General features: G+C 45.0%; 1 protein-coding gene across 3 annotated transcripts; it reads right to left on the reverse strand.

The window, feature by feature from the left end:
- Window positions 1-18,799: 18,799 nt before the first annotated feature.
- Kif13a (kinesin family member 13A) lies at window positions 18,800-200,202 on the reverse strand. 3 transcript variants are annotated; one of them, XM_038333120.1, is made up of 40 exons: window positions 200,102-200,202; window positions 199,741-199,831; window positions 127,880-127,892; window positions 110,910-110,970; window positions 96,331-96,423; window positions 94,382-94,562; window positions 90,616-90,703; window positions 88,604-88,738; window positions 87,215-87,327; window positions 82,491-82,602; window positions 81,751-81,963; window positions 80,799-80,909; window positions 79,525-79,659; window positions 75,856-75,986; window positions 74,021-74,107; window positions 73,751-73,917; window positions 67,743-67,956; window positions 66,427-66,589; window positions 64,681-64,821; window positions 63,401-63,550; window positions 61,003-61,164; window positions 58,743-58,916; window positions 56,927-57,078; window positions 55,014-55,146; window positions 54,703-54,849; window positions 51,682-51,720; window positions 49,946-50,045; window positions 48,628-48,754; window positions 45,761-45,816; window positions 44,947-45,071; window positions 44,524-44,700; window positions 42,412-42,504; window positions 42,068-42,220; window positions 39,943-40,020; window positions 36,083-36,130; window positions 34,662-34,767; window positions 32,488-32,639; window positions 31,863-31,967; window positions 24,044-24,832; window positions 18,800-20,338 (listed from the first exon to the last, which is right to left on the reverse strand). In XM_038333120.1, exons 1-40 carry the CDS (start codon window positions 200,154-200,156, stop codon window positions 20,318-20,320), a joined length of 5,391 nt encoding a protein of 1,796 aa, XP_038189048.1. In that variant the 5' UTR covers window positions 200,157-200,202; the 3' UTR covers window positions 18,800-20,317. The 3 variants fall into 3 exon arrangements, with proteins under 3 accessions (XP_038189048.1, XP_038189050.1, XP_038189051.1); XM_038333122.2 differs by lacking the exon at window positions 31,863-31,967; XM_038333123.1 differs by lacking the exons at window positions 127,880-127,892; window positions 200,102-200,202 and having other exon boundaries at window positions 199,741-199,821.
- Window positions 200,203-216,043: the final 15,841 nt, after the last annotated feature.

Below are 216,043 nucleotides of genomic sequence, written 5' to 3' on the forward strand. Positions count from 1 at the left end.
GGCCCTCTGGGAGATATAGTTTTTCGCGCAAGAACGAGGGTTCTCGGAAAAGCAGGCTGTCGCGGAAGGACACCCGCGGAGCGCGGCCGAGGCACAAAGCCCGGTCGTTTGGCGGCAGTTGGCTGCTTGTTTAGATTCGGCCTAACACTCGACATGAAAATAGTAATCTCTCATTCATCAGTTATAAGCGGAATGGAAGTAAACAGTAAAATAGAACGATACTGTATCAAAATAGGAAAAAAAAACCCTGCTTTTAAATTAATTGTGACCGTGAGTTCCAGGCCTAGATAAATAAGTAGAAAAGGCAATCGGCTTCTGCTTGATGTGCTGTAATCCCAGCTCTTGGGGGCAGAGGGGGAATGCTTAGCCTCTGCTTCATCCTGAGATTGTGTCTCAACAAAAGCAAAAATTACAATTTCGTTACTGTTTCATTAAACATGTAAGGGCTTTGTTGTCAACAGCCAGGCTGCTAGCATTCTGATTTGCTTCACTACTTACATACTTGACCTTGGATGACTCCGCTCTTAAATAGGAGCATTAAAATCCACCTTATAAAGTTGTGGGGAGCTAGTGCGGTTATCTGTGTAGAACACGCAGTAGATTGCCTGGTATACAAGAAACGCAGTAAACGATTGCAATTATAACCTATGCAATCAACACATATTAAGTAAAGGTGACTAATACATTCCTAGGAAATGTATATTTACTCCAGCTAGTATTAGGAAGGTGACTAAACACTGTACCTCCAAAGGCTGAATCCACAGTGTTAAGAGGCAGGCTTTAGACAAAAGAGCTGTGTGATCATGTGATCCAGCCTAATCGTTCAATGGACTATATAGACACACAGGATTTAAGGGACACCATTAAGGATATCGAGTAGGACGCTCAAAATCAGGACTATAACCCAGTTTCCCATAAGAGCTGAAACAAGTAGCTAAATGATAAGAAGAATCAATTGTGAAGAATCGCAGACATAATTGTTCCATTTGAGATCATTGTTCTACGTTTATAACAACTATAAAATCAAATAGATGATTTAAATCTGTCACTTACTAGCTGTGTGGTCTTGGGGAGGTTACTGATCCTCTTTCTAAGCTTCAATTTCCTCATCTGCAAACAGAATGAGAATTTACCTCAGCAGAGACAGGGTTCTGCTTATCATAGCTGTTCAGATAGAAGGCACAGACTACCAGCCAGAAGTCAGCTACCAAGAGTGACCTCCACGTGCCCAAATTGTACAACTCAAGTCGCTATTAAAATCAAATTAATAAAACAAAAGTTACAGTACCTTCGAACTCGTAATATTTTTCAGCCCATAAAAGGCCCATGCTATAACCAGTTGGCACAGGCTTTGTCTCACCTTAGCCACTGAGACAAGTACCAGAGATGATCAAAAGAATCCCATCTTTCCTGTCCTGACCCACCTACACTCTCCAGGTCTGTGCTCTATATGTAAGACAGAACTGTTGGCCACAGTTTTCTTTGCAGCCCATCAGAACCAAAGTTCCCAGCACCTGTTTCTTGGAAGGGAGAAACTGTGAAAGAAGTAAAAGACAAATCCTTGCACTTGGGAGATGAGATAGGAAGCTTGTAGGCTGTGTACCAAGACCCTATCTCTCCCACTCTCAAAAAATATCGGGAAGGAATAAAGACATAAAGGAAAGGTTAGGTCAAAGAACTTGACCAAACTCAGACAAAATTTCAAACTAGGAGATTGGTAGAATTTGAGGAGACATGAAAAAGGCCACATCCCTATTCGGCTTGATCTCAGTGATTTAATTAACTTCCCAAGTATTTAATTAGAGAGGAAAAATTTAAAAGAACAATACCGCAATACACTCAAATTTGTGTGATTGGTTCATTACAGGCTGAACTAGGAAAACAATGTCTCCAAAGAAATCCACATTATACCTCTACTGTTTTTTTTAATTTATTTACTTTTATTTTATGTGCACTGGCATTTTGCCTGTATATACATCTGTGTAAGGGTCTCAGATCTTGGAGTTACAGACAGTTGTGAGCTGCCATGTGAGTGCTGGGAATTGAACCCTGGTCCTCTGGAAGAGTAGTCAGGGCCCCTTAACCGCTGAGCCATCTCTCCAGCCCCCTTCTACTGGTGTTTGTTTGGTTTTTGTTTTTGTTTTTGTTTTTGTTTTCTTGAGACAAGGGTTCTCTGTAGCTTTGGTGACTGTCCTGGAACTAGCTCTTGTAGAGCAGGCTGGCCTCGAACTCACAGAGATCCGCCTGGCTCTGCCTCCCAAGTGCTGGGATTAAAGGTGTGTGCCACCACCACCTGGCTTCTACTGGTTTTTAAAGCCAGAATAAACCAGAGGTCCGGGGGCCATTTAAATTAATGAAAACTGAGTTACTGTCAGGATCTCTCTCTGCCAACAGATAGGAAGTTAACATTTGTTCTGTTTTCCTATTTAGCATGGTAACTGTTTGCCAATCACAAATCAGCAAATATGCTACTGACCTTTCTGAGAGATGAAGATTAGCAATTACAAGTGAAATACAGCTTTGTCTAAGCCCAACTTGGACTGAAGATTAGTCATTTATTTTGCAAAAGGCAAAAAAACTCCAGCCAATAGAATATTCAAAGATGGCAAATACAGGAAATTATGAAGTTTTTTTTAAATTTATTTACCCTCTAAACAATAAAATAAAATAAGGTCTGCCCTGTCTCAACCCTCCCCCCAAAAAGGTCTGGACTATAATGTCTATTAATGCAAATTATTTTCATCAGATTATTGTTAGTTAGATCAGCATCATGGCCTGCACACAGCTTCATCTGATAATTATTACCAAGAATTTCATTAAATAGAAAGAACCCCAATCTGGTGGTGCGCAACTATAATTCCAGCATATAGGCCGTACAAGCAAAAGAAATAAGAATTTTAGGTCCAGCCTGGGCTACATAGTGAGGCCTTGTCTCAAAAAGTAAACAAGCAAAAAGTCTAAAAAGCAGGAAAGAAAAGAAAAGAAAGAAAAAATATGTGGCTGGTTTAATCCTTTATGCACGAAGACTCAAAGTGGTACAGTGGAACCCAGATTCTAGGAAGTTATTGTGTATTTTGAGATGTGTGTGCATGTGTGTTTCCTGTGTTGGATATTAGAAAGGCAATGGTGATGGGAAGGTAGTTAAAGGTGTATACATCATTATACTCTCATTAACTTACTAAGTTCTCTGCCTTTAGGGAATAAAGTAATACTTAAGACTGAATGAATTAACTAGACTATAGTCAAGTTTTAATTAACTATACCCACATCATGATTGCAATATTTCATGAACTTGTTCCTCTTGCCAACCCCATATATCATGTCTTCTAGGCTACAGTAGATCATGAATTGAAAAATGTGCAATGTGATGCATACTTTTATGGCAATGAGTTGAACTAAAAAATACCTTTTAGATTCTAAGAGGCTGGAACTCTTGCTGGACCTCACAGCCAGAGTTAACAATGCACCTTGGAATCACTAAAGACTTAAAAACAGCTGCTCTACTGTGTACTCAAACTGTTTAGCCCTCCTCTAGAAGAACAATGTTGCAACCAATCTAACTTGTCATGGATTTCCCACGTAAACATCTTTTACAACCTATGCTAATACATTGCTGTAATCTTAAACCACGCCCCTTACCCACAACAATGCACATGTATCATTTGCTGAGGGCTGCAAATACAGGGGTTGAAAGCCATCTTCTAAAATGCATGTCCATTTATGGGTTTTGGCTGATAAACAGTGATCTTTGTAATACCGTTTGCTATCTGGCTCAAGTGGGGTCTGTTGGAGTCAGTGACTTAATCCTTGTAAAAACTCTGTTAGAGATTTCTGTCAAGCATGCCATTCCTTCCCCATCCAGTGCTTCCTGTGCAGTTAGTTCAATGAGTACAGAGCAGAAGGCCTTCGTTAGAAGGAGGGACTACCCAAGGAACAGGTAGTAGAGAATTGTAATCCGAACTTGCTTTTGGTTAAATGACTCCAAACAGAAGTATTTTTGGTTTTCCTTAATGTGACTCTGATCAATTATTGGTGACTTGGACTAATGGCTAAGGTGTTTAATCCATACTTATTTAAATTTTTTTTTTTTTTTTGGTTTTTTCGAGACAGGGTTTCCCTTGTAGTTTCTAGAGCCGGTCCTGGAACTAGCTCTTGTAGACCAGGCTGGCCTCGAACTCAGAGATCCGCCTGCCTCTGCCTCCCGAGTGCTGGGATTAAAGGAGTGCGCCACCACCGTCCGGCTTAAATTTTTAATTAAGATTCAGTTTTAGTAGCTGAAACAATGACTAAATTTACAATACCAATTTCATCCTGATGGTTAAGGCAGGTTTTGAGTCACCAGCGGAGAGGAAGACTATTTTTTATTGATATTTATTGAGCTCTACATTTTTCTCTGCTCCCCTCCCTGCCTTTCCCCTCCCCCCAACCCTCCCCCATTTCCCCATGCTTCCAATTTACTCAGGAAATCTTGTCTTTTTCTGCTTTCCACTTCCCATGTAGATTAGATCTATGTAAATCTCTCTTAGTGTCCTCATTGTTGTCTAAATTCTCTGGGATTGTGGTTTGTAGGCTGGCTTTCTTTGCTTTATGTTTAAAAACCACCTATGAGTGAGTACATTTGATAATTGTCTTTCTGTGTCTGGGTTACCTCACTGAAAATAATGTTTTCTAGCTCCATCTAAGGAAGACTATTTTAAGTCATTAAATAGTCAATAAATAGTCTTTGTTGTTTTTTGTTGTTTTTGTTTTTGTTTTTGTTTCCAGGAGACAGGGTTTCTCTGTAGCTTTAGAGCCTGTCCTGGAACTAGCTTTTGTAGACCAGGCTGGCCTTGAACTCACAGAGATCCACCAGCCTCTGCCTCCCAAGTGCTGGAATTAAAGGCACATGCCATCACCGCCTGGCTAATAAATAGTCTTAAATGATTATTTTAAGACTATTTTTTTGAGGTTGGAGTGACAGCTCAGGGCTTAAGAGCAGTTCTTACTCCTGCAGAGGACCCAGGTTTGATTCCCGGAACCCACACTGCAGTTTACAACTACTAACTTCAGCTCCAGAGGATCCAGTGCCCTCTTCTGACCCTTGCGGTCCCTTTGTGACACTTGAGATGCACATACATACATGTAGGCAAAGCACTCATAAAATAAAACAAATGAATTGAAAAAAAGAGTAGTTGAAAAACTATCTATTGAGAACCTATCGGTTTTTAGCTTAGCTTTTGGTATACCTGTTCGTAAAGCTGTAAAACAACCTCTATCCACAGAGTGCATTGAAGTTTACCACTTGACAATTCTCTACAAGTTTACTGTGACATGCTCTGCCAACCACTAGCACATAGCACTAATCACCTGTAAATGCTAACCCATGTGATGGATTCCATCCCAACAGACAAGCAGTCTACTGGTCAGCTCAATTTTACTGTTTATAAAATATTAATCATCAGCTATATTAGAACATCATTAGCAATGGGAGTATAAATATGTATCATTTCCAATTTTGCTGTCAACACTAAGGTGCCAAGCTTCTTTATTTTGATGGGAGGGCACCTAGGCTAAACCCAGCATGTTAGGCAAGCAATCTACCATTAGGCTACAGTGCCATCCTTGGAGACCCTGTTTAGAATGTTGACGTGTGTGTGTGTGTGTGTGTGTGTGTGTGTTGTGTGTGTGTGTGTAACAAAGGGAGGGTGTAGAAGGTATGGGCCCACCATAGTGTACATGCAGAGGTCAGAGAACAACTTTCTAAAGTCATCTCTCTCCTTCTACCTCTCCGTGGTTCTGGGATGAAACTCAAGTCATCAGACTTGCTCAACAAGTACCTTTAGCTCCCGGTCTAGTCACTGCCTTTTGTAGTTGTTCATCTTACCTGTTTACAAACAAATTTTATTATTCATTTGTGGGGGCTGAGGGGCTGTCACTGTGACCAGAAGAAGGCATCAGATTGGAGTTAGAGTTACAGGCCATTGTGAGTTGCCCAAAGTAAGCACTGGAAACTGAATTTGGGTCCTTTGCAAAAGCAGCAAGTGCTCTTAACCACAGAGCCAACCACAACCTTCATTTTACTTTCTGAGACATTCGAATTCCCCACATATGCCATGACATGCATGTGCCCATGTACGTACACACACTGCCACACACACTTAAACAAATATAATTTAAAAGTTAAATATTCTTTCTACAACACATCTACAGTTCTTGGGCTCTTCAATAGAGGAAACCTAAGAAAGCATGAAATGCAAACAAAAAAAAGAAAAAAGAAAAAATCTTACTAACGGCCTCATATACATCTCTCCTTATTTAGATTAAGAATAAATGTGTTTGTAACCAAACTTTCTTTAGACCATCAGTTCCTGAAAAACGACACAGAGACTATTATAAGTATGAAATTTGGCCTTAGCTTAGTCATGTTCCCAACTAGCTCTTAAAACTTACATTAACCCATTTATATTAATCTACATTCTGACATGTGGCTCATTACCTCTCCTCCATACTGTATGTCCAATTTCCTTCATGTCTCACTGGTGAATTCCCCACCAAGACACACACCAGATTTTTTTTCCAAGTTCCTGTCTCTGCCTGCCTGGAAGTCCCGCCTATCCTCTCCTACCTAGCTATTGGCCTTTCGTCTCTTTATTAAACCAATCAGAAGGTTCCTTAGGCAGACAAGGTAAAACAGAGACATCTTCACACAGTGTGATCAAATTTCCCACAACATGTTCCCCTCTTTAAATAAAAGGGAAATGTTTTAACTCTAACACAGTGAAACTATATACAATAAGAACAATTATCAGGTAAGAGTTAGACTCACAATGTCCTTTTGTATTTGACAACTTTGGAGACAGTCCTTCTTATCTATCCTATCTTGGTGAGTCCAAAGTTTCATACCTAAATCACTATCATAATGTGCATTACCAACCTAAAAATATCTTTTTAGACCTAAAACATTTTCTTAGATAAAGAGCTTAGGCTTTTATGTCTCTCAACATTATAAATTTTACATTTCCTTTTCTGAATTTGATAACAAGGGAAACTGTGACTATAACTGTCTAGTCTGCAACCCCATCAAAGACATGAGAAGGATGAAATATTACCTGAGTAAACAAGAAGTGCAGAGCAAGTAACTTCAAAAACTATAGAAATGGCATAAACAGCCGCCTGGAGAGTCACACAAGCCTACAGTACGTCCGACTACCTACGAGTCTGGCAAGCAAATCCACTGGGACAGATTCTTTTTTCAAGTTCCCATCAAGAACTCCTGTCTAACTTCTCCTACCTACCTATTGGTCATTCAGCTGTTTATTAAACCAATCAGAAGGTACCTTAGGCAGGTGATGTAAAACAGAGACATCTTCACAGAGTGTGATCAAATATCCTGCAACAAGTTTGCTTATAAGAACACTTAGGAAAACTCTAACATAATGAGGTAACAAAAGTTTCCAAAGATGGTAGGCTTAGGACTTTTGGCTGCTCATTAGTCTCTAATAACTAAGGAATATCAGGCAAACTGGAGGCCAGTAGTACATATATGTTATTTTTCCTTTTTCCTTTTTACTTATTAAGTTTCTCCTTTGCATGGAGTGAGCAGAAATTGAACATTTATCAGTTATATTTTCATTGGCTTCTTTCTACAAAAGAAAATACACAATGGGCTAAGATGGAGTTTGGAGTTAGGGCCATTCTCTCTTATCATGGGTGGCACATTGATTGACTACAACAATCGTCTACAGATAATGATCACTTGACAGCATTTTAGGTCAACACTAATAATTCATGTATGTCCTTCGAACTTCACCATGGCTCAACTTCTTTGGGTCTATCCTAAAGTCAGAAGGGGATCATGAGCTACCAAAACTATGGTTCTTCAAAACCAAAGCGCAGACTACAGAAAGAACTTCCCGATAGTCTCCAAAGCAAAGTGGGGTGAAGTCATATCATTCTTCATTCCGTGTTCAGCAGGCAAGATCAGTATTTCCAGGCAGACTAAAAACCACAACAACCCCTGAGAAAAAAATCTATGTAAACACCCCGCCCCAGTTAGGGAGAGGGATTTCTAGACACCAAAGCAAAGGTCCCACCGGTGACACATGCCCAGGAAACAAAAGGTAAAACATTGAAGCAGATGAGAGGCTCTGCCACACAAAGATACTTCCTACCAAAGGGAACTAGATCAAGCCCATACCTTAAATGCTTTAACATAAACAACTAGGTCTTGTTTTCACCTGCTTGGCTATGAAATGTTGCCCTCTCAGTGGCTTGCAAGGGTTCCCCAGGAGAAAGAAGCATGTAAGCACCTGCTGGAGGTTAACCCCTTTCAGCCCAAGCGCTGAAGGCAGTCGTTGATTTTAGCTTCGTGCTTGCTAATACTCGAGGGGATTGCTGTTCTCTCCCCATCTCCAGAGTCTAGGCTGAGCTGCGGCACTGTTTCTATCAAGTAGTGGTGGCCTGTCCCCAAGGAAGCAGGAGGTCACCAAGGCAGGGCCCCATCTTCTCTTCCTGCCTGCTGCGCTTCCTCAGACACCAGTCCTGTTCCTTCTCTTAAGGTTTGGTTTGGACTTCCCCCACCTCATTTTCTCCATCACTCATTTTAGTAGGTCTTTTGAAGAAGTATTTAAAAATGAAACAGAGAGAAGAAAACTTTCTATGCTGGCTTCAAACTAAAATAATAATACCAACAACACAGTGCTCAGAGCCACGCCAAAGAGGTTTGCTCATTTGGTTAAGTGTCTGGCACCTTTGGGCTAAAGTCATCTTCTATGTGCAAGCAATGAAGAAACACTGATGGAGTCATGGAAGAGAACAGAGAGGAAGCCCGAGGTGAGACAGCTGAACTCTGACTGAGTCCCCATTAGCCATTTTGAAAACACAACTCCAAACAGTGCCCGGTTCACGGCCACCCTGACTCACTGTTGGTTGTTACTCCTCCATAAGTCAGTCCTGGCAGTCCAGGTTGGTGGCTTGGTGACCCAGATTCAAAAGCTGCAGAGCAAGCAAATGGAAGAGGAGTGAACTGTTGCAGAAATGGAGTTTCCAGAAGGCTGGGTGTCACTTACTTCATAAATAATAAAGGATTGATAAATAATCCACCGCAAAGAAAGGGCTCTCTTCAATGTCGTCACTTCCCAGGGTTTGACATCCGTGGTGCCTGAGCTATGGGCTAAGCATTTAGAATTAATATAAGCCTCAGTGTGTTTATTTGAGAGTGGCTGTGGGAAAGGAAAACTCCACCTCCATGTTTGCTTGTACGCAGCATATGTGCGTGTATCTATTTGTATGTGTGCCTGCACATGTGTGTACAGTTATCTTCCTCTATCGCGCCCTACCTTATGTTTTGAGACAGAGCTTTTCGCAGAATATGGATTCCCTGATTCAGCAAGACTAGCTGGCCAGTGAGCCCCAGGCTCCATCCTGTCTCTTTTTTCCCAGAGCTAAGATTATGGGCATATACACCCACTCCTGGCTTTTTACATAGTTGTTGGGGATCCAAACTCAGAGTTTTCTCCTCAACCCCCAACTCCTGTACTTTTTTGTTTTGTTTTGAGACAGACTCTCAGTGACTTGCTCAGGCCGGCCTTAAACTTGCTGTGTAGCCCAGGGATAACCTGAACTTACCAATCAGTCTCCTGCACCAATGGGAGTATAGACATGTGCCACCATGTCTGGCTCCCTGAGCCAAATATATTACCAATAACTAGCACACAAAGAATACCTACGTCACATCTGAAAATATTCCCTAGAGACAGAAACATTGTTTCATTCTTAGGGAAAATTATCTGCATATATATATGTATGTATGTATATATGTGTATGTATGTATATATATATATATATCCAATTTACTCTAGTTTTGGAAACACCTAAGGAGAAATGAGTCTAGCAAATAAAATCTGTCCCTAAAGTAGCTAAATTACAAAATAAGGGTGTTTTTAGATTACTTGTGTTCATTTGCTTCAGTTTGTATTAGGCCTCCTGTCGATTTGAGCCCACCCGTCTCTTGAAACTCTAGCTAGGTCAGGTATACCAGGCTGTTCACGTCTCTGCCCCAGCCCCTGTTTGATTGGGAGACTGGGAATTCTGTGTTTCTTCGAAATCCACAGGAGTTTGTCTAGACTGATGTGTGGGGATAGGGGGTGGGGTAGGGGAGTGGGGGGTGGGGGGATGAGGGGGTTACACTAACTGAAAACCATTCACAAGCTATGGCTGGGAAGACTCACCCCTGGGGAAGGTTGTTGATATTAACAGAGGTCAGCTGTGTTTATTAACTTGACCCAGCAGCTCAGGTAGTGCTATTGTGACATCAGAATACTTTGCATTATTAAATAAAGTCAAGGGCCAGAAGGGGGTAAGCAGCGCAGGCTGAGTGGGAGGTAGAGATGGAGACATAGGCTAATGTCTTCTTATATTTGAAGGACTATTTGGCTTCAGCTATTGGGAATGTATCTTTTCATCTAACACAGATAAAGCACCAGGGTCTCTTGCAAGTCTGTTGATCAGGCAGAGTCATAACTGAGCTGGCTGTCTACAGAGCTCTCGGCTGTCATGAATAAAGAAGAGCCTTCTCCTAAGCAGGATGGTTTTTTCAGAAAGGTTACTACAGAGATGAAGGTACCAAAGAAATCACAGACTTAACAAGTTGAAAGAACTGAGGAAGTTCTCTTAGGCCAGCCCCATGCCTACAGAGGAACCTCTGTGCTACCCCTCCAAGCTTGAACACTGTTTGGACTTTATTCCATCTGATGGATCCTAAAGGTCACACCAGACCGTTTGCTTTAGGCTACTACTCCCTGGTGAGCCTGGGGGCTGCTCCAGGACTCAGCCACTGGGAATTTCTACTTCAGGGAGATTTTATCAGCAGATCTCACCCTGTGAGCCCTTGGTTAGAAAATGAGCTGTTTTAGACCTTTCTCCAGCTCTTTGTCTTTCTTTCTCTGTGTCTGTCTGTCTGTCGTCTGTCTGTCTGTCTCTGTCTCTTTCTGTATATGCCAGAGTACAACCTTGGGTGTTGTTCCGCTACAGTCATCTGTCTTGCTCTTTGAGACAAACTCTCTCACTGGCCCGAAACTCACCATTTCTCTGGCCCACTTTTTTTTTTTAAGTGTGGATTTTGAGAACCAAACTCTGACTCTCATCCTAGTACAGAAAACACTTTAATCCTTGTTCTGGGCCTGGAGAGATGGCTCAGAGGTTAAGAGCACAGGCTGTTATTTCCAGAGGACCTAGGTTTGGGTCTTTGCTTCCACATGTGAGCTCACAATTTTCTGTAACTCCAGTCCTAGGGGATCTGACACCTTCACACAGACATACATGCAGGCAAAACACCCATTCACATAAAAAAAAAATCCTTGTCCTTTTTGAGTGAGTTATCTAGTTGGAAATTATTGTTTCCTGTTTCTTATTTACTAATTAATTTATTGAATTTATATTTAGTCAATATTTTGTCTTTTCATAGGGAATTAAGACCCAGAGATCTCAGGCTTTGTTCTCAAAGTCAAAATTTGGTGACTTGATCAATGGACTAAATTATCTGCCTAAAATTATACCATTTTTAATTTTTAAAAAAATTTTAAAAAGCGCACGAGCACATAGGATTTGTATGCAAAGGTCAAAAGAGGGCTTTGGATTCCCTGGAACTGCTTGACAGATCGTTTTGAGTTGCCATGAGGGTGTTGGGAACCAAACATGGGTCCTCTGGAAGAGCAGCAAGTGCTCTCAACTTTTGAGCCACCTCTCCAGCCCATAGGCTGTGTTTTTAGCATGTTTGCTTTGAGTAGTTTCTAGAACTCTTATTATTTGGACTAGAAAGAGGGCTCAGCGTAAGAGTGCCTCTCTGGCAGAGGGCCTGAGTTCAGATTCTGGCACACACGTTGGGCAGCTCACAGCTACCTTAAGTCCAGCTACCTCTAAGTCCAATATTTCTGGTTTATGAGGACATTGTGGTCAACTTCACAAATGTACACGCAGACACAGAGAATTAAAAAAAAAAGACTCCTAACTGAGCATGGAGTCTAATGGCCCTTGCGTTTTAATCCCAGCATGAGAAGGGAGCAAAGGCAGGCAGATCTCTGGGAGTTCTAGGCCATCCTCGTCTACAGAGAGATTTACATGACAGTCAGAGATGCATAGTGAAAGCCAGTCTTTAAAAAAAAATCCTTTGTTTACCTTTTAAGAATATTTTATTTCATGTGCACTGGTGTTTTGCCTGCATGTTTGTCTGTGTGAAGGTGTCAGATCCCCTGGGACTGGAGGTACAGTCGTGAGCTGCCATGTGGGTGCTGGGAATTGAATCTGGGTCCTCTGGAAGAGCAGCCAGTGATCCTAATGGCTGAGCCATCTCTCCAGTGCCCCCCTGTTTACTTTTTTCCCCCGAGACAGGGTTTCTCTGTAGCTTTGTTGCCTGGAACAAAGCTACCTCTAAGTCCAATATCTAAGTCTTATTCCAATAAGTCCTGGAATTAGCTCTTGTAGACCAGCCTGGCCTCGAACTCACAGAGCTCCTCCTGACTCTGCTTCCCGAGTTCTGGGATTAAAGGCATGCACCACCACCGCCCAGCTTTGTTTACTTTTTAATGAAAAGAATTCCCTTTTTAAAGTACTAGCTCAAATAGTTGTTTGAGTCGGACATCTAGAATGAGTTCATTCTTCGTCTGAAAGCGTTTTCACTCACCCTTGAACTTGCAGCTGACTAGGACCTGAAACGTAGGTGGATACTCCACACTTACCTTTTCCTTCGGTATCTATTTGGTTATTAATATATCCATTCAGCTTGGGTATGAATTTTCATTTTCGGTTATGTTTCAGAGTATGGCTCAGTGGCAGCTAAAAGCTAAGCCATCCATGAAGAAAAGTTTGACATTTACAACTGAAAGAGGGAGATCGCAGGACGCCATGCTTTGTAAGCAGGGCAAGTGCATCTGATTGACATCAGCAAGCCCCAGAATTTGCACAATATCTATTTACTCCGCCCAGGGAATTTCAGTTCCATAGTCTTCAGACGTGGATACTGTCGTTAGCCCCACTTTGCAAGCAGGGAAACTGACTCTTAGGCTAAATGTTTGCCAACATCAGAGAAGAACTTGGTGGGGAGAGTAGGGGTTTCAAAGAAGTCTGTCTTCATTAGAATGTTAGCTGGCCCCCTGCCAGGAGATGGCTCTGCGGGTAGGAGTGCCAAGACTTACAACCTGAGTTCAGTTTCTGAAATTCACATGGTAGTAAAAGATCGACTCTTGCAAAGTCTAGAATTCGCTATGTAGACCAGGCTAGCCTTGAACTCATAGAGATCTTCCTGCCTCTGCCTCCCAAGTGCTGAGATTAAAGACGTGCACCACCACACCTGACATTTTCTTACTGATATATGGTTTGTTTGTTTCTTTTTGTCTTTCACGGGTGTGAGGCTTTCTTTTCCACTCTGGACTTTAAGAATGAAAGTCTTAAGAGTTGGACTCATCTACTCTATAGATTTGGTAAGCTTGGCTTTGCCCAGGTTTTCAGCTCCGTAACTTGGTAGCTTGCAAATGTGTACACGTTCTTCATCGTCTTCAGAAGGAAGAGTCCACTTACCTTCCCCCTCGGAAGAGCCCGACATAAGCACCTCACTTCTATTCCGGAGTGTCTTGGAAGTGCACCTTCTAGCATGAGGTCATGGAAGGTATCTCAGCTTTTTCCTGCTCTCGCAAGCCCCTCTCTCTCTTCAGGGAAACCATCTCTGTAGCGTGAGGACATCTAAGCACTATACAGAGGTCTGCCTGATGAGGAAGCACAGCTTGCCAGCCGTGTGGGTGGGCCATCCTAAAAGTGGATCCTCCTCCGCCCACACAAGCCTTCAGAAAACTGAGGCTGATGGTAACTCCATGAAACTTGAGCCAGAACTCAGACTTATATACTTTTGCCTTCTAGATCCACAGAAATTGTGTGAGATGGGGCTGGGCAGAGAGGTGTGCTCTCTTAGCATGCGTGATTCCTTGGGTTTGGTCCCCAGCACCACAAACCAGGAGGTATTGACACATGTCTATAATTCTGACACTGGGGAGGTTGAGGCAGGGGGATCAGAGAAGTTCAAGATCATCCTTGGCTACACAGTGAGCCTAGGATACGTGAGACATTGTTTCAAACACAAAATAAATTGTATAAGATTATGTTAATTGTTGCATTGAGCCAATAACCCAAGTACAATCCACCACATCACTAATATACTGCACTGGTTACAAACGTGTGACACAGCACACACAGGGAGCAGCATAAAATGCAGGTAAACTGCCATCTTTGTACTGAGGTAGCCCCGAGGGCAAGCGGCAGGGAAATTAGCTTTCACATCCTCATTATTGGGCAGTTTCTCTCATTCGACAGTTGTTGCGGCTTAATATTCTAACTGGTGCTAACTCAGTAGGCCCTGCCGTATCTGTGGTTAACCACATGCTGCATAGATTATGCTGAGTCGGCGGTGAGGTAACCCTTTCTTAACCAGCCACACAGATCTGTAACTTTATTTGCTCACTTTAAAAAAAGGTATTAAAAATTCAGAAAATTGACCGGGCAGTGGTGGCACACACCTTTAATCCCAGCACCAGGGAGGCAGGGACAGGGGGAATGTCTTGAGTTTGAGGCCAACCTGGTCTATGGAGTAAATTTCAGGACAAGCAGGGCTACACAGAAACCTACCTTGAAAAAAAGAATCCAGGAAATTGGATTTGTTGATTTTCAAACTTCCTGGACGAGTTAGATAGTGACATGCAAGCTCATTCCCCTCCCCCCGCCCCCAATTCTGTGTTTTGTGACAGGGTAGCCCTACCTGACTGACGGTCCTGGAATTTGCTCAGTAGGTCAGACTGGCCTCAAATTCAGAGATCCTTCTGCCTCTGCCTCCCAAATGCTTGGGATAAAAGTCATGGGCCACCGCACCCAGCTCATCAAGGTCTTACTCTGTAGCCCTAGCTCGACTGAACCTCCCATGTACCCCAAGCTGACTTATACATCATAACACTCTTCTACCCCAGTCTCTCATTTGGGAGCATTATAAACTTGAGTCATAGAGACAAATTTCAGAAAATCTCAGGCAGGTAAGCTGGCTCAGTGGGTAAAGGTATTTGTCACCAAATTAAGGATATGAGTCCAAGCCCCAAATCCATATGCTAGGAGAGAAATCCAAAGATGTCCTCAGACTTTCACATACATGCTCTAGCATACATGTATAGATACATACACACAAATAAATAAAAAAATAAAAACAGCATCTCCATGATTTGGCTTGGGCAGGAATTTAGGAGACGAAGCCCCAAATAACTGCTTCAGTTGTCATAGCTACCATTTCCAGGTGTTAAAATCTAAATAGCTTTGCCAGACATGGTGGTGCACACCTTTAATTCCAGGAGAGACAGATGTAGGAGGATCTATGAGTGTCAGGACTACATAGAGAGACCCTGTCAAAAAAAACAAGTAAACAAAAATCTAAACAGCTCAAGTCATTAGGGGGTACAGTGAGGTCAGCTGGTTAATATTATGGTAAACCCAAAACAACGTTTTAATTGCCAAGTTAATCTAATATAGTCTCTAAGGATCTCTTTTGAGACTCACCTTTTTAAATATTACTTTTTCCAACTAAGAATAAGAGTTTCTAAAATGAAGCTGTCACTACAGAGACTGAGTGACTGATTAGAATTTCAGTATTGCGGAGAGATTGGAATGTTGACGGTCCAAAGGCTGGTTACCTTATCTCGGGATAGTTCTAGCCCTCTGGATCAGCCATTCCTTGCCCACCTCCGAGTCTGAGCTAACATCCTTTGACTATCAGGTAAAAACCTTTTAGACATTTATTAACAGACCACTAACTTCCACCAACCCCAAGTCTAAGAATGTCACCAGATAGCATCTTGGGCCTACAGAAACGCTTCCCCCATCCTGCTGTACCTGCCTCTCTGATGTACCCATCAATGTATTTTAAACTTGCCTTGATTTATGACTTTCTCTGTTCTGTAAAACTTCACAAAACAACTTTCATGCTGGAACATGGAATTTGGGGTGACCTCAAAATAGCTCCAGAATAAACTCTTACTCCCTTTGACAGCTGTCTTTTCTTTTTCCATCAACACAAGATCCATAGTCTTTTGAATTAGTCTCCCAACATCTTCAAGAACAAGGCCCATGAAGGAGTCCAGAATTCCTTTCTCTGCAATCGGAAAACTCCAAGATGGCAGCAATTGCCTACAGGCTCAGGTTCGTGACTGAGACACAGCCTATGTCTTCTCTAAGAGGGCAGTTTACAAGGATACAGGCACCCAAATAGCCTCCAGGCAGGAAAAAGCTGTTTTTTTTTTTTATCAAGAATACACAGTGGTGGGAGATTGAGTGTCTCAGAACACATGGTGTGCATGTGTGCATTCGTGCATTCGTGCCAGTATGTGGGTGTGTGTGCATTTAAGAAGTCAGGTTACACTGTACACATCACATCCTGGAAGCAATGACAAACGGCTCTCAAACCTGTATCCCTCCCCTCCCCTCAGAGGATTAGACAAATGACAAGCAGGTTAGGTTTAGACTTTGGGCTTCCATTTTCACTCATATCCAGACTCTGCAAAAGGGCAGATCTCGCCTCTTGCTCTCCATGGCATCTTCTGGTTTCGCCTCCCCATGGGAAATGGGGCAGTGAGCTTCAGGACTTCTGCTGAAGAGACTGTTGCTGTTGGAACTGGCAGTCTCTCTTTAGGCTAGGAGAAAACCTGACATGAATTGCAAAATATTACAGATTTAGTGGGGTTGTTTTTTGTTGTTGCTATTATTATTATTATTATTATTATTTTATTATTTTGAGATGTGGTCTTACTATGTAACTCTGGCTGACTCTGAACTTGCTGTGGTCCTCCTGCCTCTGTTTCTCAAGTGCTGGGATTATATGCATGTGTCACCATGCCCGTCTTCGCTTTTTTTCATTTTTGGTTTTTAATCTAGGACACGAGCTGCACATTACAGAAAGATGAGTGTCGCTGATACTGTAGGAAGTTTGGGGTGAATGAATAAGAAAGCTTTCTATCCAACTATGTCCCAACTCTTGCTGGTGTTTGCTCCAAACGACAGTAAGGACTCTTGTTCTACCACATCTTTCCAGATCCTTCCATTACACAACCGAAAAGCTTGACTTTTCATTAATTTACTTAATGATTTTTTTTATTTTATGTGCACTGGTATTTTACTTGTATGTATGTCTATGTGAGGGTGTCAGACCACCTGGAACTGGAGTCACAGATAGCTGTGAGCTACCTTGTGGGTGCTTAGAATTGAACCTGGATCCTCTGGAAGAGCAGTCAGTACTCTTAACCACTAAACTATCTCTCCAGCCCCTCAGCTTGACTTTTTAAATAAAGTTTAATCACATAAATAGGTAACTAATTGTCTCCTCAGTGTTCTAAGGCTCAAATAGCATCTTTTAAAATAAGTATTGCTTGGGAAGTATAACTTAGAAGATAATATCTGTCTGTCATTAATGAACATTTTTCTAAATTTTATTTATTATGCATACAATGTGCTGCTACAGGTATGCCTACATGCCAGAAGAGGACACCAGATCTCATTATAGATGGTTGTGAGCCACCATGTGGTTGCTGGGAATTGAACTCATGACCTCTAGAAGAACAGTGTTCTTAACCACTGAACCATGTCTCTAGCCCCCTCTTAAAGGTATTTTTTATAAACAGTTATTTTTCCCATAAGCCAATGCTGCCTAACTTTTTTACAGGAATGCTAGGGATCTGAACTCAGGCCTTCACACTTCAACACCACGCACTTGCCTGGGTGAGCCATCTCTCCAAGCCCCTAAACTGAGTTATCACTGTTTACTAACAGATCACATGACTGCTTTCTCCCCTCAGTCTACTGTATTTAAATGAGTTTTCCGTTCCCTTGAACTATTTTCTCCTGGAAGTCCACACAAGGCACTTGTTGGTGTAGAGAATGTTGTCTTCATTTCCTGGAAACGTCAAAAAACCTGCTTTCCTATAAAGACTGGGCAAGGGCATCGTTAGCGCTGGTCCACAAGTGGCCGGGCTTGCCATTTGTTGTCAAGATTTGTTTGGAGACAATTCATGCCCTACCTGCTCCAGAAGGCCCCGGGGTCAGTCTGCAGCCTGTCATATCAAAGCGCACACTGCTGTCTCCTGTAACTGCCCTCTTCAAGTTGAGTCCTTCCAGGTCATGCTATCATGCAGACCACAAAGGGAAGGCGGCGGCAGCAGAAATGTGGCCGGAACCCTGGCTTTGCCACAACTCCATTGTCAACCACTCTGCCTTGGCTCTCCATTTACCCAACACTTTACAACTCTGGTGCCCATAGGTCTGGTGCTGTCAGGTGAGATCAAAATAAACATCAAATGTGCCTAGGATGGTATCTCGGTGACACTAAGCCCTTGATACATTAATAGATGTTAGCAGGCCCCCTGACACCTGACTTAGCGGCATGTACGCATGCAAATACAATAAATTGGACTTGAACCTAACGGCATGTGTGGGGATACAGCCTAGGGGACAACCTTGGGGTCATCCTTAGACATTGTCCAACTTGTTTTTTGAGGCTGAATCTCTCACTGGTCCGGGATTCACTGATTAGACTAAGCTGGGTGGTGGGTGATCCCCAGGGATCCACCTATCTCTGCCTCCCCAGGACTGAGATGACAACCATGCACCACCATGCCCAGCATTTTTTTCTTTAAAATGTGGGTTCTGGGTATTGAACTCAGGTCCCCACACTTGCACAGGCAACACTTTATGCACTGAACTCTGCCCCCACCCCATGGTAATGTTATTAAGAACAGAGGCTCAGTGCTTTAAAATCTGAATTAGACCGTTTGTATTCTAAAACACACACAAATCTGTACCAATTAAATACAACAAAGTTGAAAGGGAATATAAATTACAGCTTCTCTTTTTGTTTTAAACAGAAGATCGTGAAACACTACAGTCAGCTCACTATACACACAAAACAGCAGCTTTTCAATAAAATCTCCCGTATCGCCTTCACCAACGCTAAAGACTTAACAAAAGTACAGCAGGCCGCACACATGCCTCCCTTTCTCTCACAACACACATGTAGCTGTACAACGGAGGTCCACTGCACAGGCATCTGCAGAATAAGTACATAAAATATTTTTGTAAAAATTTCCACACGCAATCCTACAATGTCTCTGCTTGCAGGGGAGTTTGAAAATGAAAAATATGATGACAGAGTGGTCCGTATCCAATCCCCCTTCAATCGAGGTGACGTGCAAACCTATGAATTTGATAGCTCGGTCCGTCTCGTCATCATTTTCCGGAAGCAAGCAACGTGGCAAAACCACACCACGATGGAATTTACCAATCTGAAACAAAGTGATAATGAGAAGCCCCAAACCAAGACTCCTCCTCCAGCGCCCCTCCTCCACTCTTGGTACAGCTTTGGGTTTGCTTGTTGTAATACTGCCCTGCGCATTCCGCCTGCTTAGATGGGCTAACAGGGTATAGGAAATGCTAGGCTAGAGCAGGAGCCCCAGCCATTGTCAACGGTCAATATCAAGTCAGCAGGTATCAGGCTAGGTGGAAGACCAAAGGTCATAGCTGTGGGATTTCTCAGTGTGCTTAGGAAACGGGACAGGGGACAGGGCAGCACATGGCTGGGTAGCCAAGGGTAGTATGGCACCAGACTGGAAGTGAGATTATATACTCACACAAAACAGAGTGGACAGCAAAGACGTTCAGTCTCATAGGAGTTCTTTGGTTATAAAGAACAGCGCCGGCAACCTTCTCTATAAAGAGGGATTTAGAACCTCATTCTTCGATAATAAAATAGTTTTTTTTTTTCATCTGCTCATGTCAAAGCAGTCATCAGGTCGCTTTGTAACAAAGTCCAGTACCTTGTGATTTTTGACAAATCCCTTATCTGCATTTCAATGTGCAGATATGTCTCTGGACAGACATACCGTAGACACACAATTCACATACATAATATATATTATTTATAAAAAGAAATCAGAGCACTGACTCCAGAGTCTGCAGTAAGAACTGATTAAAAATGTACAAGAATAAAGTGTGAGTCTGTGGAGGTCTTTACACAGTGGGGGCATGTAGGGAGTGCAAACGGCAATACTGCCACGCAGGTAAGCCGAGATTTCGGTTCTCTTCCTTTCTGGAAAGAGCAGAGGCTGTGATTCGCCATGGGACAAAGTGCTGCTTCTCCCACTGGGGAGGGGAAGTGCCAGGCTCCCCCAATGCTGGTCTGAGGTCTTGCTGAGTCACAGCGGTCTTGGGCTGGGTCACAGAGGGAGCGGGGAAGCTGCCGAGCTGTGGCCTGCAGAAGCACGGCTGTCTCCTACCATGTGGCCGTGGTTTCCTGGAATACAGAGGGTGATGAGTCTAAGCTCCTTGTCCCCATTTCCCTACCCCCACACAGGACCATCCTCTCTCTCAGAGGCTTTCTGACTGAATTTATTATGGAATCTCAGAATTGGGTGAAGCATCTATAGGAAGTGATCCATGTTCTTAGTAATTTCATCATTTAAACGAAAAAAAAAATTAGAGGAAAAAAGGTTCCCAAATAGACTTTTGGTTTTCTTTTATATCACTTAAGTACTTGAGAGTTGAATTTTTTTTTTCTCCCAAGACAGGGTTTCTCTGTGTAACAGCCCTAGCTGTCCTGGAACTAGCTCTGTAGACCAGGCTGGCATCAAGCTCACAGAGATCCACCTGCCTCTGCCTCCCGAGTACTAGGATTAAATATGTGTGCCTCCACCACGCAAGTACTTGGAGTTGAACCTAGGATCTCACGCATGCTCAGCAAACTCTATGCCATCAAGCTACACTCTCAGCCTTTTAAACAGCTGATGTTGTATATGTGTATTTATGATATATGTGTATACACATGTGTACTTCATGTGCCTATGCATGATGAAGCCAGAGAATACTGAGTGTCTTATTCTATCACTCTGATTTATTCCCCCACCCCACCCCACAGGTCTTGACAGGTGAATCTGAAACCAATTCAGACAGGCCAGCTAGCCAGCAACTCTAGGACCCTCAATATTAGGATTATAGACTTACCTAGCCATGCCTAGTTTTTATATGGGTTCTGGGGACTCAAGCTCCAACACTTACGCTAGCATATCTAGTATGGATTTTTTTGTACCCTCTGAGCCATGTCTCCAGCTCTTCAATAGAGTCATGTTGTCAAAACAACTTAGTAAGATTAGTATACAAACAGGGGTTGTAGCTCATGGGTAGAGCAGCTGCCAAGGATTCAAGAGGTTCTAGACCCAGGTCACACTGCAATCATAACCAACTCCAACATAGCAGAAACCCTAGTGTCAAATATTTTTTGTCCTTTGTGTGGTATTTGCACATGCACTTGTACACGGGTGTGTGTGGAGGCAAGAGTTCAGTGTCCGGTGTTCCTCAGTAGAATTTCACCGTATTTATTGAGACTTGGAACTCATTATATAAGACCCGGCTGGCCTCCAATTCACAGAAGCGATGCCGCCCCTGTCTCCAGAGTGCTAGAATTATAGGTATGCTCCCCCAGGTCTGACCTGGTAAGTGGGCACTGGTTTTCCAAAGTCAATTCCTTATGCGTATGCAGTAGGCATTTTACAAGCTGAGCCATCTCCTCAGACACACAGAATTCTTTCTGAAGAAAAAGAATGGCCAGCTGAGTGTTGTAGAATATACTTTTAGTTCCAGAGCTTGGGAGCAGGAGAAGGTGGATCTCTCTGTGAGCTGGAGGCCAACCAGATCAATGTAGTGAGTTCCAAGACAGCTGGGAGAGAGACCCGAGAGAGAGAGAGAGAGAGAGAGAGAGAGAGAGAGAGAGAGAGAGAGAGAGAGAGAGCTCTTCAGCAAGGACTCAATTTTCTGGATGTTTCACAATGAAACCCTTCTTGTTGTGTTCTGATCCATTGGGGCAATGGAACAGCAAAGACTACATCCCCTCTTTCCTTTTCAACAGCCCAGGCTTCTCACAATGGGACCTCGGACATCCTATCTCTTTGGATGTTACCCCTGGGGTCTGAGCAAACTTCATGTCCCCCACCCCACCCCTTACAAAGTAGAGCCTTGTAGGTGGAGCAATTCCTGAGGGTTTCATCTGGCTTCTCCACAGTCCTCTAGTGAGTATTTAGGATTGAGAAGAAAACCTAATTCAGATCTAACAAACTGAGCAAAAACAAGCCAGGCTGGTGATGCAGCACAGCTGGTAGAGGGATCACCTAGCACGGATGAAGCCCTGGCTTCCATCTCTAGCATAGTATAAATGGTAGGTGGTCACGCATGCCAGTAATCCCAGCATGGGACAGGTGGAGGCAGGACAATTAGAAGTGTGAGGGAATTGAAGACCAGCCTGGGCTAGAGACCCTGTCTCAAAAACAGTACAAAACAAAACAAAGAAACACAACAACGACAACAACAACAAATGAAACAGAGAAGAAGAAAAAAATCAGACGGGCTTTAAGATCAGGGTGAAGGACATGGAGGACTTGGTGCAGTCACACCGGCTTGCAAAGATGAACAATGAGCTTCTCCGTCTATGTTCCCTGCCACTAGCATTCTTACACACGGGAAGACCTTTTCGGACTTTAACAGACTTCCCTTACCCAGGCATAGGGTTTGTAGATTATAGCCCAGCATTCTGGAGGCTGTCTAGTCTCTGAACTCCAGGCCAGTAGGAGCCACAGAATTGCTGAGTGCACTGTCTGGAGCGTTGCTCCAGAGGGCACTGACAGGGACAGGGTCTCAGCAAAACCAGGAGTGGCACCATGGGTGTGGCTGTCCTATCTGCCTTCACCAGGCATCCGTGCCTCTCTCCTGTCTGGCAAACTGTTCTGCTGAGCCTGTAGTTTACACAGGCGTGGGATGCAAAAGGAAACGTGAGTGGGAAGAAACGGCAGTCCTTAGGAACAGAACGCTTAGCAGCTGAAAATCTATCTCTGTAATCTACTTTTCCTTAAGGAAACCCAGTTAGCTCCAGTATTAAAATTAAACAATGCTGAAATCATCCAAAGGCCAAAGTACAACTAACTGCTCTGGAAACAGCGCCTTTCCACCTAAGGGCACCAAGGTATAAAAGACCAATTCCACTCTGAAAACTGGTGGGTTTTCACCCGTAACATCTCTGAAAGTGTTTCTCATAGTTACTGCTAATGTTTTGTGGGATACAACTCAAAAGCCTTGAACACCCCTGAGCTATACTAATCCAGCCCACTGTTCTCTTGTGTGTGTGCATGTGTGTATGTGTACATGTACACCAATGAATGCCACATGGAAGGTGGAGGTCATGTGTCTTCCTTTATCCCTACCCTTGAACTCATTTTGTTTGCTTGCATTGTGACAGGATCTTATTATGTAGCCCTGGCTGTCCTGGAACTTCATATGTAAATCAGGCTGGCCTTGAATTTACAGAGTTCCATTTGTCTCTGCCTCTAGAGTACTGAGATTAATGACGTGTAGCTAACCACCTTAATTTTTGAGACAGGACCTCAGTGAACTAGGAACTTGATGTTTTGACCAGCCAGCAAGACCCCATGATCCATCTCTCTGTTCAACCTCACTGTGAAGAACTGGAGCTACAGAGGAAAACCACTCTGCTTGGCTTTTCCATGGGTGCTGCACACCTGACCTAAGGTCCTCAGGATCCAATACTAATGGAGACTGTGACAGCCAAAGCAATCACAGAACTGATGAACTATGGTAGATACTACTAGATTGTCTTGAGTTAACCAATAAGCACCAGAGGGACCAAACATGAAGAATACCTCTCGAGTCTGACACGGCCCATCCGCCAACCAACCATTTTCCAATTAAAAAACAACAGTAACAACAAAACCCGACAGCTATGGTTCCTGCTTTGGTTCCCAAACCAGAGCTGTAGTCACACAGCAGGCGAGCAGGACAAGTTGGGAGCTTGCTCTGCAGTGGACCCATCTTCCAAATCACAGAGGTCAGATGAAGCTCTCCTGTGAATCTCACTGTGGTGGACAGGTTTGGTGAGCTGGTGGCCAGTAAGCTGAGTTCACTGAGAACCCAAAGGACCACCTCTGGGAATGATTACCTGCTCTTTATCTATCTTGGAATGCAGCTGGTCAGCATCCGGGGGTCCATCTGGGACACTTTTATGGTCTGTTTCATCTGGTAGATCCGTTCTACCAGAGGGCTCTCCAACAGAGCAACCTGTCAAACCATCGAAGTCTCTGCCATCAGACACACCCATGAACTCTGTGAAGGAATGGTCCTCCAGTATGTTTGTAGTGTGCTCTACAGTCACCTCTCCTGGGCAGAATTCTCTGGCTAGGTGGCCATTTTTGCTGGGGCCAGCACCCAGTTCTGAACATGAGGCAGTCCTGCACGGCATTCTGGAATTTATCTCAGGGATGCTCTGGGGTGACACATTCCCCTTGGGTAAGGCACTGTTTTCCTCGCGTGGCACGGTGATTGTCTGATCCTTCCCCAAGCCTCTTTCTACTTCGGTAGGCTCTTTATTTGAAGCTGGTCTGAAGTCAGGCGTAAGTGCTGGTCCAGAGTGCTCACTACACTCAGAATCCTTTGCGGAGATGGCTAGCTGGTCCGAGCTGTCGCTGGAAGGGACTGCCATGTCAGACAGAGTGGCATTGGAGGCACTATGGGAGAAGTAGCCACTGGTGAGGCTGCTGGTGGTTGGGCTCCGAGACACGGCTTTCTCCAGGACACTTGAGTCTGTCAGGCCCGCTTTAGAAGACCACTCCCTGTTCTCCAAGCTGGCGTTGTAAACACTGAAGTCAGCAAACTCCACGGGCACATAAGGCTGTGGGTGCATCAGCTTCCTGTTAATAGCTTCCAGCTCATTTTCCTCCTCTTCGGAGTCCTTCAGAAAGGAAGCCAAAGCCAGTAGTTAGCTCCTTATCGCAACTGTCTGATTGAGACATACTTCACTGCTAGTAAAGGCATCCCCATCCCTTTGTTCCTTCCCTCCCTCCCCTGATGGAGGATTCCCATCCGGGCAGGATGAGAAGCAAGCCTGCCCACAGCTCCCCACTACACTCCCCTCATTCCATGTTTTTCATATCATTGAGACTAGCCTTGACTGCTCAATCCTCCTCCCTCTACCTCAGGGAGCAGGAAACTATGGGTATGTATCCCCCACTGGACCTACACTCTCTTAAGTATAGTCAAATCTTGTCATCTATGGCAGTAAGTATCTTATTCTCAGAGACTTGTGAATATGAACCCACTTCTGCCTAGCAGGAATATGCATTTATTTCTTCTGTGTCTAATCAATGCTTGGAAGGCCATCTGCCTCTGGTTTAAGGAAAGGAACTGGATGGAGGGCAAAAGTTAGCTGTGTCATTTCCCCTTCTCTCAGTCAGTGAGCAGAGGCATAGTCTGCCTGGGGCAGAGGAGTGGGCTCCTTTGTTTGGTCTGACAATTTTCAATCCAGGGAAGTAGAGTGAAGGAGATTCAGGCCCTCTGGGGAAGTGTCTGAACTCATTTATGAGGTCTGTGCAAAGCTCAGAACCCTGCACTCGGTATTTCACTAAATGCCGTGACACAGAAACATGCTAACAGTTCATCAATTACTGATTTCCTGGGTCTTTGAGAAGCAGAGAGAGGCTTGGCTAGAAAGCAAGGAAGGCAGAGAGTGAATGCAAGAGAATTCTCCAGCATTGAGTAGTTTGGGAACTGGCAAAGATAGTCAGAATACAAAAGGGAGTACAACTTAGTCTCTGTCAAACAAATGATACATTTATTTTGTTTTAAAAATTCTGTAAGTATTTTAATTTGTTTGTTTGTCTATTTATTTTATATATATGAGTGTTATGTATGTCTGCAAGTACATCCGTGTACCATTTGAGTGCCTGACGCCTGAGCAGGTCAGAAGAGGACACTGAAGAACTATCTGGCAAGCTCCCCCTGCATGCCTTCTGCTGTCCTGAGGAACACAGATGCTGAGTGAGAAGGGACATGGTCCCTCCTTCAGTAAGGTATACCTGTAAGTTCTTATCCCAAGACTAGTCCTGAGCTCCACTAACTTAAAAATCACAGAAGCAGCTTTATTTTCCCCCTTACCCAAATATCTGTAGAAACCCAGGATGCAAACATCTGCCTTCCTCATTAAGGATGCATAGGGAGTGGGTATATTATTTAGATGAGAAAAAGGGGAGGTCACCAAAATGTGGCAGATGGCTATTCAAATACAGATATAAATTTCATCTGTTGAATTTTTTGTTTCTTTTTATTTTTCATCTGTTGAATTTTATAGTAATATTTTCTTTTGTATCTCATAAACATATGAGATTTAAATACCCCCAAATATAGTTGATCAGGGCTGGGGGCATAGTTCAGTTGGTATTGTCCCAGCCTAGCATGTGTCTGATCTCCAGCAATGCATAAACCAGGTTTGGTGGCACAGGCGTAGACTCAAGCACTCAGAAGTTTGGAGCTGGAAGATCAGAAGTTAAAGGTCATCTTCAGCTACATAGTGACTCTGAGACCAGTCTGGGCTACATAGTGACTCTGAAACCAGCCTGGGCTACATAGTGACTTTGAGACCAGTTTGGGCTACATAGTGACTTTGAGACCAGCCTGGGCTACATAGTGACACTGAGGCCAGCCTGGGTTACATAGTGACTTTGAGACCATCCTGGGCTATATAGGGATTTTGAGATCTTCCTGGGCTACATACTAACTTTGAGGCCAGCCTAGACTACATGAGACTTTATCTTAATTTAAAAAAATAATAAGTTAGTATTTTTTTGTCACTTCAACTTAAAAGTTAATTTTCAAAGTTTTAAACTGTTTAACTGAGAACTGGAGGCACATTTGGTGGTACACGATTAGGGCAAGCAAGGCAGTGGGTTCAATCCTTAGAACTCTTCCAAAGTGGAGGGGGGGGAGTATAAATTAGTTGGAGAAATCAGCAACCTCAGTTCCTTGGCTACCAAAAGGTAAGTATCAAATACCAATGATAAAGATTTTGGAATTAATGAAACAAAATCTTTGGCAAGGAAACACTCACTTTACCTTTGTATCTTTTGTTTTGTTTTGAGCCAGGTTTCCCTGTGCAGCCCTGGGTGGCCTACAAGTTGCTACATAAACCAAGCTGGCCTTGACTCACAGAGATCAGCCTGCCTCTACATCCCTAGGGATGAGAGTAAAGGTGTATGCCCTCAGGTTCAGTTAGGATACAATTACTCTTGTATCCTAATCTTTGGATGCTTTTAAATTAACTCTTTTCTCTTTTCTTTTCTTCTCTTTTCTTTTCTTTCTTTTCTTTTCTTTTCTTTTCTTTTCTTTTCTTTTCAAGTAGGGCCAGTGTGATAGCCCAGTGGGTAAAGGTGCTTACCACCAAGCTGGTGGACCTGAGTTCAATCCCCAGGGCTCACAGGGTGAAGAGAGATAACCAATTCCTACATGTTGTCCTCTGACCTCCACACATGTGCTATGGCATGGGCACATCCACACATATGCATGCATGTACAACTAAATAAATGTAATACAATTGTATTTTAAAAGCTGGGTGGGAGGAGTGTTGTAGTTTGAATGAGAATGTCTCCCATAGGCTCCTATGATGATTGACTACTTGGTCCTCAGTTGGTGAAACTGCTTGGGAAGGGCTGTGGGTGTGGTTCTGAGGAGGAGGTGGGTCACCAGGGGCCATCTTAGGGTCTGAGATGTAAGCTCTGAGCTCTTTCCTGCCTTACGTCTTCATGCTGCCATCTTTCTAAAACTGCCAGCCCAGTTACATGCTTTCTTTCCTAAGCCGCCTCGGTCATGGCAACAGGAAAGTAACTAAAAGTAACTAATGCAGGCTGGAAGGAGTGTAACTCTCATGGTAAAGGACTCACCAGCATATGCAAGGCACTGTGTTTAACCACTAGCATTAGGAAAAGAAAGGAAAGGATCCTCACCCCCTGACCAAATGTACATGGGATGGGATGTTCTTTCCCTGTGTGGTTGATCGAAGAACAGAGCCCGAACAGACCAACCGTCTTGTTCATCAGCCCTTTCTTGTATTTTTAGATTCTGGATTCATCATATTTAGACTGAAAATTGAATTTCAAGCTTTACTCTTCTTTATTTGTTTAATTTAAGCTAGCAAAAATAATGCAATTCTCTAAGCCCAAGAGTAGCCAGTACAATTAGCCAGTAATTGTGATTTACTGTGCAAGGAGAAGCAACTCTCAGCCAAGGATTAGCGACTTGAGGACTTTCATCTTTCTGAAACACCATTTGCTGGATGGCATAAGCAGCCATTATTTTAATGAGTAGAAATGTATCAAACTCATTAAGATAAGAATCATTCCTACAGGATGAGAGCGACCCAGGGAAACCTGAGACTCCATGGACTCTAGGGCAAGAAGTTCAACTAGGAAACAGGCTAAAGACAAAAGAGTTACATATGCCGGAAAACAAACCCAAACCTCAGCAGGGATTAAATGGCTTACAACATTTAAGAAAGTTTGCTGAAGAAATGCCTTCAAAAAGGAAAAAGGAAAGGGTTTTCTGGTTTACAATGCATGTTGGGGGACTTAGATGGGATATACCAAAGTGTCATTTACCACTGAATCACGAGGGACACTGAACTGTACCTGCCTACAAATGACTTAAAAGCAAAAGAGGGGGGGCTGGAGAGATGGCTCAGTGGTTAAGAACATTGCCTGCTCTTCCAAAGGTCCTGAGTTCAATTCCTGGAAACCACATGGTGGCTCACAACCATCTATAATGAGGTCTGGTGCCCTCTTCTGGCCTGCAGGCATATACACAGACAGAATATTGTATACATAATAAGTAAATAAATAAATATAAAAAAAGCAAAAGAGGTTACAACCCAACCTAAATGTGGAGCATGGAGTCCAAACTCTCAGACTTCTCTATAGTTATTGCACTTGAGATTTGATTGATATATTTCCCATTTAACTTATAAAGGTGATATTTCTTTATAGATAAAACAATCAGGTTATGGAGGTTTGTCAGAAATGGCCCGAGTTCAGGGCTGCCTGCCAGGGCTCCCAGCATGTCTATGAAGGTCCCAGGGCCTGGAGGCAGAGCACTGAACTTCACTCAGTTATGAAGATTGTAGGTCTGTGTGTTCTATTCTCAGTAACTGTGTGACTTGGGGCAAATTGCTGTATCATTCCCGACCTCTGTTTCTTCAGTGAGATGAGAGGAAACCATATGTTGCCTGTGCAAAACCAGAGAGGTGTATTGTGGATACAGGGGGAAGGGACTGACTTTCTTACTGTTATTCTCTATGTGTCATGACTTAAAAAAAAAAAAAAGACAAGTTCGGGATGGAGAGATGGTTCAGTGGTTAAGATCACTGGCTGCTCTTCCAGAGGTCCTGAGTTCAATTTCCAGCAACCACATAGTGGCTCACAACCACCCATAATGAGATCTGGTGCCCTCTTCTGACCTGCAGACATACATGCAGGCAGAACACTGCATACATAATAATAATAGTAATAGCAATAATAATAATAAATAATGATAAGTTCAAAGCTGGTCATACTGGTGCGCATGTCTTATCATAGCTACTTGGGAGGCTGAGGCAAGAGGATCACAAGTTAGAGGTCTTCCTGGGCTACACAGTGAGACCAAAGCCAGCCTGGAAAACTTGGCAAGACTTTATTTCAAAACAATAAAAAATAAAGGGCAGGGATATGACTCAGTAACAGACAGCTTGCCTGACACAAGCCCTGGGTCTGATACCCTGTACCACAATAAGGGATAAAAATAATGTGTTGTTTTTTTTAATCTTATTTATACAGGTTGAGGCATACACCTGCGTATCTTTCTAAGTGATCAGACATCCAAGTTACAAGAGTCAGACATAGCCAGCAATGGTGGCATAAACCTACAATCCTATGCTCAAAAGGCCAAAGTAGGAGGATTGTGAGTTCAAGGTCATTATGGGCTCCACAGTGAGACCCTGTCTCAAAAACAAACAAAACAACAGAGGAAGGAAATAGCTCGAGTCCATTTCTAAGACAGGAAACAAAATGAAAGTTTCCCAAAGAAAATAAAAAACCCCAGCTCAAACAAGCAAGGCACTCAGACTTTACCAAAACACCTGGGAAAATTGGCAAACGGAACAAAGTAGTGGACCAGCCCAGAGACAGTGCATGCACAGCAGCTTCTCCACGGACAGCAGATCCCAGCAACAGGAAGGGTACTAGGTACTGCTCAACCCTGTGCAGCATCCACACGTGATGCATTTGGTGTCTTGGGTCAAGAGAATCTGGGGCTACCCTTCACTCTGCCTGCGGGGATGGGCTTTCTTTTAAGTTCCTTAAAGGAAAGCCAGGGAAGTAACCATGGCAAGCTGTGTGAACCGCACATCTGCATGAACCGCACATCTATGGGAACTGTACATCTGTGGGAACCACACATCTGCAAGAGCCGCACATCTGTGGGAACTGCACCTCTGTGTGCCGGGCAGTACCAGAAGGAGCACATGGCAGTCTCTGGTGGGTGCTAGATCAAAATAAACGGTTTTAATTTTGTATCTCTACAACCCAGGGGTGAGAGTCCTGTCAGCCCACAGACAGACCCAGTCAGACACACAGCCAGACAGCCTGAAGGTAAAGGCAAAGCCATCGGCCCTTTGAGTGCACCCAGCAGTTCTCAGTAAGACAGTGGACAGTGAGGTAAGTAGGGACGGCTCTTCGAGACCCATGGAGGTGAAGGAGCAGTCTCTGGCATGGACCCTCTGTGCCATCAGAAGCTGGGACAGATGAACAGAACTCAGAAGCGGGCATGTAAGGAAGGGTATGCCTTTTCCTCCTCCCATGTTGTTAGCAGAGGAGGCGTTGCTTTATGACCCAGGCAGCAGCTGAGCATGCAGACGGGGCCCGCTGCAGGACCCGCTCGCTGAAGATGCAGTTCGTGTTTGCACAGTGTGACCGCGGCTAATGGATCTTACACTGATGCACCCACGAAAGGGTCTGACCCTGCTTAGCTGGGAGTGAGACTCCTTGCACGGCTCAACATAGCAGCTCACAGGCAGTAGTGGACGTCAAACAGCCTCCTGTTGCCCCAGGCTGGTGCCCCATCCAGTCCCCACCCCAGGCTAGGAAGCCACAGCAGAGTAAGAGCAGAGTTTCCAGGTTTACAAACCTTCAGGTTTAAAAAAAATATTGGTTTTAAACTGAGGTATAACTTGTAATCAAAAGTACCAGGGATAATGGTACTTGAAAAATGACATTTCAAATGTTTTGTTTTTATTCATTTACTCGGAGACAGGAGCTGGCTCTAGAGTCCAGGCTGGCCTTGAACCTTCCATCTCAGGTGTGAGCTGTCCCTTCCAGTCCTCTGAAAACCACTCTAAAAGTCAGGCTGAGAGCAACCAAGTTGGACTGTATTTTGCCAGGTAGGTAACAAAAGCTACGGAACCTGGAGCGATGGGGATGCGGCTGATGATGAAGGCAACAGAGCAGCTACAAGCTACACAGTTATCTTGGTAGCAGCAACACAAGAAGCTTTCAGACACACCCACAGCTAAGTGCAGGATTACTTACGCCAAGTAAATGCAATTCCTCTAGGTAGATTAACTTCAGAATCTGGGCAGTACGCACAGACACATCAGAGAGATTTTTGGTATTAGTTCAACTGATTGTCTTACGCTTCCCTTTATAATGACCAGAGCCCTCAAAGGTGCCTTTCCCCCGTTAGCTAAGGAAACTTAAACTGATGTAAAAACAAGCTAAATAAACATTTAGAGAAAAATCACAGGTCAAGGTTACATTCATGCAAAACGTCATTATCAAGAGTCACATTTCACTGGTAAAGGCAAGCCTCCACACGTCTTAATTTCTTTGACAGCATTTGGAAGGCAGATTGCAAAAGGGTTTCCAACCCACCACCAGGCAATATGACAGAAACATTCCAGAACTTACAATCTTCTCCTCAGGTTTGCTATTGTGTTCTACTGGCATGCTGCTGCCATTGCTTCCTGGGGGTACAATGCAGCCAGGGTTATGTGCCTGAGATGGAGACATGCTCTGCAAAGGTTAAGACACACAGATGCATCACACACAAGAGACGATCACAGCCAAAATATCTACTAAGTTACGTGCATGTTAGAAAGAGCAACGACACCACTTTTATTACGTGTGAGTTAACGCGGCAGCCAATGTTACGGATCAGAGTTAAACTACTGGTGAAAGAGGACCAGAACGCACATATTCTGCGGCAAGACACAGCGTTAGTTTTATCAATAAGTAAATACATAGAGGCCCGTCGAGTTTTCAAATATCTACCGGGCATCACTTTCTCTCTTGAAAGATAGAAAAGACTAAAACACCGTTGATGCAGTGAAATAAAACTGTGGCAGCGATCATCAAAACCTCCTGCCACCACCCGGCATGCTTGAGAGAAAGGCTTCCGAGAACGGGCTCCACAGAGTGACGTAACCCATGCGCGTCTGCATGCAGCGTCCAACACGTGACTGCAAACCACTGCTCCCTGAAGGCAACACCATTCTGTTCTGTTCGGCACAGGGCAGAGAAGTCAAGCATTTACCTCTTGGCTTAGGAGAGGTCTCGCTTCAAGGGCTATCCTTTTCTTATGCTCCTCTTTTACAGGCATTAGGGGTTTGAAAAACTTTGGTGGCTGAGGAGAGAACGCTTTAAAAGGGCTGACTGTTAAGGCATGTGGATTCTCGGATGGATAACCTGAGGAATACAGAAAGGACACGAGTTTATGGATAGCCGAGCACAGGAAGCCAGGCCATACCCTAGTGTTGGTCCCCAGCTCAAGGATGTGTTGAGAAGTGATTGGATCATAATGGTGTCAGTCTCATCAACGGAGATACACACTGATGAGAACAGCTGAATGGACCGAGCTTGAGGAAGTAGGGTCACGGGTGGGAGGTGGGGTACGCCTCAGAAGGGTATGGTTTCTGACTCCCGGCTTTTCTTCTCTCCCTTGTTTCTTAGGGTGGGAAGTAGTCACCATCACAGCCTCCTCCTGCTCTGATGCTCTGCTCTTTAAAGCGTGAAGCAAGGTGGTCCTGGAGCAAACCCTTTGAAACCATGAGCCCAAAGAAATCTTCCTTCCTTAAGTTAGTTTTTCTCAGGTAGCTTGTCACAGCAACGAAAAATTAATACCCCCATCAGATATATATGCATATATATCTAATATAACAGCAAAAATAATATGCCAGTACTTAGTCCAGCATTCCAATGGATGGAGGCAGGTACAGGGATAAATTAGGCTAGTGAGACAGAGCAGTAGTCAAAAGTGCTTGCCATCAAACCGCTCACCTGAGTTCAATCCCTGGGACCCACATGGTGGAAAGAGAGAGAGCTCCCCCAAGCTTTCCTGTGATGTGTGCTGTGACACACTCCCACTCCCAACTCGTGCAATACAGGGAAATGTAGTAACAATAAAATAGAATAAATTTAAGTTTATGAAGTTACAAAAATTATTAAAGGGCTGGTCAGTGAGAAAATGAGAAATAAAAAATTCAAACCTTTTCTTTTAAAAACCATCACTATTATTAATTATTATCATTATTAGTTATTTTATGTATATGAGCATTTTGTTTGCATGTACGTTTGTGAACCACATGCATGCCTGGTGCCCAGGAAGGTCAGAAAAAGGGCTTCAAATCCCCTAGGATTAGCGTTTCAAATGGCTTTAAGCAGCCATGTGGGTGTTGGGAGTCAAACCCGGGTCTTCTGCAATAGAGCCAGTGCTCTTTACCATTGAGCCATCTCTCCAGCTCCTCAACTCTTTTCAAGATCTGGCTTAAGTTCCACTTATTAGATCAGTTCTGGTTCAAGCTGACTCTCCTCTGAATCCCCAAGGTCTCTGGTGTGTATTCTGACATTTTTACTGAATGTTGTATTTGCTATATATAGTTTTTCCTTCAAGACAGGGTTTTCTCTGTGTAGCCCTGGAGACCAAGCTGACCTTGCCTCTGCCTCCTGGGTGCTGGAATTAAAGGCATGCGCCATCACCGCTTGGCTTCTATGGTTATATTTTAAGGGCAAACAGAAGCTCACTAGGCATACTCAGGAATGAAAATATATTTTCTTGTATATGTTCCTTTTGGCTCAGGCTACCTGGCTCTGTGGGACTATACTGATTTTTTTTATATATCTTGTCTGGCTTTTGTCTTTTTCCATTTTCTTTCCAATTCCTGCTACACTGATTCTTGATCTTTGATAGTTAAAATATAAGCTAGAAACTAATAGCTGATTTACATTTCCATAGACTGCTGGTCTCCTCAAGGCAGTAGGAGACTGTGCATTTACATGATAACATTGCCACTGACCAAATTAATATCTGCTATCATTTATGAACCTGTGTTAGGTATTTGAGTTGGGTTTCCATAACATTTGAGGGCTCCATAAAAGAATGAGAGGTAAATACTCTTTTGGTTAAGAAAACTGAATGAGAATTATGTGTGTCTCAAAACAAGGTCAGAACATGATGGGTCGAAAAATGATTTGGAGAATTTTAAATTAACAAAAAGGTATTCTTTTAGGCTGGAGAGTGCCTGCCAACCATGCATGAGGTTCTTGGTTCGATCCCCAGCACTACGTACGTGCATGCACAACTATTATTTTGCTATATAGAACACAGAGCAAAAAGAAACCCAGTAAGGGAATATGGGATATTCTGGCAAAGAAGATGGGCTTTGAATGTCTGCTTGAGGGGATCGTCACCGGAGGCAGTGCCACCACTACCTTCTTTGCTCCTGCGAGGCGAGTCCCTGGGTAAAGTCCCATAGCATGCGACATCCTGGTAACTGGAGCTGTAGTCAGACAGGTCTAACTGGTTCTCGGGCCAGCCCTGCAAAGTAAAGATAAAGGGTCACCTGCGATGAAGTCACTCTGGAAAAACGGAAAGGCAGCCAGTATTTCGGTTTCTGTTTCTTTTCTTTCTTTCCTCCCCTCCCCCGCTTACCCTCCTCATTTTTTGTTTTTTGAGACAGGGTCTGACTATGTAGACCTTCCTGGTCTCAGTCTCACAGAGATCCATATGCCTTTGCTTCCCAAGTGCCGGGATGAAAGGCATGCACCACTATATCTAACTCTTGCAATTTTTTGTTTGGTGTTTTAAGACTGAGTTTCTCTGTGTGTAGCCCTGGCTATTCTGGAACTTGCTTTGTAGACCAGAGAGGCCTCAAATTCACAGAGGTCTGCTTGCCTCCGCTTCCCAAGTGCTGGAATTAAAGGCTTGTACCAAAAAAATTAGTCTGGCTGTAATTTTTTTAAAAATAGTTTCAGTATGTGTTTTCAATTTTATTGCAAAATATTTTAGACATATATGCTAATGATGGTTACAACATGATTAAAACAAATACCATTAAGTAAATGTCAGTATTATTTTATATTTTAAGATTTAATAAAGTCATTACAAATACAATGAAAAAAATTTAGGACATAGGCTCTCACTATGTAGCCCTGGCTGACCTCAGACTCACAGAGATCTGCCTGTATCTGCCCCTGGGGTGCTGGGATTAAAGGAATAACCACCACGCCCTCCGTGAAACCACCTTTGAAATCCTATGTAGCCCCATCCACATCCCTCCCTTCCCAGAGGCAATCACTTGTATTTATCTGAGCCCTTCTACTCATAATTCTGCCAGGACAGCAGCCCAAGCTGAGGCTGTCTGAGGTAACTATAAGGTATGGCTATTTAACCTAAGCCTGAGATTATAAACTACGAACAGACACAGCTGCTGGCGGGCTAACGGGGAAACTCACACATCATATGAGCTCATTTCACCTCAGGACTTGCTGTCTTTAAGGACTTAAGTTTATGTTTCTCAAATATGTAAACAAAACCTATAAACACAGGCGCTGGAGAGATGGTTCAGTGCTTAAAAGCACTTCCTGCTCATCAGAGGACCTGGGTTCTGCTCTCTGCACCCACAAGTGACTCACAACCATTTGTCTCCCCAAGTCTAGGGAGCTCTAGTGCCCTCTTCTGGTTTCTGTGGGCATTGCATGCAAATAGTGCACTGACATAAGCATAGGCAAAAACATACATGAAAAAAATCTTTAACACATGCACACACACACACACACACACACGTCCACACATAGTATGTTCTCAAGAACTTAGGAGGTGTTGACAAGCTAGCTCACCATAATATACATACCTTATCATCTTCATCAAAGCCAGAGAGATCTGGCCGACTAGAGGAGACCTGTAAGAGATGGACATTTTTACCAATATGATTCATATATTTAATAGTCATCTTTTTTTGAGACAGGGTTTTATAATGGCTCTTGCCAGCCTGATACTTGCAGAGTTTTCTTGTCTCTGCTTCCTGAGTGCTGGGGTTAAAGGCACGTATTCTTGATTTTCTTTTTATTTATAAATATATCTCCCACCACGCATAATGACTATTATTTTCACACATATTTCTATAATTACATGGGCACATATGCTCATAAATAATAAATAGTATTACTTGGCATATTTTACACTGTGCTAAGTGCTATATTACTAGGCATGGTGTTTTATAGTGATTTTTGGCCCCATTCTTCTACAGATGTCTACTTAGGCTGCTTCTAATAAATTCTAATACTTAAAATGGAAATTTATTATTTGTGTCCATGGCATGCACACACAAGCCAGAGGACTTATTTCAGGAATGAGTTCTCTCCATCCACCCACTGGGTCTTGGGACTGATCTTGGGTCACCAGGCTTGGTGGCAGGTGCCCTCATCTGATGTCCTGCTTCTTAGTTTTTCATTTACAAAGTATGAAGTAGATGAGGTGGTACGTACCTATAATCCTAGTGCTTAGGAGGGTTGAGGCAGGAGGATTATAAATCTGAGGCTAGCCTGGTTACTCAGTGAGACTGATTGGAACCCCAAGCAAAGCACGCTGGAACAGACCTTCCACCGTCTCTGTCCCCTACAGCTGCATCCTTAGGCCCTGGCTTCCGTACTCCTCACTTTCTCTTTGTTCTGTTGCTGTTTTATGAGACAGCGTCTCACTAAGGTACTCCAGGCTAGCCTCAAGATGCCAGCCTCTTGCCTTAACCATGTACTGCCACCATGGCTGGCTCAGTATCAGTTAGCTCTGCATACAGCGTGTCTGTGAGCATCTCCTCAACAGACTTCTAGAGCACAGACTCTGGGCTGCACCAATGAGGCACGCGAGCTGCCAACTCCACTTTTCCAAAGGACAATCTTATAAAATCATTTTGTTTGTTTGTTTGTTTTTGAAGTTCATTTGCTAAACTCTATGCCAGCTACTTTTTCTGGTGATATTGTTCTTATTAAGTTTCCCACATTTTGGACTTTGCTAACGGAATCTCTACATTCTCATTTATTATTATTATTATTGGAATTCTCTTTAAATATTATCTAAAGCTAGAGCCTTGATCAAATACAGAACCAATACCTTAATAAATAGCTTTACAAGTTTTTTTTTTCTTTTTTTACTTTAAGCTTTGAATAAATGTCATACCGTTGATCAGGACGCCTCCCCTTTTCTTCCCCCCTTTAAGATTCTAAACAGCACTGGCTGGTTATGAACTCATAACCCTCCTGACAACCCGTTGAGTGCTGTGGTACAGGTATGTGGAACAGATGTGTGGTACAGGTGTGTGGTACAGATGTGTGGTACAGGTGTGTGGTACAGATGTGTGGTACAGGTGTGTGCCATTATATCCAGCTTGATTTTTAAACTCTTCTTAATATAAATTTCTTTTTTTCTTTCCTTGTTTTTTGTTTTTTGTTTGTGTTTGTTTGTGATAGGTTTCTCTGTGTAACAATTTTCTGGCTGTCCTAAAACTCACTTTATAGACCACGTTGGCCTCAAAGTCACAAAGATCCGTCCACTTCTGCCTCTGAGTGCTGGGATTAAAGAGGTACACCACCACTGCCTAACAAAAGTCATATAAATTTCTTAAAATTTTTACTACATTTACTTATCGTGTGTGTATCAGAAGACAATTAGCAAAAGTTGGTATTCTCTTTCCACCATGTAGGTCCCAGGAATTGAACTCAGGTGGTTATTAGGTGGCAAGTGTTTTTTCCTGCTGAGCATCTTACAAGTCCTCTATACCTTCCATCCTTCCTTCCTTTTTTTTTTTTTTTTTTTGGTAATGATTTACTTTTCTGTGTGGTACATGTGTGTCCGTGTGAGTTTCCAGATTCCCTGGAACTGGAGTTACAGACAGTTGTGAGCTACAATGTGAGTGCTGGGATTGGGCCTGGGTCCTCTGGAAGAGCAGCCGGTGCTCTTAACAATTGAGCCATCTCTTTGATACCTACCTTCCTTCCTACCTACCTCATTTCCTTCCTTTCCTTCCATTCTTTCCTTTCCTTTCCTTTCCTTTCTTTTTTGAGACAAGTTTTCTCTGTGTAACAGCTCTGGCTGTCCTGGAACTCACTTTGTAGACCAGGTTGGTCTCAAATTCACAGAGATCTGCCCATCTCTGCCACCCGAGTGCTGGAATTGTAGGCATGAGCTACCAATGCCTGCCTCGCCCATACATTTCTTTTTTTTTATATTTATTTTATTATGTAAACAATATTCTGTCTGTGTGTATGCCTGCAGGCCAGAAGAGGGCACCAGACCCCTTTACAGATGGTTGTGAGCCACCATGTGGTTGCTGGGAATTGAACTCAGGACCTTTGGAAGAGAAGGCAATGCTCTTAACCTCTGAGCCATCTCTCCAGCCCCCGCCCATACATTTCTTAATAAGAGTTCTTGTTCTTTCATTTTTCTGTCCTGTCTAGAATTCTTACTGGCAAGTGGTGAAGTAGGCATTTTAGGGCTAAAGATTTCCATTTAAGTACCACTTTACATTCCGCAAGTATTGGTTTGTGAATATTTTTACTATCAGTTAGTTCTGTATGTTTTAATTTGTATTATGACCTCTTCCTTGATAAATCAGTTAATTAAGAGAGTGTCTTTTTAAAAATATCAATTATCTAAACACACCCTTGGTCCTAATGCTTAGGTGGTAAAGGCAGGTGACTGCTGTGAGTTTGAGACCACCCAGGGCTGCATAATGGGACGCTATTTCAACATAAAACAAAAGACCCAAAAGACAAAACTGTGTGTACACATGTGTGCATGTGCATCCACACACATGCATTTCCTCTTTTCTTCTTTTGTAGTAATGAGAATTGAATCTGGGGCATTGGATCTGCTAGGCAAGAACTCTACCACTGACCTACATCCCCAGCCTAAGAGAGTGCTTTCAATTTGTAACTTGTGAGTCTCTCATTCTCTATTAGGTGTGTCTGTTTAAGTGTGGTGTGAATGTGTGTGTACATGTATACACACATGTAGCAGGCAGAGTTTAACTTCAGGTATCTTTCTGTTGCTTTCTACCTTACATTTTTGAGATGGGGTCTTGAATTCATAACTTGCCATTTTTGGCTAGCCTGGCTGGTCTGCACACACCAGGGATCCAGGGTTCCGAGAGCACATCCCCATGCCTGGCTTTTATACAAATACTAGAGATTCAAACTCAAGTCCTCATGCTTGTGTGGCAAGCACCCTCTGTACAAAGGCAGCTCCCATCTATTTCTAACGCTTGCACTGTGTTCGCAGAAACCTGCACAGCTCTGTGGCCTATTCTAAGACAGTTGCTGAGTTTTAAATCATTTCTGACAAGTCTTGAGATCAGGAAGGAGGAATCAGGTTTTCCAGGGAAATACTACAGCGCCTTCCTCTGTTGTTCCTGCTTTGAAGCGGTCTTTACACTAACCTGCCCTTGCTTCCCGGCTGCTAGAAGCCATTTGTCAAGGGAATTTTCTACACGAATTGGTTGAGAGAGATGATCACTACAGGCAAATATCTATGGGATCCCAGCTGTCTGGTGTGCACCCTGGTACGGAAAGTCAGGCTTAGCACTTTGGGGTGCCCACTCCAGGACTGTGTGCCCTGTTTTCACCATTTAAGCTCCAACTTCGTGTTGTCCCAGATCCTCCGTCCCCAAATCCGGGAGTGAGTCACATGAGCATGAGTTCCCTGTAGTCACGTACTCACATTGTGAACGTTTGGCGTACTGAGGCTTCTCCGAATGTGCCGGGCTTTGGTGGAGAGCGCTTCCTTCACCGTGACGGCCTGTAGACACAGCATCACAAAGGTAACAGCGGGGATTGTCTCGTCAGATTATAAACGGAGCATGTGTTTATTTTTAGAAGATTCAGAAAACACAAGCGTAAAAACCACAGTTGTACATAAAAACAAATCAATACTTAGAAGGCTGGTACCCCAACTACATGTGTTTAAAGAAACAACAACAACAACAAAACCCAACCTTTCAAAAACATTAAAAACTCAAAACATGGGGCTGGTGAGATGACTCAGTGGTTAAGAGCACTGACTGCTTTTCCAGAGGCCCTGGGTTCAATTCCCTGCACCCACATGGCAGCTCGCAGCTGTCTGTAACTCCAGTTCCAGAGAATCTGACGTCATCATACCAATGCACATGAAATAAAGTTAAATAAAGTTTAAAAAAAAAAACCTCAAAACACAAACCACGAAAGCTGCTGAGCAGCAGACGCTATGAATTGATGCAGAAAAACGACACAAAGAACCCCGAGAGGGGATGCTGCGGGGTTCTGCTTGCTTGTGCCACATTTTCAGTGTGTTTTACAGAAAAGGGAGACTGTTTTGACAAACACAAATCCATCTCTCTAGTCACCCAACATCCTGTCTTCAAAGCCAGCTTCTGCTCCAAGGGAACACGCACACGTTACATATCAGTTCACGGCGGCACTGCTGAACGCAGTGTCTTATTAGTGTTACTTATTATATATTTTTTGATATGGAGGCTCTCATGTAGCCTAGGATGGTCAGTCTTGAACTCACTATGTAGCCAAAGACAGCCAAACTTCGGAGCCTCCTGCCTCCACCTCGCGAATGCTGACATTACGAGTGTGCACACCACTACCACGCGCCCAGTTTACCCAGTGCTGGAGTTTGAATGCAGGGGCTCAAGCTAAGCGCTCCACCAGCTCTGAGTTCACTATTTTATACCAATGTTCCACCGGCAAATCAGAAGCCTGAGTACTGGGAATAAAATGACAAAATGTGGTTCAGCATAAGGTCTCTGGAGTCAGTCTACTTGGGCTCACATGGCTTTTTACCACTGCCTTGCTGTGTAGCTTCTCCTGGCCCAGATATTCTTTTTGGAGAGTGATTTACACTAGTGTTTTTGCCCACTGGTGATCTCGACAATTAACCCACACACTACACCTCCATCATGTAAACACGATGCTTGAGGACTGAGTGTGGTGGCAGCCACCTGTAATTCCAGCACTTGAAAGGCAGAGGCAGGAGGACAGCCACAAGTTGCAGATCAGGCTAGTGTTACACGGTATTTATTTACAATGTGTGACAATGTGTCACTGTGATTGGTTTAATAAAGAACTGAATGGCCAAAGCCTAGGCAGGAAAGAACAGCCGGGACTTCTGGGCAGAGAGAGAAATCAAAATGAATCTAGACCCAGGAGAGGTCAGCAAGACACTGAAGAAATTGGACATACAGTACAGAGGACAGGTAGCGAAGCCACGTGACAGAGCGAAGATGAACAGAAACAGGTCTGTTTCAGTTATAAGAGCTAGTTGGGAAAAAGCCTAAACTAAGGTCAAGCTTTCATAATTGATAATGTCTCTGTGTTGTTACTTGTGAGCTGGCAGTCCAAGGGAAAGTCCAAACTACAGGCTAGTGTACATAGTGAGTTCCAAGCCAGGCAGGCTTACAAGACCCTATATCAAACGAACAAGTATACACACACACACCCTACATACATCACCCACACCACACACACATGTGCATACCACATACATTACCCATACCAGACACTCACATGATCACATCTCTCTCTCTCACACACACACCATATAAATACACAACACACAACACACATATACATGCACACATACCACACATACACACAGATACACATATATACATACACACATCACACATGTAACACACACACACACACACACACTCAAACGCTTGTCAGAGTCTTTTCACTAGGGAAATGGCTACCCAAGCAGTCCTCCACTGACACATTTTGAGAGGTGTGTGCATCATCTCTGCCCACTGCTGGGGAAGGCTGGCAATGGTACCCTCAGGACTAGGCAGTCAGGTACTCACCTGCCGGAGCCGCTCCAGACTCAGAATGTTCTCGACTTGCAGCACCCCACGTGTGTACTTCTCAATATATGTCTCCCCATCTAAGGTGCCTTCATTCTCACTCCGTGCTGCCAGGAGAGCCAGTGTTTCCCGGTCCTCAATCTCCTCGGTTGCCTAAAGGCATAGAAAGGAGGCGACTGTTTTTCTGTGAATGACGTTTCCGTAAGTGTTGTGATGTGCTTTCAAAGCACAGTGAACCAACACCCCCCCTCCGCTCTTACACTCCAACATCTGCAGAAGCACAGTAAACCAACACTCCCCCTCCGCTCTTACACGCCGACATCTGCAGAAGCAGCACGTGTTACCTTTGGTATGTTGGACACTATTTCATAGGTCACTCCACAAGAGTAAAATATATTTATCAGCGATATCCTTCTCTTGAGACTCTGGGTGAAACTCTGGTAGGGAAGGAAAGGAAAGCAGGATCAAACTGTGCGACGAATCTAAGACAAACCAATTTCACATTCTCCAAATTGGAAAATTATTATAAACGATTCTAGCAGTATAGATATATTCAACAAAGCAGAAAGGAAACAAAACAAAGAAGGTGAGTATGGTGTCTCACATCTAAAATCCCCATACTTGGAAGTCTGAGGCAGGAGGATTCCTTATCAGTTTCAAAGCCAGCCTGGGTAACACAGTGAATATAACAGGCTTGAGGCCAGTCTGAGCTACTGAATGAGACCTTGTCTCAAGCAACTAACCAAAATAAATAAAACAAGGAAAGAAAGAGAAAAGAGAAGAAAACAACAAAATCCAATGAGAAACTAAGCCTAAAAATCTTGTCTGATTGGCCAAATGGCTCTGTGAGTAAAGGCATTTGTCTCCACGCCCGAGGGCCCGAGTCTGATCCCCAGGACACACATTAGGGAAGGTGTATACTGACTCCTGCAAGTCGTCCTCCAACCTCCACGCATGCTTTGTAGCACACAAGTGCACATGCACATACACTAAGTAAATATACACATGTAATAAAACCTTCTTTCTGAAACTTCTCGTCTCAGGCTGGGATCTTTAATCCCAGTACTAAGGAGGCAGAGACAGGAGATCTTTGTGAGCTCAAGGCTCTACATCTCTGCGAGCCTGATCCACACAGGTAGTTCCAACCGAAGCTATGAGCCTGCTCCACACAGGCAGTTCCAACCCAAGCTTCACGGCAAGACCATTAAGAGCTAAATGCAGCTGTAATTGGGGTCAGACTGGCAGAGGTGGGACATTCCTGGGGTTCTCATTTTCATTGCTTCTGTGCTAACTTCCCTTCATCTCTCCAGGGCTTAGCCAGCTTTCCTAGAACAATCTGAAGAACCCTGGGGGTCAGTTTTGTTGACAGAACCTCTGACATGGGTTTTGCAAAGCAGCAGAAGTCTGCTCTGTGCCTGTGTTGTCACTAACGTGCCAGGGCCTGCTGTGGAATAATCCTCTTGCACACTGCAAAGATTTGTCACTCAAATTGGTTTAATAAGATGCCAATTGGCCAGAAGCCAGGCAGGGAGTATAAGTGGGGCCATCAAACTAAGGATGATGGGAAGGAGTCACCAGCTAGATGCAGAGGAAGGAGATGAACGTGCTGCTAATAAAGGAACCGCCATGTGATAGAGCATAAATAAGGAATAAGGGTTAACTTAAAATATAAGAGCTAGTTAGTAATAAGCCTGAACTATGGCTGAGAGTTTATAATTAATATAAGCCTCTATGTGGTAATTTGGGAAATGGCTGCCGGGTATTTGGGAACAGGTGGTGAGGACAGGAAACATCTGCCTACATGGGTCTCTGGTCTCTGCTGCTGCTGAGACAGTGGCAGCTGCTGCCTGCAAACATTACAGGCTCTTCTTTTAAAGAAAAAGTTTATTACTTTTTTTTTTTTGGTTTTTCGAGACAGGGTTTCCCTGTAGTTTCTAGAGCCTGTCCTGGAACTAGCTCTTGTAGACCAGGCTGGCCTCGAACTCAGAGATCCGCCTGCCTCTGCCTCCCGAGTGCTGGGATTAAAGGCATGCGCCACCACCGCCCGGCTCAGTTTATTACATTTGTGTATGTGTGTATCTCTCTGTGTGTGGACACATGCACGTGTATAGGGGTGCCCAAGAAGAACAGAAGAGAGTGTCAGATCCCCTGGAGCTGGAGTTACAGTCGGATGTCAGACACCTGACAAACTCAAATTCTCCAGATGGGCAAAAAGTGCTCCTAACTGCTGAGCCATGTCTCCAGCCCCAAAGATTATGGATATTCTAACCAGTGAATATGGCAAAGTTAATGAGCCTGGCATTGACATTTCCTTCTGAGGTCTTCACCGGGCCACCATGGCTATGGGCTCCATAGATCAAGTTCCAGGACAGGTTGCAAAGGTGTTATAAAACAGGGTGTGACACAGAGATCATTTTGCCCTTGTACACGTGATGGCCAGTCAGCTCTGTTGTTACCTGTTTGTTATAAATATTGGCTGCGATCCGCTTCCGTAACACTAGCTCCATAGCTGCCGGGTGGCTGAGTTGAACTGTGGTCTTCACAATCAGGTAGATCCTTTCATTCTGTGGCGTGACCCGATTCAGGTGAACAGAATCGTGGACCGAGGAGTCCCAGGAAGCTGTGGCTGAAACCTGGGAGGAGCAGAATATTGGGGGACAGGCGTAAGCCATGACAGGTGGAGCAGTTTACGAGACATCCCAGAGAAAGAAAATCAATTCTACTTGCTGTGAACAAGTAGACTTCTTCCTTCAACTACTCTGAATGGTGACCCAGATGACATTTTGTTCAAAGCCCTCAGTGTCTCTACCAGGGTTGATCAGGCTGATAGGGTTTGTGTGCGTGTGTGAAGACCCCGAGAGAGCCCTGGGGTAAATTACCTCATCACCACTGTGCTTTATGATGGGCAGGTAGAAGAACTGACTGCCATGCTCCTTGGGCAGGATGGAGTTCACACCCGATGCGTGGGGGCCCACCAGCTGCTCATTGGCACTAAGGTCATCCGCTGAGCAAGTTCAAGGAGCAAGATGAAAACAGAGCAAAGAAAGTCAGCTTTTATGCAAACACCAGCATTTAAAAATATGCCTTTAAAATTAATTTTTCCATTTTATACTTTTTTTTTTTTTAAAGACAGGGTTTCTCTGTGTAGCTTGGAACCTGTCCTGGAACTTGATGTATAGGCTGGCCTTGAACTCACAGAGATCCACCTGCCTCTGCCTCCTAAGTGCTGGGATTAAAGGCATGCCCCATCACCTGACTTATTTTATACTTTTATTAATTAAAAAAAAAAACAGCTGAAAAAGTCATGGGTTTCATGAGAGCATTTTCTCCTGCTGCCATGTTACATGAAGTCTGTTACCTTCTCTTCCTTTCTCCACCTTAAGGGTTGAGGGCAGAGGGTACCAGTCAGAAATGGGGTTCCTCAGCCCTTGCCAAGCCTAACACAGAATCTCCAGGGGCCACGCCTTCTGCAGGTGATGTCAATCATTCATATCTCAGAGCACATGCTTTGTGTTCTTGTTTGCAGTGTGCAATGCCCTGGGTGCTTTGTATGCGATCAGGGCCACACTGTCACCTCGTGTGCCATATCAGTAATTACGGGAGTGATTTATACACCCAAAAGAACACAAATCTGAGGAGATGATGATCTTAGTTGGCACTGATAATCCCGAGATGGGTTAAGTACCTACTTACCATTCAGATCTAGGAAGAGAACCGGTATGTGTGTTTCCATTCCAGGAGGCGGGACCCTAAATTCAACAACAAAAATTAACTGTAAGAACAGGTGTGTTTTGTATTTTTAATTACAAAAACACTGTAGACCCATGGAGACAGAAGGACCCACTGTAGGGTTGTGGCGCCTACGCATGCCACCCCATCGCATCTCTTTGTCACGTTTATCTTATTGTGTATGTGTATCTCTGTGTGCGGGGGCACATGTGCCATGGCAGAGGATGACTTGCAGGAGTCCAGGGATTAAATCCAGGTTGTCAGGCTTGACAACAAGCAGCACTAAGCCGTATCTCCAAACTCCACCATTTTTCATTTCTTAAAGTAAATTGCTATAAAAACACACCATTTATTGCCTCCCATGTTGACACACGTCATGGAAATCACTGTGACATAAAAATAAACTACCAGTCACAGGCATAAGATGTGAGTAACTAAAACAAAGTTTATTTGAAGCCTTTCAAAAAACAGTTCTGGGGGCCCAAGAGATGGCTCAATGTTTCAGAGAACTTTCTCCTCTCTCAGAGGACTCGGGTTCAGTCCTCAGCACCCCACTGGGACTCAAAGCCCTCTATAACTCTAGTTCCAGGGGACCTGACACCCTCTCCTGGCCTCTTCAGGCACCAGGCACACATATGGTGTGTATAGAATACATACAGGTAAAACATTCATACACCTAAGAATAAGAAATGAATGAAATATTTTTGAAGAAAAGAAACAATTCCAGGCACAGGGACAAGGGACCAGGGTGCTGTCAGATGGAAGGGGGTGGATCAGAGCCTAGAGGAAGTAAACAAAAAGGACGGGAGCCCAGAAAACTCCAAAGGAGTACGCACAGCCTGTGCAAGGAGGTGGTGTGTACAGCAGAGACCAGGCAAGTACATTGCTCAAACTGGCCCACATTAGAATCACCTCAGAGGGCTCTGCAAGAGCCCTGGTCATATGCTTCCTCATCTGAATCAGACCTAGGGAAGGACCCAGGGTGACATTTTAGGAACACTCAAGTTGTTGTGAGGCTGGAAAACATCACTTAAGAGAGGTTGAGGTGAGGATATTTTACTAGGGAGGCCTTTGAGGACCGGCAAGGTCGGCATGAGCTGACTCCTCGCAGGGAGCACCCAGCAGAGACACTGCACACTACAGACAGGATCCCAACACACTGGCAGAGGCTGCGAGGGGAAGCAGCAGGCACAGAACTTCCTCAGGAAGACCATGAAACTGATGCCACGTCCATGATCCAGAGAGATGGAAACATCACTAGCATGTCTATCTGTCCAGAGCAGATCTGGACACGTGTACAGTGTTCAAAGGGGATGCTGGGTTTTCTCCTAGCCACTCAGAACAGAGGCTGAGGATGTAGCTCAGGGGTAAAAGGGAGGCCCTGCGTTTGATCCCAGCGCGACAAAAGCAAAGCACAAGCAATGACAACAAAAGGCAGAACCCCCAAACAAAACAACAACAACAACAACAATCCAAACAACAAGAACAATGTATAAAACCCCCCCAAACAAAACAACAACAACAACAACAATCCAAACAACAAGAACAATGTATAAGTCAATTTCCAAGACATGGCTTTGCAGTGAGAATGAGAATTAGAATCAAGAGAACAGTTGGGCGGTGGTGGCGCACGCCTTTAATCCTGGCACTTGGGAGGCAGAGGCGGGTGGATCTCTGTGAGTTCGAGGCCAGCCTGGTCTACAGAGGTAGTTTCAGGATAGCCATGGTCACACAGAGAAACCCAGTCTCTAAAAATAAAAAAAAAAAATTAAAAAAGCCAAAACAAAATGAAAACCAAAAAAAGTCAAAGAGCTACCTTTAAATAAATATACACAAAAGGCATTTTATATACATAATATGCATTATAATAAATAAGCTACATCCAAATGAATAAGCCTCTTTTTATGTCTGTAAGTCTTTTTTTTTAAAGTTTCTTTTTTTAAAGATTTTATTCATTTATTAAGTATACAGTGGTCTGCCTGCATATGTCCCTGCAGGCCAGAAGAGGATACCATATCTCATTACAAATGGTTGTAAGCCACTATGTGGTTGCTGGGAATTGAACTTAGGACCTTCAGAAGTATAGCCAGTGCTCTTAACCGCTGAGCCATCTTTCCATCCCTATGTCTGTAAGTCTTACAACAGAACTAAAAACACCGTTACACTCGCATATCAGGAATAAACGCAAGAAGTAGTTCAAGAAATACAACTGAGACTATGGCTTAAGTTGGCAGGAGTACTGGCCTAGCACACATAAAGGCCTGGGTTCAGTGCCCAGCACTGTATTAAAATGGGTGCGGTGGCAACAGACCTATAACCCCAGCACTGGGAGGTGGAGGCAGGAGGATCAGAAGTTTACAATTCATAAAAGCAGCAGAACTACAGTTATGAAGTAGCAGTGAAGATTGTTTTATGGTTGGGGGTCACCACAACATAAGGAAATGTTTTAAAGGGTCACAGCATCAGGAAGGTTGAGGATCACTGCTCTATCCCATTAATACCGGCCAAATTAAGCATACACCAGGGCAAATAAGATCTATTTTCTGTGCTCTTTTAGTGTATTTTGAAGCCACCTTCTAGCCCAGTATACTTTGAAACCTCCTCCTCAGTCTAGAGGGAGGAACAGGCTCGTTCAGAGGAAGAGGGGAATGCAGCATTTATGCCCAGTCAGGTCACCTCTGGAAGAAGCTGGCTCTGGTGGGGAAGTTACAGAGAGGACAGCATGCTGGAGTTGGGTGGCTCTTCCCTCCGCTGCAGTTAGCTGATACCGAAAGCTATCTGCACCGCGCTTGTCGCAGGTCATGCCTGGCCTGCATAAAGGGTGGCCTTACCAATCAGCCGGTGCCCCGGGGATCCCACTGCCCGGAGCAGGCACCAGCACTGCGTTCCTCTCTTCCGTCAGCCCCACCCACTGCTCCACCAGCCTGGCTTCCCGCTCCATGTCGTCTTCTGTTTTCTCTGTGGAACATCACGGGGACATGAGTGACAGCGAAAGAGAAGGGACAGCGGCTAAGGGTAACGCAACCAGTGTTTTCACTCTGGGACCTCCAACATGGTTTATACGGCTACCATACTCCAGAGAAGGAACTGTGGCCCTGAAGATCAAGCATGAACATCCAGACAGAGGCAGGATATGACGTCAGCTTCAGACAGAGGCCAGACAAAATACACAGAGCCGGGAGAGTGGCCAGGAAGGGGTTTGTATTGCTGGTGCAGCATCCGGGGACAGGGGTTAGGAATATATGCCGTCTCTACTTTACACACTTGCTGGAATGAGCCAGTTTATTAATGGGTGTGATGTGGTTTATAACTGACAAGCCATGTTACAAAGACAGAGGGTTTAAAAGCATTGTATACCGCGCTCTGCAAAACATTTTCCTTCATGCTAATCGTGAAAATGGTTTTAGTGGGCAAATTTTTCTATCTTCATGCTTCAAACTCAATTCTGGGTTTTCCTGGGTATACTCACTGAGTTTTCATCAGTGGCGTAGGCACACACAGAAACCTACACCATACACTGGGCTGAGATGGTTAACCAAGGCAAATTTTGTTGATACAAAATGGAGCAAAATCCACATGTACTAGCAAAGCATTAAGTACCACGAGTGACTATGAAGTCAAGTTGAGAGCATAAGGTTATTTATCCATCCGTCCGTCCATCCATCCCTCCCTTCATCTCTCCATCCCTTCCTTCATCCATCCATCCATCCATCCATCCATCCACCCACCCACCCACCCACCTATTTATTTGAGACAGGGGTTCACTATGTAGCCCTGGCTGGTCTGGAACTCACTATGTAGATCACATTTGCCTTGAGCTCATAGAGCTCCACCTGCCTCTGTCTCTCAAGAGCTGGGATTAAAGGTGTGGTTCACAAGGATTATTATTATTATTATTATTTGTTGTTGTTGTTGTTATTGCCACTGTACAATACTGAAAAAGCTACTCCTGGGAGAGTTTAATCCCATGCACTTTTTTTTTTACATTTATTTTGTGTGTGGGATGGGGCAAGCATGTCACAGTACATGTGGACATGGGAGGACAGCTTGTGAATGTCGGTTCTCTCCTATCTTGAGGGCTCTGGGGACTGAACCTGTGGTGGCAAGTGCCTTTATCTGCTGAGCCATGTCCTGGACCCCACCACATACCTTTTTTATTGCTGACTTTTTTAATCTGTTCGTCTAAGTATTCCCGTCGTTTAATGAGCGCATCTGACCATCTCTCTCTTACGCAGTTCAAGTCTTCTTCCTGACAAGAGAGGGAAGATTTTTATTTCTTTATAGAATGTGTAGACAATGATTCCTTTTGTATAAAAAAGATATTTAAGTAGATTGGGGGAGCTTTTCATTAGGAAAGGCCATTGAATGTCACAGTGATTAATTAAAAGGTAAGAAAGCAGAGGTCACAGAATACCCCATGCTGACCAAGGATGCTGGTACCCAGAAATCAGAGCCCTGGATCAGGATAGTTACACTAAAAGGCAACACAAGCTCGAATGATGCTAGAGCCGGATGATCTTTATGCTGCAAGGTGATTTTATGTTGCAGGTGTGCACGCCCACATCTGTGTACATTTGCATGACAGTCACTGAAAGACGTGTGATCTCAAGCAGGAGGCTACCAAAAGCCAAGCTCGAAGCACAGGACATCAAATGGTAGGGAGAACGACAGAGATTTATGTAGTTCAGAGTTCAATGGCCTTGCTATTAATTAATTAATACCAGATTTTTCTGAAATGCAAAGAATAGGTCAGCAGAAAACTTCCTAAACTTGCTGCGAAGATTTTAACAGCCAACCATCACCACAAGGATAACCAAACATCTCCCATGCAAAAACTCCACATGCAGTCAGCCATGCTAGAAGAACTCCCAGAGCAGATGCTGGACTCCACTGTGCGCATGGCAGGAAGCACGCCCCAAGCCACAAGACGTTAGTTGATGGCACAGCTGAGACCTGAGGGGATCCTGACCTCCCTCTGAGGTCTGTTCTGGTTCTGTTTTATCCTTTCTTAGTAAGGAAGGAAAAACCATCACTTCTACCTCAGATGCTGCTGGGTCTAACTCTCCTAGCAATGATGACCTGATACTAAGAGTGGGAACCTGGAAGCTTCTCCTACAATGTCCCCACAACTGACATCCAGAAAGGCTCACCAAGAACCCATCCTTTCAACTCGAACGGGAAAGCAGTACAAAGATTGGGAACTCATGCCTGAAACTTTCATCTTGGCTGACTACTCTGACCACGACCCCACCATCATCCGTGATTGTAAGGCTAGCTGAGGCTAACTGGGTATCTATGGCACATCCGCTCATCCCCTCTCCTCCATTTCCAACAAGAGAGTGCTGCTATTTAAATTCTCAACAGGATGAACTAAGCTTGACCCTAACAAGAGGGCCACTGGTTAAATAAAACAAAATAAAGGTCTATGCTCAGTCTCTAAGCTTGTTGTCCAATAAACGTGTATTTTTTTTTTAAATCAAATGGCACTTAGGGTGACAGAAATCTTCCAGAAGTGAGAGGCAAAGTACAATTTAGTAGGGGAAAGACAAGACTGGACCAATGAACTGAACGGAGAGCAGTGTGTGTTTTGAGATCGTTCATCTTTTTACGGCCCTCATGGTCTCGCCCAGCAAGGCTCTGCTAGCTGGTCACTGGAGCCGGCACCGCAAACAGTGCAGTGTCTGGTTACAGATTCGGAATCAACAGGAAAATCGCGAGAAATAGTACTGTGACCTTGATCACATACAAAGCAAACCAAAAGCAAGTGAGAAACTGCACATTTTCACTCCGTGGCCCTGTTTCCACCTCCCTGGGCCCTGCTTTGCGAAGGCTGGCGATTAGCGAGAGCTGTGCCCCATGCACAGGGTGGACAATGGCAGCAATACCTGATAACTATCCATATCATCGCCATCCTCCTCATCTCTCTGGTGGGGAAAAAATAAACATAAAGGACATGCATTTCGTTTTCTCAAACAGCACACAGGGAAAGATAATTTAACACATGTTAACAATGGTCGCCTCGTACAACATTAGCACCGTAAAGCATTTTACTGAATCCCAAAAGAATAGGAAGGATTAAATTAATCTGTCTGTCTGTCTGTCTGTCTGTGTCTGTGTGTGTGTGTGTGTGTGTGTGTGTGTATGAGAGAGAGAGAGAGAGAGAGAGAGAGAGAGAGAGAGAGAGAGAGAGAGAGAGAGAGAGAGAGAGGGAGGGAGGGAGAGAAGACAACTTCTAAGAATCATTTCTCTTCTTCCTCATGTGGGTTCTGGGGTTGTCAGGCTTGGAGGCAAGTGCCTTTCCCACTGAGTCATTTTAATGCCCTAAGAATTATTTTTAAAGTAAGAAAATCAAGTATTTTTCAAGAGAATTCTCTTAGATAAGGACTGAAAACAACATCCCTGGGCCAGGCCTTGTGCCATTGTCCCTGCTGACACGCATTCTGGCGGGCTGTCTGAAGTTTGGGATGATCTTAGCCAGACAGAAGGCTAACCTATGAAGGAGTTAAGAGATTCTCTTCTCACAGAGACCCTAGAGGATGGAGGGTTAATCCAAGGTTCACACAGATGGTGGCTTCTCAGGACAGAAGCCAGACCTCCTGTCTCTATCTCCAGCATCACCCAGAGGGATGAAGTTGCCACAGAAATGCCTGGGGACACAGGCTAAGGGCATGTAAGGTTCTGCGCTGGCTACTGCAGGGGAAGCTGGGCCACTGGAGTGCACAGGCAACCTGTGTTCTCTATGCATGGATCACAAGTACCCCAAAGGCATGGCTGCATTTTGTAATAATTATACAAGGTAACAATGTTGGTTAAAAAAACACACACAAAAAACTTTAGGCAAGAGAAAGAATCAAGCTGAAAACAAGAGTTTAGGTAAAGATAATTTTCCTTAGAAACACGACTACAGCCCCCTTGAGTCATCATTATCACAGCCATTATTGTCACTTTAGAGACAGGGTCTCACTCTGCAGTCCTGGTTGGTCTGGAACTCACTACATAGACCAGGCTGTCCTTGAACCGATAGTGGTCTGTCTCCCGAATTCTGGGATTACAGGAATGCTCCACTATGCCCAGTGAATTATTTTATTTAAACTTTTAACAATCTTTTTTTAATGACATGAGAGAATATTATAATCATTTTAATTTTGGAAGTCACAACTTAAGCTACATGAACTCCATGTCTTATGCTGAAGATTGATTTGATCATATATCATAACATAGTTATATCATATATCATAACATAGTTATATCATATATCATAACAGTTTTATTCCAGAAAGAAACTGAGAATTGTTGCATCTATGGCATCATTTTAGAAAAGAAAGAAAGAATCCAGTGTTTAAGTGAACCAGGAAATGAATGGGGAACCGGGGTCTCCTGTCTGTAAGCCTTGTGCTACCAAGTAACTCCTGTGGCCGCCCTGGAGGTTACTGGCTCACGAGGGCCTGGCCTGGAGTGAGGATATGCATTCGCTCCCTTCCTCACAGGCTCTAAACACACAAGTGTGCTAGAGGAGCGCCCAGACCACGTGCCCTATCTCCTTGTCCTTTGCTCTCAAGGAAGCACGCAGACCCTGAGCTGCAGGGAAGTTTGGTCAGACCGGAGGAGGGCAGTGCCTGGCAAAGCCCAGAACTCTGCTCTCATCTCCAACCTTCAGAAAAGTCTGCGCCAACACCATGAAACCAAAGGGAAACCGTTTCTCAGGATTGGCTGGGCTGATACCTAGACTCCTCAGAGAAATGGAGGGAAATATTTTCTCTCTGGCAAGGCAGAGAGATCCTCTCTACCACATCTGACAATAGGGGAGCCTGGTTCAACTTTGCCCAGTCCCTTGAAACACATACCTTATTCCAAGCCACAGTAGGAGGACAGTTATTGAAGTTTATTCTCCTAGGGCACAGACTAGCTTCCGTGCTGCCCGTCCTCCACAGTGTCTCATGTAGCCCAGGCTAGCCTCAAACTCACTATGCAGCTAAAGCTGAGGACGATCCTGAACTCCAATTCTTCTGCCTTCACATTCTAAGTGCTGGGCCGACAGGCTTGTATCATCACAGCCAGCATCCTTTTTATTTCTTAATGAGCACAGTGGGCTTGGAGGATGGAGATTTAATGGACAAAATAATCAAGGCCACAGTTTTTATAAAAACAAAAAAGAGCAGTAAAGATTGGTTTAAAGTGATGGTACAAGGAACATTTTTCTGATAACACTGCAAGTGGACTGGGGCAGCAGTAATGTTCACGTCTTTTGGGCAAGCGGATTGGGACAGCCATGATGTTCACATCTATTGTGCTAGCTATAAAATAAAAGCAGCCCAGAGCAGGTCACCACTAGCGCTTTAAGAAGTAAGCATTACTAAGTAACACTAAGCAAACACAGCATTTTATATTTAGAAGAAAGGCAACAGACTGGGATGTGACTTGGAAGAGATGCAGTTCAACTGTTGCTGAATTTCCAAGTAAGATTTCCACTTACATCAATTTCCTTACTTACGCAGTAACTGATTTTTAAATTTCTTCTTTTTAATTAAAATATTTCCTTTTAATCGTGTGTGTGTGTGTGTGTGTGTGTGTGTGTGTGTGTATCTGACTGTGGGAGTGTGGGCATGTGCACATGAGCGCAGGTGCCCTCAGAGGCCAGAAGAGGTCACTGGATCCCCTGGAGATGGAGTCAATAGGTGATTTTGAGCTCTCTCGCATGGGTGCTAGGAATTGCATTTGAGTTCTCTGTAAGAGCAGTATGCATTCTTAACTGATGAGCCAATTCTGTAATCCCTTGATATTTTTAAAATTAAAAATTAAAAAAAAAATCTGAAGTACTGGGTATTTCTGAGGAAGCTTGGTAAGTATCCTCCAACCAAGCTACATCCCTAGTCCTTGGTACCTAAGACCCTAGACCCCTGTCTTACCTGGTAACTGTCCAGCCCTCTTTGTAGTTTGGTGGACCTTGCAGTCACACAGCCAATGGATACGGACAGGATGGCTTCCACCATGAGTGGCAGCGTCCCTGAATGCTGCACAGGTTTTACTGTGACCTGCACTCTACGTGAATGACCCTGCGGAGGCAGTGAAGATGCCAGAAATGGGGATGGGGATAGGGGAAGGAAACAAGGGAAGATAATTTGAGAACAGAAACACAAAATAATTAGGGCTGCCTAGAAACTCTAAGAGTGGAGTAGGGAGGAGATGATAATCAAACAAACAAACGGAACCTTTCTACCTGTCTGAGTTGAAAGACTCCCCCAGTGTTGACGTCTTTCGCCTGGTGAAGTTCCACCGCGGCGTATTCCCCCAGCTCATTCAGTTCCAATATGGAGACCCACATTTCTATTCTTCGAGTGACCTCATTCCACCTGCAAAAACCACATCCCGACAAGCCAAGCATCAGCCAGGGCCACTGGTAGCAAACGGTAATAAACGTCCATCTCTGAGCACGTTCTGGCACTGTGCCAGCGGCGTCACACAGGTTACTTCCTCAAGGACCGCTCACACAACCCTGCGGTAAGGACTCGTAGGCGGTTTAACTGACCCATACCTTCCCCTCAGAGCTGTACACAGAATTCCAGGGGGTTGACAAACCCAAGTTAGCTCTGCCTGTCTTACAATGTCATAAACATGGAACCACGTGGCGTGGACTCTTGAGTCATTTGGCACAATGGATGGATGATCCTTTCTTTCTCTGACAGGGTCTCTCTCTACAGCCCTAGATGACTTTGAACTCACAGAGACCTGTCTGCCTGTCTCCCGGGTGCTGGGATTTAAGGCATGTGTCACCATGCCTGGCCCCAGTTCTTTTAGTTTTTAATGTTGACTAAGCTACTCTTGGATGACTAATCCAGTAATTTGTTTATTCGCCTGCTGAAAATACCTGGGTTCATCATGACACTGGTATATTGGTATACTGCCATGAACACTACTTGTAAACCTAATTTTTCATTTCTCTCAAGTAAGCCCCCGGGTGTGAGGTGGCTGGGCCACAGAAGAGGCAAATGATCAACTTTATAAGAAATTGCCAATTTTAGGGCTGAAGCTGAAATGCAGAGTGCTTGCCTGGCATGCGGAAAGACCTACGTTCTGTCTCTGGAAATGCTATAAAAAGAAAAAAAAAGACCTTAGGAGCTTTCTCTTAGATCGCAGTTGCTTGTTTATTTTCATTGTTCTCTGCCTCCCCAGTGCCGGGACTAAAGGTGTGCTCCACCACCACCCGGCTGTTTGTTTATTTTCATTGTTATGCCTTTGATGTAGAATTAAGTCCAACCTGGAACTTTTCCCTCCTATGGTTATTGTGGCCTGAGAACCTGTGACCATGTCAAAGTTGTAAAGATGCCATCCCCCTCCAGGCAGCATGGAACAGACCAGTAAAACTAGCACTTGCTGAGGCAGGAAGATTGCGAATCTGAGGGCAGATGGGTTTTACAGTGAGCACTTGCTTACGACGATACCATCAACAACGACACAATGACGAAAACTCAGGGCACGGTGGCGCACATCTGCAATTCCAACACTTGGGAGGTCGAGACAGAAGACTGCCACAAATGTGAGGCCAGCCTAGTCTACAACCAAACCATATCTCAAAAAAACCTAAAAAGCAATAAAAATTGGTAAAAAGATATCCTACTATTTTCTTCTACCAGATTTATAGATTTTTCTTTGCATTTAAATTTATGATTTGGGTCAACAAGGTAGCCTAGTAGGTAAAAGAGCTTGCCTTCAAACCAGATGACCTGAGTTCAATCCCTGGGAACCACGAGGTGGAAGTTGGTAACTGACTCCTGCAAGCTGTCCTCTGACCTCCCTCAGCACGCACGCACACACACATACACACACACTAATGTAATAAAGACTTTAAAAATAAACATAATTTTTGTGCTTGATGTTAAGTAAAACCAAGGATTTTTTTTCCACATCAATACAGCGATTACTCCAGTCCTGCTGGTTTCAATAACTCACTATCCACAGTGCATTTTGATGTTGGTGGCTTCAACTGGTGGCTTCTTCTAGTATTACAAAGGAGGAAAGGGACTCAAAGGCTGAGCAACTTCTTCGAGGCCCCAGGGTTTGAAGCCTCGATGCTCACTTAAGGTTATGAGCTGTTCCTGACCCCTGCGTCTAATGCTTGCAGCAGGAACAAACCTGTCGTGCAATGTTCTTGTCTTCGCATGGAGGGAGTCGACCTCCCAGAGGGAGCTTCCGTTCCCAGCGCACCGGTGGCCCCACACTTCGATTGCCAGCGCGCCATCGGAAATAAACTCCAGGAACTCTTCGGTGACAGTCACCACGAAGTCCTGGGACAAACAGAAGGCAGGACAGCACCATGAGAGTCGGGCACAATGGCACCCACTCATCTGCTCTCAGACTTAAACCCCATCTCTTCTGTTCTGTGGGAAAGCATCCAGGTTCACAGGAGGCCGTATCTGGAAGAGATCTAGGAGTTAACTCTGTCCTAACGAACAAAGCCGAACTCAAAACTCTGACTTTAGGTGCAGAGCTGGCATCTGCATTCCCTTACTTTGGCTCATGGCCAGCTCCAGTGAACCACCCTGACCTCCGGATGGCCCTGGCTGCACTTCGAGACTTACCCTGTAGGGACTTGAACTATCTGATTCCTTCCTGGTCTGGGCTCTTGCTTTTGAGTGTGTCTCTCTTCAATTCCTCACTCTAAAAGACAAGCCCATGACTGTGGAAATGTAAAGAGTTCCCTGAGAATTGTGGCTGGTCACCCAGAACACTGAGCAGGCCTAATGCCAAGCCACTTTCCTTCCCATCAGCCTCCTTGGGAGCCTGAGCAGAGACTCAGAGGCAGTTATTCATTGACTCATTTCCAGAAACAGCTACCAAGTGGATTGAACCATATTCTATCTACTTCCTATTTCATCTGGAGACAGACCCAGAAAGTTAGGAGGAAAAGAAACACAGTGGTCAGTGAGTCCAATCTATGTTCTTTAGAAGTGTAAAACAAAATTAAACAAAAAAACTAACAACCTCTAAAATCACACTGTGAACCCAGGGATTTTGGGATCTGTATGTATTTAAACAGTTGTTAAACAGTACACACTGAAAATCCAGCCTTTGTCTTCCTGATATAAACAGCCCTGTGAATCCAAAGAAGGATGGGGAATATTTAGTAGATGATTAGGAAAACAGTAACAACAAGAACAACAAAAATGGGGGAGGGAGGGATGCTACTTAGGAGGAGAAGAAGCCAGTGTGTGGGGAGGGGATGTGAGAGGATAGGAGCAGAAGAGGGGACGACTTAGAACAAGGCCTAGAACTCATGTGGATGAAAATGCTATAATAAGGGCATTGCTTTGCATGCTAACAGGTAATAAAAAACAAATATTGCAGGTAAAATAATGGTAACTAAAGATTTTAAGAATGTGGTTTAGCAAATGCGGGTCAAGAGATGTAGGCTCGGGGCTGTAGAGACAGCTCGGTGGTTTAGAGCATTTGCTCTTCTTCCTGAGGACCCTGCTTTGATTCCCAGCACCCACCTGACAGCTCACCAACCACCTGTAACACTAGCACCAGAGGCTCTGACGCCCTCTTCCGGCCTCTGGGAGCACCAGGCATGTACATGGAACACATATAGAACATAGGCAAAATACTCATATACACTAAATAAATAAGCAAATCTCTCTCTCTCTCTCTCTCTCTCTCTCTCTCTCTCTCTCTCTCTCTCTCTCTCCCTTTCTCTCTTTCTCTCTCTCGGTTTTTGGAGACAGGATTTCTTTGTATAGTCCATGGTGTCCTGGAATGCACTATGTATGCCAAGATGGCCTCAAACTCACAGAGATCTGCCTGCCTCTGCTCCCAAGTGCTGGGATTAAAGGTATATGCCACCGCTCTCTGTTGTGGCCATTCTGCTGGTGGGAACTGACCCAGGTCAAGCTCACACTTCACCACAGAGTGTCACCCTGGGCCCAGTACCACTTTGTAACTGCATCCGTACCTTGCGGTGAGAGAAGGTCACCGTGTACTGGGCATCCCTGGACTGCGGGGAAGGCACGTCTGGGTCCACCACCGGGGCTGCCACCGTGGACTCACACTGGTCCCAGAACGTATACTGACAGAAGACGAAATTGGAGAGGCTTAAGGGGAGCCCAGTTGCCTCTTTAATTATCACCTGAAGAGATTTAAAAAAATAAATTATAGTTCTCATAAAAGAAACACTAAAGAATATGTCTTTCCATAGTTCAGTCATCTCTAAGAGAGGATGAAGTTAGTCAGTCATCCATTTGAGAATATTTAAGACCATTCATTGCTATCTATCTATCTATCTATCTATCTATCTATCTATCTATCTATCTATCTATCTATCTATCGACTGATCTATCTAATCTATCAACTGATTGATCGATTGATCGATCTATCTATCGACTGATCTATCTATTGACTGATCTATCTATCTATTGACTAATCTATCTATCTATCTATCTATCTATCTATCTATCTATCTATCTATCTATCTATCTATCTATCTTTCATCCATCTATCGACCTATCTATCTCCTATCACCAGCAGTGAATTTAGGGCCTCACACAGACTGAGCTTTATTCCCAGTCCATCCTTTTTTAAAACTCTAAAGCATGGAGGTCTCAAACTCAGAGATCAGCCTGCTTCTGCCTCCTAAGTGTTGGGATTAAAGATGTGCACCATCATGTCTAACGCATGGACTCATCTCCAAATTTTAAGAAAAATTATACTTACTTATTTGTGAGGGGGAAAAAAGCACATTCCTGTATAATCTTACTCATGACTGAGTTTTTGATACAGAAGTAACTTTTATTAGGAGAACACAATTCAATCATATATTCCCCATATTGCGACATACATGGCCCTCTCTTTCTGTAGATTTGCTATCTGTGGTTTAGTCACTAGATCAGATATACTCCAGACACTAAATCATACCGACATGTATAGACTTTATCTTATAATTATTCTCTAAGCAACTGTTACAAGCGGTAAAAACCACAACTAAAAGCAACTTAGGGGAGGAACAGGTTAATTTCAGTTTATAGGGCAAAGACCATCACGGAGGGTAGCCCATGCAGGAACTTGAAGCAGAAACCATAGAGGAATGTCGCTTACTGGCTGGCTCGTGCTTACCTAGCTTTCTTATACAGCTCAGGACAAGCTGCCAAGGGAATGGTGCCTCCCACAGTGGGCTGGACTGTCTTATATCAATTAACAACCAAGACAACCCCCCACAGACAGGCCAGGCCCATCAACAATTGCACCAATGCAATTCCTCTCTCGGGTGACTCTAGGCTGTGTCAAGTACAAAATTAAAGCCAACTAGTGCCAGGTGTGGCGGTGAGCAGTTTTAATTCCAGCACTCAGTGAGTTGGAGGCCAGCCTGGTCTACAAAGTGAATTCTAGAACATCCAGGGCTACATAATTGAGAGACCTTGCCTCAAAAAAGTATTACAGAAAACAAATAAAATAAATCTTAAAAAATAAGGCTAACTAGAACCGATATAACTACCACACACCATTTGCACTGCACTTCATGTTATTTTATTGGCGGTTATTAAAAGTGTATAGAATGATGTGCATAGATTATATGCAAACACAGTCTACTGTTGGTGTGGGAAGTCCTTCTGTCTGTTTTGCTTTTATTGGTTAATGAATAAAGCTGTTTTGGCCAGTGGCTTAGCAGAATAGGGCTAGGTAGGAGTTCCAAGCAGATAGAGAAGGAGGGAGTAGGTGGAGTCAGGTAGAAGCCATGTAGTTGCCGCCAGAGACAGACTTCTCTGCTGGAGTCCACTGAAATTTTGCCGGTAGGCCACAACCTTGTGGTGATGCACAGATTAATGGAGATGGGTTAGTTTAGGATATAAGAGCTAGCTTAGAAATATGCTTAAACTATTGGCCAAATAGTATTGCAAATAATATGGTTTCTGTGTGATTATTTCTGAACTAGCAGCCTCGGCCAACACACTGTGTGTAAGGGACTTGGATACATGTGGATTTGGGTCTGTGGAGGGCTTCACAAAACCAGTTTTGCCTAGACACTGAAGGTAGAGGGTACATGTTTGGGGAATTCCACACACTTGTCCTGAGAGAATTATTCTAGAAGTGCTGCCTACAGCTGCATCTCTCGTCAGACAGTTTAGCTTCTACTGCGCTGGATGGAAACCTCACAGAACTTTGTGCGCACAGTTTGGCATCGCCAGGGTCTACGTGAGCCCCCACCATTTTCCTCTCACCCGGCACGTCAGCTTCTTGACTCGGTGAATGACTTCGCCGCTGCTGTCCACGACTTCAAGACTTCCGCTTTCACTAGAGTTCTCGGAAGAGTCATCCTCTGACACGCGCTCGGGAACAGCCCCAGTGACACGCATGACCTCCACGTGGAGACGCCCGGCCACCTGGATCACGGGACAAGAGCATCTCAGAGCTCAAAGGCATACCCAGGCAACACTAGCCTGAGAAAGAAGTTTACTCTCAGCCCTGGCTGACCATCTCTGGCAGTGCGAGACCCTCCCTCCCAAGCCATTCCCGTGAGGGAGACCCAAAACCCACCCTCCGAGAGCCAGCCGTGCCCTGCACCATTCCTTTCTTACTCTGAGTCAAATTTGTCCCTTCACGACTTGTTTTCTAGAACTATCCTTAGGTATACCCATTTTCCTCAGCTCAGGCAAGGAACAACTTCAAGGGAGTGATCATCATCTACTGGAACCTTTGGCCTTGCAATTGTTTACATAGTTACATATGCATTTATTAGATCATGCACTTGGTTAACCTATTCACTCCACAAAGACCTACTGGGACGCCAAGAAAAGAAGTGGGCTCTGCTGCCAGTGAGCTCATGGCCAGAATGCAGAGAAGGCAGAACCCAGGAACAACAGGACAAAGCGACTGACACAGAGGTATTGGGTGTGCGTAGGGTAAATGTTCACACGTGCATGCGGCAAGTGTTTACTGGGAACGGACGGGGGCAGGAGCTGTGCCGAGCACCGTGCTTCCAACAGGACACCAGGCAGACCTGGCCCCTAGCTCAGGGAGGGTGGATGGTATGTAACATGGAGCTGAATGAAAAAGTGGGGTGGCAGTGGGCCCTTACTACAGAAGGAATCACATGAACAAAGTCAGGCAGGTATGGGAAGGCAGTTCTTCTGTTTGTTTGCTTTTGTGAGGTTTTGATTTGTTGAGACAGGGCTTGCTACATAACCCAGGCTGACCTCACCGCACAATCCTCCTGCTTCAGCCTCCTGAGTGCTTCCATGACAGGCTTGGAACTCCACTCCTAGCTCTAGGTAACAATTCTTTTGTTCAACCTATTTATTTTTTAATTATGTGTATGTGCGTGGGTCCACAGACTTGAGTGTTGGTGTCCAAAGAGGTCAAGGGTATCAGATCTCCCTGGAGCTGGAGTCACAGATAGTTAGGAGCTATCTGATGGGAGAGTGGGACTCGAACTTGGGCTCTCTCCAAGAGCAGCAAGCCACTCTTAGCTGCTGAGTCATTCCTCCAGCCTCTAAATAACTGTTCTTTTCAGGCCATTTTTTATTAGAACATTTCTATTTCTGGGTGTGGAAGTGTTTTGCTGGAGTGGTCCAGGTTGGCAGTATTCCATTCTCCTTTCTGAGATGGCTCAGGCTGCTCAGATTCTGCCTTGGCTTCTGAATGCTGGGACTACAGGGACGAGCCACCACACCAGGCTAAGTAAGGATGACGCCTAACGCCCAGACTCAATCTCCACATAGCATGGGCGCTGGAGACAAGGATCTGTGAGAAGTCAGATGACGGTATCTGAAAAGTGAGACATACGGGAGGAGGGACCCAGGGAAAGAAGGGTGGAGACACAGCAGTGCAATGTGTCATATGATGCTTGTTTGGGAACTGAATGCACGTGCATTAGTCTGTGTGTGTGTGTGTGTGTGTGTGTGTGTATGCGTGTAGATGTGTGCACGCCACGGCACACATTTGATGGTCAGATGAAAATGAAAATGTTTGGGAACTCTGAATATATCTTTATTCATTTATGTGTTAGTGTGTGTGTATGTACAGGTGTGTGCATGCCATAGCACACATGTGATGGTCAGAAGAAACATTTGAGAGCTCGAATACATTTTTATTTACGTGTGGGTGTGTGTAGGTGTGTACATGCCAAAGCACATGCATAAAAGATACATCTTTCTTTATGTGTGTGTGTGTGTGTGTGTGTGTGTGCGCACATGCAAAAAGCACACATGTGACGGTCAGAGGAAAACATCCAGAAGCCTTTCCTCTCCTTCTACTCTGAACTTGAACTCAGAGCACTTGGTTCACATGGCAAGTGCTTGAGTGTTGAGCCTTGAGTGTGTTTTTAATATATCAGATACCCAGAGCCTGCCAGGGACTTGAGACTAAAAGACCCTGAGCAAGGGCCTCAGCCACTGGATCCACTGGCCACTTAAGTTGTTTTTTTTAGCACGAGGAGAAGCATTGGTGGTCACCGGAGCAGCATTATTCCAGGAAGGTACCAGATCCTACACACACACACACACACACACACACACACACACACACACACGCATGCACACAGAGCATCTTGATCTTCCTCAATGCAGAGATTAACAAAATTTCACACCTGTCATTTTCTAGGAGCTGGTGTGTCCTTACCTCCCCCTGCTGGCTGATGATGGGTACTGCATATTGAAGTTTAACGTCACAGAAGAGACATTCCAAGAACACATTAGCCACACCAATGAGGTTGTGATTCTCCTGAGCTTCGTAAAAAGGGTCGCCTCGCTTCCCATAGAGCCTTTTGGCCTGAGAAGCAGGAGAGGTCATTAAGTGAGAGGTCAGAAAACAAAGCATCAACTTAAATCATGTTATTTCGAACCAGCACTAAACATACTTTTAGAGGAAGCATTCACTGAAATAAACAAGAAATAAAATCAGAATCATGCTGACAGATCAGCCCAGCTCATGAGTGGAGCATGTCTGCTGGGGGCTGTCACGCAGAGGAGACTCGCCTTCACTCATCCCACCCCTACAGCCTGTTTCATGGCATGCCCTGGAACTGGCACCAAAGTTTTCTTTCTATTGCTAATATAAAATGTTAGAAACAAAACAAAACATTACACGCACTACAGTTAAATCTGGAAATCTACCCATCTGTGAGCACAGCTGGGGCACACACAGCTAGGGGCACACGCAGCTAGGGACACACGCAGCTAGGGACACGTACAGCTAGGGGCATGCACAGCAAGGGGCACACGCAGCAAGGAGCACACGCAGCAAGGGGCACACACAGCTAGGGGCACACACAGCTAGGGACACGTACAGCTAGGGACACGCACAACATTGGGCACACACAGCAAGAGGCACACGCTGCATGGGGCACACGCAGCAAGGGGCACACACAGCTAGGGGCACACACAGAGGCACACACAGCTAGGGGCACACACTGCTAGGGGCACATACAGCTAGGGGCACACACAGCTAGGGGCACACACAGATTGAGGCACACACAGCTAGGGGCACGCACAGATAGAGGCACAAACAGATAGAGGCACATACAGCTAGGGGCACATACAGCTAGGGGCACATGCAGATAAGGACAGATATAGATGGGGCACACACTGATGGTGCCACACACAGATAGGGGCACATGTGCAGATGGGGATGAAGATGAAGTCCACACTGGCTCCAGCTGGCCTGGTTTGTCAGGACACAGACTAGAATCACAGAGAGACTTCTTTCCTCTTCCTTTCATGTGAGAGGCAGTGAAGACAAAACAAAACAAGAGCCGCTGGAAGTCCCCTTCCACCTGTCTGAATTAAGTGCAATGGTACCATGCCTGGCGCTCCTCGAGGATCATATTTATCTCCCTAGTGTAAACACCAGAGCATTTTATCTGTGGTTTTAATGCAGCCACATCTCCTTGTTCCTCTTACCTCGGGGACATTTTCTTTCCATTCTTGGTAAAGGTCTCTCATATCAATTAATTTATTCTCCAGCTTCTCGATGGTCCAAATCTGGGTGCTCTTTCCTTTTCTCCTCGCTTGAATGGCAGGCTCACTCACTATCGCCCCTCTCTGTATAACAAAGAGAAACCAGGCAGACATGGTTTTGACTTCCCTTCTGACAGTTAAAGATTGTCTACATTACAATGATGCTGTAGGTTTACACAAGATGGTCAAATATTACCACCTAGGAAATATTCTGGTTACTTTCTTCTAGATATTCCCATGCACACACTTATGTTTTAAATCAAGCCCATGTAAACACGTAATCACACATCCCAGTCTCTCTCTAGTTTTTACATCACGATCAATTCCTTTTACTGATTATTCTTTGCAAACTTGTTTTTTTTAAATAGTAGCATAGAAATTCATCATACAGATTTATCACATTCTAATTATTATTCAGTAGCAAGGGTACTTCGTGTTTTTGTTACATAAAGGCCACTGTGAGGGCTGGGAGGTAGCTCAGTTGATGGAGTGCTTGTCTAGCCCTTGGTTATAGCTTGGTGGTAGAGCAAGCCTCTAATCCTAGCACTTGGGAGGTAGAGGCAGGCAGGTCTCTGTGAGTTCAAGGCCAACCTGGTCTACAAAACAAGTTCTAGAATAGTCAGGGCTATTACACAGAGAAACCTTGTCTAAAAAACAAAAAACAAACAAACAAGCAAAAAGCCCCAGTTATAGCCCTAGCACCACCCAAAACAGATGTGGTAAATGCACACCTATAATGACAACATTCAGGAGGCAAAGACAGGAGGGTCAGAGGTGCAAGGTCATCCTTAGCTACAAATTGAGTTTGAGGCCAGCATGGGATTGTGAGACCCTGCCTCAATCAATCAATCAATCGATCAATCAATCAATCGATCAATCAATATTAAAGAATCAAAGGGCTATCACAGAACCCTTGTGCACAACCTGAAGGTATGCCCATGTCTATATCTGTGGACTTAGAACTCCAATAACCAATCAAATCCTCCCTAATTCGCTTTCTTAAATTTATGAAAAAATTATTTTATGTCTATGTGTGTATTGCTCCCGTGCATGCATGTGTACCACGTGTGTGCCTGGTGCTGCCAGAGGCAGAAGAGGATACTGCACGCAATGGAAGTAGAGTTACAGATAATTGCGAGCCACTCTGTGTGTGCTAGGAAGCGAACCCCGGTCCTCTGGCAGAGCAGCCAGTGGTTAACTGAGTGAGCCCTCTCTCCACTCACCACACTCAACTTCCTTTCTAGCTGTTGGCCAGGTAGAGAAAAAAAAGATGAAAATTTATTATCTTCTAGGTTTCTCTCTTAGAGCAAAACTTCATTAAGTTTAAATGATAGGCATCTTCCAGAAGGCTGAGGGGAGGTCCTTACATGCAATAGTAGGTTTCAAAGACGTTTCTCCTCAGAGAATTTGCTCATAGGCTGTACAACTAGGCTTACATGTATACTCATTGCATTGGGGCATTTGTGTGATGAGAAGCAGGCATAATTACCACCTGGCCTTCTGCGTCCATTCTCTCTAAGGACGCTGCTTATAGCGTATGCTCACCCAGGGGGTACAGACCAACTCGAAGGGTCCAGAGTCAACACCTGGTTCCCCACAGGACCTGCTCACAGCGATGAGCTCTGGACTCCAGTCTGCAGGATCTACTAGCCTACATCCTGCTCTTCCAACCCCAAGGGCTATGCCTACCTTCCTATTGGCACTGAGGTTGGCCGCGGGGATCTGAAGAGTCACTTGGTAGTCAGTGAGCTTGTTCATTTCCTCAGCTAGGAAGTTGGCTTCCCTCACCAGAGTGTTCGCTTTCACCAGCTGCTCTCGAAGCTTGGCCAGGCTCTGCCTGAACAGTTCATCCCTGGGGTATTGAAGAAGAGGGAGCACACACAGGTAAAGTAAACCAGAGTTCTGTTCCTGTCACAAAGTGGTGGCAAACTCCATCCACAGCAGCAACACTCCTTTTAGGAAGTTTTCCCTCCTGTCCACAGAGAGGAGGGCACTGAGAACCACTGCTGGGGACAAAACTGAGGGGTTGAGGATTGATATTAGACAAAGCAACAAACCAACAAACACATCCAGGCACCGCTCATGGTGGTGCATGCCTTTAATTCTAGGATCTGAGCAGTAGAGGCAGACAGAACTCTGTGAGTTCAAGGCCAGCCTGGTCTACAACAATACGTTCCACGACAGTCAGGGTGGTCACAATCTTTCGTTCCTCTTCACTTCCATTCTTTCATTTTCTCATCCATCCACCCACCCATCCACCCATCCATCTAGCCACCATCTATTTATTTATTATTAAGATCCAGTTGCTATATGATAGTCCTTATAAACACCTGCCTCCCTTAAGCCACTCCTGGGTTCAAGTCTAGCAGGGGAACTGCTTCTTTCAGGATAAACCCCAAGCATCCCAGGTTGCCATCTCTCACGTGCGCTGGGTTGTCGTCTCGCACATGCCCAGTCTAACACTTTCAGATTGAATTCTTTCGCCTTCTCTACAAGTCACTTCCAGACTCAAGCAGACAGCTTGCTCACATGCTTCCAAACACTCCCTGCTCTTCTCTGCTTTGTTCCTGCCAAGCTACCCAGATACAGCCTGGGGCTGGGGTTGTTCTCAGGGGCAGTGCACATGATTAACACGGAGAAAGCATGGCTCCAAGCACCAAAACCTTCTAAAGGGGACAAAATACCTCCCTACTTTCTGTCTGCACATTCAGATTGCTGTTGTTAAGGAATCATCCAAACTTCTGCTATCTCAAGACCCATCAATCTAAGTCTTCTACTTTGGCACTATCTGTACTGAAGGGCAAAGGATTAGAGATCTGGGGAGGGGGTGGTCTATGGTGGCTGACATTACTGTGACATTATTGGGATATAACTCTCAGGTGAAACACCAATGGCCAAATCAGAAGTGGGCCTGCAGTCTCATTCTCCCAGGCATGTCCTTCCTCCACAGGCCTCTCTAGTTCCACAGCCCCTATTTCTCATTCAGGGTCTGGCCCCATCCTTACCTCTCCTCAGCCCACTGGGTCACCTTCTGCTGGGCTGTCTGGCTGCTGTAAGCCAGGCGGTCAGAGGCACTGCTCGGCGGCTGCCTCTCAGGGGAGAGCTGCTGGCGTAGCTGCTCCAGCTCGCGTTCATACATGAGCCGCTGCTCCTCCAGGGCCGTCCTCTTCTCTTCTAGGTACTGCTTCTCCAACACCTGAACCACATTCTGAACTGGATCTGGTGAGCCGAGAGAAGAGGCAAAGGGTTGGAAGGAGCTGTTAAAGACAGGAGTCCACACTGGTGCCAGACAGGGCTACTCTCAGCAAGAAACATCTCCTGCCTCAGACCTGATCTAGCCTGGTACTGTGCTCTCTGTGGAGCCTAAGGGTTCACAGTGGAAATCCTCCTGGTTTGCTTTCGGATAACACTTCAGCTAACTGCTAATTACAAACCTTCACTGTTACCTTCTTCCACGGGATGAGTGCATCTATCTGCATGTCTAGCTGTGTGTATCACAAACCTCCCGGTATTTGATGGGGGAGGAACTGGATGTGAAACCATTGTGTTATCAAAGACAGCACAATGCTAGGAGCTTGCACAAGTTGATTTTTACAGCACACGCCTTCCACACTCATGTAGCATGGCTTTTGTGTATAACAAACAGGGTTCTGATTGCTCACCACAAACTTCCCCTTCTCTTGATGGAGAGGAAATAATCATAGCATACGTTTGAAAATATTGTTTAGGTATATGACATGGCAATTTCTCAGGTGTTAATTCCTAAGACGGCAATTAACTTTCATAAAAAAAGAAAAGCATGTCTTTGGCAAGTTAGTACTCCAGGAATCTAGAACTCGCAATTGGGCAAGCAGGTACAGACATATCAACAATGGAGCCTTGGCACCTCCATGGATGGCTTCGGTGTGGGTGGGACCTGACTCTGAGGAGCCAATTGACTGGACAGGGCACCAATGCGGTGATGACCAATGAGCTGCATACCAGGTCCAGACAATGGCCCATGGGTAAAGTCACAACACAAATGAGTATCAGTACGCTGACAGCCACACGGTGCAGGGGAGGACTACCCATCACTGTGAGCATCTCCCAGAAGTCCACGGGACCGTGGGGAGATGCATCTTTAGACTGGTGTGGGATATAGATTCCTTCTTGTATGTCGACACATTTGCCTGTGATTCCCTGAAAACCTGGGCTGAATTCCCATCCAGTTGTTCTCAGTTTCCAGAAAGAATCTGGTCGGTGATTCAGGAGTTTTGTAATCACTTGATCATGGCTACTCAGAGACTCTTCCAAAGTACCCCACCAGTTTGTACAATAAACACAGACAATACACTTTCTATATTAGCATGTAAGAGGAGAGAACACACGAGCCTTAACAATAAAGTTAACACAGCAAAAAACGAGCAGCTTCGTATAATTGCAAGATGCTGTAAGTTGTTTTAATAAAAACGACAGCTACCATGCCAACATGACTTTACTGGCTGCATCTCAAGAGCAGGGACCAAACTGACTGCAAGCATGACCTCCAAAGAAGCCTGCAGCCCCTCCCCTTCCCTGTGGTGGATGGCATCTCCATTTCAATGTTGAAGAAACTGGGGTTCAGAAAAATCACACAGATGACCAAGGACCAATGACAACCAAGGACAGTGCCACGCATTGAGCTTAGATTAGAAGTTCAACATCAACGAGGGTCAGACATCAACTTGACAAAACACGTCTCGACACAATGCTCTTATCCTGAGAGCCACTCCGTATTAGCACTCATCGAAGAACAAAGTCTTCAAAGCAAACAACTGCACTTCATTAAATCCATTGTTTCTTCAAAGCAACAGCAGATTTATCACTGAGAAATTTTTTTTTTTTACTGCGTTTTGTGAAGAGATACTGAAAGACATACTAGGGATCGAACCTAGGGTCTTATTCATGCTAAGCAGGAACTGTGCCATTGACTTCTGCTGCCTGGGTCCTGAAGAACATATGTAATCCACACCTCAGCTTCTTACACTGCAGAAACACACGTGACCCTGCTGGCTGACGCTGCAGGATCTCAAGCCAGATTCCTTGTCAAAGTGGAGGCCAAGGGACTGAGGCTGCTTAAAACAGCACCAGAAGCCACAGTGACACAGGCTCTATGGGGGCCACAGACCAAGATGCAAATACAGAAGGGAGAGCAACTCAGCCCTGCACCTGAGCCTCCTAAGCAGGACTCCCAGGTCACCTCCTCATCACACACTGTCCTGCTCAGGGGCTAAGCTCTGTTTTACTTCTGATCATCACTATGGGAAATTAGTTCTCTCTTATTTTTCTTTTATTTTGCTTTATTTTTCAAGTTTATTTTGGTTTTATATACATACATAGATATATGTATATATCTATGTATGTGTATGTACACATATTTGTATGTGGGGATGCCTATATGATGTGTACATGTGAAGGCCAGAGGTAAATCGCCTTTAAAAACATGGATTTATTTAGTGTGTGCACATGCATTCATACTGTGGCACATGTGTGGAGGAGTTGGCTTTTTCCTTATACCATGTATGTTCTGGAGGGATCAAATTCAGACTGTCGGGCTTGTTACCAAGCACCCTGACCTGCTGAGACAACTTATCAGCTCCCCGCCCCATACCCTGTGTTTTGAAACACGGTTTCTCACTAGCCTGGGGCTCACCAGTTAGTCTAGACTGGAAATACATCAAGTCCCAGGATCCTCCCCATCTCTGCCTCTCCAAGGGCTGGGAATACAAGTCTGTGTCACTACCCCTAGCTTTTGGAGTGTTGTTTTTGTTTGTTTAATGTGGGTGCTAGAGACTGAACTTAGGTCTTTATCAGGAAACTACTGACTGAGCTATCTCCCAAGCCTGTGGGAATGTCTGACAATATTCCTCTTGCCTATCAATCAGTCTGATGCCTTTCCTACACTACCCAGCCTCTTCTAAAAGAGGTTCTAATATAGCTAATAACTTTTAAATGATCCAGAAATTTCTTCTTAATGACTTCTCCTCTCTCCTAAAGACTGCTATCCTGGCCACTATTCAGTCTCATTTATATCAGATCCCTGGAATGACATTTCTAGCTACAAGAGACATTATAATAATACATAATTTGTGCTCCCACATGCACGCAATGTAGAACTTGACCAGCAGGGGGTGCTATGAAAGAAAATGCTTGGAAAGCAACTGTGTCTACAGAGACTGATCAGAATTTCAGGACTGTGGAGAGACTGGAATGCTGCAGGCCTAGGGCGAGTTCTTGTACTCTGGATCAGCCATTCCTTGCCAACCTCTGTGTCTGAACGAACACCCTGTGACTAATAGATAAACCTTTACGTGATCATTAACTTCACAGACCACTAGCTCCCATCAACCCCAAATCTAAGAACACCATCAGATAGCATCTTGGGTCTATAGAGACGCTCCCCCATCCTGCTGAACCTGCCTCTGGTGCACCCCCAGTGTGTTTCAAACTTGCCTTGATTTATGACTTTCTCTGTTCTGTAAAATAACAAAACTTCATGAAACTTTCCATGTCGGAACATAGACCTTAGTGTAACTTAAATATGTGTTCCTGGTCATAACTGGTCAAAGTGGTTCCCAGAATAAAGTAGCTCTTGTTTTTATTAAAAATGAATTCAATAAAATGGATCCAGTTAGCAAGGTAACCTGTCTATGATCTGGCCCAGGACACACACGCCCCACACCCCGCGCTTCTTGCCTTCCCTCCCTGCTTCTGAGAATGGAAGCCAGGGCTTCAGGCAATGCTAGGCAATCACTCTACCACTGAGCTACACTGCCACTCCATTTTCCTCTTCTCAAGAGAACTGTTAAAAGTTCAGTGCATCTGGTGTCTAAGGCCAGGATACCAAAGAGTCGGTTTTTTTGTTTGTTTGTTTTGTTTTGTTTTGGGGGATGATGGGGGAACTGATAGGACAGGGGTGCTAGGGGAGGGGAGAGGACGGGGTGCTGCGACAGGGGTGCTGGGGGAAGGGACAGGATAGGGATGCTGGGGGAGCAGATAGGACAGGGGTGCTAAGGGAGAGGACAGGGTGGGTGCTGGAGGAGCAGGCAGGACAGGGTGTTAGGAGAGGGCATTGGAAATGACTCACACTGGGATAGAAGGGACGTCTGCCTTTGGGGATGGGGGGAGAAGTCTCTAATCTTAGATGTTAGAAACTACCTCACCACCTTTTAACCAGTCCCTAATACTCCTTATTTTAGAGCTGGCTACAGAAGAAACTGGGAAAAGAGATTAGTGTTTGATTTCTATTTTGAGCCCTTGAGAAAAACATGTCATTGTTCATAGCTAGATTTTCTTTTACTTACTTTTTGTTTGTTTGTTTCGTTTTGTTTTGGAAGTCAGGGTTTCTCTAGGTAGCCTTGGCTATCCTGGAACTTACTCTGTAGACCAGGCTGGCCTCGAACTTACAGAGATCTGCCTGACTCTACCTTCTGAGTGCTGGGATTAAAGGTGTGTGCCACTACCACTGGGCTAAAAAAAAAAACTTTTTTGTTTATGTATGAATGTGTACATGTGTATATGAATGTTCAAATGTGTGTGTGGGGTGCATATGTGTACATGCATGTAGAAACTTAAGGCTGACATCAAGTATCTTCCTGTATGGCTTGCTACTTCATATATTAACGCAAAGTCTCTCATTCAAACCCAGGGCCCACCATGTCAGCTAGTCCTGTTTCCACCTCCCCCACACTAGGTGACGGATGGGCTTCCATGTCCGCCCAGCATTCAGATGGGCTCTGTGAACCCGAACGCTGGTCCTCATGCCTGCACAGCAAGCCCTTGGTGAGCCATTTTCCCGGCTCCTCTTTTCCATTTACATCCAAATGAGCTGGGTTTAGGTCAGTTCTTACACTAGAGATTCTAGGCGATCACTGAAATGGTGGAGGCTACCTTTGGAAGCACCTCTGCCCTGAACTGCCATGCTCCCTGCAGTAATGAGGCCATTAGTAACAGAGGCAGCAACACCAAGGACATTTTCCTGTGCTGCTGGGCGTGTAGGGAAAAGGGCAGCTGGGCGGTAACAGAGCCGGAATATGGTTGGGGGGGGGGGGTCCTCAGTCATGATCAAGAAACACTTTGGTCAGGCAGAAAACCTTCGCTTCATCCCAATACTGCCTGTTAGAGTTTGCCAAAGCTCGCAGCAAGCAACGTCCCTCAGCGGTCCCGCTGAAAGCCAGCCAGGATCCCTCATGCTAAGGCAGCAATTAAGAACCTCTGTCCCAGCGTTGGTGAGCCAGCTTCGTCTGAAACCACAGGAGGGGGAAGAGGATCTTCAAGTAGGACCACCACGGGGAGGACCACCAGGCAGACAGGCTTACGGTCGGGAAGCCACCTAGCAGGAGACGGAATTCTGAGGATGCACAGAGGATGCATGTGTGCCGCAGAGGGAAGCGCCACTTAGGGGAACTGGTGGAGGAGGGAGGGCATTGCTCTTTAACACTGGCGAGAGTGAGCCTGGCACAGGAAGCGGGGCTGGGGGAGGCGGAGAGGGTGTAAGGCAAAAAGCCTGGGAACATTTCATTTCAAGCGTCGTCTTTCTCAAAGGTACTTGAGAGTACCTGTCAAGTAAGTCTCTTCAGAAGTATAATTTCCACCCGAGTTGATAGTAAATATTATCTTTTATGAGAATTTATGAGAATTCTGGATCTGTATTTTCCTGGGGGATCTTTATCACCCTTCCAGAAATGACAAGATCAATGATGGAAAATTTGATTAAAAATGAACAAAAAAGGTCTGTCAAACCCATTTCATAAATACTGAGACCACGGAAATGCTATCGCAATTGGCTTGAAAACAAGAGGTTCCCAAAAGGGGGGGGGGCATCTGCAAACTCTCTGGTTCTACCCGAGTTCCCTGAGCTGTCTTGACGCTGCTCCTTGCTGATGGCCTCTGGAAGAAATTATTGGCTTTATGTGTCTAAACTTTGGGGAGACTCTGCTTATCCACTGTGGATCCATGTGAGCGAGATCTGCTGCTGCCGGAGAGCGCATCTTACCATTGCTGTTCAGGGTTTTCATTATGACCTCCATCTGTGCAAACTCGTAGTTGTAGTCTGGTTCCGAGGAGGCCTCGCTTGCAGCATCCAGGTCATGCTCCGCCGGACCTGCGTCTTTCTCAAAGTCTTTCAACCAATCCCGCCGTTTCCTCTTAGGTAAATTAATTCTGTGGGGGATTTTCATCATTAGATAAAATCAGTTTGATTTATACTTAAATAGACAACAGAAAAGAACGCAAATGGAAATACTAGAGAACATGAAGTTGATACCTAAAAAAGTGGTTATTTCCCCATAAGATTCTGTCACCATGCCATAGCTGGGTAGTACTGCAGACGAGGGTGCCATTTACACACGACCTGAAGGGACACAAAGGAAGATGTCAGGTGGATGGAAGACAGTAGTCCCAGATTCAAAGAAGTAACAGGGAATATTCCCCTAATGGATGTCTTCTGGGAAACAGTTGAAGAAGGAGTAACAGAAACCCAGTCTCGGTCATGAGTCAGGAAGGGTCTGCCTACTCCCCTAAGAATGAGGCCCAACTCTGTGTTTCTGATGGAGATACAAAACATCACTACAGGATGGTTAACCGACATTTACAAAATGCAGCTGGGGAGACAGCTCATTGGGCAAAGCTTGCATGAGGACCTGAATTCAGACTCTCAGAATCACATAAAGCTGGGGATAGCAACACATCTGTAATCTTATCATTCCTATGGAGACAAGGAAGGTAGAGACAGAATCCCTGGCCTATGGAGACAAGGAAGGTAGAGACAGAATCCCTGGATGGTCCCAGGTGGGCTAGCCTGGTGTACGCAGTACTGAACAATAGACTGTCTCAAACAAACAAACAAAACAAAATAAAAAGCCATGTGATGGTTTGAAAGAATATGGTCCCCAAAGGGAGTGGCACTATTAGAAGGTGTGGCTTTGTTGGAGTGGGTGTGGCCTTGTTGGAGGAAGTGTGTCACTGTGGAGGCAGGCTTTGAGGTCGCCTACGCACAAGACACCACCCAGTGTCTCAGATCACATCCTATTCCTACCCAAGATGTAGAACTCTCAGCTACCTCTCTGGCACCATGTCTGCCTAAACGCCACCATGGTCCACCATAATGATAATGGTCTGAACCTCTGAACTGTAGGCCAGCCAATGAAATGTTTTTCTTTATAAGAGTTGCTATGGTTATGGTATCTCTTCACAGCAACAGAAACCCTAACTAAGACATGCTGGTGGTGGTTTGAAAGAAAATGTCCCCTAAAAGGAGTGGTACTATGCGGAGGTGTGGCCTTGTTGGAGGAAGAGTGTCACTGTGGGAGAGGGCTTTGAGGGTTTTTTTTTTTTTTTTTTTTTGCTCAAGTTTCCCTCAGTGTGACTGTCAGTTGACTTCCTGTTGCCTGCAAGATGTAGGAGTCGCAGCTCCAGGGACATCTGCCTGCACGCCAGTCATCATACTGATAACTGACTGAACCTCTGAGACTGTAAGCCGCCACCTGGATTAATGTTTTCTTTGTAAGAGTTGATGTGGTTATGGTGTCTCTTCACAGCAGTAGAAAACCCTAACTAAGACAACGCTACTCCTCCTCAAAGTTCCATACTGCTATTACTAGAATATGAACAGACCCCACAGGCTCCGGTTCTAGAACAGCAGATCCCCAGTGGGTGGCGCTGTATCCTAAAGTTGAGGAATGTGGGAGGCAGAGCCTCACTAGAGGAAGTGGGTCCCTGGGGGCAGATCCTAGGAGATAAAGCTACCCTACCCTATGTCTGGAAGGGTCTGGTTCTCTCTACTTCCTGATGTCAGATGTGATGGTGCCAGCGCTTCATGCTCTCCCTGTCACTCTCAAGAGCCCTGCCTGCCACCATGACTTCCTAGCCATATATATGAACTGTACCCTTTCAAACTGTGAACCCAAATAAACGCCTCCTCCCAGGTATATTTGGTTAAGCAATGAGAACAGTAACTAACATACCCTCTGTAAACAGAAAGCAAACCCTCTAGGATACCCGGCGTACCCTTAACTTTGATGTAACTGAAGCAGGAAAAGGGAAAAGGGCCAGCATCCTGAAAACACGGGAGAGGCTGGCCCCTCCACAGGTGTCTCCTACCTTGCATTTTCTTTTGGCGTGAGAGTGATGTCTCCATCTGCGGCAATGTGGATCTCACAGTGCTCAGGCTGAATCCCGATCCCAAAGAGCTGGATGTCCTGAGAGGTATCTGCACCCACGCGGGTGTGATCCTGGAACCCAGAATTGAAGAGAAGAAACCAAGTTCACAAGGCACTCAACCAGAAATGGTCACAAGCAACTGGAAGAAATCAAGGACTGTATGAAATGAATTGCACGGGAGGACATCTTGAGCATCAGAAGGCAAAACGTTGGCCTGTGTGATGGCTCAGAGGATAAATACATTCATCACCAAGTCTGATAATCTGACTGCATATAGGTCTCCAAGACCTATATGGTGGAAGAAAAATAGTCCTCTGACTCCATTCACATGCCCTCCACAGATAGATAAATAGATTGGTATGCCGGTAGGTAGGTACGTAGGTAGGTAGGTAGGTAGGTAGGTAGGTAGGTAGGTAGGTGGGTGGATAGATGGATGGATGGATGCAGTAACAATTTTCTTAAGCTAAAAACTTACCTAGAAACAACTTTAAAAAAATGTTTAAATTCAGCTGGGCAGTGGTAGTACACACCTTTAATCCCAGCACTCAGTAGGCAGAGAAGGCAGATCTCTGATCTCAAAGACAGCCTAGTCCACAGAGTTAGTTCTAGGACAGCCAGGGCTACACAGAGAAACCCTGTCTCAAAAGACCTCAAAAAACCCCCAAAACCAAAACCAATCAAACAAAAACACCAAAGAAAAAATGTTTAAAACCCCATCAAAACCAGCTCCTGTATCAACAATGAGTATCATTTTAAAACATAAGAAAATTGGACATAGCTACAGCAGACATTGAATTCTAATTCTAGATAGATTTTTTTACTATTTGAGTGGGTACCAGCATGCCATTTCATCCTAAGCCTCTATTTCTCTTTCTCTCTTCCTTTTTTTCTTTCTTTCCTTCCTTCCTTTCCTTTCTCTTGCCCTCTTTTTAACAAAACTAAGACAATATTATTTATTCAACCTATTTGACTGGATTCTTTTTTAAAAGGACTCCATTTCAGAACCACTAAAAGGGAGTCTCATGGTTAATTTTACCTCAGCATCCTTCCTCCCCACCTTAGGGCTGGGGACATGGCTCAGTTGGTAAAGATGACCCCAGTATCTATCTATACAAAAAGTCAGACATGGTGGTTTTGCCTTCCATCCTGATGTTGACGAGGCAGGGAAGGGATTCCCTGGAGCTTTGCAGCCAGTTTGTATAGCTGATTAGTAGGCTTTGGATTCAGTGTTTTCACCCCATTCCAAAAACTAAGGCAGAAAGTAATTGATGAAGACATGACATTAATCTTGACCTGTGTGTGCATGTTTGCGCACATGCACATGCATGTGCCTAAACAGACAGACAGACAGACACACACACGTCAACATTTCTAATGTCAACATTCCATACAGTGGTGAAGCCTGTGGTTATATGATGTACAAATCCATGTAGTTTTAAAGATCTTGAGTCTTAGAATCTCTTTGGAGACTCAGTTGCTGTGCACCCCTGCTCATTCACAGAGCACCTTCCTATATTGCTCTACAAATTATTTAATCACTGTGGCATTACTTCTGTATGCAATGGAGAAAACACAACGCTAGGTCTTTCAAATGAAGGTTTCTGTGGTTGGGGATACAGTCCTATGGCACAGTGCTTGTCTTCCACACATAAGACCCTGGGTTTACAAGCCAGGATCAGAAACAATTCACTTTCCCTAAATAATGGATCCTAAGCTGACTCATGAAGCCTCAGTAGGTCAAGGGCTAGCTGTACCACGTTTTTACCTCTGAAAAAAGTGGAAGGATAAAGATCATAGGAGACTGAGGTTCCCTGCTTCAATTCTAATTCATTCTCCGCTGCATATTATATACTCCCAGGGGATCAAAATCCTTACCAGGGTGTTCTTGAAGAAGATGTGGCTTTGGTCCCCAGAACCCATATGGTGGCTTACAGCTACCTGTGACTCCAGTTCTGGGGGACCTGATGCCCTCTTCTGCCCTCTGTGGGCACTACATGCATGTTGTACACACACAGACAAGCAGGCACACACATATACACATACATAAAAACAAATCAAATAAGTTTAAGAAGACTCCAGGTACCCAATCCTTGACCATCATTTTAATACTCAACTACCGTAACGGGGGCTGGAGAGATGGCTCAGCTGCTAAGAGCACTAGCTGCTCTTCCAGAGGTTCTGAGCTCAGTTCCCAGCAACCACACGGTAGCTCACAAACATCTATAATGGGACCTAATGCCCTCTTCTGGCATATAAATAAACTACCACAACATGCACACTCTCTCTGTGTATGTTATAGTTAAACGTGTTTTGATGGGTAACTGAATTCCCTTTGTCAGTTGGGGCATCTTCCACGAATGCAATCAAGTGTCCTATTTCAACTATCTCTCCGCCCCTTCCCTTCCCTTAGGGATCCGTCCCCTACAGCCCAGTGTGGCCTTGAACTTGTTATGTAGTGGAGATTGAGCTTGAACTCCCAATCCTTCTGGCCTACGCCTCGCACATACTGAGATTATAGGCATGTGCTACCACACCTGGCTCTGATGCCCCATTTCTTGCTTAGTAAAATTGGCCAGTAGTTCTACAAATGTAGCCAAAGAACCCTTGACCTCTCTCTGACATTTCAGGAGACTCATGAGGTCCAAATATTTTAGGGGACTGGAGAGGTAGCTCAGAGGTTAAGAGTGCTGACTGCTCTTCCAGACGACCCGGGTTCAATTCCCAGCACCCACACTGCAGCTCACAACTGTCTGCAACTCCAGTTCCAGGGGTTCTGGCACCCTCACACAAATGTACATGTAGTCAAAACACCAATGCACATAAAATAAAGTAATAGATAATTTTTAAAAACTACTTTAGGAAAAACATTAAGTGTCGTTTGTGCCCGTTTTTGCATTTTATCATGTGTGAATGGCAGGGCTTTGGCAGGCAGCTGGTCAGTGGTGAGGCAGCTCTGAAAGCTAATAGCTGTGTGTCTGTGCTCCAGCGCCCCCAGTCTAAACACTGCCCATACAGACAGCTATATCCTAGGCACATAAAAATGCACTGGAGCCCTTGATACTTTTGAAGAATGTGCATGGGATCTAACGCCAGTAAGTTCAGAAACCCACTGCGGAGATGTCCCCAGCATGGTCAGTGCACACCGAGGCCACGGGACCAATGTTAAAAGGCCTTAAATGAAGGATCATAGGACAAAAGTCCTTTCCTGATCATGGGGTCAGAGCTGAGAGAGACTTGAGGGAGCTTTGCTCCTGAATCTAGTCTAGGGTCTCTCTAGGCTTGTGTGAGTCTTGAGAGCTCCTTAGTGTTACAGTGAAGACTCTCTATGACCTCTTAGACCCCAAAAACCTTGGAACTCTGTCACCTTACAAGTGGGACCTCCTCCAACAGGTGTACCCTGAGTTGTCCATTTGTGTCCCTCTGCAGCCTGTACTCAGGGCATCAGTGAAACAAAAGTTATTTTCGGTGATCGGTGATGTGGGATTGCACTGCCCATGGTCTTCCTACTCGGGGTGAAGCGGGGTACAAAAAGCAGCAAAAGCACGAGACCAGGCATCCGGGTTCCGCTGGAATGATGCGGGATGGCCGGGGTCTGCTGATCAGACATACCTTTAAATAGTAAACCAGAAGCTCGTTGAGGGCGGGGTCTGCGTTCAGGTTGACTAGGTAGCACTTGTCATCCCCCACCTTGATCCCAGAGGTCTCCAGGGAGATGCCCATGCTCTCCAGCTGCCGCTGTCTCTCCTGGTCACGGACAAAAAGCAGAGACGCTCTGTTGTTCGATTCACAAGATACATCCATGGAAAGAGTAAGTCACCGTTTCTGGGGACAGTGCCAAAGAGGCGACACATTCTACTCGGCTCGACTAAGTTTGCTAAGCGCCTAGGACTGTCATAGGGCACCCAGGGTGAATCACACACAGTGTCTGGGGAAAAGGACAAGCCTGCATAACTAGAATGAGCAAGAATACCGGTGTGTTGTGGAGGGCTACGGAGGGCTGCATGCTTTCCGAGGAGGGGCAGCACGATGGGCTTAGAGAACAGGATGGGAACAGAATATGTGTGAGACAATTCTTGGAGCACTAGATGAATTTTCATAGCAAGAAGCAAGAGCAGTTGTTTGAGTAGTGGTCACAGGAAAGCACAGCCAGATTCTGGGCAGAGAGGATAATTTCAGGAGCCAAGAACTCCTAGCAAATGAGGGAAGCTGTAGGAGCTGGAGCTGGTAGAGACCCCGTCGTCATGGGCTTTGAGTCCACCTGTCCATGTAAGACTTACCAATAGTTTAGAGCGCGATGGGTACTGATCTATGGCTGGGAACACAAGAGCTAATCAAACGAAGTCCTTTTCTCATGAAAACGAGTGATAGTGAGATCTTGGGGGCAGTGTTAGTGGAACAAAAATGCCCATGCAGTGCAGTGTGGAGTGACCCCAAACACACGCTCCTGCTGTATTCCCCCATCCCATGGTCTATGCTACTACATCTTCATATAGAATCTCCTAAGAAGCACACGGAGTCAAATGGTGAACACCCTATTGTGTTGTATGTCTTACAACTTTCTGCCAATCAGAGTTTCCCATGCCCCACTTTACCAAGCGATCTAAAGAAAAACACGGAATCACAATGTGGACCTTTGATCATATGAGGAACAGAAACGACGTTGTCCCCCCCCCCCCCCCAAGTCTTGCTTGTTCAGCGGGGTATTCCAGCAGCACAGGACCATATGCAGACTGGAGGAAGATGTGAAGTTGGGGCTTTAAAATGAGCTCAGCAGAGAGAACGGGGCCCTGGATGGTTTTGGAGGAGGCAGGTGTCTGACCAGCGGACATGGGGGGGGGGGGAGGAAGGAGGCCTTAATGTTTCAGGCTAACTCATCAGCCCACCTGTGCGATCTCTTCCGTTTTCCTCAGCTTCTCCTCCCATGTCACTGTTAGCTCCTTTATCAATTTCTCAGATTCTTCAAGCTTCTCCTTCAGCTCGGGAGCCTTCATGGCCTTTAAAAACAAGACAAGAGACATCAGCTTTCAAAATCTTTCCAACATTATATACGGTACATATACAATGGTACCCTTGCCTGTGGTATTGGAGTTTGAACACAGGGCCCCTGCACATTCTGTGTGCAGCTCTATGCATTTTCTGTGCAGCTATATGCATGTTCTACACAGCTATGGGCTACATCTCAGCAGCCATATGTTCTCCCTCAACAAGTATTAATAGACTTTCAGAAACAATTAAGTCACGCACTGTCAGCGTGGGCCTTGGAATTCTGCTAATCAAAGTAAACGGAAGAGGACATCACGTTTCTCTTTAAACAAAAAGACTGGAAAAAAAGTTAAAGTTTATCTCTGAAATATCTAAGTAGGAAAAAGGTTATTTAAGCAGATTTATCTGTCAGGAAGACAGAAATCAATCATGCCATCCATAAATACCCCGTAGCTACAGTAGCCATTTAGGATCACATGCAGACTGGTGCCCATCAACAAGACCCAGGCTCCAAGACTAAGGAAAGGAGACCCAACATCTAAGAAAGTCTCACGGGAACAATCTACAGCGTCAATTAAACACACACACTGTTCTTAGGATTTCCCATTGGAAGTTCAAGGGCCAAGTAAAGGGCTGGAGCAAACAATTAAGTAGTGACAGGAATGACCTCACTTCCCTCCTTGCCGGAAAACGGCTAGGGCAAGAACTGGTGTTAGTTATGTGGTTCTTCACAATGCTTCTCATCCCAGAGCAGACGCCTGCACACACTGAAAGGGTGAATCACACAGCCCTCAGCCACCAGACACCCAAGTCAGGGGACTTCAGGAACCGGGCACGGCAGACTGACGTTACCTCAGCCTGCGAGAGCTGCTCTCTCAGTTTCTCCACTTCCTCGCGCAGTTCCCGGATGACTTTAGCATTGGGGTCCTCATTCACTACAGCGTGGTTCACGATCCTCTTGGCTCGGTCTGCGTATCTCAGCGTGGACAGCGTCTCCTCGTAATTGTCCGCTGCCGGGCTGATGGTGGCTATCATGGAGGTCTGGCTGTTCCCTCCTAAGTTGTCCTGTAAAGGATTTCAGATAGACGTGACCAAAGAGGAAATATCCACACGCGACTTTGTTCTCGGTGAAAAACAAAATCCAATGTGAAAATGCGTTAGTATGTTTCACATAATTTTATAAGAAGATGGAAACATGGCTTGTCTCTATTTATAACAATAAACAGTACCTGACAAATGTCACTATAACAGAATAAAAACAATAAGTAGTGTTAGTTTGTGTATGTATGCTGCTGTGTAGCACATGTGTACGTGCGTGTGCGCGGGCATAAACATGAAGATAAAAGATAAAGATGTCGGATGTCTTTCTCCGTCACTTCTCTGTGCTGGGGATTTGAACGCAGGTTCTCGTGCATACTCAAACAAACGATCTTACCTGGTGAGCCTTCCCTACAAACTCACGCTCTTGGTGTGTCACTAAGAACTAGGGTGACGGTACCGTGCGTGCTTTGGTAGCTCTGCACGCTCCTTCTACAGTTTCAAGCTGGAAACAGCAAGGTTTAGACAAAAGCGACCCCAAGTCAACAACGCACCTTAAGAAGCCAAGTGAGAACTGAGTCTCGATAAGGCACGAATTTGTTTTTGCCTTTTCCAGCGGCCTGGTCGGCAAGTGATGATATAACCAATCCCAAGGTTGTGAGTGACCTGCCGCAAAAAGAACATGAGCCAGGTGAAGTACCCAAGAGGAAAAGAGAAACATTATATTATTATTATTAATAATAATAATAATAATAATAATAATAATAATAATAATAATTGGGGACTGATCTGGGCATCTTGTACATAATGAGCCTTTTTTCTCTTTTTCTTCCAAGTCAGGGACTCACTGCATTGCTCAGGCTAGCTCCGAACGCACTCCGCAGGCTACACAAGCTTTAAACCTGTGTTTTCCTACCCTAGCCTCCAGAGTAACTGGGGAGACGGCTCTATGCTGAGAGTGGCCACTACTGCCACCTAGGGAGAAGTCAAGGTTGAGAATGTAAGGAAACCATGGTAGGAGTTTGTGGGGAAGCCTTAGGAAGGGCGCTCCATGAACTCAGTCTGTGGAGAAACTGAGGCAGCCAGAGCCCAGTGGCGGGGAAATGGCTCCACTGTCCCACTTTCACTGGACAGGTGGGGTTGCAGCCTGGCATTCTGATGGACAACTTCTCACCCTGGCACCCCGGGAAGAATGTGTACAGATGAACTACATCCCTCTCATTCCTGGGCAGCGCTGCCACTGGGTGCCTTGGTGCCTTCATTCCTCAAACAAAAGGAGTGCCACGCACTGCACTTTAAGCACTTAGGAGCTTTGGGAGAGGCGAAGCCCCGAATCTGCAGCCCATTAGCAGACACTGATGTCCTCGTGAAGCTGCTGACAGGCCTGCTTAAGAGGATTATTAATGCTGTGTATGAAGAAGCCGGGCGAGAGGCTGAGAGCGCATTTAGGAAGCACATCAGCGATTTCTTTAGCGTTAGCATCCGGCTGGTCACTGATCATGAAGCTTAGAAAGCCATTTGTGGGACTATGAACAGTTTCATCGTATTAAACATTGTTAGCACACGCTCGGCTTCCTGTGTGCCAGCCACTGTTGTAAGCACCTTAGGAAAAACCGCTGGCTGAATGTTCACAGTACGTATACCTGACTGACAGCTTCTGTAGCCACGTTTTACAGAGGAGGAAACTGAGGTAAGGTCACATAGCCGGTCTGAATAACCAGGGAATTGCAGGGTCTTCTCATTTTGGCCCCACTCCCAGCTGTCAGCCTCTGCTGGCTTCTCACTGTTCTTCAGATGTTTCTGGGACAATCTACCTCCCAACACAACAGCTCCAAAGCTATTCCTGCGCTACCTCACAAGGCCAGGGCTGCACCGTACCCAGCTTGTGTTCTAGCCAGCGTCTCATCACCACACATGTGCTAAAATGTGTCCTCATTTGTATCTGAGATCCTGGAGTGCACGTGTGTCTTGGAATGGAGTCTTTGAGAACTGTGTATTTGTTATATACACACTACAGGACCCCTTGGGGGATCTTGGACAGTCTCCATAATAAATATGAAAATATCCAGATATGAGTAAAAGACGATCACGTAGAAACAGTCTAGAGTAATAGTCTGGAGGCTAAACCATAAGAGCGGGGTGATCTTGATTTGGCTTAGTCAAATCAAGACTTTCTTCCACTTCTGGAATGGTGATGCCCTTTCTCTTCTAACCCAGAGGCTCCCTCAAGGGTCACCATCCTGCTGTCACATATTACCATAGATGTCACGGCTTAAACGCACACGGCATTACAGCTTTGGAGGTCGGTCAGAAACCCAGACTGCGGACCACCCAACTAAAGCCAAGGGGTTGGTGGGTCTGCATTTCGAGGGAGCCTCCATTTTCTCCTTCCTTCCACAGCACAGGCCACCCTCATTCCCAACTCCCAGTCCCTTCTCCTACCCCTTGCTGGTCTCAGGCTCACTTGCTCGCATGCCTCTTTCATGTGTAAGGAGCCTGGACACATAGGGCCGCCTGGATAATCTCCACTTCTCAAAGACCCAACCCTGATTACACCTGCAAAGGGTTTTTTTTTTTTTTTTTTTTTTTTTTTTTGCCTTGTAACATACACATGGGTTTTGAAATTCACAGTGCAGCTATTTGGTATTATTCTGACTATCATGGTGTTTCAAGTCCTTCTGTACTCCCAGCATCCACTGCGGGGATGGCCACAGAGTCCATGCATGACTCATGTCTGATGGGCTTTCATTTGGATGACAACATTTCATTTAAGTAAACAACACCAGTTTACAAGTCTTTAAGCTCCTTGCTGTATCAACAGACACAAAAGGACCAGTGCTGAGCCCTGCACAGTGAAAGCTACAGAGAACACTGAAAACAGAGGCCCCGCCCCACAAAGCAGCAGGAAGACCCACACGCTCTATTGGTCAGGGACCTTGGTGTGTAAGTCAGGGAAAGAGTAGGCTGCTAAGAGAACTCTTAGGTCATAATTCAAAAGTTGCTAGAGGATCTAGACTGTTATCACATGGCCCCAGCAATCCAGTTCAACCCAGTCAGGACTTCTAAATAGCGTAGTATCTAAATATGAGGGGGCATCATTTGTATCCATGCTAGAAGCCAAGAATCAGCCTCTTCTAGGCTAACAACACATAGCATCTGGAGCTTCTCCACAGCCAACCCCAGGAACCACATTTAGGGGTCAGTGACCTCAGGTTAACTACTTGACTTTTGCCTGCCTGGGTTTGCTCATCAGCCAAATAGAAGACACAAAACCCATATTATAATGCGGTGGTGGGTTAGGGCTAAAGAGATGGCTCAGAGGTCAAGACATTGGCTGCAGGGCTGAATTCCTAGCAACCACATGGTGGCTCACAACTGCCCGTAATATCAACTCCAGGGGACCCTCTACCAGGGGCCCATCCAGGTCACATACACAGACACACACAGACACAGACACACACAGACACACACACACACACACACACTTACACCACCCTATTCCTTTCTCTGTTTTCCCACCATTTTCTGGGCTCTTGGGAAGAAAAGCTGCAGGGCCATCCCAACCTCCTGCAATCCCTTGTCATGAAGCACATCAAAGCTCCTCCTTCTCAGAGTCACAGTCAGGATGACGGGGAGGTGAACCCCCTAAGATGGGGAGACTCCCCAGTGTGTGCAGCCGTGTTGATCTTGCTTTCTTCACTTTCTGTGCCCGTGTGACGCTAAAGTGTGAAGCTGCAGGAACACGCTCCTGAACACGTTTCTGCCTGTCACGTTCTGTTCAGGACAAGACCTCAAATTACAGTTCATCAGCAGGAAGAGAGACCAGCTACATACTATTTTCTGTAGAACTTAGAATAATAATAGCAATTATGCTAATTAGAAAACAGCGCTGATGTAATGAGTATTTATTCGGTACAAACCACACACCAGGCATTGTTCTAAATACATGACGGCACTTACTCTTTGACAGTCTGAGGAAGCAGCTACAATTACTTTATTATTCAGCCTCCCCTTTTAAGACGAGAAAAATGAGGCAGAGTATCTAAGGCATTTGGCCATGATACACATATCTACTAAAGAGTGAATGCAGGATGAACCCTAGGCAGCCTGGCCCTTGAACAAACTTCTGGATATAAAACCTCTTCCCTGTCAGTTTGGAGAGAACTTTCTCCTGAGTGCCTTCTCATGGCATGAGCCAGTGGGATCCTGTAGACTGAGTTCTTCCTTCCCAAGTTCCTTCTTGTTTCTTTAGAAAACTCCAACCTGTCTCCTATCTTTCAGACTTTGCAAAGCAACACATACACACACACACACACACACACACCACACACACCCCACACATATGGAGACTCCAGGGTGGTATTTACTCAATAACTGTTAGATTCATCTACATCCTCATACATAAACACCATCACCTTTACAAAGGAATTTCAGGTAGGCTATTCTGCGATATGGTCTGTCCAATACCACTGTGGCTTGAAGTTTATCCAAGGTGCTCCCTGAATTAAATGGGGTTAGCTCCAGATAAAGCTATTCTCAGTCAGACACACTGAGTCAAGAATTCAGTTAACATACCCACCCTAACCAACATCCCAGCTTAGCAACCCAGCACACTGTTGAGTGTTGGATGTGTCTGTCCAGTGAGCTGTGGGTTGTCATCATGGATCTACTCAACCTGGAGGTACAGAGTCAGACTGTTGGCCCAGAAAACCTGGAAAATCCTAAGTTCAACCACTATTTGGGTTTGAAGGTGGTTGAACGTTTGATCCCCAGCTGGTGGGGCTGGGTGACCCTTTAGGAGGTGAACCTCGGATTTAGGAGGTGAACCTCGGGATTTACGGCTGTTTTCTGCCTCTCGTCCACGCTTCCTGATCCACTCACCCCATAGAGAGCCAGGTCCCACAGCCACAGCCAGGGGACAACTCCTGTCCCCATGCTTTCCGCCACGAAGGACTTTTCACTGTGAGCCCACATTTGCTGTTCCCGCCCTTCAGTCGCCTTAGTCAGTGACAATAAAAGTAACTGTTACTACAGCCACCCTGAGCTGGGGACCAGCTGTCCACGTGGTGATACACACAGGCATTGTACCACTTGGCAGGGGTGTGGCTGGGCTATACCACATGACTTGACTTCGATGCACGTCACGCACTGGAACAATGGCAGTCTCCCTCAGGCTAAGCCACTCTGCCTAAGAACCACTGGATCCTCATAAGGCAGTGAGTCCTCCAAACTCAAAGCAAACAGACTGAAGTCACCCACGTCGTTCCAGTCACCTTACTTGTTAATGTTGCTGCCTTCTTTCAGGCGCTCACCCGCAGCTCCGGTCTTCGACACTCTCTCGCTCCCTGCCAGGTCCACCAGGCTCACCTTACTGACTTTCTCCCCCGAGTTCTAAGGGCAGAGAACAAGAGAATCAGCTGACATGAAGGAGAACCGCATGAATATTGACGCATTTATCAACACTGTGATCCACAACACCATGAAGTACTCAGGCTATGAATCGTAGGTGTGTCACTCAGGAAATCACTTCCTAGAAAAGCCAATTTTAAGTCTTTTTACTTTGCATGTATGTATGGTACACCTGTGGTCCACCTCGCCGAGGCAGGATCTCCTTTGATAGCTGTAGTGGTCCAGGCTAGCTTCCGGGATTCTCCCATCTCTGCTCTCTCTGATTTCAATACAGGAGTGCTGAGATTACAAATGTGCACCGCCACGTAGGACTTGACGTGGGTTACGGGGATCCAAACTCTGTCCCCCATGTTTGTGTGGCTGGGGCTTTACCCACTAAGTCATCTCCTGAACCCCTAAGTCAAAAGTTAAAATGGTGCAGAAATCTAACGTTCTGTTCTGCAGCTGGGGAGAAAGGGTTCGAATACCCAGCACAGTTAGCAGAACCTCCAGGACAGTGGCAAGTTAGAGGTTTTATGCACCTTGGAGGAAACACACAGATGAAGCTCCTTTGCATTTTGGGTCAAATTCTACCTTTCTGAGGGTTTTAGATAGAATGTTGCAGTTTCTTTTGTAACATCCCACAGTAGCCATGAAATAAACTGATTGCTTTTAGGGAAATTTTAGTTAAGAAAAAACACATAGTTAAAAGTTGTACAGTGGCCGGCGGTGGTGGCGCAAGCCTTTAATTCCAGCACTCGGGAGGCAGAGGCAGGTGGATCTCTGTGAGTTCGAGACCAGCCTGGTTTACAAGAGCTAGTTCCAGGACAGGCTCCAAAGCCACAGAGAAACCCTGTCTCGAAAAAACAAAACAAAACAAAACAAAACAAAAAAAAAGTTGTACAGTGAAATCATCAGGCTAGTTAGGATGGTTACACACAAAATCTATTTTTTTTTTCCAGACGGAGTCTCAAGAAGTAGAGGATGGCCTTGAACTTCTGATCTTTCTGCTTCTAGGTTTTATGCAACGCTGGAGAATTGAACCCAGGGCTTCATGCACACGAGGCAAGCTCTCTACTAACTGAACTATATCCCCAGCCCTGAAAAATTCAATTAAAAAATGTCAGTGTAAAAGGAAAGCCTAACAACCTAGGTGATTTTAAGTGGCACAAATGGCAGGGCGCCAGCACACAGCTCTCAGTCTCTGGATCCAACCATGAACACTTCCCGTTTCCACTCTGAGCTCCCCAACCTCCAGAGGTTCCACCTTGTCTCTCACCCCAGACTGCAGGTCATACAGCGTCTGTGTGATGATGATGTTGAACACAGCATGGGAGCGGCTGCTCTCCTCATTCATGTTGGTTGCAGCTACCGTTCGAGACTTATTTCCCTCAGACATCAATGACTCAATGTCCTAAAGGCAAAGACCAAGAAAGCACTGTGAGGTAAGAAAGAGGTGCACCCGGCACCCAGGGGTGTGTTCAGTATGGTTCCATGCTTTGACCAAACTCTTCCACAGAAACAGGCCCAGCCTCTTTCCCACACAGCACGGCTTGAACCTCCTCCCCAACACAGAGCCTTCCTTTCTCTGCCTGAGGTCTCTTCTTGCCCTGTCAACATCCCATTCATACATTCCCAGAAGAGGGGACACTTTCTGAGCACTACACACGCTCAGGAACAGTAGCCAACTCATTTAATTCCAACTCTCCTGTGCCTGTCACCCTGGTGTGGCTGTCTGTCCCATTATCTGCCTCACTCTGCTGACAACTGTGGCTCTACAAAGAGCAGGGAACTGATGTGGGATACCTCTCTGTATGCTGTGAATGTTTTATCACCATTGGTTAATAAAGAAGCTGATTTGGCCAATTGCCTGTCAGTATAGAGCCAGGCAAGAAATCCAAACAAAGAAGGGGAAAAGAAGGCAGAGTCAGGGAGATGCCAGCAGCCACGGGAGAAGCAAGATGTGAGGTAACAAGCCACGAGCCTTGTGGTAAAATACAGAATAATAGAAACAGGTTGATTTAAGTTGTAAGAGCTAGTTAATAATAAACCTGAGCTAATAGGACAAACAGTTTGTAATTAATATTAATGCCTCAGAGGGGTTATTCAGGAATTGGCAGTCGGGAGAGAAGTTTCCAGTTGCAGGGAACTTTCTCTGGTATCTTTGTAACCTTATTCCTAGTACACCCCTGGAGGCCGTGGGCTCTTAGAAAACACTTGCTGAATGAGTGCTATGAAAGAAACTCCCCCCACACCACGATGCTGAAGCTCATGGAGGTCATCTGGGATTCCCTGTAACCAGATTCCTGGCCGTCAGGAATAAGTGACAAGACAACAGGGACTGAGCTCCATCACCGAGAGCCGGGAAAAGGTTTAGTCAAAGTGCTGTCTGGACACCTTGGAGCCAGGCTGTTAAATCTCAGTGCATTCAAAGTGATGAATACGTACAAATATAACTTGAAAAGTACAATGCTTTTGTTTAAATAGCTGGATGCTGAACCTTATCTTCATTTTAGCTTCACTAAGTCTCGGATGATAATGGGTCTCCTACATCTCTTATATATCAGAAGCAAATATAGAGGTTTGTTCATTTATTCCTTTTCTCATTCATGAGCATTCTTCAGAGAAAGAACTGGAAATCTGCGCCACAGGACTTCCAGGGTGATGACTACAGAAATAACAGCAGCACATTACGTCTGGGTATAAAAGCCAACGGCCAGAAAGGATCCAGAAACAGGCGCCAGGAGAATAAAGACTGTTAGAAATCAAAGCAAGGCCTGCACCTAGAAAGGGCTGAGTCACTACCACATACTGCACAGACTACCAGATTTGTTCAGAAGGATGCCACTGAGCACCTCGGGGAGAAGGCTCAACAGAGGCAAGAGGGAAACACTCAGCAAACTGAAATCACTGGATGTTTTGGCCTTACTGTGAGCCCTTCACAAGGAGGCAGCCAGAAGTGTGCCTGAAGGACATTTCCCTCTGGGTGTGCTGGTCTGTACGCCTGAGACTGCAAGGGCATCAGTTTGCCATTACATATCCCTATGGAAACAGCCTCAGCATCACCTATTCTGACTTACTGCCTTTCTTCTTTAATGACTTTTTTTTTTCCTTTTGATTTTTCGAGACTGGGTTTCTCTGTGTAACAGCCTGGCTGTCCTGGAACTAGCTCTGTGGACCAGGCTGTTCTCGAACTCACAGAGATCACTTGCCTCTGCCTCCCGAGTGCTGGGATTAAAGGTGTGTGCCACCACCGCCTGTCTTTAAGAACATTTAAAAAAGGACTCTTACCTCAAAGCTGGTGACAGCCAGCTGTGACAGACCATCTACATATGGCCCCAAAACCTTATGCTCTCGGACTTTAAGAGACTGCCTACTCCTGTCGGAGGAGGGAGAAGAATCAGAGTGAGTGAATCTTACACACTTGCAAGCTTTTTCTTAGCATTTGGAAATTCAGATTACAATTTCAAAGGTTTTTTTTTTTTTTTTTTTTGCGATTAGAAGGTATTCTAATAGGCACTTTACACGGACTAACAAAGCAGCATTCCACATGAGAATGTGTTCGACTCTGATTTCAAATACTGATACTATTTTAAAACGTCTGTTTTTCACCCCAAGAAAAGCCAGAGCAGCTAAACCTAGGCTGGGTTCCCCTGTGTGAGTAGACAGAGAAGCCTGGACATTCTTCATCAAGAACATCTCAAATTCTTTTTGATAACGTTTTTATTTATTCTCTTGAGAAGTTCAAACAATATATTTTGATCATATTCTTTCCTTCCACAACTCCTCCCATATCCTCCCTCCCTACCTAGTTTCATGGCTTTTTTCTTTCTTAAGATTAACATTTTTGAGAAAACACTGAACAATTATAAAATATTTTTAACTAATTTACTTTTTCAAGTTCCACTGATTTATGTTGGCTGCATGCTGGCAATTTTATAGAGAAAGTCAGGTAATAACACAGTTGTAGCTATTGTGTCCAGTATTTGAACTGGCTCTGCTGAAGACAATCTTGGGGACTGTAATTAATGTGTGGGCATGTGTGCACACACAGACATGTGCCTCTCTCTCTGTGTGTGTGTACGCACATGTGTGTGTGTGGGCATGTGTGCACACACACATGTACCTCTCTGTGTGTGTACGCACATGTGTGTGGGCATGTGTGCCTCTGTCTGTGTGTGCATGTTTATGTATGTGTGCCCCCCCCGTACCCCCGACCCTGTATCTGAGATGGTACACATATGAATGCCAGAGGGCAATGGGTTCTCCCCTTTTACCGTATGGGTCCTTGGGGACAAATTATGAAGTTGGGGCCAGGAGCAAGTCCCATGAGCCATCTCATTGCCCCTTTAGGGCTCCAGAGAATTTTAGATGGTTACCTCTGATTTGGGGCCCATTTGAGACGTTAATCTGACCGATGAGATTTAAAACTTAAAGCTATTAGATTCTTCCTGTACTGAATGTAGGTGCTATCCTTTTCATGACACAGGGAATTTAATCGCTTTTCAGAGAGTTAATGCTTGGCATCTCTCAGATGTGGGAAATCCTCGGTGCTTCTGAAAGTCTTGGCAACGTTTCTAAAGCATTTTCCAGCTCTCCCTTCTAATCTCACTATTGAGGATGAGAATTCAAGGTAACTATAGCAATTGTGCTGGACTCAGGGACCAACCAACTTGATCCTCAGGATAGCTACTGTCACATACACACCCCAGCAGTGGGTTCCTCCTTACCAACCATTCTGTAGTGTTACTCAACAGCAAGACGAAACCCAGCGTACTATCAAGGGGCCCTTATGCTGGTATCTGGAATTCCTGCATACTGTTGGTATTCTATTTAATGAAGCAGGCGCCTCCTTATCTTGTGCCTCACAGTCCTATCTGAAGATGAATCCTCTAGAAACCCCTGCACCTACGTGCCAGGAAGCCTGCGTATGAATGCTCAGAGCAGCACCATACTAAGGACACGAGACGCCACGCAAGTGATGAGAAAAGGGGCCAATCCATTTGATCATGCAACGGATATTAAACAATAGTCAAAACTGTCACATTATTGTCCCATATACAAAACATGAAATCACTGCATGGTGGTGTTGTTTACACAGTTAAAAATTCACCAAAATCATGGATAAATGCTGTGGAAGAGAGAAAGGTGGAAAATATAACTTGGGGAGCATTGCCTTGGGGAGCAGTAGGGAAAGGAGTAAGAGTCGAGGGGGACATGTAGGAAGATTAAGAATTACTGGTCGGGGTCCATTTTCTAAGACAATGATGCATAGGCAAAGGCTGATTTTGTTATTCTTTATGTCTCGCAAATGTCCTTTTATATAAGCAGCAGGTAAGTTTTTCAAGTAAACACAGCAAATCGATGACTGGAGACATTTTTTTTTCTTTTCTTTTTTTTTTTTTCTTTCTTTTTTTTTTTTTTTGAGACAGGGTTTCTCTGCAGCTTTTTTAGAGCCTGTCCTGGAACTAGCTCTTGTAGACCAGGCTGGCCTCGAACTCACAGAGATCCGCCTGCCTCTGCCTCTCCAGTGCTGGGATTAAAGGCGTGCGCCACCACCGCCCGGCGACTGGAGACATTTTCGATGTCTATAATATTATCACTAAGACTCTTGCTTTGATTTGAGGCTCTAGGAGTATAAAGGGGGCAGAAATGTTACATATTACACATCTGCTAAAACAACTAAAATGTATTTAATGGCGGGGAAAGTGGTCATGGAGTTACACAGGAAATTCAGGCTACTGGGCTGTTATTTATAAGATACTTGAGGATGTGAGCATATCCACACATGGCACAGATCTGAAACAGCAGGGAGATACACTAAGGTGTTAACTAAGGCTACTTTTGAGTGGTATGATTAAATGTCAGCTTCATTTCTTAGAGTTCATAAGATATATGTGCGCTTTCTATATTTTCCCAACTATCTGTAACTTTTAAATCAATGCAAACTTTTGCCTGGCAAAAATGAATTTATGAATCTAACTTACTTGATTTTTAACTCTTAAGTATTTTTGTTTCGGTTTGTTTGTTTGTTTAGATTTTTGAAAACAAGGTCTCTCTGTGTAGCCCTTGGCTGTCTTGAAACTTGCTCTGTAGACGGGGCTGGCTCCAAACTCAGAGATCTGCCTGCCTCTGCCTCCCCACTGCTGGGACTAAAGGTGTGTGTCACTAGGCCCAGCATTACTTAGCTTTTGAGAAATGTAGATGCCTGGGTTCCCCAGCGTCACCCAAATCATTTAGGATGGGGGTGGGAGTTCAAGTCAGTCAAGACCCCTAAAGAGCATCCTGCATGCTCCCCACACACAACCAAGGGAGGCGGGTGGCTGTAATCCTTCCCCCATTTTATTTCCACTTCAGAGCTGCTGTTTTCCATTATGACACAATTTTCTGTTGTTTCTTGGAGACAGTGTCTCATTACATTACTCTGGTCTGAAACTCACAATGCAGCCCAGGATAGCCTAAAACTGGCGGTCATCCTCCTGCTTCAGTCTTTCAGTGCTGGGTTATAAGCATGCATCACCTCACTCAACTCTATAATTCCTATTTATTTCATTGTATTTTTATTTTATGTGCATGGGTGTTTTACCCGAATGCATGTCTAGGCACCATGTGTGTGTAGTACCCACAGATGCCAGAAAAGGGCAACAGATCCCACGGGATCAGAACTGTAGATGATTGCCAGCAGCCTTGCAGGTGCTGGGACTTGAACCTGGGTCCTCTGGAAGAGCAGCCAGCGTTCTTAAGCACTGAACCATCCCCCCAGCTCCTATAACTTAGTTTTAATGAATTGCCCCTGGTGAGAAGAAATAACACCAGCAGTGAAGACATCTTCTCACATGGCGGGGCGGCGATGTGAGTAACTTTCCACGGCCGTCCAGGATAAGCTGCGTGTGACTGACAGTGGAAGCTCTGGGAAGTCCCTCATTCCCAGTCCATGAGCTGACATCAGAGCAGTGACCAACGACGCAAATATGTACACACCCTTGCGAGTTTAATTTTAAGATCATTTAACATTATTTCTTCCTATTTTCAAGCTTTACTTCAAACACCCACTTACCCCTTGGGGTCCAAGAGGTCCCGAACTTTCTCATTATAAATTTCCATATATGATACTTCGACTTTAAAGGTCTGTGACTCATTTTGCTCCAGAGAGATCCTTTTAAACAGAGCGCAGCAGAGCCTTGGGATAAGGCCTAGCTGCTCTGCATGGCCCATCATGGAGAAGGACTTTCCGGAGCCTGGAAAAGAGCAAGCAGAGAGATGGAAGGGCAGGAGGAAAAGCAAGTGGAACACTTCAGTAATACAAGGTGCTCTTGCCTGATAGCAAAAGCCCTACAGAAAAAATGGGGTAAGCTTGACCTCCAACCTGGACCACTGAACAAGTGTTACTCTTCTCTGCTTCACACTAGAACCTCCGGTCTATTTCCAGCAGGTTGGTATGGTCCATTATCTAATGAGTGTCTAGGAATGCAGTCACTACAATGTACCCTTGGAGAGCAAGCCTGGTAAAGTTCCACCTGTCTACTGGGTAGTATGGGAAGGGCCGTGTGTGTATGCATGTGTGCACAAGTGCCCAAGCATGTGGAGAGCACAGGGCAACTTCGGGTGTCATTCCCTTTGTGTCATCCTTGTTATTTAAGGCAAGGTCTCTCTCTGGCCCCAGAGCTTGCCAGGTGCATGAGACTGACTGGCCATGAAACTCAGGCCATGAAACTCAAGGAGTTTGCTTGCCTCTGCCTCTGCCTCTGCAGCACGGTATTATATGTGCATTCCGCCATGCCCAGCTTCTCTATATGGGTTCTGGTGATTAAAGTGAAGTCCATGTGCCCACATGGCAAGCCTTCTACAAGATGAGCGATTTTCTTAGTTCCGGATCAAGTTTTATTGCGCTACAACATTGCATACACAATAAAATCCCAGCTGTCCACTAAGCAACACAAACAGTATGTCACGGTTAGACCTGGCACATACTACATTATCTGCATTCTCTGTCTGGATTCTTGTAGCTAGAGTGTGATGACGCAGTAGGAGGAAGCGTTATTAAGAATTATTATTTATTTCCATTTTGAAAGAGCAATAGCTCAGAGTGTCAACAGCTGGGTCACAGCTGTATGTTGGATCTACCCGTGCTGACCAATTGCTAGACCTGCTTCAGTTTGGAATCCATCATCATTTCTGTGCCCATGTGGAAGTCCCAGGCATGGGGGATTCTAAAATTTTTATATTGATTCTATTAAAACTTTTATACCGAAAAACTGGGATTAGCTTTCCAGTTCAAATCCAGGTTAAAACTCTAATTTAGGAAAATGACACTTAATGGTTTGGAACTGGCTACACTCATTAACACTGAAATTAGGCAATTACCAGAACTGATGCATTTTCAAAAAGCAGAAAACTTTTGATCACATGAGTCAGTTCAGTACAAAACATCAGAAGTTTTCTGGGTTTCTCAAACTCCCCCTGCCTTTTAAATGTTAAGAAATTATGTTTAAGGTATGGCTGTAGCTCAGTGGAACACAATTCATGCTTGGGACACAGGAGGTCCTGGGTTCAATCCTCATACCATAAAGAGAGAGAGAGAGACAGAGAGAAAGAGAGAGAGAGAGACAGAGACAGACAGAGAGAGACAGAGAGAGAGACAGACAGAGAGACAGACAGAGAGACAGAGAGAGACAGAGACAGAGATACAGAGAGAGACACACAGAGAGAGACAGGCAGAGAGAGACAGAGACAGAGCTACAGAGAGAGACACACAGAGAGAGACAGACAGAGACAGAGACAGAGATACAGAGAGAGACACAGAGACAGACAGAGAGAGAGGGAGAGGGAGAAAGAGAGAGAGGAGAGAAAGAGAGACAGAGAGAGAGACTTATTTATTTATTGTTTTATTTAAGGGCTAGGGATTAAGTCCAGGATTCTGCACATTAGGCAAGCACTCGTCCACTGACCTACATCCTATCAAAGACTTGTTTCATATCATCGACTGCAATAAAAGCAACATCTTACCAGTCTGGCCATACGCAAAAATACAAGCATTGTATCCCTGAAAGGCTTTCTCAAGAATTCCTTCCCCGAGGCACTTGAAAACGACTTCTTGACCTAGAAAACAAGACAAACATTGGAGACTTATTAGTCTTGTGTGCATGTGTGGATACCTACATGAGCTGGAAGAGGGTATTTGACTCCCTGAAGCTAATGTATCTATCAAAGAGCAGCAAGCACTCTTAACTGCTGAGGCGTTTTTCTAGCTCCCAAACAGATATTTCAAAGTAAAATCAAAAAGGATGATTTGTGTTGAGATGTGTGGTTTCTTTAAAAAGATATCTATTTTTCTGTGTATGAGCATTTAGTTTGCATACATGTATGTATACCATATGTGCAGTGCCCTCAGAGGCCAGAAGAGGGCGATGGATCCCTGGAGATGAAGTTACAAACAGTTGTTGAGTCACCATCTGGGTTCTGGGAACTGAACCCAGGTCTTCTGCAAGAGCAGCCAGTGGTCTTAAGAGCTGAGTCATCTCTCCAGCTCTCTAACAGATGCATTAGTAACAACCTTCTCCCATCCCCTCCTCTCACAATTTAAAGGTATATGCAACGCTTACTACACAGTTATACGTAAGAGCCTAACAAATGCAGTGTTGTGCAGATGGGGTCCTGCTATGTTGCCCAGGTTGATCTCAAACTCACAAGTCCCAGTGACCCTTCTATCCAGTAGGCTCAGGAGCTGAGACTACACACATGAATAACGACACCTGGCTTGAAACATCAGTTTTGCTCCTAAACTACAGCTGGATAAACTACCTGGATAAAGTCATGGTTCCATACTGTTCCCTCTTTGACGTTTCTCTGGGGATTAAATCCTACTCCTTGTTAGCAAGCTGCATAAAAGCATTGTCAAATTCGATTTCCTCTTCTCCTTAGAGATTCTATCTAAATGTTACTAAATATGAACTGTCTGTCATGTCTCCCAAATTTGGATCCAGTTTCTAACTAGTAAGAGCCATGGCACTTCCTTACGTCTACTTCATCACTGTGCAAGGTGTGTCTGTACAGTCACCTGCTGCGAACTGCTCACCCATGGGTGGGTGGGAGGGGGTGATGGTAAATACTGATTGTCAGTGACTATGGCAGGATCTAGAATTCCCTTGACAGCAAGCCTTGGGGCATGCCTTTGAGAGATTATCTAGATGGAGTTAACTGTGGAGAGGACCTTAAATGTGGGCAGTAGCATCCCATGTGCTGGCACGCACCCTGGACTGAATGAAAAGGAGAGAGCGAGCTGAGCACAACCATCCATTGCTCTCTGCTTCCTGACTGCCAGCAAGATGTGGTCTGGGGCCTCAAGCTTCTGCTGCCAGGCTCTCCCTGTCATGATGATGGTCCTCTAGAATTGTGAGCTGAAGGAAACCTTCCTTCCCCAAACTGCTTTGACCAGGGTAACTAATATGTTCCCATCGGTAGATTTGCACATGAGGGCAAAGGCAAGTTCTCTCTCATTAATCCCTGCCGTAGCTCAGCTCCTGGGGTTTCGCCCACGAGCTACACCAAGGAGGAGTGGGACAGAGTGTAAGACAGCATGTGTATTAAACATTCACGATGCCATGTACCTTCCTCACACTGACTTACTCCATATTTCTGTCGTTTCTAGAACCTTCTCTCTCATAACATCTACAGGCACTAGTGGCTTTAGGTACTATTTCCAGGCCTGGGATGAGAGCACCCTGAGGCCAGAGATAATCATTTTTTTATCTTCATAATTCTAGTGTCTCATATAAAATGCTTAATAAATATTTCTTGAAGGAATGAGTCAGGTTGATTATTCTGTCCCTCAGTATATTTGAAAATCTCTTATTCAAAAACGACAAACTGAAAGCTATTAGTGGTTCATATTTCTCTTCTACTGAAGCTGGGCAGGATTTTAGCACTGCTTTACTGTCCTGTACATCAGGACTGCAGGACAAGGTTCCTCAAAGACTGTCAACCAGGGACAAAAGCTCACACTTCAACCATTGAGCCGCCAAAAAGTGAAATTCTAGCCACATCAAATCTTGCTGAGTTGCAGATTAGAAAGACATCATTTACAAACTGCACAGAGAGACTCATTACAAGGGTCCATTCTGAAGGAAGACCTGACAGCGGAAGGGAATAAGCCTTCACTGGGCCTCACTGGGTGCATCTAACTGAGCGACACCCCCTCCCCCAACACACACATGGCCCTGGATGTTCTGGCGGAATTGCTTGTCATGGTATAAACTGCAGTCAAGTTAAATACCCATTATCAGTATGGGAGTGGATGCCTTAAATGTACACACTTTAGAATGAAAAAGAATACATTTAAAAATAAAAAAATAAAATATTTATGTGTGTCAACAATTGTAATATCATAGAAGCTATATACAAGGTAAAGAGTTATATATATTGTAATGTATGAGACACCCACAGGGAGAAAGAGAAGGTGGGATGTTAAAGTTAGCAAAATGAATCAGAAAAAAATATTTCAAGTTTACACGGTCTTACTTCTCCATTTCTAACACCTACTTTTAGTATACAGCTTATTCAAAAATGTTGGTAGGGCACACAGATTTTAAAGCAAATAGAACTGCAACAGCCTTTGCTAAACACACAGTGTGTTGTGAAGTGTGCATGCACATACCACTCCCTCTAACAGCAAGGTGCTGTTGGCACAATAGTCTACGACACATTCTCGACACTGCTCCTGTAAGTCCCAGTCTGCTACAAGGCTCTTGGGCTCCTTCATATACACCAGAATCTCCTATTTTTTCAAAGGACCTTTCTTATTCTATGCGTGCTCTGGGCTCCATTGCAAAGGGCAGACCTTAGTCTGGGGCCGAGGCTAGCTTAGGGAGAATGCAGAGTAAGCTCAGCTGTGCTCAGGCTTGGTCAAACTGCCTGAGGTCCTCAGCCAAAGTCAAGCCCATTCCAAAGCATTCTCAGCCCAAGTGGCTGACTACAGCAACCCTGTTTGCTTTTCCATGCTGGTTAAGCACCCCCCACCCCACCCCACCCCAGGAAGGGGTAGGAGGCAGGTAGGACAGGAGGTGTAGCTACCTGGCCATTAATTCACAACTTCAATTCTTCTGACATGGGGGAAAAAACCAAGAATACTGTGTTGGGTCATCTTCTTCATTGTCAATTGACTGGACCAGCGCCCCCATACCTCCTGCCACCGTGATGGGATGTAGTCCCTCAAACTGCAAGGCAAAATAAATACTTTTCCCCTCTGGTGGCTTTCTGTCAGGTTTGTTCAAATGACAAGTAAAATAACGGACATAGTTATTATATAACTGTGTTATATAAAATATAAAATATTGTCATATAAAATAACAATCACCAATGTTCACTGGTTGGAAGCTAGATCCCCAGAGCAGAGTGTAGAGAGGGTCCTTGCAGACAGGTGAGTCAGCAGGGCTCGGTCTTCATGGATGGGGTCATGCTGTGATCACAGGAGTGAGTTTGTGAGCAAGCCAAGGATGATGGCCCTTTGTTGTGGAGATGTTATCACTGTGACTGATGCAATAAAAAGCTGAATGGCCAATAGCTCGGCAGGAGAGTGTAGGTGGGACTTCCGGGCAGAGAGAACTCTGGGAAGAACGGAGGCAGAGTTGCCAGCAGATGTGGAAGAAACAGGATGGGCAGTACAGATATAAGGTAATGAGACATGTGGGAGAAGATAGTTTAAAAAATATGGGTTAATTTAAGTTATAAGAACTAGTTAGGAACAAGCCTAAGTGAAGGCCAGGTTTCCATAACTAATAATAAGCCTCTTGTATTGTTATTTGTGGGCTGACGGTCCTGTTGCAAAAGTCCTACTGCAGCCTTTCTCACTGCCACACCCGGTGCCTGCTGCAGCAAGCAGAATGCGCTGCAGACATCTAAGTGGCAATAACTCTGTGTTTGTAAATTACTCAGATTCAGGGATTTCCTTATAGCAGCATAAAACAGACTGTGACAGAGTTTGAGCTGACTCAGAGGGTCCCTGAGAAGAGCATCTCAAAGTATTCAATAAACCAGCAATTTAAGTCTCTTCCAGGATCAGGTAGGGAGATGTAATATTTCTGAATTTTGCTCCTGACGTTGAATAGGCTGGATGTGGGCAGAGTAACTTTATGTGATTTCAAGAGCAAATAACATCTTTCCTTGACTGGAATAAAAATTAAAGCTAAAGACAACTAATTGGAAAAAACATCCAACAAATTAGGCTATGTATACTAAAATCCTATAAAAATAACCAGAGAATTCCCTGATATATGAGGTGCAAGAGCCATGGTGTTTGTTTTACTATTTATTCATTTATTGTTTTATGTCTTGGTGCAGGGTGGCCTTGAACTTCTGCTCTCACCCTCTACTCCCTCAAGAGCAAATCCAGGCACGTTGGCACCTGTCTGGAACCTGAGCGCTTGAGTGCTGGATGCAGACAGATGAGGAGTTCGGGGTCATCCTTGGCTACAAAACAAGTTTAAGGCCGAGGTGGGAAGCAGGAGACCCTGCCTCCAAAGCAATGACAGCAGTAGCAGCAACAATCAAAACAAATGAAAGACAGTGGAGTTAGTTTCGGCTATGTCCAAACTCTAGGAAATACTAGACAATACAGTATTTATCTTCTGAGAAGAAGGACGTGTGGTCATGCTTCACAGATTTCTATCAGGGGACCCTCACAGTACACACACAGAGCAGATATAATCACGATGACAGGTGACCGGGGTTTGAAAACCTGTCATCTAAGACCTCACTGCTGGTAACTGTAGCTGGATGGTCACCCATAGGCAGGAACCCGTGCTGTGGGTCACTGATAAGTGGTTGGTGAGTGGCCCTCACCCTTGGTCTCCTAGGTTATCCTGCAGCACTGATTGTTTATTGTCTGTCTGTCTGTCTGTCTGTCTGTCTGTCTGTCACTCTGGCTTCAACCTTCAGACTACGATGACAGGGCTATTGTACCCAGCCAAGTAAAGGCACATAGCAGGTGTTTGTATTTGCTGAAGTGTTCCTGGGTTGATACAGCTGCCCTCAGATTGTGTACTTCTAACTGAGGCTCCTTTCCTAATCACTGATAATTGAGTCATTGAAAGACTGTGTTTTAAGCTTAAAAAGAAATAATTGATTGTTTCCATCTACACTTCGGTCAAAGTATGACGATTTCAGTCAGTCCCAAAGGATGAGAGTTGGGAGTCGGCCTCTGGCAAACAAGCCAGACGGGTATGAAGAGATAGGTCAATAGAATATGTCTGCGTTGCACGAGTAATTTTTATCTAAAAATTTACAAATCAGGCTGGGGAGACGGCTCAGTGGGTAAAGGTGTTTGACTGAAGCACAAGCCTGGTGACCTGAGTTCAATCCCCGCAACCCATGCAAGGGTGGAGGCAGAAAAAGCAACTTCAGGAAATTGTCCTCTGGCTTCCAAATGTGCTTCGCAGCACATGTAAAGGCATGTATCATACACATGATCATAAATAAAAAATACACATTACTTCTTTACTGATGTTGTCTTTCCTAGGCATCATAACAATAAACATGCATGGAAAATATTACCTAGTCTCAGTTCCAGTAAGTATACTCACATTGTTTTAAAAGACAATTGAGTATTTTTTTTTAATGCTACCATGCTTGATGACAGAATGTAACCAAAGCTTTTCATATTTATATTTACTTATTTGTGTATAAAATGGATGTATATGTGGGGTCAACGGACAACTTGCAGGAGACTGTTATCTTCCCTACTATGTGAGTTCCAGGAATTGAACTCAGGTTCATTAGGCTTGGCAGCAAGCACCTTTACCTCCTAAGCCATCCCACCTGCCCCATTGTTTGTCATATTTAATAAAGTTTTATTCATAACTGGCAAATGAGAAATATTTGGAAAACAATATATTTATGTGTATATGCATATATAAACACATAACACAGATATTTTAGTGTGTTTCCGGAAAGAAATGCCTTTCCTCCTTTCTATCCTTAAATAACTATGTAAGACACAACTCAGGAAAGAGTCGATTAGAAAGAGCTACTGTGAGGCTTATGTGCTTTCCCAAACAACTAGGTTCCTAAAGAGAGTGGAATACATTTTATTACGACTTCATATCCCAAAGGAAACTTACTCTTTTTTAAGACAAGAACATAATGACTATTTCCCTCATCCACAACAGCCTTAAAGCCATTTTCTCTACTTTTTCTTCATGGTCCCTCTGGTTAAGTGCCACTGATAAGGTAAGGGGGATTGTTTCTCACATTTCAGAGGAAGTGATGGGAGGCAGGCAGAGGGCGTGGTGTGTGTGTGTGTGTATGTGTGTGTGTGTGGTTTGTGTACGCACACATACACATACCTGGGGAAGGCAAAAAGAAACCGAACATCATTATTTAGGTCAGAGCACACTAAGGTACAGTATCCAGTAAACTAGTCCCCTTCTTTATGACATTAGAAGGTTGCAGGGGGAAAGAACACAATATAATGAATAGCATCAATAAAACGGTGAATGGGACCAATTCCACGGACTTCTCATTATTTTTCCACCCTGGGGCTGTGCGAACACATGAACCCTGGGCTGCAGCTATGCTCAACCAATTCTTTTGTTCAGTAACCTTCAGGGAACCGCTATTACAGGAAGAATAGCTATGGAAGTGGCCAAGATCCAAACTGTTAACCACAAAGTCCTTCCTGTAGCTGTGGTCCAGCCCCTGTCCTCATCAACAGCAGACTCCGCAGGCTTCGCAGCGATGGCTTCACTTCGGTATGCCTTAGAACACAGGGCACCCCAAAGACGCACAAGACCCATGGTGACCCAGATGAATGAAGGCCTTTTTCGCCTTTGCAGTACTGGGGACTGAATGCAGGGTCTTACACATGCTTGGTAAATGCTCTACCACTCGGCTACATCCCCAGCTACGGGGCTTTTTAACTTTTTAGAAAATATTTTGTTTTGTTTACTCCCATTTTCTTTTAAACCTAAGAGTCTCTGTCAGCACAGGAAAAAATGAGTTACCCACTACTTTTTGAACCTTGACTCATTAAAAAAAAAAAAAAAAAAAAAAAAAAAAAAAAAAAAAAAAGAGCAGCTGTTTACGCTGCATGATGGGATCCAGGGAATTCAAACCCTGCCTGGGCAGCTCTCATAAAAGATGTAGTATCCCCACCCTGAATGTTTCCAAATTACAGTTTACAGTTTACACTCAAGCAGAATGGAGGGCTGTTTTTCTAGGAGAAAGTCTACAGGGAAATTCAGAAGTCCTGTGGGAAACAGGAGGTTCTATGGGTATTTGTTCCCAATCCAGACGGGCAGAGCAAAGCCACAACACTGTCAAACCCAAGCGGCCTGTGACTTCTTAGCAGAACCAGTGCCAGGGAGGAGGTGTCTCTGGAGATGTCAGCTTCACATGCCTGGCATGGTGAGTCCACAGGGCATGCCACGTCTGACCTCACTCTTAATAAGGACGACAGCGATGCCAAGTTCCTTCAGGGTTTATAATCGGACCTCCTATAACCCATGTGGACAAGTTATAAAACACGGGCATGCCCAGTGAAACCTGTAACACAATGTGAGAGCGGTAACAGGAGCCACTGTGTGGGATTTCTGCAAGCAGAGTCACGGTCTGAGTCACCCAACACTGAGTCACGTATATGATACAGATCTCTGAAAAGCCAACACCACTAGGTCTCCACATGTGGGCATCATCTGACCCCTTGGGAACAGCAGCAATGGCCTCCCAGTCACCGTGCAAGGATCCTGTCTTTACATAGCAGGGTCCTGACAGCAAAGAACTAAAGGAGAGAACTGGGAACAAAGGGAAGACAGCTTGGTCCTGGGTCTGCATCTGCCCACTGAATAGGACAGGACAGAACACGATGGGGTGGGGCCTAGAAAGGAGGAGAATGGAAAGAGAGGGTCTGACCCATGGTGTTTATAACCCACATTTAAAAAGGCAGACACACAGATACATCATAGTCAACAAAACTCTCAAGTGGGGCACAGCATACTTAACACATAAACAGAATCTCCTTCAACATGGAAGACCATCTAAGACCGGAACAACCATGCTATAGCTGAGATCTTTGTGTCCCCAAAGGCCCACAGGTTAAAGATTATGGTCCATGGCAGTACTAGTGGGAAATAGTCTTTAGGGTGTAAGAACCTAAAGGGGAGTCCTTGAGTTATCAGGGGGTGCTTCAAGAGGATTTGGAATCCCAGTTTGTCCCTTCTTACTTCTTGGCCTTGAAGTAAGAGGTTTCTTCCACCTTTCAGTTCTGTCTTTATACGTGGTCTTCCTCAGTTCCAAAGCATGAGGCCTCTAACGCCTGGGCCTCAGGTTCCCTCAAGGTTAGCTACGGAAGCTAACCAATACAAACACAACCCCAAATCGAATTCCTTTCACAAGCCCCTTCGTTTCTCCGTCTCTTTTCTCTTTGGAGCAGGAGTTGGGGGAGCTTGGCTATGTATTATAAGTGGCAATTCCTGGACCTCGTTCTTTACGAAGGTTCTTTCCCTTCTGCACAGGGCTGACAGCCACCGTCATTGTGATGACTCTGGACTTGGCAGGGGCCCAGTTCCAAATCAAGGCACCTGGATGGTGCAAGAACAGACAGGTCTTGCTTACATACCTCAAAGGGAGAAAAGGGCCTTATTTGGATAAGGTTGAAGCAAATTCCTTCCTCAGAGGCCTTTGGCGTGTGGACTTCAGCTCACAAAATTTCTCACATTCAAGAGACTTGAGGCCATATTTAAGCTAAATATGAAGCCAAACTACAGTTCAGATAAAGGAACAAAGACCTTAAGGCTCAAATTGGAGGTGCAACATTTAATTCTTAATCAACTTCAGAAATTTACCATGGACGGACCTGGTAAAGGTAACTCGAGAAACTGGGCCATGAGCTAAAAGTAAACCACAGGCCACTTTCCACGGTGGCTTCCAAGTGCTATCAGCATTGCCGTCTGGGGAAGTGTCACTAGTACTGAGCAGGGAGTGACTTACCCCGACAATGTTTCCAGTCTGGGGACACTGCTAGGGGTGGGCATGAACTGGGCTCTTTTTTTGCTGCTGGATAAAGTGGCTGACTCACAGGGGAGGGGGCAAGAAAACTCCTCCCTGGGCACCAGTGCCAAGGATGAGAAAAGAAAACAGAGTTGGCTCAACTGGGAAGCCTGACTCCGCACAAGCCGCTGCTGACAGAGATGTGTGGGTCGGCTTTGAAAGCATTTTACAAGAGCTCTCTCTAACAAGGTAGCAGACTCAGGCCTACGGTCACTTCTAGAATGCACAGCTCTGGTATTCACAGCTCTTGGAGGGGGGCATATTCAAACAAAGCTCGACCAAGCACATGGGCTCAGGACTTTGGACAACACTTGCCTGGAGGGAGGATGCAATTACTACTAGCTCTCCCGGCTAAGCTCCACACCAAGACTTAACAAAACCCCTCTAGGGCAGATAAGAAGTGTCCAGGACAGAAGTCGAATCCTCAAGTCATCACTAGTGTGCAGCGCTGGTTCTGACTCAGCCTACACTGGCCACCGCTTTCACCTCTGAAAGGCAGTTAGACCTTCCCGAACCGCGATCTCCTCATCTGCAAAAATGCTGACAGCGGTATTTCCTATCTAATTGTATGTTCTTGTTATTGCATCTCCTCCCGCACATAAAAGGCTCAGCACCAGGCCAGGAACGCAGCGTGTGGACTGTATTTTATAATCACAGTTACTGCTATCTGCCCCTCCAAATACAGCTAAGTTAAACAGTGTTCCTGGATGCCGGTAAATACTCTAAGGAATAGATGTGGTCAGAAAGGGGAGCATCAAATGGGGTGGGGTAGGATTAAAAAGGACATCTGGAGACGGGGCTGCACCTCAGTCAACACAGGGCATGCCTGGGTGTGTGCAAAGTCCTGGGTCCCAGCACCAGTACAGGCTACCCCTGCCGTGTCCTGGGTCCCAGCACCAGTACAGGCTACCCCTGCTGTGGGGGTGTGTGGTTATCATTCCACTTGATAGCACTTGGAGGTAAGAACGAGATGATTATAAGTTCAAGGTCATCCTCAGCTCCAAGATACACAAGACCCTGTCCCAAAATTAAAAAGGGAGCTGGGGGGGTGGGGTAGACATTAGATGTAAGAAAAAAACACAGGCATAATAAATATATATGCTCTATGTGTAAATATGCATATGTATCTACTTTTTAAAAGTTCATAAAGTTAACTCATTTGTTTATATTTGGGGCATCTTTACCAACTAAATGTTCCTGACTTGAACTGCATGTGTCTGTTCTTGGGATCCACAAACATCAATTACCTGATCCCCCCAGCCTCTACCAGTTGAGGTATGTTTTGTAAAGGTCAGTTGTATTGGCTTCCAAGCTGGTTTATATCTTTGTGATTATATACTTTAAGTAAAACAAACACAAGAGTTTCTGGGCCACTGAGATAGCTCAGCGGATAAAAGGTGCCTGCCGCCAAGCCTGACAACCTAAGACCCACGTGCTGGAAGGAGTGAGTTGATCTAGCAAGCTGTCCTCTGAAGTATTCTCCCTCTCTCCCTCTGTGTGTACACATGCGCACACAAACGTGTGTCTATCTCTGTCTCTCTCAATGACAAATACAATGAAAAATCAGAAAGAGTTGCTGATCTGAAGAAAACTTCAGAGGCTCAGGCACGACGTGACGAAGGCGAGCCACTAAGAGCGCGGCCATGTGCGTAAGACAATTTATAAAGCACTGTAAGAAAGAAATAAAACCTGGATAGAGCTTGTGCTCAGAGTTTTCATTTGGTCAGGGGCTTTCAGGACAGCAGATATCACGTCCAATACATGTCTACTCTAAGGACGCTTAAGCAGCCAATGATTAGTACTTCTGATGAGCACACAAAGAACTTCTGCAGCTTTACATAATGGCTAACAATTATCAGCAATTTTCTGGATGCACAGAATTTGCTGGGAGTCTAAATTCATCCTCTGATTCGTGATGGTGAAAGACTGTTATGACTGCCTGCCATTTGAGGCCATGAAGCCTGACTCCAGGAGCCTGTGCCTTCTCCAAGTAGTTACTAGGAGGATACTTCAGTGGTCAAATACTTAGGCCTAAATATGTTAAGACAAATTCATATTGCGCTATTCTGCTGACAGTTTGGTTCTAATTGGGCAAACACTGGTTTCTAGAATATTAATTTTTGGCGGACACCGTCGCTGTCATCTTACTATTCTTGCTTTCCTTAAGCAATGTGAAATTAATCATTCCGACCTCTGAGCCTGTCATGGGGGGTTATGTGCAGGCTGGATGGGCCCTCTGCAGCTCAGCCCTCGCCCTGAAGGTGCTCTTCTAGCCTCACACAGCAGAACAGAGTGAGGAGGCTGGGGGTTGGCTGGACATCTTTCCTTCCAGGTTGTGGAGAATCAACAAATGCCCAAGAACACATGGCTTCAGCAAATTTGAGCAACACGCCATATGGCAAGAGAGATTACATAATTTCTAGGCCAACGTGCAGAATCTCCCAGGCAAAGGAATGTTATCCACACCGACCCCCACATATACCACCACCAGACTGCTATTCTTTCTTTCCTTTAAAAAATATGTGTTTTTTTTTTTTTAAAAAAATATGTGTTATGTGTCTGTATGTGCCACATGTGTGCCGGTGCCTGCAGAAGCCAGAAGAGACATCAGATCCCTTGGGGTCACAGAGACTATGAGCCACCTGCAGGGGTGCTGGGAACCAAACTCATGTCTCCTGGAAGAGCAGAATATATTCTTAACCCCTGAGCCATCTCTCCAGCCCCCAGACTGCTTCTCATATCTGCAGTAAGATTTAAAGGTAAGCAGGCAGGATATAAACAACAGAGCTGTTGGAAGTCACTTATCTACTGACAGCGTTCACTTTAGGAAATTATATTTTTAATGTATTGATTCCTCATCAAGAAGGTCTTAATTACCATTAGCAGGATGTAATCATTTACTAAGACGGCTCGAATTTGTCTCTATTGATGCTAAACACAGTCAGTTTACACTCTTTTCATGAGATTTATGTGTGGCTGCATGCTGGGGTTGGGTTAGAGATGGATTTACGCAGAGAGGCCATGCTAGAGGTCTCTAACTCTGCAGCCCATTTACTTGTCTGCCTTGCTTTTTCCCACTCAGTCCCACCACAGAGACTTGGGCTTCTGACTCAAAAATACCCGCCAAACATTATTATACCAATCCAATCAAGAGGGTGAAAAGAGGAAGAGCTCCTTCAAGGGCACAATGCCTCAAAGCACACTTCCACGCAATGCAAAAGGCTGAACAAACCAGCCTTTGATTTGCCTCTGAGCCGCCAGCACAGCTGTGCCTCCCGCACAAAATGGCTGATTCAGCTTGATGGGAGGCATAGCCACAGCTCCTCTACCTCATCCTGTCCTCAGATGAGGAAAAAGGTTATCTTTATCTCGCCAAAGCCTAACAGCTTCTAGCAAAGCCAGGTGCCTTAAATCCCAGCCCAGAGCATTTTCTGGCCCACATACTGGTGCTAGCCACTGCGACCCACCCAAGCCCTGAAGTGCCATTATCAACTCCAGAGAACTTAAAAGAGTTTCAGCTTGAAAAGCCAGAGGGTAGAGCATCCTGCATTAGCTTTCAATAAACAGCAAAACTTCATTGAGGGTTTAATGTTCGGACACAGCACATGACACTTGAGGGCCCTGGCATCTCCGGCTCGCTCAGTCCATGAATCTACCAACCCCCACTCAGCCTGCCAGACCCCAGTTTTGAGAGCCGCTTTGAGAGCCCCGACTCAGTCTCAATGAGGCCATTATTCATGGAGCCTGACAAATAGGTTGGTTTCAGGAAATCTGGGCTTCCCTCTCCCCTTGTCCCTTATTTCTCACCAGAGAAAGAATGCTTTCCCCTCTTAATGTCTCTATTCACAGTTAAGAGTTGCTGTTTCTTTTAAGTGAAGAAAACAGAAATCAAGTTAGTACAGAAGCCAAAAATCTCATCTACACAACCAACTTATTTTCTACGCAGATTCTGTGTAACAGTCGAACACCCGAGACAACAGCAACCACGAATTTTACTTTTTGCTGAGAGTCATAGTAGTTGTGTAATAATATGATATACTATAGAGTAAGAAAAATTTACCCCTACCCCAGTGTTGTAAAGAAGTGGGGTTCTGTGAATCAAGAGGCCTTATTTCAAGGTGAACTGGAACATAGCATTTGAAATGATCATGTAACCGAAAAGCGCATCAATGTTAGGCGATCAGCACACTAAAAATCATTTTTATCTTTTTATAATTCTGACCACAGGGTTTATCAGATCCTAAATTCCACAGATACTTTCTCATCTGGAACCAATGAAGTTGTACGTGGCTGAAAAGGGAGTTTGTGAGCCCTGAGCACTATATCGCAAGAGGCTACACAGAGTTGTATCTGCAGGCAGCAATGAAGACGTGCACTGAGATGCTGAGGGATGCAGATGGGAGGACCACAGACTCCACTTCACATCGTCTTAAGCAGCCTGTGCCAACAGCCTCATGTTTCACCCCATTGATCTCTACTTCCTAGCTTGGCTTTGAGAATTTCCCGTCATCACTGCCTCGTTACACACATTGCTCAGGCCCCATTTCCAGCACCCTCCCTACAAAAACCCCAATAGAGTGTCCTTTACAGGGACCTTCCGTCAGTTAGCACTTAAGGTCTCCAGTTAACCTGTATGGCATCCACCTGGTATAGGAGCTGCCGTTTCCACTTTATAGGAAGCAGGATGAAGTATAGAGAAATTAAACACTTATTCCAAGGAGCCAAAGCAGATTCCATATCTGACCTCAAGGTCCGTGGACTTGCCTTGGTACCCTGACACTTCATGACTGGGTACCTTCTACATTCCTCTTTGAACTGTATGCTTAACTTATCTTGTTCTTTTTTTCAAATTAACAAGTAAAACTGATATTTATGGCATTACATACACACTTTAATACATGTATACATTTTGTAATAGTTAAATCAGGTGACCTAACGTATGCCTAACCTCAATACTTACAAAGGGAAAATTATATTTTTATTTTTCATTTTTATTTATATACAATTATATGCTAATTTTCAATACCATCTCTATATGTCCCTTAGAAACTATAGCCATTCCATGTTGTCTTCCCTCGGGTTTTCTAAACCAGTTAAAACTGGTAAAGTTTAGGCTTGACCTGGGAGTTTCTCTGAGGTTAACGACATCCTTAGAAGGTGAACAACTAGAAACCTAATGAGGTTTTGAAATTTTGGTGGTGGTGGTGGAGCAGTCAGAGCGTTGCTACATAACAGTGCCTGGCCTAATACTAGCTATCCAGCTCAGCCTTGACCTGGCCTTGAACTCGGGGCAGTCCTCCTGTCTCAGCCTCCTCTGTGCTGAGGTCACGAGAGCACACCATCACACGCACCTCTCTATTGAGGTTTTCAAACCTGATCTAAGGCTGCTTAGTCAGAACGTGGCGGAGTCAGATCAGCAACTTTCCAAACACACCCACCAGAATGAGAGAGCGGGTGTGAGACACATGGAGAAACAAAACTCCAGCATAGTTAGAGAAAACAGACAGTGCAGGAGGCCAGAGGCCCAAACGGAACAGCCGACTTACCAGCGTATTTTGTTGTGTTTGATTCATCCATGGACCAAAAGCAATAATCAAAGGCAAACACCTAAATGAAAGAACACAATATTAAGTTTAAGAATTAGCTCCAGAGAAGTAAATGAGGCTCAGTGAGAGGCGGCTGAGTAAAATAGCAGGGTTTGGGTGAAACTTTCCTACAGTCATGAATTCATACGGAAGCTACTATTTATCCATAATTCTAACAGGCAAACATATTAACCAGGTGGTTTTTTTTAAAGTATATTTAATAAGAATTCCCCCCCCCCCCAAGCCTAGTAGTGTGCACGGAATCCTTTAAATTGGCTCTCCCCTACCTTCTCAAGTCACAGTATACAGGTAGATTTTTACTTATACCAGTTCCTTCTCCTAGCTGTGCGCGCTACATCTCTAGCACAGCGAAGGTCACGCCTCTTCACAATCTGGGGTTCCCCTTTTCCTCACTGTCTCAACATGCAATCCCTGGCTGAACATGGCTGGTAACTCAGCCATCTGCTCCTGCAGGCACTAACCCTCCATACAGCTACTGAGTGCTAACTCCTACCTAGCTGCTGTCTTTCCACACAAACACCACTACCTGCCCTCAGCCATTACCGCCAAATGCACAGTAAATACTTCCCAGACTGTGCTCCAAGGAACACGAGTTCCAAGGGATGGTGGACGTTAAGAAGATGAAATCACACTGAAAACTGCACACATGGACAGCGCTGTGTCCGATTCCCAGGGCAAAAGCTTTGGAAAGTCCTCCAGTAAAGAGCCATTTGCACGGCCAGCCTTCTCGACTTTTGGAATTCATTTTGGGGAAACACTCAAAACAAACAGCTTTAGCTTCAAAGTCACAGTTCTCGGGGATGGCTCCATGGCCTCTTTCTGGAGCTGCACATGTGGCTTTTCAACCGCACAGGGATCCCCAACACTCCAAGGGAGGAGCACTGAGCAACCCAGCCTGGCAGTCCAGACTGGACACCACCAGCTCCTCGCCAGTTACTTCCCCTGCCCCTTCCCGCCCCAGTGCAGTGTGCCCTCTTGGAATGACTATTCTCATTTTCTTCATTTCTGCCCTTCAAAATGCTTCATACTGAAGGTCCTAGCTTAATAAATTTTCCTCCAGAAAAGACTGCTTGGTTACACCCAAAGGACATATACATACAAACATACATTACATATAGACATGCATGCATCCATTCACCCATCCATCCCCATCCTTCCACCCATCCATCCATCCACACATATGTGTGTGTGTGTGTGTGTGTGTATTTCCTTCTCTGAAATCTCACAACACTGCTTGATCCTTTTCTCTGCTCCTATTCCAATTTTTTTCTATTATCTACTAATCATGATACAGGTTTGCCCAACCCTTTGATATAGTGACATGCCACTGTCCTCAACAAATGTGTCAGGCTGAATTCACAGCCACCCTGGCAGGCATAAGCCTGAGGGCTGCAGGCTGGGACATTTAGGTGGATGATCTGTGGATGTCTTAACTCCATCCACTGGTACCCTAAGTTTCCTGAAGGCAGGAGCTAGAGCTAATTCATCTTTGAAGCCTGCAATATTTATATTCCTTGCCTTGGAATTATTTATTGGATGATTAATGGCATTGAAACTCTGCAAAAAAAAAAGTGGGTAGTTTTTATACAGTAAAAGACTTAGGTGGGCTGGAGAGATGGCTCAGTAGATTGATTGCTCGTTTTGCAAGCATGAGGACCTGGGTTCAAATTTCCAAAAGCCGTGTAAAAAGTTGGATGTGGTCACGTGGACCTGAAACCCCAGCAATTCAGAGGGGTGCGGAGTCAGGAGAATTGCTGGGGCTACCAGTCTAGCTCCAGGTTCGGCGAAAGACCACCTCAAAGGAGTAAGGGAGAGTGATAAGCCACAACTCTCGAAGTTCTATTCACCCCGCCCCCTCTTTCAAATGTACACATAAATAAAACAAAAGGAAAAGGTTAACTTCTGCTTTCAACAGTTTTGCCACCACACACAGATTCAGGCATATACAATACACATAACTTAAACCACTGGCTCCAGATTCAAATTTGATACTGATAGACCTACAAAAAAAAAAAAAAAAAACACAAAAACACCAGCTTTCAAATGAACAGCTATGAGGCAATGGTTTCAGCCAGCAAAATAAAGAATGTTTACTGCCTGCCTGCGAGGGTTCCCTCTATGACTCAAAAGATCACACGGGCATAATCCAGCTAACTTTCAGCCTCTGGGCAGGACTGAACTTCAGCACTGCTCCCAAGAGATCTGTGTGGTTTTAAAACATTTCCACAAATGGAGATTCTATGATCCACCCCCCAATTTCTTTCTTTCTATGAAATCAGATAACACTTATCTCTCCCCCTCTGGCATTTGCCTTGCTTTCCACCTAAGCCAAGGCTCCATCCTGACTGTAAATGGTCAAGAGGGGCTATTTTCCAATTTTTAAATGTCTTTACTGGTATCCTCTGGACGACAATGATAGTTCCTAGATAGCGTGGCAGTCACAGGCATCTCTGTCGGACGTTTAATAATTTGCCATCTTGCATACTGAGGCCATCAATCCACCGGTCTCCATGTGCACGGCCACTGCTTGAAATACAATGAGATCTAGCCCAAGCTGGAAGTGCACCTGCGGGTCACAATCATTGCCCATTCCAACCGTTAATTATTTGAAACTGTTTCTTCAGATAGAAATAAAACAAAAATTGATTTTCTGTATTTCCCATTTAAAGTCTAGACAAATATTAAAACGCTACCCTGGACAAAGGGGCTCTGAAAGCATTGCAAGATTCAGGGGTCCTTTGCCTGCCAAACCTTTAGCGGTGCAAGCTCCTGAATTTCACAGCTGTGGGTCCTAGGCACTTTAGGACAGTAATCCCTCAAGTCGATTATGGAGCGTAGGCTTTTACTCTAGTAAACACTTATCAGGAAGAAGTCTGAAGTCTGAGTCATTTCACTGAAACGCAAAGACGTGATATAACAGACTAGAGACGTGTTTCACTTTAGAACTCACTCGCGCCGTTAGAGCCCCTCAGTGTCTTCTGATTACCCATTGAGAAGTCACGTGAATCCTAACTGCAAAGTGGGGGACGGGAAACACTGAGAGCCTGGATGCGGCTGAGTGCTCACATAAAAAGATGGAAGCTGGGTGTGGCGGCTTACACCTGCAATCCCAGCACTTGGAGGCTGAGGCAAGAGGGCTGCCATTAAGTCTGAGGCCAGCCTGGGCTACACAGTAAGTTCTGGGCCAGCCTGGGATACCAAGTGATAGCCTCAACAACAAAGAGCCTTCTAGTTCATCACTGCCAAGAGACACCAATCACTTCACACCTCCCCAATTAGAAAAAGAGCCAAATACACAGATATTCTCGTCACTGGTAAAAATTAGAAAGCCATTGTTTTCCAGCAAAAACCCACTTTCTCCTTAGCTCCCCATGTGCAAAACTCACGCCAGCACTGAATTCCTCGCAGCCTGCTGTGCATCTGCTCCAGCTCCATTGGGCCCTTAAAAAAAGTCAGCTCTGCATTTTTGTGAACCGCGGAGCATCTAGCAAAGCTGCTACAGCTGTTTTTAATAAGACCAACTCATTGACTGACAGATATCCTGAAGGAAGGAGGGTCCAGAATTTATGAGCAGCATGCTGTACAAACTCTCTGCTTATTGAGAGCTGTGATCTTTGATGGCATTTCAGAAAATTCAATTGTGGTTTTAAAAAAAAATTGAAAGAAGCATCCTGCATATTCTGGGGAGGAGCAGAAAGCATCAGCATTCTGAGAAATGTGGTCTGCAACCAGTTTTCTAACCCGTAAAACACGTGAGCCAGATATGGTGGAGGCCTGTCATTCCAGCACTTGGGAGGCTGAGGAAGGAGGTCAAGAATGAGGCCAGCCTGGGCTACACAGACAGACCAAGACCTCAGTTCAACGAAGTAATAAAAGCCAAATGTGAAGGCACCTCAGCTGTATGGAGTCTATGGACAGTCTTACTTTCATTCCTTCAACCTAATTTTTATTTCCTGTGTATGACTATTTTGCCTATAAGGTACTAGTGCACCACGTACCTGTAGTACCCACAGAGATCTGAAGAGAGCATCAGATTTCCGTGGAATTGGAATTACAGGCAGGAGAGAGTTGCCCGATGTAGGTGCTGGGAACTGATCTCAGAACCTGGATCTTCTGCAAGGTGAGCAAGTGCTTTTTGTGCTGAGCCATGACTCCGGTAGCTCTGTGGCCTCCTCTGGTCCTGTCTAGTTTTGTCCCTTCACTGAAGCCTCCAGCCATAATATGTTTACTTCAGGAAGCAATCAGGAAGACCAGCAGCCTCTCTCAGGTTGAGTATCAAATACTTGTCAGTTATATTTTCTGTCCTGTAGTTGCTTCAATCTAGTTAAAAATATCAGACAACCTGGCATAGGAGTGCACTCCTGAAACCCCAGAACTTGAGGTTGAGGCAAATGGACCAGTAGTTCAAGTCTAGCCTCTCCTTTGGAAGACAGGGCCCCACGCACCCATTTCCAAAAACAACAAATTGGAAAATAATTATTCTTTAAATTTTCACATATTGTTTTAAAAATGATTTTAATTTGCCTTGCATCCCTTTCCCAGGTGGAAAATGACTAATCTAAGGCTTATTATGACACAATATAAATTTTACATGGAGAAAAACTTGGAAACCAAGTATCCATCTTTGCAACCTGAGTCAAAGCCTGTTTCCATTTACCTTTAACTTTGTCAATGCTATCTTAAATGCCACTACTTTTATGAAAGCTTTGAGGATGCTTCTTTATCATCATCATCATCATCAATGTGTGTGTGTGTGTGTGTGTGTGTGTGTGTGTGTGTGTGCAGGCTCATGTACTATCTAGCATGCATATGGAGGCCAGAGAACAACCAGTGGGGATCAGTGATCTCATTCTTTGCCTGGGTACAGAATTACACTCACATTACCAGGCCTGGCAGCAAGCACGTTTGCCCCTGGAGTTTTCGGGAGCCTAGAAACACTTCTAACTACTTTGAACTCCATGCCTGCCTAATCACACGCTGTGCATGTATAGACATGTATCTCCATTCATCTATGGTTCTCTTTGTTCTGCTATATTATTCACTATTAAGAGGTCAAGGGCTTTGTTCCTGTGCTTTATGATTCATCAAATAAAAAGACTCTGAAAATGTGCATTTTAGTCTAGAGCAGTTGCTTGATGAATGTGCCTGGCTAGTTTTATGTCAACTTGACACAAACTAGAGTCATCTGAGAGACGGGAACTTCAATTGAGAAAATGCCTCCAGAAGATCAGGCTGTAGGCAAGCCTGTAGGGCATTTTCCTAAGTAGTGACTGAGAGCCCACCGTTGGTGGCGCTGTCCCTGGGCTAGTGGTCCTGGGTTCTATAAGAAAGCAGGCTGAGCAAGCCACAAAGAGCAAGTCAGTAAGCAGCATCCGTCCATGGCCTCTGCATTGCTCCAGACACCAGGTTCCTGCCCCATTTGGGTTCCTGTACTGACTTCCTTCATTGATGGACTAACTTTGTTGATATGGAAGTGTAAGCCAAATAAACCCTTTCCTCCCCAAGTTACTTTTGGTCATGTTGTTTCATCACAGCAACAGAAACCCTTATCTGGACAAGCTTATGAATCTGCATTTTTACATGTATTTTCACATATAATTATAGCACGAATTCTAGTTGGTCTTAATAATATAAAAAATCCAGAGTCAGATATAAGAGGTTAATGCTGAAGATCAGAGAAGCAGAGAGGCCAGTCGCTAGAGAGTTCTTTTCCCTCTACCAAAGCTCAGACTGAAGGGGCGATCCTGTCCTCAGACTGCATCTGTCTCCACCAACCCTCAGACTATCCTGAGCACCTGTCTCCTCCCACCTTATACTTCTCCCTCTACCCAGCCACATCACTCCTGTCTCCACCTCCCTAGTGCTGGGACTAAAGGTGTGTGCTCCTAAGTGCTGGGCTCACCTTTGTGTGAGCCCTGTTTCTCTTTTAGACAGATTCAATCTTGTGTAGCCCAGTGCGGCCTTGAAGTAACAGAGATCCCTCTGCCTCTGCCTCCTGGGATTAAAGGTGTGTGCCACCAGCACTCGGGAGGCAGAGGCAGGCGGATCTCTGTGAGTTCGAGACCAGCCTGGTCTACAAGAGCTAGTTCCAGGACAGGCTCTAAAAAAGCTGCAGAGAAACCCTGACTCGAAAAACCATAAATAAATAAATAAATAAATAAATAAATAAATAAATAAATAAAATAAAAAAAATAAAGGTGTGCGCCACCACTCCCTGGTCCATAGTGGCTTAGCTCTGCACTCTGACTCTCAGGCAAGCTTTATTTTTTAAAACATAAACAAAACATCACAACATATAATAGCATGGATCAGCGAGGGCAAACCCTTCAGTACAGGAAGACAATACGCAGCATTTTTTAAAAGTTCATGCAAGAAGCATTGCTGCAGCTCTATACAGAAAACACTAGTGCAGGACGCGTGACTTCCTAGTTCCCAAATCTGAAGTTCTGAGTGCTTAAGAAGCCTGCGCCACGTGGAGCTGCTCTGCTCTGTATGAGCGCATGGGTCTCTCTCCTCCACCCTGGCTTCATCGCCTCTCAGCTCACACCTGTAGACCCAGCTTCCACAGTCCATCCTGCCCAGTCTCCTATCTGCACCCCTGATCGCTCTGCAAATCTGCAAACCTCTAATTCTCCAGGTGTAGGAATACGGGCTTGCCAGGGTCCTATTTTATTTCCTTTAAAAGAAAAAAAAAATAAACTTTGGAGCTTTACAAGATGACAATAAGAAAGGTGTTTCTGGAATGCCCTCATTCACCGCATGGTGTTATAAAACCTGAGTCACACCAGAAGACTAGGAACACTCGACATTTCATCCCATGTGGATGCCATTCAATGCCTTTCTCACTTCCTTCCCACCTACCATCAGAATTATAATAAAACAGCTAACCAGCACTATGTGTAACAAATATATTCCAGCTATCATTGTTATTATTATCATCATTATTATTATTTTAAGTTAAACCTCACATAGAAATCTCAGACTGGAACTGCACGGGAAGCCTGTTTGACCCCAGCACTGTCCTCACGGCTGCTGTTTGTAGAAGTCACTGGACCAACCACAAACTTCAGTCTGTGTCTGAACACAGCTGCCACCGCCCAGGGAGATGAGCACCAGAGCCACCAGCCTTACTAGCCAGGTCTGCTGACAGACCTCCCTTCCTGTTTAAAAGTCTGTCAAGTCATTGTTGCCTTTTCACGGTGTAATTAATCATTTCCTTCATACGCGCTCGGAAGCACACACCAAACGATATCTTGGGTTACACAGTCAATGGTGTCTGACTGAAGACTCTAAGCAGCTAACAGCAGCTGGGGGAAACCCACAACAAGTAAGTAAGGCCTTGTCCCCAAGCTCAGGGACCTCATCATCCAACACAGGAGGAAACAATGCTCTGCAAAGTCCCAGAGACGGGAACTCAATGATCCAGGAGGGGTGATGGCAAGGGTTTTTAAGGAACACATCCATATTGTCACCCAACTCAGAAGAAAATTTGAAAATAGCAACTAACTAGTTCTCCCAAATCCCGTGCGAACGCCTAGGGTTTCCAAAGGACACTGGTGTGTGTAAACCAGCGGTGCACACTCAATGAAGCATGCGGCCAATGCCAGCTCTTTCGAATACTTAGTTCAGGCCACGTTGACGCCTTGATCGTCACTCCCAACACCAGTCCACTGGCTGCAGAGGGACAGAGAAGACGTGTTACATCCTCGGTCAGCAGGTGCTTTTATATTAGTCTTCTCATGCCCTGATTAAATTTCTTCAATGGTACACTCAGAACTGCAGTGTGGGTATTTCTAAAAACAGGGTATTTCTTTAAGAAAGACCAGTGAAAGTTCCAAGCATCTGAGCTTGCAGTTACAGCCCGCCCACCATCTTGACAAATGGCCACTGCCTGTCATGAAAGAAAGAATAAAATTCACCCTGACAGCAGTTACAACAGGTGGCATCTGGACCTGAATCCAAAGAGCTCACCTAATGTGCTTTCCACACCCTGTGGGGTAAAACCCTCTTCTCTCTACCGCCGGAGAAAAGAGGAGCTAAGCTGGCTTCAAGGCACCAGGTCCCCAGATGCTAAGGATCTGAGGCAGCCCAGAGGTTGCAGACACAGGAAGGGGCTGAGGGAGAATTCACTCTGCTAGGGGAGACCTAGGCAGGATTCCAGAGGCTTTCACTGTTCTGGAGAGGAAGATGGACCATGGCCAAGAGACAAGGGAGATGATAATATTCTCTTTGTGGGTGAGAAGGGAGCAACCTGATGCCCTACCACCCTCACCCCTATGGGCATCCTTTAGGCACAGAACACAGTGAGAACAACTGGTTCCAAATAAAGCCAGGCACAAAATGATTGAGATGTGAAGTCTGCAGAGACAGTAAGACAAAAATACACAGTGATTTGTTTCTGAAGGCTTTGGGAAAAAATTTTTTAATGTGTTAGGATGACAAAGTGTGAAAGATTTGCACTACTGTTCCAAATGACTCCCTGCCCTCATGGAAGGGGTTACATGCTCCCACTACGGCCACGTTGCCTGTTGGACCTGCAGAAGCAGACTGCAATTCCTGACCCCACTGATACCAGGTTGGCCACATCACTGGCTTTGGCCACGTGCGTGCATTTGAGCAAAGCACTGACTGCAGGTTCTGAGGAGCGGTGGATTGTAAGCCTCTGCCCCAGCATTAGTAAATCCCAGGCAGGAGCAGATTCCTCCGACTAAAGCCACAGGCAACAGGGGACTGACACAGAGAAACAGACCCTTGTCTTTTCGAGGCACTGAGCATTTAAGGGTGTCACTGCCGCATCACCTGGTACGAACAGGCCAACACAAGGCAGTTACAGCGCAATAGACCAGCACTACTGTCTACCCAGGGTTCTCTATTCACCGGTGTTTCTTGCATCTGCAGCCAGGTGAATGTCTCACATGCATGCCTCTGTTTATATAACCTGAATACATGCAACCCTAAATGATCTTCTTGACCGACCAGAGTAAGATCTGATCTATGTGCTATCTTTTCTCTTCGTTTTCTAATCCACAACTTTTCCTTTCATGTAACCTACACTATAGCCGGAGTGTGTACAACTTATGACACCTTCCTTTTCTTCCCCCCACCCCCAGCACTGGGGACTGAACCCAGGGACTCAGGCACACCAGGCAGGGGCTCCCCCAGCTGAGTTACACTCCCAGCCTTCATTACTTCCTAATGCATCAATTGCTTCCTAATCTTTGCCCCATGTACAGCATGATTCCTACCCTGAAGTTTTGCCCCTGGAACTTTACGCACGTACACACGCACGCAGGTTATCCTGAAGCTCCATGTTCAGCTCTGAGATTTTCTTCCTGTGAAGTCATGAAGACTGACGTGGTGATGGACGGTGGGCAGCAAAGCCCGTTCTCTGTTACTTAAAATACCATGTCCCTCTGGTCACCTGTTGGGAGCAGTGAGACACCAGATCCTGAATTTCTTGTAATCCCCTGATCTGAGTGCCTACAGCTGCTCTGAGCACGAGACCTTCAGGAGCTCCTGATGGCAGGAGAGTGGTTTCTGGTGGGTTTGGCTGGGGCGTGGCTATCTCTATATAATCTGCCCCTGAACACAATAAAGGGGACATTCTTGGGGAATTCAAGGATGACCCGTGTTGCTGTCTCTCTGTCTGTGTGTGTCTGTGTATTTTAACCTCCAGCCCCTTGCCTGAAGCTCAGCAACTGGGTAAAAGCGCATCGAACGCAGACACGAACGCAGACACGGGAGTGCGGTGTGTGGAAGTCACCCATGCCACACTGAATTCTAGAGAGCAGACACCGGTGCCATGAGCACTCTAGGGGGATCTAGGCAGACGGGGAAGGTTAGGCTGCTGTTGAACTTGCATGACAGCAGGACGTCAAGACCCAGACGCCAGGGCAGAAGTTTAACCAGGAAAGAAACCAGCCCAACCTAAGACCAGGTGCTTGTGACTGCCATGTTACTATGAAGCCATGTGTTTGCTCAGAGCAGAGCAGTCCAACAAGAAGGCAATGGGAACCACATATGTAATTCAAACTGTTCTCATGACATACTCATAAGCAAAAGGAAGACAAAATTGGTTTAGTAACATTTTAAGTTAACCTAGTATATCCTAGATATTTGTGTGCTTTATTTTTTTCTTTTACCCTTGTATTAAGCCTTAGAAAACTGCTATGTATTTTACACTTACTACTCAGCTACAGTCAGAAGAGCCACATAGTCTATGCCTAATAGCCTGGCCCAAAACTTTGTTCTCAGCAAAAGGGAAGATGCACCACAGACCCCAAGACCAGACCGAACAAAACCAAATCTCAGATGGCGGAGTTGTGCATGGTTCCCTTCCTTCCTGAGAAACGTTAATAAAGTCAGCTCTGGGTGTTTATCAGCGTACCTTTGTTTTTGGAGACAGGGTCTTACTGTAGCCCAGGCTAGCTTCAAACTCTGGATCCCCTGCTGTGGCCCTCAGTACTGGTATTACACACATACCACCAAACCTGGGTCTTCAATGAGCATCTTTAAATAAAATGGGCAGGAGCATAGCTCACTGCTTAAGTGTCTGCCTACCATGTATAAAGCCCTGAGGTTGAGCCTCTACATTTAAAAAAAAAAAAACTAAAAATAAACTTAATTCACAAGGTTAAGATAGTAAAATAAATCATTCAATAAACTATAAGATATTGTGCTCATAAATTTACAGTGAGCAAATTGACTAAAAAGAGAGATGATCTAAATAAGATGATTGGCAGATATTTTTATTTCTTCCCAATGCCTCCTTCTTATTAACTTGCTCAATAAAACACAATAGCTAAAACAACATTTCTTTTCCATGTGTACCAGTGCCCGCCAAAATCCAGTTTACCAGAAGATTGCTCAACCAATAAGCAACTGCAACAGTACCTTTGCACTACGGCAGACAGACACACTTCTCAGGCTCTGGTGCTCATACAACAAAGGCTCTTTCTTCTTCTGAATCTACAGACATATAAACCAGTGTCTCCATGTTGGTCTAAAGAACCATTGTTCTGGAGGGACACAGACCTCGCTCCCATAAGCACTGCAGGGCGTTCATCAGGTCAAGGAACTAACAGGCAGGTAGGCGGGCAGTATCTGAGATGAATGCTTCTTCACTGAGAACTTAGAAAATCTGACACTTACCAGACAGAGAAATCCAAAAGATTAGGGACATAGCAATCTACTTTTGGTGTGTGTGTGTGTGTGTGTGTGTGTGTGTGTGTGTGTGTGTGATTCTCTGTCATGGTTCTGTCCATCAGCAAGGAAGGCGTAACCTTCTCCAACTGACTTGCCTGTCGAACACCCCTTGTTTCACTGAGTAGTTTGTCTGAGCTGTGGTCACTGTCTTGAGGAACCACTGTCTTTTTTTAACTGGCATATAGTTTTGCCTACTCCAGAGCATCATGGACTAATAGTGGACTCTTAGAGCATCGAGCCTTCTCAGATTCGTTTCTTACACTTATTAATATGCACAGGAGGCTCCACGGTGACTTTGTGTGTGTGGCTAGTTCATTTCTCTTTTATCTTTGAACAATACTGCATCAAGAGCCTGTACCGGGATTCATTACCCATTCTCCTGCAGGAGGTCGTCATTGCTTTTGCATTTGGCAATCGTGAATCAAGCTGCCATAAACCCTTGTGCGCAGTAGATACAAAATTTCGGTTGTCTGGGTAAAGAGCTACAAGCTTGATCACTGGGGTCATTTGGTAAGAATATAATTAGGCTTTTCAGGAGATGTGGGCTATTTTTCAGAATGCCTGGACCACCTGCCTCCTTTTGCCAGCAATAGGAAAGGTTCTGCTGCTCCACGGCCTTCATTTTGGTTTTATCAGACTTGGAGATTTTAGGCATCCTATAAGTGTGCCGTGGTATGTCACTGCTGTTTTCATGTTAATTCTCTAAGGACATGACGGTGATTTACTGACTTACTTACCATTCATCCATCCATCCATCCATCCATTCATTCATTCATTCATTCATTCATTCGATACCCCTACATCTTCTTTAGGGAAATGTCTATTCAGATGTTTTTATCCATTTTTAAATTGACTTTTCAGATTTTTTTAATTCATTTTTAAACTATTTTTTCTTTTTCTTTCTTTTTTTTTTTTTTGTTGAGCTTTAAGCAAAAGTGATTTGGATACACATCATTTGTTGGGTATTTTCTAAATATTTGTCCCGGTATACAGCTTTTCTTTTTAGGTAACATTGTCACCAGCAATGCCACTTTCGCTTGTAGTGAAAGACCCTGTCTTTTTCTCCTGTGCTTTCAGCTTTGTCTTTGAAAGGTCACCACCGAGCCGTGGCTCCTCCTCCCTGTCATCGTCTGAAAGCATTCCTGTTGTGCATTTTACACCGCGGCCTGCGATCCACTTTGAATGAGTTTTCCTGAAGAATGGAAGACCGGAGTTTACTTTTTAAAAAAATGTGAATCTCCCATTGTTTCCACATCCTTTGTCTCATTAGCATCTCGCTGTATTCCTATCTACTAACTTACCTTCCAGTTCTTTAAGCCTCTATTTTCAGTTTGATGTAAGCTGCTATAGAATCCTAACACTAAATTTCCAGTTTAGGTTTTGGATGTTTCAGACTGAGAATTTTTTAGTGGGTTATTGGTTTCTTGAGTTATACAACATCCATTTCTTGCTAACATTTTTCAATCTGATTTTTTTAAATCTCCTTAGACATAACAAGTGCGTTTAAAGTTTGGGCCTGACAATTTGATATCAGAAGCATTCATAGGTCTACTTCCTTTTTTTACTTTTATTTCTGCTGGTTCTTATTATCTTGTGTGTAGTTTCTTTATTTCTGAATGTGCGCTTCACTTTGTGCGGCTATGGATGGAACCCGGGACCCTGTCACACTAGGTGAGCCCTCTGCCACAGAGATGCACCCACAGTGTTGGACTCTATGTTCTTAATGGTGGTTGTGGGATCCTTAAAGACAGGAACTTCATCTAATTCCTCCCGTAGTTTCTAGGCACCTGAATTCTGGGATTGCTTCCACATGACTTCAGTCCATGAGGTTTCCGGAATCATTCAGTGACCTGGTGTGCAATTTGTTTAATTATTGATTTCTGTTAGTCCATTTGTTTCTGAGACAGGGTCTGACTGGTCTGGATTGGCTATGTAGACCAGAGTAGCCCTGAATTTGGGGCGATCCTCCTGCCTCTGTCTCCTGAGTGCTGGCATTATAGGCTTTTGTTCTATCTAATTCAGAGTCTCACTTTGTTGCCTAGGTTGGCTGCCTCAGCCTCCTGAGTGTTGGGATTACAGGAAAGTGCCACCACACTGTATCACAATGACTTAGATCTGACAGTAATCCACCTGGGGGCTGATTTGGTTTTGTTTACTGTCATGTGTCCCCCAAGGCCTGCTCTCAACCCACTGTGCTGACTACACTACATGGAGTTTAGCAAGGACTTCAGTTCTGGCTTTATGTGAATGAGCTGTAGACACAAGTTTCTATCCCGCCTGGCCCCACAGCCATTCAGTCCTAAAGAAACACACAGAGGCTTATATTAATTACAAACTGCTTGGCCTCTTAGCTGAGGCTTATTATTAACTAGCTCTTACAATTTAAATTAACCCATAATTCTTTATGTGTTTAGCCATGTGGCTTGGTACCTTTGCTTAGTGAGACATTCTCATCATGCTTCTGTAAATGGAGACTGTGTATTGGTTTCCTGGCTGCCTAAACCCAAATAATCACACAGAAACTATATTAATTATGACACTGTTTGGCCAACAACTCAGGCATATTCCTGGTTAGCTCTTATATTCTAAATTAACCCATTTCTATTAATCTATGTATCACCATGAGGTTGTGGCCTACTGGTAAGGTTCCAGCAAGCATCTTTCTCCTTTGGCAGCTACATGGCATCTCCTTGACTCCGCCTACTCTCTCTCTTTATCTCTATTCAGACTTCCTGCCTGGCCTTACTCTGCTAAGCCATTGGTTAAAAACAGCTTTATTCATTAACTAATAAAAGCAACACATACACAGAAGGACATCCCACATCAGCTTCCTCAGCCTTTTCTCTTTCTAGAATTCTCCTAGTCTGGGTTGCACCACCTATACTTCCTGCCTGGTTACTGGCCAATTAGCATTTTATTAAACCAATCCAAGTAACAAATCTTTACAGTATACAAGAGCATTCTCACATAGCAATGAGCCCCTATACCTTGTCCTGCCGCATAAGGCTGCCAGTACCTTGCTCTCTTCAAAGCTGTTTCCACTTGAGTGCTGCACGTAAAACATTAGATTTGTTTCTCTAAATTTCCAGGGTCCTTTCAGAATTTCATCTAGTAATCCCTCACTAACCCTGATATACCTCCAGTTTCTTTAAGCACAGGCTTAAAGAACTATAATCACATTTATGTATCTGTGTTTGTATGTATATGGGAGGGTACATGGATGCCTGGGTGCATGTGTGGAGGTCAGAGAATATCTGGGTGTCCACTCTCTCCTCCCAACACATGAGTGGGTCCTGGGTCTTGAACTTAGGTCAGCATCCTAAGCATAGGCTTGAGGTGTTTTCAGTTGAACTTAATGGAGGAGGTGATACTGATTCCCTGGTGTGTCATTTCTGACTTAAAGGTCAGAATGGGAATGTATATCCTATGATCTTCAGATACTTGGCTCCCATGACCCCAGAACAACAGATTTCATAGTGCACACATACAGAGCCCACCACCATCACAATGTTAAGACTAAGCCTGCTTCATGGACAAGTTGCTCCTACTTGAAATATTAGCTAAAATCACCCGGTCTGTCCTGAGCTCGCCAATCACTGAGGCCTTAATCTCAGTCTTACAAAGCATTAAAAAAGCATCTTTGGTTTTCCTGCTTGTTTTCAATATACACATGCCCTAAATCAACTTCTGTGTCTTTAATATATTTTACTCGATTTTATCAGTTATTTGCTTTCAAGGCAATGTTTAGGCTTCCCAAATGTACCTCATAGAGTAGATGTCAGCTATTAAGTATTTTTAAAAAACATATATTAAATATACTTTGAAATACTTTTAAATATTTAAAAGTATATATGTGTTTGTTTCCAGTTTTTTGAGACAGGGTTTCTCTGTGTAGTCCTGACTGTCCTAGAACTCACTCTGTAGACCAGGCTGGCCTCAAACTCACAGAGATCCACCTGCTTCTACCTTCCAGTGCTGGGATTAAAGGCATGCGCCACCACTGCCTGACTCACACTAGCTTCTTTGTGGGAAACAAAGTTAGTTTATTACTAGAATGAGACTATATGCCTTGAAACCTCTGGGAACAAAGAAAACAGACAAGCTAAGGGAACACATATCCTCCAGGGGCAACAAACTTTCAAGGCTGTGAATTTTAGGGATCACAGTCATCCCAGCGACTCCTCAGGGAGGACTGCCATGATTCTCCAGATCTGACCATGATGGCTGGCCCAGCTCACTCCAGAAACATCAGCTACTTCCTCTTTCTTAAGACATCGCCTACTGTTTATTCAATGCATGCCTTCCTTGCTGGAGTTCAAACTCTCAGTGCCAAAGACAACATGAATGATGCCTTCAATAAATGTAAAGCATGAAATACCATTTTATCGGCTTTCCATAATCCAGAGCTATATTAAGTGTCTTCTCCATAGCCCCAGGGCTATGAAGTAAGCCTTTCTCATCTCTCCTCCACATGCTCACATGTCCTATATTCTGACCATATGAGAAAGTATCTGCCCTAAACCCATCTTAGGTAGCATGGCTGTAATCAGTGACATCAGCCAGGGCTGGTCAAAATTCCTGGTGGCTTGTAGAACTGAATGCCTCTCTAACACTCAGCAACATGTTCCCTGGTGCTGACACTTATTCATGGACTGTCACTCAAACGCCCACTCCATTTACTCTTGAACCTTTGGGGATTCCACTAGTAAAAGTGCTATCAAAGGTTGGCCAAGGTGGCAGAACAGCCCCAACTAGTAGTCACTGTGACCAGCTAAGAATCTGACAGAGTACAGAGCATTAGCATGGGGATGGCTCATCTCTATCTGAATGTGTGGAAAACCTTTCGATTCTTCTTGGCAAGACAGAAGACAGCCTGTCTGTCTGAACAAGTTACCAAGTTTCATCCTGGAGGACCCATTTTTATTCTTCTGCTTTCTCGAGTGGCCATTGTCTTAGTTATTGCTGTGGTAAAACACCATGACCAAAAGCAACATGGGGAGGAAAGGATTGATTTCAGCTCATACCTTGAGTCTATAATCCAGGGAGGTCAGGGAATGAGAACCTGGAAGCAGAAGCTGATGCAGAGGCCATTTGAGAGGTGCTGCTTACTGGCCTGCTCCTCATGGTTTGCCTCAGCCTGCTTTTCTATAGAACCCAGGACCACCTGCCTAGGGATGGCACCACCTGCAACGACTGGGCCCTTCCACAACTATTACTAATTAAGAAAATGTCCTCCAGATTTGCCTACAGGCTAGTCTTATGGAGGAGCACTTTCTCAATTGGGAGTCCCTCTTCCCAAATGACTCTTGCTTGTATCAGGTTGACATAAAACTAGCCAGCACGGCCATGCCAACCACCTCAGCTCGCCCACTCTCAGCCTATGAACCAGCACCTGCTGCTGCTGCTTCTTCTTGATAAGCTCTCTTTTGTTACCAATAGGACAGAACCAATCCCTGACAGGCAGGTCTACAGATTCAAGCATCTTCCAAGGATGCAGCAATGGGTGAGTGCACTCTGAAGAGTAAGTAATAGGCTGCTCTTACATCAGCACCAACACAAACTCTTGACCCAGGCTTACAGTTTAAGTTAGAATGTTAGTCTTGTTTCCTAGGTGGCCAGGGATTAGCCATGGGCTCCTGTGATGAGTTAGGATCCTAAGTGCACACCAAGTCAGTACTGATGCCCACTTCCACGCCAGTACTTACCTTGGGAGGCTTTCTTCGTGACGCAAAGAAAAAAATTCAATAGCGGAGATACAGAAGGTTGTCAACACAATGGCCACATCAGAGGGAAACAATGAAAGAGAAAAAGAAAAGAAAAAAACAAAAACAAATTCAGCAACTTTGTAATGGGATCTGAAAAGTCACACGTCACTAACTGCCCACAGCAATAATCTCCTGTGGCTCAGAATCTTCGCACATAAAATAAACATCTGTGCTCTAATAGGATGGAGCTAGACATTCACTGAGAGGTGTCTTTAATGATTCTAAGGAAGGGTAAAGAAAGAACATGGAGATATAGAAATCCTGTAACCATTACCGCTAAATTCTTTTAAACCAGTTTTACACGTAAATTTTCTTCTTGGCTCCCACCTTAGTTCTCTGAGACAGGGTTTTATATAACCCAGGCTGGCCTTAAACTGGGAATGACAAGGGATGACCTTGAACTTCTGATCCTCTTGTCTCTACCACCCGAGTGCTAGAAGTATAGGCAGTTAGCACTACAGCTGATTTCTATGGTGCTGGGGATCAAACTTGGGGTTCAAGCATGACAGGCAAGCACTCTACCCCCTGAGCTACATCTACAGCCAAACCACCCTGAATGCACCAGTCTCATCCAGTAACTAAGCTAGATGCCCAACCTTATATTTAAATTTTTGTAGGTCAGTGTGGAAATGCATATCTATTTTCCATTGTTAGGCACATAAAGTATAATATATATGAAGTTTCAGATTTCAAAAACACGATTCTAGATGACAAGTTTTGCCTATTTCAACACCGAAGAGAACTTTTAAACCAAGTCTGGCCTTCTCCCAACATCAACCATATAGAACTTTTCAGAATGTTAATTTTTTTCAGCACTGAAAAATCAGACCAAGCAGCTGGCCTATGCTAGGAAAATTTGCTCTACTACTGAGCCATACTACCAGCTCTGCAATATTCATTTTTGCATGTGAACAACTCAGAAATGACTGAAATTATACTCAGAGAAACACTGAAAGTCAAATGTTTCAAAGTAAGAAAACAGGAGGTTGTTGTGCGCTGCAAGTATTTCCCTTACGTGTAAAACTCAGGACCTGGATTTTGATGTCTAGGGCGTACAATCCTACGATAGTTCTTGGCCTTCCTAGTGTAATTATTCTTGATCAACTCTTATAATACTAATTCATAATTGTAAACTAATTCTCAAGAAACGGGGAGCTTTCCCTGTGCCTTCCCAGCAATCAGAATCATGGGAGATCAGAAGACTAAGCTGAAGTGTGGTGGTTCACACCTCAAGTCTGTATTCAAGTATTTCAAAGGCACAGTGACAGGAGGACCACAAGTTTAAAACCAGCCTGGTCGACACAAATTGCAGGCCAGGACTACAAAGCAAGATTATGTATCAAGAGGGATGGATTAATTAATTTAATTGAAATTCAAGGCAGAAGGCATGAGAATCAAAAGGTTCAGACAAAAATGACATTGTGCTTTCTCCAGCACTAGGTTCAACAATCTCTACAGAACTATGAGAGCCCCTTGAAAAATCCAGAGCTCAGAGCTCTGAGCTCAGACGTGGAGAAAGAAGGTCCTTGGAATCACAGACAGGTGGGCAGTTCTGCACTTCCGGATGCAAGCAAAGAAAATCATGGCCTCCTTCTTGCGTTGAAACTGAAGCACCATTCTCTTGGAATTTCATGAATTGGCCAGAAGGAAAAGGCTTGTATGGCTATCCCAGTACCGCAGGCAGTGAGGTGCACTGGGAATTCGGGTTTTGTCCTCTAGCATTTTGTCTGGTCTAACGGGTGTCTCCAGCTGTTATCAAGTCCCATCACAAGCGAGTCCACCCATCCAAACAAGACAGGCTGTGTGGATGCCACCATAAAAATACACAAGTGGTTTTAATTCCAAGAAAACCAGGAGTTTCATTCTATACACAAAGTATGCGTCTTCTGCAGAGAACTTTTCCCTAAGTGGAGACTGTTGGATTCATCTGCTCTGTGCAGGGAGAACAAGAATGAGAGCTTCTGCCCCATTTGATGAAGCTGTTTGTTTCACCCACTTTATTTTTTTTTTTTAAAGTTTTTTAAAACACCGATTTATTTGACAAAGGAAAGTCACTTGGGTTACGTTAGGCAGTCACATGAAACAGCATATGCCAAGGTAATAAAATACAGTTGTCCCCGAGTGTCCACGGGGAGAGATCCTCAACTCCATGGATTCTCAATTACCTTACATAAAATGGTACGGTGCTTGCATATGACCTATACACATCTTCCTATCCACTTAAACCATCTCTAGACTACCTAAATAGGTGTCGCACTAGATTGCTAAGGGAATAATCTTAAGTGTCTACACAGTCGGTACAGGCACATTTTTTCCCCTGAATTTTTATGATCTGTAGACAGTGAATCTGAAGGAATAGAACCTATTGAGGGCCAACCACACATTTCTCATTTCAGCTATGGTGAACTAATTAACCTAGTTTGTTGTGAAGAGTTCAGAGAGTGACCAGGTAAACAGTGAAGGATGTCAGAGGAGAGGTAAAGTGAGAGAGGGTGAAGGGAACTCTGGGTCCCAGGCACCCTAACCCTGAGAGTTGTAACCGTATGGCCTCTGTCAATGGCTGATGATACCAACGTTGCAGAAATGAGCAGTGTGAACACTAGTTGCCTAGCGCGCTAACACTTACCACAGTAAGACTGAAGATCCTAGAACCTGAGGGCCATTCAAAGGCTTTAACACTAGAAGATACCACCCAGGGCTGCTGGCTGCTGCCGCCAATTATTGCTGTGGGAAGCCAAGGATTGCAATAGCCGTCAAGTGCTGAGGCCACTAGCAACTAAAGTCTGGAGGAATAAGTCTTCAACCTAAACATTGAAAACCCAAAAGCATTCTTTGCTTGAAGCTATAAGCTTCTGGGTTTGTCAGGCTAGGCTCTAGGCCTTGGCCATTCAGGGCTTGGATTGCCAAGAGCGGAAGAGCTTTGTGTTGTCTACTCACAATTTCTATCCAGGTAGATACAGCTGAAAGACGCACCCAGCTGACTAGTAAAGGCTGTCTGCCACTCATCTGTGGTGGTGAAGAAAAATTTTCCTTCTTTTGTGTTTTTATATTCCTTAGACAAGATCTTACTATGTGGACCTTGATGGCCTTGTACTCAGAGTTCAGCCTGCCTCTGCCTCCCAAGTGCCAGGATTAAAAGTATGTACCACCACACTGGATTCTTTTATTTTGCTTCTTAATTATGGGATATGTGTGTGGGTATGTGTGAATGTATAGGCCAGAAGAGAGTATCAGATCTTCTGGAGTTGAGTTTAGGCAGTCGTGAGTTGTCTAATGTGGGCTCTAGGAGCCAAACTTGGGTCCTCCGTAGGGGCAGTGTGTGCTCTTAACACTGATACCATAATAAAATACAGTACATGTGCCATCTCTGGGCTGGACATTTTGTGATATTACAACCAGGAGATAAACTGTAGACAAACTATAAAAGTAATTCTAAAAGAGGCCTTGAGGCTGAGAAGGTGCCAATGCCCCAAGTTTCTACGTAAGAAAAATGAAGCGAGCTGGGCCATTCTACAAGGATGACTGAGGATTGGCTGTGTTATCAGGGCTTTCTGTCAGGGCAGATGAAAGGCAACTGTTCAGACTTTGTTTCTCTGCTCTGCTTGCGTGTCCATGCAAAACATTTGCCTTCCTGTGGCTTTGACGGAGCATTCCCAACCATTTTCCATGTGGAATAGCTCAACGGATAAATCCCCGTATGCACTAAGGGTTAATTATCCCATTTTCTCTTTCAACAACATGGAAAAGGAGAAAATAAGGTGAAGATGACAAAATCCAGCACCTTCAGTTCTAAGTACTGCCGTGCACCACATACTAACACTTACATCCAGGATAAACCAAGAGAGGACACTGGTCCCAGAAGGCAGTATCACCAGGGACACTGAATTATCTTAGTTTGCGTGAGCATGCTCTATGGCATTCAAATGACATGGGATCATTCTCACAGAGCCCACTCATGCTGATAAGTGCCCAACGCCCACCCTCAGGCTTAAAGTTATGACCCCAACAAGATAAAGGCTAGCTGGCAACTTCTTATCAAATGGAGCATTCAATGAATACTGGCTTAAAGGTGTGTTCACTACTGGCCATTCTCCAGTGCCTGATTCATCCTTAAAAAACAAAACAAGCCTCACCAACCAAGAGTGGGAAGCAGGTTTGATTAACAAGGACAACCAGACAGCCCTTTTTCACATCTCCTTTTCTGGTAATATTCCGTCCCTCCTCACTATTGTCCTTAGACCATGCATTTAGACCCTACAGGCCCTGGGTGAATTCTATTTAGAGTGTGTGTGTGCGTTCATCTGTGTGTGTGTGTGTGTGTGTGTGTGTGTGTGTGTGTGTGCATGTGTGTGTGTGTGTGTGTGTGTGTATGTGTGGGGAGTGTGATTTACTTATTTGTGAGTGGAACAGGAGATCAGGAGTGTGAGAGTTGGTGCTCTCCTTCCACCATGTGGGTCCTGGGAATTGAACTCTGGTCATCAGGCTTGGCAGCAAGCTCCTTTACCTACTGAGTCATCTCGCCAACCCAGATACGAACTTCTCGAGTTTTATCTCTTATATATGAGTGTTCCTTTTCCATCTCCGAATCTGTGTGTTAGAGTGTCTTACAGCTACAGACATCTGGGATAAAAGCTCAGAGGTTGAAATAATGTGATTTAGAATTACCCAGACATATCCTATTTCCCTGGCCATCCTGTCCACCCAGTCAGAGCCCCGAAAGCATACTGATGGTAGAGGTGATACAAAGGGAAATCCCTGCGATTCCTCCTTCTGGGAACTACTACACAATTTTAGACCTTCTTACATTGCTTTCCTCCACCTTGAAGCTTTGGAGTAAACTGAGGCTGGGACTCTGACCTCAGAATAGCACGAGCGGGTAGGAGCAGGGAGCGAGAGGAAGCTGATGCCAGGTCAGATTCCTGGAAAATTCCATTCCATATGTTTTCCAAACCAGAACTCTATAGAGTTATAGTAAACTAAAACTTAACTCACAGTGGGCTCTTCGTCCCTAAGCATTCCCCTCCCGGTGGACTGACGTTCATATTTTTAATACAACCCCGCAGTTCTTGCTCTTACATCAGGGCTGTGTAACACAAAGCTGGAGCCTGTTCTGGGACGTGCACTGCAGGAAGACAGCACTTGCTCCGCCGGAAGTTCCATCCAGTAGAGGGGCTGGGTGACTGTTCCCAGGCAAGTGAGGACAAACAGCTGTCTGTGGCTCCAAACTCATTCATCGCAAAGAACCAGAGGGAGAGCTCGGCTGAGCCCAGGAGGGCGAAGAGTATGGGAGGACGTATTGGGTGTGTTGGACAAAAAAGGGCTCAGCCCCTCTCCTGGACAGGCTGAGCCAGCTGCTGGCAATCTGTTAGAGCTGAAGGAACAGCCACAGGGGCTCAGGTTGATAGAGACTCAGAACTAGACAGAAAGGAGGCGGAGGTAGGTGAAATCTTGAGGCCCCACCTGGTGCAGGGTGAGTGGCAGTTCTAGAGAACAGATCCATCTCTCCCTATGCACTAGCAACTCCCGGCTTTCTGCTGTAGGGGAACTGTCACGGTGACACCCCCCCCCCCCCCCCAAAAAAACCTTCCAAATTATCCAGTCATGACTGACAGGGATGAAAGGCAGAAAGAAAACAGCCGGCCACAGACTTCTGAAGCCCTAAGTGGAAGGCTGTTTCCCAGGTCTGAAGTTCAAGGGTTACCTGTGCCACACACAGAGTATTCAAGACGAATGCAGGCAACTCAGAGTTAGAAGGGGTAGGGAAGGCTTAGGTAAGTCGTAGAGCATTTGTCTAGCACGTGTGGGGGTCCTATGTTTGATCTCTAGCACCAAAAAAGCAAAAGAAAGAAAGAACTAAATGAGTCTCCTTGGGACTGAGTGGTATGATGCTTGCTTTATACTTAAAAAAAAAAAGCAGCATTTTCTCTTCTGAAACTTCTTGTTGCTGTTGTGTTTCTAATTGCTAATGAACTCATTAGTTCATTTATCTGTGTTCAGGTGATAAATAAAGTTTACAATTAAGTTCCAAACATGGGTGACTTTGTACGAATACATCCACATGGTATTAGTTTAAAACAAAAGGTGACCATGGTGTCTTCTATGTACGTTTCTAAAATTGAAATGGGAACATACATAGAACCTTTTACAATTATATAACGCTGTAGCGTGTAACAACTATACATCAAGACTGGCTTCTCTGGCTTGTTCCCAAACTCGGTCCTCCGGCAGCACAGCCAGAGTCAGAGGTGCCAGGTAGGCCCACGTGCCAGGCCAGGATCCCTGTGGAGCATGCCTTTGGTGTGTTCACAGGCAACTTCCACGTTCCTGCTCCTGATTGCTATGGCGACGATTCCCCAAAGACAGAGAAACCTAGCAAGAACTCACACCGGGCTTAACCAAAACAAAATTAAGTGGAGGAAACATGGGTCTTGGGCAGTTTTCTTGCCCTCTTTTCAAAAGCAATACATGGTGGAGTTTGCAAACCAGGACAGCACAGAGCACATATGCTAGACTCAAGCCAGAAGTGAACGGGGTGTGTCGGCACACATGACTATAGTTCTGGTTATCCAGGAGACTGAGGCAGGAAGATTACTTGAGTTCAAGTAGAACACCAGCTCAAAACCATGACTATGATTACCACAGATCAAGAGCGAAGCACTCTCTGAGGTTGTTCTTGATTCCAATTAATTTTCTGTTATGATTTTTATCTCTAAATAAACTTTGCATTCACATGAAATCTTGCGCCACTTGTCACATGATACCATAACAATAATATTCTTTCCTGCTTGCGGTACTAGGGAGCAAAACCAGAGCCCCTCACATGTTGGAGGCAAAGCACTCTGTCACCGAATGACATTTGACTTTCCTCCATTGAGGAGTCAGAAACCAACACCCGGCTCCAGAAAACAGCTCCAGTAGGCCCAAGTTAAGACCCAGAGTGGCCTTTTGTGAAAGCCTGCCCCAGCATGGTGCTTACAGGCGTGGATGCTGATGCAGACCTCACCCGGTCCCACCCCAGCAAGGTGAAACTGGATGTGGCGCTTACGTGAAAGCCCCCTCAGCTGCCACATACAAGGCGCAGCGGGGGTTAGCTGCATCAATATTCAGGAAGAATTTGGAGGTGTCAGCTTAACACACAGTCTCCGAGTGCCTCCGCTATCAGCAGCTTCTTTCCCTCACAAAAGCCTTCTCTCCACCGCCACCTGCCCTTGCTGGTGCCAGATGCCGCTTAACTTGGACAGCCTGCAGGACAGGCCACTTGAGGGGCTCCACACCGGGAGGCCCCTGCCTCAGCAGTGCACTTACACACAAAGCATCTGTGCAGAACCGTCTACTTTCAAGGTTACACTGAGCTGAATCACCAAGGCCGGAAATGATATCTATTAGAGAATGAGATTTTAGGAGGCGTGCTGACCGGGCAGGATGTCATTTTTCATCCCATTTCCAATACAGACCCGGGAGCTGCAAATGAAGGCGCCAATGATATGTCTGGGACAAGAGCCACACTGGTAGCTAGCCTTTTACAGCAATGCCATCCTCTAGGTTAGAATGTACGTGATTAAAAAAAAAAAAACAACAACACAGCATGGCAGGGATAGAAATCCTTGATTTTAAACTTAAATATGCTTAAAAACAGTTAGGGAGAGACCTCCCAGGTCTATTTTAAACTCCGCCCACCACAGAAAAAAATGAATGGGGAGCAATACAGGGCCCAGCAGAAGCCATGAGCAGGAGAGTCAGGCCAATTTGCAAAGGTTCAGCTGCAGACTTCTCTTCCCACTCCGCCACACACTCTGGCACACCAGCTGTGACACCCACATTATTTTTGTTACTTCCATATGAATTACAAACGTCTCATTTGCATGTGCTATTTATGTGGTCAAACGCAAACAAACAAATCATTTGCCCATTAGGCAAGCTGCCAGCATGAACCCAAAGAAAGCCTTCAGGATGGAATTCTTCAGTATCTCACAGGCCCCTGAAAGTCCTGCTGGGTGCTGGGATTCCATGACTTGTGCAAAAAAAAAAAAAAAAAAAATGTGTGTGGGGGGGATTCAAAAAACAGAAAAGTCCACATACGAGGAGAATTCTGTCATCTAACTCCCAGCTGAGGATAATTCTGGCGTCTAACCGAGCCTGAGTATGAGCACAAGAGACCCCAAGGCCCATCAGCTTCTCCTCTGCTATGACCTGAGCTAGTTATCTGCGAACAGGCAACTAACAGCCCACGTGGCAACTTCCATCCTGCCTTCAAAAGCATCAAGAGAAAGGGAAGATTGGTAAATGCTCTGAATTGAAGAAAAAAAATCAAATGGTTGTTTGTTTGTTTGTAAGTTCTCTAGCTGGACGCTGCACCCATAACTACACAGAGCTGTCAGAGGGGCCTGTGAGGCCACCAGAGTCGCTGCTGTGTATCCATGACAACAGAAAAATTTTCCTCATCTACCTCAGCCTCTCTGTGAGCTTGACGCTGGCATCATGGAGCATAATCTGTATGTTGCAGGTGGGTCCTGCTACCTTATCTAAGAGTCCTCACCTGCGCAGGGGTAGGAATCACTGCCCCGTTTCTCAGAGGAGTCAACTTCCATAAGGGTAAGCACATGAGTACCAGCAGGATGGCTCAGGTGGTAAAAGCACTCGTTGCAAGCCCAAAGATCTGAGTTCAAATCCCCAGGACCCACATGGAGGAAGTAGAAACCAGCTCCCACAAATGATGGCATGCACACACCATCTTAGAATGCTTGGCATGAATTTCAGTTTTTCTTTCTTCTTTTTTTAATCATTAAATAAGTTTTGGCATGGGATGATAAGAGAATTTCCAACAATTACTGAAATGGTTCCAAACATTCATCTGCTATCCTGTACTGTGTGTTTATGTGAAGCAGTGTTCTCACTGCCGACAATTATAAAATCAAAATATTGATCAACTCTGAAAATCAACGAAGATGCTTGATTTCCCAAGTCAAATTTTCCAGGAAGGTTTAATCCTTTATGAAAAAACAGAGCAGCGCATCAATCTCATTAGTGCACAAATTGGCTTTCAACTTTAACACGCATGTATAACCTAAGAATTGCTCGAACATAAACTGGCTACTCACTCTCAGTGTCTGAGTGATACAGCCGTGTATACAGCTACCTACCCTGGGTCACACAAGCATTTCACGGACAAAGTTTAAGAAGCCTTAGCCTCTCCCACACCAGGCACATGGTAGGCAAGGCTTAGACGAGGCTGGCTGACACTTGCCCTGGGCTCTCGCCTGTTGCGTTTGGCTCAGTGCCTGGGTGTGGGAGAGAATGTTTACAGAAAACAAATTCACAGGTAAAGGAATCTCAGAACTGTGTATCTGAAGGATGCCGCCACACAGAGCAGAGCAGCCCATGCTGATATAAAATAGGAGTGTGCATTTTACCAACAGAAAACAAATGCACAGGTAAAGGAATCTCAGAACGGTGTATCTGAAGGATTCAGCCACACAGCGCAGAGCAGCCCATGTTGATATAAAATAGGAGTATGCATTTTACCAATGCAGACAAAAAAAGTTTTATTTTGATTAACCACCAAGTTCACAGTCTTTTTTAAATTTTTAAAGAATTATTGTTTCACAATGCCACACACACACTCATTACCTTCTGTTATGGCCCCCACTTCTTCCCTACAGTTCCCATCTTAGTAAAAGTCTTTTCCATAAGCACCTGCTTGCTGGCATACCCTGGATTTCCCACTGTTATTAAGGCAGCAGGCGGCCAACAATGCCCAGTCCTCGCCCACAGTGGGCTTGTGTGTCCCACGAACTAATGGACCTCTTGTGCTCTGAGCTGACCTGCTGCTGGGGAGAAGTAAATTACCATGCAATGGTCATCTGTTTGTGAGGCACTTCCTGCCTCCAGTGCCTTCCCCAAAGTTCCTTCTCCATTCCCCAGGTCTTCCCTCTAGGGGAGCCTTCCTCAACGTACCACCTCTATCCCTGCCTGTCCTATTCCGCATTCTTGTGCCAATGTGCTTAGTTTTCCTTACACCATCGGAAACCACGCCACTGTATTCTTTGTTTACCTGACTACAGGGCAGCTCAACCCAACCAATAGCTATTAGAGCCATGGAAGCAGGAGCTTCATCTAGCTTGTTCCCTGCTGCTGGAATAGTGGCTCACGTCTGTCACCCAAGTTGAAGCAGAGAGGCCAAAACAGGTGGATCACAAGTTCCAAGCCACTCTGGGCACAGAGTAAGACTGAGACCAGCCAGAGCTATATAAGCAAAACCATGCCTCTCTCTATATAGAGAGACTGTATACACATACATATGTACACATATGCATTGCTGTGTGTGTATGTCTGTATCATCTCTTTTATTACTAGTAACTAAAACATGGCTCACACTACCTAATATGTGCCTGCTGAATGAATACACGGAGGAATAAATTCTTTGGCTCATACCACTGACTTATGAGTAATATTTGAGGCATCACTGACAATTTTATTTGAAGCCCAGTCAAACACACATGCTGTAGAGCTGGGCGTGGTGGTGCACACCTTTAATTCCAGCAGAGGCAGGCAGATCTCAGCTTTGAGGCCAGCTAAGTCTACAGAAAGAGTTCCATGCCGGGCGGTGGTGGCGCACGCCTTTAATCCCAGCACTCGGGAGGCAGAGGCAGGAGGATCTCTGTGAGTTCTAGGCCAGCCTGGTCTACAGAGCAAGTTCCAGGACAGGCACCAAAGCTACAGAGAAACCCCATCTTGAAAAAACAAAAAACATAAATAAAATAAAATGAAAAAACAAACAGAATGAGTTCCACAACAGCCAGGGCAGAGACACCCTGTCTCAAACCAAACAAAACAAAATGCCATGCTGTTTTTGCATACAGTCTGTCAGTGAAAGACCTAACTCATGCATGCGTGTGCATGTGTTTGTGTGCGTGTGTGGACAGCCAAAGAATGACTTAATACTGTGAGAACAAACTCTTCTCCGACCTTTCCCACATGTGGTGCTCAGTCCTATACAGTAAAGTCCACAAGCAGCTCTGCTCTAGGCTGCTCCAGGATTCCAAATGCTTTGCTAATGATGCAGATTAGGCTGAGAAAAGAAACCTGTGGGTTACAAAGCTCCAAGACTTAGGTTTTCCTGGCTTTGGTGAGTATTGTTCCTTTTCCAAGGATTTCCTATCTCTGCATCTTGAGCAAGTGCCTCTGAGCACCAGAAACATATGTTACTGTTCTACAGCCCCAGGGGTCCACCAGCCTCCGCTGCTGATACTGAGGGTTGCGATGACCCCTCTACCTGCTGATCACGCGCTTCTGAGCACACACAGCACAGGAGGGAGGACTGTGTCAGGTGGGGTGCCTGCTGCCATCCAGACAGGTGGACGAGAGACAGAGGTGAGAACAACCAGCCCCGGCAACTTCAAGCCTCAGAGGTTGGTAAACCAGGTAAGAACTAGTATTTGAAGGAATACACTTCAGTTATTCGGAAAATTCATTTACAACAAATTACTTCTGGGTGGGGAAACATGAATAGCTTGTGGAGATGGAGGTCTTATGGAATAAGAATCATTAGATAAAGAGACCATTTTCAAATGCTCAAGGTTGAGTTTCTTGGGCTCATGTTTGAGTATCTGGGGCAAAAAGGTATGAATGACCACATAGGTTTCACCGAAGCATCAGGCTCTATTACAAGTTTGAGGTCAAGAAAATATACAAAGAGAGCTGGAGAGATGGCTCAGTGATTAAGAGCACTGACTGCTCTTCCAGAGGACTGAGTTCAATTCCTAGCACCCACATAGCAGCTCACAACTGTCTGTAATTCCAGTTCCAGGGGATCTGACACTTCACACAGACACACATGCAGACAAAACACCAATGTACATAAAATAAATAAACAAACTAGGAGAAGCACACTTTTAAAAAGAAGAAAATGTAGAAAAACAACAATATATATTCCAACAGGACACAAAATAAAAAGACGTGTTCTCATACACCTGAATCGCCAGGCTTGAACACACTGTCAGCATGTTTTCAAAAACAACAACAAACAGATAACTCAGGGCTGGAGGGAAGGCTCAGGGAGAAAAGTGTTTGCTGCACCAACATGAAGCTTGAGTGAGGATTGCCAACACACACACACACACAATGCCAAGTGTGGCAGTAAGAGTGTGGTGTGTGCCTGCAACCTCAGAGCTGAGGGATGGAGACAGGCGTTTCTCAGAGCCCCCCCGCCGCTCGACCTCAGTAATTAGTGGGCTTGAGGTTCAGTGAGAGAACCTGCCTCAAAAGGAGAAAGCATGAGAGTGACAGAATCACACTTAGGTTAGCCTCTGGCTTCCACATCGACTCACACAGGCAAGTGCTTCCAACCATCACACACACACACACGCACACACGCACGCGCACACACACACACACACACACACACTTATAAGGAGGAGTCACCTTCATCACTTTTTATGCACAAAATCCCTCTCTAGATATTCATAAAAAGAGAAAAAAGTCCACGTCAAAATGTTTTATAATCTACATTTGTGAGAACAGCAGTCCAAAGACAATGAATACTCTTTAAAGATTTATTTTTATTTTATGTGCACGAATGTTTTGCTTATGTGTAGGTATGTGCATACCATATATGCGTGCCTGGTACCCACAGAGGCCAGAAGAGGGTTTCCAATTCCCTAGAGTTACAGGTGTTTGTTAGCCACCACATGGGGGCTGGCAACAAAACTTGGGTTCTATGGAACAGCAATAAGTGTTTGGAATCTCCAGCTGTGTGTGTTGGGGGGTGGCATTCCAGACCCCACCCTCAGCACACCAAGCAGCAGCTCCCTGGAGCTGCTTCATTCCAGACTCCACCCCTGAGAAAGCCCACCATAGAAGCCAGTGTGACTCCTCTCCCAGAGATACCTGGGACAATCTGTATTCTGTCTCCTGCCTTCAGGAAAGTCACCTGGGGGTGGGCTGCTTTACACTGCTGTTTATTAAGTCTGGATTTATTAATTCAATTTGATTTGGCTTATTGCATCAGAGGCAGAGAAACCAAGCAACTGGGCATCCAATACTTATCAATAATAAGTAATGATAAGTATATTTAAAAAATTTATTTATTATGTATACAGTGTTCTGCCTTCATGTATGTCTGCAGGCCAGAAGAGGGCATCAAATTCCATTACAGAGTGTTGTGAGCCGCCATGTGGCTGCTGGAAATTGAACTCAAGATCTCTGGAAGAGCAGCCAGCGCTCTTAACCACTGAGCCATCTCTCCAGTCCCTGAATACTTTTTAAAAGCTGAAACTTCAATCTTTTCACCAATATGCAAAACTATGTCTTCACTCTACTCCCATTCAAAAGTAAAAGGCTGTTTGGAATAAATCAAAAGTGAACTGAAAACAGTCTGCTCTGAAAGATTCACATTTTCCTTAGAAAAAAAATTCCAGGTAATCCCAAGACCTGGCCAGAGGAAACCAATACGAATAACCAAAGACATATAAACAATGTCTGTTGCTAGGCAACAGTACAGGATGGGCCAGCATAGGATGCCCAGCGGCGGGAAGGCTGAGGGTGAGGGTTGGGAGGCTTCAGCAAACAGACTTTTAACACACACAAAGTTGGATGGGATATCAAAGGCTCTGGGAAGCTCTGCAGTAAATAAACTGATTTAATTTTATTTTACCTTAAAACCATTTTCGCCTCTATAACAGCACATGAAAAGCTGAACAAATCCTAGGTAATACTGACCAGATACAGGAAAATATATTCCTCTTCTTTGCTTTATGAAGAAGAAAAAACTTATGTACAGAACTACTTTTTTTTTAAAACAATGACCCAAGTAACCCCTTCATGTAATCATTTTGGAATTTTCTAAATTTGAAAATAAATGCAAACAGCTGAATGTTTTATTAGTGCTGTGGTCATTTCCATAGGGGTGTTTCAAAACGAGATGATGGGTGTGCCCCTTTGCTGGCTCCCTCAGAAAGGACACAATGGAAGGGAACATCTGCCAAAAGCAAGGAGAAACAAGGTGGAGAGAGGAAGGGAGGAGAAGCCAGCAAGGCCAAGCAGGAAGAAAAATCTCACTGTCTTCCTGTGCAGCCAGCCTGCGTCTCTGGGGTTCCGAGTCGGCCCCTAACTACCTTAAACTTAGAACTAAGTAATAACCGTAGAAGGAGAAACGCTATAAGAAAGGTCTTGGGCTGGGGAGATGGCTCAGTTAATGAAGTGCCTTCCATGCCAGCGTGAAGACCTGCGCTCCACCCCGAGAACCCAATCTAAAAACAGCTGGGGGAGAGCCAGTGAAATGGCTCAGCAGATAAAGAACTTGCCACAGAGACCAGTGGTCCAAGCTTGATCCCAGATCCCATGCAGTCGCAGGAGAGAACTGACTCCCACAACCAGCTCTCTGACCTCCACATATGCTTTGTGGCACCCACACCCACACGCAGGCACTAAATAAGTACTTTTTATCTGGGTGTGGTAGCACCCAGTTGTAATTCCCATGCCAGGGAGGGAGGCCAAAGCAATAGACAACCCCTTGGGCTCACTAGCCATCCTGCCTAGCAGATCTGGTGAACTACAAGACAGTGAGAGAACTTGTCTCAAAGAACAAAGAGGATGGTAAAGCTAACCTCTGGCCTTGACATACATACACACCTGTACACACATACACATATACACCTGTACACACACACCTGTACACACGCACACACATATGTGCACGTGCACCTGTACACACACATGCACAAACCACCTGTACACATGTGTGTATACATACACCTGTACACATGCACCTGTACACACACACCTGTACACACACCTGTACACATATGTGCACATACACCTTATACACATGTACATACAGCTGTGCAAAGCATCTCTATACCCATATGTACACATATATCTCTAAGCATACACCTGTTTACACACACATGCACACACATACCTGTACACACATAAGTGCACACACCTGCACATACACCTGTACACACATATGTGCACATACACCTGCACATACCACATGTACATGCATACTAAAAAGAGAGGAAGGGGGGAGACTTTGCAGAAATGGGGCTTTATTTTCAGATTGAGAACACTCAAGTCAAGAGCTGGAGGAGATCCCAAACAGCCTTTTCTCTAAAGATTAAGAAAAGAAAAAGGAATGCCCACAGTTAGAGTAATGAAATCCCCATCCTGGGCTACAGATCTGGCCCAGCATCACATGACATGAAAAATTCAGAGTTCACATTGTTTTCCACAAAACAGGTGAAAAGCCAAACTCAAAAGGACAGAAGATGATCTGATCCTGTGTACAAGACAATCCTTTACGTCATGGCTCCCATCTAAAGTGACAAAGAGTCCCCAAACCTAATGTCGAATGAAAGACGTCTTTGAATAGCATATTTGGTATGATTCCATTTACATAAGACTTCAAAGAAAAAAAGGTCAGAACTAAAAATAAACCACTTGGGGGATCCTGGTTCAATGTGAAACCATTTTACTGAGAACAACAAAGGAAAGATGACCAACTAAGTCAGGAAAACAAGGTTGGAGGGGAGGGGGTGTAACTTAGTGCCCACCCCTCTTTTCTGAAGACTGGCTCTGCTTCTTCCGTCAGACACAGGGTGACACAGGTGTATGCTTGTCTGGGCTACACGGGTACATGTCTGTGCTATTATTCTTCAGTTGTGCACAGCTCACACACTTTCAGAGATAATGCCATTGGTTTGTTTTAGTAACTCTCCTTAAGTCTTCAGAAGAAAACAAATTGAAAATATACAGTGGATGGGTCAGGAGAATTCAATTACTAGAGATTTGTCAACCCCAGTGAGGTCGAGAATGGCCCAGGAATTTAGTTAAGTCTTCACAATTAAGACAGGAAATTCTATTAAGTCTCCCCTGGTCCAAACACCAGGAGGGTGCCAGGCACTGCTCCCCAGTATTGTAGTGGTGGTAGGTAGTCTCTATCTGGCTTTATTTTTTTTTCAGATTGTAGTGGCATTTCATTTGTATAAATAAAGCTTGCCTGAAGATCAGAAAAGTAAACCAGCCACACTGGCCAGCCTTACAGACCAGGCAGCAATGACACATACCTTTAATCCCAGTAGCTATACTAGCTTGTCATAGAAACCAGGCAGTAGTGGTGCACGCCCTTAATCCCAGCACTAGAGAGGAATATAAAACGGGAGTAGACAGCTCTCAGTCTCAGTCTCATTCTGAGGTTTCCTGGAGGCAGGACCACCATTTTCAGACTGAGGGAGAGGTAAGAGCCAATGACTGGCTGCTTTGCTTTTCTGATCTTCAGGTTGAACCCCAATATCTGCCTCTGAGTTTTTATTTATCATGCTTCATCAGATATGTGGAAAGGCAATGCATAATTAAAGAGGAACCTCTTCACAGTGACTCCAGCAAACAACATGGATTCTCCAACAAGCAGCTTCAACTACCTGGGCCAGCATGAGGCAGTGGGTGCAGGCTCTGCCCAAGCTCTAAGGATTCCACATAAGCCCCTTAACATTTTCCCAAAGCCCCCTAAATCTCCCATCAGCTCTTTCCCACATCTGAGCTGCAAACCCGGTGGAAGTCTTCATTTCTTATCTCGGGTATCAGTGAAGATGAAACTCCCCAAGTCACTAAGATGGGGTAGCTTAGCAACGCCTTCAATAGCCACAGGGTAAACTGTCTCAGGCCGTGTTGCAAGCCTTCATTCAATACCCATGCACCAAGGTGCATAAAATGCTTTGATGTCCAATCCTGGAATTTTAAAATCATTTTTATATGTTGAAACTGTAAGGTACTATATGGGCAGAGATGCTACTTACACACATTTGAGATATGATTTATTAGGATGCCGAGAAATGTCACATAGTCAGGAAGACAAGGATCCAGTTTTGATTTGAAATGTTTTCCTGACAATCAATTACAACACTAGTCACAGCTGCTTATAATTGGATGATTTTTCTGTACAATATGGAACTGTGATGTGCCCACAGGATATTCTGAACACTGTCAACTTGAAATTCAGTGTACAGCTGTGACCTTCTTTGTCTGGTATAAAAGTTTGACATTTCTCCTTGGAATAATCAATAGGAGTTCTTTTCAAAGTAAACTCTGTAGTAATAGGACTTGATTGGTCAAATGAAACATCTATAACAATAAATAAAATTTCTACCAAGGGCAGTTCCCTCTTAAATAATGTTTGCACTGATGGTGGACTTAATAAACTCTTTTGTCCAATGGTTATCAAGACTACTGAGCAAGGACAAAGACCTCTGGGAAGGACACATTAACAGCTTGGAAGAAGTGGATCAGAGGGGGCAAAAGACAGTAGAGTGTGATGACAGTGTAATCCAAGCACTCAGGAGGCTGAGGCAGGAGGATTGCTATGAATTCAAAGCCACTCGGAGTAGCAGAGCAATATCTTGTCTCAAAAAACACAAATAAAAGTAAGAAACCATTTTTTCCCCTGAATGAAATGAAGAACGGAGCTGTCTTAGACTAAACTGTGAAGCCGTGGGAAGAGCTGGCGTACTGGTGTGAATGAGGCATTTGGTTATAAAAGTGCTAACCCTGAGAGGCACTTAAATAGCTCCATGACGAAGGAAGCAGCCACCGTAGGTACATGAGAAGTCAAAGTAAAGACACACAGAGTCCTGAACCTGGTAAGAGTGCTCCGGTCCATCAGACAGCCCAAGGTGAATGCATACAGGTGCTTCTCACTTTGAAGACACTGTTTCTAGGACACTGCCAAGAGAAAGCAACCAGTTCCTGGATGCTTGATGAGGAGGTAACACAAACACCAACAACCATGGGAAGGAGCAGGTTATCCATGGTGCATGTACATGTGTGTATATATTACGTGTGTGTGCACTCTGTGCACACATGTAGTATACATTGCTTTTAAATGAAGCTTTCCACCACAATAATTAGGGAACACGTTTGATTACCAGCAGTCATTCACTCAGAACAGGCAGCTACTACCGTAACAGTAAACACTGGCAGTGCAATTTGTCCTGGGGGTCTGTTCATGAATTAGGAGACACGAGAATGTCAGACCTGGAAATTAGTTATTAATGAAGAAGATACTTTGGAAGAAGAGAAGCAAATGGGTGAAAACCCTGTGCCGCTGCACAAATGGCTCTGCTTATTAAACACATCAATCATTCTTATCCTAACCCCAGCTGACTGACACCGCAGCACGAGAGGCTGCCGTCCTCACAGCCTGCATAAACCAATTATCGTGTGACAAAGGTGCAGGACTGGGCGCAGAGGAATCAGTCTTCATGCCAAGTTGCTATTAATTCTGAGAAGAAAACATTTATCTTTTGTTAACAGATATGGAACCAGAAAGATTTGGTTCCAGTAGAGTATCCATGCTGTCCTCGCAAGTTTGTGTGTCTCCATTGCTCAGGTAGTTGTGTGAACACATTCTTAGAATCCAAAACACTTCAAACCTGTCTCAGATGAAGTTTAAAGAAATCTTCCTTCCACGCTAGTTAGAAGAGACCCCAGGAAGCCGGGCAGTGGTGGCATACGCCTTTAATCCCAGCACTCAGGAGGCAGAGGAAGGTGTATTTCTGAGCTCAAGGCCAGTCTAGTCTACAGTGTAAGTTCGAGGACAGCAAGGGTTATTATACAAAGAAACCCTATCTGAGGGGAGGAACGAGACCAGGGAAGAGAATGAGCATTTCCAGAGACAGGCAGCTCAGGACATGGGGACATCACTCAGCCAGCCATGTCATACCAAAGGCTACAGGAGCCATGATGCATTACATTTCACTGGCCAAGTAGCTTTCAGGACGGAGAAGGGAAGAGGAAATTCAGAATCTATTATCTTCTGCTACATCTTGTACACTAGAAGCAGACTGCGTAGCAACACTGGGCCTCCCTATGAACCTGCTCTCTGTGGTCTGTGTCACAATGCCCATGACACTGGAACAGCAGAACACAGGGCAAGAAAGGTATCTATCAGCTTTGTGGAAGGACAGGAGTTATCAAACAGCATTTCAAGATAACCTTTCGAAAATGTTATTATGTTTAAAAGGACATTTGCAGCAAAACACATAGCTAGGATCATAGCAAATCTTCAGTTTCAACTTCAGAATGACCTGGGTCACACTAACCACTCAATATGATTTTGGAAAGACTGGCAGATAACAGAAATGTGAAGGAATGTTAAGAAAGATCGGGGATGCTAAAGATGGCATAAAAACTAACCGCAAGATTACAAGTCAGAGCTGGAGAAATGGCTCAGCAGTAAAGGTGCTCGCCCCTGTACCAACCACCAGAGTTTAATCCTCAGGAACTGCATGGTAGGAAGAGAAAGGCAACTTCCTAGAGTTACCTTCGACTACTACATGTGCATCAATCATGTGTACATGCAACACAGGCATGTTAAATAAACATGATAAAAAGATTGTGAACAATTGGGACTTTGTGAACATTCTAGATCTCCTTTCACAAGCAGTGACTCAAAAAATTTCTTTAAAAAACAAAAGAGCACTTTAAGAAAAAAATAGTAATATCACTATCATCACCATCACCACCACCACACCAAACCACCATCATCACCACACACACCACACCACCACCACCACCACCAGCACCACAGCACTACCACACACAGCACCACCAGCAGCACCACCACCACCACCACCACCACCACCACCACCACCACACACCAGCACCACACAACCAGCACCGCCACCAGCACGAGCACCACCAGCACCAGCACCACCACACCACACAGCACCACCACCAGCACCAGCAACACAACACCAGCACAGCAGCAGCACAGCAGCAGCACCAGCACCACCACCACCACCAGCACAGCACAAAGCACCACCACCACCACAACCACAACAACAAACACCTACACCAGACACAGCACACACCACCACATCACCAGCACAGCAACAACACACAACACCAAGCACCACCACACACACCACCACCACCACCACCACCACCATCACCACCACCACCATCACCACCATCATCACCATCACCATCACCACCACCACCATCACCACCACCACCATCACCACCACCACCATCACCACCACCACCATCACCACCACCACCACCATCACCACCACCACCATCACCACCACCATCACCACCACCACCATCACCACCACCACCACCACCATCACCACCACCACCACCACCACCACCACCATCACCACCACCACCACCACCATCACCACCGTCATCACCACCACCACCATCATCACCATCATCACCATCATCACTGGTTTTTAGAGACAGGATCTTCTGATGCCCCACCAGACTGGCCTCAAATTCATGATCCTTCCACCTTGACCTTTTAACAGCTGGGAGTATAGGCATGCCCCACCACATCTGGCCCATAATTAATTTTCTACTGTTAACTGTTTTGTAATGACTGGAATCAAGAACGCTATATTTGTTTTCTAGCTCCTGTGTTGGAATACCCAGTAAGGAACAGCTTAAGGGAAGAAGGCTTCAATTTGGCTCAGAGTTTAAGAAAAGGTACAGGGCATCATACTGGGGAAGGCATGGTAGCAGAGACAGAGCCTGCTGGTCACACGTTGTTAGAATTAGAAAGCAGAGAATGAATAAGAAGTGGGGTCAGGCCTATCAACCCCTAAATCCTACCTCTAAAGACCTACTTCTTCCAAAGAGACTCCACCTCCTTCCAAAACAATGCCCCTACCTAGGGACGAAGTATTCTAACATATGAGCCTGTCTTAGTCAAGTGTTCTGTTGCTGTGACGAGACACCATGAGCAAGAAAACTCTTATGAAAGAAACCGTGTAATGGGGTGGGGCCTGCTTACATGGTTCTGAGGAAGGTTTCTCTCTTCCAAAGGACTACTGAAGACAACTTATATGCATGATACAGCCTTCATAGATGTTAGTTTCAGAGCCTTTGTCTGTTATCCTGGTAGGGAGCATGGCAGCATGCACGGTAGCATGCATGGGGCTAGAGCAGTAGCTGAGAGCTACATCCTGATCTCCAGGTAGCAGACAGAGAGACATCTCCAATCCCTGCCTTCAGGGACACGCTTCCTCTAACAAGGCCACACCTCCTAATCCTTCTCAAATAGTTCCACTCCCTGGGGACTAGAGCCTATGGGCCACTCTTCTTCAAACCACCACGGAGCCCCTGACAGTTCATATTTCAAACACAACATCCATTTGGGGATAAAGCTGAATCCAGGACTTGGTCTTACCCTGTCCTGTTTGCCAGTGATGAGGCCTCACATTGAGGCTTGCCTGCACATGAATCCACCACCATGAGGACCAACAGCCACCAAGGACAAGCAGGTGAAAGAGAGGAGACTAGACAGTAACTGCTACATGAGACTCTTACAAGGCCCAAGTTAAAAGAAAAGGAAGAAAAGGAGGACAACCCCAACTTGGAATGAGTGACGATAGCATGCGTGACATGTATTGGCCTTTTGTCCTATGAGGGTGGAATGAATGACCTGCTGCCCCATTTATGATCATTTGCAATGGAAGCCAGGAACCAGGGCAAGAGTTGCAATTTATTTTGAAACTTTCATCCACGGTCACCAAGCCGCTTTGGAGCATTTACTTGGGAAGTCGATGAGTTGTCTGTGAGCTACCTTACAGACCGCTCACTATGTGCCTATGCTCTCAGTTTCCTGATGTGGCCAGTGGACAAGGAAATGACAAACACATTCCCCAGGTGAGGGATCAGCTTTATGTAACAGACTCAGGGATTTCCATGGAGACAGTAAATACTTGAACTTCCTGGAGACCCGGTTAGGAAAAGAACTTAGCGCTATCAGGGAAAACACAGCTCAGAGGCTCTTGCTTTTCCTCAAACTGTCTGACCTCACTGGTCATTCAACAGCCAATGTCACTGCCAAACTGGCTGGGTGGCATGCAAAGCAGAACAGAACCTAAGACCTGCCAAGCTTCCAGAACCTTCCTCAAGACAGGAGACTGGGGAAGTAAATAAGTTTCTATAAGCGGGGTGGTTTGGGTGCTGATCCTGCTGCTAGGGCTGGGGACCCTTCCTGACTTAGGGCTCAGTGGGGTTAACATGCTCCTAACCAGCCCCTCTCTGGCCTGGGATCACCTGGTCTTTAGTGACAACCCACAGCATTCACAAAGCTGATATCTCCATTTATAGACAAGGGCCCAAATGAAGACAGCACTTGACTGGCGTGAAATCTAAACCTAAACATTACTCCTCTGGATTCGAAGTCCTTGTGTTTTCCCAACTAGTTGACATACAAGTTTATTTTCAATTGAGATGAGGCTTTCCTAAAAATACCACCGAGACATACACATAGACACAGTTGTGGGAGACATGGCGCTCTTGAGGTGTCCTCGAGTGCAGTGATAGGCACACGCCAATCCTGAGACCACAGGGCCAGACACTCCTGTGACACGGTGCTATTTCTGGTGCTGGGGCTTTGCTATTGGCTCATTGGTTACTGGCTTATATTCTGAGACCAAAACCAGACTTATCATCTGGGTCGTGACTTCTACTAACTTAGACAAGTTCTTCACTCTTCTTTCAGGTTCTGAGGGAGGCTTCTCTCTTCCAAAGGACTACTGAAGACAACTTATATGCATGATACAGCCTTCGTGGAGAAACGCAGGGCATGGCCAAGAGTCGATTCTAAGTGGAGTTACAAAGCTTCTACTGAACACATGTGCTCACCAACAAGAACTGACCTAGGAGATCTCTGGGAAAAGAAAGGTCCCTTTTAAAAAAAAGATTTATTTTGATTGTTATATGTGTAAATATGTATACCACACAAATGCAGGAGTCCACAGAGGTAAGAGAGGGCACTAGATTCCCTGGAACTGGAGTTACAGGTAGTTGCAAGCCACTATTTACACCAATAGTAAGTACTCTTAACCCAGAGGCCATGGCTGCAGCCTCAAATAAGGTCTTCCTATATGGCTACATAGTGGCAAGACCTGGGACAATACACTGCACCATGGAGTCTTTGTTTTGATAATGCCAATATGATAAAGCTGGACAGCAGAGGAAAAGAAACAATGTATATGCTCGTGAGATGTCAAGACACAGCCTCAAAATAACTACACTACTCCTTCTGATGATAACAGCCACACCCTGTAGCTGGAAACAACAAACGCAGGAAAGCGCAAAGGCAAAATAAGAAGCCGTCATAATTCTACTGCCTGCAGATGGGCGCTACAGATGATACAATGGTGAAAACTCCTTCTAGATTTCTTTCTCCCCCATGGTGCTTCTCCAGCTGGTCTCCAGGCTCAACCACACCAGCATCAACTACAGCCTTTCTTCAATAATATACCTGCCCATTGCAGACCTTCTGGATACGATGCTATAGGGGCGAGACACCGTCATGGTTTGTGTTTGTTTTGTTTTTGATTTTTAATGTACATTGTTTTGGTTTTTTTTTTCCTGAATGTATGTCTGTGGGAGGGTGTCAGATTTCGGAGTTACAGACAGTTGTGAGCGGCCATGTGGGTGCTGGGAATTGAACCAGTGTTCTCTGGAAGAGCAGTCAGTGCTCTTATCCAGTGAGCCATCTCTCCAGCCCCACGGCCACGTATTTGTAACAAGTCCTCAAGATTATCATACTGTGGCATGTTATACGCTGTGCACACATGTACACATGCAGATACATGTGCATACAACTCCTGTCTCTCCAAAATGGGAATGTGGAGCACAAAGTGCTTAAAATTTAACCACTTGGCACCAAGTTCCTATTTTGAAAGCCACCTAAATATTGCATAAACACTTTACTGTACGCCTGAATGCCTTGCACACGGGTCAGCAGCATTGCAAATGGTTCATATAGCAAATGCAATTAAACACCAAGAGCCAGCCAGACCAAAACACTGGTGGCTGAATATACACGTTATTTAGTAGTGCTAGGGGCCGATGAAATCCATTTAGCCACATCTGAGCAGTCCCATAAGGTGTTGGGATTATTTTTAAAAAATAAGGAACATTTGCACTGGCTTCTCTGCATCCCTGCCCATGATCTATTTTTGGTTCCTTAGAAATCTGACTTGCTGTCCAACATTCCAGCACTGAACAAACACTTCTTGGCTCATCAATGTGACACACGGGAACTGTCACCTAAACACTTTGACTGTGTTCTACTCCCCAAGCACAACAGAGCTTCACTGCACAGTCCTCAGATGGAACTTCCACACGGCCAGGTAGGACTCACAGAAGGAGACCCAGACTTAGGAAGGAGGGTGCCTGAGAACAGAAAGGAAGAAAATGGGGTAGGAGGAACAGCAGCAAGAGCTCAGGGAGATTTAGTGGTCGGCTTGGCCAAATTATTTTTTCTAGTTCTAGAACACCATGTCATCTAAACCTTTTACAAACTCTAGCAAAATCACAATTGAGTCAAGCTGAAGAAAGGGTCAAGCTTTGTTGTCTTTCCCCAAGGTCACCAAATAGCTCAACTGGAAGAAGGAATCCACGCAGAAGAAACCTCAAGGGTGTCCCTGCTGGTTTACAAGAAAACAGAAACAAAAAACAAGCCAAGCTTTGTGACCTTGGCCTTGTCATTACACATTTCTGTGCCTCAGTTTCCCCTTCCATCACAGAGTGGAATGAGTGTGGCGTGCACACCTGTATTTAGAGCCAGGCGAACTTCAAGTTCAAGGCTAACAGGAGCACAGCATGAGAGCCCAGTGTTAGTCAGTATCACACAGTAATGTAACATAAAGTGAGAGAATAAGGAGGGAATGCCAGGCATGGCGGCGTAGACTATAAATTTATCACTTGGCAAGTCTGGCTTGGGCTGCATATCAAGACTTTGTCTTTCTGTGTTTTTTGTTTGGTTGGTTTTTAAAGCATGACATGATTAGCTGCTGTGACTTTAAGAGTCACCCAGATGGGACCTGTGCAGCATTGCCACTGAGCAATTTTTCCTCTTAACAAAAAGAAGACATTCCAACTGTACCCATGAGCAACTCTACAGAAGCACAAGACAGCATGGCAGACACTGAAGGGAAGGCCTTCCAGATTAACCCTCGGATAGAGCCAAGTACCAGCACTCAGAGCTGATTAAACCACTTTCCAGCTGAAGACATTGGCAAATCCCAAACCCCACTGAGCCTAGTTTCCCCATCTAGTGGGGTTCCTAGGGTTTTATGGGGATTAAATGCCTGCATGAAGTGCTTGGAGCAGGAGCACATCTATGCATACATGAGTCCAAGGAAGCATCTGCTATGAACATTAATCATATTATTAGGAATACCAGAGATCCCCACCTAAAACACAGAGGACAAAGGGTGGCCAAAGTCTGGGGCAGAAGTCTTGCTTAGCATGTATTAGGTCCTGGCTTTCATCCCTAGCACCACACAAATGCCTGCAAACATCATTAGTATCCCAGAAACCACAAAATGCACCTATAAGACTAGGACCTGACATCATCAGAAAAGTGGTTTAGGCTAAACGAGCACTGGACCAGCAAGACGGCTCAGAGGGTTTAAAACTGCTGACTGTGCAAACCTGGTGACCTGATCTGGGGAAGGAAAGAACTGACTCTTTCCAATTGTCCCCTGACTTCCACATATACAATGTAACATGTGCACAAGCAACACACACACTAAAAGTTGTGGGGAACAGTCACTGGGGCTCACATCTGTGCTCCTATGGCAAGATGGACGCAGAGGTAGGAGAATGGCCAGGAAGCCCTTGGGCCAGCTAGCCTGGAGTACACAATTAAGTGGAAATAAAAGACCATGTTCAAGGAGGTGAGAGAGAATTGACTCCTGAAGGTTTTGCTCTGACCTCCACACTAGTAATGCATGCTGGCACGCATGTGTGCGCACGTGCATGTGCTCACACACACCTTGAGTATTACGAAAATTAAAGCAAGCTAGAATTAAGTATGCAATCCTAGCAGTGAGTGACGACCACAGCCGTCTCTTCCTAGGGTCAGGAGCCAGGGACCAAGGACTCAATGTAGCTCAAACAAAAGTCACAACATTATGGGTCATAACTGAGCCTGGATTCAAACCAGTGTCTCCACCCAAGCTATGCTGCTTCCAGGAAGTTATTTAAGCACACCTACCATGCCAGCACTCAGGAGACAGAAGCAGAGGAATCAGAATTTCAAGGTCATCCTCCACCACACAGAGAGATAGAGGCCAACCTGGGATGCGCAGACACTGTCTCCAAAACGAAAAAGAAATAATTTGGACGAAATGCACAGTAACTGATGAAAATAAAGCAAAAACAAACAAACAAAAACTCAACCAATACAAACAGAAGAAATAAAAAGCTAAGGCTACTCAACCTAAAGTCTCCAGCTCTCTATCTGAATAAAGAAAACAATCAGATGAATGGCAGCTAAAGCAGGAACAGAAATGAAAACAGTTGAACAACTGGAACGTTTACACGTTTACAGTTTATTGGGAAGCTCTAGCGCACAGTCTGAGCAGGAAAGTCCTCTGCAGGTGTGGGTCTCAGGTACTGGTGAGCTGGAAGCCCCCTGCACAAGGGGCGTCCCTCCCTTCACCCATCTTTACCTGAAACATAAAGCATCAGAAAAGCTTGTCTTCTGCTGGAAAATTCTGACTGGCTCGCTCCGAGCCGCCTCAGCAGTAACCCTCGCGGGTGGCTTCAGAGCCATGGCACCTCCCAGGGTCCATCAAGTGCCTTTTGGACATAGCCCTCCGCCCTGTTCTATGGAAGGACAATGCAGTGTAACCATGGCAACACAGCATTGGAGTTTTATTTTCTCTCGGAAGCCAAGAGCTGACTTTTGTAATTCAATTTCATCTATACTGTGCCATTCAGGGTTGAGATTTATTTATTTATTTACTCACTCAGAGTGAAGGAAAAATAAGCATTTAAGTGAAAAGAATAAAAGGAAGGGTTTTTTTTTTTTTTTTTGAAAATCCAGGGAAGATTTTCTGCATCATGACAAAGAAAGCTATGTTTGATCTCTTCCGATACTAGGTCCTGGCCACAGGGAATTGGCCTGAAGTGACCTTGTGAGATGGGGGCAAAAGGGGGAGCGGGTGTGCAATACTCACTTGTCCTTGGGCAAGAGTGATGCCACAGAGCTTCCATGGGAAAAAAGGCTGAATGCCATCCATCTCTTTATTTTTTCCTCTCCCCTCCTCATGCCCCCTGAGACAGGGTTTCTCTGTGTAACAGCCTTGGCTGTATTGAAATTCACTGGCCTCAGACTCACAAAGATCCACCTGCTTCTGCCTCCTGAGCACTGGGATCAAAGGTGTGCATCCAGGAGACCACTTCTAAATATAACCCCAGTAGCACAGACACTGAGAGAAACAATTCATAAATGGGACCTCCTGAAATGGAAAAGCTTCTGTAAAGCACAGGATACGGGCAACAAGACAAAATGGTAGCCTACAGAATGGGAAAAGAGCTTCACTAACCCCACATCAGACAGAGGTCTGATCTCCAAAATATACAAAGAACTCAAGAAATTGGTCATCAAAAGAACAAATAACCCAATTTAAAAAATGAAGTACAGGCCTAAACAGAGACCTCTCAACAGAGGAATCTAAAATGGCTGAAAGACACTTAAGGAAATACTCAATATCCTTAGGCATCGGAGAAATGCAAATCAAAACAACTCTGAGATTCCATCTCATACCTGTAAAGATGGCCAAAATCAAAATTACTGATGACAACTTATGCTGGAGAGATTGTAGGGTAAAGGGAACACTTCTGCATTGCTGGTGGGAGTACAAGCTGGTATAGTCCCTTTGGATATCAGTGTGGTGATTTCTCAAAAAATTAGGAAAAAACCTTCCTCAAGACCCAGCAATACCACTTTTGGGTATATACTCAAAGGATGCTCAATCATGCCACAAGGACATGTGCTCAATTATGTTCATAGCAGCATTGTTTATCATACCCCAAACCTGGAAACAACCTAAATTCCCCTCAACCAAAGAATAGATAAGGAAAATGTGGTACATTTACACAATGGAGTACTACACAGCAGAGAAAAATGACATCTTGAAATTTGCAGGCAAATGGGTGGAGCTAGAAAACATCATATTGAATGAGGTAACCCAGACACAGAAAGACAATTATCACATGTACTCACTCATCAGTGGTTTTTAGACATAAAACAGAGAAAACCAGCCTACAAATCACAATCTAGAGAACCTAGACAACAATGAGGACCCTAAGAGAGACATACATGGATCTAATCTACACGGGAATTAGTAAAAGACAAGATCTCCTGAGTAAATTGAAAACATGGGGACCCTGGGAGAGGACTGAAGGGGAGGGGAGAGGCAGGGATGGAAGCAGAGAAAAATGTAGAGCTCAATAAAATCAACAACAACAACAACAACGAGCTAGTTCTAGGATACTAGGGGAAAAAAGGTGTGCATCATCACAGCTCAGTGCCATCCCATTTCTAAATAGGACCCTGGCTTTGGTGGAATTTGCGCTTGAACTTACACGCTTCGTAAGGCAAGCTCTGTCACCAAGCTAGGTGGGTCCCTGTTCTTTATTCAGAAATTCTGAAGTCTCTGTGTCCTCCACGCTTCCTAAACTAGAAAGACAACAGAAACAACCGCTCCGGCAGGCAGCATTCTTTCTCACAAGCAGACTCTCATTATCACGCCAAAGAGACAATAATACTTTAGTGCTGACTGCATGTCAATGTGACCGCCATCCTCTCTCATGTGCAACTCCACTTTTATCAGCCATTTCCGTGTATAAAGACTGGACTGTGACGGTCCTGGAAGGAGTGACGCTGTTCTAAAGCACGACGGCATTTGTGTTCATCTCACTGGTGATCCCATGACTGACACAACTGGAATTTCCCCAGGACTCTGGGAAAGGCTGAGACCTGGTGTCAGCCATAGTAGGAACATGTGTCCCAGAGAAAGAGTTCACATCTTAATGACTGACTGGGCCACCCTGCAAACAGGACAAACAGGCTAAGACAATGATGGCCCAGTGGTTATACATACCTCTTGTCCTCTACTTAAACCTAGCCCGGATGTGATGACACCCCCAAACCGCACTTGGGAGTCATTAGCTTCCCAATGTGGACACACTGAATCAACCTCCTTGATCTGCTGACTGGGGACAAGTGGCTCTGTCTGCCTTGTGAGGGCTGCCAGGGCCCAGGCTCGGACCCTCAAAACTTCACTAATGACAGGAGACTCACCAAGCTTCCTTGCTTCCTTGCCATCAGCACCCCTTAGAATATGGACTTAAACGTGGGAGCAAACTCCTTGGGCCACAGCAGGCTACCTCACTAAGGCCTGCAGCAAGTATACGTGTGCATCCAAGATCATCTGTCAATATATCAAGCTGATTTGGGGCTGTTTTGATGTCTCAATAGCTGACCTGAATAAGAGGTTAAATTGTTCATGGTGATTCTCTTTGAATGGCGTGATATTGAAGCTATTTTTTTTTATTCCATAGGTATTAAATTCTCCTTCATAAATCTTTTGGTGATTTTGAAAACTCTTCCTTCCTTCCTTCCTTCCTTCCTTCCTTCCTTCCTTCCTTCCTTCCTTCCTTTCTCCACATCGACTGCTGTCCTAAGGAAATGTCACAGCCAGTTTGAAGCTCAAGCCCTGCGTCAGTTCAGTGGCATCTCTCTCCACCCCCACCCCCATGCAGTCAGGTCAGTGAGGGAAGCTTAATGCCAGGGTTCCCTGGAGCTGCTCTGACTCTGCTGGGGATGGGCATCACTGTCCTGCAAGCAGATTCTGGAAGCAGGCTCCTTTGGCCCCTCCTGCTGGCCACCTCAATTCAGGAAAAGCAGCCCTTCTGTACTCAGCTGCCTCCTCCTGGACTCAGAAATCCAGGGACCTGATATGTGCAGCACTTAGACACCCTGAACTGGTGAGCCATCTCTAACTTTGGCCAACCTGCATCTTCATTGTCTCTGATTCCTTTTCCCCTGAAGCTTCCTGGGGATTTCCCTTGTTTACCTTAGATATAGCCCAGATTCATCAAGACAGACATGATTGTCCTCAGATCCCCTTACAGATGCAGGAGGGTTATACTCCTGCCACAGGAATACTCCAGCATACTGCTGGAACTCAGAGGGACCCTCTCCAAACCACTGTCTGTTCTGTTCTCTAGCTCACATAAGTCCCCCCAAAATTCACACACACACACACACACACACTCACACACACTCACACACTCACACTCACTCACACACACACTTACACTCACTCACACACACACACACACGTCTCTTTCCCCTAATAAGATATGCATTATGCCTCATCCATCTGGCTTTCGAGTTTCACACTTCCTATGGCTCCTGTGCACATTAATAGGTGAAAGTGCCCTTTCTCCTGTCAGTTAGTTTAAAAAATAATCAACTGGGAGGCCAGCCTGGTCTACAAGAGCTAGTTCCAGGACAGGCTCTAGAAACTACAGGGAAACCCTGTCTCCTGTCTCAAAAAACCAAAATAATAATAATAATAATAATCAACTGGCAGGACAACTGATCTCAGTACCCAGGGAGCAGAGACAGGTGGATCTCTGAGTTCCAAGCCAGCCTGGTCTACAGAATGAGTTCTAGGATGGCCAGGACTACACAGCGAAACTCTGTCTTACAAAACAAAAACAAACAAACAAACCAACAACAAATCAATTATCAAACCTTCAGGAGAAAAGTGTAACCTTCCCTGAAGCTTCCAATACACAACCCTAGCAGGTCTGCAAATCAATATACCCCGTAGAAATCAAAGGGTGGGTCTGGCAAGATGGCTCAGCAGGCACTTTGCTACCAAGCCTGATGACCTGAGTTCAAGCCCTGGGAGCCACATGGTAGTAGGAAAGAGGCAATTCCCACAAAGTTGTCTTTTAACCTCACATATGCCTCACGGCACATGACACCCACCCCCATAAATAAAGTTTAAAAAAATCAAAGCAAAAGAAAGGTGGTATATATCTCAAGAGGTTAGGAAGCAGAAGGAATACCACAAGTTCAAGGCCAGCCTGCTTACATAGAGAGACCCTGCCCCCCAAACAAAAAAAACAACAAAAACAAACAGGCAAAGAAATTTCAATTCTCTCAAATCCAGCTCCCTTCTGCATGTGAAAGAAGAAATGTGGGTGGTGTGGGGGTGCTCTCATCCACAGTCATAGAAGACTGCTGTCTAATCAACAGAAATATACTTGCATTATTTGGGTATATAACCAAAAGCCAATTTATTCTACATTGATTACTACAAAATGAAGCTTTTAGGAAGACAAATTAATTGTTTTCAGCCAAATTAGAATGTAAGATAAAATATGAACGTTTTACCAGCATGAAAGAGACCCTTAAGAGGTAAGCACAAAGGCCCATGCTTACAATCAGAGCAAAGCTGCTGGCCAACCTGGGCTACACCGTGGGTCCCCCCATCTCAAAAAAAACTAAGGAAAAGGGGGAGGGAAGGAGAGAGAGACCTTTCCTGCTGCTTTTATCTTGCATTGAGTGCACAGGGAATGTTTGGTTTTTCGGGAGGGGGTTCTAAGAGAAAAAACATCTGTGCACGCATGTATGATGTGGAATTCCCCTCTGTATGCTATGATATATTTTATTGCCATTGGTTAATAATATAGAAACTGCTTTCAGTCAATGGCTTAACAGAATATAGCCATGCTGGAAAAGATATATAGAAAGAGTAGGTGGAGTCAAGGAGAGACTGGCTGCTGCAGGAGACAGACGCCAGACGCTGGATGGAAACTCACCGATAGGCCACAACCATGTGGTGATACACAGATTAATAGAAATGGGTTAATTTAAGATGTAAGAGCTAGCTAGAAATACGCTTAAGCTATTGGCCAAGCAGTATTGTAATTAATACAGTTTCTGTGTGAGTATTTCAGGTCTGGGTGACCAGAAACTGAACAAGCAGTCTCCACCGACACATGTACACATGCATGCAGGCAGACACTCACAAACGCACTCATGAACCCCTCGGATTTCACATACATATGGATGCATGATAGGTCCAAGCAATTCTGCAAGAATGAAAAGGGAAGAGGGTAAAGGGAGTTGCAGGTTTGGTGCCTGACTGGTGCCAAGTACCCCTATACATTGTTTCACTAAACCACAGCCATCCTGTTATTAGCTATTATTATCCCACATTTTACAGAAGAGATTCAGTGGGCTAGAACGTAGCTCAGGGGTAGAGCGCTTGCCTAGCATGTATTAAGCTCTAAGTTCGATCCCCAGTATCACACAAACATAACAAATAAAAGGGGGAGTCTCATGAGGCTCAGACATAAGCACCATGAGACCGACCAATGTGACAAACACAAACGCTGGGTCCCTGTAACATCAGTAAGCCATAAAAATACTTTTCTTAAGAAGCACGACATTCATTTGACATTCATGGGAGTGGGGTTTCCATAGAGATGGATGTGTCATATGTAAGGGTGAGAGTAGCCCCTCAGAATGAAAAGGGTAGTGGTACCTAGAAAGTTGTTAGGGAAAATGGGGGACTGGCCACCAACCATCCAGTGTGGACAACAGCCACTGAAAGGTCTGGTAGTTACAAGAGTAGTCACCACCAGAACTCCAGGGGACAGCACATTGTGAACACAGAACACAGAACAGACTGGTGAGTGGGGACAATCTTGGAAGTGACTTCAAATGAGGCCCTCTACTTCCTGTAACATCTTTGCCAAGCTTGCTGACCCTGTCGTCCGGAGGACACAGGGACTCTGAAGGTGCTGCCAGGAGGACATGACAGGTGATCTCTCCATGCAGATACAGGAGGCGAAGGTGTCTCAGAAACAGCCCTGAGCGACTCGGCTTGAGAAGCAGGACTCGAGAACCGTGGATGGGCTCTGGTGCTTCAGACACTACTGCTCACTAGAGTTCCCTCTAACTACAGAGATGAGACACCATCCTGGAGCACAGGGACTGACACATAGTTACACGCTCAACAAAGAAACCCAAGAATGGGATGAATGAATAAAGGGAGGAAGGGACGATAAAGAAACAAGCATCCAAAATGCTCTGACTAGACTGAGAAGGGAAGGCCTTCTTCCTGGAGGGTGGAGGGTGGAGACAGAGAACGGGAGGACAGACATCAGCTGGTGATCCAACACACAACACCCTCTTCTGACCTCCAGGGCCCAGGGCCAAACAGTCTCAACAATCTCTCTCTCTCTCTCTCTCTCTCTCTCTCTCTCTCTCTCTCTCTCTCTCTCTCTCTCTCTCTCTCACACACACACACACACACTCACACACTCACAAAGAAAAATAAAGAAAAATCATGAAAAACTTCACAAATAAAGGACCGCCCCCATCTGCTCTTTCATATTGTATATAGCGGTCAATTGAGCTTATAGTGTATAATATGGCAGGCTTGAGGGGTGTGCTTCTGTGCTTCTGACTTGGACCTAAAACTAACTTCACACAAAGAATAAAGATGCACTGCTGTTTGAAGAACCTTTCCTTTCACAAATGTGGCAGCCATGTGCACTGAAATGCCAGCAATTAATATCTTAGCCTTCTGAGTAACTATGGATTCAACACGGCGCTTTACAGAAAAAAAAATCTCTCTCACCTCCACTCTCTTTAGCAGATGCAGCTTCCCTTCAGTCGGCTTAGGACGGAAAGCCCTAGGAATTGAGGTCCCTTCAGTACCTGCACCTGCAACCACCCAGTCAAACAGGGGTGGGGGCCGTGACAACTATTCTTTACAAGCAGAATGTACGCAATTAATTTTTATTTACACATTCCATAAAACCAGTTCAATGCAGCCAACCCATCTCATCAAATGTTATAACCCACCATGACAAAACTCCCATGACGACAAGGACATGGGTCATTTAGCTCTAATATAAATGCAACAGTAAAGCAATCAAATTGGCACAAACTTCTTCAAGGCTCCCATTAATTCGTTCTAATTAAGAAAAGAGACACAATTTAAATCTTAGAAAAACTCTTAAGATACACCAGGATGCCAGGCCGGCGTCTCTGCTGCCTGGTTCCCAGGCATCTGCTACAAATATTAGCAACATTGTAACAGCAGAAGATGCCTGCAGCCAGCACTTCCCCCGAGGAAGACATAAAGCACTCCGGGCGTATCTTCTGAACAGATGTTTCAATCTCTGAAATCCAAGATTCAGCAAAGCCGCCAGGATGAAACACAACAGAGAAATCTGTTGCCTTTGATATGTTTGTATTTGTAACAGCCCCTCAAGGCCATTCTCTTCGAGCTGATTACTCCTTCAACAAGGGCTGTCACTACACAGATCTTTAAGAATCTGAGAGTATAGTCGTTTGAAATGGAAATGAGTCCCACAGAGCCTGTGTGGGAGTACTCCACGCACACACACTTACAGGTAGAACACTAACAATTTCTTGGCTGAATTTTCTGCCTGTGTGCACGATGTCCTAAGTCATCACCGCTAGTCACTGGCCATTTGGGCAGGGACTGGAAGCACTCATTGTTGAGCAAGCATGACCAGGGCTCTCTTGATAAGGAAGGAGACAATGACTTCCTGACTAGGACCAGGATCCTGAGCACTGCAGGGAGGATGCTTCCTTGGAAAAACAATAAACTTCTATATGCTCCTTACAAGGCCCAACAACAAACCAATGTGTGACTGGACCAACCCAGCTTGGGTGAACCAATGAGTCTAGGGCTTACTTACAGAGTATAAGGAACCCTCAGGCAGCCACGCCACTCAGCATGGATGCTGACTTCCTCATCCATAGCTGCAGAGAGGGAGTTCCCTTTTAGTTCCGTCTTAGGTTAACCCTCCACAGTCCATGCACCTTAACATCTTCAGAGACCACCTAACCACATGCAATTATGGCAGAATTACATACAAAAAGGCCAAGAGGTGCAGGAGGGAGTGGCCAAAGTCTCAGGTGAGGTGGTCCAGTGATGCTTCTCCGCCTCCTTCTGAGAGAGAATGCCAGGCCATTAGCAAGCCTATCGCAGGGGTCTCTTGAAGACAATGGCTGTTCTAGTGAGAAGATACGGTTCCACATCTCTCCACCTCCCTCTGTCTCCTATCCTTATGTTCTTTCCTCCCTATTATGTGTGTGTTTCCTAAGCCTCGGAGGAGGAGGAGGAGGAGGATAAAGATGTTGACTCTTCTCATCTTCCAGGCCTTGTCACATCAACAACGGTCATTTGATCTCAGGGGTTTGGCTTGTTATGAGTCTCTGGAGAGACTCCCCGTGAAAAGCAGCTTCCCAAGCCAAGGCTAACTAACAGCAATAAACAAACATTTAGAAGATAATTTGATAGACACATCACATTCATTTAACAAAACAATAGCAATTGCTTCCCCCTTGGGATCTATGACCTTCTTGAGCCATGAGTTTTATACTGAGCTCATAGTAACAGATGTGATTTCCCCCCTTTGGAGTGGGCCCTAAATTTAACCAGAAAATGAGTTACATCCCTAACACTCTATGCCACTATTGTACCAGCTGGCAGGACCAGACTGATTTTCCCAGGCTCTACAACCAAAGCATAAGAAGCTGTCAGCAACTCTTATCTATGCTCGTTTACAGATCAGAGCTGGGGGCTGACTTATGGGAGCACAGGGAACTCAGCCTCACCTGAGAGTCTCACCCCCCAGCATGGATGATGACTTCCTCATAAAAGGAGACTCTTCAGTCTGTATACCCCCAAATCTCATGAGCCAAAAGCTATCAGGGCATGATTATATGCAAATGGTGTAAGTGGGAGGAGCTAGAATCTCAGGTCAGTCCAGGGACTCTGCCCAGCCTTCCAGATAGCAGGGAACACCAACAGTCAACAAGCCCAATTTTAGGGGTCATTTGTATATACATAGTCACCGCTGCTCTGGTGGTGGCATTCTCAGAGGGAAGCATTCTACCAGTCTCTTTATGGCAAAGAAGTGTAAAAGATTCACACATAATTTTTCTCCGGTAAGCTGTTACCTGAAAGGTTTACATGAGGCTTTGATTTCAGAGAGTTTAAAAATGGGAGTGAGTTGAAGCTGGGGGGGGGGGGGATGGAGCAGTGGTTGTGAATAGATGGGAACTAATATGACCCACAAGTGGAGAATGTGCAGAGACTGAGGGCACTTGGAACCCTCAGTCCTAAATGGGACAACTCCATCCAATCCCTCCCCTCAGGGCTCAGGGAACTACATGGAAAGACTGTGAGAGCCAGAGGGGATGGAGAATACCAAGGACAGACACAACAGGGCCTACACATGCAGGAACTCACAGAGACTGTGGCAGCATGCACAGGGCCCACAGAGGTCCAAATAGGATGGGATCTCAGCACCCAGAAGGGGAAGTGGGCACAAGCTCCCATCCCCAACCAAGAAGCTATTTCGAATTCACAACCTCTCACAAAGGAAAAATTGGTTTCTCATTAAAAAGTTAGAGTCTCACTGGATATTCGAACCACACCTAAGGGCAGACCCCATGCCCAGCAGCAGGTGGCCAACATAAAATGAGCTCTCTTTGGTTCCCCACCCACACCCCACGTGTCTTTTTCTTGTATATTATAGTTTCCAATTTTGAGTTTTTATTGTTTTTTTGTGTGTGTATCTATCTGTCTTATTAGTTTTGCATGCTCTTAGTTTTTTTTCCCCCTTTGGTTTGCTTATTAGTTTCTTTTGTTTTATCCCTGCTTGTCTTTTTTATTTGCTTGTTTTAATCCCAGCACTTGGGAGACAGAGGTAAGCAAATCTCTGTGAGTTCAAGGCCAGCCTGGGCTACAGAGCTAGTTCTAGGACAGCCAAGGCTACACAATGAAGCCCTGTCTTGAAAAAAATCGAAGAACTGAAAGAGAAGGTAGGGAGGGGAAACCATCATCAAAATATGGTTTATGAAAATAACTATATTTTCAATTAAAAATACGGGTGCTTACTGCACTCCTAGAGGAGTGAGGTTTAATTGCCAGCACCTACATTGGGTGGCTCCCAGGTACCTGTAACTCTAGCTCCAGGGGATCCAACGCCCTCTTCTGGCCTCTAAGGGCACCTGCACTGATGTGCACATACATATTCACTGATACATATAGCTTTATCTGCAGCTATAGCTATCTACCCATATATCTAGATGTAATAAAGATAAAAATCAAATCTTAAAGAAGTTGGGGTGAATTATCTGGGGTATCATATCTGCGTTCAGGGTGAGACTTGACTTTTGTAAAGAAATCACCACAGTAGCAGAGGGGCAGGAGAGATGGCTGGGCAGTACACACACGCACACACACACACACACACACACACACACACACACACATCCTTTAAAAAATAAAATTAAAGTAGTAAAAACAAATGCATTACAAAAGAAAGGAAGGAAGGCAAAATCCAGTGTGGGTACATTTTCTGAAAAGAGCCATTAACAGCTAGGCATGATAGTCTACACCTGCCAGCACTCCAGAGGAGGAAGCCAGAGGATCAGACACTCAAGGCGAGACTCTACAAATAGCAAGGACTACGTGAGACCCTGTCTCCAAAGAGCAAAAAGAACAGGACAACAAAGGAAAGCATGGCTTAAAGTGCTGCAGCCATCGCGGAGCCAGAGCCAGCCTCTTAGGATGGCGCCTGCAGGCTGCTTGGGAATGTGGTAACACACTGCACTTCAGCGCCGCCCACCTGGTGTGGGGCCTGGACGCCTGCGTGGTTTAAGACGCTCCCAGAGTGAGCCAGTTCTGCAGGTTTGCAGAGCCCCTGAGTGGAGCGGGATTAGAGGATGGAAAGCATTTGAAGTGGACCAAATGTGTAGTCCAGCTGACTACACTGGGGAGGAAACGCCGCTGCCAGTGAACCCGCGGACCAACCTCGGAGGGGTCAAAGCTCGCTCACACAGCCTTTCCCCTCTCAGTTCCTGTTTCCCACTTTCAAGACGCAACTGCAGAATTGAGACGAGCTCCTTGCTCCCATTCCCAGACTCAGTGGATGGTTTTTCCAGAATAGACTCACAGTGGGCTGTGTGAACAGGGGTTTGCATGTGGGCACATAATTAACTTGACGGCAAGTAACAATTATTTACATTTAAGTCTCTCTCTCCAACAAGAATTTCTGCAGTTTTTAATGACAAACTTTTTAAGTAGCTATGGCTTAGCATATGTAATTGTGCAGTAAGCTTTAAACTAGCGTCTCGAGGGTGGAATCCATTAGGCAACTCAAGTACGTGATCCTCATAAATCTATTAAAAAGCTGGTTCGCTCCTGTTGCATTTCGGGGAGCCTGATCTGCTAACTCCTGTCTAATCACAGTGAAGAATGATATTCAAGCCACGTATATGAGGGAGTCTAACCAAGATCAAGTAGACCGCAAGCTAATTTAAATAAACATTTGCTCAATAAGAAGGTTGAACAAACAGGTGGTAGAAAGGGCTAAAAGTACAATTTCATTCATTTAAAAAAAAAAGATAAAAATCAGAGGCAGAGGAAATGACCCAGTGGCTAAGCACACAAACCTGAGTTCTGCTCCCCAGCACCCACACATAAAATGTAAAGTGTGACGGTACGGTCCCCTGCACTCCTAATGCTGTGGTTGGGGTCTGAGACAAGAGCGACTTCAGCTTGGCTGGTTACCAGCCCTTCAGCAAGAGACTGGCTCATGGGATCAAGGCAGAGTCCAATAGAGAAGGCCACCCCATAGCCTCTGCACATGTGTACACATTACACACACAGAGCACAGAAACCTAAACCAAGCAAGGGTGGCACGGTATAGCGGGGAAAGCACCGACGACCTGAGATAGATCCCAAAACCCACACAGAGCTAGGAAAGGAGTTGGTTCCACAAAGCTGTCCTTTGACCTCCACACATGCACCTGGGCACGGAAGCGCTCGTGTGTGCCCTCAGAAGGCACCACAAGTCCGTCACAGGGTAGAGGCACCCTGAGGTTCACAAATTCCTGATGTAAGAAAAGGAATCGTTTTTTCCCCCTCTCAGAATGGAAAAGACAAGCTGCCAAATGGCTCAACTGCATGTGTGCACATCAGGGGCAGACGACAAGGATCAATACACCCCTCCACAATGAAGGCTTTTCCTCCAGTAAAATCCAGGTACCATGTGCATGGATGCTGAGAGACAGTCCCAAGGCTGGCCCAGGACTGGCCACGGTTCATCTTTGATTCTTGTGTAACATATCAGGGCATGGCAGGAACAGGTGAGACTGTGTGGGCTCTTTGAAAGTAAAACCCACAGTGGGTATTTTCCAACCGACAGTAACTCTGGGCTCTCCTTTTTCTTTTCCTTGAAAAAGGGTTTCACACTATACCCTAGGCTGTATTGGACCACGATCTCAATATTTAGCCCTGCTGGCCTCAAACTCTTAGCAATCCTCCTGCCTCCGTCTTCTAAGTGTGGGTTTACAGACATGAGCCTCGCTTTTTGCTCTGACATTATAATCAATATGAATGCACAAGTCACATACATAACATATGAGGGATGAGAGGAGAATACAGACACCCAGCAGATGCTCAAGTTTGCTGCCTATATATATTATATATATATATATTACATATATACAATATATATATATATATAGAACGCAGTTCATTAGAAACCTGCGTTAATCTCCTCTGGGTCAAAAAAGTATTCTGCATAGAAAAACTGATCATGCCCAGGATAGCTGTAAGTATAAATCTTTATGGAAAAAGTCAACAGAGTGTACCACTACTCATTGGTAAGCTAATTATTAGGAGATAGATCATATACTTTGTGATAAACAAAGAGGCCTTTCTGCATGAGTTAAAGCCACTGATAACATTTTAATTCCATCCATGGAGAGACTACAGACATAATACATCACTACTCACACACTCCAGCACTTTAATAGAAACAACTCTGACATCTAGAGACTTCAGCTGGAGGCAGGAGACTCTAAATATACCTTGGATTCTAGTGCATACCTCCTAAGGAAGGTAGGGTGATGGGGAGTGTTATTTTATAAGGTGTGTTACTTTGTTTATGCTGTGGAACATTTGTTTAACGATGTAAAGATGTGTTGCTTTTGTTTACGCCACGTTTGTTTAACTCTGTGAAGCTGTGCTACTTTGCCTATGGAAAGCAACCGTTGGTCTAATAAAAAGCTGAATGGCCAATAGTGAGCCAGGAGCAAGGACAGGCGGGGCAGGCAGGCAGAGAGAATAAATAGAAGGAGAAAGAGGACGAAAGGGAGCAAGAGAACAAGGGGAGGAGAACCTCAGGGGTCAGCCACCCAGCCAGCCATGGAGTAAGAGTGAATGTAAGATATTCAGAAGAAAAGGAAAAAGCCCAGAGGCAAAAGGTTGTCGGGATAATTTAAGAAAAGCTGGCAAGAAACAACCCCAAGCTAAGGCCGGGCGTTCATAACTTAAACCCTCCGTGTGTGATTTATCTGGGAGCTGGGTGATGGGTCCCCCAAAAAGCTGAAAGAGTAAAGAGTAACAAGGAACTAACTACAGTAAAGAAAAGAAAATGCTCTTGGAAGCGCAACCATGGACTGTCACCTGGACGCCAGTGCTCTAATCTCCCAGATTTGTGGGAACCTTGACAAAAGCATATGAACTTTCCTCCTTGGAAAGTTCACACACACACACACACACAAACATGTCACTTTGCAACTGTAAAAAGCGAGCCTTTCATGCCAAAAGAAGGACAAGTTTGAGCGCCAAAATGAGACTGAGCTGAAAGGCTGAAGTTCACTGCCGTTGGACTTTGATACTGATAATTACAACGGCTTTTATAGTCCACTGTCATGATATATTTCCTGCAAAATGCCTTCACAAATTTACTCTGGCCAGCTCTCCTCCAAGCCTTGCACTAAAACAAATCATTAATTACAATCCGTTTACTGGCCATTCATAACTCAAGAGTCTATAAGGAATGAAAACGGAGTGACCCCAATAGTTCCTGGAGATAGAGTCTGGAGGGGCGACAGTCTGCAGCTATGGTACTAATTGTTTCCCTTCATCTTCCTTTGTAATCCTTTTTCAAATGTAAATTACATCTGGCAGAGGCCCCCAGAGTGACGCATAGGCTCTTCTCTCTTGAGCTCAGTAAACATAAAATTGAAAATCTTTGCTTCCTCGCTTTAAATACAAGAAAAGCCAAGAGCAAGCTGACTCAGTTCCTACAAGTGAGAGGGGATTTGAATGAATCGGAAGGCAAACGTTTGTGTTTGGTTAGAGAGACAGAAGATTAAAAATAACAACCACCGAAATGCATGTGCTGTGATAAAGTGATCCGTTAACGACTCAGCAAATAGAGCACCGTGATTATGGCTCTCACTGGCCAAATTTACTTTCTGATACTAATGGGCAGACAGCAGACCCTGAATACAGTCCTTTCCTATATGCCACCTGCTGGAGGAGTGCCACAGAATTTTATACGTTTATTCATTAATATATACAAACACGCACATGTGTTTATGTGTGCGTGCACATGTGTGTGCAGTTGCCTGCAGAGGCCAGAGAGGGTGTTAGATTTCCTGGAGCCGGAGTTATAGGTGGTGAACCATAAGCCACCTCATGTGTGTGCTGGGAACTGAACTTAGGTCCTCTGGAAGAGCAGCAAGTGCTCTTAACTGCTGAGCATCTCTCTAGCCCCAAGCCCCTGCAGAAATTTAACAATGCTTTATTTATTCCATTGTTGGGAACCTGAAAAATTACAATGCAAAAAGTACCTCAATCTTGAGAATCTGCTGATATTTACCTAGCAGTTCTCAAATATGCTTTTTCCTTTTTTTGTTTTTGAGACAAGGTCTCATTTGACAGCCCAGGCTGGCCTTGAACACACAGCAATCCTGCCTCTATCTCCTGCTCAAATCAAGAAAAAAAAAAGAAGAAAAGAAAAGAGAAACAAAAACCCCAATAACAAAAAACAAATGTAATATCAAAACACAAAAAAAAACTTAAAAATAACCCTAGGAACCCACAGAGGGAACACTGAATTTCTAAAACTTTTAAATTGCTCATCATTAGGGCTGAAGAGATGGCTCAGTGGTTAATGGTTTGTACTGTCCTTACAGAGGACCCAAGTTCTGTTCCCATGTTGGGCAGAACTCCAACTCCAGGGGATCCACGTTTGGCCTCTGTGAACACTCACACTCACATGGACATAAAAAAAGAAGATTTTTTGGAAGAAATGGTTGCCTGTAAATGACTAAACCCCAAGGAGTTTATCCCCCCGTCACATCTGGCCAAACATCCACTTCTTTATATGAGAGCGGGGAAGAAGACTCTAATAGTAAAGCTGCTCATCCTAGATCCTCAATCAGGACTTGGTTGTTACCTGTTTTTAGTCAAACTTAACAACAAATCTACAGTATAAGTCATTCACTGGGCAATCTGCTTGCTTTTGCTTTTGAAGCCTTTAGCCCAATCACCGAAAAGGCAAAGTTTCCCGTGGACCCTTCTACCCTTGGCCCAGGGCATACATGTCTGGCCAAACTACAAACGCAAGTAAAACCTTCCCTTTAATTTCCACAAATATACTTGAACAAATGTTTTTCTTGAACACATGCAACATACATTCACTAAGTTATATCCATCCTGGAAGAATCCATCCTGGTCAAATGTTGTCTCATTTCAGTATACCAAGTGGTATAATCATTATAATCATTATGGTTTGGCTGTTTGGCTAACAGAACATGGGCAACCATGAATTTGTTTGCTTGTTGTGTGTGTGTGGGGGGGGGAGTGTTAGAGTTGGTAGGTTTACAGTAGTCTCATCCAGTAGCTAGATGGCCTTGAACTCACAAAATCCTCCTGTATCAGCCTCCCGAATGTTGGGCTCCCTCGGCTCAGTTGCTGTGGATTAAACCAATGGTGCTGCATCGTAAGGACCTGTCAGTCCCCTCTTGTGACTCTGCCTCTTCCTAAAGTCCCCAGGTCAGCCTGGAGAACTCAGTGCCCTCTGCTTCCCCACATTAACCTAAAAGGTTAATTTACACCACTTTGTTGTTCATCATCCTCATTGCTGCCGACATCCTAGCAAACTTAATCATCTCATCAGCCACTCTCTTTTATACTTAATGATAATGCTACCTATAGAGACTGTTGTCCTCATGAGCGGACTTACCTAATCTCCATATTTTCCAGACCCTAATTAACCACAATGTGCTAAGTTTCTTCACACTGCCTTAAGGGCAGGGGTCAGCAGAGCAAGCTAATTCAGGTTGCCAGTGCCAGGCTCTGCTCCAAGCACTTGGGCACTGAAACCCCTCTAACCTTTGCACCCGTGTGCACATCTTCACTGACAAAAGAGGAAACTGAGGCTTAGTGAGGCCAGGCAACCTGCCCAGCGTCACACAGTAAAATGTTGATCTTGAGCACACACAGTTTGGTGCCAGTCTCTGCTTTCACCGATGTTCCAGTGAAAGCTGTCACCTTTAAGACAGATCCACAGTGAAGACAAATAATTAATAATAATAATAATAATAATGAGAAGAAGAAGAAGAAGAAGAAGAAGAAGAAGAAGAAGAAGAAGAAGAAGAAGAAGAAGAAGAAGAAGAAGAAGAAGAAGAGAAGAAGAAGGAGAAGAAGAAGAAGAAGAAGAAGAAGAGTGTACATACTGCTTCAGAGCCTCACCCCGTGCGGGAGGGTGACAGAGAGGCCACCTCTTTACAAATTAAGTAGGAAAAAGTGTTACCTGTTTTCTACTTTGCTCCTAGCCTTGAGAGGACAGCCAAGATGGAAATAAGAAATCTATAGCGTGGTTCCAATATGCAAAAACAGTAGCATCCTAATGAGAAAGGCAAGCTACCCCAGTATAATAGAGGGAAAGCAGTATCTGTCATAACAGTGTAGCCAGCATGTGTGCAGAATAGTCAATACGACCCTCAGGTATAGTGCCCAAGGGCCCCATCCCCACACACCCTGCCCTCTGCAACGTCATCATGAAGTTCAATACCACAGCAGCTTCAGGCGCACATTCAAAAGCCCCAAGAGCACAGTCCTAGGTCGAGGGCCCGCCTCCCTCTAGAAAACATTCTTAGGAAGCATTTCCAATGGCGAAATGTCTCTCAAAGCTGTCACCAAACCCTGCTACTGAGCCCTCTGTCCAGGAACCCAATCCAGACAGAGAGGACACAGAACGCTCTTCGTGTAACAGACACCGCCCTGGGCAGAACCTGTGGCTTCTGTAGTTACACTTCACCCTCTCGCGTGGTGAAAGTCAACCAGAGCATCGTCACCAGACACACTCATCCACTGAATCTGTCTCCGGTGACGGTCACTTCATCTGCTATGGCTTCAGGACCATCAAGCCAACCCAAGTCCTCCAGCTCCTGACAGGGCCTGTTTCCAAAACCTCTGAATATTTTTTTTCTCTGCTCTTGCATTCCTTTCCGCAGAAGTACTTGTTCCAAAGCCTTTTAAGAATGTCCATATTTGGGGAGAGATGGCTCATCAGCTGAGCATACATTGCAGCTCTTTCAGAAGACTGGGGTTCAGTCCCTAGCACCCACAATGAGCAGCTCACAACTGCCTGTAACTTTGGTTCCAGGAGGATCTGACACCTCTTCTGGCCAATGCAGGTATGTGCACATAACCTATATGCACAAACCCCTATACACACAAACCCCATAGGCACAAACCCCTATACATACAAATATTATTTTTAAATTTTTATTTTATTTTTTTTTCCGAGACAGGGTTTCTCTGCAGCTTTAGAGCCTATCCTGGAGCTAGCTCTTGTAGACCAGGCTGGTCTCAAGCTCACAGAGATCCGCCTGCCTCTGCCTCCCGAGTGCTGGGATTAAAGGCGTGCGCCACCACTGTCCGGCCAAATATTATTTTTAAAATTTAAAGAATATCTATACTGGAAGCCAGCAAGATGGCTCATTAGGTAAAAAGGCCTGTTACTCAGTCCAACAGCCTGTGTGGATTCCTCCAGGCCTCACGTGGAGAAAGTTAGCTAACTTTCTCCACGTGAGAAAGCTGCCCTCTGACCTCCTCATGCTATATCCCCCTCCAAGAAAAGAGAAACTGAATGTCAAAAAGAAGAATGTCTATACTTGCACAGTGTCCCAGGAAGCATGCATCCAACTATACATATCTACTTTTTAAAAACCTAGATATTATGAGAGCTTTGAGTATCTGAAGTTGTTAAATAAAACACCTATAAATATCCAAATACATAGTTGTTGCTTATAACATCAGCTCACAAGCTATAAATAGTAAAGTATTTTCTATAAATACAGAACAGCTGTTATTTGAATTTTGAAAGGCAAGGACTACATTTGGGTACTCTAATAATACTTGTTTTTTAAAAATCTACTATTCCATTCCTTTAGCTTTATTTTGAATATATAATGTGATGATCCCAATGAATTCTTCTTGTGCAATTTATTCTCATGTTTTAATTTCAATTATTCCATCTCATCATTACATTATCAAGGTTCTTTTTTAATCCCCCAAACACTAAGCTGGTTTTAACCTATTATTGATGCTCTTCAATATATCCAATATGTAATTTTAAAAACCCAGTTATATTATAACATTATGTAAACAATGCTAACATTTCTGTATCAGTTATATGTAAATTTTAAAAATTATACTCAGGCACAGTAGTATATGCCTGTAACAGCAGAATTTTGGATTTAGGAATTAAAGGTCATCATCGGCCCCATAGAAATTTGACAGCCAGCTTAGCCTTCATGCCACGCTGTTTAAAACAAATACATAAAAAATAAAAATTTACTGTCTGTGAGCAGGCTTTCCCAGATCTTTTACAGATCACTGTAGAAACAAAATAAGGACTCAGAGCAATGGCTCTGAGGTTAACGGCTTGCCACTCTTTCAGAGGACCAGAGTTCAGTTTCCAGCACTCCCAACTGATGGCTTCCTATGCCCTGTAACTCCAGCTCTGCCCTTCCTGGTCTCCATGGGCACCGCACACATATGCACAAACACACATATACTCATGCACATAAATAAGACAATGAAACTAAAAACTTACTATAACTGCACATTATTTACCAGGTCTTCGTGTCACCTCCCAAGGTCACCGTATAGGGAGCAACAAGCATGCTACCATTCATTCAGTGCTGACCGGACACCTTGGTAGCAGGCATACACTGACAAGCCACTATGGCAGGCTGCCAGAGCCTCTGAAGAGGTTCCCATACTATCATTTATAGCCACACCCTTAACAAAGTCGAGCATCTTCTGCCGATCGGGAGAACTCCATCAATTGTCCTGCATTATATCTGGAGATACCACCCAAAAGGTTTCATGAAATATTCAACAGCCACCAAAAATAAAATTCTCGGGATACCAGATGTTTCTCTGTACGAGCACATGAGAGTCAAGGGTTGGAAGGCAGGAGAGGAAAGAATGTATTCTTAGAAAAATAAACTGGCTAGAAACAGGCAGGCCGTGTAAACAACCCCAAACAAACCCGTCTCGACCAGGTCTGTTTAAGCAAAGAGAACAGCTCTTCCCAAGCTCATCACCAAGTGGGGAAAGTCACTTTTAACCGAATTTGCTAAAACCCCGTCTTAACCTAAAACCTCGTGTGAAAGTCAGCGACATATGCAATCTGTGTCCCCACTGGATAAAAACTCTCTGCTGCCACCAACCAACATGCTCGCCAAAAGGGTAGGACGGCAGTTAGACACCTAAGTTACACATTCATTTTAAGTGGCATTTGTGGCTTAAAGATTCTACCCAGTTGGCATCTCTCACCCCTTTAAGGTGAGAGATGCCAACTGGGTAGAATCTTGCGGAAAAAGTATACTCAACGGCAGGGTAATGCCTTTCGAAGTTAAAACGCAACCAATGAAACCAATAGAGCAGTCTTGAAGAGGGAGCCAAGGAAAACCACCTCAGGTTTTGCTTTGCTAGGAAACACTGATAAACCTGCCTCTGGCTCCACGTGTGTGCAGACGGAGTGTAACTAGAAATAACAGCGTTGAAGTCAGTATCAATATGCCTGGCTAAGCAAAACTGTTCCCCCCAATAAGCAACTCTTCTTCTTCCAATTGTCTAAGTGACTTTATAAATGAGATCAGGCTAGCAAACAAATAAATGGCCTTTTTAGAGAAATGGCCTTCAATGGTATTAGTTGAAGGAGCATCAGTTACAGTTGGGCTGGGTATAGGGAAGTCGCCTCTCTTTCCCAAGAGGATATATTAGGTTATTATCTCTCAGCAGGACACAGGGTGGTTTTAGAGGGGCTGGAGAGATGGCTCAGCAGATAAGAGCACTGACTGCCCTTGCAGAGGGTCTGGGTTTGGTTCCCAGCACCCACATGTCAACTCACAACCATCTACAACTCCAGTTCCCGGGGACCCAGACCCTCTTCTGGCTTCCTTCAGCACCAAGCACACTGGTGCAGAGCACCTACGTACATGGAGCCAAAACACTCATACCTATAAAAGAAGACTTTAAAAACACTGTTTAGAGTAGTGGGGATTAAACCAAGGGCTCGTGTATTCTGGGCAGGTGCTCTACCACTGAGCCGCACCCTGAGCCGCACCCTGCTTTGAGAGACATTCCCAGCTATCACTCTGAGAGACAGGCCTAGGAGAATAAGAGAAACGCTGAGCTGTACATCCATCCTAAAATAGTGGGGTAGAAAAAGCAACGGGAAAGTGATGGAAGCTGAGCGGCACTGACGTCATTGTCAAGGGATCCCTTCAGAGAACTGATTGTGCATCCATAATCCAAAATCTGAAATACGCCAAAACCCCAAAACCCTTTCCCTTTGTTCTTGTCACACTAGGGATCAAAACCCTAGGACTTGAGAATGCAAAGCACCTGTTCCACCATTGAGCTGCACCTCCAGCTGCAAGCACCTGACTTCATGGGGTATAAACCACAGTTCTAAAGCACACACATGGCTGGAGCTGGACCTCAAGTGTGTATAGTGCTTGCCTCATACAGATGAAGCGCTGGGTTCAACTCCTCCTGCTGCCAAATGCAGGCACACTGATAATACTGTAGGCCCAGGCGTGGTGGCACACGCCTTCAATCCCAGCACAAACAGGGCAGAAGCAAGAGGATCCTTGAGATTGCTCTGGTCTATACAGAGTTTCAACTCTGTACAGTTGCTACACAGTGAAACTCTGTCTTTAAAAAAAAAAAGTATAAAATTGCCTTGTGGGTATGTATATAAGATATATGTGAACATATATAAGCTTCATATTTAGATATGGCTCCCACTCCTATTTTATTTTCTGTACAAGCAAACATTCAAAGATGTGAAAAAAAATCCAAATTCTGAAACACATCTTTTGTGGAAACAGTGTGTAGCTGGCAATTAAGAAAGTTCAATGGGCTTACTGGCAAGTTCCTCATTCTTTTGTGGGACCTAGATACTGATCTGTCTTAGACAGTGAACAGACGGCACTAAACTGGAGAACAGGTTTCAAATAGCCACCAAAAGCCATGTTTTTTCCTAGAAATGCTGAGACTTTAGGAGGAGTCTGGAGAGAAAGGCAGCAGGTGAGGGGGCAGCCAGTGACTCTGCCTGATGAGATGAGCGAGCCAGGAAGAGGCGTCAAGGGCTGTGTCCGCGGATGGGTGGGGTAGGACACTCCACAGCATGTGGACATACACCCAGCCCTGAGAACAACCATGCTTGGGAAGGGGTGGACTGCAGGCCTGCTTCAGTCTGTGTGTGTGCTCCAGGGATTCTGCCCGGTAAATTCCCATGATCCTCTCCTCCTCCTTTTTACTTTCCTCTGGGCTTCCATACATTAGAAGGAAAACACAGCCAACCCTACAGCTGTCCACTCAACTGGAGTCATATACACCTGCTCAACTCACACTGGATTTCTTCCACTAGTTTTGGCTTCTTAATGACAATGTGATTAATGCGACAGGGCTTATTTTATCTACCAGCCCCAAAGCTTCTTGTGTGCGTGCTGTTGATTTGATTACTTAAATTGCAGATCTCTCTGTCCCTTTACCTGCTACCCTGCTCAACAGGCAGAAAGACGATCTTTATCCCACAGAGTTTAATTACATAACCAGGAAGTCTAGATAACAGAGAGCTTGCTTCTTGTGACAAGCTGAGACCAAAGAGAAATGGGAAGGAGCTGGGCATGACGGTGGAATCTCAGCATTTGGGAGGAAGAGGCAGGAGGGTCAGGAGTTCAAGGCCAGCTTGATATACAAAGTGAGTTCCAGGATAGCTTGGGATACATGAGACCCCGTCCAAAAAAAGGGTGTGGGGAGGGAAAATGAAATAAAGAAAACGTTGTTTGAGGTTAGAATGAAGCTCAATGGAAAAGCACATCCCAGACGTGGAAGCTGCTAGGTTCAGTCCCTAGCACAAGAGAGAAGATGGCAAGAGAAATCGTGAACGAGCATAAGAGAAAGTGAGCATGCTCAAGAGAAAACAAGAGAGGAAAATGTATTGCGGGCCATGAGTGGAGAAGGTTTTACATGACAGAGGGTTTGCCAATGACTCACATGGGTCCCAGAAACCATCTTGTTGGCACAAGAGTGTCCAACACCTTGATGCTGGTGGTGGCTAGAGGGTAAAAACTCAACAAGGCCACCCTTGGATGGGTGTATTTTATCTCAAGGGTAAATTATACCTCAATAAAGTTGGGTTTAAAGCCTGTTATCCAGGACCTCATTACTCAGGGCAAGTCAGTTCCATTAACCCATTCGTTTCATTTAAGCTGCCTACATTGTAGCTGCCCCATTCATTCTCATATAGAACAGGAAACTTGAAAAACATCAGGCAAAAACGCCAATGTTATTGAGCTAAGCCCAGTTTTCTAGCTTTCACAAGCTGTGATCATTTGCTGGCCTGAAAAGGTGGCCTAATAAATGTTATCTGTGGTTCTTAAAGATTGACATCATCAACTGAGGGTGTGGCTTACTGTCCATTAGCCTATACTTCAGAAAAATGATCAAATAATGATAATAATAAATAATAAATTAATGAGGGAGTCACTGGGGTAAAGTACAAGGAGTGGAGTAGATACGTCATTATAAGAAATAAACTGTGGGGAAGTGTTGTTGCACGGAGATACAGTGATGCTGCTATCTCAAAGGGGAAAGGGTGGGAAACAGAAGCAAGCAGAAATGGTACTCTAGGCAAACTCAGGGGACACTACCATCTCTCCAGCTGCATGTCTGCCTTGATTCTACCCCATCTAATTGTGTTTTAGAATCTTAAATACCAGGACATCCACCAAAGCGCTTGTGTCCTACATGGAAGACCACAGGCTTCCTAGACTTCTGGATCATGGATGAAATATTTAATTTGTAATTAAATACTTAATTCATTATTAAGTATTTCCTCTAATACTTCTTAATGTTGTTTTGGATATATATATATATATATATATATATATAGTTGTTTTGGACATATATATCATGCTGAATCTTCAGATACTTAGACAACAATAACTTGGTGATAAAGAACTGTCATTTGCATCATGTCTGGTGGTATACTCTAAGGATCCCAGACCTTGGGAGGCCGACAGAGGGGATTATAAAATCAAGGATACTGTGGGCAATTTAGTGAGACTCTGTCCAAAGTTAAAAATAAATAACTAAAGAGAACTCACAGGCAGAATGCTTGTGTAGCACCCACCAGCTCTAGATACAATTCCTAGTACTGAAAATGGGGAGGGGGGAAGGGAGGGAGGGAGGGAGGAAAATGTTTTGTTCAAGGACCATCTGAAACCTGACTCCCCAAGAACAGAGATTTCGAATATGAAAATGAAATGTGGGAAGAAAGAGCTCTTGTCTCTCGCCGTGTCTCCAGCAGGCCATTTCAATAGCCAGCACTTCAGCAGCTTATTGAGAGAACCCAGACTCCAAATGCAGAAACTGGTTTCTGGTCTTTACAAAATTTCACATAGCTTTCACTGAGTCAAAAGTTCCATTCTCTTTTTAGCAGCAGGAGAGGGGGAAAATATTACAAGTGACTCAAAACAAAGCAATCTGACCGTGCTTCATTAGCGGGCGTTTCCAGGGCGACTCAGGATGCCTGTGATGCTAACCTCCAAGACTGACCCAGCATCAGGCTGGGCCTTGCTCATTTCTTTTAGATTCATTTTTATAGTAACAGATATACTCATTTTAGTAGTAACTTTGAATTAATATAATAACCACAAACTCAACAAATTAAAAGGTACTGATCTGGGCCCACAGAGATGGCTCAGCAGTCAAGGCACCCATTGCAAAGTCTGTCGTTTAATCCCTGGGATCCATATGCTGCACGCTGTCCTCTGACCTCCACAGGTGCGCCCTATATGCAAGCACCTTCCCCCAGGCACATACAGACACACACATAAATAAATATATTTTTTTTAAAGTACTAGTTTGGTACAGGGCTAAAATTTTGTACCTACATACGTAGAAAAACAGAATTGAAGCTAAAACGTAAACCATCAATGTTAACTCATGAAAATTGTGGTTTTTTTTCATTTCTTTTAAGGTGGTTCCACAGAGCAACTTGAGAATACATGGGAAAAAGCCTGGTGTGCTCATTCAGAAATAGGTTCTAATATTTTTTTATTTCACTAAAAGGATATATATTTTGAAAAAGTACGTTTTCAAAAAACCATGGAGCATGGTTTTGACAGTGAGCAAATCCAAAAGTTCTGAGGACTAGCTAAAGGAACAGAATTAAGATGAGTCTCAAGCTGGGCATGGAAGGATACACCTGTATCCCAGTACTGGTGAGGATCGGGAGTTCAAAGTTAGTCTTGGCTATATAGTGAGTTCAAGGCCAGCCTGGGCTATATGAGACCCTGTTTCAAAAAGGAGGAGTGGGAGGAGGAGGGAGAAGAAAGGGAGGAGAAGGGAGAAGAGAGAATGAGTGGGAGAGGGAGAGGGAGAGAGAGAGGATGGAATGAGAGAGGAGGAAGAGGAAGGAGAAGAGAGAGGAAGGAAAAGGGGAGGGGTGAAAAGAAAAGAAGAGGGGAAGAAGGGGAAGGAAAGAAGGACACACACACTATGTGAATCAAGCATGACAACTTGTGCAGGAACAAAAAAAAGAGGGTGACTAATAAACTGAGCATCTATGACATCTGATCTAAAGACGTGACATGGCTGGCTACACGGACCAGGCACAGAGTCACCTGGGTGCATCCTCCCACCTGATAACTGGGTGCAGTGACTTCAAAGAATTTTTGTTCCCATCGTTCTACTGTGTCATCTCTCTGCTTCAGGGCTCCGGTTCTCTCGCAGAGTAAGTCACTAAAACAGCTAACACAAGCTGTCAGCACTTTTGCTGACATGAAGTTGCAGACGACAGCACCTGGAGCAGAGGCAGCTCGCCCGAGGTCACCCAGCTTTAGCAAGGTCAAGTACCAAGAGCCACACCTAGGTGGGCAACGAGTTCCTGGCTAGGAACCCTGCTTCACTAGGAGCAACAGAAAACCCCACACGTCCATCAGAACCCAGCCCGGCTCGGTGGGGGGCTGGCTCCCTGTGGTCTGAGTACTTTCTCAGAAGCAAAGTAGTCTGAGGTGAAAAGTTTGCAGAAAGGAGATGCTAACGAACTAGTGAGAGAAAACTCCAACAAGACAGAACTGTGGCTCAGGCTAAACGTCTAGCGCAGCCTGATGCAGCTACTACCTGCAGGCTGTGTAGAGCGACCATTTCCAGGGCTTTAAGAAAGGAGTGATGCTTCCCAGTGGTATAAATTACCACACATCAACCATGGAATGCATTAAACTGACGACAGTCGGATGAGCAAACGGTATTTTATCTCCAACCTGTATTTCCTAAGGTGCCACGATTATAATGAGAACAAATGACATTAAAAACAAAGTTACGCTTCCTTTCTACCATTCTGAGGAAGCCGCTTTCTGTCTCTCCCTCTCATTCTCTCTTCCCTTCTCATTCCCTTTATTTCAATAAACTACACACTCAGAAAAAAAAAACAAAAGAAAAAAGCACAAAGTTACTTGAGCCTAAAAAAAAAAGATAGGTGCCATTCACAGGCAGATGTTAGCTGTGAGTTCCTGAAAAGCCATCCAGGCATCATAATAGTAATGATGATAATAATGACAATAATACTAGAGAACCAGAGTCATAGTTTAGAAAGAGAGAATGAACCTAGCATGAGTGAAACCACAACTTGAAACCAACCCCCTAAACAACAAGGACGAAGACAGAACTAGAACCATTTCATCCACGGCTTTGCCATTTGAAAAGTGCTGGGAATAAGGGAAGACAGAACCAACTCACGCTCAACCACCCAGAAAAGACAGGAAACCACATTTGTCTCGGGTAGACAGAAACAGTCAAAGACTTTGTAATGAAGACTGTAGGTGCCAGGAGCCACCTGCTTCCTCATCTCCATGGTCACAAAGCACCTCAGCATCCAAGCTGCCAGGGCCACCACTTCCCAGCAAGTTTGACTTCCCAGAGATCTCACTGTGGTTCCTGCTCTTGGCTGGCCAGCTGCAGTCTTCTGCCCTCCTGCTGTGACTCCCACCCATGGGCCTCTGCTCCTGCTCGGTAACCACTGAATGATGTATCACCAACAACTTATTGGCAAGGGGTTTGCTAATAAAAACGTAAAACTGTGCTTGCTCAACTCTGGAACGTACTAATAAAGACCTGACAAAGTCTACCAGTGGCTTTCTTCAATATAAATAGATTCTAAGTTCTCCGTGCAGCAAGCCATTCTCATGTGACTTCCATGCCAATGTCTACTCTCTTGGGCCACATGTTGAGAATTTCCCATAATGTTGAGAATACCCCGGAGAGTGACAGATTCAGGAGCATCACTGGCCTGCAGGCTCCAGACAGGAGCGTAAGGCTCTGACACGTCTGCTTTGCAAGGATGACGCGCAGCACAGATCCAGCTGCCACCTAGGAACTGGAGGGTGAGAAGTGCCCAGAGATGCCCTCGTTCCCCAAGAGGAAGATGGTAGCAGGGAGGGCATTCACAGGCCATGGCTCCAGGTGGAGCATGCTTGACATGCTGACAACTAGACAGTCTCTGCTTCCTCTCAACTCTTTCCCCCTTTTCCCTCTCTTCCCACAACAAGGGAGGCTCATGGGAACACCCAAGCCAAAGAGATGTAGCCCCCTGCCCCAGCAAGTCTGAGACCATATTCTATGCCAAGGTCAGAAGACATCATCGGCTTGGGCATTCTTGGAAACGAATTCCTAATTTCATGACTTTGCCTAGAGCATAATTCTCTCCCACTAGCTCCTGTATAAACCTCAAGTTGGGGCTACCATATAGGCTGTGAAATCAGTAATCCGATACAATGTGAACATCTGCCAAACACTGGGTGACCCGTTAGCTGCAAGGACCGCCATTGATGTCATAGAGTGCTAAGTGGTGTCAGCTTCTGCCTGCCAGCCCAAAGCAGTGACTGTCGGTGGCATAATGCTTTAGAGCGGCATTGGCACCATCACATTCCAGCTAGCTCAGTGGTGGAGCGCATGCCAAGCATGCACACAGCCCTGGAGCCCATCCCCAGCACCACAGAAAGCTCAAGGAAGCTACCAGCTCTCCGTACCGCTATGATCCCAAAAGCCACACGACAGCACAGAGCCCGTTATTATGCAGTAATCTGATGCAGAGATTAGAGGCCTCCCGAGGCCCACAAGTGACATGACAGACAGTCTGAGGATCACTCCACTGCAGACCTGTGGTCCTGGGCACCAAATTTGTATGGTTTGCTGTACTCCATCTCACAGCATCTAGAAAATGTGCCTGCTATGCACACGCACGTACCAACTGTTAGGAGAAGGGAAAGCAGAAGAGACTCCGCCTGCCAGAGGGTCTAGAAGGGTATTCTTCTCTCAAAGACCGGGCTATTGTCTTTTATTCCAAAGCAACAAGGCTTGGCCATGTGGCTGGAGAAGGAGCACAGTGATGCTCAAATGAACAGATGCATGGATTTTTAGTGGTTCTACCTATCTGCTCACGATTACCACGTAGCTTACTGTTGACCTGACTAGAAGGAATTCAACAAATAAGAGGCTTGGGGGAGGGGTTCCCTGTCACTAACCTTCATGTTCACAGCTAGCAAAGAACCAAATGTGTAAGTCAGAGATTATAATTTGATTCATTTTCTTAAACCAGTCGTTGAAGCAGACAAACTGCAGGAGGCATACAGGCTATCAAAATCATTTATTTCCTCTCAGAAGAATCTGGCCACGCAAACATACGCGTGCACTCTGCGTCATGCTTGAAATGGTTTCTGTCAGACTCTGCTTAGCTGCTAATTAGTAAGGATAATTGGACAAGTTCAAGGCTTTCTCTTTCTGAAATGAAACCCAAGGTGACCTAAGGCACACTGCAGATGCCTTACCCTGTTCAGCTGCAGGACCAGGTACAACCCAACCTCCCCTCCTGGAGCCCAGCCTGCTGCTGTCTCTGGAGGACAGCTTTGAGGACAGGCTGACGTCATCAGGACTTAGGCCTCTTCTCTCCCTTAATTCTCCTTCATTCCACGTCTGCCTTCTCCTCTTGGCCCCCATCCCCATCATGTTATTTCTTTGCTTCCAAGGTGACATTGAGGAAGGATAGCTCAGTGAAGGAAAGGAGGAGCAAGCTGAACTAAGAGTTAGACATCTGTCCCATCAGTTAAGGCTCTATTGCTGTGATAAAACCATGCCGGAGAGGCAGAGGCAGGCGGATCTCTGTGAGTTCGAGACCAGCCTGGTCTACAAGAGCTAGTTCCAGGACAGGCTCCAAAGCTACAGAGAAACCCTGTCTCGAAAAACAAAAAAAAATAAAATAAAAAAAAAAACCATGCCGGAAAGTAATGGAGGAGGGAAAGGGTTATTTCTGTTTCCTGCTTATAGCTCATCATGAAGGAAGTCACGGCAGGAAACCGCAGGCAGGAACTGAGGCAGCGGCCAGAGACGGGTGCTGTTTACTGGCTTGCTCCTCATGGCTAGCTCAGCCTGCTTTCTTATAGAACCCAGGACCACTTGTCCAAGGGTGGCACCTCCCCCGGTGGGCTGGGCCCTCCCACATCAATCATTAATCAAGAAAGTACACCATAGGGTTGCCTTCAAGCCCATCTGATAGTGGCATCTTCTCAGCGCAGGGCCCCTCTTCCCAGATGACCCTAGCTTGTGTCAAGTTGGCAAAATAAAGAGAGCACCTGTGCCCTTCACTTAGCAAAGCACGGAGCCTGGATAGAGCCAAGACAATGCACACGACAGAGAGGGAAGGGATGCTGTAACGTGCGTGTAAAGAAAGTACTTTGCACACTAGACAGACTGTGGTGCACCGACATTTCCCCTCCATCTTCTTCCGCAGCTTTGCTGCAGCGCCCCCGTACCCCAGCTTCATTCATCATGCACACACTTTCCCTCAAGAACGCTTGCTTCTGGCAGGCATTCACAGGCAGACTCTAGCTACAAATTCATCACCTAAACTAGAGAGACAGAAGTACCCATCAATAAGGAGGTTCTCCCTCTCCACAAACACATCGTGCCCTGTCCGGAGGGAGCAGCGTGCCTATCAGCTGAGAAGCAGGATGGACCTGACCAAAGTACCTGGCAGAAGTCCTTACAGTGAATGCTGTAGCCAGTAGAATTTGCTGTAGGAGGCAGAGGCAGGAGGATCACAAGTTCGAGGCCAGCATGGGCTACACACATTTTTTTTTTTAAAAAAAAAATGCATGCTGTAGGCTAAAGAGAAGGCTCAGCGGCTAAGCCACGATGGTGGAGAACAACCACCTGTAACTCCAGTTTCAGGAGGACCCAGTACCCCCAGCCTCTACAGGCACCAGCACTCAGAATATTTCCATAAACATACACACAGTTAAAAATAATAATGCTTTCTAATTCTTTTTAATGCATGCTTTATTTAAATAAAAGGTCAATAGAAAATCACAAGATTTGTGGATAAAATTGTGAGACTCTTTTTATTTACCCTAACCCTTATTTTGAGGCAGGTTCTCGCCGTATGGCCTAAGTGGCCCCAAACGGGCAGCAATTCCTCTGCCTTAAGTTTCCCCAGCGCTAGGATGGCAGGAGCCGGCCACACAACACTTCACTGAAGCTCTCTCATTTTTTTTTTGTTGCTATTTTTAGGTACTAGAGAACTTCCTTTCTTAAACCTGAAATGAGTTAAGAAGCCACGGGAGAAGCAAAACCAGGTTAGCGACCCTCACATGTCCCAGGGTGGTAAAAACAAAATTGTGGACACCTGGTATGCCTCACAGGCCTACCTCACGGCCCTCTACTGTCTGCCCTTCCATTGCTATGCTCAGCCGGAGAAACTAAAGCAGTGGGGATCAAGGTAAGGTTCTATCCTGAATTTCCCAGCTAGAAAGTGGTGGAATCAGACTCATGGAAGCAGCCTGCCTCCGAGTCCACACTCCTGGGCCCTGACATGGTCAACCTGCCTCCAACTGCGTGTGGCAAGGATGACTGAATGTGGCCCGACTCAGAACTGTAAAGGTGCTTTTTCCATATGAAGATTTTTTTATAACTATCATGTGGTTCTCTCGGGTTACATTTGTAGATGACAGCTTTGTCATACAATGACAAAAGCTGGGACGTATCTCCAGAGTTTAGGCTAACAGTCACACACACCTGAGGGATTGCATAAGGCCGCTCTTACGTCACACAGATCTCTACAGAAACACTGCAAAAGACCAATAAGAAGTTTCTTTTCGTCCAGGGTAAAAGCTATGGCTTGGGTGCAGATTAAGTGGCTCTGATTTGAGCATCTGAAATCCAAATGTTTCAAAACACAAAATTTGAAAGCAGCCATGTGCCAAGTGGAAAATCTACACCTGACCTCATGAGACAGGTCACAGGCAAGTCACAAGTGCACTGCAAGTATTGCATGAAGTTAGCTGCAGGCTATGTGTAGAAAGTGTAGATGAAACAAATGAGTCTAGTGTTTACACCTGGGCCCCATTCCCATGATGCCTCATTATGTGTACATAAATACTCTGCAGTTTGACAAAGTCAGAAGGCTGAAATACTTCTAGGCCCAGGGATGTGCAACCTGCCCATGCGTATCTTACAATAATTTAATGTCTAAAAAAAAAAATCTGCTTAGTCTAGCTTTGCAAATGATGGATTAGCTCAATACATCAAATTACAAAGAGAAAGACATAGCCCGCCACTTAGAAAATCCAAAGTCAGGCTGAAAAGACAGCTAGGCAGGTAGAGGCACTCACCACCAGGCCTAATGACTATGGTTCAAGAGAACTGACTCCCCCAGACTGTCCCCTGAACTCTGACCTCTATATGCATGCAGCAATATGATCACACACACGAAAAAATAAACAGGTAAATATAAAAATTTAAAAGAAAATTCAATAAAGGCAACTCTGTGCTCAACTTTTTTTTTTTTTTTAACTTAGGCTGGTCTCCAAATTTCTGGGCTCCAGCAATCCTCCTGTCTCAGCTTCCTGAGTAGCTAGGACTACAGACACTTGCTACCTGGTCAATGTTTTAAGGAAGTGAAATCCTGTAATGTTCTGAAGGACTCACAGAATCCAAGAAACTCAAAATTCTGCTGGTCAATAGGGTAGACATCATGGAAATCCAACTGTGGGCTGCTGTCCAGGGCCACCTATACTAATGTTCCCTTCAGTATCCAGGAAAGGAGAAAATGAGCATGTTAATTTCCAATAAAAGGAGCCAGGCATAGTGGCGCACAACTTTGATGCTAGCACTTGGGAGGCAGATGATCTCTGAGTCCAAGGCCAGCGAGGCATCAGGACAAGTGGATATACTTTGATCTTAATGCTGCATACTGAGAACAATTTAAGGGAAGCTGGAAACTACACCTTATTTCTAGTGGTTTGGAATTTTTTGTTTTGTTTTGTTTTGTTTTAATTCTCCGGTCTGAAAACCTAGGATAGCTGGCTGTCAGCCTTGGGAGAGAAAACAACTGGCTAAATAATAACATGCCTAGAGCGTATTAAAAATAAAAGCACTGTTTAGGATAACAGTAGAGCAGCAAGTCTGGAAGTTTCCTCTCCCCTGTGTAACTAACCTGGCCATTGAAGCCAGCAACACTTCAAGACAACTTTACAAGCAAGTGCTGCCATGCTAAAGTTTCCTATTTGTCCTCTCTTTGTAACGCTATATCAAAACTTCAGATGTTTAAACTGGATCCTTCCATGCTGCTTAACTGTACACCACTGTCTTGATAAGCCCACCCTTCCACCACTCTTCCCCATCCCTTTTGAAAGCAATGGCCTCAACAGAGGGCATTCCTCAGGACCTTCCTCAATGTCAACAGCACTACCACGCAAATATTCTACCTTCCCATTCCAATTTGTTCCGAGAGTCCTGCGCTCCACTTAAGTACATGAACGGAGGTGGTTAAAGCTAGAGAGTGAGACGGGACCACGGCACCAAAACCCAGGTCCACCTAAACCCTCTCATCACAACTCCAGCTATAAATCTTTTTTTTTTTAAGACTTGGTGCTTTTAAATGGATGTAAATATGTTGTCGTGTATCTGTGTGTACATGTGCACGTGTGTACAGGTGTTCGTATCTGTGTGTATATGTGCACGTGTGTGCAGGTGTCCATAGGGGCCAGAAGGGGGTGTCGCCATTTAGAGCTCAAGTTACAAGTAGTTGCAAGCCATTCAGTACAGATGCAGGGAATGGAACTCTGGTCTTCCGCAAGAACAGCAAATAGTTTTTTCTTAATTTTTAAATTTATTTTTAAAATATTTACTTTTGTTCTCCTTAATTATGCATACGTGCACGCCTGTGTGGGAGTATGTCCATGTGTGTAGGTACTCAAGGAAGTCAGAGGTATCGGACTCCATGGAGCTGGAGTTACAGGCGGTTGTGAGCTGCCTGACGTGGGTCTTGCAAAACCAAACTTGGATCATCTGGAGGAACAGTACGTGTTCTTCACCGCTGATGCCACTTCGGCTCCTCCTATTTTTAGTTTTATTTATGTACACGTGTATATGTCTGTGTGAGCACATGCCAAGTGTAGGCAGTTTCCCAAGAGGCCCAGAAGATGGCCTCAATCCCATGGAACTGGAACGATAAGCGACTGTGAGCCACCCATCATGGATGCTCAGGACAAATAGCAAACGCCCATAACTTCTGAGCTGTCTCTGCAGCCCTCAGCCACAGATTTTAAATATTCCCCGTGGAGCTGAGCTGGTAAGGTAGGTGGGCACAAAGAGCGTCAGTTGCGAACTGTTTCATTAAACTCCAGATTAGAATGTAAAGTGTTTTTAAAGGCTTGTTTCCCTTTTTCAACAAACTACATGAAACTCTGCACCCAGAGCTCAGACTAAATCTATTCATAAAAGTATTCACGACAGAAAGCCTGCATCGTTCGCCACCATTCACCCACCCTGCTTCTCCTCTGAGTCTCCCAGCGTAAGGGATGGGAATGTCTGTGGCCCCTGGTTATCGGTGTACCTCTAGGGAGTGTCTCTCAGAGACAGCACAAGCCGGCTGCAAAAGGCACAGCTTTCCTTTCCCCGGAAGCTTCCTTCCGTTTCCAAAATAGAAAAAAAAAAAACCCAGAAAGGCCTAGAACTTGCTTCCTCCCTCACAGAATGGTAAGCAGATGCCTTCCTTGAGCCTGGCTGCTGAAAAAGCTCCTCATACCTACAGACCAGACTCTAAGGCCACAGGGAACCAAAGCCTCCATCCTGCTTCCTGGAGAAAGAGGACAAAAGCCTCTATTCCAGCTCTCAGGAAGTAGAGGCAATAGGCTCTGAAGTTCAAGCCAGCTTTGACCACATAGAGAGCTCAAGGATAGCTCCTGCTACGTGAGACTCTGTCCAAAATAAACAAAGGAGTACGTATATAAACCAGAGAGCGTGCACACACACACACACACACACACACACACACACACACACACACACTTCATCCCATAACAGAAAACAGTAAGTACTAGTGGAATTAGTAGGATTGCTCCTCTGGTTTTGTTTTGTTTTGTTTATTTTGTTTTTTGAGACAGGGTTTCAAAAACCCTTTGGAACCTCTCCTGGAACTAGGTCTTGTAGACCAGGCTGACCTCGAACTCACAGAGATCAGCCTGCCTCTGCCGCGTGTGCCATTACCGCCCAGCACGCCTCTGTTTTTTTTTCTTTTACTAAGATCAAGTGTAGAAATATTAGGGATAAACTACAGTTTAATGAAGTTGTAACAAAACCCTCAGAAACAAAACAAGTCGGGGCTTGTTGAAAATACTGACTGTTCCTGCAGAGGATCCACATTTTATTACCAGCACCCACATCCATTGCCTCACAACCACCACCTACGACTCCAGATCCGGGGGACATGATGCTCTCTTCTGGCCTTCTTGGGTACCTACAGTACATGTGTATAGCCTACCACACATACACATATTATTAAAAAGTAACAACAAACAGAAAACAACTTTTTTTTTTTCTTTTTACAAAACCAGAGCTGGGCATGATGGCCTGAACTTTTAATCCTAGCACTTAGGAGACAGAGGTAGGACAGATCTCTGTGAGTTCAAGACCAGCTTGGTGTATACAGTAAATTTCAGGCCAGCCAGAGCTACACAGTAAGACCTTGTCTTATGGGGAGAAAGAAGTGGGGAGGGGGTACAAGAAAGCTTTATACTAGCAGTTCTGAGAATGTCATCTAGTACACCCTATATAATATTCCATGAGGCCATATTGCTCAAAACAGCTACACACACACACACACACACCCTGTACAAGATGGCATACAATTCAAATGGCTTTTATAATGTCCTATAGGCACACGGGAAAGCCACCTTTCTTGCCAAGAAAGAAGACAGAGTATCTGCAAGCACCCCAGGCCCCTAGCCGGCCAGCTGATAAGAACCTCGGTGTCTGGAGCTGGCAGCTGTTTTATTTCACTTGACACCTTCAAGCCTCAGCTACTGCAGACCAGCAGAGCTTCCCACCAATGGCCTCCCTGTCCTTCCCAGGACTCCTGACACTCTAACGCGATGTAAATTAAAAGGCAGCCCATCTCAGTCGCTACGTCTGCTGCCTACTTTGTCTGACTTGGTTCTGTATTTGAGCATTGTACACGGATAAATCTGGATGTTAGAACTTGGAAAACAACAACAAAAATGACCTTACAGATGATCTAGTCCAGAGTCATCTGTACCAACGAAGGAACTTCGAGGCAAAAGTGGTCCATCAGTGGCTAGCTCAGAGATACAGATCCCATCAGAAGCAGTGCTAGGCAGCCTTCAGAGTTCTCACTTCACCACAGTGCAGATCTGACCACTGGTCTCCCACTGGGAACACCAGAGAAGACCTTAGGCAGGGAACTGGGGCCCATGAGTCTGAATCTAGAAAAAAACAACCTGTCCCCCCACAAGTCAGGATCCAGCAGGTTCACAGCACCCAGGAGACTTCACTGAGTCTTTCCCATTTCTCCCCAACCCAAGTAAAACAGAAGCTGAGGGATTCGGTCAGACACACCTGGCTGGAGAACTCTTGGCTTGTTAAACTAAGCTAATTGCTTACAACACTGGTGGCTTATGAGACGCAAGCTTGTGAGGTAAGGGAACTGCACTTTAACTCAGCATTTTGGATTAAAGACAGGTGTTGAAGCTATTCGGATGGCTACTCCCCAGACAGTAACACAGAGTAGGATGATGTCTGCTTTGCCCTTTCCAAGTCCCGACCTACAGCATCCACAGAAGCAACAGTGTGGCTGGCTCAACCTGCTGCACAGAGGTCTGTGAAACAACAGTGCTGGACCACCTGGGAAGGCTTTTTAAAAGAGTCCAAGTAAACCATTGCTCATTGTGCTGGCTAGTTTTCTGTCAACTTGACTCAAGCTAGAGTCATCTGAGAGGAGGGAATCAATTGAGAAAAAGCTTCCATTCAGAGTGGTTACAGGTAAGCCTGTAAGGGCACTTTCTTTATTGACTGATGGGGGAGGGCTCAGCTCCTTTTGGGTGGACTACCCCTGGGCTGGCGGTCCTGGGTTCTATACGCAATCACTCAGGCTGAGTAAGCAAGGAGGACCAAGCCAGCAAGCAGCTTATCCACGGCCTCTGCATCAGCTCCTGCCTCCAGGCCACTGCCCTGACTGCCTCCAAGGATGAAGAATAAGCAAAACAAACCCTTTCCTCCCCAAGTTGTTTTTGGTCACGGTGTTTCAACACAGTCATAGAAACTCTAACGAAGACATTCAGTACAGCCAGAATCTCCTAAGATAGAAGCGGGTATCATTTCTAAGCATCCCAGGATATAATGCACAATTCACTGTTAAGAACCACTGTCTCGGAGCCAGGGAAACAGTTCGGCTGTTAAAAGCACTGGCCACTCTTCTAGACAACCTGGGTTTGATTCCCAGCATCCACACGGTGGCTCACAGATGTCTCTAACTCCAGCTCCAGGGACTCTGAAGACCTCTTCTGACATTCTTGCATGCTGTATGCACATGGTGCACACCACATATATGTGCAGGCAAAACCCCCATACACATAAAGTAAAAATAATAATAAAAAATTCTTAACCTACACTTCCCAGTACAGTACCCATGTGCCACACATAACTGCTTAAATTCATAAAAATTAAACCAAGCTTAAAGTTCAGCTCCTTAGTTACACTAACCATATCTCAAGGGCTTAATAATCCTGTAAGTCTAGTGGACGGTGGGGAATAGAATATTTCTGTTATCCAGGAAATTCCAGTAAGCAGTGCTTTAATAGATTCTGTGGGTTTTTTGGTTATTTTCCCCCTTAACTGAAGTTCCTTAAAGCAAGGTTCAGAGCATTGCAAGCATCCGGGTCACTTGGGAACTAGTCAGAAATGCAGATCTTTAAGTGGACTAATGCAGAACACTGTCTGCGGTGACTTGATGGGCATTCAAGCTTTGAGGTTGGACAGAAAGGAGATATGGCAGAAGCTGGCTTTCCAGTTGCCTTTTTCCATGCCCTCTCTGGTCTGCGGCTCTAAAGATCATCAACTTTTAGCTCCATTATAGCAAAAGAGAATAATACGTGGTTTATCATGCCTAAGTTGGAAGAAATCCCCTCCAATGTTTTTATTACGTGTGTGTGTGTGTGTATTTGTGTGTGTGTGTGTGTGTGTGTGTGCGCACACGTTTCGCATGAGTACAGGGGATAAAAGAAGGCTAAAATAAGGCATCAGATCCTCTGGAACTGGTGCTTCAGGCAGTTATAAAGTTATGAGCCGCCATGTTGCAGCTCGAAACCAAACCCAGATCCCCTGCAAGAGCAGTAAGTGTTCTTACACCCGGAGCCCTCTCTCCGGCCCCTGTGCCATCTCTTTTAGTTAAGTAGAGAAATTACTGCTATTTATACAATCACTAAAAGAAACAACTATAAGTTCGAAAAATATGGAAATGGCTAAAAAGACTGAAATGCAACAAACCATTTAATTATTAAATTGAAAACTGAAAGCCGTGTAGCATGGCAAAGCACAAATGAAAGAAAAGCTTTTGTAATTGAAATATTCATATGACAGAAGCAAGGGTAAAAGCAGAATGGTTGATCTGTTAGGATGTGACTTTTTGTTTCTTCTTGAAGACTGAAGCAACCCAATAGAAACACACGAGAGTGCTTTAATATCAAAAGCCACGATAAGGATAGTTTAGAAAAAACTCCACTTTACCAATGACTTTGAGCAACCATGGTAACGTGGTAACATCACCGGATACCATCAAGAAGGGGATGACTGCAACTCTCAGATTCTCGTATGCTGGTGTGATCGGAATACAACGGCCACTAAAAGGACAATACTTGAGACATGGGCGTTGGCAGGAAGGAATCAGGTTTACTGAAGATCTAAGAAGAAAGGAGCTCAGCGTGAGAGCTCCATCTTGGGGGATTGATGGGGCAAAAAGGGCTCATGGGGTCAGAGAAAGGAGAAGCAGGGCAGGAAGGCTATATATGTTGTAATATACTGGTGGAGATTTAGGAAGTGGTGTCTGGCCAGTGGAAGTAGGGGGCTAGGAAGCGGGCCTTTGAAAGTCAGAGCCCAGGCCCTGAGACCCGCTGCACTCTGGCATGCATTCCTGCTGTCGGGATCTCTGCCATGCCTTCCTTGCCACATGGACCGAAACCTTCCGAAAGTGTTGCACAATATAAACATTTTCTCTCTTCCGTTGTTCCTGCCAGGTATTTGGTTCATAGCAACTACACAAAAGCGGTTAACACACGTGCTTGGACCTGTGAACTCTCAGGATCTTTAGCCTGAATCAGTGATGCTGACCACCACTCAAAGGCCAGTATTTGAGAGGCATACGTTGGTTCGAAGGAATGAGGTGTATTTTGGGGCCAGCAGTCTTGCCCTGAGTTCTGTGACTCTGAAGAAAGAGTCAGCTGTTAACATTTTGACTCTTTAGGTGGGGCTTCTATTTAGAATATAGAATTGAAGGCCAAAGAGGATAGAAGAATTAGGGAGAAATGACAACTTCCAAGAAGGATGCAAAGAATAAAGACCAAGTGTCTACACAGACCACCCCACTTTCCCTGAGGGTCTACGCGGACCACCCCACTTTCCCCTAGGGTCTACGTGGACCACCCCACTTTCCCTGAGGGTCTACACGGACCACCCCACTTTCCCTGAGGGTCTACGCGGACTACCCCACTTTCCCTGAGGGTCTACGCGGACCACCCCACTTTCCCTGAGGGTCTACGCGGACCACCCCACTTTTCCCGAGGGTCTACGCGGACCACCCAACTTTCCCCTAGGGTCTACGCGGACCACCCCACTTTCCCTGAGGGTCTACGCGGACTACCCCACTTTCCCTGAGGGTCTAGGCGGACCACCCCACTTTCCCTGAGGGTCTACGCGGACCACCCAACTTTCCCCTAGGGTCTACGCGGACCACCCCACTTTCCCTGAGGGTCTACACGGACCACCCCACTTTTCCTGAGGGTCTACCCGGACCACCCCACTTTCCCTTCCGCACCTTAAATCAACAAATCCAAGACTTACTCCTTTTTCCAAATGAAATTTTAGAGAAAGATACAAAAACCTGACTCCGTGTGTGTTACTATCGTGCATGGTAATGCCATCTAAACTAACTTCCAAAGAGGAATTTCTTTTCCTACCTTTCCAGTGTAAATTTCCTGAAAGATTTAAACGGTGATCTTCTTTTAAAAGGCCAGTGATGAATCTCACAGGTCAACCTTGTTTATTTATTTAAAATTATTTTTTTAGGAAGGTTCTTGTGTAACACAGGCTGTTTAGGAGAGGATGGCTTTAAAGCCCTAATCCTTCTGCCTCCGCCTCTAGAGCCCTGATTACAGGCATATACCACCACTCCTAGCTAAGTCAACTCTTGATTATTTGAAAATGTTTGCATACAGACTTTAGCACCATTTCCCTGCTGACTGCTCTGCTCTTGGTTCTAGATAATTCCCCACACTATTGAGATACAAAGTGATCAGAGCGTTTCTGTGTGTCCTGGCGACTTCTCAGCTGGTCTGTTTCCTTTGCAGAGAATGTTCTGGAAACAGCTTTAAATTCTAAACACATAAACACCATCTCTGCCCTGCCTCCCAGGAAGATCTGAGGAAAGGCAGCTTTGGCTGGCTAATTCTGGGAACCGTTGATATCTCTGGGATGCCTACTATTAGAGTTAACTTGTTGTTGTAAAGTTTCTTTAATATGTGAGTACACAGCACATGAAATTTTTTTCCTGACAGTTGAAAACAACCCATCTTTCCGATTTATCTTTGGATTTTGCCAGATTGGTAGACCAGTACATGAGCCAGCTTGGTGTCACACTCTGACTATCTTAGGGCCTTCCCCTGCCCCCCGACCTTACAGCCCAATAAGCATACACCTCCTAAATTAACTAGAATAAAACAATTTCTTAATAAAATTTTTGCAGTAGTAGTAGTAGTAGTAGTAATAAACCCTGATTAGAGGGGGTTTTCTTCCCTAGCATTTTGTTTTAAGCACAGCTAATGATCCTTATGAATGGGAGTCACTGAGAATAATGCACAAAGCTGCTGTTCTCACCTGCAGCCTTTACCTATGCTCTTACTTAAGCAGACAGGGGAGCTAAGCAAAGCTTTCAATAGTAAATAATCACACCAGCAGACAGAATTTACAAAATGCTTTCTGTGCGCTGGGAAGGAAGAGGTTGAGCACTGAAAACAAAGACAAAGGCTGCGCCCCTGTCCCACAGACACCAGCGTCTAGATGAGGTAAGGCTGCATATCAAAGATGTCTTTGACATAAGGGGCCAAACTGACGCACTGTGGTGGAGGGGGACAGAGTGCACAGAGAAAATGGTCAATAGCATCCTCAGACAGAGAACTACCACAAGCAAACAAGATACTATTTTTAAAAAATAGATTGTTGGGCGGTGGTGGTGCATACCTTTAATCCCAGCACTCAGAAGGCAGAGGCAGACAAATCTCTGTGAGTTCAAGGCCAGCCTGGTCTACAAGAGCTAGTTCCAGGACAGGCTCCAAAGCTACAGAGAAAAGAGAAACCCTGTCTCAGGAAAAACAAAACAAAACAAAACAACAACAACAACAAAAAAAAACCAACCCTGCTACATCCAATTCCCCCAAGTAATTTTTAAAACACTTTATGCCAGCTGATAATTGCTCTTAGTTTTCTTTTAAAAGTGAGATTTCAATGAAACTTTATTTTAAAACAAATTAAACATGCCAACAGCTAATGAAAATATCCCATTGCCATTCTCCTTCAAACTCCAATTCATGCAAGAAGAATGTGCCCTCCTGTACCAGTAAAACCTAAATTTACCTTGCACCCATATATCCAACCCTGTAATAACGCCAGAGAGATAGGTAACAACACTAAACGGACCAGAACTCAGGTCCTCAAAATGACTTCATAATGTGGAACCCTATTGACTCTTAAGGATCTGCCTTGCTAATTTTATATACTTGAACACACATATATATATGTGTGTATAATATATATAATAAGTATATATAATACTTGAACAGAGGAACCATTCTGGAAACATCCATCATATGTGTGAACTGGACCACACACTGTAGCTGGCTAAGCAGCAAGCATACATTCCCCATGGTCCACTGGGCACCTTGCAACATGGAAAGAATGGTCAGGAAAAGAACGACTTTGCTGCTCCCTTACTAGGAGTCTATATTCTACCTAGTTTGCCTTTTTGTTTTGACAGAATCTCACCATCAGCCCTTGCTAGTCTAGAACTCAGTATATAAACCAGGTTAGCCTCAAGCTCTAACCTGCCCCTGCCTCTGCTTTCTAAGCACTGGGATTGAAATCCCAGTCAGAATGGCTCTTTTCCTTCTCAGCTAGGAAGAGATATAAACTTCACTATGATGTTTCATGCCCAACTTACTGACATTAAGTTATAATAACATCTCCTAAGGAATGTGTTTTATTAGATTATTTTGCTGGTAACGTAAGAATCAGATGCATATCCCAACAACCCGTATCTTTAAAAACTACTCCTATCATCCAGGATAGATGTCAAAACAAATGAGTTTCCTATACGGGTACTAAAAGATATCAAAATACTTATTTAAATACACATAAGCAAGATACATGCTTCTGTGTGTTGGTATAGATATACTCCTATACTTTCCGAAAAATGAATCATAAATAAATGAGGAAAGAGCCAGACATGATGGCACAGGCCTGTAATCCACCACTTGGAAAACAAAGAGAATTGAGAGCTCAAGGACAGCCTCCACTACTTAGCACGCTCGAGGCTAGCATGAGCTACGCATGAGCTACATGAGACCTTGTGTCATACAAACCGAAATGAATGAAATAAAATAAACAGGGTGAGAGGATGGGAAAGTCGGGATGATGGCAGCAGAGCTGAGGAAAAGATTCTGCGTGGCATATTTCACCCATAAGGACACACTGGAGAGTCTCATTCAATCCCCACCCAAGGTAAACCGCCTGGCCAGCGCATCCCACCCCTCACCCCCACGTTCCTACAGAGAGAACTGCCCAGAAGCAATCCGCGGCAGGAATGCTTTCACTTTCCTTAATAAGGGACTTCGGCCTCCCCTTGCCAAGGGACCCTACCTAAAAGCGGCCCGATGCCAGCTGCCTCAGCAGGCTGCCTACCCTGGGTGGCAACTACAGCCTTTGTCACATGGCAGCTGTTCTACCTCAGGTGCTGTGTGGGGACTTGGGCACAAGGCAAACCAGTGCAAGCTACCTGCCTTCGGGGAGTGCACAGCCTCCAGCAAGACAGAAGTGGGGAATCACCAAACAATAGGATAGACACAAAGGCAAAGCACACCTCTGCCATCACTACAGTGCATTTAAAATATCTACCTCTTTCTTCCCACAACTCTCAATGGTGAGGGCCCTGGCATAAGCACCAATCCGCAGTTACCTTTGGTTCCCCTGGGCCAAGCCTGGTGCTGGCAGGAACTTTGTAAATGTGTCCCTATTAGCAATGCCACGGCCTTACAAGCAACAAAGCTGTACAAGTCTTGGCACTATAGATGGAGGAATGGTCCAAAAGGCCAGCTATGAACCTGGACCTATACAGGGTTAGAATGCTGGAATTTCAGCATCAAAACAAACATCTTCAGCCTGAGAAACCCTCTGATCTTTTGGCCTCCCCAAATGCAGTCCCATAAAAGACAGGTATGAAAGTGAAGCCTGTTCATTTTCCTAGAAGTCAGTCTATTTATTCTCTCTCGTTCTTACTGGTAAAACTAAAAACTTTGACTTGGTAACTCGGAGCTTCTGTGAATGCATGGGTAATCTTTTGCAACTTCAGAAAAACAATGCTTCTCAACCTGATAACAGGTTGCTGATATTTATTGAAGGACTTCTTACATTTCAAACCTGGGAATTCCCAGAAGATTTAATTACATTCTATGTATTCTACCTACTCAACCTTGTCCCAACCTGAGCTCTATCCAAAAACTGATCGACAGAAATGAATTGCAAATATACCATAAGGCACAGATGCGATTTCCAAGCCACAGCCCAAGGGAGGAATTGTTTCTATTTTTAAATGCACTGTCGCTTTAAGGGGAAGTTCCTGGAAGAAATATGAAACCAGCTGCAGAGTGGACATCAAAATGCACTTGGTGTCTTCATTCTGGCAAAGACAGTCATCCTGACCTGAAGGAAGCACCGCTGTGTTATCTCAGAAAGTACCCGGGCAGACCCATAGACCACCCATGGGCCACACAAAAAGTCGGATCTGTCAGCCCAGAACAATGGAGCACCCTGCGATTCAACACAATTTTTACAGCACCAGATAAGGGTCTACCCAAGTCAGCATGCCGATGGCGAATGCCCAGGTCACACTCCACAAACCTTCACCTAACGGATCTAATACAGTGGCCCTAAGAATGTCCAAGTGCTACTTTAACACTTAACCACCATCTACCCAGAGTTATCAATGCTCTGCCCCAAAACAACCTTTTTCTATACACAAACGACGAGGCTTCACTTCATTCAACAGCAGAGAACAGTAGCATTCTTTAGGGTTTAAGACAGGCAAGGAGAGCTGACGATAGTGGCTGGGAGTATATGTCCTACCTATGTCTGTGCTCCATCCTCAGCACCTCGGAATGAATGGATGAGTGGACGAATGAATGAATGAACACACTCACTCACACACACATACACCCAAACAAACATACATGGTTACAAATATTTAAAGAATGGGGATGAGTGGTAAGCGGGTACCAAGCCATGAAGTGAAACAAGAGCCGTCCACCTGCTCCCTAGGCTGCCTTGAAGAACCAGAGCCAAAGAAACGGTCTTCTGAAATAATACAAGATCCAGTTTTGGAAAAAAAATATAAGAGGCATCTATAAAATATACCATCTACACTGCTATCCATATGTCCAAATATACTGTAAAATATTTAATGTGCCTAAAAATACTGTCCAAGGATATAGCCATTACAATAAAAGTACTTGACACATCTTTAAAATAACTTAGCCATTAAATGCCACTATAAGAATCTGCTGGGGAAAGCAGAGTGTTCACAAAGTGAATGAAACACTCCAGGCTCAACACTAAAGTCAAAGAATCCCCTATCTTCTCTCTCCTAACAATCTTACCCCAAATTTAGCAAGGCTGGACTGCATCGCAGCTCCATTATAGAAGCAAGCAGCTGCCCCTTTTAGCAATAAAGTAACAACCCCTACTTCACAGTCTGTCTCAAGGAAACTCTAAAGAGTAAAATTCACTCCTTATGTAGCACTTCGATCAACAGGTGATTTTTCAGAGGCAAACGCATACTCATTTCCAAGCTGAATTGGAATAATCTCAGTTTTCTTTTCTATTTTTTTTTTTTACAAGCTCCTACAATGCCTATTTTTTCCTCAGGAGCTTACCAGAAAAATGTCAAATATTCACATTATTTTAGGGCATTTTCCCATACCATTGCATGGGACGCAGCAGAATTAATAAGGATCCCACAGTTACGACTTTTCAAATGCAAATGTCTTGCCATCTAGAAAATGCAGCCCTCTTTTAGACATTTCCCCATCCCTGTGTCTAAACAGCTACCATTCAGGGCTATATTTGTTTCCATGAAAATAAAAATCCCCGCACTACTTTCAGACACCATCTCAGCTCACCACCTCCAACAACCTAAAGATTTTAAAAGACCTAGCTTTGTACCAGGATGTCTGCTTTATCGGCTCTTAGACCCCATTTCACATACAACATCCCTAAGCCGTTCTGCTAAAGTGAACAAATAAGCCAGCATAAGAACAGCGGGCGCTGGACCCCATCAATAAGGCCTTGGGTTGGTCATTTGCACACTTCAGATAATCGGTTTTCCTATCTGTAAAATGTAGTCTGAGCTACACATCTCCAGTGCTCCATCCGGTCCCTTCTCGTTCTGGGAGCCTCTGAAGGCAGCCAGGAGAGGTGATTCTGGCCAGGGTTCCCTGCTGGGGGACACCGCTCTGGTTCCGAGGACAAGAAGAGAAGGACACAGAAAGAGGAGGGGACCCTGCACTTGCAACCGCTTCCCATATGAGCGTGGGACAAACTTGAAGCCACCCTTGCTAACAATGGGAACGCGCACTCGGGTTTTCCTGGCTCAAACTTGGCAGGAGCCAGCGGGGTGGGATTTACCTTTCTCCCTGCTTGGTGTTGGAAGGAGGAGGGTGCAGGACCGTCTGGTTCCCTTCCATCTCCACCACGCACTTGGTGTTCAGTTCCAGCTCTGAAAGCACAGGGGCAAGGAGACGTTGCAAAGTGGAGCATCCGCGGCCGCAGCCGGCGCGCGTGGCTCGGTCCCGGGCAGGCAAGGAGACGGCGCCCTGGGCACACAGTGGCGGCTGCCGGAGCCTGGGAGCTGCCTCCTCCCGGGGCCACGCTGGGCCATCACAGTGTCCCCGACCCCCGCCGCCCAGCAGTTTGCAAAGTTGCCTCCCCATACCCCCCGCCCTCGGCCCGAGCAGAAATGCAAAAGGAGCTGGGGAAAGCGGCTCACCTCTTCGGTTCATGGGCCGGACCCGGACGGCAACTTTTACCTTCGTATCCGACATGTTGGCGGCGCCCTGTTCCGCCCGCCGCGGCCCCTTCAAGCGCCGCGCCGCCGCCGCCGCAGCAGCAGCCGCGCGCCCCCCGAGCGCGGCCGCCGCCGCTCCGCCGAGAGCTCCGAGACGCAGCGCCGAGGCGCGCGGGCCATCCCGGGGGAGCGCGACGCGGGGCACGGCCGGGCCCGGGGAGGGGCGGGCGCGGGGCGGGGCGCGGCGGCGGGAGGAGGCCGCGGGCCCAGGCGCCTCTCTAGCCGCTCGGGCCGGGCCGTGCGCGCAGCACCGCGGCCCCTCGCGGCCGCCGGGAGCCGGGCAGCGTCGCCATCTTCCGCTCTGGGGGCCGCGCCCGGGATTACAGGCCGCTGCAAACGGGAACTGGGAGCCGAGAAGGGACGTTTTACAAAGGCGATCAGCCCTGGGCTCTGGGACCCGGCAAGAGGCGCCTGCAAAGGCAATCGGCCCCGGGCTCCGGGCTCCCGGCAGCTGGGACCCGAGAAGGGGCGCCTTGCAAAGGCGATCGACACCGGGCTCCCGGCAGCTGGGAACCGGGAAGGGGCGTTTTACAAAGACGATCGGCCCCGGACTCCGGGCAGCTGGTACCCGGGAAGGAGCACCCTGCAAAGGCGATCGGCCCCTAGCTCCGGGCAGCTGGGCCTGGAGAGGGGAACCGTTGCTTTCCCTGCTCCAGAGCCTACGGAGACCTCACGGACACCGCTTGGAGCTCGAGTCACCTTCAGAGGCCGCTGTCACCCTCACAGCCAGGGCCCTGGGGCGATATGAGGGGCTCGGAGCGGGTGCTGGGTGCGCAGGCCTAATTCACGCCAGCCGTACGCCTCCCCCGAAATCCACTAGCGCGCCGCCCCTCATAGCCCCACACCGAGCCTTGCACCGGTATTTTAAGATCTTTGTGGTGAACCGAGATTAGGAATGAATTTGAAATGGACCACCAAAACCGTGTATTTGTAAATACTGCGCGCATTTTCTTTCCCTTGTAATGGGAGGGGTCTGGAGGACCGGGAGGCTTCACCGGCTCTTACGTAAGAATGTAACCGCGACGCGGTCGGTGGATGCTTTGGCCAAAGCCAGACCTCCCTGTCTGGGCGGAACTGAGGGAAACAGATTTACTCTGTTTGGTTCAACAAGTGCGCGAGGGCGGCGCTTACTTTGTGCCAAGCCTTTTGAAACGTGCTCCAGTCTAAAAGCCAGAGAGCTTGGCTCTGGAGAATCTCGATTTTGCGTGAATGTCCAAATTCACTCATTCACGAACTGCTTCAAGGGGACTTTTTATTAAACGCGTCCTGTGTGCGGTGCAGTGCTATAGAGACCACACAGACTTCAGCAGCCTTGTTCGCCCTGTTCCCCACCGGCCACGCCTAGGGCAGAGAGATACTTATTATGGTAAACCACGTGTGGCAGGTGATCTAAATAGGAGGGATTCAGTCTGTCACCAACTGGTACCCTGTGATACGACAGACTTGCATATGCGGTCTACCGCTGTCCCACTGAATCACACCCCGGCTCCGAGGAAGCCTGACTTAACCACTGCTTCGCTGTTCCTTAGTCACCCCCAACTTGTTTCAGGTCCAGCTAACTCGGGCCATCAGGAGGGTCCTGCTGCAGTTTGCCACTCCATTCCTAGAGAGCTGCAAGCCTACTCTGTCCCCCCATTCAGCTCTTCAACGAATGTGTGTTGAGCACACACACACACATGCATGCAGGCACACACATAGAACAATTTTTGTAGGCTGTTGGCTAGAGGCCCTGGGCTATTTCTGCTACAGGATTCACAAGCCTCTGGGGCTCACAGTCTAGCTCTGCATCTCAAATCTCACCTTTAGATTGCTGAGACATTCTCTTCCCTAAACTAGCTTTACTTCCTATAGTGTCCTGAACCCAGCTGCCAGGAAATTAAAATTCTATTCTTTGATTATGTTAGTTTGGGATTTTTTTTAATCCCTCTGGTTGGCCCTATTGAATATTACCTCCTGTTATTCTCAAAATTACTTCATCCAGAACTATTTAATAAGGAAGATGCTGTCCCTGTGCTAAATTTTTCTGGCACTTTTCAACAGTGACAGACACATCCAGGGCTGAAGAGATGGCTCCGCAGTTACGGGCACTGGCCACTCTTCCAGAGGACCTGGGTTCAATTTCTAGGACCTATATGACTTGGCATCTCACAACCAGTTCATAATCACCTCTAACTCCTGTTCCCAAGGATTCTGCTCCCTCTTCTGGCCTCTGAAGGCATTTGTACAAACATGGTGCACAGACACACATGCAGATATAACACCCCTACACATAAAATACAAATAAAATCTTTAAAGAACAATAATAATAATAACAACAACAACAAACCATACATCCAAGGGGCTGAGAGGTACTTCAAGGGTTAAGACACTTGCTGCTCTTTTGGAAGACCAGCACCCAGCTGCTCTCAACCAAATGTTACTCCAGTTCCCAGGGAATCCTATGCCCTCTTCTGGCCTCTTCAGGTATACACATATACATACATGCAAGCAAACACTTGCATAAATGAAAATGGAGACTGCTTGTACCTTTCCTGTCTGCCTAGACCCGAATAATCACACAGAAACTATGTTAATTACAACACTTTCTACCAATAGTTTAGGCATATTCCTAGCTAGCTCTTACATCTTTTTTTTTTTTTTTGGTTTTTCGAGACAGGGTTTCCCTGTAATTTCTAGAGCCTGTCCTGGAACTAGCTCTTGTAGACCAGGCTGGCCTCGAACTCAGAGATCCGCCTGCCTCTGCCTCCCGAGTGCTGGGATTAAAGGCGTGCACCACCACTGCCCGGCTAGCTCTTATATCTTAAATTAACCCATTTCTATTCATCTATGCATCCCCACGATGCTGTGGCCTACGAGTAAGTTTCCTGCATCTTCTCCTTCAGCAGCTACGTGGCATCTCTGTGACTCTGCCTTCTTTCTCCCTGCATTCAGTTTAGTTTTCCTGCCTAGCTCTATTCTGCCCTGCCATAGGCCAAAGCAACTTCTTTGTTAACCAATGGAAATAAAACATTCATAGCATACAGAGGGGAATCCTATACCAATAAAATAAACAAATCCTTAATTTTTTAAAAAAAAAATACACTGAAGTCCTATCCCCCAGAGCCTGTGGATGGGATCTCATTTGAAATAAGGTCTTTGCAGAAGTAAGAAAAGATGCGGTCACACTGGCTTAGAATTAATTCTAAACTCAATGGCACCAGAGAGGAGAGGGAGGTCCAGGCACACACATATGCAGGAAGGAATCCAGGGACAGATGAAGACAGCCTAAACAGATGCAGCCAGAAGCCAAGAAATGCAGAGGACTGCTCGGAGCTAGCAGAAGCTAGGAAAGACAAGGAGGAATTCTTCCCTGCAGTGTTCAGAAGAAATATAGCTTTGCTAAAACCCAAAATTTGGGGGTCTAGCCCCTAAGCCTGTTTTATGCCATAATGTTCATAGTATACTATGGAAATCTTGTGTGTGTGTTTGTGTGTGTGTTTTTTTTAGCCTTGGCTGTTCTGGAACTTGCTCTGTAGACCAGGATGGACTCAAACTCAGAGATCCACCTACCTCTGCCTTCCAAGTGCTGGGATCAAAGGAGTGGGCTACCACCACGTGGTCATATTATGACAATCTTAAAAAGCAAGTGCAAGAAGTGAGGCATGGTAATGCACACCTATAATCCCGGAATCCCAGACACCAAGGCATGAGGATCAAGAGTTCCAGGGAAACCCGGGTTACAGTGAGACCATGTCTCAGAAAGGAGAGAGAGAGAGAGAGAGAGAGAGAGAGAGAGAGAGAGAGAGAGAGAGAGAATCCTCCTTGCCCATTTCCATTTCCTCTTCTTCTCTTTCTTTCCCTACTAGCTCATGAAAGTTTTTTTTGTTTGTTTTTGTTTTTGTTTTAAATTAAACAATGCTTGGCGTTGCACCCAGAGCCTTGAGCACACTAGCCACATTATCAACAGGCACTGGCACACTGGGGGGCAATCTCTTTAGGTGGTTCATTTGCAGCCTTCTCTCCATTGAGAGGGCTGCTGTAGGCTTCCAGATGAGAGGCCACGATGGCATGAAGAAAGTCAACGGTGCTGCAAATGGAGCAGAAGAAACAGAGGCGGGGTGCTGACTGTGGAGATAAAAGTGGAGTGACTTAGCAAGCCATGGGATGTGAGGCGTGAAGGAAGCAAAGGAGTTAGCAATTAGGAAAGGCCCCTTAGTGGGTAAGAAGAGGTCTTCAGGTGAGGGGGTGTGATTTAAGTGTTGCTGGTTAAACAGTTCCGCTGTAAGTAGTCCGTCCTACTTCTGCAGCCTTCTCTGACGTGAAAGGTCCCATCTACTCTTCCGCCTTGGGGATTGGAGAGGTGGCTCAGTGGTTAAGAGCACTTGTTGCTGTGGCAGAGGACCTGGGTTTGATTCCCAACACCCACATGATGGAGTCAGTAACTCCAGTTCCAGGGGATTCGATGCTCTCTTCTGAGCTCTGCAGCCACCAGGCAAGCATGTGTTGCACCTACATACGTGCAGGCAAAATATTCATGCACATAAAATAAAATTTAAAGAGCTAGGAAAAAAATATATCTTGGGCCAGTGAAAAGGGCTCAATAGGAAAAGATGCGTGTTGCCAAGACATCCTGAAAACCTGGGTACAATCCCCAGGAACTACCTAGTGGATGGAGAGAATCAATTCCCTTGGTCGTCACAAGTACCTCTCTGCATGCACGCACACACACACACACACATACACACACACACACACACACACACACACAAACATAATAAAAATAATTACAACTTTTAAGAGCTACATTGTATCTTCGGAAATCTACTAGACATTTCTTCAGTCTCCCCCAAGGTTGCCATCCAAAAACTTCAGTTTCAAGCACACAGTCAGGTGACCCATTTGAAAGCTCTGTCCTCAGAGAGGGTCTCTGTGATGCGCCAAACTTGCCCCTCCACCAAACCTTCAGGGGCTCCGAGTGCTGCCTGTCACAGCTTCACACTTCAAGCCTGCCTCCTGTACACACCCTATCTTTCAGATAGTTGCAGGCAGCACTCACGACCCTCTGGAGACTTCTGGAACTCAGTGCGTGCTGTTGTCTGCAAGATCGGCCCCACCCAAGCTTTAGCAACTCTCAATGACAGCCACAACAACCCTGGCAGCTCCAGTGAGTCGTGAACCTGAGGACGTCTGGCCCTAGTCTCACTGTCGGTGTGTGCAGATGGCACGCTGGAGCCGTGGGCGACAGGAGCAGTAGAGCTGAATGAACATTTCCCATCTCAAGCTTCTCTGATGGACTCTGCAGGCATGGGTATAGTTTAGATCTTGAATTACTTCCAAACTTCATGGGTTGAAGGATCTGATGGACCCTTTTAGTGTTAGAGCATAGTGGAAAGAAATCAGGGCGTGCGGGTGTGGTTACATTAAGAGGCTAGCCCCCTTCTGCCTTCTGTATGGTTTTCACGGCCACCGCCTGATGAGCAGCTTGGCTCTGCTATACAATCTCTGTCATGGTGGCTGCCTTACCAACACTTAGAAGCAATGAAGCCAGCAGACCCCTCACTGTAAGTCCTCCTTAGATGTTGCTCATCTCAGATATTTTGTCAACAGGGATGGAAGGCTAGCCACAGCAGGCTGTATTCCAAAGGTAAGCATTTCAAGTGCCCCTGGAATGTCTCTCATCTTTTCTGGTCTAACCACAGAAATTCTACGGTAGTATGTCTGCCATCACCAGAGGGCCTCTTAGATTCAAGCCCTTTATCTCCATGTGGCAATGTCAAAAGTTATACTTGAAGAGGAACATCCAGAACAGGAGATATTTGTTACAGCCCTTTTTGGAGGGAGAAATGTCATGTCACATAATGCGTTCTGTCACTCTCCCAACCATTCTCCCCGGAGAGCGCGCTGTAAGAAAGGCTTCGGGAGCCTTATCTTGCCTCGCTCACTAACATGGAGCCTGAAGCAGCTTAATCTCCAGCTGGCTCATGAGTAACAAGCTGGGAATCTGGACTCCCACCACACATGAAGAAGATTCCATTCTGAGAACTGCTGCTCCTTCCTCCTCCACACCCCACCCATCGGTTCCTTGTACGGCTGTGTTTGTGCTGTATGATGCTCCCCCTTGCCCTGGATGCTCAGTACAATAATTCTTGCCTCACACAGTCTGTCAGACTTTTCCCTTTGGGCATCTGGGCCTGAAATTCAGAGGGTGGTGAGGGCAGAGCTCTTCCACTCAGAATGTCAGGTATGAAACCGGAAACTTCCCTTTCTGGACAAGCGAATCTGGATGGACTCCTCAGAGCCCTGATTTCCTGATTTGGACCAAGAGGATGGGGAGGTGATACTAGTGTAAATGTCTCCTCTGTTGGGCCGTGGGGGTAAGATCAGTGACATCTGTGAAGTTCTCATCACATACTGCGAACAGCTGGTCCCTCCTGAAGTCATCCTGAGGGCTGTAGAGTGGCTGTACTGTCAATGTCCCAGGTAGGCCAGGAAAACTGCTCTGAGTAAAGACAGTGGAGCAGTTGTTCAGGGATATTTAGAGAAAAGGGGACTCTCTGGACTTTTGTAAACCATGCAGCCTTCAAATCCAAGCCCTGGGACAGTCTATTTTAATTGCCAGCTTGATTGGATTAAGACATACTGGGTGTATTAGGAGTCAGTCTTTTGGGTGTGTCTGTGAGGGCATTTCCAGAGAGGATTAACTAAATGTGAGCAACGCCATCCCAAAGTGTGGGGGCCCAGACCTAATACTAAAGAGAAATAGAGAAGGCCACATGGCACCAGCATTCATCATTTTCTGCTTCCTGGGTACTCACTTTCCAGCTACCATGCCTTCCCTACCATGGTGAACTGTATCACCTCAAACCATGAGCCAAAATAAATTCCCCCAGGCTGCATCTTTGGGGTCATGGCAGTAAGAAAAGTAACTAATAGAGAATGAGTGGTGTCCCGGCCTCTAGATTCTTTATGGTGAGGGTGGAGTTAGCACGAGAAAGCACACTGAAACTGGGAAGACGGGAAGCTCAGGGGACAGCACGTCACATGGAGTGTCAATAGACGCCACAGACTAGTGCAAACCCTGTCCTTCTACCCTGAGTGCAGCTCTCCTTCACTGAACTTCTTTCAGTGAAGGCTCAGTGGAATTGGATACATACAATAAACATGACAGGACATGGAAGGTACCAAGATCGGGAAGAGAAAGAATTCACCAAGGGATCATGCAGTCCAGATTTACACTTCAGCTCCACCACTTGCATGTTTAAATCCTTATCCTATCTCTTTCTCCATTCCTGATCTCTAAAATGGTAATAATTATGGTACTTCTGTTGTTGAACCACACTCAGCTAGAGAAGTATCTGGCATAAGTATGGTAAGGGTTAAATATCAAATCATATAATTATCTTCATTAACATCACCAACATCACCACAGTCATCATCAGCATCAACATCACCATCATCACCACCACCATCATCACCATCACATTCACTTTTTAAAAAATTTTATTTTTAAATTTAATTTAAAAAATGTGTTTTACATGCATGGATATAAGTGAGTACATGTGTGCAGTGCCTGCAGAGGTCAGAAAAATCACAAATGTGGGTTCTGGGAATGAAACCCCAGTCCTCTGCAAGAGCTTGAGTGTTTCTAACATGTGAGAAATCATTCCAGCCCTGATGTCAACTAGTAGTCACTGATACAGGATTTCTTCCTTCTGTGAGCCTAGACTACTCACGGTAAATGGCACCTACCATTGTTGGTGGCATTTCCCTGTCGTGACTGCCTGTTTCCAAATAACAAGCAGCTCCTCCCCAAATAACTCAATTGGAGACTTATTAAAAATATAAATGCTTGGCCAAAAGCTCAGGCTTATTACTATCTAACTCTTACGCTTAAATTCACCCATTTTTCTTATCTTTGTTTGCCACGTGGTTCATGACTTGTTACCTCATTTTCTACATGTCCTGCTTCCTCAGCGACTGACTGGCATCTCCTCCTACTCTGTCCTTCTTCATCCCATCATTCTCAGTTTGGCTTTCCTGCCTAAATTTATCCTGTCCAGCTATTGGCCAATCTGCTTGTTTACTAAACCAATCATAGCGACATATATTTACACAGTGTACAGAAGGAGCATTCCATGCAGTATACCATACTTCTGAAGTTCCCAAGCTATGCCATCTTGTGACCTTAAAACCATCCCTGAGAGGATAATGTTGCCCCACCATACCTAAAGCCCCTCAGACAAGCTGGACAGCACAGACAAACCTCTTGTCCAATGAGCTGTTTAAACTCCTTTGACTGTAGGATCTAAGGTAATGTGTCCCCACCCTACCCTCAAAATATTCAAATAGTTATCTGTCTAAGAAGGCCATAGAGTCTAACTGGGTGGACTTCCAACAGAGAACCTTTAACTCTCTGATTTGGTTTGTTGTTGCTTTTCTTTCCTTAACCTTGCTTAGCTAGCTGAAATAATCAGCACAAAAGCAAGAAGGGCTCTAGGGCAGCAGTTCTCAACTCATGGGTTGAAATCCTTCCATAGGGTTACCTAAGAACATCCGAGAACACAGATGTTTATGTTAGGATTCATAATAGTAGCAAAATTACAGTTATGAAGTAGCAATGAAACAATTTTATGGCTGGGGGTTACCACAACATGAGGATCTGCCTTAAAGGGTCACAGCATCAGGAAGGTTGAGAACCATTGACCTAGGGGTTGGACAGATAAGTAGCTTATTATAGATTCAGTCTGAGGAAATCACAGTCTGTTGGATAGAGGAGAGGTAGGTTCCCCCCCAAAAGTTCTAGATTTTGGGGATAGGCTTGAGACAGATAGTAACTGCTCCCCACAACACAGCCTGGTCCAGACATTCTTCAGAACCACCTCTGCATTTCTTAAAGTCCACCATGACCAACCACTGCAGCAGCTGTGAGTTGGCTGGTGGGAGGGCCTTTGCCTACAAGCTCTTGTATTAGCCGGAAAGTTCCAGCTGGTACAGCTTTACCTTAGAAACAGGGAGGCTGTGGTTCCTGCAAACATTCAGGGACTCTTGGACCACCTGATTTCTGTGAGACTAAGTCCAAAAGCTATTTTGGTCAGTAGTAGGCTGTCTGGGTGACCTAAAAAAATTGCTAATGGCTTAAATCAGTAGAGAATCAAAAGGTAATCCCAGGGCAAGCAAATACTTCCTAAGAGGCTTTCTATAAATCTAGTTAAGCAACTGTACCCATCCATCTAGGCTGAGTTCTCTGTGGTGCCCAGCAGCCTTCCAGTCTTGGTGGCTTCAAAAGCAAAGCTCAGGGCCTCCTTCCCATGACTCCCCATCACCGCAGGGTGTGGCTCTGCTCTCATAGCTGAGACAGTGCTGGCTTTGGGGCAGAAGGAAAAGGAAAAGGTCGCCAAAAGGTTCTTCATGCTGTGCCAACAATGGACACTGAAAACCTTAGCTTCTTTTCTTTAATTTTTTTGACAATTAATTTTTCTTTGAACTTTATTCAACAGATGTTGCCGTTTCTAACAATATAAAGTTATGTCAGGAGAATTATTGCAACTCGTCTCCCGGATATCATTGTTTTCCCTGCTCACGCTGATGTCCACATGAGAGCAACAGAGGTTAAGCCTAATAGAGCCCTGTCGGCTGCAAGTCTCTTCACCTATCCCTGAACACTGAACTCTTTACTCAATTATTTCTACAGCAAGATTTGAAAATCTGTTTACAAAGCATACAATTTTTTTTATTGAAAATACATTTTTATACACTATATTCTGATCATGGTTTTTCCTCCTCCACTCCTCCAAGTTCCTCCTCACCCTCCTAAATCCACACCTTGTTTTTCTCTCTCTTTAGAAAACAAACGGGTTAAAAAAATAGAATTAAAAAATCAGAGTTAAAAAGAAAAGCACAAGAAACACACACAGAGATAAAAACTCCTAAAAATCTCAAAATCAGAAACCATAATATACAAACAAAAGACAAGTAAGATAAAAAGTGCCCAGTCAAACCAATATGAAACCAAAAAAATCTACATAAATACCTTTTAGTTTATTTTGTGTTGGCCATCTACTGCTGAGCATGGGGCCCGCCCTTAAGTGTGGTTTGTGTACACACTGAGACTCCATGGGAGAAAACAGACTTTTCTTTTGCCAGAAGTTGTCATTTGGAGATAGCTTCTTGGTGAGAGCTGGGACCTTGTGTATGTGCATGCTGTTGCAGTCTCTGTGAGTCCTGTTGCACCTGGAAGACACTGCTTCCCTGCTGTCACCACCCCGTGACTCCTGGACTTTCCACCTCCTCTCTGGCATAGCTGCCTGAGCTCTAGGAGGAGGTACTTGATGAAGACACCCATTTAGGACTGGATGTTCTGACGTTTCTCTCTCTGCACATTGTCCAGTTGTGGGTCTCTGCCTGATGCTGTGACCCTTTAAGACAGATCCTCATATTGCGGTAACCCCCAACCATAAATATTCAGGTAAATTGTGAATTTCATGATCTCATTTTTAATGGCTGAATAATATTCCATTGTGTTGATGTATATATGTTCACTGTCCACTCATCTGCGGATGCACATCTGGCTTAGGAGGCTGAGGCAGGAGGATAGCCATGAGGCCAAGACCAGATTGGGCCACATAATGAGTTCCAGACCACCCCAGGCTACAGGATAAGGCCATTTGTTATTATTTATTTAGTGGTTTTTTTTTTTTTTTTTTGAGACAGGGTTTCTCTATGTAACAGACCTAACTGTCCTGGAACTAGCTCTTGTAGATCAGGCTGGCCTCGAACTCAGAGATTCGCCTGCCACTGCCTCCCAAGTGCTGGGATTAAAGACGTGTGCTACCACCGCCTGGCTAGACCATCCCTTAACACACCATCCAAATAAGGAAGAGAAGAGGGAAAGGGGGAACATTAGGGGAGGGAGTCTAGGAAACATGGGGCAAAAAATGGAAATTCTCTCACTGTCTTGTCACGTACTGGTCACAAGCAAAATGTTGTGCCCTCAAAAGTTCCAGACCTTTTGAGTTCTGGAAATGGAAGAAAGGACAAACAGTCCTGGCTGGGAAGCTGACTCTGAGGCTGCACTCATTTGTGCAGGCCGTGGTCATTCGGGATACCCAGCCACCCTTGCTCCCTTCTCCAGGATTTCTCACTGGCTTCTCCAGTAGTCAGTGCATGTCCTATCACTCTCCAACATGGTCCAAATCTCTGATGGTGTAGAAAGATCTAGCAATACATTTCTTGTCTGTCATTGCTCAAGAACAACCATTTGTTTGTTTGTTGTGTGCCTATGGCAAGGTTTCTTGTATCCTAGGCTATATTGTCAAACTTGTTATATAGTCAAGGATGACTTTGAATTTCTTGTGTGTGTGTGTGTGTGTGTGTGTGTGTGTGTGTGTGCGCACACGTTAAGCCCAGAGGTCAATGTCAGGAATCTTTCTCTATCTTTTTCTCCACCTTAATATTTGGGACAATGCTTCTCACTGAACCTAGAACACACTGGCTTGAATAAACTGGCTGGCCAGCAAGTGCCAGGGATCCTTTTGTCCCTGCCTTCTGGATGCTGCAATTACAGTCACACAATAATGTAATTTATATTGGTATTACAAATAAAATCAGATCTTTATGGTTGTATGAGAAGAACTTTGCCCAACTGAGTTACTTTCCCAGGTTCCTGAACCCTCTCTTTAAATGACAAAAGATCCCAAAATATCCCAGACTGTTTGTGAGGTATTTTTTTGCTTTGTTTTATATTGATTTACTTAGTATGGTGGTGTGGGTGGGTACACACATGCCATAGCGTTTGTGTGAAGGTCAGAGAACAACCCGGGGGAAGACTTCAGTTTTCTTCTTCTAATGTGTCTTCTGGGGACCACGCTCGTCAGACTTTGTTGTAACCTTTTTGTCCTGACCCACCTCCCCAGTCTCTCTTTGTTTTGAGACACGATCTCATGTAGGCCGGACTGGCCTTAAGCTTGCTGTGCCAAAGATGATTTTGAAGTCGTGACCCTCTCTTACTCCCACTTTCCAGTTGCTGGGATTACTTGCATGCACCACCATGCTTTGTCCATATGGTGCTAGGGATGGAATGCAGCCCCTTATGCATGCTAGGCAAGCATTCTCCCAGCTGAACTGTATCTGCAGGCCCATGGAACAGTTGACTTTAGCATTATCTATAAATCTGCTGTGTCAGCATTATATGGGAACTTGCTGTGTCAGCATTATATGGGAACCTGCTGTGTCAGCATTAGATAGGAACCTGCTGTGTGACCTTGGGGGAGTTGCATGGCTTTGCTGTCTCGATTCCTCACCTACAAAATACCACTGATAGTAAGATTACTTTACAGACTTTCTGTTAGCCAGGGCTCTCCAGAGAACAAGACCAATGGAACTGAAGAAGCCTGTTCTGGAAATAAGATGTTGATAATGTGACTTATGCAACCTGGAAACCCAGGAACGCATCTCCCAAGTACGAGGCTCTGAGAACAGGGAGCTAATGTCATGAAAGGACGGAAGAGTTAGGGCCCAACCTTTCAGCAGAGAGAGCCACTTCAACCTCCTGGCTTTTTACTCTGTCTAGATTCTCAGTGGATTGGATGGCGCCTACACACAGTAGGGAATGAGGCCCTCTTTACTACATCCACCAGTAGTTCAGATATTAATCTCCTTTAGAAACACCTGCAGATACATCTAGAAACGTTTGTTTAAACACTGAGACTCTATGGGACCCAGTCAAGTTGACACACAAAAAAATTAAACATCATACAATATATCGTGCCTAGCATCACACCTTCCTATAGTGAATGTTTGGTAATTGTTAGCTGTATTGATCAGGGCCAATTGTAATATGCTGATTTAATTGTCTGTTTCTCAGGTAGGACTCTGAGCTCTTTAAGGAATTAGAGTTCAATACAACTTAACAGAAAAAAAGAATCCAAATGACCTGATTCAAACCCAAATGACCTGATTAATGAGTGCACAAAGGATTTTAAACAGCAAAATCGGCAGCGAAATGAAGTATTGAATCAACTGCGGAAAGGGTGCTTTGAATTTCACTGGGAATGTGTTTAAGGTGGGTCAAAGCTCTGATTGTGAATGAGTTCAAAAGCAAGCACTGAAAAGATTGACTTGGGGAAAAGTCTTAGCAAGTAGTCAAGTTTGTAAAAATGAAGGCTGCAAAAAAAATTAAGGTCACTGTATGCTCCCTCCAAAAAAAAAAAAAAAACAGAAAGAAAGAAAGAAAGAAAGAAAGAAAGAAAGAAAGAAAGAAAGAAAGAAAGAAAAAGAAAAGAAAAGAAAGGACTATGTGAAGGACTTGAATGGATACTTCCCAAAGACTGATGGTCAACAAATATTTGGGAAGGTGACGGGCATCACTAAATGTCAGATGAACATCAATCAAAACCACACAGCACCCCTTAAGATGCCTATTGTCAGGTAGATCAGAGTTGGCAGGGACACAGCACAGAGTTTTCTTCAAAAATTAAAAACAGAGCCGGGCAGTGGTGGCGCACTCCTTTAATCCCAGCACTCGGGAGGCAGAGGCAGGCAGATTTCAGTGAGTTTAAGGCCAGCCTGGTCTATAAAGTAAGCTCCAGGACAGGCAGGCAGGACTGTTAGAGAAACCCTGTAAAAGAAACAACAAACAAAAAAGTTAAAAACAGAAATATGTCATATTCTTATACACACATACATAGAATATGCTATTCATATTTGTCTCTCTCCTCTCTCTCTCTCTCTCTCTCTCTCTCTCTCTCTCCCCCCCCTCTCTCTCTCTCTCTCTCTGTGTGTGTGTGTGTGTGTGTGTGTGTGTGTGACAATCAGTTGGAGGCCTGCTCCTCAGGAGGGAATTATCCATGTACTGTAAGCCTCAACAAAAGCTGGTAAGTCAGAAGGTCGTAGGTCCTAGGGGAAACCTACCAGTATTGGTTTGTTACATGGACACATAAAACTGATTTCTAAATACTTAAGTTATTTGACCAGTAGTGTAGCATGAATTCTAATTGTTCTTAATAATAAAAACCCAGAGTCAGATGTTAGGGGGTGAAAGCTGAGAGATCAGAGGAGCAGTGCAGCAGCCACTAGAGACCTTTTACCTCTACTGAATCCTCAGACTGAAGGGGCGATCCTGTCTCTATGGATCCTCAGACTGCATCCTTAGGCTGCATCTGAGCTCCTGTCTTCTCCTGCCTTACATTCTTCTCTCTGCCCAACCATATCCCTTTCTGTCTCCACCCCCAAGTACTGGGATTAAAGGTGTGTGCCACCACTGCCTGGTCTCTATGACTAACTAGTGGTTCATCTTTGCACTCTGATCTTCAGACAAGCATTACTCGTTAGATTACAAACAAAATAGCCCTGGCCAGAGAAGCATCTTCTGGAGCAGCCAACAGTTAGTTCAGAGAATCATAACTGGTTAAAAGCGGAAAATATGTGACTATTGATGACATCTGTATCAATGCACCAACAGGGAGGCCCAGGGAACATTGTGGAATGGGGGAGGGAAGAACATAAAATCTGGAGGATGAGCCGGGCGGTGGTGGCACACGCCTTTAATCCCAGCACTCGGGAGGCAGAGGCAGGCGGATCTCTGTGAGTTCGAGACCAGCCTGGTCTACAAGAGCTAGTTCCAGGACAGGCTCCAAAGCCACAGAGAAACCCTGTCTCGAAAAACAAAAACAAAAACAAACAAACAAAAAAAAAGATCTGGAGGATGGAGCAATGCTGTGTAAGGTGTCTTCTGGACACGACATGGCTGCTGCAGTCATCATGCACAGCCAGCTGTGGTCACCTGCACACCATCCTTGGTCAGCAAGGTCAGCCAGCATTCCGACAGGCAGCACTAACTGGACTTAGAAAGGCTACATCTGTCTCTGTTCGGCCACCACAGTGATCTTAGCAGTGAGGTACTGAGATCTCTGTCTCTTGTTTGGGTTCAAAGCAGCTGTAACTTAACTAGTATTTCCATTTTCTCAGGAGGGAAAAGACCCCTTTGCTTCCCTCGGACGTGTCTGCCCATCTAAGCTAGAAACCCTGAGCCCCCAGGCCCTTGTTAAAGCCTCCTGAGCATCTTCACTTGCACAACTGTTGCGGTTAAAGGTTAAAGGGACTCAATAATCCGCAAACACTCTCTCCGGCTTTCCCTCCCAGAGAAGGGGAGGTATTCAAATTTCTGGGCCAGGCCCCTGGGGCTGCTTTCTTTCCTGACTCTCCGTCTCTGTGTTCCAAGGACTGCCACAGGTATGGTTTGTAATTTTAGAATGTGTTACTGTGGGGGCCTTGCCACAGTTCTGAGATGAGCGGAAGGAATATAACTCTAAAATACGACTTTTCTCTTCAGAAGACGGAAATCCCCCACAGCTGTGGAGGGAGACGCGCGTGGTAGCGGCAGCCTGCAGACGTGTTTCTAAAAATAAATGGGAAGGAGGCATGCGTGAGGCTGTGGAGTCTCTCCTTGGCTATGTGAAGGGCTTCTCACAGTTGATAGATGAAGGACAAACATCTATTGATCTTCAAAAGGCTGTAAATTGCTTCCACACTTTGTAAGACCGTTGCCATAAGAGGTCCAAACGCTTTCCCGTTTTTTGAGGAAAAGAGAGATGAGTGGCAGGTCCCCTGTGAGAACTTGTAGGGCAAAGCGCATTGGAATGCACTGTGTACAACACTTGGCCCCGGGTCAAACACACCTACAGAGGGTAGGGATCTGGGGACCAGCAAGAGAAATTTCAGTTCACACTGAGTATGTGATCATGGTTCAGGAATTGCTGTTGATTTTGTGATATGTAATAATAGCATTTTGCTTGTGAAATTACATGTCTCGCGTTAGAAAGATGTCCACTCGAGCAGTTAAAAGTTACTTACCTGAGGTTCGCCTGCCTTTCCTTAGCGAATGGGCAC

Source organism: Arvicola amphibius, chromosome 6, assembly GCF_903992535.2.
Source record: "Arvicola amphibius chromosome 6, mArvAmp1.2, whole genome shotgun sequence".
Classification (NCBI taxonomy): Eukaryota; Metazoa; Chordata; class Mammalia; order Rodentia; family Cricetidae; genus Arvicola; species Arvicola amphibius.

Excerpts from the sequence above, each read along its gene's own strand:
- Kif13a (XM_038333120.1), bottom strand. The coding sequence starts at position 200,156 with ATGTCGGATACGAAGGTAAAAGTTGCCGTCCGGGTCCGGCCCATGAAC. Across the intron at positions 57,079-58,742 it reads TGACCTTCTCTCACCGCAAG|GACTTCGTGGTGACTGTCAC; the intron begins GTACGGATGCAG and ends TGTTTGTCCCAG. Across the intron at positions 42,505-44,523 it reads CCAATATTTATAACAAACAG|AGTTTCACCCAGAGTCTCAA; the intron begins GTAACAACAGAG and ends CTTCCCTACCAG.